The 204,392-nt window shown below is 38.8% G+C and overlaps 1 protein-coding gene across 1 annotated transcript; it reads left to right on the top strand.

Annotated features, from left to right (window-relative positions):
- The first annotated feature begins 62,139 nt into the window (after positions 1-62,139).
- LOC110161508 (thyrotropin-releasing hormone-degrading ectoenzyme) lies at positions 62,140-178,552 on the top strand. The gene is made up of 20 exons (XM_020926255.1): positions 62,140-62,619; positions 66,700-66,944; positions 75,406-75,682; positions 96,259-96,385; positions 124,372-124,526; positions 139,533-139,646; positions 144,320-144,457; positions 144,587-144,652; positions 146,971-147,036; positions 147,539-147,717; positions 152,999-153,087; positions 153,903-154,036; positions 154,409-154,464; positions 158,565-158,712; positions 159,651-159,754; positions 160,112-160,219; positions 172,889-173,056; positions 175,242-175,382; positions 175,460-175,541; positions 178,394-178,552. The coding sequence occupies exons 1-20, from the start codon at positions 62,140-62,142 to the stop codon at positions 178,550-178,552; spliced, it is 3,036 nt and encodes a 1,011-aa protein (XP_020781914.1).
- The last annotated feature ends 25,840 nt before the right edge of the window (positions 178,553-204,392 follow it).

The following is a 204,392-nucleotide window of genomic DNA, read 5'->3' as shown; positions in this document are numbered from 1 at the left end:
AACTAATCTAGAAGTTTAAAGTCTTGAGTCCGAGTAAAGTCGGACTCCATATCTCGAGATATGGAGTCTGAGGGGGCTTCATTCTCGGCCTCTATTGTCGATGCGGCTGCTCGGAGCTGTGGGCGTAAGGTCTGTGGTCCCTGTCGCGGCGGCAATCCCCGAACCCGGTGGTGGACACCGGAAGTAAGGGATGCTGTCAAGCTGAAGAAGGAGTCCTATCGGGCCTTGCTGGCTCGGGGGACTCCTGAAGCAGCTGACGGGTACCGGCGGGCCAAGCGTGCTGCAGCCCGTGCGGTTGCGGAGGCAAAAACTCGGAGCTGGGAGGAGTTCGGGGAGGCCATGGAAAGGACTATCGGACGGCCTCAAAGAGATTCTGGCAAACCGTCCGGCGCCTCAGGAGGGGGAAGCAGTTCTTCACCAACACTGTTTACAGTGCGGGGGGAGAGCTGTTGACCTCGACTGGGGACGTTGTCCGGCGGTGGAAGGAATACTTTGAGGATCTCCTCAATCCCACCGTCACGTCTTCCGAGGAGGAGGCCGAGGCTGGGGACTCGGAGGCGGACTCATCCATCACCCTGGCTGAAGTCACTGAGGTGGTTGGAAAGCTCCTTGGTGGCAAGGCTCCGGGGGTGGATGAGATCCGTCCTGAGTACCTGAAGTCTCTGGATGTTGTGGGGCTGTCTTGGCTGACACGCCTCTTTAACATCGCGTGGCGGTCGGGGACAGTACCTCTAGACTGGCAAACGGGGGTGGTGGTCCCTCTGTATAAGAAGGTGGACCGGAGGGTGTGCTCCAACTATAGGGGGATCACATCCTCAACCTTCCCGGTAAGGTCTATGCCAGGGTACTGGAGAGGAGAATCCGGCCGATAGTCAAACCTCAGATTCAGGAGGAGCGATGTGGTTTTCGTCCTGGCCGTGGAACACTGGACCAGCTCTACACTCTCCATCGTGCTCGAGGGTTCATGGGAGTTTGCCCAACCAGTCCACATGTGCTTTGTGGACTTGGAGAAGGCATTCGACCGTGTCCCTCATGGTGTCCTGTGGGGGGTGCTCTGGGAGTATGGGGTCTGGCGCCCTTTGCTAAGGGCTGTCCAGTCCTCCACGTTGAGAGGAGACAGTTGAGGTGGCTCGGGCATCTGTTATGGATGCCTCCTGGACGTGCCTCCCTAGGGAGGTGTTCTGGGCATGTCCCACCGGGAGGAGGCCCCGGGGAAGACCCAGGACACGCTGGAGGGACTATGTCTCTCGGCTGGCCTGGGAACGCCTCGGGGTTCCCCCGGAGGAGCTGGAGGACGTGTCTGGGGTGAAGGAAGTCTGGGAGTCCCTGCTTAGGCTGCTGCCCCCGCGACCCGGCCCCGGATAAGCGGACGAAAATGGATGGATGGATGGATGGATAATCTAGAAGCATCATTGCATGGCAGTCGGAGACAGTGCCTCTGGACTGGCAAACTGGGGTGGTGGTCCCTCTGTATAAGAAGGGGGACCGGAGGGTGTGTTCCAACTACAGGGGAATCACACTCCTCAGCCTCAGTAAGGTCTATGCCAGGGTACTGGAGAGGAGAATCCGGCCGATAGTCAAACCTCAGATCTAGGAGGAGCGATGTGGTTTTCGTCCTGGCCGTGGAACACTGGACCAGCTCTACACTCTCCATCGGGTGCTCGAGGGTTCATGGGAGTTTGCCCAACCAGTCCACATGTGCTTTGTGGACTTGGAGAAGGCATTCGATCGTGTCCCTCGTGGTGTCCTGTGGGGGGTGCTCTGGGAGTATGGGGTTCGGGGCCCTTTGCTAAGGGCTGTCCGGTCCCTGTATGACCGGAGCAGGAGCTGTGTTCACATTGCCGGCAGTAAGTCAGACCTGTTCCCGGTGCATGTTGGACTCCGCCAGGGCTGCCCTTTGTCACCGGTTCTGTTCATTGTATTTATGGACAGAATTTCTAGGCGCAGTCAGGGGCCAGAGGGGGTCTGGTTTGGGGACCACAGGATCTCATCTCTGTTGTTCGCAGATGATGTTGTCTTGTTGGCTCCATCGAACCAGGACCTGCAGTGTGCACTGGGGTGGTTTGCAGCCAAGTGTGAAGCGGCTGGGATGAAGATCAGCTCTTCCAAGTGCGAGGCCATGGTTCTCGACCGGAAAAAAGTGGCTTGCCCTCTCCGGGTGGGTGGAGAGTCCTTGCCTCAAGTGGAGGAGTTCAAGTATCTTGGGGTCTTGTTCAGGAGTCAGGGAAGGATGGAACGTGAGATTGACAGGTGGATCGGTGCAGCATCTGCAGTGATGCGGTCGCTGTATCGGACCTTTTTGGTGAAGAGGGAGCTGAGCTGAAAGGCGAAGCTCTCGATTTACCGGTCAGTCTTCGTTCCTACACTCATCTATGGTCATGAGCTCTGGGTAATGACCGAAAGGATAAGATCACGGATACAAGTGCTCGAAATGAGTTTCCTTCGCAGGGTGGCTGGGCGCTCCCTTAGAGATAGGGTGAGGAGCTCAGTCACACGGGAGGAGCTTGGAGTAGAGCCGCTGCTCCTCCACGTCGAGAGGAGCCAGTTGAGGTGGCTCGGGCATCTGTTCCGGATGCCTCCTGGACGCCTCCCTAGGGAGGTGTTCTGGGCATGTCCCACCAGGAGGAGGCCCCGGGGAAGACCCAGGACACGCTGGAGGGACTATGTCTCTCGGCTGGCCTGGGAACGCCTCGGGGTTCCCCTGGAGGAGCAGGAGGATGTGTCTGGGGTGAAGGAAGTCTGGGAGCCCCTGCTTAGACTGCTGCCCCTGCGACCCGGCCCTGGATAAGCGGAAGAAAATGGATGGATGGATAATCTAGAAGCAAAGTGTTGTGATAATTGTAATGCACTGCTTTGTGCTGCATTATTCACTTTGTTCATTTTCATGACTGCATGTATTTTTCTAACATTTATGATGGAAGTGGATTTTCACGAGTCAAATGAATCACTATGACCCTGTAAGTTGATAATAAAAGCAAGAAAGAATAAGTTCTTGAAGTTTGCTGTCTTTTGTTTAATAATTGGTCCTCCACAAATGCCCCTTGACACATTCCCCATTATGGTCCACTTTCTCTGTGTGCTCTGGTACATAGAAGGCGCTTGATTCTCGCCCCCGTCTCTTCTGTCAATCATTTGCACTTGAAACATCCATGTCAAACAACAACAAATCATACATGACTTTCTCCTCCTCTTTTTGCTCTGTTCAAACACCAAATTAACTGTGGTCCTCTTTATTCCTGTTACTATGGTGATGCCTTAACCAGCTAACATCCTCATTTCTTCTTGTCTTTGGTACGTTGAGACATATATGGAAATAAGAGAGTGTTTGATGGGATTTCATCTGGTTGCATCACTACAGGTCTTACATGAAGGCTGGATGTGTCTGTCTGTCAAAGTTGGCCATGACAGTGCAAGATCTCCCTGTGTTTCTCTATATAAAAAGATGTCCTCTGTTATGTTCATACACCAGGCACAAGTTTTCTATTGCCTTGTACTCATTTGTCTAACATCTGTACAATTATATTCAAAAACAAAAAACAAACAAACAAAAAAACCAAACAAAATAAAAAAAAACCCTGCATGATACAAATTTCACACTTCACACATCTTTATTGGAATATGTCCATAATGCACAAAATCTATGGGTGGTGACTGCATATTTTGCCAGTCTTAGTGCTATGAGCTTGCTTTTCTGTTTCAACAATTTGCTGTATGTCTCTTCCCACTCTCTAGCCATAATTCATGAGTACAAGTGTAAAGTCAACTGCCTTTTTAAGAAAAACTGCATATAAGCACTTCAATTAAAGATTAATTAGAGTACAGTACAATTACAGTCCTTCTTAGTGTGTGCAAAATCCCTCAGTCGAGATATTCAGTTTGTCAACTGGGCAAAAGTTTATTTTGGTTGAATATAAAGATGCACCGATACCACTTTTTTGAAAACTGATACGAGCACAAGTATAATCATTTCTGTATTTGCCAATACTGAGTACTGATACCAATACTTTAACCTCCACCACCATGAACATACACTGAGTGCATTTCATGCACTTCAGTGTCCCAATTCTCATAAGACTCATGCAGTAGTGGAGACGGTGCATTTGATGTAATTAATTTTCTGGGACTTGTAGTTTTGACTGTAGTTCCTGCCACTGGTTAGAAAGACTTAGATCCACCTAGAGCAATGATAGCTCCTTCTCCTCTCTGCTCTTTCCTCCTCTTTGGTCTTAGTTGACCTCATGAAGTAGCTCTCAGAAGTCAGTGATAAGGAGAAAAAACGAGAACTTGTTGCAGGCATGTTTGTTTGTCTTTTGGATGTATGCGCACTCAAATTTATGTTGCCGTATTCGGGATGCTGCTATAGATGCCACAGTATCCCGGGTAGTATTGGAATATCCCAGCTACAGTATCCCTGTTTCTCATGACCGGGACACTGGCTTATCTGGGATAGATAAGCCAGGATACTGTGTAATATGTTGTGTAACAGTGGTATCGGTGTGTGGTATTGACAAATGTTTAATGAGTATATTAAGGAAGTATTATGCTGATAACCAATACCAGTATTGATATCGGATACATCTTGCAGCTCAGTCAAGTTGCTTCTTCAGTTCTGGTCAGAATACTGTTGGACACTGCCTTATATCTGCCTGAAGAGAGGAGCTAACAACAATGAAATTATTCTGAAACTAACACACCTATTTGTTTATAGTTTCTGTTAGTTAGCCAGGCCTATTCATCTGTCCTGAGTGAGGAGCATATTAGCATAATCACTTAGGGCCAAAATGGGTGTTTTCACACCACTGGACCTGACCTGGTTAATTAATCCTATTGTTTTCTTGGTTTATTTTGATTTATGTTTGAGAATGGAGTTATAAATGCGAGACAAATGATATCTGAGGCCTCCGTTAATGTTCAAGAAATAATTCTCTTTCTGAACAAAAATAGCCTCTTTACAAATAGGTGCGTTAGTTTCAGAGTAGTTTCATTCTAGTTAGCTCTCCCCTTCAGGCAAATATAAGGCAGTGTCCACCAGCATTCTGACCAGAACTGAAGAATCAGCTTGGATGAGCTGTGAAACATATTAGACCAAAATAAACGTTTGTCCAGTTGACAAATTGAATTTCTCCTTTTGCCACAGTTCTTCTTAGTCGTCACTAACACATTCACATGACACATACAGTATAGGTGAAGTGTAAAGTCTGTGGTTAGGTAAGATTTAAAGTTCATTGGTCCTACATTTTAACACTTGTGCAACTTCATCACCACTGTCCAGTTTCACTAAGTTGTTTTTTAGAGTTTTCATAGATTGGATAAAAGCATCCTCTTTCCTGTAGTTATAAGAATGATTTTCTTGGTTGGTCTTTGCTTCTCCAAAACCTGCATGGAAACTTCAAAAAGAGAGAACTAAAATAGCCAGGGACATATCCGGAAACAAAGGGAGATTTGAAATCTTGAGTGAGTCATCCAAGGTTTGGGGCTAATATTTGTGTCTTTCTGCCTGTTGTTGATTTGTTCTAGTTTGATCGTGAGCAGCGCTGTTGTCGCTGTCAGTCAGGGCGCTGCATGGCTGGGTGTTATTTCAGAAGCTTTTGTTGTAGTTATTTCTCACTGAAATACAGTGGAGCTGTGTCACATCAGTGGGGAGTCTGTCTATGTCAAGCCTCTGTCTCTGTCTCTTGATTTGAGCTCCGGAGCTGCGTTACGTCTGATTACAACACAGCCACGAGAGCACTTCATCATCACACCGCACCCACCAACCAGGAGCTCTCTGTATACCAGAAACACACAACTGTCACTTTTGACATTCACATTGCTGCATGTTGAATGCTTATAACTTTATCCACTTGTTACTTTGACAAACATTATGAAAACAGTTTGTAAAGGTCAGCATTGGGTCGAAAACAAAAGGATCTTTTTAGACAAAAGTTTAAGCCTATCTCTGTGTCAAAGTATTGATGGTTCAATCTCAGCTCCCTGATGTGTCCTTGGGCAAGACACTTAACCTGCCTAACCCTCAGTGTCTGTGTACTGATGTATGCACAAGTGAGTGGTTCCTTGAAGGCAGAAATGTGACTATTTACAATAAATTGTTTGGGAGATTTTGTTCTGTCCTGTCACATACTAAATTGTATAGTTGTAAATATAGTGTTTACTGTACAGTAGTAGTGTAGGTTACATAACTGTTGAAAATTGAAAGAGTTTAGAAACAACACAGCAGGTAATAGGGAACAATGTAGACACTATTGGTTAAATAAAGACCATAATGCAGATTGAGCACAGTTTGAGCATGTCACACATTTGAGAAAAATCTAAACCTTTACTTCTGATGTTAATATAGTTTGCTCTGCTAAAACATTCAGAAATCTATACTTAAGTCTAAATTTGTTGGCACCACAGTGAACCCAGTCACTGGTCTTTGACTCAAAAAATTACAAGATGCCTGCTGATATGCAGTATTCGTGTCACCATCATTAGTTTTGCATACATGTAAATGTACAGTGCACCTTTAGACAAGTTTAAAAAATTGTCATGCACACCATCTAGGATTGTTGTAATAGTTCTGAAAAATAAGTAAATAATAAAAACATCGAACAACTGACAAATGAATCGAAGCAATGCCACAAAGAAATCCATTAGTGCAGCAAAAGTAATGCAGTACTTTCTCATGAAGTGCCAAAGGATTGTTGGGTGTAATGGTGCTCATAGAATTCATCACTTTGAGAGAGCTGCTCAGTTTCTGTGACACATTACTGCGACTTGTGCATAACATCATTTTAATCTAAATAAAAGCCACATCAGAAATATGGAGTGTCAGGACGTATCCATGTTTCCTGAAGTGCCCTGGAAGTCTTTTATTAAAGAGGACTATTAGATTAGATGGATGTCTCTGAGTTGATATTAAAATCCCTGCAGCCCTAAAGCACTTTGAGGGAACTCTTGTGAATGCGAATGAGGAGCAGTAGAGTGGATCCTGTATCTCTTTGACACATTTCTGAGGAGTGACAGTCTCTGGTTTACATGTGCATATTCACTGTTAGGAGTGCTGTATTCAAATCTATGATACTTTCAAATACAATGTACAGCAATGCATTTTCTCTATTGTATTTATCTATTGCAAAAAACAGAGCTGCATTTGGCATGTGTAACTTGAAAAATAAGTATATCACATTTTTGCCAGAAAATAGACTTTACATTATGGATGTTTATACTGAGCTGACAAAAAAAAAAAAAAAAAAAGTCATAACTGACTTGTATTTCCACAAACCTGACTCTGTGGTCTGGAGCAGGGCCTCTTCTTACTTGTATCCATCTTGTATCCATGGAAATTTGTCCAATTGGCTATAGTCTTCCACAGTAGGGAATAAAACTTATCTTTATCTATGGAGAATGTTCCACAGTATTTAACTTTATATTTTCTTTTCAAGCATGCAGTTGACTTTTTTACCTCTAGAAAGTGACGTATTATCACTTTAAAATATAGCACGACTTACAAAGTGCATTGTATGCCACACTCTAAAATAATCCTTCTGTCTAAGTATGTGATTTGTCTTTGTTGGAGCAATAGTAAATCATTGACTTTTTAGTGCATTTTCACAATAACATGGCATAAATGTAATGATTACAGTAATGTACTATTTAATGAAACACTCATGTGCCATTGCCATAATGCTTTAAGCCTTTAAGAAATGTGAAAATCTGCTTGTCCCCTCTTTTTCAAGGTGCACTATGTATTTTTTCTGGTAGAGATTTTAGTGCTTATTTTACTGGATATTTTACAGTGTGGCATTAAACTTCTAATGGACCCAAACAGGTGATGCCTCTATGCATGCTAGATCTACAGAATGCATAGTTTAAAGATATTTTTTGCAATGAAAAATCTGTAATTGAAAATTCCAGATAGATAGTTTAATGCCATATTGTGAAACATTCCAGGCAATGGAATACAATTTCCATGCAGACAAGCAGGTGCTAGACCCCTTTCACCAGGAAAGCTACTACTTCAGAGACTTTTGGGGACATGCAGCCTTCCATGCAACATTATAACATAGTTAGAAGCTTTCAAAAATGCCATTTTGTCTACCAAATGGGTCCACTGAAACACCTGTTGTAAAAAAGCAAACAAAACAAAAAAAAACTAAAACTTTTATCTAAGTAAATCTAAGCCAATGTTGCTCTTGTGTCCCTCCTTTCTGCATTACATATTTTACCAAGCACATGTCTGGCACTTGTGTTTGCTAATGAAGTGTACATGAGCCTAAGATGATCCATTAGACTAGTGAGAGCTGACACTAACATGATGTAAAATTGGTTTAGGAAGTTTACATAACAATACAACCAACAAGCAGAGCAGCTGAAGACTCAATTGCCTGAAGCATCGGCAGAATGAGTGACAGACTGTCTCTTTGTCTGCTCCTCCTCACCACTTTCATTTCATCTCCATTACTCTGCATTAGTTTCTGTGTGTGAGTGGGGTTGTGTGTGTGTTAATGTGCGTGTAAGTGCATGTGTGAAGTGCGTGTGTGCTTCTAGTCTGACAGATTGGTGTCAATTCTGCTCTGTTGAGACACTGACTTTTCTTGTCCTAAAACTCAGCCTTGATCATCCTGTCATGTACATTTCTCAAGTATGAATTGTAAATCTTAATGCAATGCTGTGTGATGGTGCCACAGTGTGTCTCTATGCACTTGAGTAAGTTGGAGGTAAAAGTTGAGAGATCTTTTTTGACCTGAAAGGCAGAGTTGAAACATTGATTAGGAGACCTCTTGCTTGAGTTTATGCAAAACTTTTACAGCCACAGTGGCATGCTGAGGAGGATTTACATTTTAAAGATGTCTCCAATCCATAGTCACATGGCAAGTCACAACAAACAAACTTTCTGAAATTATTTCTCCAGTAAATTAAATGCAAACCATACATACTTTTATTTATGTACTAATCAATCTTTTAAAAGTGTGCTCATGCCATCATTATTATAGCAATTAAGGAAGTGAAAAGTCCTCAAAACCATCAGCCTATACTAATGCACCAAAACTGATCTGTGTTTTGTAACTACAGAACAGCTTTATAAAAATAAAAGTTCAAATACTATGAGATGTTCTGTGCTTTTGCCAATATACACGATCAGCTACCAGTCCCTTTAACTTTTCTGGTGGATGGTTTGTCATCTGTTTCTCTCCATGGAGATACTACCTGGAATGTTCCATGGTATGGCATTACACTTATTTATTTCTACAGAGACAGCAGGTGACATCACAGAGCCAAGTTACATGTCAAATCTGTGGAGAGGGTAGCCCACTCAAAGTGAGAATGCAGGTTTTTAGGTCAATAAAAGCCCATAATATTTGAGTAAATGGAAGATGGATACATTTAATGCCATACAGGGACATTCCAGAGAAAACAATACATCTCCATGGAGACAAGCATGTGGTGGACCCTCCACGAGAAAAGTTACATAGAAAAAATTTTATTTTATGGTTCAGGGGTATCAGTTTAGCAATAAAACCACAAACATACGTTTTTTCCATTAAAATGCTTCAGGTGAAGATCGCTCTTTTCATTTTTCATGTCACCAGAATTCAAACCCAAAATAAATTATTTCTTTCTTGACATGTTATCTGTCTTTCAGTTAATATTTGTATTTACTGTTTACATTCATATTCCTCTCAAAGTAAACAAACATTTCACAGTTTTTTACCTTATGAAAGCAGCTTGTCTGTTTATAACTGGGTGGGTGTAAGAAAATGTCAATCACTCATATCAAAGAGTACATCTATTAATTGACTCTTTTCTATTTATATTCCCTACTGTCTAATTTCAGTTTTACATCATGCCTTTGCAAAATGGCACAAGATGGTTTTCACTTAAATCAAGACTAAACAATGATATAGAAACAACAGTCATTTCCACATGCTATCTTTTGATCTGTACTGTGTGCAGGGACTGGGGATGGGTTTAGCAGGATTAATTCTAAAGCAGGATTAACACTAGATAGGATTTATTTACACTAATGAGATAAGACTCCCAATGCTAGAGTATAATGTTTACAGTATCTGAACAGAATAAATGCCAACATAAATGAACTCTCCCATCATGCAACCTGAACACAACCTAAAGGTCAATGCAAAGGTCAATCGCTCCACTGCCATAAATCCATGTATAATCAATTTGAGGGTCAATAGACACACTGTAGACACAACCCACCCTCTGTAATCACAAGTTACCACTCCAGTTTTACTATTTACTCACACAATTAATAGTCATATTGTTCATCAAATGTTATCTGCAAAGAAACAAACAAACATAAACCCATTGTGCACGTATGTCTAAATGCGTAATTCAGTACTAAGAATTTGTATGTGTCAATGAATGTACTGATGTACGCAGGTGTAGTCAGATCATGTTTAGAAACTCTGAAAAGGTAAGCATGCCACCAGTCAGTTTGGGGTGATTGTGTTGGCTAACGGCAGTGTGGTAGTCATGTCTGTTTGAACACTACAAAGGCCAATTCTTTGTCGGATTTTGTTATCATTTCTCCTTTTTACATTTTAATTGTTATGGTTGTAGTTTTATTGTTGCTTATTTATAATTTGGGTGAAGATTAGTAGAGCAATAAGACAGTGGTTACCAAACTGTGATGCTCTTGAAGATAATGTCTGTTCAAATAAAAACAATAAATAAAAATGTTAAAATGCATAATGCTAGAAATGAAAAAAACTAAATAAATAAATAAATTAATTAAATAAATAAGATTAAATAAAAGACAGAGAGGACCACACAACTCATGCATTGTTAAAAAACAGAGAGTAAAAGTGGGTCTTAAGATGAGACTTAAAACACTCCACTGTCAGGGCTGTATGGACATGGGGGGGGGGGGCAGAGCCTTCCAGAGTTTAAATGCCAACCAGAGAGAAGGCCCTGTCCCCCCTGGTTTTAAGTCTCGTTCTAGGCACCACAAGCTGGAGCTGGCTCTCTGACCTCAGAGCATGCGAGATTGTAAGTCTGGATGAGGTTGGAGATGTATTGTGGGACCAGTCCTTTCAAAGCTTTAAAACAAACAATAAAATCTTAAAATCAATTCTAAATCAAACAGGAAGTCAGTGCAAAGATGCGAGGGTTGGTGTGATATGTTCTCATTTTCTGGTTCCTGTTAAAAGTTGTGCGGTAGAGTTCTGGACTAACTGCAAACGGAAAAGTGTGTTTTGAGAGATGCCGGTGCAGTAGGATTTTGACGCCACGGTGAGGTGACCCCGGGGTCAACATACCATATTGTATTTTGACCCCGGGGTCAGAATCCTATTATCTAAAAACACTAAAATGGCGACATTACCTGTCATTAAAAGCAGGTCATTAAAAACCTTTAAACAAGCAGACTCCTTGCTGTACTTTGTAGTGTGACCAGAAAGTGTCATTTACTTTTCTCCATTTTTTATTTTTATTTTTTTTGCATAGCACTTTGCTTAACTGTAAATATAGTAATAATAATAATTTAACTTGTTAGTTTAGTTCATTTGGTTTTGCCTTACTCATTTTGGTTTTGTGATTTAGTTAAATTAAGTTAAATTCTATGTTTCAGTCCCAGATGGTTGTGTTGTCAATTGATTTTATTCAATTACTCAATATGACCATAAAAGAAAGAAACCCTTCCAACATGATTATCTAAAACTTTGTACATTAACACTGTATGCTGCCTTGGTCCTTTGTTTTGCCAAAATTTCTGGTGTTATTTATATTAAGGAGACCTTAGCTTCTCCAGGATACATAAACTAAATCTGATTCTTTTTACTTTGAGCCTTTGTTTATCAGGTGACCGTTTTGGTGCTAGCAAACTACAAAGACGCTTCTGGGACACGAGGTCATGGAGAAAGAATATTGTCATTTATTACTAATACAGAGCTGTCAGAGCACACAGCGCTGCACCACGATGACTGGAGTCATCACATGTGTGATGGGAGCAGATAGTGCACAAGAAAGCGCAGTGGGGGTCTGACAGTCTCATGTCTCTATTGTCTGTTGTTTATGCTCTACATCTGAGTTTGATCACTCTTTAAACATTTCCTCCACGAAGTAGCTGCACGAACAGTTTTCCAGGGTAAATTTAATATTGAAATGTTGAATGCTTGCTTTCAGTATGAGACTATTTGTCCCAGAAAGAGAATTAACACAATTACAAATGTGCACACAATACTTGTGCTATTTTTAAAGTGACATACAGGATTCACGGTGCAATTTAATTTGTGGGTAAGAGTGATAGAAGTAAAGCTGCCATTCAGCGCCTCTCCAACCATCGCCAATCACTCATTCACACACATACTACATTCATACCAAGCAATGTGGGTGAAGGGTCTTGCCTAAGGATACAATATTAGAATGCACTAAACTAGAGCCACTGTGGCTCTGTGAGTATTTCCAGCAGTGCCCCATCCAAGTACTAACCAGGCCCAGCTGTGCTTAGCTTCCAACATCAGACAAGATGGCATCACAATAACTGTAAAACTAAAGTTTGATATTGTGACATCCCTTCTCTAACACTGGTTCTAATAGGTGGTTATTTGGGACATTTCAAATTCAAAACTCTAGAGAGTGCATTTGAATGGCATCCCAGAAACAGATGTACTGCACAAGCAAGTGCAAAACCTTTTCTATAGCAAATTAAGCACTTTCACATACCCTTTAAAACAACATTAGAGTAGTCTATAACCAGATTGTGGGAGGTAATATGAGCGAATAATTGAGAAGCCAGACATTTTATAGTTAGTAAAGATGGTGTATTAAAAGTGAAATAAGAGTTTCTGTGCTCTCTTAAAGTTTGTCATTCCATGCAGGGTGGAGGCAGCGCTTCATCCAAGGCTGCTCATAAAGTAACTGTTATTGATGAGACATGAGCCTCCATTGCCCCACTTTCATTGGCTGATGGACTGTGACAAGAATGGGAACAGACTGCGGATATATTGGGTTTCCACCCCACAGCTATGGAGGTATATGAGCACTTTAAGTAAATGTGAGAGTCCATATTGTTTCTGTGATCGGCAAAACAAACAGCTGTGGAAAAGTAATTAAAAGGAGCTGAAGGAGTGTGTGTCTGGAGGACAAACGTCTGTCTGCAGCAGAAACAGCACTCTTCATCACTGTCAGTGGGAGTCATCGGAAGAGGAAGACATAGAGAGAAAGAAAGAGAGTTGGAGAGGGAGTAAGAGAGAGGGGAGGATAGAGAGAGTAGATCTAGGTGGTGAGGGTCAAATCAGGAGTTGTTCACAGAGATAAAAAAACAAACAAAAAAAAAAAAAAAAAGAATTACATGTAGTTAATGGTTTATGACAAAGGATACAGGATACATAAAAAAACTCAAAGAAAAGTTGGGTTACTGTTTAAAATTTCATTGGAAACAATAGAATTTACCTAAAATCTACCATGTAGCACAAAAGAGTCAATGGAGCAAGAAAGACAGATAATGGAAATAATACTACTTTAGTCAAACCAACTGAACGTTCGACATTTACAACTACTATTCTAAAAGCGAGACAGTTAAATATTTGAGGGATGTCAGAGATATTAGTGATTTGCAACTGATAGTACATTTTCAATAAAAGGTGTCATCTATGGATGAGAAAGCAATTTCTCAAACAAAGAAAGTTTGACAACAGACAGAAGAACAGTTCACGGTTAATTACTGTTATTTTGCACCATTTCTGTCAAGAAATAGGTTGTAAAAATAGCAAAAGGCATAAGAAAGAAGAAGCTAATTTGGATTAAGTGAATGTGTTCAATTCTTACAGAGATATTGACTGACTGGATCCATGGTTGTGATTGGCTCTCTCCACAGTGGTAATTGTGCTCATTGGTTAGCTGTCCCCACGATAAGCTCCGTGACCCTACTGATGAGTGCTACATTGATCAGGCTTCTCTGGTCAGCTGACATGTGTGCCATGCATTGAGTGGTCAGATTGGTAGAGGAGGTCCATCGCTGTGTAGCATCAATGAGCCAAAATCATGCTCATGAAAAACAGCAGCAGAACGCTCCGCTCTTGCTAATATTTTGCTCCTATTTTGCTCCAATTTCACCATAAAAGCACCTGCATGAATAATCAAAATGCTGTTAACTATTCAGGGATCATCCTAGAAAATAATATTAGTACATTCAGCAATATGGCACACAGCAAATCTGCCAGTGTTGATATTCTCGTGTATCTTGTTTTTGACACTACCCATATTAATCTAACACTGAACTCTTAAGAATTAATATTAACAGAGTACGTGTTGAAATTAGTTAGAGTGTAACTGATAGCAGTTGTTTTTTTCTAGCCTTAAGTTAAAAAAAAACACTAACCACTAATGTTAACTACCACCTGTGAGCGACTTGTTGGTGTGAGTGTTTCTAATCTTACAGAAGACAGTGGGATTAATAATGTGTCGGCACCATCTGATTTTTAAGCGAGGATATAGCTAGTACTCTGATTCTTGAGAAATTAGTGGTTAATGGCTATTACAAGAGCGGCAAGTGTGTGGACGAGTGGGTTTTTTGACAGGGCAGCAAGCTGAAAGCAACCAAATGAATACTTCAAGCTGACAGGTCGAAGTGTCACAACAGAGGCGCAAGCAAAAAAGGAAAATTCTCATGAATTTGTGAGCTCTTTAATATCGTGAGAATTAATCTCAAGACTCAGTTACCTAATGACATGCACACATTAACACTACAAAGTAAATTTATTTGCATTTGTCCTACATAAAAGAAAACAAAAAGCATTAAGCTTTGTATGCTTTATTTGAAATGCAATGGAAAAGTTCATTGGGCACAGAAGAATTTACCCACAGTTGCACACAGCCAAGAGGAGAGTCACTTCTTCTTTGGAACAAACAGGAAGTTGTTGAGAAGATTGTTCAGGTGTTTCACCATCTCCACCTGTTCAGAGGTGTGATCCTGCCAGATCCTGAGGTTGTCATGTCCTCACTGTCATGTAAGACCTCAGTCTCTTTGAGGACCTCAGGTGGTAAGAAAAATAATTTACATGCTCTAATGCAGTAATTAACCCATTTATAGTTATGACTCGAAGGTATTGGCATTTGTGCTGATTATACCTTGAGTTCTCAGTTTCCTCCATCTCAGTTGTTGTGTCTGTCTCTGAACCAGTCTCTTGGGTCTCATATACCTTTGACCCTACTCCTCTGATCCAGTCTGGATCTTGAAGAGGATCTCATACAGAGATATATGGAGTTCAGGACAGGATTGTGTGAGAGTTCTGGTCCAGTGCAGTCTTCATTGGGATCAGGTTCATTACATGAGGGTTGAAACTCTCATTCTACAATGATTTCTGAAAACTCAGGAGTGCAATCCTGGTCAGATCCTGAGGCTGTCATGTGCTCCTGTACAGAAAAGACCTCAGTCTTTCTGAGGACCTGAGATGGACCACCAGATTCAGAGACAGGACCCTCATCAGAATTTCCGTGAAGTTTCTCTGACCTCTTTCCTGTTCGAGTGTCAGGACAGACATGAGAAAAGTAGCAGGCAATTGTTTCGTTATGGCAAATACTGAGTGACATCATAGAATCATACACTAACATAACTGAAGTCAAAAATATAAAATCTTTGTTTTTATTGGGAAACATAAAGTACTTGAAGTTGGAAATCATAACTCACATATCCTTATATTTCCTGCTTAGCAAAAGTAAATAAATAAACTATTAAAAATGTGCAATTTCCAATAAAAGGACATCTGCAATTGTTAATAACAATATACTAATAACATAATGACACATTTGAGCTACTTTTTACCCTGATCATGTTAAACAAACAGGTATTACTTTAAATTGGCATATAAAAATACATAAGCAACATTCTAAATTCTTGCCAGTCACAACCACCAACAATGCAATCTAACTGAATATATACTATGATAATACTTTGTAGTTGGCTCACATTGACCCTCATAACACAGTGATGTGCAGGTGACACGTGTCTATAGAATCATGGATAAATTAAAGTACAGTGACGGTGTGTAAAAGCAGCACACACGTATTACACATGAATTAAAGATGAGTACATACAGATAATCGTCAGCCTCTTTGAGCCTGAAGTGCTCAGAAACAACACTCTCAGGAAATGTCTTCATGCATATGTACTTCTCCTTTAAATGTTTCATTGTTTGTACAGGGCTGTATTTCAGTCTTATGGGACATGTTGCCATGTGGATTATGTTCTGAATGAAACTCATACATCTATTATCTGTTTATTTCATTGTTACAAAAAAACTAAATTGCAAATGAAATGCAACACTGGATACAGGATTGGCTCTGTCAGTGTCCAGCAAAGAAAAATCAGGAGAGGATGTCGCAGATGAAAGATGAACACAAAAGCCATTCCCTCCTTTCAGGGCAGAAGACTCTGTTTCCAGGCTGGCCCAGGATCCTATCAGATTCCTCACGTAAAACCAACAGGCTGACTAAAAGACAAATTTTTTGCAACAATTTTTGCACTTTAATAATTTTTTTAACCAATATTTTTTTAATGATTGGAACTATTTTAATGTAGGGAAGTATCTCTGATGATTTTTTTTGTCTTGCACTTTATGTGTTTTAAGGTACCTTGGACCATCCCCAATGTGTTGTACATTCTGCCCAAAACAAATTTGCCTTTGGAAATATTATAAAGTATATTTTATTTGATCTTATTTGTTCATTAAGAGACATCAAGGTTGAGGCTCCTGTTCAGAAATAACATGGACATTTTTACAGCCAGAAAAGGTCTGTTGATGTGCTGAAAAAGGACTGACTTGTGTGTTTAAAAAAAAATCTGCTGTTATAGAATATTATTACTCTGATAATGGAACAAAAAAATCTAATTTCTCCATGATTATTGTAAGTTATATATTTTCTTAAATTATTTCCTATAAACATATTACTATGTGATCCAATAACATTATGGGAAACCTCGGATTCAGGAGGATTTTGTCCTGAACACTGGACGAGCTCTATATTCTCCATCGGTTGCCCAAGTGTTCATGGGAGTTTGCCCAACCAGTCCACATATGTTTTGTGGATCTGGAGAAGGCATTTGACAGTGTCCCTCATGGTTTCCTGTGGGAGGTGCTCAGGGAGTGTGGGTTTCGGGGCCCTTTGCTAAGGGCTGTCCGGTCCCTGTATGACTGGAGCAGAAGAAGTGTTCACATTGCTGGCATTAAGTCAGACCTGTTCCCAGTGCATGTTGGACTCCACCAGGGCTGCCCTTTGTCACCGGTTTTGTTCATTACATTTATGGATGGAATTTCTAGGCGCAGTCAGGGACCGGAGGGGGTCCGGTTTGGGGACCACAGGATCTCATCTCTGCTGTTTGCAGATGGTGTTGTCCTGATGGCTTCATCAAACCAGGACCTCCAATGTGCATTGGGGCAGTTTGCAGCTGAGTGTGAAGTGACTGGGATGAAGATCAGCTCCTCCAAATTCGAGGCCATGGTTCTTGACCGGAAAAAGGTGGCTTGCTCACTCCAGGTGGGTGGAGAGTCCCTCAAGTGGAGGAGTTCAGGTATCTCAGGGTCTTGCTCACGAGTGACTGGAGGATAGAGCGTGAGATTGACAGGTGGTTCATTGCAGTGATGCGGTTGCTGTATTGGACTGTTGTAGTGAAAAGGGAGCTGAGCCAAAAGGCAAAGCCCTTTATTTACCGGTCAGTCTATTTTCCTACCCTCACCTATGATCATGAGCTTTGGGTAATGACCGAAAGGACAAGCTCGTGGATACAAGCGGCCGAAAATGAGTTTCCACCGCAGAGTGGCTGGGCGCACTCTTAGGTGGCCCGGACATCTTTTCCAGATGCCTCCGTGCATGTTTTTTTTACTTTATTGAAGTTAAATACATTTTTACATCTTTGTCCCTGCCTTTCTGTTTGGTTCTTTACAGGGAACTTGGGAACACATGGAGATGGACACAAGGACTCAGGGAAGACCTAGGGCACGCTAAAAGCACTATGTTACTTGGCAGGCCTCAGGATTCCTACAGAAAACCAGGAGGGGAGGTGTGGAGAGGAAAGTCAGGGCATATCTTAGACTCCTGCTCCTGCAACAGATAAGTTACCTGACCAGCCAGTCCCTCCTAAGTTATGTTCAACTCCAGAAGGGACTGGAAATGGACAACAGAGGGTGAAAAATCTCTGTACAAACTTGAGACAATCCAACCACAGCTTCTATTCTGTATGACATGACATTCAAATGCAAAGATGTCCTCTTGAAAATTTTTGTATCATTCACAACAAATGCAATTTATACATATAGGATTGGGAGCCATGCTTGTTTTTGATGCGACTGGTCAGGTAACCAGATAAGCAGATGAAGATAAAATGTACAATACAATACAGAAACAGTATAAAGTAATTCAATATAGCTTTTCTAGCAGCATTACACTATTCATTCTCCACTGACAAAACATACATAAATGAGAAACCTTGACCTTGAAAACAGCAACAGATGAAGTGTACTTTTCATGACACTATTTGGTCTATTTTTTAATTATATTTATTAAAGGTTTGTCTTTAGTGTAACAGGCAACTAACTTTGTAGTTTCCTTAATTCTTCCAGATTCTTTAGGTTTGTTTCTGTGGAGCCTGAGGGCTACATGCAAGAAAAAGACTGATGTAATCTAATATCAACTGTGTAGTTTTGATGTATTATATGTTTACGCTGGAGTTTCAGGAGTTCTTCTCAGTCTGATAAAAAATGACTTTGTTTTTGAATAAGTATTTTCTACACACTTCTGACTGGTCCTCAGCAGAAATGACAAGAGCAACATCAAATATTGATCCCCTGTTCCTCATGTCTCCCCTGCCACCTCCTTCCTTCTCCACTTTTTCATCTTGTTGACAAGCTTTGGTTTCCTGGAAGGCAAGAGGGAAACGACTGATCCTTGTTTTGGGTGGCTGAGCGAAAACGAATGGCAATGCAATTTAGATGAAGATAAATGTAATATTCCCATTGCAAAGTATAGTGAAAGATATAATTTTTCATGTGAGTGGTCCAGCAGGTTCCCCGGTGTTTTAAAGATTCGCTCTCTATAGATCGAGTGCTGCTAGTGAACCAACAGCCGGCAGCCTGATTGATCAGTGAGCCACGAGCTAGCGGCGCTCTGAATTAACATATTCATTTGTGCTTGCGTTCGGCTGAGGCAACGAGACGAAGACTGGCGCTTCGTGAGCAACATTATGGAAAAGTGCTACAGAAAGAGGGGCATATGAGATACTAGTTTAATATCTCACTGAAATTTCATTTAGTTCAATGCTGAAATTAAAACGTTATTTTTCATTTGTTTTCATTAGATCCTTTGTCGGGTTGTAAACAGCTGACGGAAATACTTGAAAGTGTTTCTACAGCTCCACAACACTAATTCATAACTCACAAAAACTTTTAATATCTTCAAGTATCTTAACTTTTGTATTGCAAAAGATGCTACAATTTGTTTATTAATATTGAGAGAGTGAAAATCAGAGCACATATCTGTGTGTACAAGGTTACAGGTGTTAGCCAAATAAAGAACCCTGTACAAGCCTGTGTCCTGCATCAAGGGTAATGTTGTTCAAACAAACATGGGACAACCATTTGAAGTTTAATTTTGGTGTTCATTGTCACCATTGCATAAAGTTCATCATAGAATAATAGTCAGAATCCATATTTAATTGTGTTTTAGCAGTTTGATTTTCAAAAACATGTTTTAGCCTCTTAGCAATCTTAATATGCATTATTGATCAGTATTAACGTAGCAGAGGTACCAGAAAGGTCCATGGCTTTTCCCTTCAGTTCACATTGTCGAGTGTCTTAATTATTTTAGTGTTTTTTTGTTTTTTTTTGTTTTTTAATGTTGGATACATTCTCAAGATCCTCTTTAATTTTTGAGGCTGGACAAATGGATTTCTGGATTTCTGTGTGAAGACCTTAAAAACGCATCACAAAACAAACTGTTGTTTTATTGGACATCAAGGACTTATTTGACGAACCTGTTCTTTGCATTTCTACTTGAAATTATTATTTTAAATAAACTTATATCTCTGAGAAAATACAGCTAATGTTAACCAAAGGCGAGAAAATAAATGGAACGTTTCTATAAATTGCGGCTTGTTTCATTAGGGCCCCTAATGAATCAGCATCGATAAGATCAGATTGGATTCCTGATTGGACCACGTTCATCCTCTAACAGGAAATGAATCAAGCTTAGTTTAAAGTGACTTGGACAAAGCAGCTTGAACTTAGTCCCTATAGCTAATTAAAGGACCTTCCAAGACCCCTGTACCTTTGCCACGCACCTCTTCAAAGTAATTCATGAACACTTCACAGGACATTAGTCTCTTTATTGTATTGCTGGGACAGTCACATCCATTTACACACTGTCTAAGAGCTAATTAATGAGACACAAGGCATTCTTTTCTACAGGTTTCTGTCCAATAGAGTTCAGATATTTTCATACGCATACTCCTACAATTCATATAATTCATTGAAAAAAAAAAAAGCTGGTTTACCTTCCCAATTATACAATGTATCCAGATAGTGGGTCTTCAGATATAATGCTCCAGTACATTTTAAAAAGCATAAGGCCTAGTACAAACTGTACTGTAAGACTTCATTTCTATATATTATTAAATAGCTAGTATCAATGCTGTGTTGTCCAGACAATCCAATAACTTTTCTAACACATGTTGGGTTTCGATGCTTTTTAAGGAATTTTTATTGACTGGCCTTCTTTTCCTGAAGCCTTAACATAAACATAAAGATCAAGGTCGTTTCTTCTAGCCTCTTAAAAAGTTGTTCTCAGTTTCTTAAAAGGTCATCTGTAGTCAATGTTAACAGTAACACAGAATCACCCTGTCTCTGCTCACACAGTAACAGCATTAGCCCAACTGTGTAACTTTCAAAGGCTGAATTTTCACACTGATGCCCACCTGGTTTGTCTCACACTTTGTTCTTGTAACAACACGAGTAAATGAGACACAGGCTGTTCACTGGTGAAATTTGTCATCACTTGCTCTCTAACTTGTGAGCAGATGTTGACTGTCTGTTGGCTGAGGAAAGAGCACATTTCATTTAAAAAATCCTTTGATTAAATGTCTACCAGTCTGGGTTTTCTCTACCATCCTATGTTGATGTTGCAGGTCTTAAATTTTTTTGAAAACAATTCATCAGTGGAGCACAAAATAGGTACAAATTGCTTGTATATCACACTCGTTTACCCTATCTTCAATCCTGAAGGTGGTGGTTTGCATCATGATGAATACTCTGGCTTAATGACATCTTAAGAGATCTTTATGGCCCAAGCTGGTCATTACAGCCATTACAGTTATTATGGGCTCCCCAGACAGTAAACAAAAGCTGTCAGAGCTTGACTGACACTGCTCATTCATCTCAGTAATTGTATTTCACCAGAGCCATTTTTAAAAATCACATTGCCTTGGATGGGTGTGTATTGTGTTTTTTCCTTCAGAAAGCAAACGTCGCCTAGAGGTATTAACCAAGTCAGGCCTCATTACACACACGCGCACACACACACACACGCACACACACACACACACACGCACACACACACTCACACACACACACACACACACACACACACACACACACGGACACACACCTGCACACTCATCTTCCTCCCTCACCACCCTTTCCCTTTCCACTCATTTCTTTGGCCTCTCAACCATGAAATCTATTCAATCATTCACTAGAGTAGATTTTGACTATTCCCTTAAAGAAAGCACGCACTGTGAATGAAGTTTTCACTTTTGTGCAACACTGTGGCCAAGACAAGTGTTTTCACCATTGCACTTGTTTGTTGACTCAAAAGCAAGTGTCAGAAGCTCCAGCACTCAAGAATAAAACAAGAAGTCGTACCTGATGTTCAGAGCCAAACTAGTAATGATGACATTTCTGCAATAAATAAATACCTTCATTATTCCTGTGTTCACTGCATACTTCTGCACTCCAAGTATTAGGTCTACAATGTTCAGGCATCATTTTGGTCTGCCCTTATATCTAGCTCAAATGTGATCTTTCACATCTCCAACCTTGTCCTATACGTTTGCTAGAACATTCTAATTCACTTTTGATCTGAGTCTCTCCAGATACCTTTCATATGTCTCTATGTTTACAAAAGCTGCCTGTACTTCTGATGTCCTTTCTCTTATCTTACATACATTTGATCGCAAGCTTATTAATCTGATGGTGTGCCTTGTTTTTATCTGACCCTGCACCAGGGAACATATATAATGCAGCTATAAAAACATATACCCAGAATATTTGGATGTAAAAATGTCATGATTGTGACATGTCTGTGGACTGTCATGCTGATGGGGTTACACTACAAAAGGTGGCTGATGAAATGCGTTGGACAGTGCAACAAAACAACATGAGTTCTGATCAAACTATGTGTCAGTCTGAAGACATGAGCAGAATGAGCAGCTGCCACCGCTGCCCCTTGTCTGCTGTCTTCTTCTTCACTCCTTTAAAAATACAGCAGAAATGGATGGATGTACCAGGCTTAGACAGATCGGTCAATCTGAACACAAATTCATTAAAATCTGTTTTGGAGATGTATGGTAAGAAACCTGAATCAAATGGCTTTTCTGTGCTCCTGTAATAATAGCTTTGGCAATAAAACAAATATTGAGATGAATTTTTCAAACAGTATATTTAAATTTTTTAGGAATTTTGGCAATTCATGTAAAGAAATGGCATTTTGATTTCTCTTTTTCACTAGTTAAGTTACGCTCCATCTTTACTTTGCTCTTTGACTCGTTTGAAAGGATGGTACACAAATTATGTTGTGAAATAATAATTGACCAGTGTAATCGATTATAACTTTTAATTATTATAGAAATATATCTAATCAAATAAGATATTACTTACTTACTTACTTATTACTTGTTAATATTTCTATTAATTCTATATCTCCACTCTCTCAGTACATAATGATTTAATATTCTACCCCACAAAACAATACATGATTTAAGAACACTTTTTTGTGTCATTACCACTTGAAGATTTGCAGACAGCCACATGTATCTGTAATGAAATGCTTTTAATGTCTCAGACTTGACTGACTGGTGCATGTGCTTAACATGTTTTGAATCAGACTTGTTGTTGCTAAGTGACAAACTAAAAATAAGGTTTTTAGCTTTATCTTAAACCAATACTTGAACATTTTACTTGATGATTGCTCTTGTCACTGCATGTGTCCCTGTGTATCTGGACGGAAGAAGGTTAAGAAAAAGCGATTATATCCTCAGAATTACGTGCGTGTGTGCATGTGTATACGCGTGTGCGTGTGTGTGCATGCATGTGTGTTTAGAGGTGCAGCTTAAAGGGCTATTGGCTGTGACACTGAAACCTTTTTAAGCTGTCATCCCTAATATCTGGTGTTTGCAGCGACAGCAGCTAAAAGGTGTGCATGTGGGTGTTTACCAATCCTACTCTCCATGACAGTACAACAGCACTGTAAATGGAGTTTAATATTTCAGCAACCTTTCTGACCCCAAACTTACTTTTCGTTTTTTATTGCCACACACACAAACGCACACAAGAGCACGCCAGCACACTTTCACACACGCTGCTTCTCACTGCAGCGTGACAGCTGCGGTCACGACCTCAAGAAAAAGAGAGCAGTTTCCATGAAACAACCAAAAGTGCAGCTAAAAACTGAAAATAAAAGTCAGAAGAGACTATGATTTGATAGCCATGGATTTATTCATAATCACACAATTTACTAATTAATTAATCAATCAATCAGTATTCCACTTATCTTTGGAGCTTGGCCATTTTCTCCAAGTGTCTGTGTTTCTGTATCTGGTATATGTACAGTAATAACTCATACAAGTAATAATCTGACAAAACACGGGTCCAATTAAGTTACAAGTTTTCCCCATTACCATGGAAACAGAATAATTTACAATGACTTATAAGCTATGTGTATTAAAGTACATGTTTCTATAATGTATGTTCATGGCAGAGTTTAATTTTTGTTAGTAATGTTCTGTTTAGTAAGTACAAAGCACAAATAACCCCTAATAGTGACATTTGGGTATAATGAACAGCTGCTTTAGGAATCCTCAAATGGATGTCACAGGAAGGCAAATGTTGCTATAGCTTTTGCCCCACAGATTTTACTGGACAAGCTTTAATTGTAATGGGAGTGAAGAGTGGGAAGCTGCATTCAGCAACTTGTCAGGGCCTGTAATTGCTCGCATGATTCAAAGCATATGCTGCTGCCTTGTACAGCACAAGTAGGCCCAGCAGATTCTTGCTTGTAAGTTTGTATTGCAAAATAAAATAATCAAAAAAAAAAAATTCATATTTGATGACTTTGTATTCCAAAGATTGAATGCGTTACATTAAATATCCTGCTTTCGCTTTTGTTAACTGTCATTGATCAACATAGGAGCAAATCAAATCAAGCCAAGCCAAGCCAAGACATTAAGTGTCTGATGCCCATGTAGTATTTCAGGAACACTGCAGTGGTTACATAGTCAGCTGTACAAGCTTCCACCACAATAATATGTAGTCCATCCATCCATCCATTTTCTTCCGCCTATCCGGGGCCGGGTCACGGGGGCAGCAGTCTAAGCAGGGACTCCCAGTCTTCCTTCACCCCAGACACGTCCAGCTCCTCTGGGGGAACCCCGAGGCGTTCCCAGGCCAACCGAGAGACATAGTCCCTTCAGCATGTCCTGGGTCTTCCCCGGGGCCTCCTCCCAGTGGGACATGCCCGGAACACCTCCCGAGGGAGGCGTCCAGGAGGCATCCGGAACAGATGCCCGAGCCACCTCAACTGGCTCCTCTCGACGTGGAGGAGCAGCGGCTCTACTCCAAGCTCCTCCCGTGTGACTGAGCTCCTCACCCTATCTCTAAGGGAGCACCCAGCCACCCTGCGAAGGAAACTCATTTCGAGCGCTTGTATCCGCGATCTTGTCCTTTCGGTCATTACCCAGAGCTCATGACCATAAGGCAATAATGACAATAAGGTGACGGTTCCCCCTCCTTGAACCGTCACCTTATCGTGGTGGAGGGGTTTGAGTGCCCGAATGATCCTGGGAGCTATGTTGTCGGGGGCTTCATGCCCCTGGTAGGGTCACCCAAGGCAAACAGGTCCTGGGGGACAGGACAGACGAAGAACGGTTCAGAAGCCCCACATGATGAGTTCCAATCAGAGGCAAGGCAGGGCAAGGCAAGTTTATTTGTATAGCACAATTCGTACACAAAGCAATTCAAAGTGCTTTACAGAATAAGAAATACATTAAAATCATAATAAAAACAAATCAAAACATAAATAATCATGAAGATTAAAATTAAAAAAGAGAGACATAAATTGGAGAGAAGAGTGAGGTATGAAAACCTTTCAGTTATATGCACAGTTAAACAGAAATGTTTTGAGCCTGGATTTAAACAGCGTCACAGAAGAGTCTGTCTCACATGTTCAGGAAGACTGTTCCAGGTTTTAGCTGCATGAACCTGAAACGCTGACTCCCTTTGTTTAGTCCTGACTCTGGGCACCAGCAGGAGGCCAGTCCCTGAGGTCCTCAGAGTGCGAGATGGTTCATATGACACTAACATATCACAGATGTACTTTGGTGCTCGGCCATGGAGAGACTTGTACACAAGCAGAGCTGCTTTAAAGTCTATTCTCTGAGGCACAGGAAGCCAGTGCAGAGACCTGAGCACAGGACTTATGTGCTCGTACTTCCTAGTTCGAGTAAGGACCCGAGGTGCAGCGTTCTGGATGTTCTGCAGCGTCTCACAGCTCGTTTGGAGAGACCAGTGAGCAGACCATTACAGTAGTCTAACCTCCATCCATCCATCCATTTTCGTCCGCTTATCCGGGGCCGGGTCGCGGGGGGAGCAGCCTAAGCAGGGACTCCCAGACTTCCTTCACCCCAGACACGTCCTCCAGCTCCTCCGGGGGGACCCCGAGGCGTTCCCAGGCCAGCCGAGAGACATAGTCCCTCCAGCGTGTCCTGGGTCTTCCCCGGGGCCTCCTCCCGGCGGGACATGCCCGGAACACCTCCCGAGGGAGGCGCCCAGGAGGCATCCGGAACAGATGCCCGAGCCACCTCAACTGGCTCCTCTCGACGTGGAGGAGCAGCGGCTCTACTCCGAGCTCCTCCCGTGTGACTGAGCTCCTCACCCTATCTCTAAGGGAGCGCCCAGCCACCCTGCGGAGGAAACTCATTTCGAGCGCTTGTATCCGCGATCTCGTCCTTTCGGTCACTACCCAGAGCTCATGACCATAGGTGAGAGTAGGAACGAAGACTGACCGGTAAATCGAGAGCTTCGCCTTTCGACTCAGCTCCCTCTTCACCACAACGGTCCGATACAGCGACCGCATCACTGCCGAAGCTGCACCGATCCGCCTGTCAATCTCACGTTCCGTCCTTCCCTCACTCGTGAACAAGACCCCGAGATACTTGAACTCCTCCACTTGAGGCAAAGACTCCCCACCCACCCGGAGAGGGCAAGCCACCTTTTTCCGGTCGAGAACCATGGCCTCGGACTTGGAAGAGCTGATCTTCATCCCAGCCGCTTCACACTCGGCTGCAAACCGCCCCAGTGCACATTGCAGGTCCTGGTTCGATGAAGCCAACAGGACAACATCGTCCGCAAACAGCAGAGATGAAATCCTGTGGTCCCCAAACCGGACCCCCTCCGGCCCCTGACTGCGCCTAGAAATTCTGTCCATAAATACAATGAACAGAACCGGTGACAAAGGGCAGCCCTGGCGGAGTCCAACATGCACCGGGAACAGGTCTGACTTACTGCCGGCAATGCGAACACAGCTCCTGCTCCGGTCATACAGGGACCGGACAGCCCTTAGCAAAGGGCCCCGGACCCCATACTCCCAGAGCACCCCCCACAGGACACCACGAGGGACACGGTCGAATGCCTTCTCCAGATCCACAAAACACATGTGGACTGGTTGGGCAAACTCCCATGAACCCTCGAGCACCCTATGGAGAGTGTAGAGCTGGTCCAGTGTTCCACGGCCAGGACGAAAACCACACTGCTCCTCCTGAATCCGAGGTTCGACTATCGGCCGGATTCTCCTCTCCAGTACCCTGGCATAGACCTTACCGGGAAGGCTGAGAAGTGTGATCCCCCTATAGTTGGAACACACCCTCCGGTCCCCCTTCTTATACAGAGGGACCACCACCCCGGTTTGCCAGTCCAGAGGTACTGTCCCCGACCGCCACGCGATGTTGAAGAGGCGTGTCAGCCAAGACAGCCCCACAACATCCAGAGACTTCAGGTACTCAGGACGGATCTCATCCAACCCCGGAGCCTTGCCACCAAGGAGCTTGCCAACCACCTCAGTGACTTCGGCCAGGGTGATGGATGAGTCCGCCTCTGAGTCCCCAGCCTCGGCCTCCTCCTCGGAGGACGTGACGGTGGGATTGAGGAGATCCTCAAAGTATTCCTTCCACCGCCGGACAACGTCCCCAGTCGAGGTCAACAGCTCTCCCCCCGCACTGTAAACAGTGTTGGTGAAGAACTGCTTTCCCCTCCTGAGGCGCCGGACGGTTTGCCAGAATCTCTTTGAGGCCGTCCGATAGTCCTTCTCCATGGCCTCCCCGAACTCCTCCCAGCTCCGAGTTTTTGCCTCCGCGACCACACGGGCTGCAGCACGCTTGGCCCGCCGGTACCTGTCAGCTGCCTCAGGAGTCCCCCGAGCCAGCAAGGCCCGATAGGACTCCTTCTTCAGCTTGACAGCATCCCTTACTTCCGGTGTCCACCACCGGGTTCTGGGGTTGCCGCCGCGACAGGCACCACAGACCTTACGCCCACAGCTCCGAGCAGCTGCATTGACAATAGAGGCCGAGAATGAAGCCCACTCGGACTCCATATCTCCAGCCTCCCCCGGAATCCGGGAGAAGTCCTCCCGGAGGTGCGAGTTGAAGGTCCCTCTGACAGAGGGCTCCGCCAGACGTTCCCAACAGACCCTCACTACACGCTTGGGTCCTGCCAGGTCTTTCCGGCTTCCTCCTCCGCCAGCGAACCCAACTCACGACCAGGTGGTGATCAGTTGACAGCTCAGCCCCTCTCTTCACCCGAGTGTCCAAGACACGCGGCCGGAGATCAGATGACACGACGACAAAGTCGATCATCGACCTCCGGCCTAGGGTGTCCTGGTGCCACGTGCACTTATGGACACCCTTGTGCTCGAACATGGTGTTTGTTATGGACAAACTGTGACTAGCACAGAAGTCCAATAACAATAAAAACACCACTCGGGTTCAGATCGGGGAGGCCGTTCCTCCCAATCACCCCTCTCCAAGTGTCACTGTCGTTGCCCACGTGGGCGTTGAAGTCCCCCAGGAGAACAACGGAGTCCCCGGTCGGTGCACTGTCTAGTACCCCTCCCAAGGACTCCAAGAAGGCCGGGTACTCAGCACTGCTGTTCGGCCCGTAGGCCGACACCACAGTGAGAGACCTGTCCCCGACCCGAAGGCGCAGGGACGCGACCCTCTCGTTCACCGGGGTGAACTCCAACACACAGCGGCTGAGCTGTGGGGCAATGAGCAGGCCCACACCAGCCCGCCGCCGCTCCCCGCGGCCAACGCCAGAGAAATGGAGAGTCCAGCCCCTCTCAAGGAGTTGGGTTCCAGAGCCCAAACTGTGCGTGGAGGTGAGGCCGACTATATCTAGTCGGTAACGCTCAACCTCCCGCACAAGCTCAGGCTCCTTCCCCCCCAGCGAGGTGACATTCCATGTCCCCAGAGCTAGTCTCCATGTCCGGAGATCCGGTCGCCGAGGCCCCCGCCGTCGACTGCTGCCCAGATCTCTCTGCACCGGCCCCATATGGATCCTCCTGCGGGTGGTGGGCCCACGTGAGGACGGCCCCACGTCGCTCCTTCGGGCTGAGCCCGGCCGAGCCCCGTGGGGGGAGGCTCGGCCACCAGGCGCTCGCTGGCGAGCACCCACCCCAGGCCTGGCTCCAGGGTGAGGCCCCGGTGACGCCAATCCGGGCGACGTAACTGGCCTTGCTCGTACACTCATCATAGGGGCTTCTGAACCGTTCTTCGTCTGACCCGTCCCCCCCGGACCTGTTTGCCTTGGGTGACCCTACCAGGGGCATGAAGCCCCCGACAACATAGCTCCCGGGATCATTCGGGCACTCAAACCCCTCCACCACGATAAGGTGACGGTTCAAGGAGGGGGTAGTCTAACCTACTGGAGACAAACGCATGGATAAGTTTCTCCAAGTCTGATTTAGACAGTAAACCTTTGATTTTTGCTATGTTTTTTAGATGGTAAAATGCTGCAGATGTTATTGATTTGATGTGGCTGTTAAAGTTCAAGTCTGAGTCCATTATTACCCCTAGATTTCTTACCCTGATTTGAAGATTTTAGAAAGAGAGACTGGAGGTGACTGCTGACACTGTCCCTTTGTTTCTGTGGACCAAACACTATGACTTCAGTCTTGTCAGAGTTTAGCTGGAGAAAGTTGTTTTGCATCCACACACTGATGAAGTGAGTCCAATGGTCCATAGTCTCCTGCTGCCAGAGAGACGTAGATCTGAGTGTCATCTGCATAATTGTGGTAGGACACTTTATTGCTGCTTATTAACTGGCCTAATGGCAGCATGTAGAGATTGAATAACAGGGGGCCCAGGATTGACCCCTGAGGCACCCCACAGGTCAGGGCCATGTCATCTGAGACACAGTTTCCAATTTCAACAAAATACTTCCTGTCTTCTAGATAGGACTTGAACCAGTTTAGTACAGTACCAGAGATGCCCACCCAGTCCTCTAGTCTCTGTAAGAGGATCCCATGATCGACAGTGTCAAAAGCAGCACTCAGATCTAACAGGATCAAGACTGAGACTTCGCCTGCATCAGTGTTCAGGCGGATGTCATTTGTCACCTTGATAAGAGCAGTCTCAGTGCTGTGGTGGGCTCTAAAACCTGACTGGAAAACATCAAAGGAGTTGTTCATTTGGAGAAAGTTCGTAAGCTGTTGGTAAACAGCTTTTTCAAGGACTTTACCAAAAAACGGCAGATTTGAGATGGGTCGGAAATTGTTCAGTACTGTGGCATCAAGAGTGCTCTTCTTTAGGAGAGGCTTAATGACCGCAGTTTTCAACGCGTTTGGGAATGTTCCTGATTGAAGTGACATGTTAACTATGTGAGTGAGTGGTGAAAGTAAACTGTTGAGGACGGACTTTAGAAATCTAGTGGGTAACATGTCCAGGCAGCAAGTAGATGAACTCAGACTGGTAACGATCTCTAAAACAGTTTTGTCAGTTACAGGTGCAAAGTGATTCAGCTCTAAGTGTCTCTGTGGCTGCATGCTTGTTATTTGTGTTGTGGAATTGATGGCATTTTTGATGCCCTAAACTTTGTTATTAAAGAAAACTGCAAACTCATTACATTTAGATGTGGAAATTAGTTCTAGTGGCAGTGGAGCTGGAGGGTTTGTTAATCTGTTCACTGTTGCAAACAGGACACGAGAGTTGTTACTGCAATTACCAATAATGTCCGAAAAATACTTCTTTCTTGTTTTACTCAAAGTGTAGTTGTACATATGCATTGTTCCTCTGTAAATCTCATAATGAACCTGGAGGTTTGACTTGCGCCATTTCCGCTAAGCCTTCCGACACTCCCTTTTCTGTGCTCTGACTGAGTCATCATTCCTCCACGGAGCTTTTTGCCTATCGTTAACCATTTTAACCTTTATCGGGGCGATGGCATCCAGAACATTCAAAACACTCAAAGTCACAGAGTTCAACACATCAACAACATTAGAACATGAGGCAATTTCAAAATGTATCATTTCCATGAACAGTGCACCTGTGTTATCATTTATGTGTCTTCTTCGAACAACTGTAGGAGCAGCCGGTGGTTTGGGAATAACAGACAGGTCAAAGAAGACACAGAAATGATCAGACAGAGCAACATCAACCACATTGACATTTGAAATATTTACACCCTTTGTAATGAGCAGGTCCAGAGTGTGCCCTCTGTTGTGAGTGGGCTCACTGACATGCTGAGTCAGACCAAAAGTTTCAAGAACAACACTAAGCTCTTTGGCATTTTTGTCACACACATTATCCACATGTACATTAAAATCACCTGTAATGACTAAACCATCAAAGTCTGTGCAAACAACTGAAAGCATCTCAGTAAAATCATCAATAAAACTTTGACAGTGCTGAGGAGGTTTGTATATGACGATGTAGAGTATGGACAGTGATTGTTTTAGCTCCATTTTGAAGGAAACATACTAGAGTTTGGGTGAGTGACCAGGTGAGGGACCAGGTGAGGTCCGAGGAGGTGGAATACGGGGAGGTTTGGGTGAGGAACCAGGTAAGGACCGAGGAGGTGGAGTAGGGGGAGGTTTGGGTGAAAAATCCGTCAACACTCTCACTCCACCTCTGCTTAGGTGTGGGCCATTTCCCTCAAACAGGTCCTTCTGTTTCCAAAAAAGATCAAAGTTTTCAGTGTAGTGCAATCCTCTGGCTGCACACACGTTCAGCAGCCACGTGTTCAGCTGAAACAGTCAGGTAAATTTGTTCCTGTTCCTTAGATCTATGTTGGGAAGAGGTCCACTGATAAATGTCTTAACCTCCACTTTATTAAGCTCCTCGAATAATTTAATGAAATCCCTTTTCAAGACTTCACTCTGTTCCATTCTGATGTCCACTGCACCCACATGCACAATCAGCTGTTTAACCCCTTGGTGTGTTGACAAAACTTTTGGCAGGAGTTTTGTTATCTCAGAAACAGTGTAGGTCGGGTAGCAGCATGTTAGGATTTCTCTGTGACTCACACCACTGATAGCCCCGTCTCCTAGCAGCAATGTATCTCTGACCTTGACATTTGGCCTGCACTCTTTTGCCAACTTTATTGTTCTTGTTTTGTGATGACAGTACATTATCCGTTTGTACGTTAACATCAGTCTGTGACAGTGGTGAAAATCTGTTTGTTAGCTTTATTGTGGATGATATAACGATATTAGCATAGTCTTTTATCACTCTCTGCGCTGGCTTAGCATTTTGGTCTGTACCAAGTTTTGGAAAAGACACAGTATCACTCAGGTTTAAGTTGAAAGAATTTTCACCCTCTTCTCTGGAAGTAACTGCAGGTTGCTCACCACTGGAAGTCACTGGTAGCGTCTGATGAAGTCCTTTTTCAGTTTCTAAAGCAAATATCCGTGCTTGTAGCTCATAAATTTCTTGTTGATAGTTCCGACAGCGCTCACAGATAGAATTCCCTTGGTTTCTTCTCCCCGACATGTTGCTGGCTCATCAGATGATTTGTTAAAAAATTTAAAAATGTTTAAAAGTATTAATTTACTTAAAAGGAAATCAAAAATAGACACATTATCCGTTGTTGGAGGAGGTAAACTGATTAAAAAGCAAAAACAGCAGGAGCAAGCAAGGATAGCGTCCGCACTCTTCAGAAGCAGGAAGTAAACAACCAGTTACGTCGTCCGGAATGGCGTTAGCGGAGCCCCACCCTGGAGCCAGGCCTGGGGTGGGTGCTCGAAGGTGAACGTCTGGTGGCCGGGCCTTCCCCCACGGGGCCCGGCCGGGCACAGCCCAAACGAGTGACGTGGGGTCGCCCTTCCGTGGGCCCACCGCCTGCGGGAGGAGCCATATGGGGCTGGTGCAAAGAGATCTGGGCAGCAGTCTAAGGCGGGGCCTCGATGACTGGATCTCCGGAGATGGAGACTAGCTCTGGGGACATGGAATGTCACCTCACTGGGGGGGAAGGAGCCTGAGCTTGTGCGGGAGGTTGAGCGTTACCGACTAGATATAGTCGGCCTCACCTCCATGCACAGTTTGGGCTCTGGAATCCAACTCCTTGAGAGGAGCTGGACTCTCCATTTCTCTGGTGCTGGCCACGGGGAGCGGCAGCGGGCTGGTGTGGGCCTACTCATTGCCCCACAGCTCAGCCGCTGTGTGTTGGAGTTCACCACGGTGAACGAGAGGGTTGCGTCCCTGCGCCTTCGGGTCGGGGACAGGTCTCTCACTGTGGTGTCGGCCTATGGGCCGAACAGCAGTGCAGAGTACGCGACCTTCTTGGAGTCCCTGGGAGGGGTACTAGACAGTGCACCAACCGAGGACTCCGTTGTTCTACTGGGGGACTTCAACGCCCACGTGGGCAACAACAGTGACACTTGGAGAGGGGTGATTGGGAGGAACGGCCTCCCCGATCTGAACCCGAGCGGTGTTTTGTTATTGGACTTCTGTGCTAGTCACAGTTTGTCCATAATGAACACCATGTTCAAGCACAAGGGTGTCCATAAGTGCACATGGCACCAGGTCACCCTAGGCTGGAGGTCGATGATCGACTTTGTAGTCGTGTCATCTGACCTCCGAGGACTTCTCCAGATTCCGGGGGAGGCTGGAGATATGGAGTCCGAGTGGGCTTCATTCTCGGCCTCTATTGTCAATGCGGCCACTCGTAGCTGTGGCTGTAAGGTCTGTGTTGCAATCCCTAAACCCGGTGGGGGACACGCCGTTAAGCTGAAGAAGGACTCCTATCGGGTCTTGTTGGCTCGTGGGACTCCTGAGGCAGCTGATGAGTACTGGCAGGCCAAGCGTGCTGCAGCTCGTGCGGTTGCGGAGGCAAAAACTCGGAGCTGGGAGGAGTTCAGGGAGGCCATGGAGGACGGCCTACAAGAGATTCTGGCAAACCGTCCGGCGCCTCAGGAGGGGGAAGCAGTTCTTCGCCAACACTGTTTACAGTGCGGGGGGAGAGCTGTTGACCTCAACTGGGGACGTTGTCCGGTGGTGGAAGGAATACTTTGAGGATCTCCTCAATCCCACCGTCACGTCTACCGAGGAGAAAGCCAAGGCTGGGGACTCAGAGGCGGACTCGTCCATCACCCTGGCTGAAGTCACTGAGGTGGTTGGAAAGCTCCTTGGTGGCAAGGCTCTGGGGGTGGATGAGATCCGTCCTGAGTATCTTAAGTCTCTGGATGTTGCAGGGCTGTCTTGGCTGACACGCCTCTTCAACATCGCGTGGCTGTTGGGGACAGTACCTCTGGACTGACAAACTGGGGTGGTAGGTCCCTCTGTATAAGAAGGGGGACCGGAGGGTGTGTTCCAACTACAGGGGAATCACACTCCTCGGCCTTCCCAGTAAGGTCTATGCCAGGGTACTGGAGAGGAGAATCCTTCCGATAGTCGAACCTCGGATCTAGGAGGAGCGATGTGGTTTTCGTCCTGGCCGTGGAACACTGGACCAGCTCTACACTCTCCATCGGGTGCTCCAGGGTTCATGGGAGTTTGCCCAACCAGTCCACATGTGCTTTGTGGACTTGGAAAAGGCATTCGACTGTGTCCCTCGTGGTGTCCTGTGGGAGGTGCTCAGGGAGTATGGGGTCCGGGGCCCTTTGCTAAGGGCTGTCCGGTCCCTGTATGACCAGAGCAGGAGCTGTATTCACATTGCCGGCAGTAAGTCAGACCTGTTCCCGGTGCATGTTGGACTCCGCCAGGGCTGCCCTTTGTCGCCGGTTCTGTTCATTGTATTTATGGACAGAATTTTTAGGCACAGTCAGGGGCAGGAGGGGGTCCGGTTTGGGGACCACAGGATCTCATCTCTGTTGTGTCATCTTGTTGGATCCATCGAACCAGGACCTGCAACATGTACTGGGGAGGTTTGCAGCCGAGTGTGAAGCAGTTGGGATGAGGATCAGCTCTTACAAGTCCGAGGCCATGGTTCTCGACCAGAAAAAGGTGGCTTGCCCTCTCTGGGTGGGTGGAGAGTCCTTGCCTCAAGTGGAGAAGTTCAAGTATCTCGGGGTTTTGTTCACGAGTGAGGGAAGGACGGAACGTGAGATTGACAGGCGGATCGATGCAGCATCTGCAGTGATGCGGGCGCTGTATCGTCCGCTGACCGTTGTGGTGAAGAGGGAGCTGAGCCGAAAGGTGAAGCTCTCGATTTACCGGTCAGTCTTCATTCCTACTCTCACCTATGGTCATGAGCTATGGTCATAATATGTAGTAATAATATCAATTTCAAGTATTTGTTTCAATGCATGCTATTCCACTGCTGGATAGACAGGAGAAAATACTAATTACATCTGAACTTATAGTGTTGAAGGCCTTGTACTGCATGTATTTTCCCAACAAAAGAGCCAGTCATGGAAGTTGAAGCACTTTTCTGTCTCCTATTGCACTCAAATGATGTAAATCATAGTCCTTGAGAAATAATGGTCTTTTGTGCATATGTTTTGGTTCAAATGAGGATAAAAGCACAAATATATAGCTGGACGTCACTGCTTATTAGTGGTTTTCATATGAGTGAAGGGCCACAGGACAAAAGCTCTTGCACAAGCTCTTCAGTTGTAAGTGCTCCTCCTGCCACCTACATGCACCACGCAGGACTGCACATAAATATTAAAGTATTCATTAGATCCAAGCACCAGTGCCTCGAGGCTTCCTCTCGTCTCTTCCTTTGCTTGTTAACACAGCACTACCCTATGCCTGATGTAATTATGAGGTTTTATTAATCAGCTGAAAGCACTTGTAAGTCATTTGTAGTCTATTCACCAGAGCATCTTTTTTTTTTTTTTCTTTTATCAAACTACTCAGTACAACATAGCAGGATATAACCCAGTACAACTTCATAATAACTACATCTTTATTGTTTTTAATGAAATATGAAAAAATATTTCAAAATGAAAAATAAATAAATAAATATGTTTATTAAGAATGATTCATTCAATAAACATCATTTTTAAAGTCTTAAAATAAGGTTCATAAGATTTTAAAGTAAGTAAGTATTCGTTCATGCTTAAAGGTCCTATATTATACAAAACTGACTCATGTGAGCTTTAAGACCTAATGTTATAATACTGTTACCACCTCAAAAACAGTTGAATTTGGTTTCATTAACACATGTTTGAGTAATCCTTTATTATTACACCTCCAATGCTCAAAATGCTCTGTTCCACCTTGTGATGTCACTGTTTTCAATTTAACAGATGCCTTTTACCTTTTGTTGATTAGAAATCGGCAATTCTAGGGGTGAAATCATCCAAATGATTCTAATGAAAATGTACGAAGTTTAAAAACATAGTGTAGTACTTCCTGTATTACCACATGACATCACATGGTGGAAGTGTTTTCCATTTCAGAGAAGAACTCAGCCTAAATACAGGATTTGCATGAATAAAACAAAACACAACTACACCTATGTTTGTGATGAGGAAACATTATATCAGAAAATGACCACCTCCACAACACACTTATACTTTTCTTATAGTACCAGATTACTCACTGTCCCAGGAATTTTTTTTTCCACACTTGAATAAATGGTAAATAAGTTTAATGCCATATTGCGGAACTTTCTTGATGAAGCTATAAGATCTATATGGAGACAAGCAGATGGAGAGCCCTCCACCTGATCATAATGAAGGGTGTGTATGGTTGTCCATCCAAATAATAAAGTCTATACCATGTCCTACTGAAGGCAAAGGCAACACCTCAGTGTACTTCTATTGCCTTCTGCAGCACTGTATGGGACCATAGGCTCTGCTGTACAGACCCCCAATGCTCCTCTCAGTGTTTTATGTCCCCTCCCTGCTTCCCCTGCTCCCTCTGTGAAGTTTCTGTGTGGATATAAACTTATGGCATCAGAAGAGAGGCAGTCATCCTCCTCTTTCACTGGGTGTGTGAGAGGGCTCAGGCAGCATGGTTCTGCTTCAAAGCCCATTTGGAGTCAATGGGTGTGTCATGACAGCCTCCTGTGGTGATTCGGGACTGTCAATGTGCGTGTGGTTGCGTGTGTGTGTGTTTGTGTGTGTGTGTGTGTGTGTGTGCGTGCGTTCGGGTGGGTGGTTGTGTGTGTGTGTGTGTGTGTGTGTGTGTGTGCGTGCGTGCGTGTGGGTGGTTGTGTGTGTGTGTGTGTGTGTGTCTGGGTGTGCGTGTATGTGCTGACTCAGTTCCTCAGGGTACATCCCTCAAGTTCTCCTGTCAAACTGTTTGTTTTTTTAACTTTTTTATTTTTTATTTATTTTTTTGGTTATGTTTCTTCTTTTTTCTTTCTATCATCCCTTTTTTGTCATGTTATAGACCCATCCCGGTAGAACTGAACAATGTGGATCCTGGGCATATATTTCCTCTTCTAAGCAGTGTATCTTTACAATAACACATCTACTCTATCTCATCTAATTTAAATATTTAAACCTTTGTACATCATCCACTTCTGAGGTGACAAGAGACTGAATCTATCTGACTTTAGGTTCACATTTAACAGTCACCAACACTTTTGTACAAGTTGATCTTTCAGATTTCAGGTTACTTCCAGTGATGGAAAAATTACTTTTTGTACTCAAGTAAAAGTACATGAAAAGGGCTAAAATGTACTCAATTACAAGTACAAGTACTGCTTCTACAATAGTATTGCAAATACTATTCAGAGTACAAAGTATTGCAATATTGCTGAGTCGCTTATTCATGCTCACATGACATTTAAAATCTGTTTAAAATCAACCTGCAAACTGAAATGAAATGATTCCCTAATTGAGATAAGGCAATTTCTGAAATGATCTTGTTTCTATAACTGCACATACAATTTAATTTAACACATACTTCAAAAAATACAGTCATTGCTTGTCACATTGTTCAACATAGTTTGCGTAGAATCACAGTCAGAGACAGAGAATCACAGACATAGAAAGCTTGGTTAATATTCACATGTAAATATTTAATGTAAATATAACCACAGTTACCTTAACTAAATTTTTGTCATTATTGAATCACTTGTGTGTGGACTTGAAAGAGGCATTTGTAGAAGTTGGCATTAAATCCCATTATGAGTGGAGGTTGGTTGAGCCCGTTTTGTGCTGGGGGAGAGCTGCTCCGGGTCCATTTAGACTGGAACATCCCATAACATGGGCGAGTCTGCTTCATGCTCACAAACGTGTTGGGGAAATACATTTCTCATGTGCCACTGTAAAGTTGACTTTATATTTTTCTGAATCTAAATGATTAATTAAAACATAATTATATTTGGGGGTATAATTTAATCAGTTCAAATCCTAACTATACAGTGTAGTGGAGAGGATATTTCAGACCAACACTGTTCCTTACTGAGATCACAAATGCAGCTTCAAACCTATTTCAGAGGTAAATCACAGAGTACACTTTCCCCTATAGACACAGCTGGGAATATGATCATACCAGGCCACTTTATTCTATTCTAGTTTCAGGGGGTTTATACCAATTGTTCAACAAAAGGAATTACACATTGTCCTTGTATTCCCTCCATTTTTAAGGTAGGTTCCATCACAAAAAAGAGGCATTTTCACTCCAAAACCTTTGTCTAGTTGATCAAATTAAATTATCTTTTGTGCTATTACTACACTGATATTTTGCCATGGTATTTCAAAGAGAGCCAATGTGAATAACTAAAATGTAAATAAATGGGTTTAAGAATTACAACAAATTAGTCAATAAACATTTTTCCCTCAAAAATTCCTCAGAATGCATGTTACCTATAACAGAAAATCATGAATATCTGACATGGGCACAAAACCCGAAATCTATAGGTCTAGTCTTGAGTAGATGAAGACTAATTACCATATATTAGACTTGTTATGCGCCTGTACCTCCAGCTGATTAGTTCTGCACCACTAAAATGTAATTGGACCTTCATGACTTACTCGTGTGTCTTTGGCCTACCTTCACACATCTAATCATGTCCCCGGTGAAGAGTCCTTCTGGATTTCCCTTGAATCGATACCTTGAAGTTGTAGGTCTCCTGTGAGTGATTGCTGCTCTATCTGCAGAAGAAGAGTGCGGATATTCCCTGCAGAGCTCCCATCTCCTGCACCATAGCTTTATTAAAGGCCATATTCTCCTCACTGCGCTTCTTTGGGTCACGCCATCCATTTTTTAATTTTGGCTTCACCTCATCCATGTGCTCCTCTTCCACATTTGATCAGCAATATATGAAGCTGTTGAGTAAAGATTGTTTCATCTCAAACACATCCACTTTTATATGATTAAAACTTGAAACTTGAGTCACATTTTCTGTACTGTGAGAAATTCTGTCATTGGGTGAACATATTACTTCCCATCAGGCTTCCTTTGTGTAATATTAGGGCAATATGTCAATGTCATTTCATGAACGAGACACTTTTCTCCACTCACTCTTCTTATTGGTCAGTTTCCTTCATGGTCTCAGTAAGTGACACAGGTGGATTTACCCAATCACAGTGAAGTGTGAACTGTGAAAAGTAACATCTTAATGCCATTTTAAGAAAATAATTGCATGCATTACAATAAAATGATAAGCAAGTAAAAGAGCAAACGGGCCTCAAGAGTTACACCTGGGATCTTTTTTTTTTTTCCCAGGTATTTAGTATTATAACATACATGTATCATTGCGTAGCAAGCTGCAGGTTTAAATGTATAATATGTTTTATTGTTGGAAAATGGCTACGTGCAGGATTGCTTAAACATAGACGAATCAATCAAAAATTCTTGACTAAACTAATGATTGGGAAACACTGTTATTATAACATGGATAAAAGCACATTAAGGTCGATTTTACAATATGTGTCCCATTTTAAATTAAAATAAAGTCAAAGATTCATTCTCCATGACATCATTGTCTCAGAAAATATTTAATAAAAATATTTTTGCTTGCCTTGATACATGTGGTCGGAGAATGAACATATGCCAGATTGAACTATACCTTGGTATAGAGCTTTGTTTGACTAATACTAAAATGCCATTACAGCAGAGCTAGATCCGGGGACACACACTGGTGCATACGGCTTGAGATTTTCCTGCTTTTGGTTTGATATTGATCGTCTGTGCCTGTGTGTTTGATGGAGGATTTAGAGAGGAGCGCAGAAAAAAGCAGGATGGAGTTATTTTAGATGAAGCTTTATTTAACAAGGTTAGCCTCACAGGACTGGCAGTCAAAGGCAAAAGAAAAGGTCCGCTGTCTGAGGGTGAAAGGTTGTGGCGTAGAACTGATTGTCTGGACTCTAAAGCAGCTGGACAGACACAGACAGGATCAGGGACAGTTCAGTTCATGTCGCCAAGCACCAAGCATCAGGATGTGTGGATTTGTGTGCTTTGTTTGGTCGCCCTATTGGTAGCATTCATAGACTGTATATAAACAGACATACCTAACCCGTTAGCTTATGAGTTCCAAATGAGAAGTGTTCATGGGGTCATTTCCAACTTCTTCAATTCTGTTTCTAATTTAATTTACATTGAGAAATTGTCACCCCTCTCTCTGTAACTGCTGCAGTGAGCTTTATTGTTTTAGTCATAAAATGTTCGTATTTACCTTCTCTGCATGACACTGGTGTTTTTAATAGATTTGGTCTATTAATAAATTCCTATTCCTACTATGGATCCTGGCTTCAAATTTGCCCCTTTAACAGCTAACATCATGTGAATCATGTGTGACTGGAGCTGAATGCTCTGGGTGATGTCACATTTGCTTAGTCCACTTCTTTATACTGTCTGTGGTTGCATTGTCAAGTTAATCACATGTGTTTATGATCTTGATCTCAGAGTGATGCCTTTGCAAATTACCTCTCTAGGATTTTTATTTATTTATTTTCATTTTTTCACATGTTTGATTACAGATTCCATTTCTGACATATATTCAGCCAGTCTTGAGAATGGTTCACTGTCACTTTGGTGTCTTGATAAACTGGCTAGTCTTACTTCTTTTACTTCAAAATAGAATATGCACAATATTTACGTCAAATGTGAGTCCCATTCAGTACTTCAATATCTACTGTATTTTAAAAAGAACTGAACCTGAAGATAAAACTTGCTACCTAGATATTATTCAGAAAAAAGTAGAGTCCTGATTGGGCATAAGCTTACCCAACATCATGTTTGCTCTCATATGAATTCCACCCTCAGCTCTGGCATTTGTTGATATTTGTGTTTGCGTTCGAGGCAGCGGTGGCAGAATAAATAATGTGTATTTCCCCGTTGAAATGTAGGGAGTGTGTAGGGTACGCTGGTGTGGGTCTCTGGAGGGGAACTGTCACCTTTAGCACTTGTGGTTGAAGCTGACAAGTCATTAGCAGAACACACACACACCGAGTGGTGCACATAAACACACTTTAACCAGTGAGCGGGATCAAGCGGGGTCATGCACAGTGACACCATAATAAGTCTTTGTCAGTCTGATCAATGACTACACACTTACCGTGGAAATAAACACAGCCCAGAGAATACCAACCAACGCACTGGAGCTGAATGCTAATTAGTCAGCACCTCAGCAGCTAAGTGACGCGCTGGCCTAGTTAACTTCAGATGATACTGCTGTGCTCAGTGTTTGTCTTCATTTCTGCTATTAGTCTGTGATTGCTAATATTCACATCATAAGCATGTCATTTGGTAATTTATGAGCTAATCCACAGTAAATATATTTCATATCAACAACCCGCTGGTACTGTGAAAGCTCCCAAGGAAAAAGAGCCACTGAAAAATCTGTCAAACTTCCTTGTCAATGCTTCATCTAGTCTGATCTTGGAAGCTAAGCAGGACTGGTCCTTGTTAGTACTGGGATGAAAGACCGTTGGGAAAACCAGGTGCGCCACTGGGGCGGCAGTGCTGCTGCATACTGTTGTTGGGTCTTCAGGCGAGACACTCTACCCACACTGCCTATGGAAGTTGTGTGTGAGTAATTGGTGGTCGGAGAGGTCGATGGCACAAATTGGTAGCCTTACTTCCATCAGTATACCCCAGGGCAGCTGTGGCTAATATGGTAGCTTAACACTACTGAGTGTTGAATGAATGCATAATACTTTACAGTCAGTTGTAAACTTTGAGCAAATGCTATGTTAGACTATTACATTATTATTGTAACCTTTGATTTATTTGACATATATTATTTTATGTATTAACATTAATTTGGGTCATTAGTATTTTGTATATTACTATTATTATTTTGAGAATTAATTTATATTACTTTGCTCTAATTATTTGAGTAACAATTCATATTATTTATTGTATTATGTTGGGCACATTACATTTACTTTCTGCATAATAGTATTGGTTCCTTTTGTTGTTTCAGTAGAGCGCATTTGGTCAATGCACCTGGTTAGAGAAAAAGTGAATGCGCATAGCGCGCATGAGAGAGAATAAGTTGCTGAATAAAGATGAACTGTACACTGTTCTGCCGTGTTGGTGTATTTTAGCAAGGAAGACAGCAGAAAAATACATTATATCAAATCTAAATGTAACCTGCCATACCCGTCTCACCAGTCTCAAGAGACTGGTGAGAACAATATATTACATTATTAAGATGAACACAAACAGAAGAGTGGTCTCTAACACAATGTTGCATGAGTCTAACAAAAAACTCCTGCCTTAAACTGTGTACAAATCGAATTAATTTAGTCCACAAGACTCAGAAGTTTGAAAGAAGACACATGTTCATGGTTAGGTCTTGTAGAGATCATTTTGTAGATCTGTGCTGTTGTAATTGAAGTCCCCTTTACCTCAAATAGACTTTTGTTCACTGTTAATAAATAAAGTGAAGACTAGACTGACAGATGGCTGAGATGTCCATGTGGTCAATTTATCTGCTGTTCTGAAGAAAGAACTGAACCATGTACTTCTGGATTTATCAGTTAATCTATGTTCATTACCCTCACCTCAGGTCAGGAGCTATGGCCATGAACGACCTCAGTGAATTGTCAATTTCATGGAACACTTTATTTTCTGGAGTTTTACTGAGCTGCTAATCCATTGGGGGAATGGATTCTATTAAAAAAAAGAAAGAAAGAAAAAAAAAAAAACATATATGGACTTTTTATATTGTTCCCACACACAAAAACTTGATCTGATTTGAACTGATTAAAAAAACTCATGGGGCTGACAGTTTTGCTGCAGCAAAGCAGATGGGGGTCTCTTTTAAAGTAACCCTGTAAGATGTTGATTCTAAATACCATAAACTTACCTAACAGACATGTGGTAACATTTTCAAATAAAATAGCTTTTACTGATAACAGTTAATGCTGATTTATTCTTAAAGAGCCTATATTACACTTTTTTCTGACCTATGTTATAATGTTGTTTCTTCATCACAAACCTGGAGTTGTGTTTCGTTTCATTTACAAATGTTTAACACAGAGATCCTGCATATTTAAGCTTCTCTCAAACTGAAAACACTCTCTTCCACCTTGTGATGGCATGTGGTAATACAGAAAGTAACGCTCCACTGTATTTTTAGAATAGAATAATTTTGTTAATTTCAGCCCTTGAATGCCCATCTCTACTGAACAAAATGTAAAAGACACAAAAAAACAGCTGCAGTCAAAAAACATTAAATATATGCAATCAAATTTTTAGATAATTAGTACAAGTCCAAAAACTGTGCAATGTGAAGATTACTATATGGGGAGATTTGCTTGTAAAATTGCTGAAATGCTAAAACAGCTCAGAGAGTCTTGCTTCAGGCCCATTCTGCCTTATTTCCGGTACCTCTCCTCATATTAACACATTTTTTTCACCCTCTGAGCTGCTTCATTTATCAGTGCGAGTGAGCACAAACATGAATTAATCAACTTCTGTTTGTTTCAGCACAATTAGTGATGAAATCAATTTCTTGCTCGTGAGGGGGACAAGTGCAGAGAGAGAGATAGAAGCTCCAGGAGAAATAGAAATGATTACAAATCTGAAAGAGGAAATGGAAAACCAAATGAGCAAAGGAATGGTACTACGGTTGTTTGTGGGGAACAGTTTACATGAGGCCATTTCGTCTCTCACAGAAAAATCGTGCTGAGGAGGCTTCTGTATTGTTGTGGCACCAGCTGTGTGCAATGTTCAACCAAAAATGGCTGACAGTTGACAACAAGAACCTCTTAGAAAGCAAAATGGTTTCCTACAATGGTAAATGATATAAGTTGCAGGTGGTTGGGGCATCAGCTGCAACCACAAGCTATTGATGGGATACTTACGATGCAAAAAAAAAAAAAAAAAAAAGAATATGTGATAAAGGGAAAGAACGGAGAGGAAGAGAACAGGATTGATGAGAGCTGGTATGGTTTGGACACATGATTAGCATTTAGCTGACTGATGTCAACTGGACTGCTTCATCAGGATTGCTTCTTGTGCACACATGCGTATTTCACTGCACTAAAAACACTATTGTAAGGGTTAAAGATACAAAAACATATCTAGAAATTGTGTCTTTTCTATTTGTTCCCTCTCTCATCCCGGTCCATCCTGGTAACCCTGCCCTAATACACACATCACTATGCACTTCATCTTCCCTCATTTTGTAGTGTAATGACCTCAGTGGTCCCTAGAGGGATCCAGTGGGGCTTCAGCACACAAAATCATCTCCTTAAATGTTATTTCAGCAGGTTTCCTCTCTGCACCGTAACAATATTAACGTTGATTTTCCCTGGGCGCGTTGCACTCCCCTCCTTTCATCTGATCACATCACGCTGCCGTGCATCTGCTGTGGACCGTTTTATGTGCTTTTATTGTCTTTTCATCAGAGGCGCTTTTCTGCAAACCAAATCTTTCTCACAGGACAATAGAGCTTTCAATTCAATCAGAGTTTTTTTTTTTTTTTTTATTGTGAAATGGGTGCCTCAAAAACAGACCACTGAACAATAACTCATAATAAATGTGTATTCTGGAATGGGCACTTACAGGTATAACTCTCTATAATATGCATGTGTGTTGCACTGTAGCAGCATGTGTCTGTGCACCCTGACTGAATATAAATCACTCAAAATCCAATAGTGAATTCTATAGCAGTGTCTGAGCCTTCACTGTCTGAAGTTGTGTTTTTTTTTTTCTGCATTAACAGTTGACACTTCGACCCGAGTTATAACAGATCATAAAGATATAGAACACATAAGGCCTTTGTGTAACTTCTTAGAAAATGTGATTTATGTGCCGTTTTACATGTAATAACTGAGAATATTTTTTAGGAACTGATATTGACCTTGAAATGCCACGCCCTCATTCCAGTAGGCAGGAGTGTAAAAAGTCTTGTACCCTGTATCCATTTTGGTGGTTCTAATGCAGACAGTGCCTAAATAAAATAAATTTAATAAAATAAATAAATATTGATTGTCTCATCCACTGAAAAAAACAAAACAAAACAAAACATGAAGACGTTTTAACCCATAAAAAAAAAAAAAAGACTCCATATCAAGTGTATGCCTTGCAGTCACTCACTCCCCCCGACAGTTTGCCTCAGAAGGAGTGAAAGATGGGTCAGACGTAGATGACATATATCCTTACAGCGTGCAAAGCATAACTTCTCCATTATAAGCAGTGTGTAATAAAGAGAGCTGTCTGAAAGGTTCAGTTTTTCGGCCTGATGTTATTTTTGATCACATCAAACCTATCGCTGTCATCACAGTCATTATCTCCTGGACTAAAGTACCCATCTATAGTCCGCCCGTCACTCTTCCACATACTGTTTCCATTTCACTCATTTCTAAATGGTTTGCAGAGATGGTTTTTATATCCTCCATCCATCATCTTTTCGCTCAGATGTAACCGGAAGAAACAGCCCACGCCTTTGCCCCTGAGTCCCTGTGTGTGTGTATGTATGTATGTGTGTGTATCTGTGTATGCATCAGGAAGCATACACAAACATACCAATATAATAAAGGTTAAGCAAAAAGTCAATGTGACTTTGGCTGCCTGTAGTAAAGAGTGAAGGAATGTGTCATCTCTGTGTTCAAACTGACCCTGAGTATTAATACATTCCACTTTCACAAGCTTCGACTGCTCTTCTGATAATGCCCTGACACTCTTTAGGTCTGATCCTGTCACTTCCTCAATGCATTCTTTTTGAGAGATTTTACGCCTGTAGTTCAACATAAACCAATTGTGTTTACTAGAGTTTCTAAACATTAGGAAAAGACATTAAGGCCATAATGCTAATTTTCAGAATACAAAAACTAAATAAAGACGAAATCTTTTGTAAACCTGAAAGATGATCCAAAGGACAATAAGGAATGATTTCATTAAAATAACATTCGTTGTGATTTTGAAACATATTCAGGGATCAGCATTCAGGGATAATATAACATTAACAGTAATTGTGACTTGGTTACTCCGTTGCAACCATAAAAGTGCTGATTGCAACTTCAAACAACAAGGAACAAATCTTGTTTCACTCTCTTCTATATTGGTCTGAACATGCAAATACTAGGGATTACCTCTGTATGCCTGATTATGATCAAAGACCTGAATTACAAGTCAATGCGGATAATAGCTTATCTCTCTTTGAGAAAACATGATTCAGTTCAATAAAAATTCTGTCAAACATTACAGATTGTTCTTTCCAGTTGGTTCAAAGAAAAGCATTTGAAATAGATCAAAATATCCCCCAAATTCTTGTGTTAATTACTGCACATTTTTGCCTGTTTTCTTTCTTTCATTATTGTAGGACCATGCCCATCTCTCCCCACTAGTATTACTTTTAGGAAGGAAATGACAATGGCTGACTCAGGACAAACCCTCTGGAGATGATGTGTTTAGGCTCAGAAATGGATTCTTGGAAAGTCCTTTCTCTCCCGAGGCACAAGCACGACCCCCTCACGCCATACCACAGTCTAATTAGTGAGGGACACAAGTCATAAATGATTACATGTAGAATAGTGAGCTAACCCACAGGCAGATGGCGAGTGGAGACTGTGCACACGCTAGACTTACCAAACACATGTCCTCTCTCAGTCTAATAGTCTTATTGTTTTCTTCGATAAACTCTGCAAAAACCTGGCTTAGAGCAAGAGCTTTGGTCTGTCATTTATGGAGTTATAACAAGTTCTAGTTTTTGCAAATAACTTTCAAAAAGGAATGTGTACTTTCTGAAATGACAGTGTGCTATAACATCAAAAATAAAATTGCAGTATAACCAGTAAAAGTAAAAAAGGCCTGCTCTCCTTCAGGGTCTCTGGCTTCTATTCACCAAAACATATAAATGTGAGTGTGAATGTAAATATGACAATATGCTGAAGAAATTTTACCTTCATCACCTACTTGGTGGAACAATCTCCAAATGAGAATTAGCTGAAAAAATATAAATTAATTTCAAAATGTGCAATTTTTTGTATTTTCTTAAAGCCTAGGTCAAAAACCTTTGGACCGATCCTTTACCCAAGTGGACAAAAATGCAAATTCACAGAGCACAATGTACTGACGTCGTTGAGGTACTGTTCTTTCACTCTCTTTAAGAGTTGGGTGAACACATCAAGGTCTTATATCAAAACATAAAACTACACATTTTAAAAATATGTGTGTTTCAACAGTACCATTATGTACCATGTAATTATCAAGGTTTCTTCAAATGTTTAGTTCGAGCCTTGGAGCTGCATAACAATGGCAATGGCATGTGTTAATTTTATGAGTATTCTATTTTTTACTTGAGAGATGATAGCAGATTAAACCATGCAGAATGGCTGTCATCTGTTTGTTGCTGGCCACTAACTCAGAGCATCTTTCCAGACATTTACCTGCCATGTTTCCTTCCAGCACACTGTGCCTCCAGCCCATCTGCAGAGCCCCCTTCATCTTCTCCGCTGCTCTGCTGTCTCAGGGCCAAATGAGTGTGCGCTACCAAGGTTTCTCAAGAGCGGCTGCCATCATCTGCTCTGGGAACTTCACCTTTTTATATTTGGGTACTGGCCATGGACTTTATCTTGATTTTCATTTATTCTCTTGCTGTTCTTGAACTTTGCATTGCAATATTGTAATTTCCCCATTGTGGGACAAATACAGGTTTATCTTATCTGTGACTTTCTGGTCTATTAGAGCTTGTTTATTTGTACAGGAAACAAACAAACTCTGGGCAGCAACCATCTTGCTATGAGGCAAGACTGATAGCCACTCAGTCACTGTGCTGTATCACATCAGCTTTATTCTTATAGGACTTTGATCACCCTGGTTGTTTTACAATCACTTTTTTCAATCACTTTTTCTATAGAAAAATGGCATTTGCAAAACATCTCACACAAAATCCTATACAGAATTTTAGTTTTCCTAAACAACATTTTATCTCAGCAAAATGCTGTTTTACATTCAAAACTGATCAGTCATCTCCCAAAAACAACAACAATGCACAATTTTTATATTAACAAATTATGTACACTCTGCAACCCTTCTCCCTTTTAGATTCATGTATGAAATCCTTTGCTGATTCTGGGTGCTCACAAATTGTATTTTTATTTTTATTTTTTCCTGTTATGTTTGAATTTCTATATTGAAAGTGACAGCTTTTGGGCCATTGTCTCTTACCACGTGAGAACAAGATGAAGTCAGTAATCATGTGTTTCTGAATGAGAGTTGTGTGAAGTGCTCTGAGAAAGAGCCTGAGAACTGTGTGAACTAATGAGAAATGTTCAAATGATTTAACCATCTGTGCCCCTGTTCAGATACATGTTTAAATCAAATGATCAAACTAAACCAAGTCTCAAAAAAACGTTGCTTGTTTTAGAAGTAGTTGCAGAATACTGACAGAATTGAGACACAGTTACATTCTAACCTGTTTTTAATAAATTGAATGCTCTAGATAGCAGCCTTTTCAGTATGCAGAATTTTACTGTTTTCATATGAAAACTTTCAAGAACAAGATGAAGTCTGTGTATTTGTGTAGGATCTAAACAGCCGCAAAGTTTAAACACTCAAAGCTCGAGTCAGTAAAAAGTTAAGTATCAAAAAGTCACATTCAGAATCCAAACAACAGCCCTCTACGGGTCCACGGGTTGCCATGGAAACGTGGATAGAGGGGTCACACTGAAGCAGCCGTACGTTACACCGAGGCATCGTGAGGTTTAAACACAGGCAGCCACTCAGCCACTCCTGCCAGCTTCCAGATGCATTGTGGGTACCGGGAGGGCAATTTAGTTCAAGTGCCTTCATCTGAGCACAACGTGGACACACAAACATACACTGGTGCAATGGACGTGATTCACTGTGCTGAGTTACAACCCAATTTGCGGAGAGAGTCCCACTGATGACCTGGCAACCCAAGGCGTACTTTATTTACTATCTGGCAGCCCAACGTCACATCCATTTTGAATGTGGTCCACAGACAATGCTTCACCGCTGCTTATTTCTCACCATTCATCCTCCAGGCTAAAGTGCTTGTAGGACAAACACTTGAACTATCACTACAGCAACAACAAGCTACACCATGGCAGGGTCTGTTTACCCATCATGCTTTGCTGCAGATTTGTTTAAACAGCATGGTCATTACGACAAGTGTGTTATCATGAGAGTGAATTGGTGCAGTATCACAGTAGTGTGTGTAGCAGATGGTGATGTGCCAGCCATGAGATCATTAGGAGGAAATTAGAAAAATGAACAAGCTGCGATGTGGCCTTAACTCCCTTCAGCTATAAGAACACAAATATCAACATTGTCTAACATTTTTACAGTACAAATGGATGTAAATCGCTCTTTAACATTCTGCAGACTACTGGCAAGTGTGTCATTGCGCCATAATTTATCACAACCTATTTCGGTCCAAACTTTGTTTTGTTCCTTATGAATTAAAGACATATCAGGGGACAAACAACGTTTCATGATAAATAACAGTGTATGTCTATTTTTCCAATAAAATTTGTAATTGAAACATTTTTATATCCCAGGCAAGATTTACAATGGTTAAATATCTTGATGTCAGGAAAAGCATCTCTTGGGATAAACCAGAGTACAGTGTTTGTTTTGCAGAGTCAAATATTTACAAACTGCACAGTACAAAGTAAAGCCTGGAGCCTGTTAACCCATGTACCAAAAAAGGTTAGACCAGCCAGGGGTGTTTTGTATCATCGGCCATGTCGAAGGCCAATCTCTGCATGAAAGAAGAATGATAATTCTCTGTGGTAACACTTATAGTCTGAACCAAATGTGTTTATTTTCAGTTTTTTAAATAGTTTTAGTATATTTTTTAAAACTTGGTTTAGTTTGATCATTTCATTTAAACATGTATCTGAACAGGGGCACAGGTGGTCAAATCATTGGGAACATTTCTCTCCAGTTCTCACAGTTCTCAGGCTCTTTCCTAAAACACTTGACACAGCTGTAATTCACAAACACACATGATCAATTAATTCAACTTGTTTTTGACAATACCACAGATCTTTTCTCACATAAAGACATTGTCCCAACTACTGTCACATTCAATACAGAGACATGACAGCAAAAATCTGCAATTAGTGACCACCCAATAAGGGATTTCATACATGAATCAAACAAGGTGAAGGGTCTCAAAGACTAATGTATGAATATAGAGACATACCACATACAGTATACTGTATATCCAGTGTGACGTAATATCTGATTTTCCAGAACACATTACATATTGCAAAAGCAGTGCTGATGTATTTCCTATTCCAATATCTTCCAGTTTTGACCTTTGATCACATATTACAAAATGTAGTTTGTAATGTTTACATTTACATTACAAACTACATTTCGTAGTTATAAATGTATAAATTTACAGACTGGTGTGGTGGTCCCCCTGTTTAATAAGGGGGTGTGTTTCAGCTACAGGGGAATCACACTCCTCAGCCTCCCTGGTAAGGTCTATTCCAGGATACTGGACATGAGAATTTGACCGATAGTTGAACCTCAGATCCAGGAGGAGCATTGTGGTTTTCGTCCCAGCCGCGGAACACTGGACTAGCTCAATTCTCTCCATTGGGTGCTTGAGAGTTCATGGGAGTTTGCCCAACCAGTCCACATGTGCTTTGTGGATTTAGAGGAAGCATTTGACTGCATATTTCATGGTGTCCTGTGAGGGGTGCTCTGGGAGTATGGGGTCTGAGGCCCTTTGCTAAGGGCTGTCTGGTCCCTGTATGACCAGAGCAGGAGCTGTGTTTGCATTGCCAGTAGTAAGTCAGACCTGTTCACAGTGCATGTTGGACTCCACCAGGGCTGCCCTTTGTCACCGGTTCTGTTCATTGTGTTTATGGACAGAATTACAGAATTTCTAGGTGCAGTCAGGGGCCGGAGGGGGTCCGGTTTGGGGACCACAGGATCTCATCTCTGCTGTTTGCAGATGATGTTGTCCTAAGGGCTCCATCAAACCAGGACCTGCAGCATGAACTTGGGTGGTTTGCAGCCGAGTGTGAAGTGGCTGGGATGAGGATCAGCTCCTGAGGAGCTGAGGCCATGGTTCTCGACCAGAAAAAAGTGGCTTGCCCTCTGTAGGTGGGTGGAGAGTCCCTGTCTTAAGTGGAGGAGTTCAAGCATCTCAGGGTCTTGTTCACGAGTGAGGGGAGGATGAAGAGTGAGACAGGTGGATTGGTGTAGTGTCAACAGTGATGCGGTTGCTGTATTGGACCATGGTGGTGAAGAGGGAGCTGAGCTGAAAGGCAAAGTCCTCAATTTACCGGTCAGTCTACGTTCCTGCCTTCACCTACTGTCAGGAGTTCTGGGCAATGACCAAAAGGACAAGATCACAGATACAAGAGGTTGAAATGAGTTTCCTCCGCAGGGTGGCTGGGCGCTTTCCTTAGAGATAGGGTGAGGAACTTCGGAGGAGCTCGGTAGCTGAGTGGCAAGCTGAGGTGACTTGGGCATCTATTCCGGATGCCTCCTGGGCACCATTTATTTTTAAATTATCTTTTTTTTCAAAAGACAATAAAACTTTTCCAGCCCCAAATTCATGAAAGAGCAATGAAAGAGCACAGAAAAACACATGACCTAAGTGCAAATAAAACTTGCTTTTGGGTGATGATTGTTCAGTTTTGAATGAAAAACTGCATTTTGTGTATATTAAATTTTGTTTTGGGTAATTAATTCTGTTTAGAATGTTTGAACAGTTTTGCAAATGTCAGGTTTTTTTTTTTTTTTTAAGAGAGAAATATGTGATTGAAAAGACTGTATTTAAAAGTGTATGTTCACGTTATAGTATTGAGGGACTTTTTCCACAACAATCACAACTTTGGTGTTGAATATTGGCACCTCTTTCTGAAGTGAAAAAGGGATTTCTCTTTTATTTATGTATGCTGACTGAGAAGACGGTTTTTGCCATTTTTCATTTCATGTGGATATAGGCCCAGTAATTACAGAAACATTAACCATAAACCAGATCAACAAATTTGTGATTTAACAGTTAAACATCAGTTTCCACCATAATACTGAGATGCCCTTCAGCTTTGTTTTAAACTATATGTATTCTTGAATGTTGTGATATTGCATGAACCCAACCTATACATCCACTTAGGGTTAGCATCTTGCACAGCAGTGTATTCTAAGCATGAAGTGTCCTTTATGTGGTCATTATTGACTCGGTAACAGTAGTTTAAACAGAGAAGTAAATAGTGATGAGACTCTGTAGGCTGTTATTCTGAGTGTCGGGATAGTAGTACACTCCTTGTGAATCGCTGTGAGTGAGACAGATGCAATATGTGCTGTAACTCTCATTGATAGCAGCTGGATAAACGCTTCTCTGTCTTCCTCCCAACAGTATCGCTTGGCTTTAGTTTGATGTAAGTACACAAGAGTTCAAAATGGGACAGATGGTCAAATTACAATGGCGTTCTTTTATTTGAATCTGCAGGTAAGGGCATCTGAACTTTATCAACTTGTAAACACTGTTAAAGCTGACCTATTATGCCAAATTGACTTTGTAGAGCTTCTCAGTTACCCTCTCAAAATTGTATGTAACATGATTCATGCATGTTTGAGTAATCTTTATACTATGTATTCAAGATGTCATTACTCCGATTAACCCCCATTTTCACTGCTACTGGTATATGCCCATTGCTCTGTACTTACTTCATTCTCTAGTTGTGTTTTCTTAATCAGTGATACTTGTAGTTATTGCAGTTTAAAATGCCCAAATATATAAAATAATGATGCAAAATGTGATAGATTTCAACTATATAGCAGATACAAACACAATATATCTTTAATGTTTGTGATGATGCCATAAAATCAGTTTTTACAAACTTTAGCTGCTTCAAATCAATTCATGAGGATACACTGAAACATGATGAAAATAATACTGATATAAAACCTGTTTAGGGGAGTTGTTTTGTGTTTGTATGAAGGTTATAATGTAGTTCATTAAATAACTGAAAGTCTATACATTAGTTTAATGAACTGCCCTCTTGTACATTTGTTGGTTGCAAATTTTCTAGCCAGATATTTGTAATCATTTTTTCAGTTTTCTAAACCTAATTTCTAAACCTAAACCTAACAGTCACAAAGTATTTGCAAAAATACTAGCTGTCATTTTAATCTGTGGGTAATTCATTTTTCTTTCTGTACACCACATAATACTGCTGCATGAATAGATCCAGGCCACTGCGAGTGCTTTTCTTGCTCTTCTTTTTCTCCCACTATGTGTATTTTTATAAATAATTACTTAGTATGGGCTGTCCCTTCCACAGAGGGAAAACTATTAAAAAATGAGAAATGGACACCTTAATGTGTTGTTTAGACATTTCTATTATTTGAGAGTTTAAAGGCAAGTGTTTTATCCTACCCTTAAAGGGATGTTGTGCAGTCTTAAGGCACAAGTGTTGCTCTGACATGACCGTGAGCAGGACACTGGAATTCAAGCACAAACAACCTCATTCATCTTTCCCTCAACTCATCTGCATAAATTTAAATAAGCAGGGTAAACAGCCAAGTGTTAGTTTGTTAGCGAGGCATTGAGCTCCTGGATTGGATCCTGTTAGATGTAATGTAGAAGAGAAATGCTCAATTACTCGTGTGTGTGCGTCAGCCTACGTGCGCTATGCTAATAATCCCACGGAGGGTCGAAGCAATCAAAAAGCTCTCACTTTTAATCAGCGTCACACAGCGCCATGCACTTTCACTGTAAACCAGTTTGACAACTCCAGTATGGCGGCTGTAACACACACCTGACAAATTAGAAAGAGAAAAGGGTCCCAGTGCAGGATGAGGAGGAGTAACATGTCAGAACAAACGTATAGATGCATATTTAAAGCACACTCACATGTGCTGCTAATGAGAAAATAAATGTAATCAGCTTTTTCTTTTTCCTGTAGTCTCTGTCTTAAAGACCAGCTATTACACTTCTATGGAGCATTCATTGTTAACAAATCAAATATGTAAACCACCATTTTACCTTTTATTCTTTTGGCATTGCTATATTTTGCAAAAATAAAGTAGTCAAATGTGTATTGTGTAATTAATTTCTGTTTAATTTTTGGTGCTCCCTCATCGATTTGCTCTCTACTGTAAGTCACTCCCCTTTCACAGCGTTACCTTTATTTAACCAGGAGGTCCCAGCCACAAATCACAAATTATCCCAATATAAAATATAAAACCATTTGAATCTCTCAAGAAAAACATACACATGTGGGTCACTGCTTTATTTTATTTTATTATTTTTATTATTTTATTTTTTTTAATTTCTCACACACCTCATCATGTTTGTAAAGTTGCATTGTATTGTTTTGTATTATGAAAAATGTCCATGCTGGAGTATGGGTTACATATGTGGGCTGAGCATTGCATAAGCTCACACTAAGGCTAACAGTAAGGAGGGTTTGAAAAGTGCCTGGAACAGATCACAAGATTACTCAAACATGGCTGGATTGTTACGTGGAAACAGAGGGAGGACCCAAAACGCAGGACTGCTTCAAAAATATTTAATGACAAATCAAAAAATCCAAAACTCGAGACTAAATTGCCATGACAAGAGGCACAGAGACACTCGGACAGAGACAATGGACCAACCAAGGGCAGAGGAGAACACAGGGTATAAATGCACACACATAGACACAGGTGAAACACATTAGGGCGGGGCAAACAATCAAGACAGGAAGTAAAACTCAAAAATACAAGGTGACAGGACAAATGTCAAAATAAAACACAAACTACAACCACTACAAAACATGAACCATGACATGGATGACATGACATTTATACAACTTTACATGTCCAAAACTGGTATCTGTACAGGGAGAGGACACTCGGTATTATTTTTTGTTCACATAATATACAACAAGGCCTGAGGTTGGATTCAAAGTCATATGTGAACCTCTAGTGGCCAGACCTTTATCAAAGTTCAGCTCATATTACAATAATGATTGAACCATAGCTTAACTTTTCACTAGCTTTACCCAACAGACTTTTCAGACCAAAAACATCATGTGACTAAAACCATACATTTATTAAATGATTGATACAGTTTTGTTTGCAGTTGTGACCAAGCAGTGTAGAAGACTTCAGATGACATGTTTTAACCTTTGTCACTATTCACTTGCTTGAATAGACTGCTATCCCAGACTATAGCTAGTAAGAAAAAAACATGGCAATCCACAGACAAGCAATAAAAACAGAGATAAAATCCCTGGCACAAAAGGAAGGACAGGCTCTGAGGAGTTCAGTCTAAGTTGCTGCGTCTCTTGGTCGATTTGTGCCATTCACAGATTGTACTGCTGTGTGTGGTCCTGTTGAATCTGTGGCTCCATCAACACTCAGCATCGATCCAACAAGAGCTTTAGGGATGCCCCACCACACACTGTCACCGCAGCAACACGCAGAGTAGACTTTCACACATCTCCTTATCAAGAGCACTGAATGTACACAGCTGATGGTCATATTCACGCATTCATTTAGTCTTTTGTTTACCTACCTCTTTAACGTTAGCTTTTTAGAAATCAGATCACTCATTAATGGTACAGATCACATGAGATAATTTGTCCTAAAATGTGCTTGGTGTCTTTCAAATCATATTTCTGCTCTGATAGTGTGATTTTTAGCAGTTCTGAGCAGGGACAGTTGAAGACTCAGCTCTTAACTCATAGGAATTGGCTCCGAGCTCCAATTCACCACAAAGAATTGCTTCTTAGAGTCAAATCTAAGCTGAATTAAGGTAGCAGTGTCAGTATCAAAGGACCCACCCAAGCACAGGAACCTTCTTACTTCTCACCTCCCAAAACCTCTTACTTTTTTACTTGTATTGATTTTTTTTTTCTACAGAGAGAAAGAGTTGTGAGGCTTGGGTTCTAAGATCAGATAGTCCATAACTTTATTGAATGTATCCTCTTCTGGGCATGCTGAGAAGTTCTGTAGTGTGTGGATGATTTCTGTATCAGATGATTATGTAATCACAGGACTGAAAATTATAAGATAAGATAGTATTTAGCAAAAAATAAATCAATCAAATTTAAATATTTTATTTAAAAAAAATCCTTATATTGCTGATATCGTCCTTGAAGAACTCTGACTCCTTTATATTGTAGCTTTGACTTATATTTGTTTTCACTGTTTTAAAAATTTAAATCTTCAAAGACCTCTCAAACCAGTGCCTTTGGTTGCAGTCATGGAAACGTGTTTCTTGAGTGGGCGTGTGTTTTTTCAGGACATGTGGATGCATTATAAAGCAGATGTAGCAATAAACACAGTAACCATCATGGATACAGTGAATATCCCTGATAGTAGGTGGACATAGCCCAAACTCTAGTACACAAAAGCCATAGACCTCATCAGCTTGTGTTTACATCAAGCACACACTTCTACTGCAGGCCCACTATAAATCATGAATGGATTTGAGCTTTCAAGGAATGTGAAATATTGATGTTTGTATCTCTGTGTTAGGCTTTAGTTTGACATGCCTCTTTTTTATTTTTCTTGGGCTGATACTGCTAGATTGGTGTCAAGTGCACTGACCACACAGACTAGCGTTTTCCCTAACAACTAATACACATTCATTACATTTTCTGCCTGCTATGTGTGTACTCCGTACTTGACACCAATCCACCCCGAGGCAGGAAACTGTGCCGCCCACTTAGGCAACTCTCGCCCTCTCTCTCTCTCTCTCTCTCTCTCTGTCCCACCCTCCCTTTAACTCTCTGTCTCTCCCTTTATTCCCCTCTCTCCCTCCCTCCCTCCCTCCCTCTCTGCCTTCTTCCCTCTCTATCCCTCCCTCTCTCTGTCTCTCCTTCCCTCTCTCCCCCTTTCCCTCTGTCTCTTCCTTCATCCCCCTCTCTCCCTCCCTCTCTCCCTCTCCTTCTCTCTCTCTGTCTCTCTCTCTCTATCTCTCCACTGCCTTCCACCTTGATCCACTTGGCTGAAATAGGACTCTAATTGGCCGTGCAATGTCAGGGAGACCGCACGTGTGTGGCTGAGAAGAAAGTGCGTATTGACTTTGTCCAATAAAACACAGACTAATATTCTAAAGCCCCTGGAGTGGCCCCCAGAGTCTGCAGAGTTCCCTATAAAAAATGCTGGACACAATGACCCACACACTTATTTTTGGAGACAGACATACTTGCCTAGTCCTGATGATATTGTTAAAATGTGTGATGGAATTCTCAACCATCTTCCTATTTGCCCTATTTGGATTTCTGACAAATATCTGCTTCCTTCCATATTATAGGTCTTGGAGATTGATTTAGAGCAAAATGAATGTGTAATACTGGCGTGCATGATCATTGCTTGATCAAAGCTGTGCATTGCCTTAAAAAAATGTTTGTGTTGCATATGCGTGATTTTCCAGCCTTTATATCAATATCCATACAGCGCATTAGAAACATTTCCTTACGTTTGTTTATATGTATTCAGTTTCCACCTGTTTGAGTGCACATAAACATAGTTCATTCAAACAAAAAACTTCTCTGTGAGCGATAAGTCACAAGCTTCACTCACTTCCTTTTAATTAGATTCAATAATTAGATTTTTTGTGGCTGCTAATTTGCAAATTGAATTGCAATAACTACACACTTGAGAATAAGATCTGAAACCAAAAGAGCACAAGCAATTACTTCCTTCAAATGAAATGTTTTTCGTTTACCCAAGTGAATTATGGGTATTCTGGCTAATATTTAAGCCTTTTTCTCTGGGCACTATAGCTGCTGACAGATGGAGATAACCCTTTTAGCTCCACTGAACAGGACAGAAAGCTGACAAAACATATAGGCTTTTAACATTATGTAGACGAGAACACACATTAACAGGTGTCTAAATATATCATACAGCAAAGGGAGCACAGCTCAGTCGACACTGTGAAATTAATGGATCATGTGATAGCCAATCAGACGGTGAGCAAGTTGGGTCAGTGGCTGGCCAACAGCTGGCCATTTGAATGGTGATGAGGAAGAGGATTGCTATTGTCACCTATAGAGATATCTGACCTTCAACCAGACTGGACTTAACCAGCTGTAGATCATTATATTTACAAGAAAATGTTTAAATATTTAAACATCCCATAGTGATGGAAAATACAAAGTTATTTTAAGAAACCCAGAGTTTTGTACCTACACCCTGATAATCTGTTTTAAAACACTGTTGAGGTGTGGCTGCGAATGCTGAACACCACCAAGAACTGTATACCACCATATATATATTTGTAGGTCAACAAAAACATTGAATATTTTATAAGTTAAGGCAACATTTCTGTCTTTCTTACTGTATTTTTGTCATATTCTATAAATATATTTATAAAATAATGTCAAGCACTAACTTCTCTCCTGATAAATGAAGTTCATTGAGTTAAAAAACATTAAAAAATATGTTTGTGCTGTTTCATATTTGGTCCAAATAAATAATTGTGGTTAATGCTATGACTCTTCTTATTTGTTATACATAGTGTATATAAAGACTGTGTTTGCAACAGTTTAGGATAACTAATTTATTTCTTGGATTCTGTGTTATTTCTGCATAAAATGTGTCAGTACCTATTTTGTTTCTCCTACAACCTGTTAGAGATACATATAAATAAGTGGACAGAAGGTAACAAAGATGTACAGTAAATCTGAGGAACATGTGCGTGAATGACACTGGCAGATTATAGTGCAAAGCTTCTCACTGTTTGCAGTGGCTACTGGCTCACACGAGGCTGTGTGAAGAATCTCAAATCAATGGAAAAATAAATACACAGAAATCTTCTGAATTTAACTGTAAACTGTAAATAATCCATCTGCCCAAAGACCTATTGCAATATCTGGATTTTATCTATTGGACTAATGTTATGATATAAAAAAATAAAGAAGATTTAGCTAGTTTAACTCAGAGAAACAACTAAATAATTTGGAACAATTTAGTTTTTACTTTGAAAACACCATTCTAATCCAGAAAAGGGTAATATATTCATCACACTTGGCTGGTGGTGTAGTGACCATGAATACAAATGAGCAGAGTAACTGTGAAGAGTCGGGAGGAGAACTTAAGTGTTTATTAAGTATGAGAGAAATGGCTGACGACACAGACGCAGAGAGGCAGACACCGGACTCTAAGTTAATGGCACTCTCTAGATAAGGCTGCACACCAAACCAACAAAAAGAATAGAAAGAAAAACAAGCATATATCAGCAGGTATAATGTGATGTCTTTCTAGCTAATGTGTCTTTGTGATACACTGTACACTTTTCCTCTCCGGGACTTGAGGTGGTCATGATTGACAGTCAGTGTACTCAGTCAGAGAAAAGCATGGTCATATATGTATGTATGTATGTATGTATGTATCTCTCTCTCTCTCTCTCTCTCTCTCTCTCTCTCTCTCTCTCATATATATATATATATATATATATATATATATATATATATATATATATATATATCTGTGTGTGTGTGTGTGTGTGTGTGTTGAATCTTGGTCAGACCATCTTGGGACTAGAGTTTTAGCCACAATAAGATCAAGAGACAGTACCTTTTCCAACATGATGAATGTATTTTTAATTCCAAGTTAAGCCAAATATTAGTAAAACAAATCCCAACTATCAAGGTCACACACAGGATATGCCTATTTAGAGATCTTTTCTACTATGGACCAAACCCAGATGAGTGACACTGGCTGTGGTTACACACACACACTCAAAATCTGATTATTATCAGATTATTAATAAGATGTGACATGTAAACAACAAATGCATCTAATTTCTTTCTGATTACACAAATCAGACTTTGCAGTTTGCATGTAATTTAAGTAGCATCATTTTAAAGCTCCAGAAATAAGCTAATAATCAGATTTTGGTGTGCGTGAAAACTTCGCCACTAGCCCTTTTCATATCATTCTGTTGACATTGAGGATTATGTCAGTTTTTGTTTCATGTGCAAAGGCCCAATAATTCCAGATATATTGACAATAAACCAGGAAAGAACATCTGGATTTTGATAGGCCTACTATCATCTGTAAATTGTCCTCCATCTTAGTTTTAACCTATAGACAGTCTAGAATGCTATGATATCATGCGAACGCAGTTTATAGGTTGGTTATTTAGGCTTCTCATTTTTCAAAGATGCATTTAATATTCGGACTCGTACAACTACTGGAGTTTGTGAAGCGCGGTGGGCGTTCCCTGCCTCTCTCCCTTCCTCTCTTCTTTCGCGCTCTCCTCTCTGACAGCGCGTGCCACTTGGTAGGAGCAGCAGAAACAGCTCGTGCTCAGACTCAAACCGCACGCGGTAGAGCGCCTCGGTGTGCAGTGCGCCTCCTACTTCCTCCCAGAAGAAAACGAGCGCTGTCAAGAGAACTACTTCTTCATCTCCGACACCACGCACTGTCATCGTGCTCTTCCTCGCTGCAGGACCGGAGCTCTTCGCAGGCTGAAAAGTTCTGGAGCATCCGAATGATGGGGGCTGCAGCAGCACAGACTATTTCCACCGTGGACCGTGTGGATGTCCCGATGCCTGAAGGATTTCTGGAATCACTGGGTTGCCTTTGGTGAGCGGTTGGTGTTCAACGCCAGGTTTGACGTTGCGCAGGGATCCCTGGGTTATTTTTGCACGAACCCACAGACCACTTCTACGGCACTTGTGCCTTTTCTGCGCGCTATTTCGGTCACTCAACCTACTCAGTGTTTAGCGGTGCCTATGATGCGGTTTGTGCTTTAAAGGCGCTGCGTTGTTTGATCTCCATCAGTTCCTTGTGGACCTGTCAGTGACTGACACTAGCCTCTTCTCAGCATCCACATAGTTGTTAATTGTGGCAATTACAAGAGGAGCGCTGTCAAAGTCAGGCGTAGCCTACACGGCCGCAGGTGCAGACAGGCTTCGAGCGCGTGCCTTCCCCCAGGAGGTAGACCGGGAGAAGTTCCGCCGTTACGCATCAAGAGGATCGGACTTTGTCCCGGAACGTCGATGAGGAGAGTCGAGTCATTATCGCTAGCCTCATCTCATTAACAGATCTGATATCTTTTTGGGTCCCTCCAAGATCCTCCGTTCCTTTCCACAAGAATTGTTTTTATTGGCCTGTATCTTCGTTCAGTCACTTGCGATCCTTTTCATCCATCAACCCGTTTAGCTGTAAAGCAGGGATCGTTTATGCCCCACGGAATATCCGGAATGAATTATCTGCTGCACGCTGAAATAAACCCACATGCTGCTTGTAAATTATCCACTTAACCCCCTCAAGAGACGGAGAGGGGCTGAGACAGATACATGGGCACACACAGAGAGCCACTCAGCGTCTTTATTAAGGCCATAACGGCAAGTCAAATCTCTTGTACCCTGAAGCGTGTTTGTTACCGCTCTGTGACATTCAGATCTTATCGTGCTTAATTTTGTCCTACGTGGTAAATTTTGAAAATAACAGATTGCTGGATTTGAATCTTAAAAAAAAATATATATATATTATTATTTCTTTTTATTTATTTATTTTTTTAAGTACTCAACTTTCGTTTAGTTCAGGGTCACTAAACTAATAAGTATTTTAACTGAATTTGCCTGTATTCTAATTAACATGATTTTTTGTTAGCTTAAAAAGTGACTCTCAGATGACAAAGTCAGCAGACTGTAGCAAATAGAGCATGACCCCCTGTTGAATCTGCCTGTTACTTGCTTCTGGTTACAAGAGTTTTCTTTACCTTGCCAGCAGCTACCATTGAAAGTCTATGGATGGTACTTTCACTGTATAGCCACATCCTTAACAGTATTCCACCCCCCTCTCCTCTCCCTCCCTCCTCCACCTCTACACTTGAAATTGAGCCATGAGCAATTGATTTTTTTCCTACTCACTATAAAGCCAAAATGCACGCAACTATCTCATTCTTTCTCCCTTGTCAGTTTTGTTGGCCATGGTATAAGATGCACACTGGTGTGTGTTTCCCATCTCGAGTCTGTGCTGAAGGACATTCATAATGCTGTAGGTCAAAGGTCAACACTAGAAATAAAACTGTCAGTAACAACAACGGGCGACTCAATGAACTCAACTCAATGAGTGAAGGAGAAACAAATTGTGAAAACGTTTATCTTATCATATACATCAAGTGACATTTTGACTTTGACTAAATGGGACTGAACGACAGTAGCCCAGGGGCCATGCGCAATGGCAGAGGCCTCTCTGACCAGTGGGCTGAGTCGGTGGTGGTTCGGCCCCGCACAACAGAGCGCCACATCACTGTGCACAAGAAACTGGTGCTGGGCTTTGCCCTGTCCATCCTCACCCTCATCATCGTCACTGCAGTGGCCGTGGTGCTGAGCGTGCGCTATGAAGAGTGCAGTGTTCGAGATGGGCCTCCTGAGCTGGGCTCTCGGGCTGCTGGAGGCTCAGCTCGACTCAATGGGAGCAGAGACAGAGCGGGGGACAGGGGCGAGGAGGAGGTACAGCCCTGGAGGAGCTCCCGTCTCCCCGGGACACTCCGGCCAAGGCACTACGAGCTGCGGCTGGCTGTGTGCATGGACAACTTCACCTTCTCCGGAGATGTCAGCATTGAGATAGAGTGTGTCAACGCCACGCGCTTCATTGTGCTGCACACTGACCGCCTGGAGGTATTAAGCACCATAATCAAACTGCATGCCTTTTTTACTGGTGACATTCACAAGATAATCACTCTGATGTTAATTAGAGTGTGGCGAGCTTCACACCAAATCAGCAGCAGCCGCTGATTGTTTGGTGACACAACTGTGCTGTTGTGCTCTGGTGATTATATCTCAGAGGAGGGCTTAATGAAAGTGGAAATGACAACACTATCTCTGCACAAGGCTACGCAACACATATATAATACATTCACAAACTGACTCGTGTACATGAATTTCATGGCACCTGGAAATGTGACACTAAACAGTTCGAGAATCATAACTGTAAAAGATCATAATCTAAAATTAAACACAATTTCATCAAATTAAAATAAATATGAATTGTCATTTTTTTAACATTTATATTTTGTATTTAAAATTTAACAACTTAAAATAATTTACATCTTAATTTTTCTACTCTCAAAATTGGACTGTTAATAGAGAGATCATTGCAGATTATTCACCTTCATATATGAAGTGTGCATCTTTGTGATGTTGAAAACAACAGTCTTTAACAAAGGGTGTTTATTTTCAGATTTGGCCTTAGAGGATTTCTTGAGGAGGCTAATTAACCGCCAAAGTTGCTGTTTCAGCTCAATTTTCAAGACGAGCGTGTGTTGAGGGAAAAGCCTCTGAGAAATGCCTGAGCACCCTGATTTTTCAGACCGGTCATTTTGGCTAATGTGAGGGCAGAATAAATCTCTCTAATATGGTCAGAAGCCAATTAAAAATAGTAAAAGGCCAAACAGGAGCATAAAATAGACCCTGTAACCAGGAAAGAAGCTATAAAAACTTAGATTACCTTTTATGTAAGCACCACAAACACATGAGCTCTGAATTTTGTTCTGGCAACCTGATGAACCTAAAGAAGTTAATTTTTTCAGTAAAATTTCATGTCTATAGAGCATATTTAGCAATGCCATAAAGTACATTTGAAGGCTTCAATGCACTAAACAAATCTTGTGAGAAAGACTTAAAGCAATACTTGTAACTTTCTTTAGATTGGCTCATTACCTGATTCTAGAGCATAGCCGTTGTGGTGCAATACCAAGTAAAACTAGAAAAATACTAGAAGCTCAAAAAAGAGCTGGAGTGGTGCCCGTGGTCATTGGAGCACTTGGGCAGTAACCCCCAAACTGGAGGAGATCCCACGAAAAACATCAGACATTATAGTTAAGAAAAGTGCTGTACTTGGAACACACACACACACACACACACACACACACACACACACACATATATATATGTATATGTATGTATTAGTTCAATCAATCAATCAAACTTTATTTGTATAGCACTTTTCATACATTTGAAATGTAGCACGCAACAGAAAAATTACCTACATATATGCAACAATTTAAACAGAAACATAAAACATAAACATAAAGCTCTTAAAAGTTATAATAAAAATGAAAATGGAGCGCTAAGATCAGATGGAGACTAAGTAAAATAGTAATGATAATTTAATTTAAAACAACTATAATAATAACAATAATAATGATAATTTCAGTTAAAACAGGTAAAAGTTTCAATTAAAAGCTAAATTAAAATGATATATTTTGAGTTTACTTTTAAAAATATGAACACTCACAGCTCAGATCCTCAGATGGACTGTTCCACAAACGGGGACCGTAAAAGCTGAATGACGCCTCACCGTGAGTTTTAGTTTGGAGTCTTGGGACAGTTAAAAGATGACTACCTGAGGACCTGAGAGTCCGAGAGGGCTCATATGTTAAAAGCAGATCAGAAAAATAAATAGGACTAAGACCATTAAGAGCTTTATAAACCAATTAAAGAATTTTAAAATCTATCTATATATAAACATGATATAATCTCCAGGTTTCCTGTGTGTCAGTGGGCTCTCTCTTTAAATTGATCAGCTCATTCATCAAAAAACAAACCACGTTCCCACATTTAACAATCAGGATACTGTTTGACCGAGTAAGGATAAGGAGACACAAAGTCTAAACATTTACAACGAATGCAACTGATTATGTACATGTAGTCCAAACAAATAACTAGCTCTACGGCACACTGTAATTGTCTTTTTAAAAGATTTCTTTTTTTAAAATGTGAACAACAGTCCAAAATAGACATAATGAGACTGTTTACTGTCTACAGACAGTCTTTACTATAAATGTGATTTTGTTTAGGCATCAAAGGGAATAGCATTCAAAATTGAATCGAGTGGCCACAGACATTTGCATAAACAAGTAATTACAGTAGATTATGTCGGACAAATAGCAAATAAATGGTAGTTTTATTTGAAAAGGGCTTTTGTTTTGAACACCTGCCATGCAACAGGTGGCTTTTGTAAAGAGCGGTTACACTCATAGAAGGAAGCTGCAGTGTTATTGTGACCTTTTCTTTTGTACACAAATGCACTGATGGACTATAGCTGATTTCTCCATGTAGGCTGTGATAAATGTATTCAACTGACTCTGTTCTTTCTTCACAAATTTTTGTTTTAGAAACAAACCTCAGTCTCTTCCTGTACTTATCCAGATTAGAGTTTGGCATTACAATGTGGGATTTGATGTGTGAGTGGCATTTTCTTTTTTTTCTTTTTTTTTTGTTAGTTGCTTGTCACTGCTTTTATAGAGGTTTCAAATTTTATTGATTATAATTACTACATTCACTTTATCTTCTTAGATTTTCTCACTTTTCTCATGTACATCTACTCATTATCTCCAGAATACTGTTAGATAATACTGAATTACTATGTGTTTTTCATCATGGTCTAAGATTATAGCAAGGTGACACAAGATTTTGTATATAAATTACTGCAAATCTGCCCTGATTGCTGTTATTTCATTTTATTATAGTTTTACATACCCACAAACAAGCCTTTATTGGTTTCTGCATTTGGTTTCTGTCACATAAACTTGGCGACAGGTCCCACGTCCTGGATCTGGAAGAAAGTCAGGTGTTGCTTAGCAACTGCTTTAATCAGAAGCATCAAAACTGCTGCAAATCAGTCAACCCGAGTAGAGTTTGATTTATTTTGTTGATTGTTGAGAGCTGTGTGTGGGGCTCATGTGAATGGCACGTCCCTCAAAAGTTTTCTGCTCCTGTAGTGTAAGGTTTGCTTTTCCTGTTGGGTCAGTAAATTTACTGTTTCCCGCTCAAGTGTAAGTCAACTTTATGTGTGCAGAGATGTGGATATGTGCTTATTTGGATTGGGGCTTTGACCTTGTCTCTTCCCAGGGGTCTGCATTAAAGTGAACACTGCAGAAAGTGGCCAGCCTGTTGACAACCTCTCCCCAGGGAATTAGACACAGGGCTTACTGTGGGTGCTGAGGCTGGATACAGGGGACAGCAGAGAGGCTAGGCAGCTTCTTTGTCATCATCTTTACAATGCTGCATTGTTAGGTCTCAGAGAAAATATTGCCAATAGACCCTATAAATGGTATAGAGTTCATCATTTAGATTTATTGAGTGCTCACTGCAGAGTTGTGCATTGGTAGTTCAATAGTTAAAAATGTAAATTGTTATAAATTGTTGGCTATGGTTAGTGTGTATATATATATATATATATATATATATATATATATATATATATATATATATATATATATATATATATATATATATATATATATATATATAAATATCTGTGATTTCATTTGTGCACACATTTAGCTCACCTGTAGGGATATTCAAAGTACACTAACTAGCCCTTCTGTCTAACCCAGTTCCTAATTGGTACCAGATACTTTTTAGTACCATGGATACCACATTTATTGCATTGATTTGTTGTAGGCAGTTTCCATGGGTACGATACCAGAATCTACAGAGTAATGGAAACAACCAGGTCAAGTAGGGCTGAGTAGAGTAGAGCTGCGTGGGCTGCTGAAAACAGGGCTTAAGACATGTTTTCAAATCCTATCCATGAATAAACCATCCCAGTATCACAGACCCATGGCTCGCTCTTTAAGAAGTTTTTATGGTGGTGGAAGAGAAGAGTTGATATGGCATTGAAATGTTCAGACCCTGTATTTAATCAGCCTTATATTGTACCTCTCTAAAAGTCTAATGATGTATTTTATGCAGGTGGACCGGGTCTCGGTATCCGCGGAGGGCAGTGGCAGTGGACGCCTCACAAACAGACCAGGGGGCGGAGTTATGCGCATCCATCGCCACTTTGCCTTTCCACTTAATCAGATGTATGTGGTGGTCCTGCACCGGGAACTCAAGCCAATGAGGCTGTATCGACTCAATATCAGCTTTGATGCAGCCATCGAGGACGAGCTGTTGGGATTCTTCAGGAGCTCATACACCTTACACAGAGAGAAAAGGTAACCGACCACACAACTCACCAAACACACACATTGTCATTCAAACGCACGCCGCAATCATTTAAACACATTCTGCGATCATTTAAACACACCGTGATCATTCAAACACACTGCACAGTCACTCAACATACACCTCTGTCACCCATCTCACCACTTTCACCCTGTACTCAGTGCCACCCAGCTCCTCCCACCGAGTCTTCAGTAGCAGCAGGTGGTCTTACTGGAAAGGTCAGAGCTTCACATCCAACAACATTGATTAACTGAGGCACTGCTCTCGCTCTATGTGCTCTACTTAGAGAAGCCACACACCTTGAAACCCCTCTTTATGAATTCCCACAATCCTTTGCAACAAGCCTCTCCACGTCAGATTCCCTCCCTGTGGTGCTGATGGGAACAGCCTGCTGCTGATACATTCGTTATTTTATTCATAGCTTTGTGTGCATTCCCACAATGACATCTTATCAGCGTCTGTTCCTCTGACGGCAGGAACACAAAGTCTAACTTAATTGATAAAAAGGATAATTTAGGATAAGGGTCAACCTCAATAGACCTCTGTGTGTGAAGCTCCTTATGCACAAGTTCTACTTGAAATTTGTTTCACTTGTTCCAAATAACTTATGATACAGAGCTTTGAATGAACATAGATTTAAGAAAGAGTTTTAAGATAATTAATTTATTCAAATGTAACTGTGTTTAAATATTTTAATGTTTGGGCTGTTGCGGAACAATGCTGTGTCTCTCCAGCCCTTGGCATTTACTATGACAAAAAGCAGTTTTCTTTTGTCCCATAGTGAGTAATTGGCTTTAGTGTGAGTGTGCCAGTGCCACCAAGCTGCATTCTGTTGCTGTGCTGCAAATCAATCTCAGATCAATACAGCAGCTGATGCACAAGCAGCGCTCGATCACAACAAAAGAACCTTTTCATTAAATTTTAATTCTTTTTCACTTTGGAACATGATGCATTTTGTACAATAATTTGATTGTAAAATCTAATTATTTTTCAATGGTCTAAACATTGTTCTTTGTAGCAGTTGTGCTCATGCTATTATTTATAACTTGTAACATTTAACTAGTTTTACAAGCACAATACTTTGATACAAGTTTGTTCAAATCAAGGTTTATAATAACAATTATCTGCCTAATAAAACAAATATCGGAATTAATTTACACATCAATAAACAAGCCTTAAAATTTGTATGAAATGGGTTCAGGTTCATATTGAAATGAGAATCTGTGAAGTAGGCTACTTGTTGAAGCAAAGACAAAGCTCACTGCAGACCACTTTAATAAATTGTAATCAAATTCAGGAACTCTTTGGGGATGTCTACTGTCCATATTAAACACTGTGTGCAAGAGCGAGAGTGCAGTGTTAGCTCAAGGATTAGTCTGATGCAGCGGTGCAGCTAATACTAAAACATACACCAGTCTCATGGTGAGATTTACTTAATATCCAAAGTGACTAAACCCCAGGCTCAGCTTAAGCGTTTAAATACTAGAGGCAGAATTAATTACCCAGCGCACATAAACACATAAAGTTCCCATGTATTACCAATACATTACATTGACATTGTGGACCCAACATGCCACACATTAATATTCAAACTATGTAAAAAGCAATGATTTATGCATAGGACTTGTACTTGTTTTCTTTGTATTCAAGTCCAGAGTGTTTTTGTAGCACATGCAGCAGATTGACACCCCAGTGCCCTATAAATAAATAAATAGTTGCTGTCAGTATCGCTTCAATTAATGCCCATGATGTAACATTGAGCTGAGTGGAGAGATCTCCCAGTCGAGGCAGACACTCGACCCGATCCATCATAAAGTCCACTGACCTGTTTTCTGGCCAGACTTGCTCCTGTGACATCATAGAGCAGGATATAAAAAGGAACATCAATACGCCGCTAATGTATAGGAAACTGTCCACAGTCCGCAGTGTACCATTTCAGTGTAAGGATGCAGTAGCAAGTCATATTTCATAATCTGTCAGTTTACAGGGTCAACATTCTTCTCATTTGGTTAGTTAGGTTAGTTGCAGTCATTAGGTGTGTTGGCACATGGTCTATCATGGACATTTGAATTTGCTGTCTAAATTTACCCACTTAAAAACTTACAAATGATCACATCTTTCATAGAAGGTTGTCTATGAATGTTTTATTTATTCAGTTATTTGCATATTTAGTAGGGCTGAACAAATTGAGAAAAATAATGAATAAATAAATAAAACTAATTAGAGTGTTAACAGAGTTGACAAAGTAGAAAAAAAAATGTAGAAACATTTCAGAGGAATGTAGAAAAAGACCCACAAACTAATACAAAAAATCTTAATTCAAAACATACCAGCAAAAGAAACAATAGATATTTAGTTGTTTGAGGAGGAAATGATGGTACTTCAAAATTTTGCAGCCTTTGTGATTATCTAATTATTTCTTTTCAAATTTGTATTTGATTGCGATTAATTATGCAGCCCTAAAAGGTAGTTTGGCAGATGATTGTACTGAATGGTCCATCTCTGGAAGAGCTTTTTTGCAATATATATATATTTTTTCTGGTAGATATTGATGAGTCAAACCTGTGTCTTGTAATTGCCAATGCTGTTATTAGGAAAACCTCATTTTAAATAAATTACCAAAATCCTTCCACTGATTGTAGAATCTTAAAATACATTGGTGCAAGGTTAAACCATCAAATCAATATTAGAGGGATCAAAATGTGGCAGAAATATTCCCAGCTGAGGAAGGGTACACATAGGTGAAGCTACTGTTGCTGCAAAAATCCAAGTAAAACCTAAAGAAGACACAGTCCATTGTCCACCTTATGTTCTCAAGTCCTCCCTTGTCTCCACTCATTGCTGTCTCTAGTGGCTATTTCTAGCCAGTGTAACAGATCTTTCTATAGCTTTTTCTCCATAGCCTTAAGGGACTGTAGTCTTCCCTCTTCCCATAACAAGCAAAGCCATGATAGTTAATGAGCGCTAGTGCAGCTAACGACCCACAACGCAACAAGCAACAGAGACAGGAGCCTTAACGACTCTGACAGATGCTTAATGAAGGTGAGCAGATTCAGCACTAGCACTTTCACATTCTGATAGACTAATCTAGTGTACAGATGAGAGGCTTCAGATCAATACCGCTCTGTGCAGCATGTGTGTCAAAGTGTAACCTATCAAACATGGCAGCCAGCTCAAGCTGCTTAATAAATGCAATGGTTCTCTAAGCTCTGGTGCTGTGCATATGGGCGCTAGCAGACAGGTATTTATTGAGCACCAATGACTGCTGTGTAATGGAGGTCTTTATAGATCAAAGATGTCGTCACTGACAAGAGAAAGACCTGATACTTGCAGGTCAGATGAGCCCCAAATCGACCTGTTAATTTCAAGCCTCAGCTCTTATCTGGCAGCCTGAATGAATGCGTTTCCAAATGACACTAGTTTGTTTGGAGGGGTGGAGAGAGGCCAGGCTGCTTCTGCACAGATTGGTGGATCATTACATTTAAAACCACTTAATGCTTTCGATTTGGAAATAGTAGTTTTGACAAGTAGCATAAGTTTTTTAATGTAGAATGTTGAAAAATAAAACAACACATTGCATTAGCAGGTTGATAATGCACTATGTTCTTATTTAAGGATCTCACTGGAGACACACACTCAGGAAGGAAAGTGACTCCTGTTGTGTTTATAGTTTGCCCTTATCATATTTATTTTTATCCTTCCTCTAAATAAAGGAGGATTGAAATCTGAACAGAGCAGGTCCCCTCCCTCCCGCCTCATCACATCCATATGCTGAGGCAGAGATGATGAATCAGCCTGTTTAGTGCTTCCTGTGTAAAACTAGCTGCACAAGCTTATGCACCACACTGTTACAATGAGATGCATATAGCAATGCAATCTGTGTCTCACCCATAAGCGGTCCATGAGTTTGGCCTCATGTGTTTGTGTCATTATAAAAAGCTCTTCTTCTTCTTCTTGGCTCTTACACAAATGCTTTGTGAAGCACCTGACTCGACAGTTTCTGCACCAGTCGCGTCTTTGAATCTAAATGAGCAGTGATTCTGTCCCCGTGCCGGAGCAGATGTGTGGGCCTTGTCATTCATGTGTTTCTCTCTTCTTCTGTGCATCTCAAGACGAGATAATGGCAAACATTACATCAGGAAATGATGTAATTTCCATTTCTCTCTGGGCTCTGCCGAGATGTGAATGACCAGGCCATGAATCCATGCATGAGGGCTGTGCCACATCTTTATAATGGAAGTTCAGACACTTTTTGATCAAACCACTCTGTGGACATGAATATAGGGCAGTCCTAGATTTTTTCATATTCTTGATATACTATTGATGAGAAAATATCAATCCAGTGTATTCTTTACACTGCACCAAGCCCATATAAATGGAAAGACCTGCATCAGGAAGGTCATCTGGATCTTTGCCAAATGATCCCTGTGCTCTCTTTCTCTCTCACACTTCTAAATACTGTTCATGTGTGCAAGTGTGTATCAGTGCATTGCACAGGAGGTTAGAGGTTCCTGTCTGTCTTACTGAGTGCACCATAGTGCACATTGCACATTATGATGAGCTCTGAGTGCATTTCCAGTGTGTAAAAATATTCAGTGTAAAAATACAGGCCTAGTTCAAGATCAAGATCTTTGTGCTATTGCCAGCTCTGGCAAATCTTATGTGTAAGGTCAATATTTTTTCATTACAAAATAAAGAAATATTCCTTCCTAAAACATATAAAGTTATAGTTAACTTTTCTATCTCTTTTTTTCCGTAATATGAATTAACATTAGATTAAATCCAATGTAACTTATTATGAAGCTGTGTTATTTATATTAACGGGGCTTCAGGGGCTTCTGCCTTGGTCACTCAATGGGACCTTCCATCATTGCCCTACTGGTGCACATGAGTCATGGTTGTCAGGGGCAACACCGGAGGCTTGGTTGTCAGTCAGGATTTTGGTGACTACAGGCGTAGTGAGTGACTACAGCGTTCTGGATGTCATGTGTTAATATGGGGCTGTGTGGAGCTGGGATGATGTGGTGTGTGTGACAGACTCATCCTGTGGCCTTAATAGATTCTCCCTTTATCTGCTTCCTCTCAGGCTTTCTCTTTTATTCTTCGGTGCAGTGTCTCAGGCGGCTGCTGTTTATCACCCTCTACCTTCTACTCCTCATCATCATCTCAATATAACCACACAGGCTCACTCCAACTCCTTCACTGGTCACCACACCCCAACATTGAATAATCTGACTTTTTCTCAAAGTACATGATGATTACAATGAGGGATGATTTCATGCATCTTTGCTCTGTTTTGAGTTCTTTGTGTACTGCAATCATTAAAAGCTTTTAAATATTTTAATGTATGCTCTTAACATACTAATACTAATGGGCTAATTGAAATTGAAGAACATAAGACCAAGGACATTTTAATCAATTTGACTTCTTCTCAAACATAGACAAGCTACAATGTTGAGGGTTGCATTTCCATACAAAGAAATAAATATTTTATTAATAATTCCCATCTTGGCAGCACTAACCCAGACTGACAATATTTATATCTTATAGCATTGAGCAAAAGATAGGTAATACCCAGGTTTCAAACCTAGATTGATTTGCTCTGTCAGGTCCTTTTTACTGTCATAGAGGTAGTTGCTTAACAGTCAGGATTCAGAGCATATTAATCTTCATTCATCATTAGTTGAAACAGTTCAATTGGGGATTTGCTTTGTGTGTTACCTTTTTAGTACAATTTCTGATTATAAAATTAGTTTTTTTATGTAGAATTGGAGTCTGAAAAGTACAAAGAGACACTTACCCTTACAGACGTAAATATTATACACATACACACATTTTGTTGCATTTTCTTTTGCCACAAGAAGTTTCCTTCTTGTGTCATTCAGATTATCTTCTAATTTAAATGCTCTGATTTGCATTCCCCTCTGTCAACATTGTCTGACTCTAATCCCCATACCATTCCCTTTCTCCCTCCTCTTTTCCTTCCTCTCCTCCTCACTGTCTCTCTCTCCTCTTCTGTGTTCACTTTTGTCTGCTTCTCCTCTGCTTTATCTCCCATTCTTCCTCTTTTTGATGGATACTTACTTACTGCTTTCATCCTGGTTTTTGGTGCTGGTTTCTGTCTCTGTACTGAGCTTGTACCTTTCCCTATCTTCCTCCCCTGCTACGTCCTCCCTATTCATTCTTACTCAACTATGACAGGTTTCATCTCTCTATTTCTTTACATAGTGTTCCTCTTTTCTATGGGGCCTTTATCCTGACAGCACACCTTTTACATTACCCCTTCTTGCACCATCCCTTCTTTCTTTCATGTTTTCCTCCCTTCAAACCCGGTGTAAAATGATAACAAAAGTTTTCAGGAGGATTATTTCCCAGAGTCAACTTTTTCTGTGTTGCATGTCAGGTGACGGACAGACAAACGTAACAAAGCTGTGATATGGGAATAATCGGCACGGCTTAAGGGAATCACAGCGGAACAGGGAGTCTGTTTATTGTGGATTATCTCAGAACTGAAGAGTGTATTTTTCATGAAAATTCAAAACTACCGTCAAAAGTTTTCTGTGAGCCGACCTGCCAACTCAGTCTCTAGAGGATTATCCTTTAACCTCCTGAGTTCTGTAAATTTGCTCTTTGATAAGTTTGTCTGGTTCAAAGACTGCGACCGAACCCTCCTTGTACAACACACATTCATCCCATCACATATTCTGTCTGGAGTTCTTCCATTGAGCTTTGAAATACATGAATTCAGCATAGTAAGCAAGATGGTTGTTTAAGGGCGCACGGCTTGCCCCAAATAAACGCTGCTCTCATGCAGTTGTCTTTAGCCTATTGTACTGATTGCAGTTTATTAACTTGTTAATGGTGCTAAACTTCTACTTTACATTAGCCTCATAGCATAATTGCCTATGTATATTTTCAAGGGTTTTGGGAATACAAAAATAAACTGGGGTTTGTGCTTTTGGCTGTACATATTTGTCTGATTGCTTGAGGACAGAGCCAGTGACACCTGCAGGGTCTGAAGAGTAGAATGAGAAAACTCAATTTGGCCAAAAAATTATTTAAGCAGTCGGCTGATATTTTGGGTTTCGAACAATTAATTTACTGCAACAACTTGATTCTTTGCATGCAGGCATTTTTTACTTACCCTTGGCTCCTACACAATGCCAGTAGGACCATCAAATGTGCCCCAGCCCAAGACCACCTAAAACCAGCACTACATCAAAAGGTTATCAGCTCAAACAGGACTAACTCTTTCTCTGGGCAGTTCGCTTCTTACAGGCCCATAAAGATGTAGTTTATACTCTGTATGCCTTGTAATGGATGCTTTTGAATACAGATGTGATTAATGGAATTTGAACCCAGATTGTGATTTATTGTTATTTCTAATCCTAACAATCTTGGGTCTACAGCCAACTTCTATCAGTAAAAGCATGTGGTTTGGAGCAGCATGTGGTTCAGACTTTGGATGAAGAAGTGTGATAATTGACAATTTTTGTGTTATATGGCAAACATTCTGTGTTATGTTCATTGAATATTGATATGCATTGGGTAAAGAAAAATAAAATGAAAATTCAGTTTTGCCATATGGCCCAGACCTACTCTTTATTAATTTGCTTTTTTTTCTCTTGCTGAGAGAGTTTAGAATAAATGACTATTCAGCTCAGGAAAACAAGAAATATTTTGCTGTCCCAGAATGTTTCCGTGTGTGTGGACAAAATGGTTTCTGTTTGGTTTTATTGATACTTCCCTGTTGTTTTGCCCTTGATGTTTTCTGGGTGAGCACTGACTAACTTTTTTCAGCCCACCTTGATTTATTCTAATAAAACTTGGTCTTTGATAAGGATTGTATTCATGCAAGGCTGTTGTCATGGTTACAAATGCATTATGACTGGACCTGGCTCTCACAAGCATAATGCCTCTCTTTTGCTGCATACACTTACTGTTTGTTCTTCTGTGATTCATGCTTTGCTTTTGCCAACTCTTCAAAAACATGCTGACCTGCCATTTCTGAGGATGCAAATGGAGAAAATTAATTCATGTTCTGTAATAGTTCAGCCTCCGAACACTGTATAAACAATACCAGCATTGCTTCCTGCATGAGGTCCCAGGAAATTCTGAATGTTTTTTTTTTTTTTTTGTAATTAAAAAAAACAACTTCCTTTTTTTTACTCCCCTAGAAACTACTACATAACTTCACAATAACTGCTCTTTAGCCATAAAGCAGATGTTCAGAGTGTGTTGTTCATATATAGAGTGTCATGTGAGATCATTGAAAGTGAAAGTTATTGCAGTTGTTAATTTGCTCCTGAAACACAGTCTCAAAATTTGAATAAACATGACAAGTCACTCAATCTTTTTAATTTTTTTGAAATGAAATATGAGAGCCATATTTATGTAAAATGTCAACCACAATTGCTACTTTAAATTGTGATAAAATCCTCTGTCTAACAGATACCTGGCCGTGACCCAGTTCAGTCCAATCCACGCCCGAAAAGCCTTCCCCTGCTTTGATGAGCCCATCTACAAGGCCACCTTCTCCCTGACGTTGCGCCATGACCCGCAGTACCTCTCTCTGTCCAACATGCCGGTCGAGAGCAGTGTTTTGAGTGAGGAGGATGGCTGGATCACCAACCGCTTCAGCCGCACCCCTCGTATGTCCACCTACTACCTGGCCTGGGCCGTGTGCAACTTCACCTACAGAGAGACGCAGGCAGACAGCGGAGTCACGGTGAGGGCATGCAAGCTTCAGCTGGTGTCATTTGCTGTAATCATTCGATTTTAAAATTTAACAACAAAACAATTTCATTGGGTTATTTCTTACTTCAAATTTCTGACAAAGTTTACAAAGAAAGCAACAGTGGCTCAGTGTTTAGAGCAGTGGTGCCCCCACCAATAAGGCTGGAGAAGTATTACTGAAAGTATTGTGTGCATGAGGGATTGGTGGTGGTCGGAGGGCCAATGGCACAAATTCACAGCCTTGTTTGCATTAGTCTGCCCCAGGGCAGCTGTGGCTACTATAGTAGCTAGCCATGTAGTATTTGCACCCATTGCGGTTTGAGAATTTTGATAGTGATTTTGATTTGATTGTGAAAATATTTTGCTGTTTTACTAGCCAAAAAGTTGCTATTACAAAAAAGGTCAGCTCTGTGATCCCCGAGAGGTTCCTGAGGCAGCAGTGAGAGTCCTGGTGTGACTGACTCACAGGAAGTTTGATATGTGCCTGAAAAGCTGTACTGGAGGCATGTGGAGATAAGTGAAGCTAATAGATGGTATTTGTGTGAAAATGGCTCTTAACGCGACTGAGGGCAGCCGTGGTTTATTTTAGCTGTGGGACAAAAGCTGCAGAGAGTGATGCTGCACTTTCACATCTGGAGCACAGCTATTTTTTCTTCTGCTATTTTACAGATGATATAAATTGTAAACTGTACTTTTATAACTCTGTTGGGCCTTGTTAGCATACTGTAAAACCAAATATAGCTTTAGATCGCAGTAATTCAAATGTGTTTATAGGCAGCAGGCCTCAACTCACAACTTCTCATGCACCCCTACTGTGCTGTACTGTGCTTGATGATTTGACAGGTAGAGTTGAAATATGCTGTTTCAAAAGACCTTTTTCACAATGGCCAGAAGTGTAGGGTTGTGGAACTTTCAGTTAATGGTTTTCTATGGCAAAAAGTCTGTGGCAATGTGTCGTGTATTCTCCACCAGCTTAATAAATCTGCCAACTCCATCACCAAATCTTCAACCAGCAAAGTCGACAAAGGACATATTCTTCCATGAAGAATTTATCCACAACTATCAAGGTAAGAAAGATGAACGCTTAAAGACGAACAATGACTAGCATTAGTGAAGTACTGTATACCTGATCAAAACTAAAGTCATGGTAATGAATAAAACATAAGTAACTTGTTAACTCAGACTGATTCTACAATTAAAATTAAAAAACATTTACAGATGTAATATGTGAACATCTGTAGCGTTTATGCTAATATTGACATCATGAAATAGATTTTTAATTTTAATTGTTGAATCAGACATAGTTACCAAGTTACTTATGTTTTATTCAGTAATAATAACATTACTTTTGCTCAGGAGTAGTTCACTAATGCTAGTCACTCTTTACCTTTAAGATTTTGTCTTTCTTACCTTGATAGTTGTGGATAAATTCTTCATGGAAAAATGTATATCCTTTGTTGACCTTGTTGGTTGAAGATCTGGTGATGAGGTAGGCAGATTTGGTGGAGAATATGAAAGATATGTCCACAGACATTTTGCCATGGAAAAACATTAACGGAAATTCCACAATACTACAGTCTTTTGGTTTTGGTCACAGATACAGATTTTTGTACAGATCAAGTCATTTCCAGTTTTTACCTTTTCCCTGTTCTGTTTTATTTAGATTTGCTTTACATCTGTAATTCTTCCTAGCTTTTGCGTAACATATCACAAGCTCTAAACAGCACTGTGAGGCTATATCCTCGGATCAGATCACCACGTATGTCCAAAATGAACACTTACTAGTAAACATGATACATCATCTTATTTGAATCAGATCTCTATTATGCTTTAAAAAGTTTAATCATATTAGCTTTAGCATATCTAGAAAAAAGTGGCACAGATATGTTACAAAGTGCTGTGTTTATTTCTACATTTGAATCCCTTTCCTTCAACTCATCATGAACCACATAGTGCTTAACGCCTATGACCCTTAAAAAAAAAAAACATCCTCTGAATTTGTCCACTATAGAAAGTGACATACTGTGAAAAGGTTAGAAAATGACATGGCAATAACTGCACAAACAACAAAGCACTGACTTAAAGGACTGACTTCTCCAGACAACAGTGGTTTTAGCTTATGTTGTATGCGCATTGGAATTCAATTTAATAATTTAGGCCACTTGATTTGAAACTGAATTCCCAGCCCCACACTGCCAGCTCAGTCCTTGTTATCTTGGCCTATATCATCAGAGATATAATATATAATATAAGATAGGACAAGACTGGAATGGGCAATACTATCACAATGTTTCTGGTCCTGGGTCCAGTTCTGGTTTATTAATGGTAAATAAACTTCTCCTTAGAAAAGTTTTAAAACTCCAGTGTCATGCTTCTTCTTTACAACTCTGGCTGCTTCAATTTATTCTACACAAGAAATAAATGTTTAATGTTGTTTTTTTATAGCTACACCGTACAGGCATTTGAGAGACCCCCCCAGACTGTCTTTTTATATGTGGTTATATTATCAATTATGCCCACATGTGTTGGAGAGGTTGTTCAGGGCAGACTGAGTTACAATATTTAATGGTGGAATTCAGAGCCTATTGCTGCTAGTTGGACAATAGACTCACTGACTTTAGCTTGACAACGATCTGGGCTGTTGATCTTACCCACGAAACAGACTTTTGTCTTATGATCTAATCTAATATTCTTCAAAAATAGAAGATAGAGTATGAATGAAAAAGCACCAAGCACAGTCTCTAGAAGCATGTCTATGATTTGAGATGTGCTTCTATTGGAGATATATTAAACCACCTCTGATTTGGCTGATACTGTCCTCCTTTTGACAACATTTAAAAGCAGAAGTTTGCTGACATGATGTGTACTTCTCCAAGGACAAACACATACACAACCTTGTTCCACCTCCTCCTCCTCCTCCTCCTCACGGTATTCTTCTTCCCCTCCTCCGATCATCTCTCTATCAGAGTAATTACAGCTCATCCATCTCCACTGCCAGCAACTCAAGGGCAGCACTCACACATGCACACATCCCCAGTCCACAACAACTTGGTACTGATTGTTAATTTTGACAAAATACAGTTTTTAATGACAAATCATATCTGGGTCATTTGTAACCATCACCAGCCTCTAACTTGATTGTGCATGCTCAGGAATATTAAGCACTAATCAGCCTGGCTTGGGTATTTTGGCCCCAGTAATGAATAAATCAGTCTGTGTTTTCCCATTACAACAGACATTTAAAATTCTATCCATTGTCAAATTTATGACTTATTCATACGGCAGGCTGAATATTTTCTTAGATGAAAACATGGAATGCAAACATAAAAACATGGACTATAATCTGTATAATTCCCTTACATGACATTTGGTTCATTCTTAAACATCATATTTCATGCCAAGCTCAATTTTCTTCTGCCATAATCAGTATTAGCCCTTTCCCTCACAGCAACAAACATAGCTACATGTTTAGCTCTGGTTGTATGAGAAACATAAAAACAGATTTGTGACAGTTTTAATTACAATTTCATTAAACCTAAAATAAGTTTAATTTTACTAAACGTTACTCTCACCTCAACTTATTTTACTTTTAAACTACTTCAATAAAAACATACTATCTATACTATGCATGTCTTTTTTTTAAATGCCCGAAAGACCAAGTACTGTTATAAACTCTTATTAATTAGAGACGACATGCCCCGGCCTAATGACCATAGTGCATTATGGTGCCTCATGCCTGAGAGAAGCCTAATGAATATGGAAGTTTGTGTCTGACTTAGGGAGGTCTTACAGGCCTATGCATAAGTGCTTACTTATCTCTGTAGCAGCAGATTGGCTATGACCCGTGTCTGTGTGGATCGATGCCTCTGTACCTCTGACTTCAGAATCGGCCTTTACTAAATTTATAAGTTCAACTTTTGCTCTCATGTTTGTATTAAATGAGATCAGAGCACACTTTTTTGCTCAGTGTTACCTGGGAATGTTTCCAGCATACTGACAGCCAAAACTGATTGTAACACTTCAGTAAATAGTGCAGTCATTGAGCTGGTGCACATTTGAAGATATGTTTTATTTTCACATTTTGTAATCATATAGAATTCGCATCAGCATATAGCATATACTGACAGACTCAAATTAAAACAGAATAAATAGCTGGGTACAACATTATTATAACAACACTTTGATTATCCTTTAAGAATCCAGAACAAACATTCAGAAGTTTCAGAATAGTTTCAGAATGATTTTAGCTTAGTAACTACTTAATTCAGGCATGTCCAAACTATGGCCCGTGGGCCAAATGCAGTCCTCAGACAATTTTTTTTTTGGCCCACATACTTCCAGGTAAATTGGTCCAAATTACCTTGCATCAATTAAAAATGTACTTTTTACTCAATTTTTTTTTTTTTGAAAATTGACCTTGATAAAGCTAATATAGACTGATGGCTCATTCTAATGTGTAAAAACATGCACATATTTCAGTTATTCACTGTAATAAGCACCATTCTACAGCTCTTGATCAGCCCTCTGCTTTATCTGTGTTTAGATATGTGGCCCTTGATGAAAAATTTGGACACCCCTGACTTAATTAAATAAAGAGATAGGGTTAGGCGTTTGGGTTATGGTATTATAAGTAGTTAAGCCTTACCTCTTTGTTTAAGCTTTATTAAGGCTAAAAGCATAGTTCTTATAAAGTGTTGCCAATAACTGTATGTACTGACCTGTGTTGTATTCTAGATAAAAAAAATAAAAAAAAATGCTTTGTGATAGCGTGAGTATTGAGTAGTATGATGTAAAATGCACACATGTTGGCATTATTAAAATCTAATGTTTTTGCTGGTTATCCATGTCAATGGTGCATTTAAATCCAATCTGATAAAGTGGTTATTTGTTTTCTCTATTCAAGTGAATTGTCAGAAGATACATTAAAATGAAAAATTGCTATAATAAACAGATAATAATGTGCTCAGTGCTTCAGATCCAGTTAGTGGCCCTTGCATATTTTCACATTTACCAACAGTTGCTCAATATCCGCTCTGTCTCTGTAACAGCATCGCTCTCATATTCAAATTCTTGTTTGAGCCTGAAGGCACTGGAAACGCTGCTGTCGGTTTGTGGAGCTGCCTTCACTGACAAAACATTAATCCTCACATGCCTCCATCCCCCTCCGAACCTCCAACCAACAGCTTTTTATGCTGCAAAAACATCTTTCCACCCTCTTCACAGTGGCTAAATTTGATTCATCTGACACAAACATTATTATTGCAGTCTACTCTCAAACAGCAGAGGACCAGGGAAAAATCAGCCTGGCATGTTGGAGGTGATGCAACATAGAGGCTAATAAACAATCTAATGCTATTTTTATTCAGTTGCTGTACCATGCAAGTTATATACACCATTTTTACCACTGACAAGTGATGAGAGGTACATGGATAACCTCCTCACCAGAGTGCCGTGTTATGTGGAATATTAGATATTGTTAAACATGTCTTACATGTGTAAGAAACAGGTTTATGATTTGGCTGGGAGCTCTTGCTGATTTGCACTAGTCAGAGTTTCGTCATAAATATGACTCAGGTTAGAGTTCACACCTTAGGGTACTTCAACTAAATAAGAACAGGTCCTCTTTGCTTTAAAGTTATTTTCTCTGCAGTTAGCGACAGCCAGTGCCTTACCAGAACTGAAGATACTTGGATGAGTGTCAAAACATATTCATTCTAAAAACGTTGTCCAGTTTACAGAATTTAATAATCTTTTGTTAATCACTCTACCTGGACGACTGAGGGATTAAGCTACAGAGGAAGAAAATCATGCCCCATGTGGTCAAATCCAACACAGTCAAATAGCAGAAATAGCAATCATGATGATGATTGACTCATAATCCTTAGTTGTGTAATTAATACCATGTTACTATTTGGAAACTTCATGTTACTTAACTGGGTTTGTCAGTGAACATCCATGTCTAATCAAAAGAAATACAAAAATATGTCATAATGAGGCTTGTGACTTTGAACTTTCAGCCAAATTCTGGTGGCTTTAACTGGCTGGAATTCTGGCATATTTTAAGAGTTTGACACTAGGTGTTACTTTTCTATTTTATAGACTATATTTTAAAGAAAGATTGTTTAAATTTAATGTTATACTTTATATGGAACTAAATATTATGAAGTAACACTAAGGTTTTTCATCTGACAGAGTTTTGTATTAAAATGTAAAATATCTCTTTCATGATCATCCTGATTTGGGCTGTCACTTATCTTGAATAAACCTGGATTAAACCAGGACTAAACCAAGTCTACATTAGGATTAAACATTGCTATCAACTTAATCCCTCACTCAGAGTAAATTAATGATGAAGAAAAAAATGTATAACAATGTTAAAAACTCAAAAGTAGATTTAACATAATATGTCTCCTCCACATTTTTGATCATTTCTGAATGCTGTGATATGGAGCTGCTGAAGGCCATGTGATCTGTGCTGTGCACCTTTCATCCAGGTGTCAGGAGGTGAGAGGACCTGCCAAGTCAGGCTCTTTGTGAAAATTGATTAAATCCAAATCTCAACATGATGGAGTATGGGGATTTGTTAGTTTTTGAAGGTGCATATGAGAGAGATGTATAAGATGAACAGCTTTATTACCAGTGAAAATACATGTAGAAGTGTAAAACAATCCCTCACTATTGAGTATTGATGTCCTAGCCACTTTGCCACCATCTAGCTTGAGAAGTGTTAACATGATACCATATTCATTACAATGCACAAGAGAACAGCAAGAGAAAAAACAAGATGAATAAATATTAGTCAACAAACACATCCAGCTGTACGCTAAGAGTGAGCGAGACATCGACTCACTGATCCACACCACAAGGATCTACAGTACAGACACTGGGATGTCATTCGGGCTTGAGAAATGTAGCAGGATGGTGACAAAGAGAGGGAAGGTAGTCCACACAGAGGGGGTCTCACTCCCAGAGGGAACAATAGCAGACGTAGAGGACAGTTACAAGTACCTTGGTATCCCACAAGCAAATGACAACCTCGAAGAGGCAACAAGGAAAGCGGCTACGGCCAAATACCTGCAAAGAGTGAGGCAAGTCCTAAGAAGCAAGAACAAGGTGCAGGCAATCAACAGCTACGCCCTGCCAGTGATCAGATACCCTGCAGGGATTGTAAGCTGGCCAAAGGAGGAGATACAGACCACAGATGTTAAGACACGAAAGCTCCTGACCATGCATGGAGGGTTCCATCCCAAATCCAGCACCCTGAGACTGTACGCAGGCCGGAAGGAAGGAGGCCGAGGACTAGTGAGTGTGGGAACCACTGTCCAGGATGAAACATCCAAGCTCCTTGAGTACATCAAGGACAAGGCCCCGACAGATGAGGTGCTCAGAGAATGTTTCAGACAGTGGGGTCCAGAGGAAGAGGTGCTGGAGGGACCATCGTGGCAGGACAAACCCCTACATGGGGCGTACCACCGGAACATAACTGAAGTGGCTGATATCAAGAAATCCTACCAATGGCTTGAGAGGGCTGGTCTGAAGGACAGCACAGAGGCACTCGAGCAATAGAGGCCCAGATCTACCACACCAGACAAGACCCACGATGTAGACTGTGCAAAGAGGCTCCTGAGACAGTCCAGCACATGACTGCAGGGTGTAAGATGCTGGCAGGGAAAGCATGCATGGAGCGACATAACCAAGTGGCGGGCATAGTGTACAGAAACATCTGTGCAGAGTACGGGCTGGAAACCCCAGGATCAAGGTGGGAAACACCTCCAAAGCTTGTGGAGAATGACCGAGCCAAGATCCTGTGGGACTTACAGATACAGACTGACAGAATGGTGATGGCGAACCAACCAGACATAGTGGTGGTGGATAAGAAACAGAGCAGAGCCGTGGTGGTTGACATCGCAATAGCAAGCGATGGTAATATCAGGAAAAAGGAACTCGAGAAACTAGAGAAATACCAGGGGCTCAAGGAAGAGCTGGAGAGAGCCTGGAAAGTAAAGGCATCAGTGGTGCCTGTGGTGATCGGAGCACTCGGGGCTGTAACCCCCAAACTGGAAGAGTGGCTACAACAGATACTGGGAAAAACAACAGACATCTCAGTCCAGAAAAGTGCAGTACTGGGAACAGCAAAGATACTGCGCAGAACTCTCAAGCTCCCAGGCCTCTGGTAGAGGACCCGAGCTGAATGAGGGTGAGAGAGACCTACCACCATGGAAGGTGAGAAACACATTTTTAATTTTATTTTATTTTTTAATATATCTACACACACACGTTACTACAGGAGGATGACACATGTACAGGGCAAAGATTGTTCATTGTACAGTCAGACAGCAGCAAGAAAGACCCGCAGAACCTCTCCTTCACACAACAAGGGTGAATCAGGGTGAATATAAGATTTGACCACGGAAGCAAGAAAAGGAATTGGTTGTAGTTACAAATAGATTTTTTCTGTTTGAATTACCCATTCTTGTAAAACAATCAGTTGGAGTACAGAAGCAAACAAAACATGACACACAAACTAATGTACAAAGTGGTGTTAGACACATTAAAGGCAACAATCATACCTCAGATGTGAAATGCACAAACCTATTTTCTTTGAGGCGTCAGTGTGTCCCATCTCCTCTCATGTTGTTCACTGTAAACATCTTTTCTTTCTTCAAATCCTGCTTTGTCATGTCTTTGTATTGTGCATAATGTGTTCAAATCTGACTTTGTGTAATGATCCCCCTTCTTTTCAGACAGGATTACAATGTGCCACAAGACAAACAATCAAACAAACAAAGTGCGCAATGGTCCAGTCAGCAGCTTTCGTTCAATAAGACATCTATCCTTCAGCCATTTAGCTCATTATTTCTTCATCTTTTGTCATTTTACCGTCTCTCTGTGTCACCGAGTGATTGCTGCTGGAGATGATGTGGGAGCTGATTGCAGTGTGAATGTGAATGGGACATGACATCTGCCTCTAATGTCTCACAGAGGAGCTGCAGTCCCAGAAAACCCATGAAATACGAAAGGAAAAGACAGCACAGAGGTCTAAAATGGTTAATGCTCTTAATAACACAATAGTATGACTCTTTTGGGGGGGGGAGCATCTGGGTTGAAAATTAAATTACCTTGTTTGAAATGCTTTTTAAGTTTAGGTCAAAAGTGATACATGAATTCACTTTCTGTATTCTGTTTGTATTACTGTTGCAAGAAATCTTTATGAATTTTGCCTTTTTATAGTCTTTTCTTTAACCTTGGCTTCAGTGCTCCAGATATGTTGAAGAAACTGTCAAAATAGAACTTGTAAGAGTTGTGTGAGAAGTAAAGGGTCTAGTGTGTACTGTGGTTGTGTCCTTAGGTAAGACACATGTACAAATGTGGTGAGTGAGTGATGGGTGGTTAGAGTGGCTGATGGTGCTAGTCCAGGCAGCTGTGGCTACAGTAGTCACTTACCACCACTGAGTATGTAATAATTTCAATATAACTGCAGTTGAATAGGGTATTTGACTGAAAAAAAAAACAAAAAAAAAAAAAAAAAACTTTATAGTGGCAAGTGCGCCCAACTGAAAAATGGGTAAGGATGAACATTATAGGTGTAATAAAAAGCTTTAAATTTTGGTAGCAGTTAAAACATGTATCTTGAATCTCTGCAGTAATGCCGGTGACGGTAAATGTCACATTAACATCTCATATTGATAATAAAGGTCATGGTTCTATGCTTTAACGATGTTATGGTTCAAATTATATTTAGATTTAAAGGTCACCACAGCATTTGATTTGTATGTGGCACTCATTTTTATGTGTACTCATAGGGACAGTCAAAGTACTATCATAGCACTCTGAGCTGGTAAATGCTCTGTAGTGATTTTATACTGTCTGTCTACTGTCCAAAGTGTACCACATCTAAAGTGAATTGACATCATGCTGATAACGGAGCATGTGGTCTAGTCAGGCAGTTTTGTGTTATATCCTGTATCAGTGGACAGTGTAGGAATAGTTTTTTTAAGTATCTGCCAATCTGTGGAAATGCGAAGTTTACTAACTATTGCTGGCAACTGTGGTGGAACGCCTCCTCCATCGTGCACATGTGCAGAATATTTGAGGTTAGTCTCCTTGTGCTGGTGCATTACCACGCAGGGGTTACATGAGGAGACACAGGGCAGTGTCAGCCTCACTCACTCTGTACTTTCAGGGATAGGCTCTTGCTGCCTCTTGGTTAAAGATAGTTTTTGGTACAGCCCTAAGTTGTTTACTGCATATAGCAGCGGGAGGGCTTTGAAGTTTTGTGTTTGAATTAAAGTCTTACAGTGGAAGTTGGTCTGGAGCCAAATTCAATGTTTCACAATGTAGTTTTAGAATGATTCTATCAAAACCATTTTGTCCTTTTGACTATAACAAAATTTAATGAAATACTGCAATAACTAATTGTTTATACATAATTTGATTTTGGAGACTAAGCATGAATGAATTTTTATGTATGTAGACACACGTTTCTATGATAGGAAACAGTCTACTGCTATGCATTACTGGATCTTATATATTTGTATTTGAGTTTATTTTAGAGGATTTGCATTTACAAAATCATTTCATTGCCAAGAGAATAAATTGAGGTCTTAGTGACCATGTTGTTGTGTTGTTGTTGCTCCTTTGCTAACAAGGCCTAAGCCTTTGTACAGATGTTTGGCTTGTTTTAAAGTCAATCGTCTTCTTTTCCTCTGTCCCTGTTGACATTGATAAAGAGACTATCACCCTTGCACAGACTCACAGGGCCCTGCCTCTCTTCATCTGTGTGCCAGCGTCAGCACATCTGATGATATGATTGGACAGATGTGGCGCTCTGCACAGCCACGGGTCAGCGCTGTTTGTTATGGAGACACTGCCACTGTCTGGGTTCCCGCTGATCGCGAGAAGTCAAGGAGCGTAGAAGCGATAAGGCGCGCAGAGAGAGGGGCGTGCCTGTGTGTGTTGCTTGGCGCTCTCTCCACGCCTGTATCAGTTGCTAAACCATCCATCAAATTACCGTGGCAACCGAGCGTCCATCACCCCATCCATCATCCAAGGGCGACAGACAGAGCGACACCGCGCTGCCAGAGATGTCACGGACCAGAGGACAGATAACAAGGGAGAGAAGAAGCCACAATAAAAGAGAGGAAGGAAAGAGGAGATATGGGGTACAGGATGCACGCCTTGGTGAGGGTTATAGACATAAATGATTAATACTGAACAGTGTTTGGCTTGGATCACAGATAGCTTTCATTGTAATCCTGGGTAGCTGTCATTCTCTGACCTTACCTGTCTCGGCAATAAAAATCAACAGCTCTAATTCAAGCACATATCGGCAACAAACCTCTCTTTCAGTTCAGTTCCAAAGTGACAACAATGTAAATAATTACTACAAAAAAGAATAGGAAAGTCTGTGTCTACTTAATGTGAAAAATTTAACTGAAATTTCCAGAATTCATGACACATCTACATTTTACGTCAACATTTCAATACCAAATATGAACATATGAATACTGTGATCCTTCAGGTTATTCATTACAGTCACATGATGCAGACTAAAGTTACATAACTGTCCAGTACTGTTGCAGTTTTACTTCTTGAGCATGAGTGCTGTAACAGTCTGTGGAGAGTTTGAGGCTGCCTGTTTTCAGCCATCAATGTGGTATTTCACTGGCATGTTTCATAAAGAATAGGACCAACAAACCCCTCTGACCTTTTCCCAAACTCCTGTCTGACAGGCCCTGGCACCAAGTCTCAGATCTGAATGTCAAAAATACTTGAACCTATGAAGTTTTAAAGACATAAAAAAAATTCAAACAAATAGGTACTAATAATACTGTTAATAATAATACAAAAATATCTCTCTATATATTTGAGTAATTGCTATTTGAGTGTTATTAAAGGGGCCACATTACACTGTTTGCTCATCCTCGTTATAATGCTGTTTCTTGATCCAAAAATACATAGAGTTTAGTTTCATTCAAACATGTTTAGTAGGGGTGTAACGATATCCAAGTCACGACACAATATAGTCACGGTCTCAACCTCACGGTATGATATTTATTGCGATATTGTGGGAAAGCTCACGATATGTTGGGGAGGCTCACGATTAGGAATGTAACAATATCCAAATCTCTCAGTATGATATTTTCATGATATACATCTCACAGTATATTTATTGCAATATTTTGTGGAGGCTAACAAAACTGTTAATATGCTACTTTTTCCTCTTAAAATGCATCGACAAGACTTAATCCAAAGAACTTTTAGCTATTGCCATAACTCTTAATTTAAGCAAAGAGACTTGTAATTCCATATATTATGATGGTCCACAACATTATTGTGAGAACTTTAACAATACGATATCACGAATATTTTGGTTATTGTTACATCTCTCATGTTTAGCTCACAAATCTGGCATATTTAGGCTATAAATTCTTCTCACAAATTGAACACACTCTATCCCACCTTGTGATATCATGTGGTAATAATACTGGAAGTGCTCCATTGTGTTTTTAAAGTCCATACACGGTCACTAGAATCATTTGAATAATTTCAGCCCTGCAATTGCCAATCAGTACTAACAAAAGGTAAAAGGTAGCTGTTAACCAGAAAACTACAGATTCATAACATCAGGTGGAACAGAGCGTTTTGAGCTTGGAGATATGGACCAACATTACTCAGAGATGTGTAAATGAAACAGAACTCCAGGTATCAGAGTGTGAAGATGACCATGCTTGTAGTATAAAAACTTACTATGACAGAGTAAAAAGTGGTCGAACTAATTATCCCCTGAAGCCCTCACTTCTTCCGTGTTTTTAAACAACTCCAGGTATGTTTCTGAGAAGTTAATAGCATTATAACATGGCTTATAGCTGAAAAGTCAATGTTGCGTAATATAGGACTTGTTAAAAAAAAAAAAAAAAGATCCTCTGAGGTTTTGTGTTTTATATTTGAAGAGAACTCTTGCACAATGGTGTCATTCATCATTATAAGTAAATAAAATAAAAATGTGCATTAAACATTGGGTAACATTTCATGAAAATCTATGAGTGAGATAGTGGTGCCTTTGTTTATTCTATTAGTCTGAAGGTAATTGTATTTGTCTGGGTTTATTTCTGCACATATTTGACTTGGCAAGACTTCAGTGCAGCTGTGTAATCTGTGCCCATGGATCAGCATGTCCCTGGGATGTTTAGATATTTATAAAGAAGACTGTTTGCTGTCCTTCATGTTGCTTTTGATTAGATCTGGGATTGTAAACACACCGCTGAAATAGATTATTTAAAAATGCTGTTGAGCTGGGTGACTTTCCATGCACAACAAAGAAGAAAGCCACAAACTGTGCAGTGATGCAACTTGTGAGGCTGGTTACTAATACAACTCATGCTACAGTTTCAGACTTCAGACAGTAATAGAGTTTATGCATCACTGTATATTGTGTCCATCTGTTATTTCCACTAAGGCGTGTCTAGGCCTGTCATGATAATTACTACATTGATTTACTGTTCAATAAATGATAGAAAGAACAATGTTGTTTCAGGCTCAACAATTATTGGGTGGACCTTTTCATTGCAGTGTTATTTTTTGTTGTATCAAGCCTATATTATAACATTGGAACTGTTGTATGTTGAATAAATAAAAACTATGACACATACTGTAGATACAACTTGATGATTAATTGTTATTTATTGTTGGCCACATTTTGATTCACTTAGAAAAGGGCTCAGTGTGATAATCCTGTTTTAGGATTATTGTGTCAGTGGAATAAAGTTTCAGTATTAATGTTTATTGTGGTATTTTTCTGTAGCCATATATCAAACTTCAAACTTTATTATATGCGTCTCATTGGAGGACAAGCTGTCTAAAATACTTAGCTCCAGTCTGTGTTCAGTTTGTCAGCACTCAGAGACATGACTGACGTGGCCAACAAGCATTTTAACACTCACACCTCGAGGCAATTTAAAATTTCCACTTGAGCAAACCTTCATGTTTTTGAACTTTGAGAGAAAATCTGGAGAATTACATGCACATATGTAACTCTGTAGGCTCTGGCTGAAATCTCGTTCAAAAGCTGCAGATGCACAGTGCCCAGAACCACATGGCGTTTTTGTGTGGGCATTTCTCTGTGACCCCCCACTCTTTTTCAAACAGTCACAGTTCTGGTCTCACCTCACCTGGGAGAACATGGGTGCAGGCGTTTGAGGAATCCCCCTGAGATCATTTTCAATTCACCACTTGTGGCTGGAGAAGTGAGCAGTGGTTTGAATAAAGCCTCCACTTTCTGAGCACATATATTCACTCGGCTGGCTGCAAGATGAGTTCAGTTACAGAGACCAAATTGTGGGAATAACGGCACTTAAAAAGTTTGAATTTTCATTGCACGAACACTCCTGCAGGCGTGTGTGTGTGTGTGTGTGAGGAGGGTGTTACTGTTTGAGTGTGTGACTGGAGTCGACAGTGTTCCAGTTTAATATTATGAAAATCCTTTTATGGCTGTGAGGCTCTGATTGACAGTAATTGCAGATGAGGAGTATAATGGATTCAGACACTGTCAGACACAGTTACAACATTGATTCCTTTTACAATGAGACACACTAATAATATGGGTGCAGCTGTTATCATATATCTATTTAAATTACAGAGCATGCTGCTTTTGTTAAATAAACCTTGTACCTGCACGAACACAAACTCAGGATCAGTGTATGAAATTATTATGTTAGCTGTTTAACGTCTTTTTGGCTACAAGATAGTCGATTTACTATTCTGATTGGCTGGAATAATGATAAGGGATTGTAAAAGGAAGAGCATCTGCTATAAAACATGTTCCAAATCAATAACCAAACAATAAATGCTTATAATATATTGTCTTCCCATGTTTTATGACTCTTAAGAACTTAGATGCATAACCATATTTGCTTAAAACAACATTCTTGATTTTGCAGTAGGCTACGATGTTACAATTCTTGATGTAATGTGCTAGCAATGAAGTGTCCCAATGGATAGAACCTTGGCACAGAGCGATTACAATCCAAAATAGATCTTGTACCACTCCCAAGTGTGGATAAAGGTTTGTGTCAGGAGAGCCCAATGATGTAAAACTTGGTCAACTGCTGTATTTCAAGAGTCATTTTCTTACAGCAGTAGGAAAAATGCATTGCTTTCTTTGTCCATCAGTGTCTCATCATCATTTCTTTCAGCTGAAATAATATCAAACTGTCAAACACTCACTTATATATAGTTCAGACTGAGTTCATATATTGTCAGCAGCGTTGACTCATTAAGGAAGAGAGGTGCTGTGATTTAAAGTAATCTTCAGATCATATTTGCTGATGAAATGCAGGTGTAATAGACAAAAGACTGTTTGGGAATATAATTATATTGTAATCATCTTTTGTTTAATTTTAGATCATTTGTGTGAGCTGAGACTCAAATGCGATGATGTTGTAACCAATATTATGAAAAGTCGATTTATTGGTGGACTTTGAGAGTGACATTTCTGGGACAATGAAGTGAGTTTTGTGATTGTGATACAGCAGATTTACATCAGAATACTCACACGCGCACATGTATCTGTGTGTGTGTGTGTTTGTGTGTGTGTGTGTGTGTGTGTGTGTGTGAACCTGCCGCAGTCTTTATAAGGCCTCAGTGAAGCTGTATTGACTTTGATGGCTCCATCTCTCTCGTCCTTCACATGACAGACAGGCAGTTGTTTGTCTTTGTGTCTCGAAAAACTTTTTTCTGCGACATTTTATTAGAAAACTGTTTCAAAAACTAAACTCTTCTTTCTTGACATAACACATGTCAAGAAACACATACCTACATAATCTCTTTTTGGCTATACAGCACAATATATGGAAACTATAAAAGTCCTTCTAATTTTATCTCCATGGATATGCCATTGCTTTGCCTGGAATGAAAGTATGTATTAAACCTACCGTTGTCTAAAAGACAAACAGGTGTATATGTGTATACATATATACACACACACACACATATATATATATATATATATATATATATATATATATATATATATATATATATATATATTATACACACACACACACACACACACCACACACACACACACACACACACACACATACACATATATATATATATATATATATATATATATATATATATATATATATATATATCTAATATGTTATTATTATTATTATTATTATTATTTTATTTTTTATATTTATATGTTTATGTTCATGTTGTTTGTTGGTTGTATGATGTCTGTCTCTCTGTTTGTCACCATAGTAAACACACTGCATCACGTGTGTCTTGTTTGGGTGTAATTACTGTCAGGGTGAGACAGATGAACGTCTCTATTTGTCATGAGCGACTGGAGGAAACATGGCGGACTGTTGTGACATGTCTGGAGAGATGGAGAGCTGATACACACGCATCTGTCTGCTGTGTATTGCTGTTTGCCCCATCCATCCTGACCTCCTCACACAAGGACTCTGTCACTCAGCACCATCACACACTTTCAAACAGGCCCGCTATTTATGACTGCTCCGGGCTAATAAAGAAAGCTGCTCTCAGCAAGGTGATCTGTCTACCAGTTTTGTAAGGGGAAAGAAATTGAGTTATTGCTTTGAAGGGTATTAGAAAACGTTGGGTGTACTTGTGATTAATTGGAGTAAAATTGTCAACATTTTTTTACTTTCTAAACCTGGTTTTACAGATGGACTAAATGGGTGTTTTGAACATATTTTTATTTTGTTATTGGTTCTGTATTTTATTTAGTTTAGTAAAACAAAGTAAACAAAAGACATGAGAAAGAAAACTGTATAAACCTTTTATTTTAAAAAAGAGAGAAAAAAACTAATAATATTATTGATAATCACAAAATGCTGATATTCTACTGACATTTCAATATAAATACAATGTACTGTTGAGTACCTCTCTTGAACAACTCTTAGAATAAGTTGAAATCTGTATTACTTCCCCAATGCGTGTTCTTTGTCCCATGCATGATATTGATGGCTCTAAACACAAAAAGACCACCTTTCTACTAGCACAAGTACTTCTCTTTCACTACAATAATACCCCAAAGTACCAGCCAATAAGTACCAAGAACCCCTTAACGTGCACTGTAGTGACATCGATCGCAGGCTGAGTATTGAATCAGCCTACAGCAGCAGCTCATTTTCTCTTTCAAACTTACCAAATTGCTTTTTATCTGCGAAAGTGTCATTTTCAGACAGCTGACTTTTTGTCTGTCTTTCAGCGGGCCCTGAAAGCATCACTTGGCTTTAATGAATCAGTTGGGAGTCAGTGAAGTGGATCAGTTTTGACAGAAGTGCAAAATCACAGGAGACGGCCAGAAGCACTGCATTTACCTGGTTTCTCTGGTCTAGAATGTTCTGCAGAATTTCAGTTTCTTAATATTACTGCTCTTACTGTGTCTGTGCTGAACTGGGCTAGTGCTGCAAGACAGCTATATTAAGTGACAAGGAAATATTTGTCAGTTCATGCAATTTGAATAGTTAATCAATCTGAGTAAATTGTGTGCGCAGCGCTGTTTCTCTTTCCTAACACAGGCTGCTATGTCATGCACTATGTGTAACTTTTCTGGCAAGGGGGCCGTGAAATGCTTTTCTTCATGGAGATGTCATTGCTCTGCCTGAAATGTTCCATAGTATGACATTACACAGCTCTAGCTTACATTGATTAAATTACAGGTGGTTTTATAGCTCAAAAATGCCAAGAAAAACAGGCATTCTGACTGTGAGCAAGTTTGCCTCTCTACAGATCTGACCTGTAACTTGGTCTGGTTTGGCCTTCGTGAAGATAGAAAAGTTTAATATCGTACTGTGAAACATCCCAGACAAAGCAATAACATCTCCACAAAGGAAAGTATTTGACAGACCCTCCACCAGAAAAGTTACACAGGGCACCTTTAAATAGTTGCAGACTTCTGTGCATGCTAAAAGAATAATTAAAAAGGGACATTATGCAAAATTTACTTTTTGGAGCTTTCTACTATTTTGTAACATTTTAACATATGTCCTCTGTGTATGTTTGAGTAATCTTGTTTTCTTATTTGAGTAACTTTGCAAGTAAAACAGAAATAAACAAATGCTAGTATTCAACAGTTAATCTTATAAATATAAAATGTCCCACTATAGCTTGTACTGAACATAAACACTGACGGTGGGGGTTTGAGAAAGCAGACTATAATGGAGCCCACATGGCTGAGCACACTTGCTCCATAGTAGTAAGGTCCATGTGTTATGTGTCCTGTAGTCATTATAAAAGACTGAACTGTCACGCTGGCCCTGTGGCGTCCGGTCCCTCATCAATAAGGTCAGAGTGGAGGTCAGTGCAGGCTAGCCCCATGTTACTGAGTATTGATCATGCACAGCTCTGATGCACAGCTGTCTACTGAAGTCACACATCTGTCTGCAGCGTGGCACATTCACACGCAACCCGAGGTGTAACGGAGCTGTTAATGTGATACAAGAGTGTGAAATGCACAAAGCCACAATCTTCTACAATTACATTTTTAGTGGTTTGTTTATCTTTCATCAAAACTGAACTAATAGGGTTTGCATTACATCACTGATGGTAAATTTGTCAAGGAAGGACATTATTTGGAACAAGATTTTTTTCTATAAACTATAAAGAGACAAATTGTTCTGTATTTATTTTTATGTCATGTAGCATCTGTGATATTTTGTGTTGTTTGGCGTTTCAGTTTTGGTAGATTTTGTATGCAGTGTAGTGGCTACTATTTCCCACTCAATTCTTAGTCAATAATTTAGTTCAACACTGTGTAAGGTTATGTAAAATGTAACTGAGCAGACAGTCCACTGCGGACCCATAACACGCTATAAAAGCTACAATTTTCTCTGACCCAGTCACCTCCATCAAAATTTGGTCCTTGTCCAACTTTTTACATGTGAAACTTAAAGGTCTTATATTACACAAAACTGACACTTGTGAGCCATGTTATAATGCTGTTACCTCTGCAAAAACATATTTGGAATTGTGGTTTATTTCATTCACACATGTCTGAATAATCCTTTATTATTTATTATTGGTTTGCCTACATCTCCAAAGCTCAAAATGCATCGTTCCACCTTGTGATGTCATGTAGTGGTAGTTTTGAAGTTAACAGGTACTTTTACCTTTTACTTTTTCATTGGGGATTGGCAGTTCCAGATCTGTAATCATTCAAATGATTCCACCACATGACATCACAAAGTGGAACAGAGTGTTTTCTGCTTCTTAAAAATGCAGGGTTTGTGTGTGTTGTGGCCCAAAGTCAGTTAGTGTGAAGAAGAAGTCCAAATACTCCATTATTCCCTTTATTTGCCGTACATTCCATTTAAGACTTAAGACAGACAGACACTCTGCAACCCCAACTGCTACCAATTAACTGCTACTAATCCCTCTTAAATACTGTCCAAAGTGAAGCACAGTGCCACACAGTGGTAGGGAGTGTATATGGTGGCTACAGTGTGTTAAACATGTGTGAACATGTGTGAATGAAACTAAATATGTCCAGGTATGTTTTTATATATGACCCCTTTCAGTGCCAAACACTGGGACCATAAGACAACTTCTGAACCTCATATTAAGCACTTTCAAATCTAGGCCACAAACCACATATTGCCATAAAGGATTAGTATCTTCTTTTTTTCTAACCTTAACTTAAATTCTAATTCTACAATTTCCCATCTTTACTAGTTACACAGCCTTGTTTATTTCTTATATAAAGCGTGAAATTCCTCAAGAAAAAATAAAATAAAATAAAATAAAAAACCTTGTAATAATTACTGTGCTACAAATAATAGACCACCTGAGGTCAAACCATTATCTCCTTTGTTTCGCTTACTATATACAGACATTGCATTACTGGCTGTACCTGTATATTCACTCCACTGTAGTGCTGCAGCTATGAAATCTCAGGCCAAGAGTTCACTGTTTGATGTGTCCAACTGAAACACAATCTCAAGTCTCAAGTCTTTTTGAAACTCTCGGTAGACTTGACCTGCCCTTTTCTGGCCTTGTTTCATTTCTCTTTGTCTTCACTTTTGTCTTAATATTTCTTTCAAGCCTGAATTATTCCTCAGCCTGTCCGAAGGCACTGAGCGTCCATTACTCTCATGATTAATTAGCCAACTTGTAATAAAATATAGGTTTTAAATTTTCATGGTTCAAATTATGCAAGTTATACTTCTGAATGATATCTAATTTCATTTCCTTAGACGTAACATTTGAAAATATAGTTCTACATAAAAGGAAAAATGAAATGTGTATTTTTCGTCAGTTCATTACTAGTAAATTACACTTACACCTTCATCTACTCCACTCATTAACAGGTCTTTGTTGAAGGTTAAGGATAACTATAACTAATGCTTGTAATGGTGTTTTATTTCTTCTTTTTGAATAATAATCTGTGTACTGTATCAGATTGCTAAAATAAATGCATGTTTCTGCCATAATCTCATATTCATTGGGCTGTATACTCCTCTTTGCTCTGTCACTCTGGCCTATCTTCAGATCTATTCCCATTGAAAGTCCTGTGAATGTGTGTGTGTGCAGATCCGTCTGTATGCCCGGCCCGATGCCATCTCTAGTGGAGCGGGGGACTACGCTCTCCACATCACCAAGAGGCTCCTGGGATTCTACCAGGACTACTTCCAGGTCCAGTACTCCCTGCCCAAGCTCGGTAAGGCCTTTCACCTCTCTCTTAGCTGGCTGCTTTTTTGTTTTGAAGTTTTTGGAAGTTTTGTTTGTGATATTGAGAAAATAGTGGATGTTTTCTTTTTCTTCAAAATTCACAATGTTAACTTTGTGTGCAGTGTACCCAAAACAACTTTTTCTCTGACCACTTTAAGGAGGAGAGCCAAGACTCCCTTACCGAACATTTTCTATCTGCTTCATTAATCTGACAGGCAAGCAGAGGAGAGTGTTGTAGTTAAACTGGGGAACACTTTATATCACCTACACTATCATTAGCCTTAATAAAGTAAGAGCAAATACATAATTCATAACAAACAAATACTTTAGTATAGATGAAGATTTAAGTTTACTTTATTAAGTCCTACTGAATGAAGTCTTTGTTCATACTTAATTGAGGCAAATTTGAGAAGCATTTCAAAACATGTTTCAGGCAGTGAACAGATATAGTATTAGAAACAACTCACATTAAACATTTACATTTAAATAGTCAAAATTTGGAAATAGGAATAGTAAGTTACAGGAAGAAGAACTCCAAAGTGCCCCTGGTCTTTGTTATTTCCTGCTTTGTTTTCATCAAATCCACAGAGTGATTCTAATGTAAAAAGCACATGAATTGTATTATACTGGATTATACTTGCTCTATAAACAAATGTGGTATTTTTTGATGAAACTTTCCCACACATTGCTATGAATAAAATCCTCTTATTTATACTCGATCTTGAATTTAGATATTAGATAATATATACATGATAGTGTGTGGAGTTTCTGAGGGAGCTATTGTTGTGTTTTATGCACAATAGGAAAGAGAAAACAATCAGGGGGAGTTAAAATGAGTTGTCCATTAAAGAGAGTGGTTCAAGGAGCTGGAGCTGAGTTTGAGCTGAAGTGTCTCTGAAGTGAAACTGCTTTGAAGAGTTGCACAGAAACTCAAAGAACCAAAATGTCACTTTAACTTTGTTTTACAACTTGATTTATTATTGTGCCAACTTCAGGACAACCTTTTCAATTGTATTTCTGCAGCTCAAGATAACTGAGCAGCTAGGAGTTAATTTACAATCTAATGCCCATCTAAAATAAAGATATAGAGATTATGTGCATTGAAATAGGTGATCAAAGAGTGTCTGTGGCAATTATCTAGTGTGTCAGATGGAAGGCAACATTACCTGTCAGAATGACCATTTTAAACTATATACAAATGCAAATCACAATATGCACTACAAAAACTCAAATCCTGCTAAAATGACTTGAATTAAGAACATGTTATATTGATTTGAATACATTTTACATGACAAGGAAAATACCCTGAGTTACAGTGAAGATACAACAAACAACAAATCGTTATACTTACAATTTTGTTTCTTATTTTGTTTGACTTAATAATAATAATTAAAAAAACGAATCCATTGGTAGATAATTTTACCTGTCAATCTTGATTTGAATAATTGGAATTACTTTTGCAATATAAAAAGATGTACAATGTATAAGATGTAAAATATAAGCCAAAAAGAAATGCATTTAGTTGCATTTAATGATTACTGACCCATGACTTGCATCGCCGATATGCTCACATTAATCAAGCCGTTTTTAATCATTATTGGCTAAATGTTATTGACAGACTGTCATTTATTTAACTGCTCAGCTCTTTGTACATAATCACAAAATACTCTTCACCAGTAGTCAGCCTCTATATGAGCTGTAGCATCTTATAATACAATTTATTGCTAGTGTAGGCAATAATATGTATTCCAAGATCAATACTATTTATTCATTAATTTATTTCAGTTTTAAATCATACAAAATAGGCTGTATAAAATATTTGATGACTGGGGCATCTGGACAGACAAGTTCAATATTACTCTTGATGAATACACGTGTGTTAACCAACGTCTAACCTATATTTATATTCTTAGACTACTTATTCCTCTTTTGTTTTTTATTATCCATTGTTCATTCTGTACCCCAGCTCAGTCCCAGCAGAGTTAAATAAACCCTATAATCCAGTCCACACAACACATTTTCACTTTCTTTTCACACAGTGGCTGTTTCTGTTCTAATTGGCTGTGCTGTACACTTGTCCTGGTACAATCAATTATCCATGTCACAGCAGTGAACTGGCCCTCCTCTCTCCACGCCCCAAACCTGCTAATATGATCAGTGCGGCTCCTTATATTTCATCTGTCACCCTCTTCCTCCACTTCCTCCTCCATTCATCACATTAGGAATTCTCTTTGAGTTGCAGTTTCCTGTTTGTTCCATCATCTTAGATTAGCTCTGACATTTACTTACCTTCACTGACCTTTACACCAATATTAACTGCATTCACGACGGTCCGGGCTGTGCTGAGGCAGAGGTGGGTTCAGATGACCAGTAGACTCACCACATCTCTGGAGCACGCTGGCTGCAGGCACAAAGTGAGATTGTTGTTTTTAAGTCCTATAGGTTTTAAATGATATGTACTTTTTCCAGTATCTATCTTGAGCTTATTATTCACACACATCACAGTACAAGTGCACAGTTGCCAAAATCACATAATGAATATAAATGTTTTGTTGTTTAGAATTATTGTTTCCTTGTGGGTGCTGTAAAGATTCATATACTGTATATGTAGTGACTTGTAAAATTGTTTTTAACTTCTGCCAGCAGCATGTATCTTTCATCATATATAATGTTATTATGACCCATTATAATTCAATTGTCAGTTCTCTCATTATTTGAATGTAAAATAACATGTTTTTTTTTTTCTTGTTTGTGTTTATAGAACATCTCAAACAAATTACTGAGTCAAATTGCTCATGCTGTTTTTGACAACAGTAACTTGCATGAAAAAAGAATTTCATCTATTTTGAGTAATTGGAGATAGATTGGATAACATTCATTCTTTTCAGTAGAATAACACCACAACACAGGTGCATGTGAAAACAATTTGAGCTGATCGTCACCTGCTCCATAATTGTTTGTAACCTGTCATGTACAGGTGATCTTTTCAAATGAAGTTACATGTTCTTTGCATTTTACCCATATCTTTACAGCAGCAATTTGTCATAATAGATAATGGCTGAAAAGCTATGTACTGTATGTAGCAGGATGATCAATAGACTACAGAGTTGAACTGAATGGTCCACTGGACTCTCCACTTATCGAGGTTTGTGGTTGATTTTCACACTTTTTTTTTTTTTTTTTCATGCCGATAGCAACACTTTAAACAGTCAAAACCTAATTAAATGCAGTATACATTTTTGTTTACATTTATTTATTTATTATTTATTCATTTATTTATTTATTTAGAATAAATGTTTGTGTTTGTGTACATTTTAAAAAATGACATTTGTTTCATCATCTATTACACAAGTGATGAAAACAGGTCATTTACTCGGATACAGTTGTCATGTCATGGTCAGGTGAGGGTGTTGCACAATTTAGTGCACTTGTTTAGTTGTATTTTTCTCTTATAATCTCATCAAATCTTTGGAACTGGAGGTAATTAAATTTAAGAATGATGATATGATGAAAGCTCCATAGCCGTAAAACATGTAGTAAGGATTTTCTTGTGACTTTGTCTGAAATCTCCTCAGTCCTGTGAGCACAGTGACTGAATGCGTTCTTCCATTATAAATGTGCCATGAGTATTAGAGCCTTTTATGTGTGTAGACTCACATGAACATGGGTTTGTCTGTATGCACACGTGATACTGATGTTGACATCAGTCTTTAGCCTCTTGCAGGAGGTGTGTGTGTGTGTGTGTGTGTGTGTGTGTGTGTGGTCCGACAGCCTCCAGGCTCTGGGCTCCATCTGTTGTCATGCAGGGCATCAGGCTCCCCTGAGAGGCCCAGGGAGAAATGATGAGCGCAGAGTTAGATTTAAAGGGACAACACTAAAAGTGCTGCACACACACACATGCACACTTCATAACTACAGAATAATGGAGTTGTGAGTTGACCAGAGGCTGTTCTTTAGAGGCCCCTCTGTCTGTTGAGGGTCTTAATACCTCCACATCAGTGAGATAAATGCACACAGTTTGAACAGAACTGAAGCAGACTTAGTGGTAATGACTTTGACCCCTCATTTTCCTCCATTGTCATATTTCACATTCATGCACCTTTCATAGTGTGCTCCACTATATACACACCCTCGAGTTTTTTTTTGTGTTTTTTTTTAAGTTTCCATTTTTAACTAAGAAACAGATTATTTAGGTCACTGGGATAACCTTTACCTCTACTGTGGTCAAGTTCATGTGGAATAAATTGAAATCTTAGTAAAAAAAAAAAAAGACTTATTGCAGATTGCTGTGTTTTGAGTTAAATTGCTATTACAAACACTGGCTCTCATCATACAATTTCCTCTTGTTTGCAAACAGCATTTTGATGCACAAATAAGATTACTGTGCATGAATCATTATAAACTGTGAAGAGAGATCTATCATTCTTTTACAATTATGTCAAGTTATTGTGAGCAGTACTACTTTTAATAGAGATTCACCCTCCTCCCAAATCCTGTCTTCAAAGTTAACACGTTAAACTTGACACAGACTTATTTATTCCCAGGTTGTTTAGGGCAATGTTGCTGTGACTTTTAGCAAAGCTGAATAAATCTGTTTCTGTGTTGTTTCATAGTTCAGCGTGCAAAGGGTGATCTTCCCTAACAGATCCTCTGAACTACAGAACATACTGTATCCCTAACATTATGATCAGGCATTGTGTAGAGCTGCTTATGAGATGAGTTGTTTTATTTCATAGTAAAGTAACACATTTCCTCTTTATGACTCATATTATGGGCTCAAAGAGATAACTACTGGCTCATTTCTTCCAAAACAGCAGGTTATTGCTTTAAAAGAAGACGACTATCCACTCCAAGTACTTGTCATACCGTCCTATTCTTACTGCTTAAAATGTGGAGTATTTCCAAGTCTTCAAGGAATTTTATTTTAATATGTTAACAATAAAATATATATTAAAAGATATAAAGTCTAAATCCACCCATTCCTCACCTATAAGCACAATTATTGCCCTGGTTGGGTTTGGGGCTTGGGCAAGTTTGTTAAAAGCTTAATATGCATCTCATTCTCTCCTGCACAGTTGATCAAATAAAATGTAACAGCTAAAAGATAACTCATAAAATGTCTGCTGTAAATGTTTATGGTTACAGGATTTGGTTTGCTGGGTGTATGTGGATGCATAGATTACAATAGTCCTGTTACAGTATAGTTGATATTCTTGAACACTCGCAAAACAATCTATTTTATATTTGACGTGACTAACAATGCAATTTCAAAAAGCACTGTGGATAATTTGTGTGCTCTACCTTTCATTCTTTAGACAAGTGTTTCTCAAACTGTGGTACATTACTTACTACTTATTTCTATTTTATTACTTATTTCTATTTTATCTTATTTGATTTGATTTTTACTTGTACATACATTTATATAATTATGCCTTATTTGACACCAGTTTCTTGCTGTTTTTGCTGCTTATTTTTGAGTGTATTATTGACATTTATATTTTTCTCTTTGTTATTATAATATATGGTGACGTGTGAGCTGCTGTGTAGTAATTTTCCTTGTGGATCAATAAAGTTGGTCTAAGTCTATAGGTCTATGTGCTATGTAGGTCTAGGTCCTCCACGTTTCTAATATTTGCTTAATTTAGAATCAATTTTGTCTACTTTTTGGACCTTGTTTAGCCCTAGTTTAGCCCCACCTAGTTGAGATCTCAGAAAACTAAATATTTTTTTACGTGGACTTGGTGTGATAAGTTTGAGAACCACTGTTGTAAACTGACCCCACTGAAAAATGGGAAATTATGTTACAATAGGGCAGTTCTTCTATGATCTACTGTGTATTTAAGATGACTGTGCATTGAAGTTTATCTATATATAACACCAGAAAATAAATACCTGCACACCTTCTGTTTTGAGGGGGATGGACCCTGAGGACGGAGCACTGGAGGCAATACTTAAACTTCTCCCTTTAAAGTTTAATTCTGAGCCAGAATAAATGACAAGTGCGACAGAGCATACAAAGTCCTCCTCACTCCTGTGTCTCCCCTGCTTATTCTTTTCCTGGATAAAGTTTGATATAGGCACCTCCTTGGGAGCTTCTCAGCAGTTTCTGTGTCCCAGCTTGGGACTTGTTCATCTTTTAGCTTCTTTTCCATTTTTGCGATAACTAAAGATACGATAACGTCCCTCCTCTTCCTCCTCCTTCGGGCTTCCATAGAATTCAAATGAGAATGCAGCAGTGGAGCAGAAATCTTGCTGGGGCTCAGGTGATACTAGTGTCAGGAGAATTGGACCGAATCTCTGAGTGCGTATGAACTTTTCTGTGTGCGTTCTCGCCAAGTGGACTAATGCGCTCTGTTCAGTTCTGACTCCATCTGGGCTCCATGGAGACACACAGGCAGCAGCAGCGCCCCAGGTCCAACACACACACACACACGCACACACACACACACACACACTTACAACACATGCACCTACAACTTCTCCTTGCATATCTTTTCATTCTTTTTTTCCTTTTCCCCTCTTTGTCTCTGGCTCTGTCTGTCATGTGCTTGCCTTAGGCCGACACATAACAACAGATGGAGTAAAGTGAAAGCCTCTGGTCGGAGCACACTGGCGCAGACACGCGTACAGTGCTACGGGCCAGTCAGCTGTCCGCCTGCTGCCGCCCTGCTCCACAGCATGTCAGACTCAGGCTCTTATTTAATAGCATTTAAATCAACTGTTTGGACTTGTTGTTTACTGGTTTTGCACAAGAGAAAGTTATCAAGGTTTTGGTAATGTCAGTTTAATTTAATTAGGGAATGAATACTTAGAATTGTAGAATTATAGCTGTTTTCAACAAGCTGGGTAATGTATTCTTAATGATATGATATCCATTATCTTAACTAGACTAAAGTTAAAATTAGTTACAAGCAAGTGATGATGAAAATTAATTTCCCAATTGTTTTAGAGCTGTTGAAGGCATTTTATCTGTATTTTGTTTTTATTATTATTATGAAACGTGAACAACAGTGGGTCACAAGCTATTCCTTATTTACCTTATGCATTATGGAAGCATCTTAATTATTCACTGTGATGAGTTTATAAGCATTTTTCACAAATTTCAGAGGCCAGAGCAGAGGATTTCCATCACTGTAACAGACATAAAGTAGCATGCTAACTAGGACCTGACTGATTTTTGGATTTTTTTGTGGCCGATACGATACAGATAAAAGCTGATATATTTGATGATGTAAAAATTTACTGTAAATCTTCAATTGACTATAAAACTTAGATCTGGCTCTACTCTAAATTGGGTTTATTTAGACTACATTTACTGTTATTCTGCCTCTTTACAGTCATATTTACAGACAGTAGGTCGGCCTGATGGCAAATTTTGCATGACATTCTAGCCAGTAAAGAAAGTAAGTAAACTACTATTAGCCTGTGTGCGCTGCGGTAATAATTGTGCGTAAATGCCAATCATTCACAACTCTGTTCACAACTCATTTACATGTCAATGCATGTCTAGTAACATGTACAGTAAATAGTCACTTAAAAAAAACAGGCTGTTTATGTGCCGTAGCTAATCGCTAACCAATGACAAAGAACCAAAAATAGCTTCAGAACTGACACATTTGCAACATTCACACAGGCTCCTCTCAGTCACTTTTATTTATAGTGGATAAATGGATCAGACCACAAGAGCATTTAAAGCAGCACCTCAGTGGCCACGTTTATATTATATTTTTTATTCCATATTAATTAATTTGGAATTAAATTATTCTCCTTCGAGTTTACATGGAAATAATAATTCTGAATTAAGATTTACATGGAACATGTTAAATCCAGCTATGGTGAGTATTCTTCTGTCTTTACTGCCGTTGCACGATCTCAGAGCTTCTGCTCCAGGCTGATGTGCAGTGAGTTGTGTAAAGTTCTAGGCTACATTCTGCTGTTTTATGAGCTCATGATGATAACTTGGGATGAGGATGGTCTGCGGTGTTAACGGGGAAACTCTGTACCTTTTGCAATTACATAGGCAACGGGAAACAGAGATTTGGGGACACAAACATGATACAAACTTTTTTCACTATATTGCAGTCGTCGTAATTTAATAATTTTTTAAGCGGAATAAACATGATCGCAGAATTAATTAATTAATTCTCCTTTAAAATCAGAATAAACCATTCACTTAATTCAGATGTAAGTTTAATTCTGAAGAAGTTTAATTCCACATAATCATTGGGAATTAAGTGTTTACATGTTCTTTTTAAAGCGGAATTAGTTTTTATTCCGAATTAGATTATTTTTAGTTGGAATTAACACTCTCATGAAAACAGGGCAAGTGTTGCACACATGGATCTTGTAAACAAGCACACGTGAGTGACATGACTTTGGGGGTGCGTTCAGGGGCAGTACGGCATCATGCACACAGACAAATGACTCCTCTGATAAATATTTATGCAGTGCCTCATATTAGAACATTTATCTGTCTGTAAATTGGATTAAAGCTCCTAAGCTTTATAACAAGATATAACATGTCCATGTGGACTATGTATTAGCAAGATGTAGGCCGATAGCTGATATGTCTCCAAGTGCCCATATCGGCCGATAATATCGGCCAACCGATGATCAGTCATGCCCTAATGCTGACAGTACACTTTCTGATTATCAGAAAAAATGCTTTATAATTAGATACTGATATTACACCGCAAGCCTATTTTGACCCGAAGAGCTACTTATACAATATATTTGTACTGGGGCAAGTCATATTTTGCTCATATACTTGGGAAACAATCAGGAACAGGGCCTTTAACCATTATTTTACCATTTCATTTTGAAACAGTCAAGTAAAAGACTGTACATGAAAGCCTCTGCAGTGGCTTCTGCTTTTAAAGTTCTGTTTTTAATCAACACAGCCATCACATTTATGTAGCAAATTCACACAAATACAATTCTGAGTTTTGTGCTTAATAAAACTTTACAGTGTACCATTTTGGTGAAACCTATACTACATTATAAAGAATGGACCTATTACGTCTTAGATTTTATTGAGTTCAGATCCAGCTTACAGCAGCAGGAAGCTTTCTCCTGGACCCTATCTGTTTCTCAGTGTTTCACTTTCAATCGAGGCAATTTTACTTATCAACTTAACAGGCCTAATTTTCTGGAGCATCAATAGGCTTTAATAATCTACTTTTCTTTTGCCCCACATCCCTAAGTAACCAGATGACCTGCTTTCTACCTTCTTCTGCCTTCTTCTGTGCGGTAATTCCACTGCAATATAACAGAAAAAACATGCAAGTTTAAACTATAAGGCCGTGAAGAAATTAAGTTCAGTGAAATGGCTTTATTAGCTTATCTCAGAAATGCTCTTTGAATAAAATGATTGTCGTGTTCTTTTGTCCTATGAGCTAGTGTTTTACTATCCATTTATCAATGTTGTTTTCCAGTTGACGTCCTCCATTCACTGGCTGTCATTTATGTCCAGTGGAGCGCTTTCTCTTGGTCTTTTTGTACTGTTTAACTGTGAGCTTCCTGTTCCAGTGGCCAGTTTTGTGCCGCCAGCCCCAGAGCTGTAGACTAAAAATGAATGGAGATCTTATCACTATTATCTAGTCTGAAAGTGTTTTAGCTACCATTTTGCTCCGTGACCTCCGCAGTGGAAGGTAATTTGGGGGTCTAGGATGGGGTTGGGAGGGCGGGATGGATGAGCAGCGGGTCTCTTTAGGACACTGCCTGTGTTTCAAAGCTCTTTGGGAAATAGCCAGAGGTGAGGAATTTCTATCCAGCTGCAACTAAAGCAGGAGCCTGGCGCGACACGGAGTCAGGAGGGAGTTTAAAGGGATTATTACCAAAGAGCACGGGGATGACAGCATTGCGAGCAGCCACCCGCGTCTCTGATGGCCAAGTGATAGTGAAGCAGATCACATGAGACAACTGACCAGAGAACATCTCCATTACTCTTTTCTCTTGTCTCTTATGTGCTCTGTGAATGCAAGCAGCTGAAAAAGGAAGTGACTGTTTTTAATTAATTACAGCTGGTTGTGTTACTGCAGAATGCATAGTATGATACAAAGATTTATGATAGTGCTTTTTATGTAACTTATAGGAAAAGTGAGCTATCATTTTCATGTGAAGCAAAACATTTTGTATTAACAGCACTTAATATAATACTGGCTCCAACCTTTAATTTTTATTATTTTTAAGGTGAAAATCAATTGTATATTTTGTAATAGAGAAAAAGATTCATAGAGGTGTGACCAACTGCCCCCTTGTTCTTTTACTTTGACAAGAAAATCAATTTTACCATTTAATGCTCCCAGCACAGCCATCTAATCCAACAAGAGGAGTTCTCATAGACAAGACCATTCATAATTACTGTCTTTTTTACTCTTCAGTGTTCCCACTGCGAACGGTAACTCACATAAACATTCAGCTTATTAACACCACCAGCTGTCACAGTCCATCCCACAGTCACTGTCCCCCCATTCTGCTGCCCTTAATAACATTAAGGGAATCATTCAAGTGTAATGTGTTTCATTCTGAACCCCCTCAAATATTTCAAGAGGCAAATCTTTCCCAATGGAAGCTTCCAATTAAATACAAAATTAACCCTAGCAACATAGTTCCAGTTAAAAAGGTGTCCTTGGTTAGTGGCTATGACTATTTTCTATTTGTTGTAGAATAAATTGGAGTAGCCCAAGAGGAAGAGGCATTTAGCTGTAGTTCTAATGCAGGAGAACCCGAGACATGGGCCCTCAAGACATTATATATATAGATATTGTTCATTCCAGTCCAGTCTGGCTATGCTTCCTTTTTAGGGCGTATTATACCTTTGATGATGTTTTTGCATTTGCATCCAATTACATTACCTAAATCAGATGTTAGAAAATAGTGACTCTTACTTGAGTTGTAGTTTCCCCAAAATACCTTTTACTCTTTCTTGAGTAATTTCTTGGACCACCTTTTCATATATAGATAGAATATATTGTTACGACCCAGCTCGTTTGGGGTGAGGGAAGTAACAAGAATAAAACCAAGATGTAAAATGGAATAAATTAAGTAATGTTTAATTAACAGGAGTGTAAAGGTAAATTAACAAAACACTAAAAATATACAGAAAACAACCTAAACTAAGAAACAGAACAACAGAATAAACAGAGTTTTGTGCCAGAAAAGGGGTCACGCAGGCTTACACAAAAACGAGTGGTAAAACTTAGGGACACACACTAAACTAAAACACAAGTTCCCCAAATTAAACCACATAAGCCCACAAACAGAATCGAGTGACCAAATCAAAAAAGGCACAAAACAGAATGAGACTAAACTACATACACGAAACCAAAATGGCAGACTGGCCACCAAGGCCAGCAGCCCCAAACAGGTGCTGGCAATCTTCTTAAATAGGGGGAGGTGGCTGCAGGTGAGGTGGGCGTCAACTTGCTCCACCAATCACAGACCAGGACTCCTGCAGCAGGAATCAAGAGAACTCTGCAGAAATATTGCAACTAAGGCCTGGGGCCGTAACAATATATAGAAGTCATATCATTGTGAAGTAACAGTACTCTTACTTGAATACAACTTTTGGCCACTCCCTCTGGGTTACAAATCTTCCCTATTTTCAAAATGTCTCCATGACTCAGACTAGACCCACATGCGGACAATAGTGAATGATTACCAGAGTATTAACTCTGGATTGTGGAGAGAATTTTCAGATTTATGCATAAAAAAAAACTTCACTAGAGACAACTGAGCAAATGACAGGCTCTTTCTATCTCATGCTGCCTCACAGTTACAGAGTATAGCTCACAAAGACAGACAGTGCAGTGATTAAATGTCTCTAATTGGTGCTTTTAAAGACAAAGAGTAGACAGCTTGTGAAGCTGGGGCTGCTATTTTAATGTCACTTCCAGTCGAGGAGCGAGCTCATTATGCAAGTCATATACAGGCGCCTGTGCACTTATTTATGTAGTGTTTGTGTGTGTAGGAAGGTATCTATACCATTGTGGGGACTAAAGTAAGTATACCCATTACATTATGGGGACGTGCCTCACTTATAGGGGCAAAAACATCTGGTTTCAATGACATAAATCTAGGGCTGGGTGATTGGGGGAAAATAAATACCCTCATATTGATTGATCTTGATTTTCCATTAGATTCTATTTAGTCGTTTCAAAAACAAAATAAAAATGGCTTTTAGTATTGATTTCATGAACATAAACAACAACAGACTTTTAATCTGGGCCATTTAATGCAATAAAAAATAAAATAAAATAAAATAAAATAAAAAAATCTAATTTCTTCTTAAAGGTGCATTGTGTAATTTTTCTTTTTGATTGTCCATCAAATGCTTTTATTTAGTTTAATTTTCTTTTATTGGAATGCCCCTTGTTTTGGTGCCTCTAAGTGAATATGGCGATGTTACTGGGACTAAATATTGAGGTAGATAATGGGGACAGTTAAAGAAAATAAATTTTAAAATTAGTTGAATCCAATAAATTGATGTCTATTGTATGGTTGTAGCGAATTGAGTTTTCCAAATAAAATACAGCGATGAGTTTGGTATGGGCATTTAAGAATAAATCTAGAGTTAAAGAGAACATTGGTTTGAGATATATATCTTGTGTATTTTGATAAATTGTATCAGCATAGTCAATGATGGGTAAAACTATTTGAGTAATAATTTTCTCTATGGAGATGTTATTGTTTTGTATGGAATGCTTCACATTAAATCAGGTCAAATCTGTGAAATGCCTGTTTTTTGAGCTATAAAACAACCTGTAATTTAACAAATGCAAGGTAGAGCAGTTTAATGTCATACTGTGGAACATACTAGACAGAGAAATGAAATAGCTATTGAAACAAGCAGGTGATGGACCTCCAACAAAGAAGTTACATAATGTATCTTTAAATCCTCCATCTGCTCCAAAACACATACTTTTGTTGACCTCTCAATTCAAAAACCCCAACCATATAATTAACTATTAGACATAACAGAATCTCAATCTCTTGACCTTTCGATGAGTTGCCCAGCCCTACGTAAATCCTTCATTATTAGATCAACAACATAGTTTATATTTCAGATATGGATTAAGAGAGATGAAGGTTAGGCATTAGGTTAAGGTTAAACAAGTAGTAACTATAGTTAAGAATAGGATCAGTCTCCAGAAGATGAGAAGAAAACCCAACAAAGCATAAGAAGCTAAAAGATTGCATTTGATGGGAGGCAGAGTGTATGGCAGGTGTACTGTTGCATGCAAAGGGTGAGTGAGGTACGGTTCACCTGAGGGACGTGGATCGATGCTCAAATCGACTGGTCTTAGGCTGATCCTCCATCTATGCGCTGTAATGAGGCTGCATGGGGTTTCAAAGTTTTTAAACACTTTAATGGATGTCTTCTCAGCTGTGACGGAGGCCCCTCCACACACCAGCAGCTATTGAACCATTATTATGCTTTATTTACTGCAAGATATGGGCTTAAGTGTTTGATCTCATTTTATTATCATTTCAAATGTTTTACTCAATGAATGATTCTTAAAAATGTATTCAGAATATACAATAAATAAAAGGTGGTAAAAAGTCAAGAAGACCTTATAGCCAGTACATTTTACGAGACAGCAAGGCAAAGATCCATGGAGAGTATCAGCTTGGTCCAACTGTTTAACTTTTTGTCTGTACTGTTTTTTGTTTTGTGTTATGGTATTTTTATTTGGTTACATTATATAAAAAATACTTAAAAATTAACATTAGAATTATTTGTAAAAAATTGAAAGTTGTAATGAAAGCATTTAGTTTAGCATATTCTAGATCGTTTTTAAATTTTTTTTTATCACACATACTGGGGCAGTTTAGCCAGGTTGGCGCCACCCAGTGCCTCTGCTTAATTTCATATCTCTCCAGCGACTATCAGAATACACTAGACGTTTGCAAGAACCCAGGAAGCCATACATTCTGTATTGGCAACGTTTCCCGAGATCGAGGATTTAAAGCCACAACAAAGAGAATGTTTGGTGAATTTCATCAAGGTGAAAGACGTTATTGCCCTTCTTTCTAAGGGATTTAGGAAAAGCTTAATATACTAGTTAGCCCAATTAGTGGCACATTACATACATCACGACCAAATAGCAGTCATTGGTTAAATAAAAAACGTACCCGCCTACCACTGAGCGAACGAATTCTAACGCTGCGAGGTCACACAATTTCTATGAAGTGAAACAGGCTGATGCGTCAGGATAGGGGCAGTTAGCACCAAACTGCAATTTCCATTGCTTTAATCTAAGAACTGAAAGCTCATAAACACTTTAAACTGATTTAACACTAATTTGGCCAGTTAATGCATTTTTCCTTTGGAGTTCACAATTGTTTACATTAGAACCAATATGACAGCAGGTTTTGTAACATGTATGTATGCAGTTTCAAAGTGACTGCAGACAAAGAGGTAGAATATGAAGGAGAACAACCAAACTATAATAATAAACTTTAACCTGAGTATTTTCTGCCATTAACCAACAACCACAATTCATTTGATTATCATATACTGTTCTAGATCATGGAATAGTTTTTGTGTTTGTATTTTTGCCATCCTCTGAAATTCCCAGCCCCTAGTCTGGAGTCTGCGGTCTGTTCATCTCGTCCACTGGAGCTGAACTGGCGGCTGAATCACAACTCCAGGACCTTAGATGTGTGTCATGGTAACCATACTAATACCTGTGGGCAGGGGAGAGTGGGGCGGCTCGGTTGGTGGCTTGGCAGTATGTCGACTTTCACATGCATCACAGGCTGAGCACACATGTTTCTATATGGAGTTCTGTGCTTGTCTGGAACCTTCACTTGTTCACTCCTTCAACCTAAGAAGAGAATTTAATAAGAATACACATTTATATATGAGAGGATATCTGAGCTTCAATAATGTAAACACATGACTTTAAAAGTGTAGGCCTACCATTGTATTTGTAGCGAAGTATCTTGTTAACATGCCAGCTTAAATGTTGCTTCAGTTGCTTTTTGCTCTGCTATAATTAGAGTGTTTCATGAATGTGTAATTGTGTGATCACCGTAAGATGCAGAATCGCTGTCACTTCTCTGACAGCCTACCCCAGACAAACTGCTGTGAGCATGTGAGCAGGTAGAACCACAGAATATAACTGAGGTGTGAATGAAAGATTAATCTAATTCTAAAAGCACTCTTTAGATAATTAAAGATGAAAGCTATTTTTAACATCTAGACCTTTGCTGGTTTGATATCATGTATCTCGTGATTCAAATAGTTTCAGCATAATGAAAACTGCACATCAGTGCTACTTCTGCATATCGAGCTATAGCAAAGTACCAAACATGGAACCATAAAGGGTACCATTCCCAAACATGGAAAGCTGTAAGCCAGGGGTTTGTCCAGTGTGAGTGCAAACATTCACACTGTGCTTGTGGTGTTCGTGCGGTTTATGTTTTTTGTCATGTACCCTGTCATGTACCATTTTACCCTGTAAAATGAATGAATAAGCACCATCACGAAACACATTGCAGATCCATGTTTAACTTGAATAAGTGACAGAAATTTTGAAGCCTCTTGTGTCCTGTTGTCTTTGCAGCTCCACACTGTTGTTTAATCCAAAACCTAATGGAGTGTGTGTCACTACACAACTTATATCTGGGTACTATATTAAGGTGTTTTTTTGTTTTGTTTAGTTTTTTTAGCACTTAGTGTTAACCGTGTCTTTGTGTGTGAAGGTGTGAGTGTGAGCCACAGAACACTCTAAACTCCGCCCACCCAGGCACCAGCTGTGCAGAACTTTCATCTTTACAATATCTTTCTAACACATCTCCGGGGTGAACTGCCATTAAAATTGCTTTAGAATTAGATGCAGTCTGGTTTTGTCACTATGAGCAGCTATTACATTGCCTGGGATCTAGAATACATACTTTATGAATACTTTACAAAGATGTGAGTCTGGTCACCAGTGAATCTTCGCAAATTCAAATGGGTGTGATTGATAGGGGCATGCACTGTCCGTCCATGTCAAGACAAATATGGCTGCTTATGAGAAAAAAATAAATACATAAATAAAGGAACAAAATATAACAGAGAACTGAAAACAACAACTCATTTCAATGAGTGAGGTGAGTTCAGGGGTGAGAGAAATTGGGTTTTATTTCTAAATGACAGGTGACCAATGAGCTCCTTTGTTTCGCATGTGTCACTGAAAAAAACAAACCTGATTGCATGAACATGTTTGTTTCTGGCTTGAGATGCAACTGAGGGTGTGGGGACCAGACTGATATCCCTCTGTATTAAAAAAAATGGGTGGGAAAATTTTGCTTCACAATGAAATTTGGATATAATCCCTTTTTCCTATTACTTCAAATTATGTACTTTGCATAACTAAAAGTGAAGAAATCATAAATACACACAGTTTAGCTAGATTTGCAGATGTCTTCTCCTTCATCCTTCTCTGGACTGCACAGGCCTGATATAGAACCATCCTACATGCAGGATTCAGTTTAGAGTTCGATGGCCTAACCCCAACTCACTGACCCAACATCTGTTACCACGGCAACAACATCCCACTCACTCCACATTCATCTCCTCCCACATCTCCTCAATTCAAATTTTCTTTATTGGCACTAATCTTATGGTTCTAACAGCCAGTTGTCTTTGAGTTAATTGTCTTCTCATAGCTGCAGATACTTAATTATGATGTGTGTAGGAGATGAGAACGTACTTAAATGTTTCAGAAAGGTCTAATTAAGCTGCTTTTAGCTCACTTTGCATCTCTGTTACAGCAGCCACTGAAAAACTTTTGGCAATCAGTAGTTTCTTGTTAAATGTGACACAAAGAGACTCATTAAACGTCATCTCTGTAAGAAGGATGGTGTTTTAACATTGTTGTTTTTTTGATGATCACTATATAAAACAATTATAATTAACGCTATTACGGACAGTTTTTTCATATCAAGTCTGTAGCTCAGTATTTGTGTGTTATTGTGTGTTAAAAAGTTATAGGTTAGGTTAGGTTAGTTAAGGTTATAGATGAGTTTACATATGGGCCGTAATTGTATAGATCAATAAGGTAGTGTCAGAAATTAAAATGAGTATGCGACTTGGAGTTAAGAAAAGGTGAAATTAAACAACATTGCCATGATAACATTATAACTGTTATGCTGTGCAACTTTTCTGGATGGTCTACCACCAACTGGTTGTCAACATGAAGATTTTATTGCTTTGTTTATAATGAGTATGGCATTTACATAGGAATGCACTGACCCAGCTTTTTCAGTTCTGATACTGATATTGATACTATGGCTTTAAGTATCTGGTGATGTCTGATATTAACCTATACCAATATAGGGACTGAAAATGACTCTCAAACACAGTTTACCTTTTACAAAACGTGTCTAGTTATGTTATGTAACTGTTTTTATCCTTCACGTAACTAGAGAATAGCTTTGTGTGACTACAAGTTCAAACACTGATGAGACACCCTGGGCCTACAGTCAGTAAATACTCTCATTGCATTAAAGAACAAACCAGGATATCGGCTGGACCATCATGGATACCCAATCAAGCTAATTTCGGGATCAGCGCTCCCCTACATTTAAGTTATCTATCTCCATGGAAACAAGGTGACAAACCCTCCACCAGAAAAAGACACATAGGGCACCTTTAATATCCACACACATTAATTATGAGTGCTCAATGGATGGAGCATTTACAGTTGTGTATACAACACAGCACAGGCCCTGTCATTTAAAAGCACTGTACAGTAAGTCATACAAACACAAATTGTCCTTAAATCCCCTTATTAGGCATTTTGGGCAGTTTCCCTGTTTGCTGGTGCCCCATGTGGTCGCCCATTAACTCCCATTTTGTGGCTAAATGAATGAATTAGGACATGTGACCAAATTGGGACATGGACTTGGAAACGTGTGTGGGTACAGGACAAGACCAGAGTGAGAGCAAATGAGCAGTTTAATTGTCTCATTAAAACATTTTGATAAAATTAAACAGGGTCATTACATTGAGACATACTATATACAGTACAGCACAATTTCTGCTGTACTCTCACATCCCATTTCTTCCATTGTATTCAAACTCTGGCCTATTTCCTGAAGCTCCATTAAATATAACAGATAACAACATAATAATTGTCAAATGTTTGGGGGTTGACCTGAGGTGCATTAAGGCTAGTGGTGAATAGTACAGGACAGGACTATTTGAGCTTCACACATGTGTTGGTAAAATGACAGAACTGGTTCAGCCCACAGCTCCACTCGTGCACACGGCCGGACAGCACTTCATCCCTGGGCTGACATCTTCATAATGAGTCACATTATTAGCCCCGAGGATGGACACACAATGGAGGATTACCTTAATAAGTGGATTAAATCACACTTAATCTCTGAATTAAACGTCACAGATGACACTTTTGTGCTGCAGATTTATAATATCCCCAGTGTTCAGGGATAAGGGCATGTCATCACGGACTTGAACGGAGCATTTTCCTCTGTTAAAGGGGACATATTATGCAAAATTGAGCTTCATGAGCTTTTAACCAGGTTATAATCGTTTCCCATCATCATTAGCTTCCTCAAAATTGTATTTTGACGGATTCATGCATGTTTGAGTTAAGGTTAATGTACACTTTATTGTCCCCATAGGGACATTTGTCCTATTCATTTGACCCATCCTTCAACAACCTGTCAGGAGCAGTGGGCACTATGCCTAGGGACCCTTTTCTGTTGAGATAGGTCAGGACTACCTTAGCTGGAGGACTTTACCTATGTTTGGGTTGATGGGGGAAAAACGAAGTGCCCAGAGGAAACCAGACACAGGAAGAAACATGCCAACTTCTCACAGAAAGGCTCCGAGTTCTTGTTGTGAAGTGTGAGTTCAAATAGACACTGTGTTGATGAGTAATCCTGTATTCTCAAGGTATTTAATAGCTGTAAAAGATGGTTTTCATCTTATAGCATGGCCATTTAAAAAGTAAAAACATATTTTAAAAATATGTTAAAACTGCTGCTTGGTACGCTGAAATGGCACTATGAAGACCCAAGGCTTCACAGCTTTAAACAGTCAATGGTCCTGTTTCTATTAGGCTTTTTTAGATCAATATTAAGGTTAACAATGAACAAATGTAAAATTATGATCTACATATACAGTTAAATTCTAAATACCAGAGAAAATTAAATATATCTTCATTAAGCTATGTGGAACAAAGACAAGCATGTGAAACAGGTGCATGCAGGTTGGAACTGGTGCAAAAACTGAGCGTGGAGACGAGTGATATCATAATTTCAGCCAAAATAAAATGTGAGGACAGTGATGAGGCTGGCTTTGGTTTAAAGAGAGTCAGAAGAGGTAGTATTAAAGAAAAGAAACACAGCTAAAAGTAACAGAATGTTGTTTAGTATTAAAGCATGAGTATGATTCAGGCTGTAGGAACTTGCATCTTTAATTGTATTTATGTACTCTAAGTGAAAAGAGGTTATTACAATAGTATAGCTTATACTATGTGGACTACGTTATATTGTCTGCTGTCTATTTTGTCCTAGAAACTGTTTGACACTACTTCAATGCAACAGCTTTATTAAACTAAACAAGAAAAAGTTAAAAATATAGAGAGAAAACACACATCGAATAATTCATTAAATAACGAGTGTTTATGAATGTTTCTAATCCTATAAACCAGTCTAATTAATTAATTATCTTCCATATATGTCCTGTCTCTCTGTACTGTGTTAGTGTTTGAAGTACATAATTTATGACTACAGAGAATGTTTCATTCGAATATAAGAAGGCACAAATCCTTAATGGTTGTTTTAATAATGCTGGATTTTCCTCTCTTTTCTAATTAAGCATCCCCAGCTAATTATTTAAGTCAAGTGCATAATGTGACTGTCTGAAAGAGAATGTTATGCATAAATCTGTGACTTAAATAGCTGTTTTAATATTAGGAAAGGTCTTTTAAAGCACTCTACCCAAGTCAATTCACTGAAGACAAATGTGATTTACACAAGAGGTTGTTGCTTTTATGAAATATTTTGTATAATTTTACTCATCAAATTAGCAGCTATTGTGATGTGGATTTTTTTTTTTTATTTAATCTAGACCAGTTTGGTTCACAAAAAAATGAGCATGCAAATCACGCATTCCCTTCACCAACGAGACAAAACATTATGGGTACAAATCGTCAATTGCAACACTTCACTGTATGCGGTTAAAAAAATTTGTGTCTTGGTGTATTTAGTATGACATTAAATAAATGCAGTTAATACCAGAATTTGCAACATTGCACATGGCTGATCTGCTACTGTAAAATTAGAGCAGCATAACAGCAGTAAGACAGGCCTATAGCTTTCAGAACTTTTTCAAACTTTGCTAGATTTGACATAAGAGTTCATTAGATGTTTTTAAAGAGCAACGTAGTGTAACCTTTTCCTCATTACCATCTTTCCCAGCTATGAAGACACCATTTTACTGAGTCAAAACAGGCTCTACGCTTGCTAAAACACTTTTTGCTTTGCCCTGCCACTGACATGCCCCACTACGATGATCAGACGGCCACAATCCACCAAGCCGACCGCTAATGCTGGGTCATCTGAAGCATCGCGCTCAGTCAAGGGAACAGGGAGAAACAGATGGTCAGAGAGGCAGGCGTTTGTGTGACAAAATGTAAAGAGATTGGAACATACGGAGGCGTAGACGAAAGAAAAGAAGAAGAAGGCAGGTAGCGGAGAACAGAGAGTGAGCACACGAAGGCAGCAGATGGAAAAAACAAGACAGGCAGCAAAATGAAGATGTTATATAAATGCCCCATCTGCTGGTTAATGGGACTCACGTCTTCTCATCCATCTCCTCAAGAGCCCTGTTTGCACTGGCCATTAAAATGTACGCTATAAGACAAGTGGACTCAACATTACGCCCTGCACCTGGGTGACTGCTCCCATCCAAACTTGAATGGGTGCAATCGGGGCCAGCTTATAACAACGGCAGGCAGATGTGTTTTTCATGCTCCAGCAAAGAAATGAAAGAAATGAGCTGCTGCAGTTGTCTGGGTGAAGTCACTTCTCCTGCAAATGAGAGTCTAAACGGATTGCCATAAAGTGCTATTGTCAATATACCATCAAGATTTATTTTTCATTTGTCCATTTATCGCAGCTAGCTTTACTATTGCAGTAATGTATTGTATTATTAAATTTACAAGATAATCTGATCATTTGTGTTTGAGAAATGTTACTTGTTTTCAATTCAAAGAAATAGCTTTTTGTTAGTAATAATGCCAAGGCCAAAGCAGACTATCCAATATTATTACATCTGAATAATGCATAGTATGACCTCTAAACACAAGCGCAATATTATACGACAAAATTCATTCCAAGGACACAGATTAATATTCTGGACACATTATTTTATTTATACTTTATGATTTATGAAAAGCCAAAAGTTATCTTAAAATGAATTTACTGGGACGAAATATGTTATGAATGTATCTGATCAGTGGAAAAGAGATAGACTTTTGAATATAAATCTGTAGTGAGTCTTAACACAATTATTTCAACCTGTTGCTGTGTACACAATTCGTATCTTTAAAAAAAAATCTTACTGTCATTCAATTTAAGAACTAAATAATCATTATGTCCAGACTAGTTGCACCAAATGGAATAACGGTCTAAGCCTGTACATTATGCAGCTCACTGCAAATGTTTTTGATCATAAAAGATAAATTGGCAAAATGAATCTAGATTAATTACCCTCTCTATGTAAATCAGATTATTTGCCTGCATTTTTGCCACAGTGATGGATATACTCAGAGCGTGGTACATCTGGACTGGTATTGTCACTGTTCTGATGTAAATGAGATGACAATGACATTTCCGGCACAGTGTGACCATGGTAACAGCTCTGGGAAAATAATGGAGTGGTTAATTTTACTGTGAATGTGAGAGCACAAAATTATATGACAGCTGTCCACTAGTGATAAAGCGAGTCAAAACATCTGCAGCACCCCCACGCTCAGCTTTAAGATAGCAGTTAGCGTTAAGCGACGCCATGGGTTCCCTAAATGTGCTCCCGGCCTAGGCCTTAATGGGTGTCAGTGTTTGAACGACAGCTTGGATGGTAAATAGCATGTTATCCAAGTTTTAGATCAGTTTCAAAATTGCAAAATCAACAAGAAACTGTGAAACTTTATACAATTATCCAGATAGAGTACATAGAGTTTAATCTTTCCCCACTTCAACGCTTCACATTTATTGTACTAAAGCTTTAAGGTAGACTCTGCTTGACTGTAAAATGATATTCAGTTTATAACTACAGAGAAATCCAGTTCATTGATTGAACAGTCAGCAGTGAATCTGATAGACACTGTCCTTAGGCTTTTATCCTCTTTTATATACTTGTGCAGATCTCTTCAAGGACAATGCAACAGTATTTTATATATTATACACTGTATAATAGAGACACACAGCAGCAATTAAAGTGTGATTCATGGAAGAACTGTATCAAGGTTATCTTCAGATAAGACAAAATCAAGTCAGTGAGTAAGATAGGTCTAATAAGAAAGAGTAATGTGCACCAACATTTAAAGTTAAGAAAAATTAAAACGCACAAGGATATGAGCAAATTAGAAGACTATTAGGAAAGCTTGGATGGACTGGTGAAAGTGGATTTGGATTAATTGTGGTGCACAGGTGACACATACGTACATGGTCTAATCTAAATACAAACTTACTCTGAGGGTAATGTGTGTCTAAATAAAAAATAAAAAAAAGTTACAATTCATAAATACATTTCCAACAGGGTTCCAACATCCCTGTAACAAAATTTGTCCTCTGCATTTGATCCAGTCTTCAATGAAAGAGGGCAGTGGGCATTATGGTGCAGTGCATGCAACGAGACCCATCTCCAAATCTTGAGAGCTAAATTTGCTGAGGGCTACTTCACTGGAAACGAAACACAGTGTGGAAACCCAGCGTGAGAGCCCAATTAGATGTAGGACACAAAAAATACACCCATTATCAAATCTATTAAAGTCAACCTTAATCTTTCCAAAAATGTCTTGGAATCACTTTAACTTTATTTTGAATAGTTTTTTCCCATATTATATATTATGCAGCACAATTACAATTCACTGTGACCCACCTTGAGTATGGGCCCTGACCCAATCTGTGCTGGCAGTGGTTAAAATAATTGAAGCACATTTCGTTCAGTTGCCAGCAGATATTTTCCTCATTTTCCCATCACTTGACACTGTTTCTGAGTCTGTACTTGTGCTCATTAAATCCCGCTCTATCACTCCCTCTGCCCAGTCCTTATTAAATATTTTTACACCTCTTTTCATATTATAACTGCTGCTCACCTCTTTGGCAGCGTATAGTACCAACCTCGCCGCATTCAGATAGACACAATGTAAAATCACACTCGGCTGCATTCACTTGATAAAAATACGAATTTATTCCCAATTAGTTTTAGTCAGTATCGAATGCACATCTTCCCAGTGTTTATGTGTGTGTGGTTGTCTGAATATAAACTGATAGCCTCATTATTTTCAAAGCCCGCCTTCATATCTGGAGGGGGCTGGTGTCATTATTCACTATTTACATTCATGAACCCTTTTCATTAGAAAGATTTCTCCTGCAACGCCATCCACTGCACCCAGTCTACATTGTCCAGTCACCTCAGATGATAATAACGGGCAGCCATCTTGTGTATTCAAAGCTGCACCCTTCCATTATGAGATTTAATGAACTGTTTTCCTGTTTTTTTTTGTTTTTTTTTTTTTGTTTTTTTCTATGTGACTGTAGTAGATAGCAACTCTGAAGAGACTGTTAAGATTCAAAGCTATTCTCAGCTTTCCCACTACTTGTAACTGTTGCATATGGAACAGCTCTTATCTGAACAAGCATAAGATAATTGGTGGACAAGTTTAGAGTGCTATGTGAGAGAGGGAGAGGGAGAGAAAGAAAGAGAAAGAGAGAAGAGAGGGGGAAGGAGAATGTCTGTGCGATGGAAACAACAAACAAGTATGGTGATGTCTTTGGCACAGCAAGACAAGCCCCAAAGCAAAGTCAAACCAAACTGAACCATATTTTTTCACTTTAATTAGCAAAGCAGAATTAAATGCATCTAAAGATATGGTTTGCAGTGCACTCACAAGTTCCCCGCATCTCCATTGACACAATCTCAAATGGTTTTATGTTTATGTGTATGTATGTTATGTTACTATGGAAATGCAAATTTAACCTACTTTTTGTGTTTATTGTGCACTGGGTAAAGAAACACAGCAGTTACCAAGGTGCAGTATTCAAAATCAATTTAAGAGGGGTGTTTATTATGTATGTGCGGTATGGTTCACGACTCCATCCATAAAAGACATGTTAATATTGATCTTAATGCATCAATAACTATAAATTGGCCTCAGGAGGGGAATGTGAGCAAATGTATATTTCTCATTGCTTATGGCTATGTTTGATTTACTGCAGTGTGTTACAAAATAGTCTTTTGGAAGAAGGAAGGCTCCCTGCTTTTGGTATCCATGTGAACAAATGCTTTCTTTATGGGTGTTTCATAAATCAAGCATATACAGGGATTAAGATACAATATACTTTAAAGCTGCCTCTCCATAGATCTGGCCAGTAGCTTTGCATAAGGCTTCACCCACTTGTCTCCATGGAGATAAATACTTGTAAGAAAAGGCAATAACATAAATATATAAAAGTTACACAGTTCACGTTAATTTTATGTAATAGTCTAAGGTTCAATATGTAACATCACCTGCATAATTCCACTGAAATAGAAAGTTAAAGCCACTTCCGAACATTCTCCATTCTCCATAGGTAAGTTTTATGCCATACTGTGGACAATTTTAGCCAAAGGAACAACATTTCCATGGAAACAAGCAAGAGGAGCCCTTCCAGAGGCCAAATCAGTCACGTTTGTGGAGATGCAAGCCTGCTTAGAGCATGTTTTTCTATGTTTTTTAGTTTTTTTTTGGCTAAAAAGTTGCACAGTCTGGCTTTAAGTTTAATGGCTTGAAATAATTATCACCATAAAAGCATGCATAGGGCTGGTTGAGGAGAAGAAAAGGCAATGACGAGGCTAAACATGAGTCTAATGTTTATATGTGCAAATTTCAGGTCAGGAATATCACCTCCAGGGTCACTTTGCTGCAGTGTGTGAAATAATTTATTTCATTTCAACTTCTATTGAGCATAATGTCTCATTTACATTTTCCCTTAGACCAAAGCCTTTCGTTTGCATTTCCCCCTAAAGTCAAACTCATTGCTTTTGCATTCTCTGTGCCGACCAATCGGTTCTGCTGCCTGGGCCGCACTCATGTGAAGGATGAGTTGTCAGCCAATAGCAGTCTGTCTAGGAGCGGGAGCTAAGATGTGATTGGACAGCACTTAAGGACGTTTGTGTTTGTCTCCCATCTGGACTGAGGTTTCCATAGTAACCTCCATATTCAATAAGCTGCTGTTAAGTCATGCTCCACCTCCTGGGACTACCCAGCCATTTTACGTATATTTTCAAATTAGTTTGAGCTATTCATCACTCAGGGCAAAGCAGAGAGAGGGGCAAATGAGATAAATGCTAAATGACTAACCCCCAAAAGTACAAAAAAAGGGGTTTTGAAACTGTGAACAAAGACAAAGTAATTATATAATGTTACTGTGTCTTAGATAAACATCTGATTCTCTCTTAAGAATAAATTAGTAGAGCTGGAATAAATGACATTCTATTCCCATTATTAGCCTATCTCAAAATACAGTAGCATGTCAAGCGAGTTAGAGGCTGTTGTCAACCAGGATTTTAAAATTACAATAATTTGAGTACTGCAAGTTTTCAATATGGCATTTGAAGCTGCTGATGGTTTGGGAAAAGAGTTATAATGTGATGTCTAAACTAGACCACAGTATCCATGTGTATATGCAGCATTAGAAAGGAGAAAAAGCAGTGAAGAGACTTGTAATACAACTGTGCTGTTGATTTGTGTTACTGAACTCAGAGCTGTCAAAGAGAAGGAGTAGTTATTTAAAGTTAAGCTGGGCAGATAAGAACATAAGGGTAAAACAAAAACATCCATAGTGAACTTGAATTCAAGTGCGATTTCAAATAGCTGTGCCAATAATTGACACTTTCCACTTCAATTTTGCACAAAAATATCTACATAACCTTAAAAATACCTGCACCAACCCTCACAGCTTCCACCTTTGTGATAGCACAGCCCATGCAGGCTATAAAAGGCTAAGCGCTGGTCAAATGGAGTCATACCTTGACATTTGCTTGAGGCTGATTAAGTTCATACGGCTGTGAGTGACGGGTGCCGAGGGGAGCTGTTTTAGAGGCAGGGAGGTTTGATGCCTCGACCTGTGGTGCTTACAAAACAAAGGCTGGATTAATACAGACATTTGGCTCCTACCACTAAACGTCAGTCACTGGGTTTTTAGAGAGGTATTTTTCCTTTCAATTAAAATGCAATCGACAGTGCCAATTATTGATCTGCAGTGGCGCTTTAGTGCTTTCAAAACACTCACCTGTCTGAGTATAATACTGTATAAGACTGGCAGCTGCTTGTATGTGTTTTATGTTTGCAGGGAAACAAAAGGTTTAAAGTGACGCCTGCAGCGTTTTGTTCTCTTTGTTTTAAGAAGCAGAAAAGACTCCAACTACATGTTTGTAGTTTTCAGCTTTTGTTCTGTGTTGTTTTTTTTACAGCATGTGCAGTGAAGGTGATTAAACAATGAATGCATTATTATGCTGTCAGGCTGTACCATTGATAAAAATGTGGGCCTCCAAAAATGCCACTTGGTAATTTCAATTTTAAATCAGGCTCTGAACTCGTTAACTCTGGGAAACAGCTCTTTTTCACAATAAAACAATCAGGTTTCATTCTCACCTTTACCTGCTTCTTTTCATTTGCTCCTCTGCTCTAATCAGCACAGCTCCTCTCACTGATGAACTCTATTACCTGCAGTGTGTATGTGTGTGATTGTGCGTATAAATTTTCAACACATTCGCCATGAACTGGTCAATTTAATAAGGAAAATGTCTTATATGATCTTATAACCCCTATTGTGTCTCGGCTACTTATTTTAATAGATGTTTCCATGTCTCAGAATAGTTAAAGCGTATGTCTGTACTGCACTGAAAAAACATACATCTTTTCTGTGAGCAGGCTTACATCTTCAAAAACTTTCAGAAAAATATGTACTTCCTTTGGCTGTAATCTTTCACAACATAGCATAAAATGTATCTTCACAGAGAATTTAACTTTATATTTCAATGGAATCATGCAGGTGACATGCTACATCCAGAAAGTACCTTCAACTAAACTAAACTAAAATTAAAATAAAATGTGAAATGAGCAGTTATAGTATTGAAAAGGGCTTTTGTTAAATCATAGTTTACTAAGTCTGAAAGTCTTTAGGACATCTAGTTTATATTTTACTATATTGTTTGTCTTAAAGCAATACAGCAAATCTCTCTAGTTCAGATGGTTCACTGACAGTTGCTGTAAATAGTTTGCTGCAGTGTTACTAAACTGCTTTAAGCACAATCATTATTCTTTTCTATAATGGATTAGTTTAATTTCTGGCCATTTTCAAAGCAACATTACTTTAGTCAGGCTTTTAATTACCCCTTGTCTTTTCTAATAGATCTTTATGTTCAGGTAACGCACATTTGCACTTACTTGGCCTTTGGTTTTTCTTTGCTCACTCCCACTCTCCTCCTACAGCAGTGGTCATTTACATCAGAAACATATTTCCATGTTGTTGGATAAAAGGATCCTTTGGCAGGTTGTTAAGATGACTCATGGGTTTAATTTGAGCCCAAAATGGGATGTGCTCAGTTGCCAGCATCTATCCCGTCTGCCTGCCCGCTCCTCATTTAAAACGCACAGTTCCAGCTGGATACGGCCCATAGTGAGAGTGTTAATGAGACACATGAGTTATAAAGTTACAATGTAATTCTGTTGTTTTTCTTGTCAGATTTGTTGGCCGTGCCCAAACATCCATACGCTGCCATGGAGAACTGGGGCCTGAATGTGTTTGTGGAGCAGAAGATCTTACTGGACGCGGAGGTGTCTTCATCATCCTATCAGATGGAGCTGACCATGGTGGTGGTCCACGAGATCTGTCACCAGGTACACACACTGATGAGAAATAGAAATTCAGAAATACTTCATAGATGCTTAAGAATGGAAGCAAAACATTGAACAGATCTGGGCCAGGGCTGGGCCATACAGCGATCTCCTCACTGGCACAGTCTGCTGTTATAGTTACATTGTTATTCACTATATATTTGTTTAAAGCAGCTGTGCTCAAACAGACACTTTGTGACAAACAATATTTTAAACAATTTATTGTTTTTTATGATGCTGATAACCTAGACCTGAGTACAGTGTTGCGTTTCTGTATATTTTTTATAGTGAAATGACATTCTGATTCAGATTTGCCACCCACTTTTCCTATTGCTTAGTCTATATTAGGCTCTGAATGAGTGACACTTAAGTGAGTTAACCAATCACACTGAAGTGTTTACCTTCTGAAAATGGCATTATTTACCTCCTAAAGGCAATAGAAAATAATGTATACATGAATCGTGATAAAACTGAATCCAGGATCTGTTTAAATTTCATATCATTTTCACTGTGTTTCATACATTAAAAATGTATTTGTTCAGTGTCAGGCTTATCATTAGTATCAGCTATTGGGTTTAATTGATGCTTATAGTAATTTTGTTTTATTTTTTTATTTGTTTCCAATATATTGTAATAATGTAGTAATTATTACTTGGAGTGGTTCAGTCAGCTAAATGGGACAAGATGAGACAACAGAAAAGCCTTCTAGTTGAAGTTTTTCTGTAAATGCATTACCCTTTTTGACTGCAAACACTGCAGATAATTGACTGTGGTCACTTCATTTTTCTCCTTTAATAATTGATGTTAAGCTGTTTCACAAGACTTCACAAAACAGTTATGGCCTGACCTCATGTACTGTTTTTATAATCTTATCAAAAGGTCTAATGCCCAATATCAGCCAATTAACTGAGGAAAAACCAAGACACGCTGTGACCATTCATAACTATTAGGGGGAAATGACCTCCAGAGATTTAACAACTTAATTCAAAACACATATTCATGTCAAAACTAAAGTAAAGATCATTTGTTTTGCTATTGCTGTAAAATATGCTGAGAAGCAGTTTTTTTTTGTTTTTTTTTGTCAACTGTGGAAAAGTGCATATATACTGTTTGGTAAAATGTGCCAACTTTCAGATTAAAGGTGACCATTGAGATGTTACTGTCCTTCCAAGAATGTCCACCAGTATGCCATTATACTTACCTATCTTGCATTTATTCAATTACAAATGTTCGTATGAGTTTTTGCTGTTAAAAATACCTTGAAAAACAGGCATTCTTAGCAGGGTCTCCTCTGATGTTCTGATCTGTAACTAGACAGATGTACTGAAAATTTTACTGTTTTAGGCAAAACAATAACAACATAGACATATGCCACTGGGTTAGTGCAGGTTACACAGAGCTCCTTTAATCAAGATACTCAGTGTAGTGTCCGTTTAGTGTCACTTCTCTACTTTTTGCTATTTAATCAGCTACATGACAATCGACCGAAGACTGTAAAAACAAATGCAAATTCTGCCTCTGCAAACTGAATGAATGTGATAGAAGTCAAAACCACTTCAAGTGAAATGTCTGTGATCCGTGTGTGTGTCTCAAATCTACTCAGCTGCGAAAATACGCCGAGACGTGATCCTGTTTCCACCATAGCATGTAGAGCATGTGACAGGCCGACAAACACAATGCAGCAGAAATACATGTAAAGGACTCAGTCAGTTTAGAGGTTACGGCGGCACAAAGGGCATTGAGAGAGGAGGGAGCTGTTCACTGAATAAGAAAACAGGCTGAAAATACATTTGGATTGATACAGTGACAACGGAAGTGAGTGGAAACAGATAAATAGGTGTGAATACTGATATTGCACCAGTTTTAACCAGATTCAGTTTGAACTTGTTTCACTTTTATTAAATTGTATCAATTTGATTCTTGTTCCTTTTCCTTCATCCCCTTTAGGTTAAGTGGTGCCTACAAGTTAAACAATTTAACAGCTGAGTGTATTGTGTGGAATATATTGCAATTTCAACCATTGTGACTTGAGCTTGATCCAATTTTATATTCCTCAACAACCCTACTTATCTGTATGAAATGGAAAAGCATACCTGACCAGGAAGGTTATCCTTGGCCGCAGTGTTAGCAGACCTCTGTTTGCTGTTAATCCATCTTCACCAAAGGGAGTAGGACTGGATGCGGCATCTCCTCCATCTCATAACACGAACAGTGATGGACAGTGAAACAATGATTTAATGAAGCTTTATAAATAAGCTCATTATATTTAAATAAATAGCATGGCTATTAAAGTAATAAATATAAATTAAAGTAATAGGTGATCATAGTGCATGGCTAAATGCTCTAGGATTGTTAGTAAGTGTCTGTCTTTCTGCTACAATTCAAAAACATGGTGCTCAAATTTCTGCCTTGTGTAGATGAATCTGAAGATTTGCCATTGTTCAGGATGTACTCTGCCCAATCCCCTTTGGTAATGGAAATAAAAAATATTCTCAGTATTCCCAAATGGAATCAGAAATCAAAAATGTGGCCAAAGATTGTGCATGCAGACTATTATTCATGAATGTATCTACAGAAACATGAGCAGACCCTTGATTATCAGTACAGTGTGGAACAGTGTGCATTGGAAGCACCAGATCTGCACGCTGGCATTTCAGAGGTTGGTATGTCAACACTATCTACATAATGAGAGGCGGTCTACAGTTTTAACTTGGCAAATGAGCTACTACTGCTGTGAGAAATGCATGCCTCTGGTTGGGATCATTACCAATGAAACAGAGGATATTCATTGTAAATATCTTTGTGCTGTTGGCAACAATGCTGCATCTCTATTTCATCTCCTCTAGGACGTGGCCTCAGACACTTACTCCTTTGTGGATCTAAGCTGTCTTCAGGCCAGTGCAGCTCCACAGCCAAAAGCCACTGAATAACAAGCTTCACAATAAGATTGCCCAGCCAAGACAAATAATACAAGTTTTTGTCTTGTTTTGGATCTCTACACGTTTTCTTTGGCTTTATCTCCCCCTCTTTAGCTCTAAGAAGAAAGGGAATTGATGAAGAAAGGTTTTTTGTTTAACTTTGCACTCAATTACACCCAAAGCTATTTACGTGTCGTAGAAACACTCCAATACTTACTTTTCCAACTTTAACTTTTTTTTCTTTGTAACGAAAGAGTGAAATTTAGATTTCAAGCTTTAGCAGTGTACTGAAACCATGCATTTTTATCACAATCTACTTAAAGGTTTAAAAAATATATGGATAGGTGTTTTGTTTTTGCCATATTAAATTGATTGTTTTATTTTTCTACATGAGACATAAATCTGTAATGCAAATTAGAGCCTAAAACTTTGGACTTACTACTGATGCTGTGACAATGATTAAACCCATGGGAAGGAAACACTGCCATTTTGCATTTAAAGTAGGTTACTCCCCACACTAAACTCAATAATAACTTATGAAGCTTGGAGAAGTAATAACCACTCCTTAATTTCAAATGTCCTAAAATATAATTAAACATATGCATTAAACAGCATTCTCAAAAGTGTTATTGGACAAGATTTGAAGATGTGAGTGTCCTGATGGTGTTATATAAGCAGGTTTGGGCTGCTTCTGTTGTTCTCAGGGGAACAGATGGAGCATGTGGATTCAAACAGCAGCAGACAACCTGATGTGTTCCCATCAGCCGACACAAACACAGATGTTCAACACAACAGCCATTCACAACACGCACACGACAGCACATTGAAGAGAGGCCACAGTTTACTTTACTTATCTACTCAGCTGAATTTGCAAGGATCAAGTGAAATTATCAATCAAATATTTGCATTAGTTGTATTTTGTATTGATCACAGGTTCCTGAAAAGGTGTTAAAATACTTTTTCAAACAATCAAAACACCTTTTTGCTAATGTGTGCCTAGTGTCTCCATGGTAACTGGTGAGCATTACAATAGCAATACAATGTAGAACACCCCCATCATGATCACTGCAAAGTATCAATTATACACCCTTTTGTAGCAATGATGAATACACAGCTAAGCCTGCAGGAAGAAAGTGGGTCAGAATGGTCTGATACTCACTCTTTGACTACAAAATAAAAATAATAAATAATAAATGTCATATATAGACATGTCTTCAAGCAACCATTGAGTACCTCCAAACAGTGAAGGGGAGGAGTGCATACACAATTGTTTATTTGTTGGAAATAGAGAAAACTAGAGTGGAGATTGGAGGAAAAAAACTGAAACGTAAACATATATTAGAAAAAAAAAAAAAAAAAAAGAAACATTGAATGACATGGTGAGTCTAAACTTTTGACAGATATGAAAAATACAGTGGCCTATTTGCAATCTTAGAGAAAAGAAAAACTATACAATGCAAATATAATACATAATACATTTTCCCATTTTCACAGTTTATGGTTGATGAAATATATGATGTTCAAAAATACACCAGACTGCTGTAAATTATATCTGTTCTGCACTTTCCAATTTCCATTTCAACCCCTGTAGTTGTTAGATTTTTCTAAACATTCTTTGAAAAGAAAGTGTATAGTTTTGCCTTTTTTTAAGTCTCTTTTTGGCTTATAGTGCATTATTTAAACTTAACACAGTTAGTATTCGTATTTTTATATTCCAAAATGGCAAGGCTAGAGGTAATTGGTCTGGCCATGTTGCTGTTCAGGGTTGTGGAGTGCACGGTGGGCTGGAAGTTGATGACAGCACTCCCCTCACACCTAGAGGCAATTTAGTAAGCTACCAATTAACCCAATGTCCTCCGAATGCGTCTCTTGTTTTGTGGGAGGAGTATGTGCAGAATTGGAATCTGTACACTGTCTACCCACTACCTCTCACTGTGAGCCCCAAACCATTATAATGAAATGAAATGACGGCTGTCCTCCTGTCAGCAGGTCAAATGGATTCAAAATACACCTCACCCAATCTGATTCTGCGGTACATCTTGTTCTGCTGAAATCCCCCCAAATTAGCTTCACGCACATACAGACACTGGGGGGAGATGAGCATATCTGCCAGAAAAGGCTTTTAGTTTGTTCCTATCAGCTGTCGGTTAATTAAAAGAGACAAAGAAAACATTGGGATGAGATTCAAGCCAAGCAGATTTGCGCTCTTCGTCTGCTGATCTCTCTCGTTCACACGTTAATTCGACCATATGCACGAGGACACTGGTGATGTGTGCTGAGGGCTGCAGCAGAGCACGGCCGCCCAGCACACATATGTTCACAAGAATACACTGAGCTGCTTATTACCGCCAGCAGCTCTGCAAAGTCTATAATCATCATTTATTCTCTACTGCTGTAATGCCACCATGACACCAACACATGCTACACTGATACACTGGTTTAGTATCATGCGGATATATTCTAAGTACTTTCAAGGAACTATATGTCCTCTATATGTGGCCTGCACTCTGTTGTAAAAGTGTACAACATAAACCTGTATATAGAAGGCACACACTGAGTTTTTCTCAGTATATGGACAGGCCTTGCAAGAAAGTTCAGAACCTCCAGAATTGACGCACTGAGCTTCAGAGGCTGCAGTAGCACTGATTAACGATTCGTGGCCAGTGGTGGGTTTTAGGTAGTGATTGAGATTAATTGGATTTCAGCATTAAAAGTGAGGCTCATTCTGTTTTCTAATTGAAAACCAAAACACAAAATTATAACACAAGTAATATGTTATAATTTAGTGTTTTTTTTTGTTTTGTTTGTTTGTTTTTTTTGTTTTTTTGCAATTAAGAATAAAGCAGCATTAGATTTTTTTATCAGTAAAAGTTATATTTGATTTGAACATGTTTACCTAGTATCTGGGGATACAGATAGGTCAAGTGTTTAAAACTTAAAATCTTGCATACATCAGAGCAGAAACTCCAAATATTTTAAAATAATTCCATATTTCTAGCTCTGAAACAAATTTAACTTTACTATCATCCCAACACAGGTGCTTATAAGCTTGGGAAATTGGAAAGCGATACATCAGGAAGGGCACCCAAAATCAAATTAATTACTGCACTATTACATAGAAAAGAGATTAATGCCACATTCATTTATTGAGTAACATGTCCAATAGAGTCAATATCTGAGACAGAATAATCCTATCAAAAATTGCAAAAAAAAAAAAAAAAAAAAGCTCCATTGCTTTACACTTGTCAAAGCACATATTTCTTGGGGGCATTACATTGCCTGATACTAACCTTTACAATACTTAACTGGCTTAAACCTTACCCTGAACTTAACGTTCACATTAGTAAATTTTTTTCAGACATGATGATGTGAATGTGTATGCAGAATTTAGTCCCCACAATGTGATAAATAAACACCCACTAACAAACTAATGAGCTGAGGCAGCGGTGGGACTCTAATAAAACATTGTTCATTCACTGCTGTCCCAACATATTAAATCCAGTAAAACAGCTACCATTCTTTAAGTTATTCCTCATGTTATAAAAGATTATTCTTGGAAACACCTAAATAAGCCTAAATAAGCCCATTATTACCTTATAAAGTAGTGCATATATGACAGCCTCTCTAATATACAATGTGTGTGTGAGGCAGCGCTGTCAAGCTGCATATTTTCCTGTGCACTGTTTTGGTTCAAAGTGGATAATTTATTACTGCAGCCAGTGTTTGCATAGAGTTCATTTGAATACAAGGAGTCATTAATCATCTCATTGTTGGCTCCCTCCACCTGTCTCGCACTCATACTTTGCTGTTTTAAAACTCCACCATCTTTCCCACCTTTTTGTACTATATACATCTTGCCCTGCTGTTTTCTCACACCAACCGCCTCAAGTTATTTTTCTCATATTTAGCCTTTTTCCAGTTGTCGTTGACTTTTGAACTCTCAAAATGTCTGCTCAAATGTCTGCGATTAGTCTTACTGTCTGAAATACGGTGGGAAAGGAAGTTGAAAAATGCAGTCCTTAAACTCGCTAATAAAAAGTAAATGAGGAAAAATTTGTGTTAGCTTGTACCTGCTGCCTCCTCCTCCTCTGCTGCACTGTTGAAGGACACGGAGGAGTGGTCGATATAATGCGTGACTGGAATACAGTTTAAAATAGCTGTGTGCCTGACTGTGTATGTGTCTGAGGCTAATTAAAAGACCATAAACAAACATCTAACAGCTACTGTGTGTGTCCTCCAGTGTAACAGCAAAAGTGAGGAGTGGCCATGTAAATCATATTAGGGAGGCACTGTGACATTGTGCCCATATGGTGCAGTTTAGCTCTCCCTATAATGTGTGCAGGAATCCATATTTATGAAAACTACTCATTTCACATTATTTATGAAAATGCGTGTAAAAAATGGCCTTCACTAAGCATAGTAAATCATTAGGAGAAATCCATGTGGGTGTACAAGCAGCATTGCATAGTAGGAGTCAAATGGCCAGTACAAAGGGTTAATATTAAAACCAAATTAAATTCAACACCATGGGGAGTTGTGCATTTCAATTATTGCAACAGACTTCATAGAGCACAAACGTAATTCCTGTTTGGGCGTGTACAGCTGGCAAGTTGTGGATGTAGTCTTTGCTCTTCTGATGACCTTCTTTACTTTTGCACTTAAGCCGCTATAATCAGGATTTCTAGTGTGGATGCACTGAATAACTGATTTTAAACTGTCAAAACAAATACAGAGGCTGTACGCAACCAGCTGGTATTGTAACACACTAATTAATTAATGAGTCAGCATTTTAACTTGAAAAATGTAATTCATGATATACAGTTCATCTAAAATTATTATTTATAAACAGATGTGGGTAGTCAGTTATATTTACTCCTACTTGAGTAATATTTAGTTCTCGTGTGAGCAAGTCTATAATTGACAAATCTTGATGATATTGATGACATTAAATGATTTTCTCATGTTTGTGTTATTTAATGTTTTATCCTTATATAAGAAACTTCAATTCATAAACCAGTTGTAGCATTCAAACAGTTACTTTTAGAATTATTTGAGTAGTAATTTCCTCCAAGAAATGACTACTTTATTCTTTTAGTCGTATTATTTTGAAGTAATGCTACTGTTACAGTAACAATTTTTGACTAGACTTAGACAAACTCACCTCTGATTCTAATGTATGTCTATTTAAGAGTTTAAGATGTTATTTTGAGCTTAAAGAACATTGTTCTAACATAAATATAAAGGGCACACCTCTGGTATCTGCTTGCTCTTATTCTGTCCACTGAGGCTGTGTTCTGCTGTTCTCTCATTTGTGGAGCCTTTGTTTCTTATAATTGACAGAAGGCTTCAAAGTGGGCACGCTGAGCTGTGTTGGCAGAAATCAAAGGTTTTAGGTTGTAACAGGCTGTTTTTGTGTTTCATACTTTGTTGTACAATTTAAACACCACAAAATAATGCAAACATTCATATGATGTATAGATTTCAAATTAGATTTTTTGCTTTCATGTGCTGACAGAAAACACAACATAATTTCCAGTCAATAAATGCTAAATAGATGCCAAAAATCAAGTATTTATTTGAATTTCCAAGACTCTTCTTCATGTCAATTTCTCGGGTGCATTCACACTTGTCCTTACTTGGTCCAAAGTTGAGCTCAGTCTCCTGATGTGGACTTTGTCTGGTCCTAGTCTTTATAGTCCTGTCTAGTCCAGGTTCAATTTGAAATTTAGTCCTGGTTAAGTCCTAATTTTAATGGTGAATGTGCAAGTGCAAACATATACAGTATGTGTTACTAACCTGATACAGTCCATTCAGTAGAAGTGGAACAAGATTAACAAAAAATTCTCAATCAACTATCTGGTGACGTAGCAACGTTATTATATGGAAGAAGGAGAAGAAAGAGAAAAACCCAGGAACCTGGGCAGGGAGCCACAAACATTAGCGGAGTATAAATGTATACACACCGCAGCCGCTGAGCCGATCGCCAGGACTACACCAGGACTGGACCAGGACTAGACCAGGACTGAATCAGGACTGAACCCGGACTAAACCAGGATTGAACAAGGACTAGACCAGGACTGGACCAGGACTAAGCCAGGACTGGCCCAGGACTGAACCAGTGTCATTAGTGGAGTAAAAATATATTCACACTGCAGCTGTTGAGCCTATCGCTTCCGCTGATGGTTTTATGTAATAAATACATTAAAGTTACTCTCTCAACCTGGTCTGCCATCTTTCTGGGAAAAGACCGGAAAATGGCAATTGTTTCCAGGGCAACAGATCTCCTGGACATGTCAAGTGTTTTTCTCCTGTTCGTCCACAGCGTTCAAGACATGCATCAGGGGCGTATAAACTCAAATGCAAAGGCATCAAAATAGAGGCATCCAGGGTGTTTTTTTTTGACTGAACGGGCCTTAAGAGTACCCATAAATTACAGGACATGTTTTGCTGTCCAACTATTGGTGCAGTTTACTTTTACTTTGTGTTTAAGACTGCTTCTTGTCCAAACTCTGGAAGTCCTTGCTAAAGTAGGTGCCATAGTATATCCTCTCCTAACCTTCCTATAAGTATAACTCGGAAAGCCTTGCTCTGTATTTGAAATTAAGTTGCAAACTGTTGGAGCAGTTGGCTGGTGGCCATGGTGAATTTCCCCTCTCTCCCTCCTCTATTCTGCAGTAACACCACGATTAATTAAGCAGGAGGTTTGAGAGTTTGCCTCCACTGTTTCTATTATCTTCAATTTCCTCATTCATGAAAGACATTTTATTTTTGCAATATATAAAAACTTCTATGGCCCAAGCAAGAACAAAGACCAAGTCCATATCGGCCATTCAAACCATGTCAGAAATCAGATTCAGTCGTGTGTACCAGAGGATGAATATTTATTAGAGAGGGTCAGACGAAGGGAGGAAGAGACGATGATCAAAGGCAGAGATGGCTTTGTTCTAGGGACTAACAGACAAATGGAAACACAATAGAGTAAGAGAGACTATAGGGCTGCATAGGCCCAAACTAACACTGTAGTGGTAATATTACTGCTTTGCCTTGAATTTCAGAGATGAATATCTTCCTTGCATCACCAAGTAGTGCATATTTATTGCACTAGAACTGGAATTGTTTTAATACAATATGTTCCAACCTGTACCGCTTCTAATGTGTTATTCCTATAATGAAGTGAAGGTATAGAAAGCCATAAAAATGAAACCACAAAAGAACAGATTTTTAGTGCTTCTCAGTTTACCTTTTTCTGAATAAATATCTGAATTCAGTTTCACTTGGGGTCAGTGGGCAGACCAGCAGAGCGTTTTCTATCCCAGTATTTCAGTGGCTTTACAGCAGATTACTAAAAATCTCCGTCTGTCTGTGTGGTCCGTCTCACTCTCCACTCTTCATCACATCTAACTTCCCTCTCTCAGCACTCCTGGATTTTCCTCTGCACTTTTAAAAGCACAGCTACGTATGGCAGATTTCCATTTCAAATACTACCAAGTTGATTTAAGATTATAAAAAATGAAGTGTGCCAAAGTGTGTCAAATTATCAATACCCAAAACTGATATTAAAACCTGCATATACTCATCTGAACAGTTATCAATACTGAAAATCACAGAAAAATAAAAATAAAAAATTGGACCATTCCTGAATAGAAATGAAAAACTAACATAAAATCTAACGGTAATTTTAGAAAGTACTATGACTTTATATTGCCTAAAAAGGATGTTTTTTATTATCATTATCAAAATGTCTACTGGGTACAGAGACTTTCCCTTAGCACTGAAATTGAGTTTAAAAATTGAGTTGTAGCCCTAGTCTGCATTATAAAAGCAAATAAATATTGGCAAAACTTCCAGTTGACTTAGCGGTACGTACATCTAAGAGTGATTAAAATTTTATTGTTGAAAAAGTCCCCCATGTGTAGACTGTATCAGCATGACTCGCGTTATCTCATAAAGTAATTGGATGGAAAGAAGACCTACTTTGCCTGGCAGCAGAAGACATTTTCAAAGCACCAAAAACAAAAAGGAAAGATTTAAAAGTAAAAGGTTTTGGGTTTGAGGGCTGATTTGTTTTAGTGTAATGGTTTAAAATAAATGACTGAGAATTATTCAGCATAAAGTACAAAGATTTTCCTGTAAAACAAAATATTTTCCTTGTTTTAAATGAACCATGATATAAATAACAAATGCACAGCGCAATTTGTAATATACCCAGACTCCAAACTCTCGTTAGATGAAGGTGTTTAGTTTAGGGCTTTATCATTTATTGCAATCAAATCAAAATTGCAATTTCAAATGCCACATTTATAAAATCACAAGGGTTGCAGTTATTTGGCTAATTAAATGTCCTCTGCAACCAACAAAATATGTTCATGGGAAAATAAATCTGCTAACCCTGTATCAGTGAAATGTAATGGATTAGTTAAGCAGTTCATTCAGTAAATCTAGCTGAAGTTGAAATATTTTTCTTTTTTTTAATTATTTATTTTTTTAACAAGGTGCAGCCATTTATTTATTTATTTTTGGCTGAGACAGTACAATTAAATATTGCCACCAACCTGATAACCGATGTTGATGCACATAAGGCTTCCAGCCAGTATACAGTATTTTTCCCTGTAAAAGAAGAGTCTGCACATTGTATAGATTGATGGGCATTTGTGGAAGTTATCACAGTGTTAAATATGGAAGAACGTTTGATGATTCCGCAGGTTTCTCAGTTTAGTTTCCTCCTATCTTATGAATGTGCATGAGTGTGCATCTTATACACTCACATACTTTATCACATACTTTATCATAGGGGAACAAAACTTCTGGCCAGCATATTGTTTTCCTGAATCTAGCTAGTGTTTTTTTTTTGTTTTTTTTTTGTTTTTTTTTTCAGTCCCTCCTGCCTTGCCAGAGGGAATAGAACCAGCGCCTGTTGAGCCAGACAGCAGCTGAGCAGTCTGCCAGCCCCCATAGGGTGGTCAGTCTGAATCTAAGCCCAAACTCAAACCAGACTTTACCAAGAAACTGTTAGTATGCATGTGAGTATGTGTCTGCCTCAGATCTCCTTCTGTTAGCTGCACGGCAAGTTAATTTGATTTTTTGGAAGGAATTTCAATTGCTATTTAGCTCACAATAATCATAATAGTAAAAATGCAGCATGTAACTTTGCTGAGTCCCTTCCTGCTTGTCTCAGTGGACAGGTTATTGTATGGAATCATGTCTGTCTATGACTGATTCCATTAGAGGTATATTTATTGCTAAATTAAACCTTGAAAAACTTGCTTTCTTACAGTGAGTGGGATTGCCTTTACTTTGCCTGACCAACCAGTCCATTCTACTTTCTGTTCTAATCCAGAAGTGTCTGAAATCTGACCATAGAGCACAAAAAACCCTTTGTCCAGTTTGGTGGTGTTTGTTTTTACCCAATGTTAGGGAAAATAAGTGTTAACGAGTCCTAATGAGTCCTAGGCAAGAGAAGTTTATTTACCATCAGTCCTGGACTTGGACACTTAATACTCAACACTGCGCGATAGTATCGGCTGTTTAAGCCTGACTATGCTTCCACACCAGGAGGTTTAAATAGGAACCAAGGACAGCTTGGAGACAAGCTGGCCAAGATAAAATCAGAAGAGCATAGCATACCGCTTCTGAAATGAGTTGACCAAGGAAACTGATAATGTTAAAGAAGGACAAATTCTGCAATAGTTGGATGATGCCAGAGCTAACCACAGAGAAATGTCAGCAATGAACTGGAGGTGTCCTTGCTAAGACTATGCAGGGGATGCAAAATTCCACAACACATGACCAGAGCATGTGCCTCTCCTCTCTTACTGTAATCCTCATGTCTATCACATCCTCTGGAATTGGTGAGACAGGATACAATTCCAGGCCCACTTGCTTTTGTTTTGTCAAAGCCTGTGGTTCTGGCTATCCAGGTAAGCCCCTACACAGATCTGACCTGTAACTTGGACTGCTGATGTCACTTGCTTATCTTCAAGGAGCATGCAAACCAATAACAGACTACAAGCAGGCAAACAGACCCAGAATAGTTACATAGTTTTATTTGTCTCTTCATTATGATAAAATACATTAACTTCTGTATTAAATGAGCATGTGACCATCCTTTAACTGGAAGTATTTTGGTTTGAGTGCCACTATAGTTCAAACTATTGATGTTTATTTGGGCAATACGCTTCACCCACTTTGCCAGTGTGAATGTGGTTTATGAATCAATGATTTTTGGAGGTTGAAGAGGCAGTTGTCAAAGATTAGCAGCCATGTTTCTTCGAGTCAGGCCCATGGCAGCTGTGGATACAAAAACACCTGTCACCATTGAGTGAACGAGCAATACATTTTACAGCGCTTTGGGCATCTTGTGTTAAATGTGTGCTAAATAAATAAAGGCATTTTGTACTTGCCATCAGGTGACTTTGACAAGGGCCAAATTGTAATAGCTGGACTGGCTCAGGGCCGCTCCAATCTTAAGGGGTGTTCCCTGACTGCAGTGATCAGCTTCAGAATCTAAAGTGGTCCACGAACGAAACAAGGGTAAACAAGTTGAGGTCTGAATGGATGGAAAGGCAGGGCTATAATTCTAAATAACATTTAAGTTGAAAACAATACTATACTGGAGCAAAGCCAGCAGTGCCTATAAAATGAATGGCACATACACTTCTCTGAGTCACTTATAAAAACGTGCTGTGTGTGCACTTCCAGGGGACAGGAGCTTTAATGAAGGTTTCAAGTGAATTTAAAGGATTTCTATTCTTTTTAATATCACTCGGCTTAGAGTCTGCAGCTCAAATTTACAGGGAAAACTCTCCCTCTAAAACAAACCTGGCAGAGACACGGTTTTATTCCCAAAGCTTGTTCTGTGTAATTCACACTGGGTTGCCAGGAAACAGGTCTGGTCCAAACTCATTACTCTTGCAGCCATTATCAGCACAGTCAGGTCTACTTGCGCTATATGTGCCCCACCTATCCCAACTTCACTGGTGCTTTGTTAACCGAAGGATCAACCCGGGACACGGCAGCATCCAATCACAGGCTATCAGTCTGTGTTAGTTAGACTAGAGGTGTTCCAATGCTCAGGGTCAGTGGGAAGTTATTGGTTAAAACTTGATGGAGCACATAGGGCATTGGGGGTTGGATGGTAAAAAAAAAATCTGTTACTGGAAATTGGTTATTTTGTTATGCTTTGAAATTGTAGGACAGTATTTCTCAACCTGTGGTATGAGTTTCTCTCAATTTAATTCACATTGTTGTCCTTCTTTGAGTTTGTTCTCGTTAAGAGGTGCTGTAGTCTAGGTGAAGTCCAATTTTAGACCTAGTTTAGTCCTAGATTAAACCTGGAATAGTTTTGTTAGACCTGGTTTCGATCTGGTGGTACTGGGAAGGAAGGCTCACTTTATGTATCCACCTTATTCTTCCCAGCCCACTTTTACTTTACCGACTGCTACTGACCAGCACTTCTGTTCATGTTGGTCCTTCTGGTGAAGTGGGAATACTATTCATTTCAGTGAAGAACTAGAGAAAAGTCTTGCTGGTAAAATATGATGTTAAGTAAGATGATTTGTGTAAAATATTCAATGTTTATGTACACCAACAAGTCAACAATGCAATCATTCTCTGGGTGGCTTGTAAACGGCTTTGTAGTCTGTATAGAACTAATTTGCTGTCGAGAATGGCAGCTCTATGCAAAACAGCACACCCGCGAGGAGGGGTATATTTAATGGCTGCGCCCATGGCAACATTGAACTCTGTAACACTACTTTTGATAGCTATTTATATTATATAGTATGGTTCCTTATAATAATCACAATACAAATAAACATATCTAAAATCTGAAAATACAAAAGCTGCATTTGCTATAGAAGCTATAAGTTGCATAGTGCATCATTAAATAAAAAAAAAAGAGAGAGATAGATTCTATTGCTGTCTATTGCATGTTTTATTCATTGTTTCTTTTTACCTTAGACCCACCTACTCATGTCATGAGAATAATAACACAACTGTCAAAAGAGTATCACTTTTAGCGTTGCAGTCCCAATTACTTTTGGCACTTTTTTTGTTGCTGTGGTAAAAGTTTGATATCTTGTTCTGCCCGCAGTGGTTTGGAGACCTGGTGACCCCAGTGTGGTGGGAGGATGTGTGGCTCAAAGAAGGCTTCGCGCATTTCTTCGAGTATGTTGGCACCGATTTTCTCTTCCCAAAATGGAACATGGTGAGTCAAAGTTTACCACTCTGGTTTTTACCCTTCAATTTAAATTAAACATGTTTTTGAATCTTTTGCTTCGGGGATATTTTCATTTTCACCCCAGTAAAGGTCTTAATACTCACATTGAAACACACTGGATGAAAGTACACTTTAAAGGTCAGATATTTTGCACATCTTGAACTAGGACTGCAAGATTGACATTGGCAGTAAACTGTTTTGAACTTGAACTTTGAAGACATAGGCTATTGTAATCAAATATACATTGCAGTTTGAGTGATCATAATTATGGTATGAAAATACCTACCTGTGACGTAATCTACAGATATTTTCTGAAATGTGCATGATTGGAGGTTCATCAGTCTTACATATAGACTGTGTAAATAAATGGACATAGCTAACACACTAGCCACCACATCCCAAATAGGAAGTTTGCACGCAGGCTCTTCCGGCTCCTACTGACCCTGACTCCCATTGGCTTACATGGGAGTATTGTGGCCCCTCTCTCTGAACTGCTGCTGTGAACCTTGTCATTTTGGTCTTAAAATGTTCGTATTAATCCATCTACATGATCCTGGTGTTTTTTTCTCGCTACTTTGTCTGTTAAAAAATAGAGCTCCTGTAAGTGTGGGCATCGCGAGCTTCGTTTGAGTGGAGCTGAACATTATGGGTAAAATTACACTCAATTAGTTCGCTTATTTATACAGTCTATGGTCTTAAAGCAATGACAAACAAACACATACATGTATGTCAAAAATAAATACCAAATGTGACTGATGGTGGGCTCAAAATCCCATCTAAAAAGTTGTCACTGCAGTCGGTGATTTTGGGACATGTCCAGTAGCTGTCTTCTGCATCAACAAAACACTATTCAGCTCTTTTTGTCTGACGTGACATTGTGACAGTTTTGAATGGAGTTCTATTTTTGCAGCACAATTTAGTGAAAAATTGTTGGAAAGCAGCAATTAACACCATATTAAAACATCTGTCTGTGGCTAACAGGACATTTGTTTTAGGAATAAATATTTGTCAATTGCACTATTAAAAAGAGGTTTGTTCTTGGTTTAAATTAGTTTTTGTTTGTTTGTTTGTTTGTTTGTTTTACCAATTTACCAGTGCATTACAGTGTACTTTTGTCCATGAATAAAATTAGTGATCTTTATCTATTCTGAACCAACAAATGGTGTGTGTGTGTGCATTTTTTCTGTAATGTGCATTTTTTTATTAGGCAACATATAGTGTAGGCCCCACAAGATGATTTGTACCCAGGGCCCAGAATTTGGTGGTACACCCCTGCTACCACATGAATCAGATAAAAATTAAGATCAAAATATGTACAGAAAACACCACTGTTGAATATATGGATTTTTTTTTTTTTTTAACCCTAATCTTTTATCAACGCACACAGATAGCTTCACTTCCATTCACACTCCTTCACTGACCACTCCTGTCAATCAAGTCACCAGTGTAACTGTGGCAACCGTAAACAAAAACACACAAAATATACTGTATATAGGACAACACACTATCTACTATGTTTCTATTTTATTTCTAAAGCAGCCTTCTCTGTCCAAAAAGTTATAGTTACAAAGGAGGAGACAGATGTCCTGACTCATGACCCTGGACTCTCACATTGATTGGTTTGTTCCCTCTTCTTTGCCAGCACGGTGTCCTTGCTTTTCCAAATGCCCAAGCAACAACATATATATTTTTCAACATCAATTTGAAAACAATCATTTTTTATACTATCACAAACACCATGTCTGAATATACCTTTCCTCTCTCATGCCACACTTAAATAAGACATGATTTACTTCCTGCTCTAACCCGAGCACTTATCTTGACCATACATGCTGCGCGTCTGTGAGCTATGGCATATTTAAATCCCTGTTACCATTGTTCTGCTTGGCTGGGTACGTTAATAGAAACAAAGTGATTCTCCAATAACAAGCACAACAATGATAAAGCAGCCCATTCCTGATGACGCTATTAATTTATAATAAAGGTTTTTATTTAAAATGCAGTTTCTGGCAGCATAGTCTCTTTTCGGCGTGGAATGCACTAAGGTCTATGCCTGTTATATCAATACAAGAGAGACTGCAGTGAACTACGCAGCAGGTTTTCATTCCGCTGTTTATTAAATATATATGATTAAGGCTTTTTAAAGCATACAGGTTCAAACCGTTTCTTTATAGAGCACAAGGAATATTTCAAGTGTAGTGGCCAAACTGAACCTCTGCCACTGAAATGTGTCCAAAATCTGGCTATTGGTGACGCATGTAGAATGGCTATTTTGTCCAATTATCATTCTTCACATAAGTCCATAAGACACCTTGGATGTAGATAAATGGTTGCTATATTTCCAGGATTAAAGAAGAGAAATAAACAAACAAAACTCCATTTGAGTTTAGCTGTCAAAAACCATTAGCCCATACTGGGTCACACACTTGTCAGAAGATGTACCTTTATACCTGGCCTGATCCACACAGGCACAATACAAGAGCACCACGATAGGCCGAACAAGGAAATACAATTTGTCTTAAACATCAAGATTGAATAATTTATTGTCACTGTCATATTTAATATTAGAGTCATGAGAGCATTAACCAATCAACATAGATAGTGCAAATGTTAGTGCATTTCATACAATGAAGCTTTCATAGCCTGTAGTTGATTTAGTTGTATTTGACAAAAACGTGTCTTGCCCCATTACAAATATATTGTATAAGCAGCTTTTGAGGTCACAATATGTCCCCTGTGTAATATATGCATCTAATTATAGTGTTGTGTTGTCCAAGAATAAGCAAGGGTGGACTTAGCACAGTTGTTGTTAGCATTTCTGTTACAGCAAAACTCTGCGTTGATCTCTGAAAGATGTGAAATGCGCTTATAAAGTCATCGCAGTGAATGATTAGAATTAGAAACTTCAGCTCCTGAACTATGCTCAGCTTATTTTTCCTCATTGCTCATTGCCACATGCTCAAGTCCCAGGACTGCATCAACACTCAGTATCAGCCCAGTAGAAGTAACCAAGGTGGAGCTGTATGTCTGCAGCAGAAATGCACAGTCCAGGTCACATTTAAGGCAGGTGTTTGGGGGAATGGAGCATGAAGGGGGGCTTAGGTGGGCTTCCTGTGAGGAAAGACTGTAGTCCTGGCTAGGAACGATTGGTTCCTCCAGTGGTCTCTGATGCTCACAGTTGAGATCTGCTCATTTTTTGTTTTTATTATTGAAACATACATACATGCAGGGATCAATTTTTTAAAAAGGTCAATATGAGGTTTCACACTGGTGGCCCCCATACATATAATTATAAAAGTAACGTCACTCCAGAAATTGTAATAAATAAATTCAATCAAACAAAGTCTGCTTTGGGGTAACATCTGAGTAAAACTCTGTTCCGTTTAGTCTAGTGCTTTGTAATAGTTACTTTATGAAAAGAGTTTAAACCAGATTCAGTGGATGCTGGTCTTTAATCACAATACAGAAACTAATTAAAAGAGATGTAATACCTGAAGTCACTTGTGTGTCACTTGTAAAGGTTGAAGTGAAAATGATGGCTGTGATGGCACTGGGCTTGTACCAGCTGCCGTCCTTCAGTCTGTGTGTTGGTCCATTTGTGTGTTTGTGTGTGTGTGTATGTGTGTGTGTGTGTGTGTGTGTGTGTGTGTGTGCATGTGTATGTGCATGCTTGTCTGTGTTTGTTGGCCTATTAGCTGTCCGTCCACATGTGGGTCCATCTGGTTCACAGCTGCCATATGTGTCTGTGTGAACTTCAGGTGAATTAAAGGGTCGGCTAATTAAAGGGGATGTCTCATTTAGCTCTGCTCCTCACCAATGCGCCGTACTCCTATCCACAGTGCCACTTAGCTCGTTTACTAATGACATCATTTATCGTGGTCTCCAGACTCAGTACGTCTTCATGTTACTCCGCAATGAAACCACAAGTTAGACAGCACATTTGTAGAGAGGTTATTCCAGTTAACACTCTGTTAACTTTTTGATCTTCACTGGAAATGTCAGTACATTCAACCACATTTTGATGTGGATAGGACCATATATATATTATGTTCTCAGGGATCTTACTTATTTTTTCACCTATTTTTATTTCAATTTGATGACTATGAAAGAGAAGAAGTGTCTCAAAAATGCATTGTTAAGACCCTAAGCCATTAAAACTACTCTAATCTCTAAAATCCATTGTGCCTTCATTTAGCCTGATCCCTGCAGATAGTGTAAATTTCAAAGGAACTCACCATTAATGCTCTTCATTAATGGCTGGAACTTAATAGGCTGACAACATATTGCTTAACAAGATGGAGCATCATTAAAAGGAAATCTCCTTGGTAAACACTGTAATCCATGAATTAGACTGCATCGCACATCGTCAGAGCTCTCATATCCCCTGGTAATTCAGACAGAGTTTGATGAATCTCAGCATGTTTGCAGATAACTGGTAAAAAGGAGGGATGGAAAATACAGTACAGTGGAACAAGTCCAAATGAAAATGCTCACTGAAACAAAAATTACTCTTGTAAGAATAGAGTTCCTAATCCATTTTTCATCAAACCAGCTGCTCAACCAAAAAAGGACCTATTGATAACTATAACAATAATTTATCATTGAACAATGAAAATAGAAGAAAAATTACAATAGTGAAATTCATGTATTTATGTTTTTAGGAAAAGCAGCGTTTCTTGACAGATGTCCTCCACGAAGTGATGCTACTGGATGGCTTAAGTTCCTCTCATCCCATCTCGCAGGAAGTCCAGCAGGCCACAGACATCGACAGAGTTTTTGATTGGATTGCCTACAAAAAAGTAAAAAAAAAAAAAAAATGTTTCTTTTTACAATGAATGTTAAAGGCCTAACACAGTTTGACAATTTGAATAATTTGTCAATTATGATTTTATTCTAAGTTGTAGTCTAAACTTGGACTGTGCTTGCAGGGGGCTGCCTTAATCCGGATGCTGGCCAATGTGATGGGTCAGCCGCTGTTCCAGAAAGGACTCAATGTAAGTAGTGCAGTGTGAGTTGTTTAGTGTGACAGGTTCACTTATCTGGACATGGCCAGACCCGTGGAGTTTCTACTCAAATCATTTTCCTCCAGAAAGACGGTTTGCCCAGGTTTTATGCAGAGCTTATAGTGGGGCTTTGGCTGTGGGAGCAGGTTTATGCCTGACACTACAGCTATTTAAACATGCTGCTGCTGTAGTCCATCACTGTAGTGTGTTAATATTCGTACTGATGTAGATGTGCACTTAATATTGATTTTTATAATCATGTAAATGTATTGATGAGCATTTCCCACGGCCAGCCGCCCACACATTACATGCCCTGATTCTTATGCAGAGACTGTCACTGACCTGAAACTCACTGAGACTCTATTTAAAACACTGCTGAACCAGCAGCACTCTCCCACAATGCACCTCTTCTGTGAGCAGTAAGCACAGAGCATTTACAACAGTGAATAATATGATTAAATCATAAGGGCATTTTGGAAAACTCTGTTATGGTGTGCCTATAGCCTTGACATTAGTTCAATATTTACCCCGAGGAATAAAAAAAAAGTTGGTTTTATGTGTAGAACAGTTGCAAAAGAAGATATTCTGTTTTACATCCAGCCTGCAGTGTTTATCAGTCAAAACAAAAGGGTATTCAGGTAAAAGTCACAACATAATAGGGCTTCACAAAGTCTCCATTCATTTTAGAAAAATAACTGTGTAATATTTTGTTTTTATTGTGTTGTGTTGACTTCACTTGAAATTCTTTAATCTTAGAGAAAACTGTGCGTTAAAATGAACTAGATTCTGCATCTGCCTGGAGGAACCCAGTTTTACAAACTAGAGAGGTGGAAGTTCAATCACAAAACTGGAAAACAACAATTATTTTCAATAGAAGTCTCTCCTTGCCAATAATTTGTGTATGTACGAAGGATTTAATACATACGTTTACACCATGGTGACTGGTAATAACATTTTGCTCTTAATTAACCAATGACCTTCTATTTTCCAAAGAAGGAACAAAATGAAAATAAGTTTACTTTTTGAGCAGTTTTATTGAAGGTGAGAGGGGGCACAGTCAAGTTGTGAAGAGCCATTTTGCATTGACTTTCTAAAGGAACTGAGCACCAAGAAAAATGTATGACTTTTTTAGGCTTATTGTAGACCCTATTTATTTACCAATTTAATTTTTGTTGTAGTAACCAATTTGTAACTTTCCCCCTTTACCTTTAACCCTAACCCTTTAGTGTTACTTTTGTACTTTCCTCTTATATTTCATGTTATTTTATTATTTTTAAGGTCCTTTAACACATCCCAATTCCCTTCAGAGGAAATGAGTTTGGCCACAGAAAACAGATGAGGTTGTACTTGTTGGACAAATGACTAGTTGCCACTCTATGACAGATTGCCTATTTTATAAGACAAACACGCTGCTATTCCACGATTCTTTTTTTTTTTTTTAAATCAGCTTTTGCAGGATTTTTAGTTTTCAGCCTAAGAAATGGTGCTGCGCATCAAGAAAACAGCTGGGGGTTTTCATACATTTCTGAAGCATCTGTCAGTTCATACCTATCCTCTGCTCAGTTTCAAACGCACACATTTTACACAGGAACAGCCAAAGGAAGCTGAACAGCAGCAGGGTTTTAAACTAAGGCAACCCTTTTATAGCTTAAAACTGACAGAAAATAATTGCACATCTCGAGACCTTTGTGCTTTTCAACATGCCTTTTGTGAGTCAGACTTTATTCACTCGACTGGTCTTACAATTTCAGCCTTTTCCTTTTGACATCACAAAAAATCAAAGTAGTTTTACTTAGCTTTGCAATCACCTACCTGAATTATACAATTTTGGCTGAAATGCATTGTTGGAACGCCACTAATACATGTATCTAGAATACATATTCAGGATACTAATTCTGGTATTGTTACTTTTTCATTTGGTGCTAGTTACATTCCTAAAATTAAAGGAATACATTGTGGTCCTTGATCACACAATTTGGGCTTCAAACTGCACAGTTTTTGCAAGAAAAAGGAGAACACCTCTTGTGTGGTGCATGCATGTGTGATTTTCCCTTCTTCAATTTGTGATAAATAAATGCATAAAAACATTTTACGTATTCAGAATACAACACTCTGACTGAACCATCTATGTTACAAAATACATTTTAATGTAGCTATTTAGTGTTCTGTAATTATTATGACATACATTGTCAGCATAGTCTTCCCAACGCTGCTGATATGTAGCTGTTTTAACACACTGTACAGACTACGTTTGCTGTGTAGATGCATTTAAAGTTGACATACTTTTCTCTCCTTCTGTCTGTCTTTAGGATTACCTCCTCAGTCATATGTACAGCAACGCAGCCCGGGACGACCTGTGGAACAAACTGTCCAAGGTAACACAGTATACCTCTCCTCATTACCTCTCAGTGAAAACACTACAGCTGTCCTTTATAGTGTATAGTAGTGACAGTGCCTTGCTCATTAGCGAGGACTCAAACCTGTGACCTGCCCACGCTCTGCCTTGACACAAAAACCTCAGATGCCCGCAGATGTTAATGACAATACAAGTGTTTCTAATGAGGGACACGTAATGAGTAGGAGATTAAAAAGACCCATGTTCCTGACTGACATGTTGAGATGAGAGTCGCGATGTTGTTTGTCACACATACAAAAGCACTCCACTAATTACAGTCATCTCTGTTGCCATGCCGATTACACAAGGGATGAACTTCTACCATAATGAGACCCACCTCGCTGATTATCTGACAGCCAATCACAGCTCTACTCACCTGCAGTCTGTCAACTCTTCTTCAGTTTGTCCCAGCTACCACACAAAAGGGTTAAACATGTCAGTCATTTAAATGAACTGTATGCCATGCTGTGTTTTGTAATCAGGCGATGAGATCCGAGGGGCGGGACATCGACATTGGAGAGATGATGGACAGGTGGACTCTACAAATGGGATATCCAGTCGTAACCATCAGCAAGAACCAATCAGAGCAGCTTCCGACGCATTACATCATAGTGAGCCAGGAGCACTTTCTGTATGGACAGGATCCCAAGACTAACAATAGGTTAGAGTCCCTAATTTTTCTTCGCACATTATATTGTCTTTGAATACACTGGTGATCATCTACATAAAGTTTAAGGGGATTAAGAAAAATTCACTTGAGCTACTTAATGAACTGTGCACAGAACCACTGTTTAGTCCTTCCATGTGCCAACAGAGGAGAACAGTGTGAGTATGATGGCAGTCTTTTACATGCTCATAGGGAGTTGAGAAAAGTGCAGCCTTGTTATCTATAAAGTGTTCTTTATGACTTTAAACTTTATGATACCTTGGAGGTGTCTAGAATGTTTGTAATGACTGACTCATTAGCTACCATCACATTTTTATCAACATTTTTCAGGAGATAAGATCTGTAAGATAAGATAGAAATTATTTGATCTCACAGTGAAATTTTTGATCCTAATGTTTAGGTTTTTTTTGTTGTTGTTTTTTTCACCTATTTTACTTTTACACACAGACTTCAGCCTTTATAAGAAGGCCATACGGACAAGAATAAGAATAATAATAATGCATCAGTTTTATATAGCGCTTTTTTGGACACTCAAAGACGCTTTACAGAGCATTATTCATTCACTCCATACCCGGTGATGGTAAGCTACTACTGTAGACACAGCTGCCCTGGGGCAGATTGACAGAAGCGAGGCTGCCAATCTGCGCCATCGGCCTCTCTGACCACCACCATCACTCACACACACACCACTTTCATACTAGGCAATGAGGGTGAAGTGCCTTGCCTAAGGACACAACAACAGCATGTATGTACATCAATTTGTTATTTTGCCAAAATGTACTACATGTAGACGATGTACAGACAGCATGAAGCATTTTCCTGTAGTGATGTGAAGGTGAGACTTTTATAGCAATCTTTACATCGTTCAACCGAAGGAGTGTTGGAACAAGAGACTTTCTGAACTGTTTTGAGGGCTATAAAAATAACAGTACAGCAAGTGGGAATTACTTTTATGGCACACAGTGATAAAACTAAGGGACCATAGTTTGGACCATAACTAGGGATGGAACAAGAGCTTGTGCCACAAGACCTCACAAGATAAAAATTACCTCAAGATTGTGCACACATGAGAAAAATAATCTTGTAAAATTTTATATTCTGAAGCCAACTTTTGTAACTAAATCACACGATTTACATATTAGAAATGATGATTACAAATGATAAAAAATTTGTCTCGTTCTCATGGGCTCAATCTTGTGTCTCGTCTTGTGTAAATTGTCTCTCATCCCACCCTTAACCATAAATACATAGATTCAGTGTTTCCTGTGGTTAAACTATGTGGCCAGCCCCAACCCTTGCATCTGTATTTTTTTACTCTATTCTCCACAGCTGCCCATGCCTCCTCCTGGTTTCACCCCTTTACACCTCACTAAGCACCGAGTTTGTTCTTACTGATCACGCTGCAGTCTCTTCTGAAAAAAAGACCTTTTCTGCACATTTCTTACCACCTTACATCATTTATATTTCATTTATATTTGATTCTGGAGATGTTTTATTCACATCTTTCACAACCTCTGGAGTTTATTCTCTTGCTGTTTCATCGACCCTCTCTTTTGGCATCAATAGTTCATTACATGCCTTCCTCTTTTTCAAATTATAATTTTTGTAATTGCTGAATTCTTGTTTATATTTTGTACAAACTCTTCCTCTCTATCTCTCTTTCTTGCCCCCTGAGTTCATGGTTACTTTTTTCCATTCTCATCTGAAGTATTTTCCCTTGCACTTCAGCTCCTGGTATTGGTGATCTGATGAACTGAACTTATTGTTATCACTGCGCTCTATTCTTTGTGTTGAATCTCTAGAGGAGGCACTCAGACACACACTCAGGGGTGCTCATAAAAACAAAATGTGCGACTGTGATTTTTAGCTCAACTTTCATCACTGCATTTGTGGTTGTAGTGAGTGAAATCTGAGGGGACTTGTGGACCCTGTAATGCTGTATTCAAGAGCACAGTATCCCTGCAGTGCTACATGCTGTTTACTAGATTTAGACTTTCTCTTATCTGCTGGACACATGTTGGGACTCTAGTCAGGCAATCAAGGTTCTGTGGATACTGGTGTTGGAAAAGAATAGCATTGACAGGTTGAACAAGGTGATATAGGCTCTATGTCAGATCAACCATCACTTAAGCTTAAAGGTCCCATGTTATGCAAAAATAAATTATTGTTAGAATGTTGTTACCTCCTTAATAACATGCTCGGATTTGGGTTTTGTTTCTTTCACACATGTTTGAGTAATCCTTTATCATCAATGCCACCTTGTGATTTTCTGTAGTGATAGTTTTCAAGTTAACAGCTACCTTTTAACTATTGTTCAGTAAAGATGAGCAGCTCTGAGGCTGAAATTATTCAGTTGATTCTAGTGAAGATGTATGGAGGTTAAAACACAGTGGAGTACTTCCTGCATCACCACATGACATCACAAGGTGGAAAAGGTGGAGTTTTTCTCTTCTGTTTGAGAGTAGAACACAAGATAAATAAGCAGGATTTGTGTGTTAAACATGCATAAATGAAACAAAACACAACTCCAGGTGTGTTTTGGGTGAGGAAACAATATTATAACATAAAAATATAGTGTAATCTGGGCCTTTAAGTTTTAGATCATCAAATGAGCCATTATATAATGTTAACAGATCAGCAGAGTGGTTACATTATTCGATTACACACTGACACTCATTGACATTCATTCATTGCCTCTTTCAGGAAAGTCAAGATCCTTAGGTGTAAGAGAAGCCTATAGACCTGGAGTGTTTTTCTTTTGTTGGTGGTAGCATTCTAAGCATTCATAGCTGATCACGCCAAATACAAGTACAGTTCTGGAGGTATTGGGTTTAAAGTGCATTGCTCAAAGGCACAATGGCAAATATGCTGCTAACATGCATAGAATCACTAATGTTCCAGCTAGTCAGGGTTGTGCAGTGCCACATCCTCTGTTTTGTAGATTATAGTATTGCCAACCTGTTGAGGTACTGTATGTTATGTCAATATGTTTTTCTAAGCTGTGTAATAATGTAGTTATTATTTTCTATAGTTTGGTCATTGGTTATTATTAACTACTGATAAGTAGACTAGAACATCTGTAACGTATCTGGTATAGTTTTCTTTTCTTTTCTTGTCTATAGAACTGCATAGGTGATATCTGAACTTACAGTTTAGGAAAAAGAAAAAAGAAATATTGCTCTTTGAGTGTTAAGGTGACATTACAGAGACCACTGTTTTTCTATTTTATTTCTTATCACGCTGCCTCTCCCCCCTCACCCCCCCTCCCATCAAACAGGCGTGACACTAAAGGAAATAAAAGCTCTTTAAAGAACTGAGCTGACAAGAACACAGACAAGGACAAACCCGAGGACGTCGAGGTCGGGGTAATGACACTGAGAAGAAATCAAACTGGATTTGTGTCACAGTCCGCTTCTGTGACTGAAGCTACAGCAGCAGATAAACACTGAGATATAACAAGCTTCTACTGAAGGAGACATTCATTATTATGAGTTCAGGAAAATAGTATTATTTATATCTTTAATTCTGAAGTAAAGTTAGTTAGTTAATGTCAAAGATAAATAATTAAAAAGCTGCATAAAATGAGCAGAAGCGTCTTTAAGCAAATGAGAGAGGAAGTGATGATTTATTAGTATGCCTTAATTAAAAGAAGGCTTTTTTTTCTGTAGGTGACGCAAGAAGGTTTAACTAAAAGATTTGTGTAACAGTGCAATGAACTAAGCAGGCAACAATACATTTTCAAAAAAGAATTGTTTTGGTAATAGACAACAACTGTAATGGTCAGAGACAGCTATTGTCCATCAGCCTGCCCTATGGCAGCCATGACTCAGGAACTAAAACACATCTGATCTTTGGGCGTCTAGAAATATGCTTTTAAATGTTTTTTTTTTTCTGCATTTTTTCACCAAATGTCTTCTCCATTTCAAACATTTCAATGATGATTGTGTTGACCTTTTCTGTCACTCACACATGAATATCAGAATAATTTCAGTTGCCAGGCAGCCCCATCGATCTCCCGTTGCCCCCAGTGACAGATAGCGGTGTTGAATTATTAAATGTTACTTTGTTTGGATGGTTGTATCACCTGACCCAAGCTTATTTTCCACTCATTCCCCAATTCACAAATGGATAAATTGATCACAGTCTTAAACACTTACTCCAAGTTTGTTATCTGTAATTAAAACCTCTTTTAATTAAAATACTAATGAGAAATAAAGCCAACATGGTGCTTTTAGAGGAAGCAATTATAGAATGTGTATTCCAATGACAATCTCCATCGTTCATGTTGGACTGTGTGTTACAGTTATTTCTTCCACTGCTTCATGCATTGTAGCAACTTTAAAAAATAGTGAAAGATATTAATTCCACTGTACACTAACTAATTACAGGCATCAATCTAATGGTAAGATTGAAACTGTTAAAGTTTTTTTTTTTTTTGTTTGTTTTAGGTCCAGGGTAAAATGAGAATGAGAAATACTTCATTGCTACTATGAAGTTACTTTGTAAACATAATTAGTTATTACAGTTTAAGCAAATAAACAATGTACTGTGTAGTAAAAGTGGGTCATGGGTCTCTGTGGCTCCAAACAATACACATCAAAGGGCTTTGTGTTAGAGTTAACTTTTTAAAGTAGTTTGTTACTTGTTCCAATGAAACATATTGTTCAAGTGAAGAAATAGATTTACCCTAAAATAGCCAAAAATAATCCTTAACTGTCAGAAAATGTGTAAACTCTGCAGTTCACCTTGAGACACAGAATACAAAATGGTGAGGATTAAAACTAAGCATAGAATCACTTTCAACCTTGCACAGGTTGGGTTCACTGGGGATGATCCTGAATATCAAGTCAATAAAATGTACTGTATTGTTTAAAACATCTCCCGAGGCTCAGATATAAATAGAAAAATACTGACAAAATAAAGGAATACTTTTTTTTTTTTTTTTTTTTTTTTTTTTTTTTTGTTAAACTAAACAATTTATGCTTTATGGGACTTGGAACTATTTAAAAAGCACCAGCAAAGCTTAACAAAAGTAGGCCTATTTTTGTAACTGTTATCTTGAAAAGTTACTATACCTACTACACAGAGCCATGGTTGTACTTCCATTTGGCCCCATCACTCTCTTTTTGTCTGTTCATACCAGAGCTCCCTGGTATGAACAGGAGATTAGAGATTAAACATCTCTGGAGATCATCTTTCTCTAGCGCTGATGTATTTGCTCTAAAAGTCTGTGCAGTTTTCCTGTCCATTTACAACATCCTTCTCTTTTGTCTAGTTTACAATGGCAAGTGCCGCTGACTGTCGCTGTGGGAAACACATCTATGATCAGTACAGAGAAGCTCATCTGGATCAATAACAAAACAGGTATGGCTCATATACAGCTCATCTACACAATTGTTTATTTTATATTCTTCAAGACTATAGAGATAAACACTCAGTAGTAAGAATCTGTGAGTAGTTCCCCAGTAAAAAAGCCCACATCCAGTGAACACAGTTTAATTCTAACAACAGGGAGAAAGTTTAGGAACTAGGTCAAAACTCAGGTCAACAGCTATTTTCCTTGTTTTTTTCTCTTGGCTGCTGCAGCTACCAACTGTACTCACTGCTCCACTAAAGCTCACAACCTCATTTTCTCAAGAGAAAGGCGCTTTTCTTTGCAGGAAAGTGATGTTAGACTAGTGAACAAAACACGGCAGGTGTTAAAGTAGAGTACATCACATATACTCATTTGCAGAAACTCCTCTCAGCTCCTTTCAGACTGTGTGATTGTGTTCAGTTGGCCTGAACAGGGTCTACTTTCACTTGTTCGATACACTCAGCTAATGTCTTCCATTATCTCTATTGGAGTGGCCTAAATTTACCTCTCGATACAGCTTTATGCTAAACCTCCAAAGAAAAACATGAAAGTTGTGATATTACCAAGTAAAGAACTTTGGTTTCGTTAGAATAAATAAACTTTTATTACAATGATATTGTCTGACCCTGCGGGCACACAGCGCAGCCAAGTCTGTGCCAAAGTGCTGTTTTCTTGGCTGGATAAGTAAGTAATTAAATAAACAAAAATGCCAAGCTAGCTACCTTATTCTTTGATTAAAATCCATTGTAGTAATTGTAATAAAATAAATAGAGGTTGTTTAGAGTAAAATGAGCAATGCCATTTGTCTGCTAAATGTTTGCAGAAATGCACAGAATAGGTGAGATACACGAGAACACATGGTTGCTCGGTAACATCAATCAGACGGGTTATTTCAGAGTGAACTATGACCTTCAGAACTGGAAACTCCTCATTCAGCAGCTACACTCCAACCCCCAGGTGAGCCACTGCTTCTGTCTGCATATGGTTTTATTAGCTGTAGCCGACTAAAGACATGTCCTGCCGATCGATTAGTTGACTAAAAACGGGACATAGCAAAAGCTCTGAAACTGCTCTAAATATCTGTATCAGACCCAAACTGCACTCACAAGGCTACAACTTCATGAGTGATCATGTAAAAACTATTTATGCACAGAGAAATACTAGAAAACAATGTAATTATGTAAAAACAGATTTAACTTGTAAATAATGAGTTTAATCTGCCTTTTTACATATAGACTAAAAGACTAAAGGCCTAGAGCCACAGTTTTTTAATGACTATATCCTGTGTATATTTACATGTCAAACTTACATCCACCTCCTGTCTCTCAGATCATCTCCATTGGAAACAGAGCAGGCCTGATCGATGATGCCTTCAATCTGGCCAGGTGAGTGCTAACATTGCACTAACATCTTCTTTAGTGTCTCATTTATTTGATGTTTATACAGGCGATCCCCTGTCAGCTCCTCTGTCTATACTTCAGCTTGTAAAACAGCCTGTTTACCCAGGCCAGCCCACTGTTTCTGTCTGCTCTCCTCACTTCATTATTGATTTCCAATAAGGTCTGTCTGTTTTTGAAGCCTGTCTCGTGTCATTTTTGTCAGTTCAGGGAAGGTTTGATCAACTACAAGAATAAGAAACTTTGCAATTAGATGCATTATACAGTGATATTTTGATAAGTAAGAAATGTGTGATCTGAATTGGGTTTTGAAGTGAACTTTTTTACTATTGGACCCTTCTGGATGACGGAGGGTTTTAACAGTAAAGTGCAATTGTGAGGCCAGCATTAAACAGTCAGAGATGTAAGCCAATGGCATTTTTGAAGCTATTACAACAGTCTCATTTGAACTTTGAGTTTGCCTATTCTCTATTTGACCCTGTTTATTTGAGTTGTGCTGTATCATCAGATTGCTTTCTGGTATGCTGCATCCATGGTTGATTACTAGACTAAATGGTATTTGCACTTTTCTGCCCTCAAATTAATTCGGAAATTACACTTAAATGAATAGCCCTTAATCTTGTGAGAGAATGAAAAAATGCCATGTTTTATTAGACTGTGAATTGAAAAGGGAGTCTTTGGAGATTTCAATTTAATGCTTGTTTTCTTTGTATTGTTTTTTTTTTTTTTTTTTTTACTTCTACCCTTGTAAATGCAACCAAGCAGGCTTTCATATCAGGTCTGTCACCTCTGGTTTCAGCTTACAGTCTCTCTCTCTCTCTGTCTCTCTCTCTCTAAATATGTGATCTTGAGTTTTGCATTCAATTGTTGTTCTGTATAGGTTATATCTTTAAATCCCACAAAATACCAAGAACTATTGTATCTGTCTTAAAGCTGGAAAACATGTTTTTTGATAAAGTCTCCCCATCTTTCCTTTCAGCATTCATGTCCCAAAATAGGAATTAAGATTTTAGACTTTAGCTGTTTAAAGTCTGTGGATTGGGTTTTTAATACTCACATCCCCATTGCTCCAGACTCTCTATGTGCGAACACAGGCTGATGAATGAGCTATAAGTGAGTGCTTTGCCGCAGAGAAAGCAAAGAGGTCCAGGCGCACCTCATTCCTCATATGTGATGTTTACTGCCCCAAGGTTTTTTCAGCGCTGTAACCAAAATCTACTGTGACATGGACTCGATAACTCAACCCAGAGAAGAGGCTTGTGCATCTCTTCTGCAGCCATCTGTCCTCCGTCATGTCGAATGAGACAAATGCGTTGTCAGTTGGTGTGTGTGTGCGTTTCAGTTAAAAGCTCAGCAGGAGACTTCCATTCAAACAACAAAGAAACGCAACTACGCATCCGTCATTATCAGTCGTGAGGGCAGATGTGCTCACTTTAGCCCTGCATCTGTCGCCATGGCAACTTGCAATAAACTTTTTGGGGTTTGTTTTGTTTGTTCATTCACGCAGGGGAGTAGATTTATTCTACTAATTAGAGCCAGGGCTAATGTGGATTAATGTGTGCCTGTTATGAGTTCATTCATCTATAAAGGTGCTAAATTTGAGCTAAAGCGGCAGGTGTTTCATTCTGTGATTCAATGATCCTGCTAGATTGTTAAATTAATACCACTGATGACATGAAGTGAAATCATTATGCACCATTAAAATAAAATGAGAGTTGTATAGCATCTACATACAGATATAGAACTTAAAGTTGCAGCGTGTGCTCAGTACTGATATGGAGTGAGCTGTTCTGTTGGTAACAACATGAGATGTGGAGTCTGACTAGCAAAGTGCTGCACTGTTTGGTTTACTTGTAACGCAGATCAACATAGCAAAAGCAGTTAACATTGTGACAGTTTGTAAACACACAATACAATATAGGCTTTATTAATACAGTACTGAAAAATTTGAATCTGGTTGCAGGTTCTGATAAACTCTTTATAAACACTTACTTTCATGTTCTTGTGTGTGGTAAATTAAAGGTGAGATGGAAAATGCTACATGTGCTGAGTTGCTTAGCAGTGGTGGGGAAACCGCTGTCTTTGCTTTTTTACTTTCCTGTAAATACAGTTAACCATTTGATTTCCCACCTACTCTACTTTCCTAATTCCTGTAATTAAATTGAAAACAATAGTAGTGATCTTTAATCTCAGCTAATCTCCTGGGCCCTTGTACTCGCAGAGTTCGATTCAGTTAAATGTGAGCAATCCTCTTTGCAGTAAATGCTGATTGGTGACAACACAGTCGTCTGTGTATGTGCCACAGTCCATGGCTAGTTTAGCGTAAATAAATGAGTGCGTCTGAGCGTATACACTGAAACAGTGATGGATGCAGCCTTTGTATGGCCTCTGCAGTCACTCATTAGCTCTCCAGTGAGCCCTGCTAATGGCTAATGGACAAACAATTAACAGAGCCTTAACAATATTAAAGAGTTAATGAGCTTGTTAAGGCGGCGGCTCAGGCAGGGACACAGAGACACTGCCACAGAGAGTGGGAGGAAATTAAATAATCTATAATCACCTTCATAGGGAACATGCTGAGTGTACACACACTTTGTCCAGTGACCTCTTGAGCCCGTCCTTCAAACAGAGTCACTATGACGCCTCTGTGAGGAAAACTGAAGCAAAACTGAAGCAGAGTTGTAGAAAGATTTGGACTGACAGCCTAAAGAGGTTTTTTTATTGTGACTGTGGGCTCCATGGCAAAGACTGACGTGAGAATAGTAATGTGACAGTCCACATCTGCAGGAGCAGACGCGGGATAGATGAGGAGTGGACAAGTGGAAAACAGAGATGGACACAAATGGATCAGGTTGCTACAGCAACACTGTCCCAGGATCACACAGTTTGGAGCTCAGTTCAGAGCGCTGTAAACAGGAAGTCTCTGCAGGCTGGATGGATTATGGTAATTTCTCATAGGCCAGGTGCATGATGGGAATAGAGATGAATATGTGGAGGTTGGTTGAGCTGTGCATGAGGCAGATTATGGAAATCCAGAGTTCCTCAGCCGCGAAAAGACTTATCTGAAACACAGTTTTCAGAAGTAGGCTTTAGCTTTGCTTTAGCTCTTTGGTCTGTGTAAATAAAATAACAAAATACTACCAATAATTAAGATCTCTTGCACCCCTTACTTGCTGATTTCAAAGTATGAGATAAGACAGTGTCTTCATGTCATGGAGCTCTAGAGTTTGATGGACAGCTGCTAAAGAGGTCACAGATGCGCTACTGTGGCATTGATAATGTCATATCACCTTTTCATCAGCCTCTGCACATAACTCTCATCTGCACCTATTCAATAATGATGGCCAGTAAAAACTGAGAATACTTTTGTGTAAGATGACAGTGCATCCTCAGCTGCCCACCACGTTAATATTCATGATTGATAGGAGGAGCTTAAGGTCATATGAGGAAGCAGCACAGTGCTCCACAAAACATCATGAATACCAACGAATGCACAAAGGAGAGGTTATTATTCATGAGCAGTTGGGTTTACCCTGAGCTGTGGGGGGCTGCGCTGCTGTTTAGAGGCCACTTTTCTGCAGGTTCATGCCCAGATTGACACTGTTAAACTGTCTAGACACGTAGAAAGAGTGGAGATTTTATATAGTGAATGTTGTTATTATATTTATGTAATTGGCATTTAAAATGTAAAAAGTCCCAGGTTGGCAGTTGTTCATTATTACCAGATGCTGCTGTTGAACAGGAAGTATTGTAAAGTATTAATTTCAGACTTTTATTTCAGTGACATTGTGGCGGTCCTTGTGTTTACTGATGGTGTCAATGTTGTTATTTTTGCAGTGCTTAAATGCATTCCCTAAAATAATTGAAAGGGACAATTCAAGATTTGGTATCCTACTTTTACCACTTGTAGTGCATATTCATGTATTTCTATTTTAGACTTCCAATGAATTTACTGTCTTGTGGGTCAATGGGTCTGCCCTGATCCCAGTTTTAATCTTTGTATTAAATATCTAACTCAAGAAGCATACTGTAATAATAATACGCACACTATAATAATGGCTAATGTTTTATATTGCTCTGACTTGCAGGGCAGGGTACCTCCCTCAGAACATTCCATTGCAGCTGATCAGCTACCTGCCGGAGGAGTCGTCCTTCCTGCCGTGGCATGCTGCCAGCCGAGTGCTGTACCAGCTGGACAAACTTCTGGACCGCACCGACGAGTACAGCTTGTTTAGTGTAAATGAGACCACACTCATTGTCATATACATGTTATCCTTTACATTCAGACTTTGTCCATGTTATTGTCTATGGGGGTATTCCATCAAAGTCGCTTAACAAGTTTAGGGTTATCCTGAAATCATCTCCCGTTAAAGTCTTAAGTCATTCTATGAAAGAAATCCATGAAAGAGTCTAACCAAAGCTAATTCAGACTCTGGTGAGGGAAGGCCAGATCAATGGAGCAATTACATCACTGAAAATGGGCTCAAAGAGTGATGTTTTTTATGATCTGACTAAACAAGAGGGAAGCCACAATGCACACAGACAGTAGTTTGATTTGGGACATGGAACATTTCTGTTCATTCTGATCTGAGGAGCAAGAGGAAAGATGCGACTCCCCCTTCCTCTCCTCTTTACTCACCGCTCCTCTTCCGGTGACTGAGAGAAGAGGCTGGCTGCATAGTGCATAGCCTGGTTAATAAGGGGATAAGTGGCCATAGGCTTTTTGATTTGTGCCTTTTTGATGAGTGCAGCATCCACACACGTGTCCAGTATAGGAGCAAAGGGCTCGTGGTCATTAAGTCACAGGTGATCATTTAAAAACGTATTGAGACAGTGACAAGTGGATAAAACACAGACGAGGGAGTACATGTGCTGAAAGCTCTAATTAAGCAGTTTCTTTTGATGTTCTTGGAGACCAACCTTAAATCATTTTGACAGTTAACCTGGTCACAACCAGGTTTGTGCCTGGGTACTTTACGGCAAAACTCAGGTTAGTCAGTTTGATGGAATAGAACAGAGGATTTGACAAGCATGAATTGCCCAAATAAGCCAGGCTTTTACTATAGCTTGCTTCATGGAAAACCCCCCTTGTTGAGTTTAGTCAGACTTTGTCCATGTTATTGTCAATGTAAAGTCATTACATTCAGAGTGTGTGATGGTGACTGTGTCTGCAGGACTATGTGCTGAAGCAGGTGGCATCCCGCTATCATCAGATGGGCTGGCCCAGTGCAGGACCTGGCAACGAGGGCAACATCCTGCAGGCATCATACCAGACTGAGTACGTATCGTCAGCATCACCAACTCAGAAAACAAATGCAATAGAGGAAAAAAATAATGCATTATTTTTATAACTGCTTGTGGAAAAACTGTACTTATTTTGAAGGTATACTTTATTCCCTAATATCATCATGTTTTGTGGTTTTATATGGCTCCTGATGCTCTAAAAACTATAATTATTTAATCCATTCATCTTTAAGCCTGTATAGTGTAGTGTGCAGTGTTTGTATTTATTAATGTAGCCGTGACGACCTTGCACAGACTTTGCTTTCACAGAATTCATTTTGCCACCTTATTTGACTTCACTCTATGGGCTTTATTGATTGCTGTTTAACTTGTTGCCCTTGAACACCTGCAGGGAGCTACAGCGAGAGCTCATCATGTTAGCGTGCAGCTTCGGGAACAAGCAGTGTCACCGCCAGGCCGTGGCTTACATCTCTGACTGGATTTCCAGCAACAAGAACAGGTGCCAAAATACACTAGCAATTATTATTATTAAGAAACACATCCAACTTCTTGTTATTAAACAGACCTAATAACATATTTGACTCCAGCAACTTTGGCAATTGTTTGGATATAGGGTCAATAATACATATGTCGCAGAAAATTCAATTTATCAAGTCGGTGCATTGTTTGATTTGTCTTTCCCTTTGTTGAGCAGAGGTCCTTTTATACACTACTGTGGGCTCATTCATTCATCCTCTCGAGGTCTTTTATGAGATCTGTTAAATTAGATTTCAAACAGCAATTTAAATAGAAGCAGATGCTGTATCGGGCAGTTGGAGAAGATAAAAAGACTAGCTCTAAAAATAAACACAAAAGATATTAATTGTGCAGTGATGACAGATGTAGGCCTGTCACTATTGTAGCTATTATAGAAATGCATGTTCATTATAGTAGCTCTATTAGTATGATCATGTTGTACAGCAAAAACTCTATGTAGTGAAGAGTTTTGTCAGTTTTTTACATTAAAGCCTCTCCATGTCTTGTGCATATGAGTTTGGGATTACAACAAGCCTATGGCTGCGTTCACAACCAGTTAGGTACCCATATTAAAATTTTGACTAAGTTTGAACTAAAGCTGTAACTAAACTTGACTAAATTAGGATTAAGTCAGTATTGGAACAGGACCAAACCAAATCTACATTATGTTTAAAAGGTGCTGTGCCTGATTTAGCCAGTTCATTTTAAACAGTTTGCAGCAGTCTAAAGTTATACCTCATTTTCCTTACACATTCCGAACATCTTAATGTCATCTCAATTAGTTTACCAGCACTTTTCACCTCTGAGATACCAGGGCAGAGTTTTTGCTGTGACTATAAAGCAACTAGCATCCTAATGTACAGTTCATAATTGTAAATGCAATAAAAGGCTCTATAATTAGTTAGTTAGTTAGTTAGTTTATTTTCTTCGGTCAATTAACATAATCATACATCATATTACAATGATTTAACACAAAAAAAAAATCACTAAGGTTATTCTGCAGACCGAAGGGGTTTAGGCTGAAGTTTAACACTTATTTTGCCTAAACTTATTAACATATAGAACATAATACGGCAGAACTATTTACAGCAAAACAACACAAAACTCATGTTTTGAGTGCAGGAAAGAAAATGTCCCTGAATCTTTTAGTATACACTTACACAATACTGAACACAATCCAATATACGTTGATGTGCATTCATACACACACAGACGCACGCATACACACACTGACCATGTACATGTTAATATTTATATCTATTGGTTTATAAATACACTTAAATATATAAATATAATTGAGGGTTACAGTTATTCTGTAAGTTCCATGGGCTAAAATATGATTTGTTGTATTTCTATATTGCTCTATAATTCTGGTCTTTTTTTTTTTTTTTAAATGTGTAAATTGTTTTAGAGCCTTTTAAATTTTCATCTAGACTATTCCACAGATTAACACCTCTGATGGAGACGCATCGACTTTTCAGGCTGGTCCTCACGAGCTTTCTGAAAGAGGCTTGATCCTCTCAGATTGTACTCTCTCTCTGGGTTTGAACATCTCTTGACTACACTGAGGGAGCATATTTTTATGTGCCTTAATCATGACGATTGCAGTATTTAGATCAACGAGATTATGTAATTTTAATGTATTTAATTTAATAAAGAGAGCATTTGTTGGGGCATAGTAATCAGCATTATTAACAATTCTAATAGCTCTCTTCTTTTGCATTAAGAAAATGGAATTGATGTTTGTTTTATAATTATTCCCCAATAATACTTTAACAATAGTTAAGGTATGGAAGGATGAGAGCGTTATACAACAGTTTGAGTGCATTATGATTTACAGAGTTTTTAATTTTACATAATATAGCAATAATTGTTTATATCTTTGTCTTCAGTATGTTTCTGTGCAGTTTCCAGTTTAATTTATCATCAATATTTATTCCTAAGAATTTTGTTGAGTGCACCCTCTCGACTTCTGTACTACCAATTTTTATGTGGCACTGTTTATTTTATTTTATTTTTTATTTCCAAAAATAATGTATTTGGTTTTATTCAAATTAATTCATAATTTATTCATGTCGAACCATTTCTTTAGAGTTGCCAATTCCGTTTGAACTTTGTTCAAGAGATGATCAAGATTTTGCTCAGAACAATACAAGCTATGCACATTTTTTAAGGCCTTACCAGTGTCATTCGTGTATATTAAAAATAATTTGGGTCCCAGTACAGATCCTTGGGGAACTCCATGTGATATATTCTTCTTACCTGAATTTACATTATTTATTTGTACATATTGATCTCTGCCATTTAAGTAGCTTTTTATCCAATCATGTGCAATGCCCCTAATCCCATACCTTTCCAGTTTGTTCAGAAATAATGTGTGGTCTATTGTGTCGAAAGCCTTACTTAAGTCTATAAAAACACCTCTTACTTACTCTTTCTTATCGGATGCAGTTGATATTTTCTCCACCAGTTCCATTCCTGCCATTGAAGTGGACCTATTTGATCTAAATCCATATTGCTGTTCACTTAGGAGATGGTACTTAGCCAGAAATCTATCCAGACTTTTCACAAATAATTTTTCAAGAATATTCGAAAATTGAGACAGTAATTAAATAATTTGTGAACTGATGTTTGTCACTTTTGTAGATTGGAATAACTTTTGCCGTTTTCATTTTACTGGGGAAAATACCCATTGAGAAATACTTGTTGCAGATGAATGTGAGTGGGGTGACTATACAGTCAATCATTTCTTTTACCAGTGAAGTATCAATATCAAAACAATCAGTGGACCTCTTATTTTTTAAAGTGCTTACAATTTAAATAATGTAGTCTTCATATACACATGTGTTAAAAAATGAATTTACATTTTTTGAGATGATTCTTTCATCTAATCCATCATTATTTACTGGCTGGACAATTTTATTGGCTAGTGTGGGCCCCACATTTACAAAAAAATATTAAATAAATTGAATATGTCCTCAGTTTTGTCTATGGTTTGTTGATTTTCTATAAAATAATTTGGGTAATCCTTCTTTTCCATTCCATTTCTGATTATACAGTTTAGCACATCCCAAGTTCCTTGGATATTGTTCTTGTTCTGTTCCAACAAGTTACAATAATATAGTTTTTTTGCTGTTTTTTATTATTTTTAATAGATTATTTTTGTATGTTTTGTATCTGTGTTCAGCTTCTCTAGTTCTAAGTTTCATGTATCTTCTATATAGGTGATTTTTCTTTTTGAAAGCTTTTGCTATACCATTTGTAATCCTTGTTTTTCTTGTTTGGATATGCATTTACTGTAGTGTTTCCTTATTGGGCAGTGATTGTCATATAATTTCAAAAAGTAGTTTAAGAAGACTTCAAAGGCCTCATCTGGGCCTGCAGAGGCATAGACTTCCTCCCAGGTCTGTGCATACAGGTCAGCTTTGAGAGCAGCCATAGCCTCAGGTGTACAATCTCTGATAAGTTTATATTGGGCTGTTTTTGATAGATCTTTCTTTAGTATGAAATGGTCAAAAATGCTAAAGACAGGTAAATGGTCAGTTACATCACTGAGGAGTAATCCTGCAGTAATTTGGTTATCCATTCGATTAGTAAAAATATTATCGATTAGTGTAGCTGTACTTGTTGTTATTCTTGTTGGTTTAGTGATGAAAGTGGGAAGCAATTATTGCTGTACATAACTGTCACAAAATCAGTTGTTTTACTGTTTCTCTGGGGGTTCAATAGATTGATGTTGAAGTCACCACACACAATATGGTGCTTGTTTGTGTTATTAAACAACCATTCTACTTTTTGGTAGAAAGTGTCCAGACACGAACCAGGAATTCTATACAAGCAACTAACATTTATATTAAATATTTTGTTACAATTTCAATCATTAAACATTCCAAAATTCCATCTGTGGTAGTTGATTTTGATTTCTCTTTTATTTGTCCTATTTGTTGTGTATAATTCATATCCTTCCAGTTGAATATCTGAGCACTTTTCTGCATCTAACCAGGTCTCAGACACTGCAATGACACAAAATGTATTAAACTGATTCAAATATTCTTTAATACTATTATAGTTCTTGTACAGACTTCTACTGTTGAAATGAATTATGGAAAAGGCTAAGTCCATATTTACACATTTAAATTCATCATCGGTGTAATATTCACACTTATTAATTATATTATTATAGAGGTTGAGATCAGGGTCTATGTCACTCCCAAACTCTACAGTTGTTATATTGTTATATGTTATATGTATATTGTCATGTACATTTAGTTGTATATGTTCAAATTGTTTGGTTAGTTCACTATTTATCTGATTGCATATTAATTCATTGTCATCAACATCTTTGAAGATGTCAATGAATTCATGTTCATTTGCCGTCATCAGTTTTGATCATTTTCTTGCTTAATCTCTCTCTCTCCTTCACACACGAGTAATTCACACACACCCACACATACACCACCTTGGACCAACAGAACAAGCACCCACAGACGGACGCACAAAAACACACACATGCGCATTCTCTGACTGTACTCAGTAAGTCCAGTAAGTCCCACGTCCAGAAAACCCCACGTCCCAGTTGTCCCATGCGCACTTTGGCACAAAGTCACTTATGTCCCAGATTGTCCCTATTGTCCCAAATCCACCTTGTCCCAAGTCCACAAAGTCCAACTATAAGTCTAGTCTCTTGTCCATCTCTTCTAGCTGTCCATAAATTCGTGCTTTTCGTCCTTGTAATCCATAGCAGAATTAACGTCCCTCCCACAGTATCTTTACGAAAAGTTCCCAGCATAGTTCTAACAAATATACAAAACAAGCAAGAAAGTGCAAGAGCGTGTATATAATCAAGCGAATATAATCACACTTCTTGCTGTCTCACTCTGGGCGTTCGTAAATAATCCAATTCGCGATTCAGTTTTGTTTTCCGAGAATCAAAGTCACTTTCCCCCATTTCTAAGTCACTAGGAGAAGTCATTGGCGAATAAAGTTCCATTATCTGAATTGATCAAGATCTTTGCGATCCCTTACCAGTATGACTTTGGCTTGTTCCGGAGTGGCTCCGTGAAGTTGGATGAAGACCTTACAGTTTCTTGTCCACGTTGATTTGATCTTGTTGTTTTTCTTCAGCATTCGGGCTTCACGAGCAATATCAGCCATATTCTTAATTAAAAGCTCATTCACATAAACATCGGAACCTTTCAACTTCTTTCCTTGAAGTTTTGTGTTTCCTACTCACAAGGAGAAGGATGATAGCAGGTTTTGTTCTGTCCTTCCGCTGAAGGGTGTGGCACGCAGATATGTTGTTTGTGTCCAGGTGAATATTCCTCTTTCAGAAATTGCACGACTTGCCCTTCCAAGGTTTGCAAATCACCAGTCTCCGCGTCCTCATCAACATTTCTGCTCACCGCTGCAGCTCTGCCGTAGGAGCAGGGTTTGACGTTCTGACCGGTAATAATGACATCTTCCTTTCTCGTGTACTGTTCAAAATCATCAGTCCTCTTCTCAAGCTCCATGATCCTTTTGTCCTTTTCTCTGATGGTTTCTTTCAATTGCTTTACCTCTTCCACGAGGTCTGTTAGTTTGGTCAGCTGTTGGGTAATTGTGGCCATCTCCCCGTCATCATGTTTAGCGACTTGTGAATCTCCTCATCTCCTCAGTGTTGTTCTCCATCTGCACGTTTCTCTTTGGGGGCATCGCCAACGGAGCTTTATCCAAAAGTTCGTTTTCTGGTTTATTTTAGTAAGATTTGTTAGTTTTATAGATTAGGTCTAGCCGGGATCTCACAGGGCGCAGCCATCTTGAACATGCGCCGCAGCATATTCCTTCAGCATAAGATGCAGACTACTTATTTTGACCTCCTTTTACAATAGTACTGGTACAAGACATATTTTGCTCAAATACATGGGAAAAAGAGAGTACTGGTGTCAAATCAATATGAAACAAGTTTGAATGAGCCCTATTATGCGCATTATTATAAACTTTGTTTGTTGGCATAGGACATAACCCAAATGGAAAATGATAGCACTTTGTAGAAGAACATAAATAACTTTTATATCCTTCCCCGAACTCTCTACTTGACTTTGTTTTTCATGCAAAGTGTGAGTGCTGTTTGTAGAAAGCATCATGGGAGCAGTTCACATAAGAACCATATGGCACAAGTTTCCTTCTCAATCTTTCACATCCCAACGTAGGCCTTTAAAGTATAAGAAGCACTTTGAAAATGTCCCATTTTCTGCTGTGGGGAATGGCGCTCACGTTAACATTCAAGCAGGGTTGACGTCTCCAGGGGTGACACTTCAATATTTCATGCTCCATTCAGTCATTTAATCCCATCTGCCCTGCTCATGTATGGGATTCTCTACAGTTACATTAATTATCAGATGTTAAGGGGGCTGGCACAGCTTATGTAACTGTGGACATTCAAGTGGTACTTTGTTTTTGTGAAACCAGAGTCTGGTATATTTAGAGTTATGAATGACAGTGTTCTAATGCATTTCTTATTCCAACATTAGTAGCAGTTTATTGGTTTTAGTTGATCTTACTTAATTAATACAGTCCATGTTTGAGCTATGGTTGAGTCGATGACAAAGTGTTAGACCTCCTGGTGTATAGAAGGCCAAATTTTCTTTTAACAGACTGTGATAATCACCATGGCAATTTGCTCATTTTAACAATAAAACTGCGATTTCATTGTGATATGTGTGAATGGATCAAAAGATTACTTTTTGATTTGTTTTTGCAACAATTGTAGTCGGCAGTGATTATCTTAGTGGGGGGTTTGAGCAACAAAAGCCTCCTCTCCCACTGGACCCACTTGAGCGGCTTTGTGTCCGATAGAAAGCTCCTTTTAATCAGAATGTGTAGAAGCAGACACCTAGACTTGGTGCCACTAAGCTCAGGTCCTGAACTGAAAAGAACTGTTTGACATTTGGCTAATTATGGCTTTTGTTCATTTTCCCGGAACAATCAGAAAAAGGTGCTTTGTAATTATCAGTGATTATTTAAAACAGTTAGCACATGGCTTATAGTAAGTCTTTGATATGTGACCTTTTTTCTATTGTTTGTTAAACACTATAATTCTAAGGCTTAAGAAACAGGGATGAGTGAGTGTTTGTTTCATAACTTTGAAACTGAAAATGAACATATGGCACCAGATGCTTTGTTGTCAAGTCTCCAGTTTTTCAGTTCAAGTCCTCTGTGATTGAGTCTAGTTCTAAGTCAAAGTCACTCAAAACTGCAGCTGCAACTTTTAAGGTGCTCAAGAAAGTGCTCAAAGTGCTAAATGTGTTCAGGCTTTGTGCCTGTAAATGAGAGTTCTCTCAGTCAGAGCTTAGTCTTAGTGGAGAAGTACAATGTTATGATTTCTTTATTTATATTTTAGTATCGTTTTAGATGTTTCAGTATTGTTATAGTCACCAGTCAACAAATTTGACTTTATTTTCTAATTGCATGTAATGTGCCTATGTACAGCAATATAGATCAAATATGAATAAATAATTAATTTCCTTGTCAATTAATTGGTTGATGGTGTCTTAGATGACCATATAGTTTATTAGTCAACTAATTATTTTATTGGGATTAAAAGGATTTATATGAACAAGCAGAGATAGGTGAAAGCTGGTGTTTTGAGAATGACTGAATAACATATTTACTATTTCTCTGTATACATAGTATGCATAGTTTTTGCACTATATTCAAACATTCATAAATCAGTGCATAGACACGCGGTGTACGGGAGGAAAAGCGGCGCATGGGAGCGCCTTACGGGAGCAGCAGGAGACGCATGCGGTCTATGGATCCACGTAGCGTATGCGTGAAGGGGTAACGCCAAGGTAAGGGACCTCTATTGGTTCACGGGGCCCTACTTAATGTGCGTACTGTGCGTATTGGGTGAACCGGTACTGACACTGTATCATGCATTGTGACAGCGTGGGGCCATGTGAAAAAAAATCCACAATAACCAATGGGTTTGGAAAGGCTGGACTGCTGCGTGATGAAGAGGACAGCACATGAGCAAGGGGGAATTTGCCTGGAGACGAAAGTGACGCGGGAGCCGACGTAAATTAAATGACTGTACATGAGTGAAATGACTGTTGAAAAAAAAGATGCTCTGAACCTGCACACGTATGATCTCTGTAAAGTTTAACATGAACCATCTCCAGAACAGACTCACCACTGTCCGACAGAAGCTCCGCATCAGGCACAGAGCGAACTGTTTTTTTCGGCGGGTATTTTATACAGATTAGCCTTGTGGCGTTAGGTTTCGTTTTTGTGCGCAAAGCTGCATTAAATACATTATAATCTCAAACGGGCTGATGTCGTTCTGTAGTAATTATGGTGCTTATGAGGGCCAAATGCTTACATTTGAACCACTTTTAATATCACCATTATCTTACTCGAGGCTGTACTTGAACTGCTGAATAGACAGATCAACTAGCATAACCGCTAGCTACACATCGCACAAGCTAAACAAACTGTCCACGATGCTGTGATGCCTTCATCTTATTTACCCAAATAGTAATGGTCGGCATTGCAAATATATTTTGTAGCAATACTGACTTACTTTTTACTTTACCTTACCCTACCTCCATTTTAAATTTTATTTCTTTGGATTGTCAAATCCAGCTTCCCGTACTTTTTACAGGAAATGACGTAAGCGAACACGTCACCATTCCCTTTTTTCTTGAGATGGGTGTAAATAGAAGAATCGTGTCCATTGAACTATTAACACCCAGGGTGCAAATAGACACTCCGAACAATTTTTGAGTCCAGAAGCATCATTGTTCATCAGAAACACACCTTCTGTCTTTTTCTATACAGACTGATATCAGCCCGGCCAAACATGATCACGCAATAAGATTTGTATTTTGTCAGTGACGCGTGTGAAATGAAGGAGCTCATTGGTCATGCATCATTTATGAATTAGATTGAATTTTTCTCACCTCAGATTAAGAACGTTGATTATGCAAAATTCTGCAAAATTTTTCAGCCCCCTGTGATATTTTTTTTTTCCTTTATATTTTCCAATGAAGACAGACAATGCATGTCCCTGACTAATCCACCTGTCAATCACGCCCATCTGAAAACGGGGACATTCACAGGTAACCATACTCTCATCTTTGTAAGGTACTGAAGAAGTGTCTATTCTGGATCCCAGGCAAACAGTCCATTGGTCCCATAGGGAAATTTATCCTCCGCATTTGACCTATCCTTCCATGGACTACTTAAGCTAGAGGATATTACCTATGTTGTCTTGTTATATTCACACAGCCATTATTGTGTACAAACCGTTCAGACACACAGAGCACATGCACGACTACAGAATGTTAATGAGGTCTTCGCCGAATTGAACAAAAGGTGTATTATCGTAAAGCAGCTAAGGATACATTTAGTGGTTTATCAGTGAGACAACATTTTATGACTGGCATTTATACAGGCTCCCAGACAGAAAGCAGATGGTAGCCGAACGTGCTTACTGTTGGAGATAGAGAAGAGGGAGAGTAAATTTACAAAGAAAATAAAGCGTCATGACGTGAATTATACGCTTTACAATTAAAAATGCATATACAATCTTTTCATGAAAATAGTGCCATCTGGAAGTGTATATACTTATCTATTTTTACACTGTCATTGGATTAATTTTATGAATGGAAACATCATGATTTAGCAATCTTTTGCAAATAAGATTTCACAGTTACACTTTGAACAAACAGGTAAAACACAGTCTTTGTGGTGCTAGTTTAATTGGGAGGAGAGAGAGGAGAGAAGGCACCCGCCATCAGAAATTGCAAGCATGTTACCCCCCCCACCCAGCAATTCTTTAAACAATTTTTGTCCAGTCAAAGATAACACATAGAAAGAAAGTGTGAGAGGAGGGTGACTGCCGCCTGCAGAGGAAAATGGGGAATTTTGTCTTTGTCTGTCATAACAATTTAATCTATATCTCTGAGAGCTGGGAGGAGCAGAAAGTATGATTTTCAGTGCAGTACGGCAAGGCAGTTTCATCAGTTTTATGTCTATCGAGCAAGTTTTATATATTGGGTATTGCAAAGTTGTTTTTTTTTGTTTTTTTTTAGAAAGTCCAAGTATTGACCACAATAAAGCCATGAGTCATCAGTGGGAGCTCTCCGCCTAAGGTCTGTAGTTGCTGGTCTCTATCAATCATCAAAATAAGACGATTTAGTAAAAATATAATATATCTACTAATATCTGGAAGTGATAGTCAATTCAATACTACGCAATACGCCATGAATCCTTGGATTTGGAACACTGGACATAGAATATAGTATTTTCTCAGGTCACTATGGTTCTGCTGAAGTGCTACATTTTTGAGCATGAATAGTTAATGTTCTTTTACCACGTTTAGCTCACTCAGTGCATAAGTCCTAGGATGTCCTCGGAGCCCATGATAGTCGATCTAGAATCTATTATGTTGTGGTAAGATATGGATTCTGTCTTCTCCAACATGTTTCTGAATGACAGCACAGACACAGTAATAGCACCAACCATACTTAAATTACATTTGTGGAAATTGTTTTCAGATAAGTAACAATTGCATTATTGTAATTTTCCATTTTTAGTTCTTGACAGTCTTAATTAATTGCTATGTTCTTGCAGTATTGAAGTTGCAAAAAAATTGAAACCAAGATACCAATTGATACTGTAAGTAGATGGATAAATAGGACATAATAAGATATATGCTAGACTTTATAAATTATTTTAATTGATAATACATCTAGTATAAGATGACATGTATAATTTATCAAAATTTTGTTTGAAATGTTGGTATTGTAAATTAACTTATTGTGGTCCCTCCGAATGAATGATGAGTCAGAGTTTAGATGGGTGCACATTTTTTACAGATTGAAGGCATTTATCTTTTGACATTCATATTACTGGTTTTCAATGCAACACAAACATCATAAGCACCAAGCACTGTGAAAATTATACAGAAAAGAATAAACACAAAATACATTTGCATAGCAATGAAATAAAATATGCTAACACATATGCTGCTACTACTTGACACTGAAAATTGTCAAAATATTACAAAAATGTACTAAACAATACTGAACAAAAAATTGGTCACATGTATTTTCAACAATAACAAGTATCTTTCTGAGGGCTGCAAGCTGTTATTTTCAGTGATTTTAACAACGTTCAGGGTTGTTTTTGTGTGGTGACAGCCATAATGCATTTTTACAGCAAGCGTTGAGAGCAGTACTGAACTTCCTGTGAAATGTAGAGGAACTGGTTAGGTGAGAGCGCCCTCTACAGACAGTTACATAACTAATTGATTTATTGGATGACTGATGTGTCTGCACAATAGAAGGGTCTCTTAAGTTGGTCCACATCCCCAATTGAAGAGATCCAGTTTTCATCTCAGAACAGCAAAGTGGCTGAGAGATCCGCACACAGTTTCTTTGGCAGATGTTCTAAGAAGGCCCTTTCTGCTTCAGTCAGCATTAGTGTGTGTACATGTGTGCTACTGCTCAGTCTTAAGTGGAGCATCTCTAAAATGATTTCCCAGGTCGTTAAGTGATGTAATTGCCATCACCTCATTCACCCACAACATAAACACACACAATTTCTATTCAGTTTTTGTGTCTTCTCCAGCTGAGAACACTGAATTGTGATCAAATATGTGGCGTATTCTAAGTTTATGTGTCCTCCATCGCACGCACAGGTCAATACATAAAAAGGCTTAACTCTCTTTTTGCTGCTGATCCAGGCCAGTGACCAGCTGGGGCAGCACATGTTGAAACAGTGTGAGGAGGAAATTCTAACAACATGTAACTGTGCAGCAGCCTCTCTGGTGCTGTGCTGCTGTTTTCAGGGTCAAGAAGCATGTTTCAGGTAGTTTGCACATCATACTCCCCACTACATTTTGACATGCCTAGTCTAGTCAAATTTAAGAAATGTTTTCTGTAGCTAGGATAAAAGCATATTTTAACATGCTGAAATGTCAAGGTTTGCATTAGTAACACAGAATCCACAAAAAAATTGGGCTGTCAGAAAAGTCAGTTAGTAGTACTGCCATGATGTTTTGATAAAATAATATTTTTTGATGATAATATTGAATAAACTATTATTAGCCTTTATTGTGTTGAAATTTCCATTCACTCAAAAGTGTTTTTATTATGAATATATAGTATAGAAATCCATACTGAGTCTTGCTTAGTATTGAAATCAAGTTTGACATTTTCAGATGGGACAACACCATCCTTATTGCACTAATGGCACTATTTAAGTCTTGTCTGATTGCTGCTGGATGTGAAACCATTGCAAATAAAGTGGTCCTATAGGTCGTCAGTTGTTAGAAGAGCTAATCAAAAGCTCCCGTTTCACACATATAATTCTGCTACAAAATGTCACCCGTGTCCTTTCGGTTCACACCTCTCGGTTTAATCAAACAATGGAAATCACCCTAATCAGATACCTGAGGCTAGAAATGTATTCTTTATAAGATGAACGGGTCTGACTATTGAGAGAGTGATTTTTAATCCCAAGCGTGTCTTTTTAACATTTAATACCTTGACTGTTTTACGAACTCTCAATCACTCTTCATGCTGTTCTTTCTAAAAGCCAATTATAATAGTTATAGTTCCCATGGCAGGGATATGGAGTTTCTGATGCCCTCTTTGTTGTCTTGCAGGATCCCTCCTAACATCAGAGACATAGTATATTGTACAGGGGTCAGCCTGATGGACGAGGATGTATGGGAGTTTATCTGGATGAAGTTTCACTCGTCTGGAGCTGTGTCTGAGAAGAAGATCCTCCTGGAGGCTCTGACCTGCTCAGACAACACCTTCCTCCTCAACAGGTACAAAACATGGGTTAATGCAAGATGCTGTGTCTGCAGTGTATGGTGTATTGTATGTTTCAGATGACAACAACATCCTTAATGATATTTAATACAGACAAGCAAGCATATAAACTTATATGCAAATGAAGGGATGTAAATGTGATGATATTTGGTGTTTACACAATTTAAATGGTGGAAACATAGTTATATATTTGTAGATAAAGTGAGGGTGAGTTGATGTTGTCTGCCTTTGATTAGCCTAAAAGCCTCTTCCATCTGTGACAGGCACTCCCAATGGGATTAATATGATAAAAATAACTGTTATATGCAAGCATTCTACTCTTTCATGTATCACAAAGGGGCAAACTGGTTTGAGGCCCACAATGAACAGATATGAACCCTGCAACTTATTTGATTTTGGAAAGTGTGTGACCCATCTTATAAAGCCATTGTCGCATCATGTCCAATTTCTCACATAAATACAGGTTTTAAAAACATCTACATTTCTTCTACAAAACTACAACCACAGTTTCCAATGTTCATGACTGTTGGAAAATGCTGTAATTATACCCACTATAGCTACATTATACCACTGGCTTATTTATTTGGCTCCAAGTCTTGTCCTCATTTTAACCTTAGAGCTATGGTGAACACTATATAAATGTTGAATGGTAGATGAGTGACAGGTGTATATAATAAATGTGCTGAAACACATTGCAAATTAAAGTGTGGCTGCAGTCAAAATGTTGCCTCAGGCTGTACATTGGCATCACTGCAGCCCCAAATGTGTAGTGTGGAATAAGCACTTAGGCACTTACATAATTGGGACAAGAATCCACATTGACTGGTCATTTTAGGTGTACCCATGTGCCTGTTAAAGCAAACAGCTAAGCGTATAATCACATCGCAGAAACTCTTAAAAATATTACAACCTACATCAGCTCCAGTCAAGCATCTGTGAATGAAGGGTAATAGGGAAACACTTTGTAATAACAATTTTAATTAGCCTTTAAAAAGCATGAACAAAGACATACATAAAGTCACAAAGTCATAATAAACAAATAGTTTGTTAAAATGAATCACTCTTAGTAATTGAGGTATTAGGAGTATTTAAATAATTCATCTTTTAATCCTGAATCATTATTGATAAAGTTTTTGACATTATGGATTAAGTGTTTGTTCATGCTTTATTAAGGCTAATAAAAGTGTTATTATAAAGTGTTACCAGGCAACACATTTAGGCATGAGGTGGATGCCTAATAAAATGGCCTGCCATTTTTCATACTCCATAGTAGTATCTGTCTGTATTTATATCATATGAACATCTGTTAACCTAGCCACTGTTGCCCTTTGAGGTGCAGGTTAGGTGAGGATGCGCTTTGATCGGGGTCTATTTTATCACCAGCTAAGTGCTCGCTATCTCTTATTGAGCAAAAAGTAGGGGATAGATGTCTGGTGAGCTCAAACAGTGAGACCGATCTGTGCACCTCGCCTAGAAAGAGCAAGATGCTATCGATTTTGCAACCCCAGTAAACTGCCCTGCAATGTGAGGGCTGCTGCATGTTCAGATAGCTGTTATCACATACCTGCACGTACGCACACACAAATCAAAGAGCATGCCGCCAAACACTGATTGGTCACACAGGAAATGGTTTCAGCACAGAAGGATTGTGGGAAAAGAGAGAAAATTGATTTGGGGGTCTAATGAAAAGACAGGGGCAACAAACAGCACAGTCTTGCACACATCAGAAGGGCACACAAATGGAGAAATGTTTCCATTCCTTATCATTTAAAGGTGTTTTCTATTTCACTCACATCTTAAAACTTAGCTTTAACTAGTTTAAGTTAAACTATTTAAAGTTTAACTTAAGCTGACTGCTTCTGAGTTACATGTCCAGCAAAAACAGATAACTTAAATAAATAATCAGATTACCCCAAAGGTAAATTTTTGCTGTGTCTACATAAACACCTTGTTTATCAATCAAGACAAAGTGCAATGGACGTTCTCTTTCATTTGTGTATTTGCTACATTATTTTGCACTTTGTGTATATTTTGGTGTGAACAATCAGATAGAAATCACACCGGAGGGATCTGTTCACATGACATTTCAATAATCTGATAACTCCAGATAATGATTCGATTTTTAGTAACAGCCATTATTGCAGCACAAACGTGATCATGTGTAATTTGTCCGTTGCCTAGGTTACTGAACCTGTCCCTGAGCTCTGACCTGGTCCCGGAGCAGGATGTGATTGATGTGATTATCCACGTGGGCAGAAACCCTCAGGGACGTGATCTGGCCTGGAAATACTTCAGGGAAAAGTGGGACATCCTGAATGCACGGTCAGACAAGTGTTTACTGTAATCACACATCAGTCAAATACACTTTAAGACTGTAATGTTATGACCGGATTGTTTAGATATGGAGAGGCTTTGTTCATGAACTCAAAGCTGATTGGTGGAGTAACGGAGTTTCTCAACACAGAGAAGGAACTAAATGAGGTAAACATCTGGTTAATATAAATCATGTTTTTGACTTTTTTATTGTTTAAATGTATTCAATCTTTGCCAATAGATTTTTTCTTTTTCTCAGTTCTCTGTGTTGTTTTATCACATTTTATTTCATTTAAATTCTGCGTAATCACAGTTATAGGCTCAGACAAAGTTGGAAACAACAACAACCACATGCATAACAAATGCCAGCACATTATTGCTCCAGGCTCACGGTAAATTTTCTTGTTGACCTGTATTAAAAATTGCCTTATCTTGAGTAATTTTTTTAAAACAAAAATGTATAAATTCTTTATAAAGATGATGGTGGTCATACAGAAAGAATGAGACAGGGAGTGTGACAAGGCTGGAGAAAAGTGAAGTTATAACAATATGAAGAGTATGAAAGTGAGTTGAAGAGATGGATTTTCTCTTTCGCTCCACTGAAGCTGACAAACTTGGAGCTGAAGTTTCCTCATAATTCTCCCCAACAAAGTTTATCCAGCCCCACGAAGTTTCTTTTAATACCTCACCTCACACGACTGCAGCTGTAAAGACGCCATTTAAGACAAAGTTGGCTTTAATAACTTACAGATATAAACTCTGAAACTTTAGGATTGATGTTGAATCTTGTGATCCCCTGTAGGTACATGGCAGCATTCACAATGAATCATTTGCAAAAGAAATGCGAAGTCTGTTATGTAACTTCAATAGCTCATTTTCTCTCACGGTACAAAACAGGGCTATAAAATGGACAATGGAAAATTATATAAGATGGATGACTTGGGTTAAATGGGGTATAATTACAACAGTGGTCAATATAAGTACATTTTGTTTGTTATGCAGTAGTAGCCTAATAGCAAACAAGAAGTCATTTTCATATTAACCATAAAATGTACTATTATTACTTTAAGTTAGGGATGCACTGATCCAGCCTTTTCATTCCCAATATTTCTGTTACTGACATTGATACTTTGACTTTAAAGGTTGTATAGAGGATTTTCCAAGGAACGAGAAATCCAGCGACTGTTTGTCCTTTTTCAAATGTTGCGCATGCGTGAAACCACCCCCCCCTCCCCTACAGCTCCCTACGTAGAAACGCCTCCTCCCGCCTCCTCTTTACGCCAGAAACAGGTTTGTTTACAGCCGGTGCGCTGCACATGATTTGTAAACAACTAACTACAGTGTTGGTTAGGCAAGGCGGAGAAGTGAGGAGCGGGGGGAGGGGGTGTGCGGACATTTCGTTCGCGGACGAGAAGTGAGGAGCAGGGAGAAGAGCGGAACAGGGAGAGAAGAGAGGAGAGAGGAGAGGGGAGCGGAGATTCCGTGCCTGGAGAAGTGAGGAGCAGGGGGAAGAGCGGAACGGGCAGCGGGGACAGGAGTAGGAAGGGATGCAGAGAAGGTTGCACGGAGATTCAGTGCGAATGAACTAGCTACAACACGCAGCAGCAAGCGGACTCTTTCTTTGCATTGAAAATTACGTTTTCAGACATAGGATATCGCTTTCGTGTCCTGAAAAACGTTTGACTAGCTCTTGGAAATAAAGTACGTAATAAGCAGAAGTTACCTGTCCAGGAATAATTTGGCGACCAATGCGTCAGTCTTTAGACCCTGCGTCTGCTTCAGTCGTGCCATCGCTGGAATGAATCTTCAAGAATCACCTTAGTTTGGCTTCGCTGCTTTTCCCCTTGTCTTCTGCTTTCAGCGACCTCAAAAACGGACTTTCTTTTGTGGTTAACTGCTCCTGGATTCTTGTCTGCCATTGCAACAAACTTTGTGCTAACTGCGAGGAAGATATAGGTCAAAAAAAGCCGCTAAGAACTGTTGCGTTGGTGGAGTAAACAGCGTCTGTGCGGCTTGCGTCTGTGGACTGCGTGACAGGCGTATGTAAACCACGTACCGGCGGCGCGCAGGCAAGTCAGTTACGCTAGAAACGTAGGGAGATTGATTGACAGCCGGTCAGCTAACGAGGCAGTGTCGTTATCTATTGGCAAATGTTTAGCCCCACCACGTCCAGAGTTGATGAATTTTTATTCTGTTTTTTTTGGTCATCATAATTACAAGGCTACTGCATCTCTATAATGCTATCATTGACAATTTGAAACCAAAAAAAATCCTCCATATAACCTTTAAGTATCTCCTAGCACGCCATATTAACTGATACCATTGTAGGAATGGAAAATGGCACTTATTTCCTTAAATCACAGTTAACTTTTTACACAAGAGATTGATGTTATGTAACTGTTATTTATCCTTCAAATCACTACTGAAGAGCTTTGTATGAATAAAAGTTCAAACATTATGAGAGGTTCTAGGCCAAAATCAGCATTGTCGTCTCATTATATACAATTAAAGGCCCAAGCAGGATATCGGCTGAATTAATATTATGGAACCGATACTCAATCCAGTTAGTTTTTCAGTATAGTGCCAATATTTTATACCAGTTTGGGTATTGGTGCATCCCTACTTCAAGTCACTTTTTAAAATATATTTTTACTTAGCTTACTTACTTTACGTAGCACCATGTAACTTTTCTCTCCACAGTGTCTCCATGGAAATGCCTTTGTCTGGAATGATTGTCAATATGGTATTAAACTAAATTATCTTCATGAAGACAAGAAACCAGCAGGCCAGGACAGATCTGTCAAGAGGCGAGACCAATCACAAGAGAATGCATGGTTTTAAATTTTTAGGAAGATATATAAATTATTCTTATATATAACATTCCAGGCAAAAGCAGTAACATATCTATGAATTAAAGCAAATAACTATGCAAGTTAGATAGTGCACCTTTAATTGAACCCTTGGTGTTAAGCTTAATGTCCAGAGGATCCCATTAAACAAAACCTCTCTTGTTTTCCTAGTTAAAAGAGTTCATCCAGAACAGTGGTGTTGGGGCAGGACCTGCGTTGCCGCGGGCGCTGGAGATTGTTGAGGGAAATGTCCGCTGGCATCGTCTTCATCGGCGACAGTTCTACCAGTGGCTCCGAAAACCTCAAAACTCTAATGGCTTTAACGGATAACAAAGACAAGGAAAAAAACATGACTGCTATGTAATGATGAGATGTGAAATAGACGCAGCCATAAAGAAGAAGACAGAGGAGAAACAAAGGATGTGGTTTCACTCTATTTTTTCAGATATCTGTTGAATTGAATTTGTTATAGAATTTCTTATAGTTTTGAAATTGTTTTGAATCAATGGACATGAACTGAACCAAATCACAGCAAGTTTACATATTAAGCTTTTTGGGGGGATTTGAAATTGTTTAGACTGGTTTGTGCAATTCAGGAGCCAGTTTGTATGATAGAAAAGTAGAACCAAATCCATAGTACACTTTTTCAGCCAATTTTATTTTTCCATCAGATTTAGAAAGAATACAAAAGTCGGAATATAACATCATTTACATTTACAATGGTACACAGAAGCTAAATTAACCAATCACATTATGACCAATTATTAATTATTGTGGTAGCCCTAATCACAACTAATTGAGCACTTACTTCCTGCAGTTATTTAAATACTGACAACACATTTTATCATATTGTAATAGAAAATGTTGACTTTCTGTCTTTCATTGATTCAGTGATTCATTGCATTAACACAGTGTAATATGTGGAACAAAATTTTACACAAGCCTGGACAATATACAAAAGTATAAGGGGCAACATCACAAAGAATTTGTCTCAAATAAATAGCACACACAGTATTTTATGGGACTGTATTAACCTCTTAGTGATTTAATATGGATTTGGAACTCTATATTTCAGTATATACATATTAAGAATAATGCCAGCTTACTAATGCCACAATTACTAATTTAGTTTTCTTTTTTTTTCTCATTCTACTCTCCAGATCCTCCTTCATTTGTAGGTGTCTTTGGCTCTGTCCTTGGCCAATCAGAAAGATTTTTACAGCCAAAAATACACAAATTGACGCAGTCATCTTATTAACATAACCAGTTATTATTTTCTTTTTTCCCTGAAAACTTTGAAAAATGACTTGGGCAATTATGCTATGTGGTTCTGGCCAAAACGACAAAAGCAGAATATTCAGAACAGTTGTTGTAGCCCAGAGCATTTTGTTTTGTTTGAATCACATTTTTCTGTTTGTCTCCAGAACAGCTGAAGAGCTGGAACGCAGCTGTGAGCCCCACGATTATTGGTGCACTCTTTGAATCGTAATTGGACAAGTACATTTAGGTCATGAATCAGACCTTGCACATGAGGACGCAATTCTAAGATTGGATAAACACAATTTTGTTTGATCTCCTTCATTCACAATTTCATAATTCTTTGTTACAATGCCGCTAAAATGTGGAAAACCTGAAAGTATGTTTGAAGTGTAATTGTGCATTTCGGTCAAAAATCAGACCTTGCACTTGAGGAAGAAATATGTAATTCTAAGATTGGATACATTTTATTTAATATTTTTCATTCAGGATTTCATAAGTTTTCTTGCTATGTATTTTGTGTATTTGAAGAGAACAATTTACATGTCCAGTAAAGATTTAGCTGGGAGGTAGTTTTCAACATTTAAAGGCAAACGACAACAAACACAGATTGATGTTGACAATACAATACAACCACAGACATAGTTTCAGTTCTACATACAACTTACAGGTAAGGAGAGGATCATTTATTTTATTTATTTTTTACAAACTGAGCTGCTTTTACCAAAACAAGAGTAAAATAAATCTTATTTTTTACCAGGCAGAAATATGGGATATCAAAGGTCTTGTATAGAAAAAATACCCCTGATTTATCAAACCATCTATTAATGTAAAAGCACACTGAAGGGAGAAAAAGCACATTAACCATGACATTTGTGGCCTGCCGTTTGTTCCCAGGCGACGGCACTAGAATGGGTTTTATGGCTGTTGGAAAAATGTGAGTGAGTGTCATTAAACGCAGAGATGGAGCTTTTAAAACGTTCATAAATGATGTGGCTATATATTAGGGTCTTGAGTGGAGAGTTTGATCGGTTGACAAAACTGTACTTTTTTTTTTCTTCGAACTATCTCTGGCCTCTTTCCAGCATGATGAAAATCCACAGTGCGATGGAAAACCTGCAAGTCGGCAAAGCGGCAAATTTCCGGGCAGCGGAGTGAAAAAAGTGATGGATTCATAATTCAGCAGGGATTGTCCTAGAGCCTGGCATACTGTCTTCTTCACTGGATTTGTGGACACAGCAAATGTACATTATAGCAGCCATATACAATTATAAATTGAGGACAGAATACAGCATAAGAGATGTGAACTGGACACGAAATGGAGTCTTGCAAAGAAGATGGATTGTAAAAGAGTGGGCGTCTGCTTTCCCCTTTAGCAATGAAAATGTAAATTACACTGACTGGAATATTATAATGGTCCAGACAACAAAAGAGCTCCTGTTACTTTTACGGTGAGAGACTTTACAAAATAAACTACAAATGGACGTGATGAATCAAAATAATTCTTAAGTGAGTGCTGTGAGTCAGACCTTGTGTCAAATCTTGGTCCAATTGCGCAAAGACTTTTTATTCTGGTATTCTTCCTCTGTTTTTCTGGCTTTGATGTTGATAATTGAGCCATATATGAAGTAATGGGCCTGCCTGCTTCTCTCTTCACTGTGTGTCCTGTGCTGTGTGTGTGTGTGTGAAACAGAGAGTGTGTGCATTTGTGTGTAGTGTATGTGTGTGCATAGTGCGCGTGTGAGTGTGAAAGCAGCAGTGGAGCCAGTTATAACGATTGAATGAGGATAATTATAATCATTGTTATAATGAGCCTTGATGACGGTGGCCGAGTTGTAAATGTAATTGTAAATGATGTGAAAAAAGGCAAATTAATATTATTATGTGCTGATAATGAATACGAATAGTTCTTCCAGGGGGAGAATTTGGCACAACAGACATTTCTCAAAACATGTTAATCAAAAATGTTCTCAAAAGGTCAGTGATTGTTTTATTTTATGGGTAAAGTGCTTATTCATAAAAGGTTGTGACTTAATGAAGTAATTCTGGGACCAAATGTGAATGCAGATGACCTGGGTGTTTACTGTCCTCACTGCTGTGGATTATCTCTTGTGTTTTCAGATGATATTAAAACGGTTAACCTTGTGTGCCATTCATTTTGTTACACATGATGTTACTAATTCAAAAGAAATTAAACATAAAATACTTTTTTATAGACTCCCGTTTGTGATAACTACATAGGTTTGACTTTGGGGATGGGGAAATGGAAATGTTTAGTTAAAATAAAATATTTATCAACAAAACCATCCCAAATGATCAATCAATGCCTCCAGGCAGTTTACATTATTTATTACAGTCATTTTTAATTTGAGTTAACACAAAAATATTACTTCATCAAAGAAATTCCATTAAGAGATTTTGAGCATTTCAGCAGCTCTTTTTCATTTAAACAGTGAAATAACAGTGACAAAGTTATTGTTATCTGATAAAGATAATGCAGCTGTGTGTAAATTATTATGTAATAACTTTTTCCAATGGAATTCCAGCCTCATTCACTTTAGGGGCATTTTTATCAGATTTGAACTTGTTCTAGTGTTGTGTGAAAGTACAGTTTAAAACAGTTTGACTGCACAAAAAACAAGCGTACAATTGTTTTCCCTGATTTTCTAACATAATACAGTTTTGTTTTGTTTTTTCTGTCAGTTTGGCATTTTATAAATCTGGAAAATCTTCTGCACACTTTGCAAAACTATTCACACAAGACAATTCAGAATCCTTAAAAAAATCTACTGTGAAGAAAATGTTAAAGTGGTTAAAACACAAACACAGTCAACAGATTTATAAACCATCATCTAGGCACTGGATGGGGAATGCTCACACACTTTCAGCATAGTGTAGTGTGAGGGAGTCACAGACCTGTAGGATCTGCATCACAGTGTTTTAATGGTTTGAGAGTAAATGTTGTAAATATGTGTAAAATATTACTTAATCATTTAGAGAACTAAAAACAATTTTTAAATCTGTTCTTTTTAGCAGTTGGTAACCGAGCTGTATCTGACTTGGACATCAAAGACTCTGAATGAAAACCTGGTTCTCAAAGGTTTTTGCCACCAAGGTCTTCTGTGTCTGTCTATAAAATCTCTTCCTATTGTGATTCCTGTTCTGTTTTGTCCATTGTCCATTGTGGGAAGAGTGTGCAGTATTTACATACCCAAATTATAGCACATGCAAAATATAATTGCAATCTGTGTTTAAATAGTTTATCATTGTGTTTTAGGTTCTAGTGTTTTGATATAAGAGTTGAAGCTTGAAAATGGATATATACAGGTGTGCCAACATTAACTTTATTTTTACTCCTTCAGTGGCAAGTTTTGAAAATTTGTGATAACATTTAAATGTCAGTGTCAAAGCAATTGAAAAAAATCAATATTATATCATAAAAAAAACAAAAAAAAATTATTTCTCTATCATTACTGTAGGAAAATATGTACACCATTTGAAACTATTTAGAGAGAATTTTAAATGATAGTAATTCATCAGGTTGTGAATAAGGTCCCTTTTTCTGTTTCTTATGGACCACTGATGACACATGATTTGTATAGGTTACCTATCATATTTTCTTGTCTGCTTCTGCATTATAGTTTTTGCCCTCTGTGATCTTGGGGCCGGTGATGATTCCCAGTCTCCATAGAAACAAAAGATTCCCTCCATGAACCTGCAGCTGGTGTCACTGTCAGGTGTGACATCATTCCTGTGATGAATAACTCCACCGTGTGTCCCAGGGTATCATGGGAAATCACTGCACACGCCACGCTTCTCCCTCACTTGTGTGTGTGTGTGTGTGTGCATGTGCGTGTGCATGTGTGTGTACTTTTGCTCGAGATAAATGGAGCTGAGGAAGAATGTGACAGAGAGAAAAATGAGCCAAACTGAACACAGAGAGTGGGAAGATGGAGGAGTGTTTTTATGAATGGGGAGTAGGCTGGGCAGTTTACCCCACAACTAAATTAAATCAGTTCTCACCAAAGAAAAGAAGGTGCACTCCGGGGAAAAATGATAACACAATAAATAAAGAAAATTCATATTTGAGGAAAAAAAAGGTTACTAGTGAACACCCAACAGAGGTCAAGTGAATGCAGGTGTCATCCAAGTTAAAGAACACCACCAAAGGGGACACAGAGATGTGGGACAAAACTATGAACTGTGATGATGAAGTGTACTCCTTATTACTCACATGACACAAACCTAGAGTAGACCTGAGCCAACTGACTCCCAGGCTTCCTTCACCTTGAATAATTCCTCTGGCTCCTCCAGGGGGACTTCAAGGCTGTTTTTGAACTAAATGTCCAATCTTATAATCCACAACCTACAAACATTATTTGTTAGGGATAGGCTCCACATAGTTGCCATATTATTAAAATGAATTATGTTGAGGTCCTTTCAACTTTAGGGATGAATGATAGCGCTACTTTCTGAAGTTATTTTGAAAAATAATTTAGCTTTTACTCGTTTTTGCTAACAGAGAAGATTCTAGACAATGTGTAGTTTTTTTTGTACATATAGGTTCAGACAGTAATTACATGGATACAAAACACAACACTCATCAAAAACATACCAAGAGTTTTGTTTTATTCTCACACACAAACCTTTGGAAGGTTTGGAAATGCAGACAAACTAATAATAAAGGATTACTCAAACATGTTTGAATGAAATAAAACACAACTCCTGGTATGTTTTTGATGAGTTAACAATGGCTTAAAACATGGCTTAAAACTCATAAGAGTCAGTTTTGTTTAATATATGAACCTCCAGCTCAATTTTAAGACATTCCAGTGATTGGCCGACGTAAGCACCTTAGAAAACACATCATATGACTAAAAGACATTCACAGTGACTAAAACCTTGATAAGAAAATAGTGGAGGCATGAAAAAAAAATTTAATCCTCAAATTTGGTGTCATAAAAAAACAGCCAAATTGTGATGATGTCCCATGGTCATAGTGTCGAAAGTGGACTTGAGAAGGGAACACCCAGCATTAGGAGATCAACTTGGCCCAGTCCAACCACAACGTCAGTACTTCAAATAACTGTTTTTCTCCAGAAGTGTGCCGGAAAAAGTTCTCTTTCTTTGTCTAGTGCTGTACATTCTGCAAGCCATAATTACATCCCTGCTACACTGGTACAGCGGAGTGTACTTGACATGGTGCAAAAATGAGAAAATGTTAAGTACTAAAATAGTGGTGGAAAAAGACTTAAATGACAGATTCAGGGAACGAAGAGTGGCTAAAGGAGGAGTGGGAGGACAGAGCGGTTATTCTTGCACCAGTCTGAGAATCTCATTTTAGATAACACACACACACACACACACACACACTACAGTTTAATGGACGACATTGAGAGTGAAAACTGGCCGTTAATTTTCTGATAACAAGTATAATCCAGGCTTACTGTAGTAACAGCTTCACTTTTTTCACTAAGGCTGAATGTATAGTGTGTGACTGGATAAGGAAGTCAAGGGTCATCTCAGCATATAAGTACCCACAGCACATGTTAATAATGTGAGATGTGCATAAAGGAAAATAAAATATACCTGTACCTCCACCTCCAGTGAGTACATTTTTGCAAAACATATATATAAAAAAAAAAAAAAGTATTCATATTCAGTGTTACTGTTTATTTATGTTCTTCAAAGTTAAATTTCTAACCTGTTTTATTTTCCTGAATTGTTTCTTGATTTATCATGACAGTGTTCACCTTTACATCAATGCACAATAGGTTATTACAGACTCATAACATAATAAAGTAATATATACTAAATGAAACTTTTAACTAATATTCAAAATAAAATTAATTGCTGGCAATAACAAAAATCCTCTCATGAATATAATAATATAACTTCATTAAATGCTGAATTGTGTGTGCACTGATCTATTATTCATAATGTCGCAACAAGAAATTAACTCCCTAAACAACAATATTACAATATAATTTGTGATTTCTGCTATTCTATATTGTTGTTTCAAGTTGAGAGAGTTTGCAATTTTAACTTTTGGTTATATGCAAAGGCATTAGAGCTGCAAAAAACTGCTTGAGGCCTGTTTGAAGTCCACAAGAATGAAGCAAAAAAGAAAAATTGTATAATTCCTTATTTATTATTTAGGACAGCAGCCTGGAACACAAATTGTCCTAAACCTGTTTGTCAGATTTTTTCTTATTTTTAATCCACCCTTTTCCACCTTCCACTGGTTCATTTCAATTTGAATGAAACTTGAGCTGATCTCCCTCCTGGTGAGACTCTCTCTACTACATATTCATTTAGATTTATGTTTTTCCTCATAATGCTTCAGAGCATGTGTTGTATATAATAAAAGGTATATTGAATTTTAAGGAACATGTCAGGAGATGCTCAGGCTTTATGGACACCCACTGTGCACTGGGCTCTTCGTGTCAAATTTTGTTGTATTTTTGTTAATCTGCTTTTCTATTTACTTTACAAAGGTAGAAAACACAGCACAAGAAAATGTTCCATAACAATACAAATGTTGCAACTATTTCACAGATGCTTTATGTCTATGTGTTAGAAGACTATTAAAAGTGTACTGCTGCGTCTGAATAGATAAATGGTCAAATACACTGCAAGGAGAGAATATACTCTTTACCTCAAAGTTTACCACTATGTTAATAAATATTAAAGCCATGGTATGCATTTCTGGAGTTGGCACATCACCTGCAGGATTGCATGAAAACAGAAAATTAAAACCAGAAATACATTTTTCTTTTGCTATGGATCCTACCTGGATAATTTAGGAATTAGACATACTGTGGAAGGTTATAAGGAAAAGCATTTACATGGAAACAAGCAAGAAGATGCCCAAGTCAGGTTAGTGCACAAAGAGTAGCAAGCCCACTGAGAGTAAGAATGCATGTCTTTCTGTTTTTCAGTGCAATAAAAACAACCATATTGAAAAAAAATGTACATACAGTGGCTTTAAATAAAGAAATACAAAATAAATAAATGCACACAATAAACAACAATACTCTTTTTGTAGTAGTAGTAACTATAGTAATAGTACACTATTACTTTTACAGGTTTGTTCCTGTTCTTGTGCACATAAACACAAACATCGCAGACAGTGTTTTATTTAAATAAGAAAAAAAAATATTTGTGTTTTGGCAAAAAAAGCTGCTGTGTGTTACTAAAAGTGGGAAACAGCATGAAAACAGTTGATTGGAGGAGGCAGTCGGAGATTTGGTTTGATTCACGAAACAAGAAGAAGAAAAGAAGATTTGCATGTTAATGTTTGTCAGTGTGAAACCACAATACAAACTCATGCGTCATGCACAAATCTGACGCTCCAAGGACAAGCACTTTGCCTCCACATCTTCAGCCTGGAAAACCACGGAAAGACTTTACATATTTACAAGAGAATACGCGTGCAACAGCAAGTGGCAGATCAAGTGAAAGTTTGTCCAAGTTTAGTTTCAAAAGTAGATTCTAGTGTATTTGCAAACGCCCCCTGACACAATCATAATAAGATATGTGTGTCTTGACCCAAAAGACAGGATCTGAATATATAATTGAAATCTTTATTGCCCCAAGGGAATTTGTCTGGTACAGAAAGGACATAAAATCACTTTACAAGGCAAGGGAAGATGTAAACCACATAAGAACTTAGTAGGAGACATTAAAGGTGCAATATGGAAATGTATGACATTAAACAGCTCTACCTTACATTTATTAAATTACAGGTGGCTTAATAGCTCAAAAATACCTAGAAAACAGGCTGAGTGTGAGGAGTGTTGCCTCTCCACAGATCTTACCTGTAACTTGGTCTGGTTTGATTTCCATGAAGATAGAAAGGTTTAATACCGTACTGTGAAACATTCCAGACAAAGCAATAACATCTCCACAAAGAAAAGCATTTGAAGGACACTGTACCAGAAAAGTTACACAATGCACCATTAAAATACAGTCCTGTATGTCATAGCATAGCATCAGGATTATGCAGTTTCAAATGTTTGGTTGGATATTCACTTTATACCAAGTGTTAGAGTAACACTAAGGGAGTGGAGGAGAGTGGAACTGCTGTTTCTCTAAGTTCAGAGTTTTTATACATGTTCTGTTTTTTGTTTTGTTTTTGTTTTTTCTGCTTGAAAAAAGTAGCAGGCGCATTAATAGAATCTCCGGCTCCACACTCAGGGGGTACAGCGGCGTGTCAGATGAACAGTGCTGTGTGGAGCAGTTTGAGCTTTAGGGTGCCGATAGGACTCGGAGCATCCATCAAGCCTGACTGCTGATATAATTACTACACACACACAGTCATACAAAGACTCTGTCATTTTGCTGTGTTTTCTCAACTTGTCTCCAGGAAACAACCAATTTCCTCAGAACATTTCAATTTAGCTCAGCTCTTTCTCCCTCCTCCGATCCCTCTCTTTTTCTTGTTCTTTGCTGCTCCTGAATGGTTGTAAATTATATGCTCAGAGTTTGTAACTCATAAACGTCTATTCAATCAACGTTTCCCACAGAGAACAAGCCCAACACTTTATCCAACTTAAAATCCACAATCAAAGTCACACTGTTGGCTTTTATTTAATAGAGTGAAATTAGAATGCTGATGCTATTTGTGACATCACCCAGACCCACGCACAAACAACAGAAATCATCACTTTATAGTATTATCTTGAAACTGAAGTGCTTCTTTGGGGATTAGTTCTAAGGTGAATAACAATTAATTTTATATGCTGTTTTTTCAATGTATATAGTATATTTTGCATATAAATAATATGCACAGACAGAGGTGTCTCTGTGGAAAACTGAAATATTGAGTTTGCTTTCCCAGAGCTCCTGCGTGGTGAATTTACATTCTTGATCTAAGCTGAAATGCTCAGTGCTGCTGGAGTGTGAAAATGCATTCAAATCATTGAATAATTAAGGTATTATCTGGAAATAGACTTTTAAAAAGAGGCTTTGAGGAGTGCTAACCTGGCCTCTTACTATAGTTAAGCATTGGACTGGGGAGAATGGATTTGTGAGTGTGGTGGGCTGGGACCAGTGTCCTTAGAGAACATTTTAGTTTATTTGAGTCTTCTGCCTCAGGTTCAAAACAAGGTGCAGTGGTCTGGCAGCATATCCTCTGCTCTAACTCTGTCTAATGTTAGATGATGTCCAGAGATAGCTTCAGCAAATGTTTCCAGGTCATCTAATTCCCCCCAGATCATCCTGTTCTGTGCTGGTACAGTGTACAGTTCTTCAACACACTGCAGAAGACTAAAATTATGTGAACTTTGGGTCTATTCAGATACAGGAAATTTGCAAACCCTTTCTCTCAAGAGGTTCTACACAACATTTCCTTTTTTAATCAGCCAAAAATACATCTACTGTATACTTTGGCTCCAGGTTTGTTTATGTTGTTAAAGGAACACTGGAGCACTGTGTAACTTTTCTGGTGGAGGGTTCACTTCTTGCCTGTCTCCATGGACATGTTATTGCTTTGCCTGGAATGTGCTACAGTATGGGATGAGACCTGTCTATTTCCATAAAAAACAAGCATTTGAAGCCAACAAGGATGTTTTTCAAAGTTTTTTGAGCAATAAAAACAACTTGAATTGAATGAAAGCAGGATGGACACATTTAATGATGTACTGTGAAATATTCCAAATTAAGTAATAACATCGTCACAGAGCCAAACAGGTGGTCCTAAGAAATTTACAAAGTGCACCTTTAAGTTGTCGTCATACAGAGTGGCAGTACATTGGTAACAGCTTCGAATCATTCTGCTTAGCTCTCTTAGGTGCTTCCGTACCAGCTTCATGTACCACTGTACCATTCACAGGATTAATTTAAATGTATAATATGTAGTGACACATACATTTTTCTTTCATCCTCTGTAAGACATGCTTTGACATTCTAAACAGCCTGTATCACAGAAGGTCCCAGATAACATCATGTTATGCATACTGAATGTAAATTAGACATTTTATCCTTTATGTTCATGTTTGTTTTTGAATAAATATTTCACTGTGGCATTCTAATTAGATCTTATATTAAACAGCTTTATCTAAGTTTTTTTGTTTTGTTTTGTTTTTTTCTTAACTTGTGCTTCCTTTTTTCCAGCAGTTTGAAGCTAAACATGCAACAAATCCTGTGCTAAATGACAATTGTTACCTGTTGACGCAGAAGGTATAGCCATATGTTTCACAGTCTGGCATTATTAATAAAGTATTGTGTGAGTTCAAAGTGTTTCTTTTTGCAAACCTGATATGGTGTTAAATTTGCTTAAGGGGGTTTAAACTTGTCAAATGATCATGATAATTACATATTACTGGGGCATGTCACCCACTTTACGTCATTTCGCACATTTCCACTTTGAATTGCTTTTCAATCTGTCTCTAATGAGTGGTTTCAGTCCATAATAAAAGGTTTGAGTGACAAAAAACCTTCTTGCTGTGAGTGTGTGTTACAGCTATTACCATGTGAATAGCTCCCTCAGCTTACACCCACTTGTTTCTATCTATGTGAGCGCGTAATTGTGGATGATTATCAGACAACCATTGTTATCTATACTGTCTAAAATATACTGGCAAAGAAGTTTCTTGAAAGCTCAAATTTTCAATCTTCAAACCATAAATAATAGAAAAGCGTGGATAATATTTCCATCCGCATGCATTCAGAGTTTGATAGGGAAAGTGTTCTAAATTTGTCAATGTTTAAATGTTAAACCATAATAATTCTCCACTATCTCTTCATTAACTTCAGATTTCATTTCCATGGAGATTACAGACCCAGAAGCCATCAGAGATGCCATTTCCAGGACTTTTAGCGATGTAATGGTCCTTGTTTAAGATCCATTTTGATCTTTTGCACAATTGTAGATGTGTAACACAGCTCTAAATATTAATAAAATGTGTGAAAACAAGCACATCATAAATCACATTAAATATTTTCTCTATTTCTAACAGTGTAATAAACAGTTTTTGTTGTCTGAAAGTTCTGTGCCTCAATAATAGCGTACACCTCAAATGTCAGCACTTCTCAAAAGGAAGATTTTTGTTCATTGTAACATTCAAGTGATGTCTCTGAAAAAGCAAAGTGGGCATGGCCGTTTCTGTCTCTTTTGATGTATAATAATTGATGTTATTTTGTTGGGTTTTTTTTTTGTTGTTGTTTTTTTTACTTTCTAGCTGAATGTATTTACAAACAATGCTATGCTTTCCTCTACACCAACACCTGATGTACAGATTTTACATTTGCACCAGCTATACATTGCTTATAGTTGAGTCTTTGTGAACCTATAATGTAACTGGCAGAAACTTGTCAGCAGTGAAGCCTTGGGATAACATGGGTGGAAAACAGTCCCAGTGCTTGTCAAAAGTGCTTTTCAATTTCACACTCCACTATTTGTGAAATTGTGTTTGTGAGATATAACACGTGGACTATGGCTCGGGATGTTGTTGATATAGGATATTATAGAAAGTGTATGTAATGATGAAATACATTATTATGCATGACAAAAACACCAAAACAGTTACACAGAGAAGCACTAAGATCATAATAATATAACAAATGAATGGATAAAAAGAACAGACATAAGGTCAGTCTTTCACCTGAATTGTTTGTTCACCATTTTACTCCTCCAACTCTTTTAATCGAAATAGGGTCTGTTTAGACTAAGCGGACATTGAACTGCAAGCGTTTGAATGAAATTATAATTTAAATTTGTAGTTTTAGCTTTAATTTTAACCTAATCTTTTTGCCAGGCATTTTTCCCAAACAGAATTCTGCCAAAATGTGAATGCTCTCATCTGTTTGGTCCTGATAGAGGATTAAACCACCACCACATCATAGTAAGTGACTGTGTCTGAGGAGAGAGAGGGGGGAGTGAGAGGGCAGCACATGGGGACATAGGGGGAAGAGGGGGTATTGATAAGAGACGCTCTTTAATGGAACATGATGACAGTGATAACATTTCAGTGTGGTCCAGTACGTCCACTACTCTGCTGCTCAAACTTCACACTGCATTAACACAGCATTACTCTGATTCGTGGACTTCATAGAATACACTTCTGTGGATAAACATGTCATTTCAATGTTAAAATCTGATGTGGTATTGCACTATCATTGTGGACACATATTTGACTGAAATCTTGTCTGTAAATTCAGCAACAAGTTGAGCTTTTCCCACCACACAAGGAGACAGAGTATAGATGGAGTAGATCTGCAGAGTGAGCGGACCCTATAGGCTGCCATATAAGACACGTGAACTGAACTCTATAAGCAGAGCTATAAGAAACCTGTGAAATCCCTTTGTGTGCCCAAAGCTCCTCTGAGCTGCTTCAAAATGAAGACAAATGCTGCTGTGCAGGAATAACACCAGCGTGCATACTGCCAGTGCACACTGCTCACTTTAAGCAGAAGCACTCTGAAAATATCAGGCCTCACACCACTATTAGGCAAAAAAATCTCAGCTTACAAGACATACTGAAATACTTGTTGATCCTGGAAGAAGCTATAGGTTTTCAGCTGAACATATCTCAGTCACTTCCACCTCTGCCAAATACAATATTTATTTTTATCCATTCTGCACATTGCACATTTTTATTCAGGGACTCCGCTAGCATTACTTGGAAATGCATAAATTCAAGTTAATGCTGACTTGAGAAGTGGTGTCTCTGTAGCCTCTTGCTTCCAATTGGCCGGATTTCACAAAAGCATGCCTGGTGGCAGCACTTGGCACCTCAGCACCACCCACATCTTGAACATATAAAAAAAATACTTGTCCCCAATGTGGACCTCCCATGAAACTTGTACACTCTTCACCCTGCATACATTTGCACACAGCAGGACTTACAAAATGTGTATAACCCAGCGTTCACACTGACAGTGCAGTTATCACACAAAGAGAAACATTTCAGTCAGTCAGTCACTACTGGTCGTGACTGTATTCTTTGTTGTGTTTTGAAACATTATGTGTCTGGCATTCAGATTTCTCTGTTTCACAATCTGCTGTAAGTTCCAAGTGCATTTACTTTTGGTGAGTGGTGAGTCACTGCAGGTGAAAAAGAGCTTTTTAAATTAAGTTGTGTATTATACGTAACATCTTTTATCAATGTTGGGTCTGTTTTCAAGAACAAAGCACTGTGTGTTTCCATTAGAGCATCCAGCCGTGCAAGACCACAGTAAGACTTATTTTAAAATGTCACATTGCTTTCAAATAAAAAAACAAGCCTGCTTTGTGGGCCTAGTTCACAAACAAAATTTGGCATTTACTCCTAAACAAATCACAATGCTGATCTAAAGATTACAAATCAACAGTAATGGCTAAATCATTATGTTACTGGCATTTTAGGAGCTCTCTTCACAACCAAGTGGCCTTTACAAAGGTTAAAGAAAATGCAGGTCTCATAATACATGTAATATAAAACCCATTTATTTAAGAGAAGACAACTGTTTCATTTTTGACCTGTCTCACAGACAACAGTGTGCCACAAATGCACATTATGAAGGAGAATGTGTTGTAAGTTAATAAGCATCAGATAGTGAGGCAACTGAATAACTGAAAATGAAATATACCGTACTTTGTACACGAACCCAGGCAGATGTATTTTGCTTTTCCCCTTCTCTTGTTATAGAGCCAGTTTGACCAAGAGGTGATTTAGTGCAGTTAAAAACACACTAAAAATGGTGTGTTTAAAAAAAAAAAAAAAAAAAAAAAGCATCTGGATCCTCGACACCTTCACTTTTATGCAGCCTTGGTCCAACCACAAACAGTGTTACAGTTGAACATTTCAAGAAACACATACAAATACAACTTACATATTTAAATAAAATATAAAATACTTTTCCTAACTGCTGTAAAGTGCAAACCCTACAATAATACTTAAACATGCACATTTTATTAACAAAGGGGAACTGACTCATGGGTGGTGAGGCTTGAGGCAATGAGTTTGACTCAAAGGTTGATTTTAAAACAAGTTTAATTTACATTTTACAATTTGATCATAGTTTGATCAATGGCCCTTTTTTAATCCAGCTGTTTCATTTATTATCTGCAGTGCTTGTACTGGTCCCAGGTCGGGGAGGAGTTGAAGTGGGCATTCTGTTGTATCTTCAGGAGGGACTGAGCAAAGGAAACACAGGAAAATTGAGAAGAGGAAAGTCTCCCCTTCGGCCAAAAGAAATCAATCAGCCTGACACACCTGTACATCTGTGCGCCTGGAGAGACAAAATAAGCAAAACAACTCAACTGAATTATTTAAATGTGTCTGCAAACTGTGCCCAGACTCACACACAACACACACACTTTATCACCAGTGTTTGGGGCTCTGAGCACATTTTTGCCTCTTCGTCCTCCTCCTCATCCTCTAATCGCGGAATGGCAGACTATTTGTGTGTGCAAGAAACAAGTTTGAGGAAAGAAATTTATACCAATAACTGTGAGAGGGATACTGACTAATAGAGTAAGAAGAGAGCGGCAGGCGCTGAAATGTGGTCTGAAGAAATGTAGAAACTGGACCAAAAGAAGTGAGTTGAGCTGATGGCAGATGTTTCTCATTTGAGGTAATGATCTCCCCTTCTGTCTAGTCTTTTCCTCAAGATGCAATCAGCGCTGAGACAGTCTGAACGGAAACTTAATTGGACTATATCCTTTGGTGTGGACATCTGTAACAATCTGTTAAGCAGTAAAGTGAAAGCTTTTTATCACCATTTAAATACACAAATCCAAAATAGGAACACAGGCAAATGAGTGAAGTGAAAATATAATTTTTCAGTGGATTATCAGACTTCAACAAAGAAAAGGGCAATATATCTCTCTTCCTGGGTTGTTTAGGTCTTTAGGCCTTTTTGTCTGGAGTTTGCATGTTCTCCCCATGTCTTGGTGGGTTTTCTCCAGGCACTCTGGTTTCTTCAAGCTCAGGTGGTCCTGACCAAGCCAAGCTCAAGATATGGAGATGGGTCACTGAGGGCTGTATGGCAGCAGCTCACTGCTTCTGACAGGTTGCCCCAGTGGCACTGGTTGAAGTATGAATTTCCATCATGAGGGATCAATAAAGTAACCTTACCTTAAATAAATGGGGCATCATCATCAAGAATAAGTCAGTATTAGAGATCTCATTGACAAATGTTTTCTGGAGCAGTTTTCACGGTGTGCTCCAACGGTTAAATTTTGTATCAACTGCAAAGCATGTATCTGCATAAAAATGGTTAAGTGCTCTCGGGGATATGGTGTTACTCATGTAATTCACAATACAATGTTTTTATAATAATAATAATGTTAATAACTCATGATCTGGGAAATTGGCTCTGCAGATTTACTGGAAAATTACTTCTGGCTCTGATTCTAGTCCTATCAAAGAAAACCCTTACTATAATGACATGAGAGCATGTGAATGGAGCTTATGCAATGTAATACATAATGTAATGTATGTATACACAATGTACATCCAGCCTATGGGCTAAACTATAGGGACCATAGACAACTGAGTTCAACATGAGTAATAGATCAGGCAGAACACCCAATGACATTAAAAGAGTGATACAAAAACTTTGTTTTTTTAATGCTGATGGAGATATTGGTTAATGAAATATTAACATATACTGTGGTCATCTTAGAACTGTAAAGTTTGCATGTCTTCATTTTCATGATGTGACACACACCGGGCCAACCACATATCTTATTACAAACTGATTTAAGCAGATCAAACATGCCCTAGCCTAGACAAAAGGGAGAATAAAGATTATAGCCTCAAGCAACAATAATGTGCAATAACAAACAAATACAAGAGACATAGACATATATTAGACTGTTAGACAATAACATGGTGAATAATCATTAAAGACACATGTGGTTATGTCTGACAGTCCCTCTCCGGCTAAATTTCTTATTTAGAAGGCATGAAGAGAACTTGAATTTAATAGAGATGTAATCTGTAACACATGTATGCTGCTCAGTTTGGTCACATATTAGTCTAAATCTTAATTTGAATCATTTGAAAATTGAAGCCATGCATATTGCCATGTTCAACAGAGGGAAGGTGGATTATAGATGTTACAGTCTCAACTATTATAAACTGAACATAAAAAGTGGGACAAAAAAGTCAGAAAAACAGAAAAGAACTTTGTGTATTACAAAAAGATCTGCAAAAAAAGATAATCAAATAAAAACTCACCACAGTGGCTGACTCATTCTTGAAGTCAAGGTGAACTTGAAATGTGTAAAATGTGTCACAATTCATAAATGTGTTACACACAAATGCACACATGAAAAGTGAAAGACAAGGATAAATTATTTTGAGTCAAAAAGGATAAATTATGGCAGTTTCACAAAGACCAAAATAAATATACAAAACAGCAGTGACTGTGGGTGTGTGTCTATGTCTGTATGTTGTGACCTGATTTCATATGTTGTTGTTTTTTTGTTTGTTTTTTTTGTGTTTTTTTTCCTGCAGTTACAAAGACCTTTTCAGACGAGTGCCTGGGATTTAAATCACAGCACAGTCCTGAAATCATAAAGAAGAACTGAAGCTGCATCCTCTCCAATTAACTATACACACAGAGATCAAACAAGTAGAGAGATATGAAGTAATGATCATTTAGGTTGTCATAAAGCACTCAGGAATTGCGCACCACGTTATTACAAGCTGGAAGGCAGATGAGTTGCTGTACAATGATGACTTTAAAGAACTGAAAAGAAACAAGACAACAGGGAATACATTGCTTTTTTAGTGTCCCTGTTTAACCTAAACCACTAAGTTTGTATTTCACCCTTAATTTGATCCAATCTCATCCCAATTTCCCCTCAGCAAGTCAGTCAGTTCCGCTGTATGAGTCCCACTCATGTGAATAATGAGCTGTCAGCCAATCACATTCAGCCTGGGGCCAGATGCTCGCCTCTGATTGGATGCGCTGTCTTAACGCTCTGTGTTTTACACGTTTAAATATATTGACTTTTATTTAATGTTTTAATTTTTAATCACACATTATATGAATTATGATAAGGGAAGATGAGTCTCTTTTTTGCTGTTTAACAAATCAAACACCCATGGAGATAATACTTTGAGGAGTGGGAAGGCTTCTGGTGTACACTTAAGTTCTCAAGAGTCTACAGGCCTGGTAACAAGATATTTTTAGACTAGACATTCATTATCTCTGCATATACTACTTTCCACCTATTACTCCCACCTTATTCTAAAGGGTTAAACACCATATGGTCTTTGTCTTATATTGAGATCAAACTGAAGAGAAACAGCAATTAATTTTAGTTAGTTAGTGATGCACTTCATTCTTATGTCACTGTAATCCATAAAGTTCTAAGTTTTTCTAAGTTATAAGCAAATCCACTAGATCTTAAAGAGTTTTATTATTATTATTATTATTATTATTATTATTATTATTATTATTATTATTATTATTATTATTATTATTATTATTATTATTATTATTCATCTCTATGGGGTATTAATTGTTAACACATAGCATACTGAGATCACTGTGTAACTTTCACTGTTACTAAAAATAATATATTTACCAAAAGCAATGTATTAAAATGTTTTATAAGTTTCACTTTCATTTTTGACACACCAGTCCCCCTCCCTTTTCTCTCTGTTTGGAGAGCTATTACTTTTCAATCGGTGCATTCCACTAATGAAACTAGTGCACATTTCATCAGGTCTGTGAAGTTGCTGTGTAATGTTTTATATCCTGCTTTTGTATAGTTATGTAAAATTGATGCAAGCTTGGGGGCAAAATTGATTTGATTGATTTAGCAATAAACTTTCCATCACACTTATATGACTGACCATGTGTGGAGATATTATTTTCTTCAGGATATGCTGAAGGGGTGTCCAGACTGAACTGATGCCTTGGGTTGAGCTGGAGGAAGTGTATGGGGAGGGTTAAATCTGAATATCTTGCTCAGATTTCTTTTCTGTATTAAAAGGGTGAAAATGAATAGTTATAATTTCATTTCAACCAATAACTCACAGTAAGATGTTTTTGATACAAGACTGGCCAGCTAATGTGTATAGTATCTCTGATCCATATTCAACATTACTGAGCCTATAGCCTATATCAGGTCAAAAAGTCAGTTTTCCTCCACATATCAATACTCATGAAGGCTTGATGATGCTACATAATGGGATTTCATGGTTTGCTAATCCTCTGACTGAGACAATAGAAAACTCCTGAGCTATTTTGCATCCGCTCTCTTTTATATGCACATGCACACATCGCACCTGAGACTGCTGATGGATATGAATGACCCAGATATGAATCATAATTAGAGAAATATTTCCTCAAATGAAGAGTGTGAAACACGGGGAATGGCTGACGCGCATATGTGTAAGCACCGTCCTTGAGTGGTGGCAGAAAAGATGAATGAGCCATAATTAAGCTGATACAGAGAGATAATCACAAGACGAAGAGGCAAGAGGGAATGAAGGGAAACCAAGGTCGGCCACCAGAGAAGGGTGTGGGGAAAAATTCACAGACACAACATCTGTGATAAAGTATTATTGATAAATGAATTGCTATTGACTGGGTTAAAGTTTTACACCATTAGGGCTCACAAAAGTCACTAAATTGTTGGTTTATTGGAGATGTAATAATGCATTGGAGTTTAGCGTGTTTCATGACTTGGCTTGGCCTTGCTTAGCTCTGAGATCAGACATTGGGCATTGATAATTATGGACACAAAGATGTATTCAATGTTTGTCACAACTTAAAGGTCCTATATTGCACAAAATTGACTTGTGAGCTTTAAGCCATGATGATGTTACTTCATCAAAAACAGATCTGGAGTTGTGTTTTGTTTCATTCACACATGTTTGAGTAATTCTTTATTATTAGTCTGTCTACACAAACCTCAAAATGCTCTGTTCTGCCTTGTGATTTCATGAAACAGTAGTTAACAGCTCCATTTATCTTTAGTTCAGGAGAGATTGGCAATTCAAGGGCTGAAATTATAAAAATGATTCTAGTGAAGCTGTATGGAGTTTAAAAACACAATGGAGCATTTCTTGTATTACCACATTAACACAAGAACTCTGTACTATACTATACTGGAATAATGTGTTAACCCTCTCCAGGCAGGTGTTACAGATTTGCAACAGCTAAATTCCAATTACCCACTTACTCCACATCCATATTTTATGAGCTTTTTTTACTCAGGAGCCTTTTCTCCCATCCATGCTGACAAACGTGGGCAATGGAGAATGGCTACACGCAAACAGCATGTCAGAAGTGCAAAATACTTTTTTTGTTTACAAAGGACAAAAAAGTCCGGATTGTATATTACTACCCTATATTATAATTTTCCCCAAATATCAGATTTTTCCTGATACTAAAAATTAATTTGAGCCTGAGAGGGTTAAACATGTGTGAATGAAACAGAACACAACTCCAGGTCCATGTTTTTGATGAGAAAAAAACATTCTAACAGAGATCAGAAAATTGTGTAATATGGGCTCTTTAACAATAAAGTTAGGAATGCAATGCTGATTTTTCCTAATTCCTGTTCACTGTTTTTGTTTATTTATTTTATTTATTTTCAGTGGAACAGTGTACATTACTAAACATTACAATAATGTAAATGTACAAAATTAGCCAAGGCTAGTTTTCATTGACAGTCCCCCTGCTAAATGGTAATAGGCTCCCTAAAAGTATACATTTTACACAGGAAGAGCAAGTTCTCATAGAAATATCCAGACAACAGTATTTGTCCCCACTTAAGTAAAAACGTACGATCATGCTATGTGCCCAGGGTTAGTCCATCACAAAACATGTCACTCCTGGAAGATTCTATTTGCCATATTGTTTAACAACTCAACATAATAAGTGAAGATTTTTCAGTTTACTTCCTATTTTGAAGGGATCACGGACGCATAGGAACAGATTTTTCTTACTTAATTTATAAATCATTACTAAAAGAAATGCAGCTGAATTCAGCAGTACAAAATGTAGCTTTAACAATATCTCTTGGAGCCCATTTATTCAAGGTTTCTGCAAATCTTAAGGTCACTGGTGAGCCTTGTTCTGCTGCATACATCAGTGAGTAGAAAAAGTATTATAATGTCTTAATTGACATAATTGTAATAGTTTTATAAAGCTGTGAACAATTTTTGCTGAGTCCAAATTCAGATAAATGCAAAAGGTTGTGCCAGAAAGGCCTTGTGACATAAAACATGAACAATGAAACATGGGGGAGGCCATTTAATAAAGTTGAAGTTTTCTCTCGTGTGGTAAGTAAGATGGAAGTTAGAATGAAACAGAGCTACTCATGTGAATGAGTAGAGTTTGCTTGAAGGGAAATTAATAGTGACCTCAGAAATGAAACACACAAAAGTCTGAAAGTGAAAGTGTAAAAAGTATTTTACAATTGTTGGTTTAATAATAATAATAATAATAATAATGATAATAATAATAATAATAATGGTTCGACTTTAATATATAGCGCTTTCCCAAAAGTCGCTTTTGTGCATTGGATATTCTCTCCCCATACATGGTGGTAAGCTAATGCAGCCACAGCTGCCCTGGGGCACGATGGAAGCCAGGCTGCCACAACTATCGACCACCTCATTTACCACAATAATACACAGACTATGTGGGTTCTGTCTTGCCTAAAGACACAACTATAGAATGCACATGAAATGAGTGGTGCTTAAACCGCTAACCATTGGGTGTGTGAACTGTAACATACTAGAACGGATTCTGTAGTCTGATTCTGAGTATATAGAGATATGTAAGTTACATATTTACTTGGACAACATTGTATAAATTGCACAGAACAATAAGAGAAATATCCACCGTAATGTACCAGCATAAAATGTCACAGTATCACTGGTCTCACCTTAGTATATCTCGTGATCTAAATGGGGTCTCTCAAGTGACTATGAAGGCTTTTTCTTTAATTTAACACATTTGACTCTTATGTTGCTCTGGGATTCCACTTGGCTTTAATGTGTTTGTAGCTCTCATGCTCTTTAATGTTGCTGAGGGGAATTGAGGCAGTCCTGTGATATTTGAGATGTATTAAAGGATTATTGGGTTTTTTCCGGGATGAGGTGGTAGACCCAGTTGGCCAGTTTAACTGATGCTATTGCGTGGCTCTGCAGAGATTTTAAGGCTTTTATCAAATAGGCAGAAGTGCAGCTAATTATTAATCTTCTACAAAAATCAATAGCTACTGCCAATACCCTGCCACCTGAGAGACAAACCAGTAAGTATGAGGAAATGGAGGCTGCATGCTTTATATGCAGCCTAAAGGGAAGGGTTAATTTGCACAAATGGAAAGGTGCTGAAAATGATATTCTTATTCCTAAAAACACTTTAAAGTGGAAGGAGGTCAAGCAAAACCAATGTAAAATTTCAATACACAGACTGGATTGGGCGTCTGGTTCAATTCCAAATGAACATCTAAATTAAGTCATTCAGCACAGTACACATCTGAAGGGAATCTGTTCAAAGGTAGATTAAGATGCATGCTGCACAGTAACCCAGTGGGAGGCTCTGCCATATTTACATCTTTTTTCAATCACGCTATATTTTGCATTTTATATCATGTACCGTTTATTAATTTATCCTTTATTTAACCAAGATAGATAGGAGATATGGAAAGTAATTTTCATGGGTAACTCAAGAGGGAACCATATTGTACATGTTTTAGTGGTAAGGGAAACCATTAAACCTGCCTGGTAGTTGAACCCAGGACCTTCTTGCTGTGAAGCTGTTTAATTATGGAATTATTTATTTACCAGTCAGAAAATCCACAAAAGATAATGTAATCTAATATGACTCAATATGACTAAAAAAACAACAAACAAACAACGGAAACATTTCTCCATCTGTCTCTCTCTCTCTCTCTCTCTCTCTCTCTCTCTCTCTCTCTCTCTCTCTCTCTCTCTCTCTCTCTCTCTCTCTTTCTTTCTCTCTCACCAATCATTGAGCCTAAACCTGCAGGAACGTTATGAGAACAGATTCATTAGCCCAGTTAATAACATTTAACAATTAAAAACACTATGTTATATAGTTGCCACCTGATCCGTTTACCTCACAGAGTCAGTGTAAATGAATGTGGAGGTTTGAACATCACATATTAATGCCTTGCTGCACATGTGTGAGCCAATCAGCACTTATCCTGCTGAGCGCTGCCCCCTGCTGCTGGACCTCATGGTGTAAATGTGTGAAGAGGAAACTGCCATGGCACATACACACACTTATAGTATATTGGCAAAATCACAATTTAGAGAGATTTATCCCAGAAAATGAACAGTATGTACCTCTGCATGATACTGTGGTTACAATTATTCACTGTACTGCAAGCGGACTGTGTTAACGCTATATGGATATGATGGACAGCAGCCCCCAGTGCAAAATGATGGTTTCTCAGTGGAAAGCAGGGAAAGGCAATAGTCTAAACAGACACATGAATCCATTTAACGCAGTGTGCAAACTGTAAGTCTCACTGAATTAAATTAGAACAATTGTGCCTGTAAAATGAATATGGAATGGCCTATTGCATAAAAGAGACTTGAAAACTGTTATGTAGCACTTAACTTTAAAATTGCTGAAATGGAGATTTAAACTTGAGAATGAGAATGTTTGGAATGAGAATGACTTGTGTACTATGTTGGAACTGAGACTGTGTTTGTTTTTTTGTTTTGTTTTTCTTCTTAATCAAATTACAAAAAAAAAAAAAAAACATGGTTAATTGATACAAGAGATAAATTTGTTCATTATGCATCCTGCTGCAGTATATGCTAGATTTTTCATTTTATTTTCTCTGCATATGGCATGGCAGTCAGCCTTACAAACCGAGTGCTGAGTCTTCACTGGAAAGATTAAACACCTGAAAAACCAAAACCCCATAAAAGGATGAGGTGTCAGAGAGAGAGTAAAAGAGGTGTGGATCACGGACCTTCTCATGTTGAACCTGATGTGAATTGACTCAAGAAAACACCCACAATCCTCCAGGACAGGTCCCTGAGCCCTGTGCAGAGCCGATTACCTGCAAGTGACAAGCGCACTCACACTCAAATGTAGGCCTTTGCAGAGACACCACAGGAAATGGAAATTCGACCGTATCTAGGTTCGTCTGACTGAGTGAATCTAGTGCATTTTCTCATTCACAGAGGTCATTATCTTTACCAACCATGTGTATCATCCACAGAAAGTAATTATTATCCAAATCAATTAACAGATTATTGAGTTCAAACTGAGATGGTCCATTATGTTCAAGTGCAAACTGTATCATATTCGAAAGCCGAAATACTGAATAAAATATAAAACACAAAAGGATTGTTGACAATGAGAGGTTTATACATATCATAATAAACTTAGAGAAGATTAAAAGACTTGTCATTACTTTGAGTTTGTTGTACTAAGTATTCTGGGAGGGGGATGTAACCACCACCGCTCATGGAGAGGTTATTGCTTTACCTAGAATATTCCACCATATAAGGCATGGCCTTGTAAGACATGCATTTATCCTGTGGAGTTGCCTCTCCACACATCTGACCTGTGGAGTTGGCTTAGTGATGTCAGATGTCACCTATTTGCTTCCATAAGTTTAATGTCACACTGTGGCACATTCCAGGCAAAGCAGTAGCATCTCCATGAGACAAGAAGATTAAACACAATGAAACTTAAGTACTTCTATCTCCCCATGGCAAATAAGTGGTTGGCTTTTGTAGCTACCTGGCTCACACAGCAGTTTTTTAATTCAGTTTTTAACATCATATCATGGGATTTTAAGTGCAGAATTTGCAGTTCAAAGGACAAAAGTAAGATACTGTTAAATTTGGTAAAATTATCAGGTTTTTTTCTATATCCATGGAGGCCATGCAAGATCCTAGCAGAGGAGATATTTAAGAAACCCGCTGTGGACATTTTAGATACAAAGGCTTTTTACACCATGTATGGTAGCAAATGTGGCAGAAGATCTTCAAAGGAAATATTTTGAGGGAATGAACACATGTGCCTGTTGGATGTGTGGAATATACAGTTTGTTTTTCCAATCTTCATAGACACTAGCTAAGGAGATACTATGGACATTTGAGATGCTACAGTTTTTTTCACTATATGTGGCAGAAAATGTGGCAAAAGACCTTCCAGAGCAAAAATTTTGAGGAAATGGATAGTTTTGCAACCAGCTGAAACAACAGAGGGAGTAAGAACTAGGGTTTTCCTGTTGTGTTCACCTGGTTTTCCCTAGACACCTCATAATGCTGCAGGACACAGAGGAGGGACAGTTTGGGCTTCCTCTCCTTGAACTGCCCTAATACAAGATCTGTTGACCCTACTTGACTCTGCACTGAGACCTTTGACTGAGACACAAAGGTGACTGAAAAGTGCAGTATAAATGTTTCTGCAAAACTGTAACAGTTTGCTGCAGCAAAACTTGAATTTCCCTTGGGATCATGAAAGTATCTCGCTCTCTTTCTCTCTCTGTCTCTCTCTCTTCTAATACAATACATTCAATAATCCTCCATTATCTAAAAAGTTATCTTCTTCAAAACTTCCAAAAAAACTTACCCCTTTGTCCATGTCTATGTCATTACACTTGGTTACCAGGGCTTTAAGAATGATGGAAGTGTGATGGGTAATTGATAAGGCCCATGCGGATCGATAGTGGGAGGAGGGAGGCTGAAACTAGGCCACCCAGCTGCTCAGGCTCTTCATTCATCTGCTGTCTGCTGTGGAGTGAGATTCATCAGGACTCTCACAGATTAGAGCAGAACAGTCCAAGGAACGCACAGAGGAAGTGGAGCACAGAGAGGAAATAGGCAGCAGGAAATGAAGGGGTAATGAGGAGGAAAAAGACCAAAGGAAAATAGCAGACAAAGCAACATTTAATATGAACAGAATGCATGTGCTCACCAATCATTTAAATATGACAGGTGCATTTGTACATTAGGGT

The sequence above is a fragment of the Boleophthalmus pectinirostris genome, unplaced genomic scaffold (assembly GCF_026225935.1).
Source record: "Boleophthalmus pectinirostris isolate CB_2022bp ecotype Guang Dong unplaced genomic scaffold, ASM2622593v1 HiC_scaffold_18, whole genome shotgun sequence".
NCBI classification, from domain to species: Eukaryota; Metazoa; Chordata; class Actinopteri; order Gobiiformes; family Gobiidae; genus Boleophthalmus; species Boleophthalmus pectinirostris.
The sequence above is the reverse complement of the archived record's forward strand: the minus strand, read 5'-3'. Positions and strand labels throughout refer to the sequence as shown.

Excerpts from the sequence above, each read along its gene's own strand:
- LOC110161508 (XM_020926255.1), top strand. The coding sequence starts at position 62,140 with ATGGGACTGAACGACAGTAGCCCAGGGGCCATGCGCAATGGCAGAGGC. Across the intron at positions 144,458-144,586 it reads ATTGGATTGCCTACAAAAAA|GGGGCTGCCTTAATCCGGAT; the intron begins GTAAAAAAAAAA and ends CTGTGCTTGCAG. Across the intron at positions 160,220-172,888 it reads ATTTCCAGCAACAAGAACAG|GATCCCTCCTAACATCAGAG; the intron begins GTGCCAAAATAC and ends GTTGTCTTGCAG.